The sequence below is a fragment of the Aedes aegypti genome, chromosome 2 (genome assembly GCF_002204515.2).
Source record: "Aedes aegypti strain LVP_AGWG chromosome 2, AaegL5.0 Primary Assembly, whole genome shotgun sequence".
In the NCBI taxonomy this organism is placed as follows: domain Eukaryota; kingdom Metazoa; phylum Arthropoda; class Insecta; order Diptera; family Culicidae; genus Aedes; species Aedes aegypti.
Window position 1 is genome coordinate 425301108 of NC_035108.1, and position 253913 is coordinate 425555020.

The 253913-nt window shown below is 37.3% G+C and overlaps 4 protein-coding genes across 4 annotated transcripts in view; 1 reads left to right on the forward strand and 3 right to left on the reverse strand.

The window, feature by feature from the left end:
- The window catches only part of LOC5573200, an 11284-nt gene extending 7151 nt beyond the window's left edge, over window positions 1-4133 (reverse strand). Inside the window, exons 1-4 of the mRNA XM_001660691.2 lie at window positions 3876-4133; window positions 3100-3652; window positions 2581-3039; window positions 2108-2521 (exon numbers count right to left, since the gene is read on the reverse strand). Of these exons, the coding sequence (XP_001660741.1) occupies window positions 2108-2521; window positions 2581-3039; window positions 3100-3652; window positions 3876-3921 (1472 nt within the window). The 5' untranslated portion in view covers window positions 3922-4133. The remainder of the gene's footprint in view (window positions 1-2107; window positions 2522-2580; window positions 3040-3099; window positions 3653-3875) is intronic.
- An 18067-nt stretch (window positions 4134-22200) lies between these two features.
- LOC5573202 (uroporphyrinogen-III synthase) lies at window positions 22201-23930 on the reverse strand. Its single transcript, XM_001660693.3, has one exon. The coding sequence runs from the start codon at window positions 23515-23517 to the stop codon at window positions 22756-22758; it is 762 nt and encodes a 253-aa protein (XP_001660743.2). The 5' UTR covers window positions 23518-23930; the 3' UTR covers window positions 22201-22755.
- A 19359-nt stretch (window positions 23931-43289) lies between these two features.
- On the forward strand, window positions 43290-198867 carry LOC5573203 (putative odorant-binding protein A10). The gene is made up of 2 exons (XM_021847552.1): window positions 43290-44028; window positions 198318-198867. Exons 1-2 carry the CDS (start codon window positions 43833-43835, stop codon window positions 198458-198460), a joined length of 339 nt encoding a protein of 112 aa, XP_021703244.1. The 5' UTR covers window positions 43290-43832; the 3' UTR covers window positions 198461-198867.
- A 32645-nt stretch (window positions 198868-231512) lies between these two features.
- LOC5573204 (chitinase-like protein Idgf4) lies at window positions 231513-240205 on the reverse strand. Its single transcript, XM_001660695.2, has 3 exons — window positions 239961-240205; window positions 238985-239717; window positions 231513-232074 (listed from the first exon to the last, which is right to left on the reverse strand). The coding sequence occupies exons 1-3, from the start codon at window positions 240076-240078 to the stop codon at window positions 231600-231602; spliced, it is 1326 nt and encodes a 441-aa protein (XP_001660745.2). The 5' UTR covers window positions 240079-240205; the 3' UTR covers window positions 231513-231599.
- Window positions 240206-253913: the final 13708 nt, after the last annotated feature.

The following is a 253913-nucleotide window of genomic DNA, read 5'->3' on the forward strand; positions in this document are numbered from 1 at the left end:
CTTGTTGGGTGACTCGAGAGGGTGCTTTAGCGGGTGGCTCGAGTGGGTGGCAACATTATGTTTACGTGCTCAATGAACTTTCACCTTAAAGCAATTGCTTATAACAAATTTTTACTATATACCTGATTGCATAAATATCTTCCAGTGCATTTATCGGGTGAAATTTTCCGAAAAACGGTTTTAACATTGCAACGATGAGCCCTAACGTTGGAGAATCCGTCATTGCGATCATCGTCATTATCGAAAATTAAGAAGAAGTGTTTTCGTTCAAAAATGAGAAAGTTTGCACGAAAATCTGTTTACTGTATTTAGATTTGGCAGTACAATACAATGAATACATTTTCATGATTTTGATAAAAAAGTGTTTCTAAAAATTCTTAAATCAATGACGGATGCTGACTCCTTAAGGTGAAACTGACCGCTTTTCCGTTCAGATTATCATAACTCGCTACCAAATTCAGCAACTCTAAGAATCGGTATGGGGAGTATTATAATTGAGCATTGTTCAAATAATAAAAAAAGTTATGAACGGGTGGACTTTTACAACACATTTAATCAACTGAAATGACATGATTTAGTCTCAACGATCGAAAAAACATTCGACTGAAAGCAACAAAACAACGAGCAAAAACATGAAAGCATTCAATCCTGTACAATTACTGAAAAACAACCTGGAGAACTGTGGAATATTTTCAGATTGTTTTTTTTCCGAATTTACTTCTATATCGTTTCATTCCATTAGGTTTTGCATCTTTCAACAGATAAGCGTAATTCGACCTCAAATGTACGGCGGCCTTCAGAGTCGTGTACTGGACTTGACTGTTTTTTTTATTTTGCTGTATTCTTCTAGAAACTCTTCGAAAGATTACTATATGATTTCTTAATTGTTCCGGACTAGGTACTAAGTTTTGTGGAAAGATGTTCGTCCGTTTCAATTTTATAAAAACTTGGCATAGAGTGTTCCATAGAAAACTGCTCTTCCAGCTCCGTTGTTTTCATTTTCGATATTCTTATCAAAATAATCTTTCTTTTTAGATGTCCCACTCAGAGATATAAACAATCGTGAATTATAGATGTATTTACTTAAGAAAAATGTAACGCTTTAGCCAAAACATATGGTCCACCCTATGTCAACATAGAAAATACGCCCTAAATCAATCGATTATAAAGCTACAAAAATCTGTTTTTGCAAAATTTCCTTGAAATTAAATGGTTTTTAATTTTGGAGAGGCATAATTTCATAAATATTTAACAATTAATATATTAACTATGTTATGTATATAAGAATGTGAACCAACCTTATTTTTAATAACACTCAATGAAGGGCGTAATAAATACAAACAATCTGGTAGAAAATATTTCTTTTTTATCCCTTAAAATGTAACTTTTTAAGTAAATCTGCGTTCTAAACTATTTTGCATTGCAACGAAAACTGTTTGGTATGCTTGTTTCGTAAAATATTGAAAATTGATTTGTTTCAGAAAAGTTTCCTTTAGAGATTCGGCCATATTCGAAAAGTTTCCAGTATCAAATGGCCAAAAAACATAATGAATTTTATAAATTGATTAGTTTTTTGGTAGCTTGTAAACTAGAACAACAGCCACTTTTCTCTTGGATGAAAATAACTACCGTTTTGATTCATATAACGGACACTTAAGGCCTCAGTGAGGTATAACTCACAAAAAAAGCATGTAAAATAAATCACTCCGTATGATTCCTCCGCGTTATCGAACCTTGAAACCCCTTTACTTTCGAATGGTGAGTGAAGATTTCGATTCCGAAACATAAATAATTTTAAATAAATAGAAATGTGTGGAATTTACATGAGAGACCCCTAAGGAAGTTGGGCATTATACATTTTTATAGCTTTCTATGGAAAATGCTTGTTCAAACGAGCCTTGAAAGTGAGAACTTTTGAACAGCAAAAATGGAAACATTTCGTGTGAAATGTTTCCCTAGAGTGTCCGGAATTAAAAGCTGTCCGTAATATGAATCGAAACGGTAATCAACGTAGCCGGTTCTTAGTCATGTGTAGACAACTCAGAGGAAAATGGGTGATTCAAAATGCCACTCATCATTCAATCCATTCCACAAACTTCCATCTTACCTTCGGTAATCCTTGAAGAAGTCGATCTTCCAAATACTGTACAGCACAAAAATGAACGCCGCCAGAATACACACGCTGATGGCAATCCAGATCAACAAAACCGCAGCGTTCTCCGGCATCTTGTACACTTCAATTCCAACCTCGGCCAGGCCGATTGCACCGAACTCGTCCCACATGCGCTCCAGATTACCTTTGGCCAACTGATATTCCGCTTCCGGTTCTTCCGTAGTCGTCAACGGTATGAAACCTTTTCCCAGCGCTAGTTTTCTTTTCGGGTCAAGACCGAATCCTTCGGACTCCTCCTCGATCACCACGATCGGACGCAAGGGAACGGCAAACTCCAAGCTGACGCACTCCTCGTAACCAGGCCAAGTATCCGGACACTTCTGCGCCAAAATCCGAATGTCATCCGGTCTGTGGGAGATATTCTTAGGATTACATCGACTAACTGTAAATCTATGGTTTCAACTCACCGACAAAGTTTGTACTTGAGCTGATACTTTTCGACAAACGCATTGGATGCGTTCGCCAAAGCTGCCTTCACCGTGGGCCACGTTTCAACCGAAACCATCATGCTGCGACTGATGGAGACCTCTCGACGAATCCACTGAAGCTCCTCCCGAGGGACGATCATCTCCGTCGTTGACGGGGTAGTTGGGGATACGACGGTACCGAACGGAGCGTACGTCAAGCGGAATCCTTTGTGGGTGTGGTTCGCAGAGGCATCATGTTGGGACACAAAATGGACGGAGAAGGTCGTGGTGTGTGGAATGAGAAACCGTAAAGGTGACGTGATGTTTCCTGTGAGGATCGGTCCGTTTTCTACCTTATCGGAGACAGCACCTCCTCGGAAGTACAGAAAGTCGGATGTGTGGTCCAGATCGATGTCATGGATGGTGATCTGAACTCCAATTCCTCCAGTCACAGTGTATCTGGAACAAAACATTCAGAGGTTATTGATGATTCTTTGACGATCTTGAAATAGACCATACTCTTCGAAACTGTTGACTGAGTTGGGATATGGTTCTGGATAGTTTGGAGACAGCAGTACAATTTCCTCCGGATGTTCATCGGTATACGCGGCAAACTTATTATCAAGCGTTTCCGAAGCCGGAAGGTTGTAAATCTCTGGAGCTCTAATTAACTGTAGAGATCCGTCCAAGACTTCAATATCTCCACTTGCTTCCTCGTCTTCAGATACATCCAAGGCTGTTTCATCTTCCACTGCAGTCAATTCTTCGTCAGGCTCCGTCGATGGATCCTCGAGAAGATCGTCATTTACCAGTTCTATAAATGTACCGTTCTCCTTAGTGATCACCTGATCATCGGCAGCGATTTTCGGCGGTTCATAATAGTCATAAGAATAATAATCGGTCGATTCTAATGTGCGATCTGAATCATCATTATTACTATTGATTCCATCATCTGGAGGGCAGATCACGTAATCGTCCACTAGAGACGGTTTCCCGATGTCATCACCGAGTCCACTTCCCTCCTGCAACAGATCTTGCAGCTCTTGGCCAACCGACAACTGCAGCAGCAAAACTGTGAAAATACAGATAGGCAAAGGATTACCTGAAACAGTTGGTTGACATGCAATAGGTGCCATCAAACCGTGAGCACCTCATTGCTCATTGTCGACCACTTCGGTGTTGTTAGCTACACAATTATCTTATCTCACATTGCTTTTTATTGAAAAAAAGACACCTCGCGAAACACTTTCCCAACACGTCCCATTAAGTGGTCAATTGCGCCTTGACAAGCTCACCTAGTCCTAGTATCGCAAATCCACTTAGCACCCTGAAAGCTGCCATACTCGCGTGATTCAGTTAATTCGCGCTTGGTAAGGAAAACTCCAATACTCTAATCCACAACGATGAATCAGTCTTCGCTAAGGCAGCTTAACCATATTACTCGATATCCGATTCAAATCCTTTCCAACAAAAATCACATTATATCACAGGAAATGGGTAATGTACGACTCAAAGTTTCCCGATAGACTACTCCTCCAACGAAGACTAAACATTCAACCGTCCGAACCTAGCGCAGCGATTCGTTATCAACTTTGAAGAACTGTTCTTATCTGATAAGATGCGACAGTTCAAAATAACTGCATGCTAGGGTACGGACACACGAGCCGTTCGAAATCGCACGGGGGATTGTTTCGCCGTATAAAAAACGTCAGTTGTTTTTCTTTGCTAATATTAAAATTTCATTGGCTGTTGGTTCGGCCGCTGGTTGTACAATACTTAAAAAATAGTTTATCGTTAACTCTTAAAAGACCTAAAATTATGTATATCGGATGTCAGTCCAATGAAACTGTTAAAGTGAACATGAATTGATCCATACCTCAAATATTCAAGTACACAAACCGGCAGATCGAGAGAGTCGTTGAAGCAGAGGTATTAAACAATGCGTCACATGCTGGTGACCACTCGATCTAATTTTCAGCTCGAACCACTGTCTGGTTCTCTATACTAATGCTACTAAAATTAAAGGGATGGCTTCGATTTAATTTCACCTTAAAATGGCGAATTTCTAGCTCTTGAAATGTTTAGTGCAGTCCAGTATACAAATAAATTAAAGTTGAACATTTATTCTGTAATTTTGAAAGAATAGGATACCTTTAGGTAAGGAAGAGTTTTTATAAGAATATCTATTGGTATCGCTGGAGGAATTGTGAAACAAGTCTTCATAATCCAAAGGTGAAAAAAAAATCCAGATCACCATGTTTTTTAGTTCTGGAGTCATCCCTATTCAAGGATATGCTGTAGTTCCTAGTAGAAATCTCCAATCGACTCGCTAATAATCATCTGAGAAAAACACTGAGAAAAAAGAGTTCGTGAGTAAATACATAGATGAATTAGTCACAAATGATTTTTTGTGGGCAGTTTCTTCAATAAATAAGTCAGAAAGTTTTATCAAGAATTCATTTAATAAACTCTTCAAGAATTTGTTCAGGTGTGTACTTCAGAGATTCTTTTTTTTGTTCAGAAATAATGACATGAATTTTCTTTACAATTTGTTTCTAGGATTTTTTTTTTAAATTTGTTAACATTTTTCAAACAATGAGCCTGTTAGTTTATAAGCTTTTTTTCCTATTTTCATGCCTCCGTAAAGGGGCCTGTGCCCCAACAGACCGATATTATGAAAAAAAAATGTCCATCAAATCTCAGCACAGTGCCCGATTTCTGAAGTCATTCTACACCTCTGAGCCCATTTTATGAAAAAAAAAACCCTAGGAGGAATTTCTAGAAATCTTTATTTGAAGGTTTTGACTTAAACATTAAATATAATCCATATTGCGATTTTGCAATAGCACTGAAAAACCCTACAAAAACGCTCAAAAAGTTGGCTGAACTGTTCTCAACTAGTATGCAACTGTTACCTTTGTAATAATTAGAAATATTTACAACTGACTTCACTTACCAAAGTGGCTCAATTATGTTTTTACATGGCTTAAACCCAGTGGCGTAGCTAGGGTTTTTGGGGCCCGGTGCGGTGTTCCATTTAGGGGCCCTCAAGAAAGTAATGTGAATGCCGTTCAAATGCGAACGCTAATGTGAAATCAACTGTTGAAATAAACGATGATCAAATAGCTTTTATAGAATTATGACTAAAATGATGGAACTTATGTTGATATGTTGATAATGTTGCTGTAGTCGTTAAATGTCAGTTAATGAGCATACAGTTCTTCTTTTTTAATTCTTGTTCAAAAATACATTAGTTTACTTAAAATTGTCGAGAGGACTGTCATTGAACCAGTGAATTGCCATGTAAGTTAATATATTAGCTGGCGGAGTAGCTCTGGAAAGCAATGATCCATAAACAGCTTAAATTGGGAATTCTAACGTAATGTTGAAATTACCCGAATATTGTGTTTTGTTTGATTTTGAAATTCTTGATGGCAGAAAAACCTTAAATTATGCTAACTAATTACAAAATGAACACCAAAGATTTTCTCAAGAGTTCATTTTGTGATTTTCACGAACTTCCTAAAAATTAATAAACCCTAAAATATGCAATGTAGAATTCTCCTTAGGATAACCATAAAAGTTACCTTAGAGATTCCAGCATAAATTTCTTCAAAAAACCTTCCTGAAATTGTTCAAGAAAATAAGTACTCCAGGAATGTTTACAATGGTTTTACGTTTTCTCATAACTTCCACCAAGATTCCCTTAAACAATATCTTTATGATTTCAAATAGTATTTTCTCAAAGGGTTTTCTAGAATTGTTTCTTTCAAATTATCGTTCAGATTTTAACCAGTGAATTCCTTCAGGAATTACTCCAGAGATTGTCCCTAAGATTACTTCGGGAATTAAAGAATATAGAGTTCTTAGAGATTTTATTAAATTGCGACAGTGATCTTGTAGGAATTCCACTAGTTAATCCTCATGCATAAAAACTTCTGAGATATTCCTTAAAAATAATTCCAGGGATTCCACCAGATTTTTTTTTCAAAGCGATTTCAGAGATTGCTCCAAGAGTTTCTAGAAACATTTGATCAGTATTGATTTAACGGATTCCCGTCCCAAGAATTTCTTGAGAAATTTCATTAGAAAATTGTAATTAAATTCCTCCAGTATTTTATCCAGAATATGTCCAACAACTGTTTCCAAAGAATTCCGGATTCTAGGGATTTTAAATTCAAGGATTTTGAATTTCTCCAATAGTTTCTTTTTCAAATATTTCTATGAATTCTTCTATGCCTTTGATCAAGAATTTCACCAAGTGATTTATCGAGGATATAAAGAAGATTCAACTATAAATTCTTCAAACCATTCTGCCTACGATACTTTAATTTTTCCGGAGTATAGAAATTCATAAATTATTCCAGCAGTTTATCATGAATTCTTCCAGAAACTCTTTTGAAGAACTATTTAGTAATGATTCTTGAAATGCCCTAGCAATTATTCTAAAAACTCTATATGGCCGCCTATCGTCCAAAAACCTCAAAATATCGTCAGTAAAATAATTACGAAATCCTTCTATTTGATTCCATCAGAAATTTCTTAAGAAAGTTCTTTAGGATTTTTTCAGTAGGTTCTCCAAGTAGTCTTTAAAGTTTTCGTCTATAGAATATCCTACTGATATTTTGTATTACAAAATATATTCGGGAATTCGTCCAAAGACTTATCAAGATCTCCAGATCCCCCAGAGAATTCTCTTGGAATAATGCCGATACTCTCACAACGTATTTGTTCTGAAACTTTTCCATGGAAAATCTCTCAACGTTAGTTCTTCTTTGAATGGAGTTTTCTAGTGATTCCTTCATCAATTTACTTATACGTTTTTAAAGAATTCTTGGGGAATTTATTTAAAAATTCTGTCAAGAAATAACAAAAGGATTTATTTCAAGAAATCCTCATAACAAAATTCTTCAAGTCCCATAATTGCCTAGGGTTGGTGTTCTCTTAGTGGACAGTCCCCTATAGTCGCACTAGTGGCTTTTTACGGCCATTTTGATATAAATCTTTTCAAAACATTTTTGACATGAAGGTCAGGAGCTATTTATCTAAGTACCATTGATACACAGATTGAATTTGTTCAAAAAATGATCGAAATAATTAGTTTTGCTTAAAATTTGAGCTCCCTTGCGCCTATAGTAAACCTATTGCTCCTAAAGTAGCACTACTGAGAGAAACTATTTTTTTTATTTTACGAAATAATTGAAATTTTTTACATCAAACAATAGTATTTGATCCACACTTTGTAGGAAAAATATAGAAGTTTTGTAAAAATACTGTTTTGATGAGTGCTACTATAGGAACAGAAATTAGAAATAGTGCTACTATAGGCACATGTATTCCTATAGTGGCACACGCGATAATAAATACAAACATTTGAGTTTTCGTAGTTTTCATATTTTTCCCATAAAACCAAGATAAAAAGCTTTCAGATGATGTAAAAATAATGACGCTAGCGTTATTTTTCGATTTTATACGAATTTTTGTTCTTAGCTACGCGGTTATTGGTACATCGACCCTACTAGAACTGTTAATGGACGGCTCAACAAAAACTTTTTAGGGGTTTCTGAAAGATCTCGTTTATGAATTTCTTTCAGAGTTCAAGGATTCCTCCAAAGATATTTCTGGAATACATTCCTTCAAAGATTGCAGCAATAGAGACGTAACAATAAAAAAAAATAAAAGAAAAATAAAAAAACACGCAAAAATATGTAAGAAATACTGAAAATGATTGCTAGGTTAATAACATCAATTCATGATCCATTTTCCAATAAAAATATACATGTTGAACGAAATTTAGATACAAAAAAACTTGCTTCGATATAACGTAACCTCTATGTAACGTAACGAATATAAAAATCGAGTTCTGTTATATCGAAGTATTGCTGTAAAAAGTCTCGTATGGCAAACTGGAGAAACTGGCATAGGAATTCTCTTAGGAATTCTTTGAAAAATCCTCAAATGCAAATGAACAGTATAATATTTTTTTAAAGAGCTCCTTAATGAAGCTAGGGAAGATCTCCTATACCGTTCTGATTCATATTACGGACACTTAAGGCCTCAGTGAAGTATAACTCATCAGAAAGCATATAAAATAAATCATTATGTATAATTCTTCTGCGTTATCGAGCCTTCAAAACACTTCATTTTCGAATGTTGGGTGAAGATTTTGATTCCGCAACAGGAATAATTTTAAATAAATGGAAATGTGTGGCCTTTTCAAGATTCTTATTCCGGACGGCTCTTTGCTTTTGCCTCGTATTCCGGACACTTTGATTCGAATTCCGGTCAGCTCATGGAAATCGTAGTTAGCAAGGTCAAATCATCAATTTAAATCAACAAACCATTGAATAGACGTCTGAGGCAATTGGGTATTGTAAATTTGTATAGAATCTATGGAAAAAAAAATCACTATCAGAATTTATGAAGTTTTTTCTCGAGCACATTTAGGTAGATCCGAGTTATCGAGAATTAATTTTAAGGTATTTAAGCTTTTCTAATCACTAATACCATTGATTATGGGGCCCTTCACATTGCCGATCAAGGTCACCGTCAAACTGAGTTTTCATCTGCTTGTAACCTGTTTGTTTTCTAGAAATCAAATTCTTTATAGTAAATTAAACACTTACCACGATTTGGGGGCCCCTATGAACTCGGGGCCCGGTGCGGACCGCACCCCCCTAGCTACGCTACTGCTTAAACCAGTAAGCTTAGTTTAAATAAATAAATAAATTTAAATATACAATTGATGTAACGTTCGATAAATGTGAATCTTTCAATGCCTAATATAATAATTACTAGCTTATTTTTCGACTTCCACTCTAAGTGACCAACCCACGAAAGTCCGCTGTATTTTTTCGGGATTTATCGTCAATTTGTTTATTGATTTCTATATCGCGTTCAACTCAGTAACGAAAATCTAGCTGTTGCAGGTAATATCAAAGGCTTAAAAATAAAACTGACTAAGACAATCAAGTGGAAGAATTGTAGACGAGGAGTCTATTTTTTTGTAAAATTACATGCAATAAAAAAAGATGAGTTTCCGAATTTACTGTTGCGTTTTGTCGCATATTCTCCTTGATTTGGCAGACAATGACTTTATTGAAATCGATCGCAGTGCTTAAAAGTAGGGTTCCACTATTTTAAAGATGGACAATTAGGATAAGATTGTCATGCCATTTACTCTACTCAAACGTATATGGTTGCATGTCGAGAAAGAAGCTGGTTCAGTTGTGTTGGTGCTGAAGCAGTGCTAGATGGAGATGTAGAATAATTTGTTGAAAAGCCATATAACACTTGTGACGTATGATAATAAAATTATGTTTCCCGTGTAGTAAAAACACGTGTTCTGGCTGCGAATATCTCCTTTTACTGATTACATTATCAACTTAGGGACCCGCAACTTGCAAAGGGAAACGACATTTCTACACTGTTGCCTAATAAAGGCTTTACTGACTTCATAGATCCATTATTTCGTTAACAACTTCGCCAAAACATCTCGCGATCCTTTATCGTACAACACTGAAAAGTGTTTCGAAAACTAAATCAGTTCTCAATAACAATGCAAAGAGAGCAACAATGAATGCAAGCATGCCTAAATAAAACATCATTGTCAATTTGCTCTGTATAAAATGCTTATTTTTGGCTCTCTAAGCACATTTATTTAAGAACAGGAGCGTAAACTGTTGAGCGAATAAATTAGGCAAACTTCAGTGAGCTGGTCATTTTGTGCGAATGCCGGAAAAATAAGTTGCATCAATCAGGTGGAGGTCAGCGGCCTCGTGGAAGACATCCGCGTATGTTCATTTTGATATTGACGTGAGCGTTCCAGCGCAACTGAATCATTCCATATTTGAAACAAACGGTTGACACCTGGGAGGGAGAAACCAATACAAAATTTCTCTACGTCACAGTGAGCCGAGATTTTGCTGTCATGAACTGTCACTGTGAGCCCGGATCTTAAACAATGGACAAACATGGTAAAAGCGCGTAATTAGCCAAAGCATATTTCTGCATTTCATCAAAAGTAGCAAAAATTGATTTAGAATCAATTCATGTACATTCTAAAGTAACGTCACGAGAGCACCGTTTATTCTTATTGAATGTAACGTATTGGAATGAGGCTTTTTTTACTGTTTTCATTAAAACTGAAAATTAAACGCATAGAAAACTGTGGCCCTTTTTCAATGTTTGTCCAGAAAGATCGAAAGCACACAACAAATGAAAAATAGCGATTTTCACTAAGCCTGCCTTGATTGTCGTTTGCAAACTGGAGTTATCTTGTAATTTGAAAAACAATTGTATCCAATTTCGTGTGTAGTATCGGTGCCTCCCTCCCAGGTTGACACTATTATGGACTATAAAAGTATTCACATGGCTTATCTTTTAACTATTAATGTGCTACATTAATTTTCAGATCCTTTTTTTTTTTTGAAATAACAACATTGTTAATTATGAATATGGAATTAATATGGAAATTTTAAATCAAATTAAATTCATGTCAAGATTTCTCGAGATTCCTCCTAGAGATTTTTTTTTTGAATTGGTCCAGAAGTGCAGAATATCTAAGGAATCGAGCCCTGCGCTCAGATTCGATGGACAATTTTTTTCATAATAACGGTCTGTTGGGGCACCAGGATCTTTTCGTAATGGAAATTTCCTTGACTTCCCTGCAGGGCCCTGTGCATAAAGTATCATCGTACTTGCCACACGATATACGAATACTTAAATGACAAATACGGAAAAGAAAGCGCTCAGTAATTAACTGTAGAAGTGCTCTTAGAACACTACGCTAAGTAGCCTGCTTTGTCCCACTGGGGACGTAAATGCCAAGAAGAAGAATGTTTCCGTAAAGTTTTAGATTTAGTTTTAATATATTGCCTTACATAAATACCTCGAATCAGTAGACCACAAAACAACAATACACTACACGAAAATCTGCTGGAGAAATAGGGCAGTTAGAGGTATTATTCATAGACAGGGATATGGATAGAGGGATCAGTCAACTACTACTCTGTACTACTTTTCAAGGAGACCTCATCCAAAGCAGTTTTAAAATAGTCATGCGGGATAAAAATTATTAAATATGAAGAAATACAAATCATGTAGATTTCGTGATCCCTCAAAGAGCAGGTAAGGTCTACAGAAGAATGTTTCCTGTTTTTAGGACCCGTGAAGAAAAGACTTTTGTTCCACCACATATTTATGGTTGTACGAACACCTTTTTGGCGTTGAAGCCAGTGCACAGAGGTCCAGGCATCAGTTTTACGCGGAAAGATGCATTTTGAGCTTTAGAATGAAGCATTAGACGAAAACGGTCTTCTACAAAGTTGTTTGTATTAGTAAGGCCCTTTGTTTGGTTTTATTAAAAATTAGGGTGTTCCACGTTTTCATTTAAATTATGTTACTAACTTTCTTATTTGTAGAAATTATATTATACATGCTTCAGGTTGTAGACCATTCAATTTCAAGCAACTTCGCCAAAAACGTGTTTTTTGTATCTCTTAAATTGATCGATTTTGAGCTTTTTTCCTACAGTGACATAGGGTGGTCCGAGCAAAATTGGTTTTCTGGCTCAAGCGTTTTCAATTCTAATATCTCATCAAGGTAGTCAATGGAACAATTTTAGAGTTTTGAGAAATGCGTAATTTGATGACTGAAGAAATTCCCTATCTCCTTCCGTTTGCGAGTTATTGTCGTTTTTCTCACAAAAACATGTCTGCTTTGATTGTGAATATCTCTGATTGGGGCGAACATAAAAAATATCTTTTGATGGCATTCAAAAGACAAAATAAAATTGTATATTATATCAAAAAATTACAGATATCTTATTTTTGTAACTCTAATAAAATGCCCTGAAAACGAAGGATTTTAGCAGAAAAACTTTTATTACTTTTGAATTAAAATAGATATCATCAATATTTAAATAATAAAAGTCGTACATAGACCACATTGACGAGAAATCTGAAATTAGAATGAAAGGCCAAGTTACTATAGGCACTAATAATAAGCCCTTAATCAGCATCATAGATGCATACATGCATTATAATAGCACTACAAATACTACACAGAAGTACTATCTGAATCATATTATTATATTTTTGCATACTATTCGAGGTATCCATTTTCATTCATTTATTTATTTTCCTCCAGCTGCTTGGCCGTATATGCGAAAGCTCTCTGGCTGCGTACGAGAAAACGCACAATATTCGCCCTAAAAACCTGGCGAAAATAACTGACTTTTCTCACGTGGTCTTATATTAGCATTAGTGGTGCAGAGAAGCACGGTTGTATCCGAGCATTATAGTGGCACGCTATGTCGCCTTTTCTGTCATTAAAACAGCATTATATGCGTATATAAATCTGATATGCATCAAATGGTTACCCTTTATGCGCATATAATACTGTTACCGTGCCGCATTGTCGTGCTTACTGGTTACTTGGGAGGGCTAAAACTATTTTGAAGATTTTCATAGTATGTATTTCTTTATTGTTTTGCATTTTGAGGATGAAAATGAAAATTTAGACGAAGTGATATTATACAAAACTGTGTCTAAAAATGTAAGCTTTCATACTGTGTCGTTTATAACTGGGGTGGTCCACAATATCACATAAATGATATAATCAACTTTTTATTTGCAAAAATACAGGTATATACTTTTAGACAAAGGAGTAAAACTTCAAATTTTGATCAACTTTGCCGAAAAAAGTTTTTCTGTAGCTCAAAACTTGACCAATCTAGAGATTTTTTTCCTAATCATCACAGGGTGGTCCAACAAAAATAAGTTCTTCAACTCTAGTTTTATAATATTAATTTCTCGTCAAAGTCGTCTATGAACGACTTTTAGAACTTCACAAAACGCAAATTTTCATGCAAAAATTGTTGATATGTGAAGTTTTTGTGACAAAAATATTTGTTTTTCAAGGCATTTGATTAGAGTTACAGCGCTAACACATCTGTAATTTTTTGATATAATATACAATTTTTTTTTAGAATACTGTCAAAAGATGTTGTTTATGTCTGCCCCAACCAGAGATATTCACAATCAAAGTAGGCAGACTCTAGAGCTGCTCCGTACCTTCCAAGTTGCCGGCAGAGACCGGCCGGTCGGATATACAAAAAAGTGCAGTACAATACAGTACACTCACCACACAGTATTGTAAAGTTCGGGAAATAAACGTTGAAATTGTACAGCATTAGCCTAATGACTTACACTCCCATATATACCTGCGAGATCTGATTTGAAAAGTATATCCACTCCTTGGATGTGCTCCAGGTCGAGCTAGTCTTGAAACAGGTCAGTTGAAGAACCCACCCTCACACGTTACGCCGTTGCTTAGCCAAGCTTTTCCGAGGTTTTTGTCCTGGCAGCCCACGTGTTTCCAATCTAGCAGTAGCAAATTGATCTAGGATGCTTGGCTGGAAGGATTGTTTGTTTTGCCGGACGTTTCAGCACTTTGTAATAGGCCTTTATCAAGGGTAAAACTGTCTACCGCCTTTAGTTCTTAAACTTATTATCATTGCGCTAAGTTTAAGATCGAAGACGGTAGACAGTTTTACCCTTCATTAAGCAACAATATTACGCAATAAACCATCGTTCATTATCCAGTTAGAAGAAGCTTTTTGTCAAACAAAGCACTCTCCATTGGTCTGTTGGGTGTTTTGTGTGTTCTTAATTTCCTTCCGATGTCACTATAAAACTTTTGTTTTACAATGCATAGTTTAGGAGATATGAATTTTTAACCCCTATAGTGAAAGCAAAAATACTGAAACACTCACCGCTCAGTGAAATCTTAAGGGATTCAAATGATTTTTTGTTAGTTCACAAGTCCAGAAAAACTCGGACATATTTCTGTGGCCGGAGTTATTCCGGTGGGTCACTGGGTCAAGTCGGGTAAAAAAGAGCTATTTTTTGGAACATGCTAAGTTAACTTTATTTATTTGCAATGACAACCATTTTTTAATTGCAAAATCATAAAGATCTGATATTCAACATTATAAATGAAGAGCTTTGCACCATATACCGGAAATGGCCATTCGGACGTAATGCCCGGAAGAACCAGCTTAGATTTATTGGATACTAAACCATTTGAGGCGTCCCGGGACCCGAAAATGGTCATTTGTAGGATTAATCAAATGCAAAACTCATAGTTATCCAACTCAATCGTTTCTCAAAAGGTTTACCCTGATGCAATGTTCTTTAAATTTCGCCATGTAGTGGCCACATTATAGCCAATTCCGGAAATTATCTGTGACTTGAAATTTGCCTACCTTGAGGGGCACAAACGCACAGTACCCTTCACACCCGACCTGACCCAGTAATCCACCGGAATAACTCCGGCCTCAAGACTATTTCCGAGTTCCTCTGTCCACTTCTAGAAACTAGATATGTGTGCCAGTATACTGTCAAAAAATCATTTGAATCCATTAAGAATTCGCTGAGCGGTGAGGGTTTTAGAATTTTTGCTTTCTCTCAGGCCTATACGGGTTAAAGTAAAAGGTATATAAGAAAATCGTGAAATTACATCTAGAGTTTTCCGAGAAAATAGGCCACTTTAAGTTTTTTGAATTTTACATTTGGTCATATATCAACGTGCTGGTAAAAAAATCATACAAATCGGAGAATTAAAAAAAAAATGCCCATTACCTACTAGTTTCTTTAGGAATTCAATAAAATTGTACAAATCTACTCTTCCTCAGTAGATGTTCTGTATGTAACTCGATGCTATATGTTTCAATTTTTGAGGTATGTTCACAACTCCAACTCGGCATTTTTATGTAATGTTTCAAATATTCTCCAAATATTAATAAATTTCATGTATTTGTATTTTATGATTATGCTAAAATGAAGGATGACAAGCCATTTTATAACATAAAATTCAAAAAATTAAGACTGTACAAAAAGTAGGTATATGTGTTAAAATGTTGCTATAAATCACGTCAAAATTACTGTTTTGATAAACAGTTCAATAATTGAATAACATGTGTTCTGTATTTCGATACCTCCCTGTAGAGACGCCAAAACAAGTCTTACTTTTATGCTGTTCAGAACAATAGTGACATTTATTATCCTCGCAACCTAAAGACTCCTATATCCCAGCCTACTACATCTCACCTTGTCTTTAATAAAAATGAAATGATAAGTTGACATAATTTCTAAATTCTAACCTAAATTTTGATAACTTTGATTTTATATGTCAATTTGAGTTGTATCTCCAACTGCAGTCTGTCATGGACATTCTTTTCCTTAGGATCATCGTGTTTGACACTGCGTATCTGTCGTTGGTCGTAATCGTTCGTCAATCGCCATGCTGTGTTTTTCTAAAAGTATATCATGGCCCAGTGAAGATAACTCCCAAACCAATCGTTTCTCGTTCATGTTACTCAACGTTGACACTTATGCTTTTCTAAATTTGAGGGGAAAGAAATATGAGTAGATACACTAAGATGTAACATTTAATTAATTATTTGTCTGATACTTCGCTGCCTGTTGGTTTCTCAATGTAAATTGAGCAATCCTTACAACTGCTTCGGATTCACACTTTCTATTTGCTTCACCAGTGCTTCATGTTTCCATATATCCTCTCTTCATTACATTTTTTCATTTTTTTTTTAATTTAAATTCATTCATGCTGAAATTAAACTAAGGATTATATTTTATGTGTTGGATGTGTTCCTCGTTGTTGTCCTGTTCGAGTTTCACTTCCTATTCTTTTTTCATTTCTCAATTTATAAAATATGTTTAGAACACAACTTCAGATTTGTTATTCTTTGACATAAATTGACCGGAATCTTGTCAGACATTCCCTTTACTCTCTATTGTTTGATCATTAGCAAATTGGGAGATTTATTGTGCTCCTTTATTTCTTCCTAGATATTCGAAATTTCCAAAGCGTTCTACTCAACGGACCAGGATTGTCGTCCTCTTCGTTTCAAACAAAACACTGAACAGTTGCAATTTTAACATGTTTTTTTCACAAAAAACGGACTGGATGATGCGTGTTATTCCTACTGATCTCTTATGAAGATGACCGAATATTCACGAGCTCCCTACGTTCTTTTTCCAGAAATGGACCAGGATTATTTCATCCTCTACATTTCTTATGGAGAAGTAGACCAGAATCATTAAAAATGTTCTCTTTACTCTCTACTTATTGACTAAGAGCGGGCCGGACGATTTGTGTTATTCCTTCACTTCTTCTTAGAAATGGCCCGAATTTTCACAATCTCCCTACGTTCTTGTTACAGAAAAGGACCAGGATTTCTATCCTCTTCGTTTCTTATGGAGAAGTAGACCGGAATCAGGTGTTCCCTTTACTCTCTACTGTTTGACCAAGAGCGGACCGGACGATTTGTGTTATTCCTTCATATCTTTCAAGAAATGGGCCGAATTTCCACAATCTCCCTACGTTCTTTTTCCCAGAAACAGACCAGGATGACTATCCTCTTTGTTTCTTTCGGAGAAGCAGACCGGAATAACTTTTAGTATTCCCTTTACTCTCTACTGATTATTAAAAGCTGGAACTGGAAAGTTCACAATATTCCTTCATTTTATTATACAAATGGACCGAACTTTTGTATCCCTATCTGCCATTTGCAAAATAAGACCATAGTGATTTTTTACACCAAAATTGATTGACGAATTCTCCTCACATCACGCATGGTACTAATAATTATTTTCAATATACTCCTGCATCCGTATTAGGGTACTAATTTCATATTATTTCTGTTACCGTCAAGTCACCAGTCGCCGTGCGGCCTCCATTCACCGTGCACATATATAGATTCCTACAGAACATTAAAAAAATCACAAATTATTGTTTTGTTGGCAAAATAAGATAAAACTGATGAAATGAAGTAGGTAGTTCTTATCACAATGCATTTTGAAAAACTTAGTTTATGTAGCCAAAATCATATGAATTCTGTTCAATAATGAGATATTTCAACACTCTTAGTAGAAACGACAAAAATTCACATTTTTTATTTTGACGTTAGAGTATCAATTTTTCCATAATTTCAACAAGTTTTCGCTGTATATACTACAAATTGGATGTGTTTCATCATATAATCCTTGATATTTTATGCAAATTAGAATTTTTACTGTTTTTAGTCGAAACACAAATGCACGGTGAATGGACCCTTTTTTATATGTATGGTTCCTATTACCGTGCATTAGTGTAAAAGCCATGAAATTATTGAGTAATATTGGATAAATTCTAACGTCATGATTTATCTACTTCATTAGTTTTTGAGCGAATATGAAATGATTTGGACGATACAGTTAAACCTCATATGACTATTTTAATTAAAAAATAGGTAGTACTTCGTGAGGCCCAAGCAGGACGGTTCGGTTTTGCGTCGTCCGATCGATTTTGCTCACGATTTCGCGCGTTTTCGTCGCCGGGGAGATTTTTTTTCCCTGTTTGGAGCGTCTTGCTGGGTAGTGCTTCGTGAAGCTCAAGCAGGACAGTTCGGTTTTGCGTCGTCCGATAGATTTTGCTCACGGTTTCGCGCGTTTTCGTCGCCGGGGAATTTTTTTTTTCCCTCTTGTGGAGCGTCTTGCTGGGTAGGTGTTTGGGAAGGCCCAAGCAAGACGGTTTGTTTTCGGAACGCCAAGAAGTTTTGCTGTCAGTGTCAGTTTTGTGTTCAGTCGAGAATGGATTACCAACTGGTGAGTTCGTTTCATGCTTATGATAACACATTTTTCTTGAAAGCGTAACTTTTATGTAATATTAAAACAAACTTTGTATGGTTCGTCACTATAAGTGTCGGCATTATGCATATATTTTTCTCTTTTTTGACATTAAAAATTATCTTTTGAATTGTTCGACATTGTGAATGTTGACGTATTTTTTAAAACCATATCGAGACAAAATGCACAGTAATACTCATATGTCATTTTCAAACAAACTATGTATGGTTCGTCACTACAAGTGTCGGCATTATTCCTGTTTCATATAATTCAAAATATGTACATGCAATTTTCAGTTTTCGTCATTAATAAAAACGTCTTTTGAATTTTTCGACATTATAGATGTTGACGTATTTTTTAAAGCTTCTACCAAAAACTTCTCGAGACAAAAATACAAAACTAGCTTTAAATATAAGTCGTATATTTCCCCCTTGTCCATGGATCGCATCACCGACCAGAGGTGACTCCCAGATCTTTTCCTCCCTCACTAATAAACACTTTTCCCGTGGTGATTGTGGAGATGCAGAGGTATTCTCGGTCTCTAGAAGCAACAATCATTACACCCTAACATTCCTTCCCCATCCCAACTGACTGTAAGGACTTGGCCGGCGCCGTTATTGATCAATAATATTAGATCTGTTAAAATTGCACTTCGAGAGTAAGCGGAAACTCCTATCCCTTATTCATTTGGATCGTAGTGCAATTCTTACCAGTTCCGATCAATCACGGAGTAGCAACCATTGACATGTACAGTCAGTCTATGCTATGCTATGCTATGCTATGACTATTTTAATTAAAAAATAATGATTTGTAAATAAAGATTCGAATGCCCTTGATAATGAGTGCACACACTACTAGCAACATAATTGCTCTACCAACAACATTTCTTCAACATACGAAATAAGATCATGACGAAAACTAGAAGCACGGTAAATGGTTACCTAACGGTATAACGATTACGGCGAACATCTATGTTATATATTAATTCTTCTTCAGCTCAGTATTAACATTTTTTTCTAAACGTGATTTTACATATTCAATGTCATTCTTCCGAATCCACAGCCGCTGAGTATGTTTTTAAATAAATAAACTGTTAATAACTGCATGTATATAAATTGTAAACAGTGTAACTCTTTCCTAGAAAATACCAAATTATATATGAATTAAAGTATAGAACGAGTATAATCGCATAAAAGACACTTGGAATAACGACAATTTTCACCGGCTTCAGCTACAAACTGCACAGACTATTTATTGGTAGTACAGGAAATAAAAACATGCGACAACTAGTGGCCCAACGAAGAATATATCGTTTGGCGAAAAGTTACAAGAGAGCAGATAGAAAGAATTGTTTATTTGACCATTAATACAAACAAAAGCGCTTAAAAGTGATACCAATCAGGAAAACCGATGTTAAATTCTTATAAATTCACTGAAGTGTACTCGTTTTCCATGCAGATTATATTAAAACTCAGAGATTACCTGGCCTTGAGCCAAAAGTCTCTAACATAGAGATAATATAATAATAAAATTAAATGACTGAGTGTATTCTTTATGCTGGTGTTCTTATTTTATCAATTGATACGAATATGCATTTATGAACAATGAAATGTATTTTTGCTATTCATTCAGACTCAGGAATACTTGGACTGTACTCTGTCATTAATCTCCTTATTGTCATTATTATTCAGCGTAATTTGCTCCACTACCTGTCCTTATTTTTTTTTCAATTTATGAGCACTAGTGTCTTTTAGATTATTTCCGTTTATTGATTTATTTTTTTTATTTTGTTAATTCAGTATACACGTTTCTCAACTCATCTTTAATATTTAAGGAACAGTATTTAAAAAGGCGTGATATGGATTTCTCTTTTCTCCAATTTAAGTTGACTCATAATATCATTAAAAGTAATTCTACAAAAAGCAAGACAAAAAGGCTGTCATTTAAATGCCACATAAAATATACCAACTGGCAATTGTTTTAATTTACTTCAATTTAAAAACAATTAAAATGTAAATCAACTAAAATCTTGTCTCTTCCAAATAACCTATGTTTGTTTGTTCTGATGCAAATCGGGGATTATTTGTTGCAAGCCGCTATTCAAAGTGTTCATCAGTGGCAGCTGCTTTTATTTTGCTTTTTTTTTTTTGTAATAATTGCATATATTCATATTTACCATTCCAAATCATATCCTTCCAACTAGGGTTTTCTCTAATGCACCTTACCGAAATTGAATTTGCTTTATCAAGCTTGAAAAAGATTCCATTTTTCCAAACTCCATTTTCGGCTATCCTGTATCCATAACTTCGATTCAAATTTATCCTTGCAACTGGCAAATTACACTAGAGTTGATACGCGCAATATCAATCTGCTTTTATACTTTCACGATCCTATTTATCACTCGTCGCCATTGTAGAGACGCCAAAACAAGTCTTACTTTTATGCTGTTCAGAACAATAGTGACATTTATTATCCTCGCAACCTAAAGACTCCTATATCCCAGCCTACTACACTCCCTAACTCGATAGTCTCTTTCAATATCTAGTAAGTGAGAGTTGACTGTAGTTTCAGTCGGAAGATTTCTGAAACAAGACGTGGGTGGCAGCTGTTCAAGCCCAACAGTAGTGAAATCTAATCTTTGCCAACTGCTTGATATGTCAGTTCCAGGTCATTTGGCCGAATGCCGTTTGGTTGAAATTGTAAACAATAGTGAACTGCAGTTAGCAGGCATTTGTAATGAATTCCATAATTCATTCCGTCACAAAAATCAACAAATTATTTAGCTTGTCAGTTATTGGGCCACATTTATTAATCCTACATATCAGCGATGAAGCATTTTGATTTGACAGCTTGTATGGCAATTAATTCGCTTAATTTGCCACAGAATTCAAACTTCATATGTATAACAGTTATGATCAACAAAGTTTATTATACTTTTGATGCTCAAAAGTAATTTTTTATGGTTTCGAAAAGTATTATACTTTCCCGTATAAAAAAAAGAAGAATTTGTATGGAGACTGCAAGCATGTAGGAAAAATCTATTTAATCTAAATTTAATCGTACAATTTCATCCAAATCATATCTGAAATGAAAGCTGGAGTTATGTTTTACATGCTTGGTGGATTAGATCACAAAAAAGTTTGATAAATCGTACGTAAAATATCATGCAAAAATCAATTAATTAAATGTTTTATACAGCTCTGGCGACCTGTAGCTGAAAATTGTTACGTATTGGAACATTTCTGAGAACGACATCAATTACAGCAACCACAAATCTACTAAAGACACATAATTTGATCTTGGAGACACGCATATTATTATTTATTATCTAAAAACAAACTGATCAAATTAAAGAGTTTTCTATCAAAAAACACTTTGAAACCATAAAACCGATACTATTATAGTATAATTTTTCCTTGGCAACAAGTTACCACTTGATACTTCTGTAAATATTCTTACATATATTTTTTTAACATAAAATATATAAAGTGTTTCGAAAAACTATGGAGAAAACTCTTGAAACTGTTCAATTCTCAGGTCCAGAATAGTGTTTTAACCGAAAAACTGACTTCATTTCATCATGAATTTTTGACACTTCTGGTGAGACGAATGACCGGATCCTAGATGATCCTGAATTTTTCGGAGGATGACAATAAGGAATAAGAACACTTCACAATTTCCCATGAAGACATTTGGCATACTGCATAGCATTTTAAAGAAGGCATAAGTATGAAACTCTTTATGCCAAACGTCCATTATGCGAAATATCCACTTCAATAGTTATGCAAAGCGATCATATGCGAAACATCTTGTTTCGTTTTATCACAAACATGCTCTCACCCCAAATTTTTAAACGCGAAAACTATGACTACAAACTACGAGGGGCACTAGTTCTTGAAAACGTTTCGAAATACAGAGAAAAAGTTCAAAATCTAATCAACACTTTGTTTATATTATTTATTTCATGGCATAACAACTTACGTACTATTTATCGGGTCAATATTCAGGAAATATAAACTAGAACAACTATATGAAACTACGTCTAAAAGTATAAAAAATCTTTCTGCATTTGAATATAATGCGATTGACTTAGCACAAAATCAAGCTTATAGTTGAACACTCGCTATCAGAATCACAATTTAAAATTTGAAAAACCCAACGCTGAGTAGATGTAGGTAGTTGTTAAAACAAATCACATTTCATTAGTTCACTATTTTCAACAATGATTATTCTTTCAATATCTTTTATGCGTAACAACTTGTAGTTCTAGGCTGGTTAACCATAGACGGCTAGTAACTGAGTGACATCAATGGATTTGTTCCGCTTCTGCAAGTATTCTAGAACTACCATATCGACAATCATTTTTCGATTTTTTTCTGTTCACCAGTCCGAGTAATTTGACTTGACAACACTGAGGTTTAGAACTGTATCGAATAATTTATTTTCCCCCCCAAACCCACTTTTCTACAAACTAATCAACATTCGGTTAGGTATCTAGTAAAGCACTAACGACATACTCGGGCGAAGGTTTCTCCGCCGTTCGATGCACCGCATAGCCCTTGTTCTCGATGGCTTTCTTGGTGCTCGGTCCGATGGCCACAATCCGACAGCCACCGATATCCAGCTTGTGTCTCTCAAAAACACTGGCGCAGTAATTTATTCCGGAAGGGCTGAAGAATAGCAAATACCCCGGCTGCTCCGCACCTTCACGGAACAGTTCCACCAGATTCCGTTCCAGATCCCGATGGGGCACCGTTTCGTACACTTCGACGCAATCCAACGAGTATCCATACTCGGACAGTTTGTTCTGGAGCACGTCCTGTTTGAGATTCCCGCAAGGAAACAGAAACGGAAGTGTCACTGTTTTGTTGTAAAGATCCGTTTTGATGAAATCCGCCAAATTGCTAGCATTTCCGGAGTGTTGCCCTTTGGTGTCCAGTTCAAGTGTGCGCTGGATAAGGTCGGAACTGGTTTCACCAACGGAGTAATTCTCCAGCGGTTTCCAGTCGTCCTTCAGGCGGTTCCCATCCAGGGCGTCCCGAACGGCCGTTATGGCCCTCGGACTGGTGAATATTAGGCCGGAATACTTGTACGGTGATAGGAGACGGTCCCGAAGGATGTCTAGGTTCTTGAAAGAAAAATCCAACGTTGGCACAAAGATGGGCTCGAAGCCGTGTTTCCGCAGAAGCGCCGGGTAGGCTTCACTGTTGTCACTCTCCGACTTGAGGATGACTACTTTTTTCATCATTAATTGAGTTAAAAACGTAGGTTTTAATGTGATTAATCGAAGCACTTTTTCTGCTATCGATGTTTTGTGTTTTTGTTTTCTACATGCTTATCAGATGTTTCGAATGAAAAGGAGGTGAGGTGCTCGTTTTATGGTGTGGATAACAGTTTGAATGGATTAGTGCCCCATTTATGTTGTCACACATCAGCTTTCGGAATGATTACGATGCTCTGACTATAGCTTGTATCAGAGCTCAATAGTAGGAATCGATGATAGTTCAAAAGGTAACCATCGTATATATCGTTATGCAAACATCAACATGGTTTAAAACGCTCCAAAATTGCAAGATTTTCCTTCGATGCCGTCTATAAATAACTAACAACTCATAAGAATACAATAAACTGAACAGATCGTCCACACGGCAATGTGTAAAATTGAATTGAATCTGTTTGACCGTACTTTACACTAATACAAGCAATCATCCAATCACCCCTCACCTTTTTTGTGTGGCACATTTTATTTTGTAGTTTCTCTTCTTTCGAGTTCTCTTGTGCTCTTTCACCGCTGACAACCAGCGTGTTTCACGTGCTTTTTGTTATTGGTCGTTGTAGTTTGCTTCGTTTCACGGCTAGATGGCAACACAGTACAATTCGAGCACTGAAAGTGTGATTGCAAGCGGTTTCCACGCATGTATTTTATTCATTGCCTGTGCCGGTTAATTAAAACAATGAAAATTGAATATATCGATAAGTAAATAATCAATCGAAGTTAGTACTAGGGTAAAGGCCGTATTTTGGAACCTTCAAGAAACTGATTTTGGGTTTTTGCCTTGATCTATTATTTGCACAGCGAACATGATAACCGTAAAGAAAAAAAAACCTCTAATGCTCACATGTATTGTCTAAAATACTCCAATTGTGTTGAACAAACTGTTCTTTGTTACTCTGAACACCCTAATACATTTTGGATCATCAAATTTTATACATTCACGGCGTGTCTGGTAGAACAATATTATCACAAAAAATAGGCATCGCTAAATCTTTCACCATTCGAAAATATAGGTTTTTAACTTTCATTTGACGTGTTCCCCAAAAAAATTAACGAGGGATACCGAACTGTAACTACTTTAGCAATTTTTTCCGCTCAAATAATGGCTATATCATGTCTAAACTTTAATTTAAAAATTTGGTCCATAAATGAACCTTGACACTTTTCATCATGTTTGACCTTCGCTTAGTCGACAAAAACACCACAGGGGTTTTAGTTCGACCACTGGGATTGTTCCTATCTGACATTTCGTAAGGGACACGGAAAACAAAATACACCCAAAATTTGAGTTTAAGCCAAAGGATGTGACAAAATATAAAAAAAAAATGTTTTTTGGGCTTAAACCAACGGAAAACATTACAAAATTGAGTAAACATGTGTTTTTGGCCTAAGCTTAAGCGTTTGGCACTGAAATTGGGACAGGGCTTTAGGACCCTATTGGAGTAGAAAATGGTAAAACTTTCATTGATTTAACAGGAAATATTTTCCACTATATTATTGTTAAATTTTGAAATTCTATATTAAAAACATCAAAATAATTTCAATACTACTAAAAAGTCTTTGGATTGTCACTTACTCCGGGTGCCTCAATAATATGCTTAATGGGGAATTTTTAAGCTTTTTGCTAGGGCGTTTAAGCATGTTATAATTACGGTTGATTGACAAAGAAAACTCTCAATTGATAACTAAGAACTCAACGAACAAGCAGGCTATGTCCCAGCAGAGGTGTAATGCCAGACAGAAGAAGAAGAAATTTGATAGATTCTAACCATGAAAGGATACTTCCACAGTACGAATTAGTGAACAGTCAAAATTCCAACATATCTAACCGAATAAGTGTCCTATAACTCATTAAATCCTCAAAATCACATAGGATAGTTTTGTTATATACTTAATCAAATCCTATATATATGTATGTTCATATATTTTATGAACTTTTATATGGAAATGAAACTTTCATTGAGCTTAAGAGCAATGAAACTGTCTTTCACAATGATTACAATTAAAAATAATGTACTCTAAAGAACACAAATTTAAAATAAAAAAAAAATGTTCGGGATCCCTCGGTGTTGTTTTGTTTTGGGGGAACACGTCAAATGTAAGCTAAAAACTTATATTTTCGAATGGTAGCGATGCCTATTTTTTGTGATAAACCTTTCCCATATGCACGCCGTGCATTCACAACATTTCTGATGGCCTTAATTTATGTGTGTAAGGTGATGTAATGGTTGTATGGATCGATCAATTGAATTTAATTATAGTCGAATCACTACATGTCAATGTTCTATATCTGGATATCTCTCCCAAAGTCGATATTTTTTTTTCGGTCCCTTCATTCTGCATACATTTTCACTCTCCTTATCTCGATATCCTTCTTATCTCGATGTCTCCCTATCTCGATGTTAATTTCATTCCCGGATATCTCTCCATATGCCAATATGCCCTTTATCAAAGGTTACTTGATTAGATTTTGGGGAATTCAGTCAAGGAATTTCATTACTTTCCTTGAGCGAAACAGCATACCGTAATCCGGGGGCAAATTGATCCGTTTTCACAACTTTTTGCCATAATTTCCTTTGGAATTCAAAATTGTCATTTTTTTTTGGTAAAATCAGTACTTCATTGATCACTATCAGTTTATGTAATCGATTTTTTATGAAATAAAATTTAACATTTCATAAAATTAGTTTTAATATCAAAAATTGAAAATGAATCATTGGGGCGAGATTGTTCACTATATAATAAAGCATATTTTAGTATGTAAAATTTCCCTTTCTACTAAATTTGGGTCTCCTGAATCTGAAAATGATGTTAAAATTCTTAAAACTAGTGTATATCATAATTTTATTGCAAAATCAAACTTTGTAAATCTGCCTAATACGCCTAAATGTATGCAATTTCCCTTGAAATAAGCACGTTATTCAACAATAAACGGTTTTACGAGCAAAAAACTATTCTTGTAATGTACGAATTCAAAAATGAGTTCAGCAGTTCACACTGAAGCTAACACCTTATTTTTAATACTCAAAATGTTAATGGATTGTTGATCGTAAAACCTCCCAAAAAAGGCATGGACACCACCAATATACATAGAAGCACTCATAAGACAGCATGTTAGACAAATCCTCCGTTTTATGCTTGGATGATGTCGTTCTCCACAAACCAACATCCTTCCGTTTTTATGAGTGTTTTCCTTTCATAAATATTCATCAACCACGGCATAGAGGTACGGAAGTATGCTCAGAGGATCCCAAAATGCACGTAAGAATACTCGCACTGTCCGTCGACGACACGGTCTATGCCAAGATTTACCTACTATACCTACACACCAGATAGACGGTGAGTCGCTTAAATTTCTTTCACCAAAGGCAAAAAACGGTTTCTGCGCGCTTCTTGGTGGGACGTGTCCACCGGAAAAATGCTAATAAATTTGTAATGATTTCACGGTTGAGAGATAAGTGGTTTTATGAGATGTTTTTTCCAAGTGATGCAAGTGAAGAAATGGATAAAAGGATGAAAAGCAATGCGGATTTTATTTTCATTGATTTTCATTGAATGACTCAAAAGGATTTGAGTGTTTTTCATAGAATGTTGATAGTTCCATATCATTATCGACAATGCTATGTGCTGTAAAGTTGTTGGAACATTAATGAACCATCAATGAGAAAAAAAACTATTAATGGATCGATTTAATGCGAATACAGAATCCTTAAAAAATGACAAAGATTTACAAGGTAATTGATTCATTTAGAATGATGTACAACAAAGGTTACTTCAACTAAAATGTTAAATGGGTTGTAATCCGTTCAGCTCATAAAGTCCTTACAGTATTTCATCAAGTTAAAGCATAGCAACTAAACACAGGAGTTGTTCCAGACAGTTTAGTAGAAACTCTTTTGAAAATTGGCCAATGTATTCGACTACTACTGAAGCCTCTAGACTATTAAGGACAAATATTTTCAGAAAACTATTACAGGTATAAATGAATGAAATCCAAATTCAGTGTTATACCATTCAATTCCACTATAGTTTGTATCCTATGCGTATTTCGATCTCAACTGTATGGACGTCTTCAGTGTCCGGCTGTCGATCGATTGGTTATTGTTAGAACTAGCGTCTTGTTGCATGCGATAAGCGTAATTTTCTACATCTCCGTTACAAAAAATACCGCGGTACAAAATAGTTTTTTAAAACCAATTTATGTTGTTTCAGCATAAAGAAGCATATTCACTGCCTTATGATTTCTCATGTTTTTTTGTGGATACTCTGCTCGAGGAGTCCGGTGATGATGGGTTTCCTTACGGAAAATCACTAAAGAAATCATTAACTTCATCTTATATAGTAGGCATAAGCATAAGCATTGATGACCGTACAATTCGTAGTTGCTATTCCGTGATCGACCAGAATAATCGAAGTTGCACAAAGAACCAAGAGATGTAGCTTAGGAGTAGCTTTACATCTTCAATGTACACTTTTGAGAACTCCAAACATTTAGAAGTCAATAACGGCCAGGTTCTTACGGTCATCGGGGAAGGGAAGGATTGTTAGTGTGGCATCCATTGTTACAAGAGACCGAGATAAACTCTGCATCTCCATGGTTGTCACAGGAAGGAGTTGGTGGGGAGGGATCATAGCTGCATGATCAGGATTCACCTTGGTAAGTGATGCGATTCATGCAACCTCAGTTCAAAAACTTGAAAACTTGATCGATTGGTCACCATCAGCGAGTAATCAATCGATCAAGCTTTCAGACCGAACTGATGCCCGGCTCTCCGGACCCGCGCACAGTGGCCCAAAGCTGGCCAAAAGTCAAAAAAATAAAGTTTGCAAATTCCTTCTTGAATATATTTTCTCGATTTCTTCAGTATTGAATAACAATTCCCCAAAGTTTCAGATCGATCGGTGTACATTTCGATTTTTCACAGCATGTGACCTGGAGAGACGTCAGCTGAAATTGACCCTTTTGAATTCTTCAAATTTCGTGAAGGTTGTTCTATAGAAATTGCAGTTTCTGTACTAAATCATGACCAAACCTTTCTCAACCGGTCTCATTCGAAAGAATATACCTTAAGCTTTGTTTTGAAGATATTTTAAACCATATTTGACATGTTTGCCATTTGAGAATGTCAAGAAGTGTGTAACATAGAGCTCCTTAAAAAATAAGTCATTTTTTCAAAGGTAGTGCAAGATATCTGGGAAACGCTCTAAAATGATCAATTACCCCTCAATGTGTAGCAAATATTCCATAGTTTTCGATGTACTATGGCTTCACTTGCGCTTTTTTGCGCCAAGATAAAAAAAAAAATATTTTTAGTTACACTACGAATCAGCCCATTAGACCATCATACTTGATATAAATATCGCATTTTTTACATTTATAAGCTCCCGAATAGATTCAAAAACCATCTTGAGCTTGCCCACGATATTTAACTTCAAATTGGCATCAAAAGAATGACGTTTCATTTGATTTTGATCTGGATACGGATTTCATTGATTGAATTACAAAAATGTGCTATTTTAAACAAATTCTGTCAAATGTACCGGAAATATCGATTTTCTGTTTCAGCGACTATTTCTATCAAATTACCTCTAAAAATCATGTTTTGTCAAATATTTAGCATTTTTAACGTTTTGAGTGAGAATTGTACTTTTGACCAGCATTTGTATGGGATGCGGCCACTGTGCCGCGCTTCTGAAAATTTGAGGTCCGGCTTCGATGCATCTTCGCCTTCTGCTTGGGCTTCAACGAAGCACTGCCCAGCAGAACGCGTGCAGAATAATCCGAATAATTTCTGCTGTAGACACTTTTTTCAAAATTGCACCAGCCATATATTATAATTTGCGGAGACGATAAAAACGTGATAGATCAATTTTCAACACATCCGTTCACGCGCGCTGCCTACTGCGATCCCTTATTAACTTAAACTTCTATAACGTAAAAAATAAAACAATTGGAAATTCTCCTTTGATCTCGATTCAAGTTTGTATGTTTTAAATATGTTTTTTTTTTCAAAAAACATGTTATATTAAAAATTATTTGATTTTTTTATCAACAGATTTGTTGCAACATTTTACTAAAAGCTTTTCGATATTCTTTATAGAATTTAAGTATAATAAAATTCCTGAAGGAGCTGCAGAACTTTTGCAAATCTCTTGAAAAAATAAGTCATATATTATTGTGGGATTTTTTTTATACTTTCAAAGCGAATTCCTCGTGGTGGCCATTCATTTCTTCAATGTCTAATTTTTACTAGCAAATTGATTCCGGGAAATGTTCCCGGACTTGCCTAAAAAACTTACCTAATCTTTCAAAAGTTTGATTTCTCTCGCAGTTCCTTTAAAAAAATCATTGATTCTGGTAAATCGAATACTGAGATATTTCACTTAAAATTCTAGTCCAAGAAGATTTTTTTTAATTATTCTGTGAATTTCTTTAAACAGCTATCCAAATTTTTTTATAACAAACACTTCCACGAAGTTCTTAAAAAAATCTTAAGAAATATTTCAAATAAAATCACATATTGCGTTAACTTCTTTGGCTTTTTTCTAGAAATTTTGCTTAAAATAAATTGTTATTAAAGAATTGGAAAGAAACTTGTGATTGAAATGTCTCGAATCTCGAATCAAAGGAAATTTGTTGAAAACCCCCAGGAAAACTTTTGCTTCCAAAATAAGCATAGCGGCAAAGGAATCTGTAGGAAAACATGTTGAGCCGAAGCTGTGGAACCGAAAATGACTACTTTTTTCCCGAATTTCATTTTAATATTTTTTGATTTGGATGAAATTTTGCACATGCTTTCTTTATGCCCAAAAATGCCTTTTTGCATCATCGGTTCGCCATTTTGACTCTAGCCTTACTTTTGAGAAGGGCCTAAGAAGAAATTCCTTAATAATTTACAAAAAAATATAACTTAGAAACGGTTTGTCCGATCAGTTTGGTGTCTTCCGCAAAGTTTTTGGTTATTGTTGGGATACACTGTTAAAAAAAATTTGTAATTTTTTATATTTCGAAAATAAAGCTTAGAAATCAATTTTCCAAAATATCGTATTTTTGATTTTTTTTTAATATGTTAAAGTAGACAAAAAATGAAGGCTTTTGCACAGTGGGTCAAGATGGAGAAATCATGGACAATTTTTTGGATTTTTGAATGGATTTTTTTTAAAAAAGGTGAATTCTTGAAAATGGTCCTAATAATTTTTTTTAATGTTTTTCAACTCGATTTTATGAAAGTACGCATCATTTACAACAAAAAAGGTATACGGGAAAATCAGGCTTACTTTTACCGTTTTAAAGATACAGTGATTTTAATACAAAATTATGATATAATTTTCAATTTTCGGTCATTTTCGAATGTTTTTCGAGGCTCATAAGCCTAGAAATTTGTTCATTGTCTGAAAGAGCAGATAATTTTTGACTAAAATATTTGAAAAAATAATGATTTGGTAATTTTTCATGGTATGAGGCGAAATAAAAAATGTGCCCTGTAAAAATGATTTATTTATTTTTTCAACGAAACACAACTTCAAAATTCAACATTGTGATAATTTGATATGTAAATATCAAGAAAGTATGAAACAAAATTTTAAAAGTTAAAAAATAACAAAGCTCAAAGCAACTAACACAAATTTTCTTTTCTTATGCAACTACAACAGAGTATGAGCATATCAAAGAGCAGCTTAATGAACAATATTCAAAAACAATAACTATTTAGGGAACACAAAAATACCATTCATTTATTCCAGTTTCCGTAGATAAAATAGAAGTACTGTAATGATAGTAAAAAAAATTGTAAACATTATGAAAAAGTAAGAAATCTATATCAAAATAGGACGCTCTATCATTGTATAAGAAAATGAAATAAAATGCTTTCAGAAAAAAATATTCTTTATTTTATCAACTCGAAAAACATCCGAAAACAACCAAAAGTTGTGAATTTTCATTAAATTTAATTTTAATATCGCTGTATCTCGGAAACGGTAGCAATTAGCAAAATTTTCTCATATACCTTTTTTTGTTGCAAATTTTGCGTACTTTCATAAAATCGGGTCGAAAAGCACTCAAAAAGTTTATTTAGACCATTTCAATAATCAACCTTTTTTATTAAAATCATAAATTTTTTGTCCATGATTTCTCCATCTTGACCCACTGTGCAAAAGACTCCATTTTTTGTCTACTTTAAAATAAAAAAAAAATCAATGAAACGATTTTTGAGAAAATGGAAGTTAACACCCATTCATTCGACTCATCAAAATAACACCGGATACCGATCGCCTGCGATGCGCTGACGCTGCACCACGCGCTGCAATCAACCCGTGTGGAATCTAGGCCGTTGTCAACGCCGATCTGCTGCTTAGGTTGCATTTTATGTTTTCATTATAATTGAAATAAAATTATTTCTCACTTCTGTTTCGACCGTCAACGAGTCCGCGTTCTTTTTTAAGAACCCGAACAGGCCCCTCAGGTCTTAACTGGCGCCCGAAAACGGGACCCTTTTTAACCAGTAATCGTATAAGTGTTTAATCACGAAGCTGTCTTCAGCCTCCGTATAGGATCTTCATCGACCGGACCCAGCTCCACTCGCTATCAAATTGGCGACTTGCGTCTTCGAGGAACGGCGAAAAGACACACTGGGAAAAGGAACACCCGCTACCCCGCATCAGTGGCCACAAGAAGTCGAATCGCTGCCACCGACAGGGATATGAACACCCTGCTTCTCTATTTGTAAGTAAATACTAAACATAGAAAGAAATTAGATTAAGATTAACACGACACTGCTTGCCGTTAGTGTCTTAAACCATAATCCCTACTAATTCAGAGTGACTACGCCGGACCAACCGTAACCGAATCACTGAATATCACAGATCAATCCGAAAAACTAACCCTAAAAACCACTTCAAAAGATAACCGAGAACGAACCGCGAGTGACAGTGAAGTGAAGTGCTAGTGAAATCTTAGTTAGAAAAAATGGCAAACCCACCAAATCCAACCCCTCTTTTGCAACCTGCACGTTTAACGGTGCGAAATAATTCTTCAAATCCAAATGCCACCCAGGCAACACAAAGATATGCAATCGATGCTTCTGTTAGCTTTTTAGATAGAGGTAAAATCCCGAGTATTGTGAAGGATTTACCTGATTTCAATGGTAATGCACGAGATTTATCCACTTGGATTCTCGATGTTGAAGATTGCCTGGAATTGTTTGATGATTTCCGGGACAGTTTCGAATATCATCTCGTGATGAAAACAGTCAGGAGAAAAATAAAAAACGAAGCAAATGACATTTTAATTTCAAACAATACATCCAACAATTGGGATGAAATCAAAGAGGTTCTGCGGTTATATTATGCCGATAAACGGGACCTCATGACACTCCACAATCAATTGAAAACCATGGTTCGAAGGCAAAATGAAACCATCGAAACTTATTACAGTAGAGTGCGAGAAATGATCACCTTGATCAGCTCAGCCATCTCTACAGAAGAAACTTGGAAAGGACATGAGGCCGCCTTGATAAAACTGTACAATATGATGGCGCTAGACACATTCATTAGAGGTCTAGGTGAACCGCTATCACTTTTTTGCAAAAATTACAAACCAAAATCCCTTGCTTCAACCTATCATTATTGTGTTGAGTTCCTAAATTTGAACGCTCGCAATGCACCCTTCAAATCACATCCTCTACCACCTATCCCAGCTCCTCGAGGTAACATTCCGGTACCACCGCCAAAACCTATTCAAAGGCATCCTCAACAAGCACCACCGCCTCCACCTAGAAACAATTATCAGCCCCCACCAATAAATTTCAGACAACCACCCCCTTTCCAAACACAAACTCAAAACAAACCCTACATTCAAAACCAAACTCCATTTAGAGCGTATGCACAAAACTCGCCTAACGTCTTTGCTCCTAATAGAACCTTTTATCAACAGCAACCCAAGCCTGAACCAATGGACGTTGATAGATCGATCCATTCTCGTATGTTAAATTACGGAAATAGACCAAATTTCAAAATGTCTAGACCAACAACCGAATCAATGCAAGCTCATAACCCTCCGACCAAACGAGTTGCTCATCAACTGGAAGATTGTTCAAGAGAAGAATATGACGAAATAAGAGAATACAATTTCAACCCTCCCGCAGAATTATCAGATACTTTAGAACCACAAGAACCAGTTGAGCCTCAAGAAGGTGAATCTGAAAACGAGCCAAATGTGAATTTTTTAGAGAACGATCTGGAATGGGTGAGCAAATGGTTCGATTAAAACCTACAATCTCTCCCCTTCCAAACATTAAAATCCCTACTACTAGAGGTGAAATGAAGTTTCTGATTGACTGTGGAGCCAACGTAAATTTAATTTCAAAAAAATGGGCATACCACTCCGGTAAACCCGTATTCAAAATTCCAGATGCACCCGTAAAAGGAGTAACCGGTAAAGGTTTTATTTCCGAAATGACGCATCTTACATTATTTGAGCCAGTAAGAAAAGAACCTTCAGAATTTTTGGTTTTTGACTTCCATACCTTCTTTGACGGTTTAATAGGAACCGAATTTATATTTGGGGAAAACTACAATCTCATATCTAGTTTATCGACTTTCCAAGTGTTCGGTAACGACACAACCCTTAACATTCCTTTGCATTTTTACTTCCCTTCACCGAGCCCACGCAAAATTAACCACGTTAACCAAACTTCCGATATTAGAACTTCACATCTCACCGAAGAAGAAAAAAATGCTTTACTACCAATTTTGAATTCTATCAAACAAGTTTTTCACAATCCGGACAACAAATTATCGTGTACAACTAATGTTGAATGCGATATACGCACGGAAGATGATATCCCCATCTACCAAAAATCTTATCCTTACCCCGTCGCTTATAAAGAAGAAGTTAATGCACAAATTACAAAACTATTACATGATGGAGTCATTCGACCATCCAGATCTCCATGGAACTCACCAGTTTGGATTGTTCCAAAGAAGATGGATGCGTCTGGCAAAAACAAATTCAGACTTGTAATAGACTATAGAAAACTAAATCAGAAGACAATATCTGACAAATACCCGATGCCGGAAATTTCTAATATACTAGATCAGCTTGGAGGTAACCAATACTTTACTACTTTAGATTTAGCTTCTGGGTTTCATCAAATAAAGATGAATCCTAGAGATGTTGAAAAAACAGCATTTTCCGTTAACCAAGGCAAATACGAATTTTTTCGTATGCCATTTGGTTTAAAAAATGCTCCAGCGATTTTTCAAAGGGCAATGGATGACGTTTTACGTGAACACATTGGCAAAATTTGTTATGTGTACATGGACGATGTCGTTGTATTTGGAAAAACATTGGAAGAAGCTACAAAGAATTTGAAAATAATTTTAAAAACATTACAGGATGCAAATTTGAAAGTGCAACCTGATAAATCTGAATTTTTGAAAAAATCTGTTGAATTTCTCGGATACGTAATTACAAAAGACGGAATAAAACCGAACCCAAATAAAATAGAATCAATAGAAAAATGGCCTGAACCTAAAACAGTTAAAGAATTAAGAAGTTTTTTAGGATTAATCGGATACTACCGAAGATTTGTAAAAGATTTCGCTAAAATAGCAAAACCTCTTACAAATCTCTTCAGAGGGGAGAGAGACCCTTCATCTAACAAAAAAATTACCTTTGGAGATACAGAGAAGGAAGCTTTTGAACAACTCAAAACCATACTTACTTCCAGCGATATATTAACGTACCCAAGCTTTGATAAAAAATTTCTTATTACGACAGATGCTTCTAATTACGCTATAGGAGCAGTTCTTAGCCAAGGTGAAATAGGGAAAGACAAACCAATTCACTTCGCTTCTCGGACGCTGAACAGAACCGAGGAAAACTTCTCAGCTACGGAAAAAGAAATGCTTGCCATCTACTGGGCTTTGAAAGTTTTGAGGAACTACATTTACGGTCAAAAATTTGTAGTAATAACAGATCACCAACCCCTAACTTTCTCTTTATCTTCAAAGAACACTAATGCTAAATTAAAACGTTGGAAATCGTATTTGGAGGAACACGATTACCAAATCATATATAAACCTGGACGGACAAATGTTGTAGCGGATGCATTGAGTCGAATTCAAATTAATTCTCTCACTCCAACACAACATTCGGCCGAAGACGATGACAGTAACTATATTATATCGACTGAAGCCCCACTTAACGCATTTAGACTTCAAATTATAATTGAGCATACCAAAATTAATCCCGAAACGATAGTTACGACTCCCTTCCCAGGTTATAAAAGAATTTTGATAAAACGGACTCAATTTACGGAACAAGTACTTACTACCATTTTAAAAAACTTTTTTGTACCTAGTAAACTCATTGGCCTACATACATCTGAAACCAGCCTCGGACAACTTCAAGAAGTATACAGAAAATATTTTAGCAGAGCAAATTTATTAAAAATCCGATTCACACAAAATCTCCTTATTGATGTAACCGACCCCAATGAACAAGATAAATTAATTGAAAATACTCACGAAAGAGCACATCGAGGCATCAACGAGAACAAGCAACACATTTTACGCACACATTACTTTCCAAAACTCTCTGCAAAAGTGAAAGATTTCATACGAACCTGTGACCCTTGCAATACAACGAAATACGACAGACACCCTTTAAAAATCCATATCCAAGAAACTCCTATCCCTAACCATCCTTACGATATCATTCACATAGATATTTACCAGATTGACAACAATTACTTTTTGTCGAGCCTAGACAAGTTTTCAAAATTTAGAAGAATGATACCTATTAAATCACGCCATGTTGTTCATATTCGTCGAGCATTTGAAGAAACCATAACGTCTAATATCATTCCTTCAGCCGTGACAACGGATAACGAGAAAGCATTTCTGTCGCCGGAAATAAAAGGCATTATGTTAGATCTGAATATTCAAGCATACGTTACCCCCAGCAATAAATCTGATGTTAATGGACAGGTTGAACGATTTCACTCAACCATCACTGAGTTATACAGAATTCAAAAATCCCTAAACCCATCTTATCCTTGTCGAAGATTGATGGCAATATCCGTGAACAAATATAACGACACAATTCATTCAACCACCGGGAAAACTCCAAAGGAAATTCTTTTCGGTAAATCCAGTAATCCTGTCCCTATTGAAAAAATTGACCATGTAAGAAATAGACGCTACGACGAAGTTATTGTACAATTAAAAGCGAAACAAGAAAAACTTTTGGAAACATATAACAGGAAAATACAAGAGCCCCCAGATTTAGAAACAGGGCAAGAGATTCTTGTAAAAGACAAAATTTTAAAAAGCAAACATAAACCTCTCTTCAAAAAACATTTTGTCCAAACCAATCAAAGAGTAACGGTGAGAAACGAGAAAAATCAAAATTTACATAAGTCAAACATAAAGAATATCAACATACGAAATCAAAACTTGTAAGATTCCAGCGAACCAATAATCCTTCCTCTAACACCGCACCATTCTTTTCATTCCAGCATACCCCCTATCCTTGCATCCCTACAAATCCACAACCTGGATAAAAATCCCATTGCTATAGTAAAATTAAGAAACGGAAGAATATTAGAAGGCTACACAAAATTCATACACACTGTCAATGTGACGTCTATTCAAACTACTGTAACCAACCTTGAAGATATTGTAAATGAAAAAATTGTTCTAATCCAATACTTACTCATAGAATCGAAACATTAAAAAATAACCTAGCACAAGTAAAACCCTTAAATAGCAAAAGAGTCAGAAGATGGGACGCTTTAGGTAAAGCATGGAAATGGATGGCTGGATCTCCTGATTCAGACGACCTCAAAAATATAAATAGTTCGATAAATCACCTTGTTGACAATAATAACGATCAAGTAGAAATCAACGAAAAATTAGAGAAAACACTTACAAATTTGACTATCTATTTGAATGACATAAGCCTCTTAGATTCTCAAAATTTTAACGAAATATCAAAGGAGTTAGATTCACTGAAAATTATGTTTCATCTAGATCTAATAAATGACGAAATCGAAGCTATTAGAAATGCAATAATATTTTCAAAATTGAATATTTTAAATAACAAATTGTTAAGTCCAACAGAAACCGAAGAGATTACATCCAGATTAGAGACACAAGGAATTCACCAGAACCTGATAGATGAAGCCTTGCAGTTCGCTACCACATCAGTCGTCACCAACGGAGAAGTCATCTTGTACATTGTAGGCATCCCCAACTTCAGCAACACTACATTTCAACAACTTTGAGTCGAAGCTGTGATCAATCTAGCAGAGCGTATTATGATACCCGGCAAAATCTTCTTTAAAAGCGTGTCAAACCTTTATCTGTTGATAACACCATGTACGGAATTGGCAAATTGGACCATTTGCAAAACATCTGAACTTAAAGACGTGTCCACCGATGGTTGCATTAGCAACGTCATAACAGGTTCTCCAAGCAACTGTTCATACGAAGTCATCTACAATCATATTCCAGTCATCGAAATGGGAACCACAACAGTACTTCTAAATGATGTACACGACACTCTACAAAATACCTGTGGAGCGACGAACAGACAGTTACGAGGCTCATATCTCATCGTATACGAAAACTGTTCTATCACCTTTCAGAACTTTACATTTACAAACGCTGTAACCAGAATCGTAGAACAACCGTTCTTTGCACCATCAACCGACCTAAACATATCCAGGACCCAAACTTATCAAACTGTTGGCATTAACAGAATACACCAACTTCATCTGAAAAACATCATAAAATTGGAATATCTGCACACAAAGACAGATGTAACATCGTGGTCATTGTGGGGAGGATTTTCATTCACCACAACATTGATCATTCTACTAGGATTCTACATCTTCGTTAAGGCACGTCAACAAACAGCTTCAGTTAACATCATCACACCTCAAGAAAAACCACAAGCCACTCCGCTACATTACATTTATCAACCACCGACACTTGCTGACACATACAGTTCTACCAGTCGTTGATCCAGGAGGCTCAACACTTCAAAGGGGGAGTAGTTAACACCCATTCATTCGACTCATCAAAATAACACCGGATACCGATCGCCTGCGATGCGCTGACGCTGCACCACGCGCTGCAATCAACCCGTGTGGAATCTAGGCCGTTGTCAACGCCGATCTGCTGCTTAGGTTGCATTTTATGTTTTCATTATAATTGAAATAAAATTATTTCTCACTTCTGTTTCGACCGTCAACGAGTCCGCGTTCTTTTTTAAAAACCCGAACAGGCCCCTCAGGTCTTAACTTGGATTTTAGGTTTTTTTGGAAATAAAAAAATACATTCTTTTTACAGTGTATATTTTTTCCAGATAGTTCCAACAATAACCTAAAACTTTGCGGAAGACACCAAACCGATCAGACAAATAGTTTCTGAGTTTTAATTTTTAGGCCCTTCTCAAAAGTAACGCTAGGGTAAAAATGGCGAACCGATGATGCAAATAGGCAGGAGGGGAGAAAGTTTTATTAGGATATTCATAAAGAAATTTGAATTGATCTTCCTTAAAACACTTCTTTAGAAATAATTTTACTCATTCTTGGCGGAATCCATGTTCTTGGTTTGAATTTTTGTGTGATATGAAGGCGGAATTTCTAGAGGCTTTCCAGTAGGATTCTTGAAAACCAGAAGTCAAGGAAGAATAGATTTTAAATATAACTTCTAAAGAACATTCTGATTGTCCTTCTTGAGATCTTTTTTTTTGTAAATTCATTAGGGAGGTTTAAACTATCCTGTAATATACATTTAGAGAAAAGAATATGAATTATCTTTCATTGTACAATTTCCCATCTATTGTTCTACCTGCTTATTGTTGCTCCTTCCTACGCATGCCGCTTTGAGGAACTTCGTACAAAAATCTTTCCATACTCAAAAAAGCAACATTTTTAAGAATCTAAAACATTAAAACATTCTACATCAATATGTTCACCATAGCATCATGAAACTTCGGAGTTTATACAAAATATTATCTTTGATTTTAGTCACAAATACTTTCAGTTAAAATTCCATCCGTTTAAACACCAATCGTTTTCTATTATTAAAAAAGAACGAAAAAAAAAGAACAAGATTTTTGGCAGTAAATACTACAAGGACTACTTAAGTTTTCTGTGAGGAATATTGTCAACAAGTTTCATAAATTCTACGGTATAATTCTTGAATTTTACGATAGGAATTCAGCAATTTTTTCCGAATTCTATTGAAGCTACAATTATTCAAAAAAATACCAACAAAGTTCTTTCAATCGTTTTTTCGTATGTGTTTCTCTAGAAATTTGATATGGAGTGATTTGTAGAGGAGTTTGTAAAGAAAAATATTGAGATAATCCTAGAGTTGTTTTTGAACCAAGGGCGAATACATTTGTAAGTTATTTATGAAATAATCCTGAGACTACCATTCGAAAAAAAATTCGAAACCTGAAAGAATACTTGATGGAATTTCTGGAAAAATATTTCTAGAAGTTCAAGAATAAATTGCAAACTCTGAGTTAATCTGATGGAAAATTCCTTCAAACAATGTAAAAAAAATCGTTAGTGCGATTTTAAGAGAAAAAAAAAACTCTGGTATATACTTAGACGAATTTCTGGTAAATTTTTCGGAACAATCTTAGGGAAACAATAATCTAATTCTCTTAGATATCTCTGAACAAATTACTCGGGAAATCTTTAAGTATTTTCTCGGAAGAAACATTTCTTAGTTAGGAATCTTCGAAAAAAATAAAATAAAATAGAGTAGAGAGGTTAATGAACAACTGGAGAATACTTGACACAAACAATTGAAATAAATATGTAATAAGCACATATATGACCTTCCAGGAGACATGATATAATGAATTTCCAAAGCATTCTTTGGCAGAATTCTTCAAAAGATTTTTTGAGCAATTCGATAGAGATTCTTCGAGAAATTTTCTGGTGAAATCCGAATTTCTGGGAATGATTTTCTGTGGGAATCGCAGGACGAACTCAGTGACAATTGGTAAAGGAGTTCTTGAAGAAAGCATTTACATGCACGAAAAAAAAAATCATTGATAAATTCCCGTATGAACTCCCAGAGGAATCTCTTCAAAACACATGGTAGAATACCTGAAAAGTTCGTGGAAGAATCACTCATGACATTCCTTGACTTCTGACTGGATTACAAAACGAATGAATCTTTTTCGTAGCGAAAATTTAAATTTACAAATAGTTTTATTTGCAGCGTAATGAGACAAAATAACAAATTCATAAAATTTGAACAATTCTATTAAAACCACGAAATTTGTGAAAATCGTAATTATTGAGACCAACATTACTTCTGTAAAACAAGTATTTGCCAGGCCCCCTCCAGAAAAAAAATCCAAGCTACGCCAATGCTCGTTTTATGAAATTTCTACTAAAAGCTCAGAGTTAACTTTGAATGAAATGCATAGAATTCCATTTTGATTTATATTACGGATATTTCACGGTCTGGGTGAATAAAATATAAATATCAAAAACAATTAATAATATGTAGTCAGACAAATGTCTCGGCGAAATCAAGCTTTTTAACATTTAACTTTCGTTTAGTGGGTAAAGATTTTGAATCCACAAATTGAAAAACATTTTATTAATAAAAATGTAATTCTTATTACAGTCGTCCTTTCACTTTTTATTCGGTTTTATTTTGATATATACATTTGGATTGAAAAAATATTCAACATTTAGGTTCAATTAAACTTCCCAGAAGAATATTTCAGAAAGGAGGACATATTGCTTTACTGGCTTTGAAAAAGGAGGACATTTCAAAAATTTGAACCCCAGAACAAACATTATTTATAGTTGCTCCTTAAAGAAAAATTCCATCGGAATCATCTAAAAAGGATTTTTATCTCTTTTAGTTTATTGTTGAATAAATAAGTGAATGAATGGACCTGAGTGTGTCATTTTTTCATATCATTTACAAGAATGGGCGTTAGCTTGGTTGGTTACTTTACCCCAACATAATATAATTAAAATGCATTAATTGCAAGTAAAAAACAAATTTATTGAAATTCCAAAAGCATCTCAACCTTAGATAGCATAAAACGGAACGTTGTTGACTGAACATGTACAGCAAGATAACATAAGAGTTTAAGAAGGATTTTAAAGACTAATGGAATCTAATCTTCAAAGAAAACCAAAAATAATTTTCATACTCGACTCTGGGTTGAGTGACAAAAAGTCAAAAGACAAAACGTCGAATGCCAAAACGCCAGAAGGACAAAACGTCGAAGGGACAAAACGTCGAAAGGAGAAAGTTAGAAGAAAACGAGAAGAATGATTTTCTTCCGGAATAATAAATAATTCACTATGTGCCAAACATTGTCCCATCGACCACAATGTGAAAAAGTTATCTGAAAAATATTTCCAAATCGGTGTTGAAAAATGAATGCTTTCGACGTTTTGGCTTTCGACATTTTGGGTTCCGTCTTTCTGTAAAACAAAAAAACGTAGAAAATTTGTTAAAATGTTATTATACTTTGTAAAAAAACATTATTCAAAGAATTAAAAGTTAAATTTCCAACTGTTTTCCTTTCTCTCAATCAAATGCATTGCTCTCACGACAGTAGCACCCACCAGTTTTCTTCTCGGTTGACGGCGGAAAAGCATTCAAACAAGTGCTCTCTCTTGCCACCCACCGAACAATTTCGCAGGTTTGTTATGATGCAAATCCACCGAGTCCACGTGGACTCTCTATCTCTCCAGCCAGCAGTGTGCTCAACCATGTGGTCCGTATTTTGGTCTTCCCGATTTGCTTCTTTTCTCTCTCGTGTTAACTGAGCAGAGCAGTCCTCTCGGTGGGAATGGGAACTACAGTCGGTCTCCACGCTGCTACCCACTTTCCGCAAACCGTATTTTCTCAGCTTACGGATATAAATCAGAATACCAAAATCATGATTATGACATCAGAGCAGTGCTGTTAAATGTCAAAATTTAGCAAAATTTGAATTGCTCATTGCACTTTCTAATGTGAAATATAGCATCAGCAAATATGGCCAATCGATGGCTATTCAAAAATGGTCACTAAGAAAAACATTTTCCGAAGATAGAATATATTCGTAATATTCTAATGTCAAAGTCACGTGACATTCCTGACATATAACAACACATTATGATTCCAGTATATTTCCTACATGTAACGTAACACACGCGTAGTTTTTGTTGCCAATTGTTCAGAATCATGAATAAGAGTAGTGTGTTATCATTTGACTAATTAAAACTTTTCTTTCAGTAATGGGTCCGATATATCAGGTAAATTCAAAATTGATATTGACTCATTACCGTATGTTATTCATAATGCTCTGATTGTGGAATAGAGTTTATCCTCCTATACACCCTACCCTACTAACACAAACTCCCTATTCCGTGACGTCTTTGAAGATAGTTTGGGTTCCCTGTATTTCCTGGAGTAGACGTTGAACTAACATTCCTTCCTTTCCCCCAGCGATTGTAAGGACGTGGCCAGGTATACAACGTGATGCTTGTTTTGTTTATTTCTATTATGTAGAAAAAGACGTTCATCCTAGAAGTTTTTTTTTGCGACACTGCATATAGATTTCTCAAGTGAAGTGAGTGGCAGCATCTAACAGGAGACCCCACTGTACATTCGGGTTGGGTGGGTGACATTCCTGCCGATCCTTACGGCCCGGTAGCATAAAACATATCGCACCACCGGTGGACCAGTTCAGTCTACTGCCGACCGTCGTGACGATCAGTTCAGTCCAGGAACTTCCGATAGCATCGAATTTCCCCCAGTGCAACCCGCAACAACCATATCAGTGCGCTTCCGACGCGACGAACCATTCAAAACCGACAGACATATCATTGTGAAGTTATTGCAACAGAGTTGTAAAGGTCTCTCGCGTAATGATATTAGTTCGGTGTAATCGACCGTGTAATTGAGCAGCTTCCGGTGGTCGCAGTTTAGCACCGTACCCACAACACGTGTGTTTCATCCTTCCTGCTTAATCAACGTGTAATCCGTCGTCGTAACTGAGGCCCTTATCAGGCCCAATTTAACGTGCGGTTAAAGGTTTTAGTGCCCGAGGAGGAACGGCCTTTTGTGAGTTATCGTGTGTGGAGTTGATTCCATCAGGCCAAAGTAGAAGGCTTCCCTAATTCAATTGTGCGAATAAGTGCTTCGTTCTCTGCTGTTTGGTTTATTGCCTTGCCTTGAGTGGCGGCTTAGTGCGTTCCGGATACTACTTAGTCCAGAGAATATAATACGACTGCAGCATGAATACAACGAAGCTAGTTATGCTATCGGCGACTCTGATCGTTGCCTTGATGGTGTTCAATTGGCCACAGCCGGCTGCCGCCAACGACAGTCAGAATCTGAACCGGCTGCTCAACAATCAGGTCATCGTCAGCCGGCAGATTATGTGCGTCCTGGAGAAGAGTCCGTGCGATCAGCTGGGACGGCAGTTGAAAGGTAGGTCGGGTGTTGACTTTTGAAGAGGACGGTAATTGGTTTCTTTGTTTTATTAGGATGGAAAGAGGGAAAGTAAAAGTCGGTTGGAATGACGAAATTGGTTGAACAAATCGTAATTGCAGAAAATTTTCTGAAGAGTAAGTTAGATGTCAGATTTTTGGTACTGTTTCATAATGTAATACGGATATAAGCTATGATTCCATGGGCGTACACAGGCTGCAGAAGGTCCTCTTCCCTCTGAACTATATATCATGTTCGTTATCAAAGGCTTGGTTATAAGTGAATGAAATATTTTTTTATGTTAAACTTATACTTCTTGCTTTTTTTCAAAGGTTGTCTCTGGCTAGAATTATTACATTTTTAGAAACTTATAAGATAATTTCAACCAAATATTACATAATTTTGTCATATATCTCACTGTTCATCATTCGTAGTTTTAGATAGAAATTCACGAAGAATCTGACAAGGTATCCGTGTAAATACTCTTCCTGCTGAAAGATTCGGCTGGAAAAACCTTCGTACAAATGTTTCCAGTTTTAGTGAAGTCAGTCGTCTTTTCATGTAGTTACGTGTCTCAGGCTTCGACTTGCAGTATCGTAACTACTGAATCGATTCAATGGGCACTCAATAGTTTTGCTCCTTTCAAATCTCCAGGAGTAGATGGGATTTATCCTGTTCTGCTCCAAAAGGGATTTGAGTTCATCAAACATGTTATGAAAAAGCTACTTGTAAGCAGTTTTGCTACCGGGTATGTTCACAAATCCTGGCGTGATATTACTGTAAAGTTTATCCCGAAAGGAAGACGTGCGTCGTATGAAGAAGCGAAAAGTTTTAGACCAATCAGTCTGACTTCTATTCTTCTGAAATGTCTGGAACGCATTATCGATCATCACATCTGTGATGATCGATCTTCATCGATTCTTCATCTGAATCAACATGCTTACCAATCTGGAAAGTCCACAGTAACTTTTTTACACAACGATTTTTTTTTTGTATACGATATCGAGAAAACATTCGCTCAGAAGCAATCCTGCTTGGGTGTTTTCTTGGATATTAAGGGTGCCTTTGATAACGTGTCTTTCGATGCCATATTGAAACCATGGGCTACCTACAATGATTACCAATTGGATTCATGAAATGCTCAAAAACCGACATCGCTTCTCGACATTGCGTCAAGCAGCGATTCGAAAATTGAGTGTTTGCGGATGCCCCCAAGGGGGAGTCTTGTCACCACTTTTGTGGAATCTCGTATCAGATACGCTATTTAGGCAACTCAATAATAGCGGTTTTCCAACTTATGGGTTTGTCGACAACTATCTAGCTTTGATAGTTGGTATGTGCATAAGCACCCTGTTCGACCTGATGCAGAGTACTCTTCAGGTAGTCGAGAGACGAAACTACTATGGAATTCGACATTTACGTCTTTTTGGCTCTGAGATTAATGTGCCTGAACAGGTAAAGTACGTTGGAGTCATTCTGAATTCCAAACTTTCCTGGACACCTCACATTGATTTCAGAGTCAAGAAAGCTTCTATGGCCTTCGGTCAGTGCCGGAAACTATGGAACATTGTATCACCTGCTATGTAACTGTCTAGTTTTTGCGCAATTTTGATTCCGATTACTTGGTAAAACTGATTTCAGAAACTCGAATCTTCAGGAAATTCTTAACCCGCTGTGCTAATGAGTTACAAGTTCTCTTTACGCTCGTGCGTTATGTAGTGCCCTTTTAGGGCGCTGTTTGGACCCATTGTTGTATGTGGGGGTGTCCCACTAAGCATAAAGACGTTTTGCATACGGACGATTGGCATAATGGACGTTTTGCATAAAGCAGTTTCATATATTTTGTATTATGCCAAACGTCCGTATGCGAAATGTCCCAATGTCCCACCCGCATTGTATGTAGCAACATGCTCTCATTTTGCTTATGCGATTTTCCCTCTTCAAGGGACCACACTCATATTTCTTCCCATCTTTCCCTTCCCTTTGCTTTTCCGTCGATCAGGTAGATGATGAAATAGGCTCAAATAAATATGGCGACGGCACAAATCTCCCAACTGGTGGGGAACGTGACTTTGGAGTCGCCCTTACGATACTGATATCCTTAAATATCTCACTGAAAGTGGAGCTTTAAAACTTTTAATAATATTTCACTTACCACCAACTGAATGTCCTCTAATGATTCATCCATGACAGCATTTTTGTTTTTGAACTACCATTCTCTAACGTCCAGCAGTAAAGTGAAGTAAAAAGCATGTTCAAAATTGGTTCAGTATACTAAGAAAACTATATTTATGTAATAGAGGGCCAGATTGTGAGTGTTACGTGCATTTGTAATTGAAAAATTTACTCTTTATGGTCATTCTATTAAAAATCTCATACTTCATCATACGCATATTTTACGATCTAAAACGTCTTTCTACATTAATTCCAAAACGTTTTTTTCTTATGATCTCAATCTGTTTTCACAGAATAACATCTATTGGAAATAATTCATAGCAAAAAGTGCTACTTCAATGCAGCAGTGTTGCCAGTTTTGAGAATTTTGCCGTTTGCTTCCAGACGACTTTCGTAAATAACGGATTCTTTCTCTATAGCGCTTTAAATAAATCGTGTGGATCTAGTGGGCATTTCTATCATGGTTTCTAAATTGGTTATTTTTCATATGAAGACTATATAAGTTCTTCTGTCAGAATCTGCTTTACAATGGAAGTATTTAAAAAATGGGTGCAAATTGTTTTCATATACAGCCATTCCATGAAAAACCGATCTAGTGGGTCACCGAATTCCGTGAAAATTTGCTATTTTGTTCCTTATCCGAAATAAGGATACACGTATTTTTGGATTTTTGGATTAGGGTGACCATTTCCGAAATAGGGTGACCAGAAAAATCGCGATTTCGCAAAATTTTTATTAAAAAAAAAAATAATAACTTTTGAACCGTTTGACCGATTTTTAATCTTAGGAGAGATTTTGACTTTTCAGGAAAAATATAAAATTTCACAAAAACTATGATTTTTACATAAAAAAAAAATCAAAAGTTTCCGTTTTTTTGTGTTTTGAAGGCCTCGGGACCAAAGGGGCTATTGCTGTTCTCATTTTTTCTTGAAAGTTCAGAAAACTTTACGTCTACTGTCAAATTTTCAGCGATGTATGTTTTTTAGTTTTTGAGATATATTTTTTTGAAAATAAAAAATCAGTCATTTTTCATCGGCACACACTGTAGGTCTCAGCGCATTAGATTTTTTATTTAAAAAAAAATCATAACTTTTGAACAGCTTAACCGATTTCCAATATTTTTTAATGGAATGAAAGCTTTAAATTTCAACTTTTCAGACATAATTGAAAAATCTAATAAAAATATGTTTAAACGTAAAAAAATAAAAACAATTTTTTTTAGAAAATTTCATATATTTTAATGTAAAAAAAACTTTTCAAAATTTTCTATTTTCCTGAAAAGTTGAAATCTTAAGCTTTCATTCCATAAAAAAAAGATTGGAAATCCGTTGAGCTGTTCAAAAGTTATGATTTTTTTTAAACATTAAAAATTTAATGCGCTGAGATCTACAGTGTGTGCCGATGAAAAATGACTGATTTTTTATTTTCAAAAAAATATATCTCAAAAACTAAAAAACATACATCGCTGAAACGTAAAAATTTCTGAACTTTCAAGAAAAAATGAGAACAGCAATAGCCTCTTTGGTCCCGAGGCCTTCAAAACAGGAAAAAACAAAAACTATTGAGTTTTTCCATATAAAACACACAATTTTTGTGAAATTCTATATTTTTCCTGAAAAGTCAAAATCTCTAGCCTTCATTTCGTCCAAAAAGATTGAAAATCGGTCGAACGGTTCAAAAGTTATAATTATTTTAAAAATAAAAATTTTGCAAAATCGCGATTTTTCTGGTCACCCTTTTTTGGAAATGGTCAATCAAAAAATCCAAAAATACGAGTATCCTTATTTCGGATAAGGATCAAAACAGCAAATTTTCACGGAATTCGGTGACCCACTAAATCGGTTTTTTATGGAATGGCTGTATACCTATCTTAAATTATCGATGGATGAAATACTGGTAGTGTCCCTAGATTTTTTTTAGGAAGAATCATTGAAGAATGTCTAGAGATTGGAACCTTTGAATTAATACCTCTAGAAATCCCTGGAGAAACATTTCGAAAGAATTTTTGGATAAAATCTTGAGAAACTCTTGGAGATTTTTCTGCAGAAATCTTAGTTGTTTATTTTTTTTCTTAGAAGAATAGCTGGGATAATTACGTGAGAGACCCAAGAAGGAATCACCGCACAGTGATTTATTTCATCGATTTCACGATCAAAATAGAATAACTTCAAAACTTTTGGTTCTAGATGTTTAGTGTCTTCGATGAAGTTTCTTGATATTAAAAGGCGCTTCTTTTGGTATTAAGGGTAAGATGATCAATCCACCCACAAGTGAGATAAAAAAATATGTTTTCTAAAAATTAAGTTAGAGATTTCAAGTCTTCGGCAAAGTTGTAGAGTATGTAATTACAAACAACTTTGTCGAAGACGCAACATTTCTATATATTCGCGGTAATGAGATATGGAGCATTTTGTCTTCGACACCCCTTAAAAATTGTTTTTTGTACATAACTTTTCAATAGAATTTTTCAAATTTTTTGAATCTTCTACAAAGTTGTTTGGATCGATAAAATACACATTTTTGTTGAACACGAAAACCTTGTATCTCTTAGCTTTAAAAAGTTATAAACAAATTTATGTTAAATTTTAGTCCACTTTCACCTTAAAAATCTCCATTCTACGCAAAATGACGCAGCTAGTTTCATGGCAACTTCAAGTTCTAACTTTCTACTTTTGCATGCAGGTAATAACTTTTGGAAACAAAAGGGTTTTTGCAGTGCTTTTCACAGACGATATATCGTTTATTTAAAATTTTAAGTTTCAAACTTCAATTTTTTTGTTAAGGTACATCGGAGCAAGTAAGAATGCTGGACAATGAAGATCTTGAGACACAACTTCAGTGAAATCAAATTGTCAGGTATATTTTACAAGCTTTATAAAGCTATGATCATATATTTGATACAAACATTTTTTGGTTTCAATACAATGTATAACATGTACCAGCTCTCACTGTTGTACCATTTTCATAACGCAAGGAAAATTGAAGCATTATGCGTTTGTTTGCAATACCACTTTAATTATTTTTTTTAGTGAGACTTTTAGCCTTAGTAAACTAGTTGTGTAAGTTTCCGGGTCAGAAATTTGGCTGTGTGTAGTTATTAATTCAGTTTTTTTCTCGAAAGTGAATTCTACTACCAAGATTCAAGAAATGGTTTAAGGAAATTTTGAATGAAATGTTAGTCTATGTTAAGTCCACAGCTGCAAAGCGAAGTCATACTTAGGTGTCTGGGTTCGATTTCCCGTAGATCCATGATTTTTTTGTTTAAGAAATAGAGTATCACCGTTCCTGTCACATGTAGGGATGAATCGATTCAAGTAAATGCGAATAAATACTTGATACTTTTAATTCAAATAGGTATTGAATCGAATGAGTACTTCCTCATGTACGTTTTTGCAAAGGGTGGTGCAGCCTTTGAAAAATCTTGTTTTATTCACGTAAGTTCATCAAGAATTTTGACTCAAAAGTATGTTTATTTTATAAATAAGTCATCAATGCGATTCTTTAAAATTATCTATCGCAGTCGTTTTAGTTCTATGTTTCCTTCATAATAAAAACTACTCAAATGATTCGAGTAGGTATCGATACATTCCTTAGGTAAACTTATGACATTGTTGACGGTGTTGATTACTTCAGGTAAATAGCAGAATTTGCAGTGGAAGCTAACGATTCAATACTATGAAAGCACAAAAAATAGTTTGACTTATCGAAAGGCCGGATTCAAAGGCACGTTTCCCGCTAATTGGTATATTTGTGCCGTTGAGGAAATTGTGCTTATTTTGTAAATCGGGTGAGATCAGACGAATTGAATTTGAGATCAGTTCCTCTACCTATTAGATATTTTGTAGGTATCGATACTTTTCTATGACACTTTTTTTCATATAAAAGTATCGATGCCTTGAAGATATTATATTATCCCTAATACAAAAGCAAAAAAATAATAACTTTAGCACAGAAAGCTCTTAGTTAAGAAATGTGGCAAGTGCTCTAAGAACAAGCTGAGAAATAGGCTTTGTAACAGTTTGTAAGGAAGTGATTCCAAAAAGAAGAACAATAAACATTCTCCAAATTTCAAGAAAGTGAAAGGCTCTCGGGCTAGGCATTGGATATATATAGAAAGCGTTGTGTTTGGTTGGACATCTAATTCTTCCGAAAGAGGTGCACTTTGCGAAAAAGGACCACGTGATTATTGAGCTGAAATCGAATTCAGGTTAACTTCTGCTTCCATGAGTCCTCTAGTGGCGTAGGGGTAACGCGCCCTAACTAGAGATCAGGGAGTCGTGAGTTCGATTCAATGAGAAGACGTGTAACTTTTTCGCAAAATTTCACATTAATTTGTCCATTTAATCAAATTGCAAAGTATATGTAATGTTTAGCTTTTCGGTAGTTGTTAAACTTCCACTCGGCTGGTTAGCCGTAAACCACGATTCATAATTAAAAACATTTTCTTAATTTTGTATACTAAATTCATACTTAAAGTTGTGACCTTTTTTTGAAAAACTTACTGAAAAAACATGGCTGATTTCCTCAGAATTAGATTGATCAAAATTTCAAATCAATGTATCAATAGATTCGTAATCTTATATTCTTTGAAAGGCGCTTACGAAAATTTGGTGGAAAATTCTGAAAACTATTCAAATTCAATGAAAGCATCATTCAAGTCATCGTGCAAAAGTTTGGGTTCACCTGAACTTACTAAAAACACGATAATTCTGTGAAATCTCCAGCCAATCATGAACGCGCCATTATTTTCGTTTGGAAAAGTTATGAACTATTGAAATTGGTTGAAAAATGGTAGAGATATTGACAAAAATGGTTTGCGTGCGGCTCAGGTGATCCCAAACATTTGCACGATAAGCATCCTACTGAGGGGTAAACCCAAACTTTCGCACGATAACTTGAATGACTGTTTCATTGATATTGAGTAGCTTTCACATTTTCCCTCCTAAATTTTGTAAGCGCTCTTCAAAGAATATAAGATTACGATTCTTAAGATACATTGATTTATTTATTTTTATCGATCCAATTCTGAGGAAAATGGCCATGTTTTTCCAGTGTGTTTTTTTAAATGTCACAAGTTTAAGTAAAAATTTAGTATAAAAAATTCAGAAACTGTTTCCGGGAAAATACTTACGAAGTGAAAATAACTCATTGGCTTTCAAATGCGCTATAGAGAGTTTAAATTGGACGTGTAATCACAGAGATGTGGACAAAACAATTGTTCATGTTTTTAGAGGGTGATCCCAAAAATTTGCACGGGAGTGTATCATCTGTGAAAAACACTGCAAAAACCCTTTTGTTTCCAAAAGTTATTACCTGTATGCAAAAGTAGAAAGTTAGAACTTGAAGTTGCCATGAAACTAGCTGCGTCATTTTGCGTAGTATGGAGATTTTTAAGGTGAAAGTGGACTAAAATTCAACATAAATTTGTTTATAACTTTTTAACGATAAGAGATACAAGGTTTTCGTGTTCAGCAAAAATGTGTATTTTATCGATCCAAACAGCTTTGTAGAAGATTCAAAAAATGTGAAAAATTCTATTGAAAAGTTATGTACAAAAAACAATTTTTAAGGGGTGTCGAAGACAAAATGCTCCATATCCATTACCACGAATATATAGAAATTTTGCGTCTTCGGCAAAGTTGTTTGTAATTACATACTCTACAACTTTGCCGAAGACTTGAAATCTCTAACTTAATTTTTAGAAAAAATATATTTTTTATCTCACTTGTGGGTGAATTGATCATCTTACCCCTAATACCAAAAGAAGCGCCTTTTAATATCAAGAAACTTCATCGAAGACACCAAACATCTCGAACCAATAGTTTTGAAGTTATTCTATTTTGATCGTGAAATCGATGAAATAAATCACTGTGCACCGTTAGAATTACAAAACAAATACTGAATACACCATGAAGACTTTCAGGAACTGCTTAAAGAATTCTTTTGGAAGTTGCGTGACGAATTACTTGAAAAATCGCGAAAATAAAACTGATAAATCTATTTCTGAATGAATTTCCGATAGAAAGTGTGGACAAAACTCTATAGGACTCCCTTGAAGACTTTCGTTATAGCAATCCTTGCAAACATTTCTCGCATAATTTGTAATCTCGCCGTACAAGCCATTGGTAACCTAGTGTGTAGCTTGTTGTTACCAAGCGAACGAATGGATTTGCACGTTATTCAACAATGCTACGATGAAGAGAAGATACTCCTCTATTTCCCAGTGGTGATAGTTTTCATCCTGGTCCATTCATTTGCTTAGAAACAAAGGGCTACACACTCGGTTACCAATGGCTTTTAGGGCGAGATCACATGTTACCCATGGAGGATCCTATTAAGCGAATCATGGAAGAAATCGTTTAAAAACCTTGGAGAAATTATTTTTGGGAATTTTGGAAGTGCTACTGACACGACACGACACGGAAGTGCTACCCTGACACGACAACTGTGGAAAGTGTCCTGGAATTCTTTAAGAAATAAGAGGGAAGAATTAAGAAAGGAGATCTGTCCTTTGAGAATGTTTAGGAGAACTTGTGGTAGCATCCCTGTATATATTTTCAAAGAATTCAAGTTGGTGTCCATGAAAGATCCCTTCAAGAACTCCTTGGATGTAACTCTAAAAATATTCTGTTGCACATATCTTGCTTGAGGGAACCTTAGAAAATTCCTTTAAGAAATCTCTTTATGACTTCCAATAGAGAATAACTTGATGCGAAACCCAAATTGTATTTTTTCGCAAAATTCCTGGAAGCTCCCAGAAGCAATTATTGCACAACTTGTGGATAAAAACTTGGAAAAATTTGTAACAAATTGTTTAACAGAATGTTTGAAGAAATTTTTTGTTGAAATTACTTGAAAATTTCGTTGAAAAATATCCTGGATCAAAAATTCTTTCGTTGTGTTTCCACGAAAAAGCATGTGAATTTCCGAGTCAACAAGGAATAAATTTGCGAGCTCTGATGTCCGACAATAACTGGGCATTTTCTCGATCGTTTAGATATTATGACATGATTCCGTCCAACTATCTTTCGAAAATACAATTCAGTGCAAGTTCAATAGAATGTTCAAGGATTCATTCTGACCGAAAAGGCATCCTAAAGTAGTTCCTAGGAATCCATTATTTTCCACAACAATTTCGAGACGTGTTTTCAAAAATTCCGTAAAAACACATTCCAATACTGCTTTTATTTGGTGTAAAAAGATCTCATAAATGTCTACGTTCGCCTCTGCAGTGACTAAATGAATTCAATAAACGTGAAAGAAATAGCCAGCCATAGTGTAGAGTGAGATCACGAAAGTCTTTAGGAGCATTTATTTTTTTCCTCGCAATTGGTATGCAAACTCACCTTTACGTTTGTGTCTACCATAAAAAATGAGTAGGTATACACTATTGTGCAAAAGTTTGCGTTCACCCTCTATAAAACATACAACATTGTTTTGTCCGTATTCCAAAAATTGAATTTTGTTTATTCAATTTTCCCTTAAAATTGTGACTTATTTAAAAAATACACTAAAAGCTTTTGGCTAATTTTGTCAGCATTGGATCGACCAAAATTTCAGATCAATGCGTCACTAAAACCGTTTTCTTATGTTCTTCAATGAGCACTTTTTAAAAGTTTGGCGGCAAAATCTGAAAACTACACTGCGGAACACATTTTTTGCCTCAAGCACCAACATTCCGCTATTTACTAAACTTAGGGTTGTTGAAACGATTGCCGTTTTCAAAAATATCCTAGCACGTCTAGTTTTTTTTTTGAGATATTGGCTGTTGAAAGAGCAAAAATTGACTGTTAATTTGTCTCAGAGTTCAAACTTCATGTCTATACAACATGTCAATACTTCTTATCAAAGTTCAAAATACTTTCAAAGGCCTAACAATAATATTTGATGGTTTAGAAAAGTATTGTATTTTGCCATATAATAGAAACGAAAAATTTTGTATGGAGAATAATCAAAATTTAAGCAATTTCAACCAATAGAAGATTTTTGCTGATGATAGAAATGAATAGGTGGATAGGCGTAACAAGGGAGCGACAAGATTTCAATTTTATTAGGTGACACATAATTTGATCCTTGAGACACGCAAAAATGTGACTGTCGTAATGCTGTGTTATTTAATACATATTTAAAATAGCCATTTAAATCATCTTGCAAAAGTTTGGGTTCACCTACGATGTACAAAAATATTTTTGTTAATATTTCAGTCATTTCTCGACAAATTGGAATAGTTAATTTAAACGTGAATAATGAGCGCACCTAATTTTCGTGCTTGAAGTAAGTTCTAGTAAACTCAAAATTTTTCACGATGATTAGAATGAATTTTTTATAAAAACAATAAATAGTTTTAAATTTTTTCGCTCAAATTTTGCTGAAAATAAAATTACGATTCTAATGGTGCATTGATTTTTCTAATGACGCATTGATTTTTCCAATGCTGAGAAAATCTGCCATGTTATTTCAGTGTTTTTTTTTTGTTTGAAAAATGTCACTATGCAGTAAAAACTTAGAAAAAAAAAAATCAAAAAATATTATGTCATTACACTTACAAAGTAAGAATAACGCATTGTCTTTCGAATGAGCCATAGAGAGTTTCAATTAGTCGTGCAATCATAGAGATATGAACAAAACACTGTTGTATGTTTTTGAGGGGTGAACCCAAACTTTTGCACGGGAGTGTAGACACTGCAGTTCGCGCCCCACTAGGTGAGGTGGTGTTCTAGAGAATGAAACTGAATTATTGTTATGGAAATTGCTCCGGAACGGAGTGCATTGTTGCTAGCAGTCAGCAATTCTTTTTCCCTTCTGCAGTGTAGCTTATTATTCCACTGCTGATGGGAAGTTTTCTCCTGTCGGACAAAACGCTGTCATTTTTCTCTATAGCCAAACAAAGTGTTAGTCATAGTTTGAAAGCTATAAAAGATATGTTTTCATTTCTATGAACCATCTCCCAGGAAGGACGGCTTCATTTTCCGGAAAACGAGCCATCTCAGCGCGATGGACGTCTCTTGACGGTGTTGGCTTTATGCTTTGGCTATTTTTCGAGCACGAAACAAACTTTTTATTTAATATATCTGAGTGAAGATAGTGCGCAATGTATACCTTGCAAAAAAAAATTGCTGAATACAATGTTAGACACTGCTTCGAGGTTTGTGTTTCGTTCTTCTTCTTTTTTTGCATTACGCCCCAACTGGGACAAAACCTGCTTCTCAGTTTAGTGTTCTTATGAGCATTTTCACAGTTAGTAACTGAGAGCTTTCTTGCCAATTGGCTATTTTTTCATGTATGCCAATCACGGCGTATGCCCTGGGGAGTCGAAAACATTTCCAACCCGAAAAGATCCTCGACCAACCAAACGAAATTCCTTCTATTGATTTACTTGATATTTTTGAGTATTACCTGGAATTTATTTAAGAGATCATTCTCGATCAGTTTGAGTCACGTCTTTTTCAATTGAAAGTCATGACTTCAAAATCACTTAACTATTGCAACAGTGACATTATCATGCTTGAAGAAATTCGCGATTCTTGCTTTTCTCAGTTCGGTGCCGCGATTAAACGTGCTCTTCCAGCGTTGATGTCTGCTTTTAACTCCATGGCCAATTGCTTGTCGTACCATTTTGATGAGGGATTGTGCGGAACCCAACACCGCAGGACTACTTTTTCCGGTTGCAGAAAAGGACGTTTGTTTTTATGTGGGTCAGTCCGTTGCCCATCTCGCCCGGACGTGATGACTGGAAGCGAATCGAAACGTGTCGGAACTTAATTGAAGGACCTTTTTACCGGACTTGGAGGACTGTTGCTGTTTGGGTGATAGACGATATACCGGGGGATTGGGTCCTAATTAAAAAGGTAGCTTTTTGGGGTTAAGTTTTATCACTACGGGCTCTATAAACTTCTGCCCAGGCATACTGATGCTGCTAATTGAATTAAAATGATAATAAATCATTGAGCTGTTTAGTGAAATACCTATAAGTAAATGAAAGAACCGAATTTAGTACTATACCATTTAATTCCACTAGAGTTTGTATCCTTTTGACAGATACGCGTATTTCGACCTCTACTGTAAGGCCCTCTTCAGTGTCGTGTACTAGACCCGACTTGAAAAAAATCGTCGTATGCACACACTATATATTTAAACTAGGTATAGTTTTAATTCCCTACCCCTTTTGACGTTAACTACGTCTTACGGCAATATACTGGGTGTCAATTGAAAATCTTAAATTTTGCGACAGTCACAAAATTATATAAGATTTTGAACGCTAATAACTCAGTCATTTATCGATAGATTTTCAATATTTTCCCAACAATCAGTCGGAAATGTATACAACTATTTCTTTGAATGGAGAAAACTATTCATTATCGACAATAAACTATTGAAAATGGATCATTAAAATAATCAAAACGGCCGCTATGGAAAGCATTGATAGCGCCACCGTAGCCTTGTGTGTTTGACAGAACAGCAATGCTGTCACAATGTTGAATCCCATATACAGTGGCACCTTTGTTTTGATGCGGTGAGCACTTGCAAAAACTACCTTCAATGATCCATTGGGAGAACGTAATAGAGGTGGGGATTTTTTTTTATTACCGTACGGGTTTGGGCCGAAGGGTCTCAGATTTTCATGAAACTTTTTCCACAGGCAGGGCTCATGGATATATGAATAAAAAAATATTGAGAAAAATTCAGGGTCGCCTATTTTTCCGGAAAACTCAGGTGGAAACTTTGTGTTTTCCCTTGACACTACTTACTTTGAAAAATCATAACTCAAGAACGAAGCATCGTAGAAACAAAGTTTTTATATGAAAATTTAAGCAAATTTTCTCAAAAATTAAAAAAAAAATGAACTGAAAAAAGTTTTCCACAAATTTTTCCACCGTTGGGAAAATTCGTAAAGAAAAGCCGGAAAAACTATGCCCAAACTCGTGGAAAATTTTCAAAAAAATATTTTCGAGAAGGTAAATTTATATTTTATAAGCTTTAATCACTGAAATTTTTGGAATGCACTTTTTTTTCGTTTTAGAGTTTTAGCCAGTTTTGTGAAAAATGTCCAGATGTGCCATATAAGACTTTTCTTTGAAAAATCATAACTCAAGAACGAAACATTATAGAAACAAAGTTTTTATATGAAAATTTAAGCAAATTTTCTCAGAAATCAAAAAAAAATATGAACTGGAAAAAGTTTTCCACAAAATTTTCCACCGTTGGGGAAGTTCATGAAGAAAAGCTGGAAAATGTATGCCCGAACTCGCGGAAATTTTTTAATAAAATATTTTTAAGAAAGAAACTTTATAAACTTTAATTCTGGTAACTTTTAGGATTTACTTTTCTTTAGTTCTTGATCTATGGTCAATTTTGTAAAAAATGCAAAGATTTGCCATACATGCCTTTTCGTTTAAAAATCATGACTCAAGACTCATCATGACTTGTCGAACCGGATTCAAATTATCTCAAAAATATGAAATTTTTGAAATGGAATCAGTTTCCCAGGACATTTTTTACTGTTTATGGAAACAAATAATGAAAACCCAATAAGCTATTCCAGCTTTCAAACAAAGTATATTTCAAAAGAGCGATCAATAAGATCCAATCCTACAATATTTTTCAATACGCTCATTTTTCGTTCCTAAAACATGATCAAATATTGCTAGGATGAGCTGTTTGAACCATATATTTACAAATTTATAAGTTCATAAACAAAATTTCTTAAGAACGAAACTACATAGAAACAAAGTTTTCTTCAATCAGAATGTAGGCAATTTTTTCCTGTTAGGTAACTACAAAATTGAGAGTTAAATAAATGGGTAGACAATATGACAAATAGGTATTTACCAATTCAAGTTTAAAGCGTTGAAATGGCTTGAGAATCATAAGTTTACCAAAAACTAACAAAGAGCAGTGAGAAAGTGCAAGTGTTGTCTATCAGCTGTATATTCCTCGTTATTATTAGAAAGTCAGCGGAAATTAATAACGCCAAACAATTTTTTGACTGGACTGTGTCGCAAAAGGTGAAAGACCAATTTAAAAAAGATTGGGAATTCATCTATGCAACTGAAAATGACTATTCAGAGGCTGAAAAATTTCTTCAGGAGAGATTTTCTAACCTTGTTCCAATTCCTGGAACAAAAAAATATCATTCATTTATTCCAAAAGACGAACGAAGCATTTTTGCGAGTGAATTCTCAGATGCACATGAAAACCAAGAAAATACAGCATGCTTTGTTCTTAATACTACAAAGAAACGAAAATCTTCTGGTGGTAGCAACCAAAGGCAATCTTCCCGGTTGAAAAAATAGATAGTTTTAAAATAAAATGTAAGATAGTACTGAATAATTGAATAAATAAAATTTAAAGAAAAATATAAAAAAAGAATCTTATTTGTTCCATAGAAAAGAAAGAATCCCTTGGAATGGAAAAGAAACAGTTTTTTCAGCTTTGCTTAACGGTGTAATGTTTCATGAAAAATATAATCCAATCCGACTTATACTTCATCAAAACCAATCCCATATCGTTTCTTTCAGATCTTTTAGAAAATTTGCAATTGCTTTGATAAAAAAACCTTGTTTTTCTGATGCTTCGATTGAAATATGGGTTTTCAAAGAAAAGGCTAATATGGTCATTTTTCACAAAATTGACCATAACTCAGGAATAAAAAATAAGTACATCCTAAAAGTTACTAGAATTGAAGTTTATAAAGTTTCCTTCTCAAAAATATTCTAATAAAAATTTTCCGCGAGTTCGGGCATAGATTTTCCAGCTTTTCTTTATGAATTTCCCCAACGGTGGAAAATTTTGTGGAAAACTTTATCCAGTTCATATTTTTTTTTGGATTTCTGAGAAAATTTGCTTAAATTTTCATATAAAAACATTGTTTCTACAATATTTCGTACTTGAGTTATGATTTTTCAAAGAAAAGTCTTATATGGACATTTTTCACAAAATTGGCCATAACTCGAAAACGAAAAAAAAGTGCATTCCAAAAATTTCAGTGATTAAAGCTTATAAAATTACCTTCTCGAAAATATTTTTTTGAAAATTTTCCACGAGTTCCACGAGCTGGCGGAGATAGGCGGGGCTATAAATGTCAACGCGAAAAGTATGCAGTTTGACACTTATGTACCCAACATGTTTCTGAGCGAGAACAAAGGGAACACCAGCGACATTCGTCCTCTATAGTTTTCTATCTCTATTGAAAATGTCGACCCCTTTCTTACGCAACCAATCACGTGCAAGTAGTTTGTCACGCTTCTTTTGCGTTCCGCTTCGCACTATAAAACCAGACCGATTCCTGCTTCTTCGCTCACTCTTCTTTTTGCCGTCAGATTGTGAACATGGTCGGCGCGTAAGTCTCGAATGCCTTTCGCATTCTCAGCTCAGTTTTCAATGGGACGCGAATGGAACAACAACACGCCGCCGCTTGTTGAAGCGCACATCGTCATCGCCACCGCAAACCTCATCGGGCGAGGAGGATTGCAACCAGTGCGCCGTCAAAATGTGTCCGAGTTACGCAAATTCAACAATTCAATCGGCCCTTTTCAGAGCCAACAAATGTGTTTTAAAGAGTTAATTGTGTAAAGGGTGTCCACAATGAAATTGCCACACACAAAACTGATTCGCAAAATTCGAGTTTTCATCCGATTGCCATCAAATTTTCAGGGATTGAAAAATAAATATTAAACTTCATTTTACCATTTTACTCGTATTTTTTTACAGTCCATACGCAAATGTCCGCACCTTGGCCTTAACCCCGGCCATAAGATTCTGCACAACCTGTGAATCAACCGTTTTTTGCATGTAAACCCATACTTCCTCGACTGTCTTTACTACCTTAGGTCGTTTAAGAAAGTGCTGCTTCATAATCGCCCAGTACTTCTCGATGGGGTGGAGCTCCGGAGTGTTGAGAGGGTTGAACATTTTCGTCCTTGTAGTAGTGGCATGAGGCCAAATGCGGCCAGAAGATTGTTGGGACGTTGTGGGCTCAAAGCTTTGAGCCAACCCTTTTCCAGTAGAGAAGCTAGGCAAAATACAGGACGCTTCGATGCTTACTGACTTTAAAATGGCTTGCTCAATTTTCACCACCTAATTAAAAATTTTCAATCTTGTCGCTCCCTTGCGACGCCTATGCACCTATTCGTTTCCATCATTTGCTTCTATAGACTCCCTTTAGCTTTGAGTCGCATGACCGCTGTAGCCGTAAAACAAAAATAAAAAAAAACAATCACGGTCTAAAGAGTTAATTGTGTAACATTTCCTTATATTATATACTTGCTATAATCTTATTTTTTGTACAAAAATACTGGATTGAGCTATACATCATTGTGAGATTTCACTTAGGAATCCAATGTTTGAATCTCATTTGTGAATCAATGCTGACGATAAAGTAAACATAATTATGCTTCCACTCCTAAAAATTTCTGCAACATGTGAATGAAAAAGCAACTTGTAACAAAATCTTTCATCTGACTAGACTTCCATTAAATTAAATTGATTAAATCTTTTCACGTAACAAAAAAATCAACTTCTCATTCTTCTTGTTCTACCCCATACTTTCTACCTTTTCTTTTCATAACTCATGTTTTTATTTAGAGCAAATGAATTGCCAGCATTTGTACGCCCCCAAACTGTTCCGCTAACGAAAAAATTACCAACTGAGCTGATAACACAAAAACGTGGGGCAAAAACTGTCCTAGTTCACTTTGATGAAAGGTTTCGGTTTCGGAACCCCTTTTTCAAGTCAACCTGCTTTCCTCGAAGATTTATCGCATCTCGCACGGATCGCAGTGTCCAGCAGCTGCCTTTGAACCCAGCTGGACAAAGGTCTTGTTTTAACGCGTTGGTCTCCCTTGGATGTTTTGTTTGATTCTGTCAATGGCATACTTATTAGAAGAAAAATGGTCAAACAATGCTTCTGTTTCCTGGATTCAAGATCCTTCTCCAACGTTGGGATTGAAACAAATTGTTCTTCCTAGTTTCTAAACATTGAGCCAATCGATATTCCTATAGGGTATAAAGACTCATTTTAGAATAATTATTCTAGTAATAATTTATAATTTAACCTATAGTGTAACTGCCTCTAAGGACTCCGATCTAAATAGGTCCTATGCCATAAATTTTTGTCAGCCCTATGGAACCAATGAAAGCATTGTTGGTCTAGTTGGAATGCATAGTAATGTTTTAATTCTCCTGCCCTTGGAAAAAGTTTGCTGTTTCCAATTTTTAGTTTTTGTTGCTTGTTTGAATTTTTTGATTGCAAAATATTGTTGAATTGATGTTTACTCTCTAACATTAGGTTTCACAAAATCGGGCTTTTCTGGACCAACACATTAGTATGTAACTTTTAACCAAACATCCTGAAAAAAATATGTTTTGTTGATTTATGCTTCATTTTCTCAAATTTTTTGACAATCTGAGATGTTATCATTGCTAAAACCACGAAGTAGGGTGCAGAGGTCATTGGTCATTTCCATGATTCACTTTGGCTCCCTATTTGCCTTTTTTAAATGCTTTTTCATTTGACTGCCACATGTATTTCTGTGTCACAGATTGTGAACTGCTCCGTGGCGGGTTAAATCTTGACTGTAAAAAGGGATTTTCCTTTTTTTTATTGAATTGTGACTCGTTTACGCTTCATATGGAAACGACCAAAGCCTTCCACCCCATACCCAAGCCGAAGGGATCCTGGAGGAAAGGATGGCTTTTTTTTCATATGGAGCACATTCCGTTGTTGGTTAACAACGTCCAGACACAGATCGATGACGACCAACGCGGATCCAATGACCGTACGGAATGTAAGGATATTGTGCCATGCCAATTTGCGTGAAGAGAGAGAATGGAAAATGGAAAAAGGGATTACGGTTTATGGAATGGAGATTTCTGCTTGATTGTTGCATCTGGCAAGCGGGAAGGATTAAAAAGGTTTAAGTTATATACACAACTCGAAACAATATTAACATTCTTCGCTGGAATGGGTCTGGTTGTTTTTTTTTCCAACACGGTGGTTGGATTACGCAACTTTATTCCATACCCATCGCAGAATGTTTTACGTTATAGTTACTTCTTTTTAAATAATAAAGGTTTTTTTTCTTCAACAACGTCATGAACAAATATTAGAAGGCCTCTTCTTTGATCATAGTTGCTACCACAAATAAAAGGAAGAGTGAATCTCTTAATTCTCAACTTCCTCCAAAACAAAAAAAAGTGGATTTTTAAACTGTCACTAAAAGTGGAAAAGAATGGAAGAAAGGACGTTTCTCCGGAATGCGAACCTTCTTCAAAGGGTGAAATGAATAATGTTGATAATTGTATCGAAATGAGCAATAGACTGATGCAAATTTTGCAGTTTTTGCTCCCCTATGCTTAAACGATGTCCATTATGATGAAAATGATCCTCCCAAAATTTGAAGTGATTCGAAAGAAATTTGGTTGTGCACACGCTATTTGAAGTTTGTATGGAAATTACTATGGAAAAGGCAAACTTTTTGTGTTCAGTCCTCTAACTGCTCGGCATAATTATCTGTGGAAAAATGAACACACTTATCTAATGTGAAAATTTCCCAGCTACAACTTTGCCGAAGACTACATTTTGATGGGACTTAAGGATAATTTGTTATTATTGATAACAAAGTCTATATCATGCTGAGATGATCATTCAATTACTTTCAGAGCAACACTGCTTTTTTGCATTAGAACATAGTAGCCTGGATTACTTTGATCTATTCTTCCCGCCAGGAGCTCCACTGTTGCCTGCCGAACAGTTGGTGAAGCATGCTACATGCAAACCAACTTTATGATGATGAATAACAATTTATCCTGACGTCCAATCAAAAAGTGGTCTTCGGCAAAGTTGTAGCTGGGAAATTTTCACATTAGAAGTATTTGTTCACTTTTCCATAAAATTTTATGACGAAGAGATAGAGGACTGAACACAAAAGACTGGCGTTTTCCATAGTAATCTTCATATAAACTTCAAAGGGCGTGTGCACAGTCAAATTTCATTCGAATCACTTCAAACTTTGGGAGGATGCTATTTACCATAATTATGATCGTTTAAGCATAGGGGAGCTGAAATTTCAAAATTTGCATCACTCTAATGAGCAATCAGTTCGATGCTCTAGACAAATTTTCCCCAAACACCAAATCGAAGCAGGCTCTAGCCCATGCTCTTTGATTCAAGTGAGAAAGCAAAGAGTGCTGCCTATCGTGTTCAGTTGTTCCGAATTTGGGGGATTTAGGCAGGAGATCTTGAACTCCATTAGGGGAATCAAGGTTTTCTTCCAAATCACAAAGAAAAGAGACTGTCGCGTTTTGCCGGAAACTCTTATAAGTCACCTGAAGAGATCAAAAATGGAATAAATGATTTACTTGGATTTTCTCCAGTTCAAGTAATCATTATGAAAAAAAGAACCCAATAAAACATAACATCAAACTGTGTTCGTCATTTGAAACTAAAGTTTTTGAAACTTTAGGTGTTTCAGTTGAAACACAGCTTGGTAAATATACTTTCATAGCTGCCTATTTGCCTTTTCAATGCTCTGGGCAGCAAGTTAATTTGCTCCAGACTGACATGCGAAAATTTACTCGCAATAAGTCAATTTTTTTGTCATTGGTGACTTTAATGCCAAACATCGGTCATGGAATAATTCTCAAAGTAATTCCAACGGCAGAATTTTATTTGATGGGTGCTCTTCAGGATATTTCGCAATTCAATACCCTGATAGCCCTACATGTTTTCCTCTTCTGGAAATCCATCTACAATTGATTTGGTCTTAACCGACTCTAGTCATCTTTGTAGCCAATTATTTACTCATGCTGATTTTGATTCCAATCATGTCCCTGTTACATTGCAAATATCCCATGAACCGATTCTCAATCCTATCAGCTCCACTTTCAATTATTTTCGAGCCGACTGGAATATATATGAAACATACATTGACTCAAATCTTGATGTTAACATTTCTTTAGAAACAAAACTTGATATTGATAATGCTATTGAAACTTTAACAAATTCCATTGTTAAAGCCAGGAGCATTGCAATTCCAAAATGTGAAGTAAAATTTGAATCCGTGATTATAGACGATGATCTTAAACTCTTGATCCGTCTTAAAAACGTGAGGAGAAGGCAATTTCAATGCACTCGCGATCCTGTTATAAAAATTATATGGCCGGATTTGCAGAAAGAAATCAAGAAACGTTTTTCAAAATTAAGAAACAAAAATTTTGAAAATAAAATTTGTCATTTGGGCCCTGGCTCTAAGCCCTTTTGGAAATTATCTAAAATATTAAAAAAAAACCTGAGGAGCCAATACCGGCATTGAAAGAGGAAAACAAATTATTACTAACTAATTGCGAAAAAGCTCAAAAACTTGCTATGCAGTTTGAATGCGCGACAATTTTAATTTAGGACTTACTAGTTCAATATATAATCAAGTTACTCAGGAGTTCGAAAATATTCTCAATCAAGAGAACGTTTTCGAAAATGCCTGGGAGACTGATTTGGAAGAAGTGAGAACTATTATTAAAAAATTCAAAAACATGAAAGCTCCTGGCGATGATGGAATTTTCTACATCCTCATCAAGAAACTTCCAGAAAGTAGCTTATCATTTTTAGTTGATATATTCAACAAATGTTTTCAATTATCATATTTTCCTGACAAATGGAAAAATGCTAAGGTTGTTCCAATTTTAAAACCAGACAAAAATCCTGCAGAAGCTTCTTGCTATCGTCCAATTAGTTTGCTTTCCTCCATCAATAAACTTTTTGGAAAGGTTATTTTGAACAGAATGATGGCCCACATCAACGAAAATTCAATTTTTGCCAATGAACAGTTTGGATTCCGCCATACACATTCGACCACTCATCAACTTTTACGTGTAACAAATTATATCCGTTCCAACAAACCTGAAGGCTATACTACTGGCCTTGCTCTTCTAGACATAGAAAAATTATTCGACAGTGTTTGGCATGAAGGTTTGATTGTAAAATTAAAGAACTTTAATTTTCCAACATACATTTTTAGAATAGTTCAAAGTTATCTGTTCAATCGTACATTTCAGTTTAATTATCAGAACTCCAGATCTGAAAAATATCTTGTAAGAGCTGGTGTTCCTCAATGCAGCATTTTGGGACCAATTTTATACAAAATTTTCACATCTGACTTACCTGAGTTACCTCAGGGATGTCAAAAATCTTTGTTTGCGGATGACACAGGCTTCTCCGCCAAAGGACGAAGTCTGCGTGTCATCTGTAGTCGATTGCAAAAAAGTTTGGATATTTTTTCTTCATACTTGCAGAAATGGAAGATTTCTCCTAATGCTTCCAAAAATCAACTAAGGTACCCCGGGGCAAGTGAGAATCCGGGGTAAGTGGGGCGTTTCATCATAGCTCAACTAGGAAAGTTTTTCATTGGGGTATTCTTCTAGAAAGTTGAAGATACAATGACAAGGAATGTATTTAGTACTAAAAATATTGTTATTTTTATTACCATGTGGTTCATGTAAAAGTTGTCAGTTCAGCGTTATTTTCAACTTGCATGACAAATTGTGACACGTTTCACGTCTTGCATTGACTCGCAAAAAATAAATGTGTTATAATTCGAACTTCCATCAGTAAGCTATAATTTTTAGTATTATTTCAAGCTGCTAACGATAAATCAGTATTTTGTTTTCATTTCATATGAAATTTTCGATGGTCTATCTTACCCCAAAATATATTTGTACCTGGGGTAAGTGGGACCTATCAAAACAAAAACCAGAATCAAAACTTTTCGTACACGTTTCATACATTTTGCTAGAGAGTAGCACTAAAACATTCAAACAAATGATTTTTTTTCAAAAAAAGATCAACCTCAAATTACGTAATTGCACAAGAGGGAGAAGAAAAGTGTTATTATTCTCTATTTTTTAATTATTTTTTTTTATTTTTGAAATACGACTTCAAAATTGAACAAACACACAGCTGAAATTTGAAATGCATCATGAGAACGATTACTTTTCTATGTTATTTGAACTTTATTTGTTATTTCTACCAAATTAAGTGATGGAAAGCAATTCCATCGCATAAGGTGGTTTTCTGACATGCATATAAATAATAACAAAACATATTTATAATTTCGTCAATTATTGATTGTTTATGTGCTACATTTTAATCAACAACTTATAAATGATATATTTTGAACATGTGCAATTCCTATTTATGCTTATATTAAGGAATTTTCAGTTAATATTAAATGTGAGGTGACATACTATTAAATAAAGGGTTTCTTCCTAAAACGTAACGTATTTTTTGGTTGATCCCTTATGTACATCAAATATGTACTTAACATTAAAAATCTATGACTTATCATAGTTTAGTTTAGTTTCATGCACACACCAGCAAATATGTTACCAAAACGTGATTGTGTTGTTGGATTTGAAAAATATTGACATTTGAAAATTTTATTGAACAATTTGTTTGAACTATCGTTTTTTTCGTTCCCACTTGCCCCGCGGTACCTTAATAATATTCCCACATAAACCAAAAGCTCTTTATTTGAAACCTTCAAGTAGACATGTTGTCACGATGAGAGGGGTTCCAATAAATTGGTCAGATGAAGTTAAGTATCTAGGGCTCATGCTAGATAAGAATTTAACTTTCAAAAATCACATTGAGGGCATTCAAGCCAAATGTAATAAATATGTAAAATGTCTCTATCCCCTTATTAATAGAAAATCAATACTTTGTCTTAAGAACAAGCTTTTGATGTTCAAACAAATTTCCAGGCCAGCCATGTTGTATGCTGTACCAATATGGACTAGCTGTTGTAATACCAGGAAGAAAGCTCTGCAGAGAATTCAAAATAAAATTTTGAAAATGATTCTGAAGCTTCCTCCCTGGTATAGTACCAATGAGTTACATAGAATATCCAATGTTGAAACATTGGAACAAATGTCAAATAAAACAATAAATAATTTCAGGCAAAAATCGTTACAATCTTCTATTGCCACGATCAATGAGTTATATATTTAGGTTAAGTTAGGTTAAGTAAATTTTAAACGTGTTTTTTTTTTTTCTTTTATAAGCAGGTGAAATCAACTCACCTGTAAAAATTCCTAACTGCTACGGCAAATGAAATGTAATATGTTGTTAACAAAATGTTAATGAAAGCTTAATTTTCTTATACCTAATTAGGATGATAGTTTTGTCTAACACAGAACACCTCGATATAAGAAATGAATGTTTGGAATAATACTACTGAAGAATTAAAAAAAGGTCATTATATGCATTCATCTAACGTATAATAATCCTTTGAATATCTACTGACATTTCTTACCTAAAAATATGAATAAATTATAATTTGCTTAGTCCACAAAATTAAATAGTTGTCTTCTAACTACGCCAACACCACAATGTCGAAAGACCGTTAAAAATGCTGATCCGTTATCTAAACATTTCATTTCGATGAAGGGCCAGTCCGCCCATCGAAGCTCGTCCTTCAAGGCAAGCTTATTAAATTCGATTCGAGACCGAGAGTACACAACAGCAGAAGGTTCGCTCTGCTCTCTCAGTCCTGAGGGTACGATTTGTGCCACCCACCAAGGGTTGTACCATTCCGTTCGTTGGCAAGGAAGAAAGGTAAATAGATAATTTAAATTTCTGTTTGCATAATTTCTTGTGCCTCTGTTCCGTTCCGGGTTGTGGAGAAGCTACTTACTAGCAACCAACAGCTGCAAACACGCTCCAGTGATCCTGTCAAACTGAGAACGCATCGGAAGAGCTCAGCAGCATCTCCAAATACGACGGGATGCGAATCACGAGGTAGGGCACTTAAGAACGTACCGGATACAGTGGGATTTCAGTTTTGGCAACATTATCAAAACTAGTTGTTGCCACAATTCAAACCCCGTGTTTTGATTTCAAAAATATCTCTAAGTAGGATAATAAATCTTCGAGCTTTTTAGCGGAATACCTCTAAGTAAATGAAAACCGAATTTGGTACTATATTACTCAATTCCCCTAGAGCTTGAGTTCTTTGGCAAATATGATTATTTCGACAACAACTGTAAGGCCGTCCTCAGTGTCGGGTACTAATCTAGTGTAGTCGTGTCTAGAATATGACACTGAAGACGGCCTTAACGTTGAGGTCGAAATACGCGATGTCAAAAATGAATTAACAGAAATATATAGAAACAAAGAAATGAATGTAATGTTTGAAATGTTACTAATAATGGAATTATAAATAAAACATTTTTTATGCTCCAATATGTTGCCTAAAATTGATGGATTTTGTTGCAAAAATCGGAGGGTTTCCGTAATAGAACCTGCCAAAAACGGAATCCCACTGTACTGTCTCGATAACTCAACGTTAGCGAATCTCATCCTGAATGGGAAAGGAAATATGCAAATACATACACTGGAAGTTGGAAGCACGCGTAAATGAGTTTGCTTGAGGTAATCCAAGCGGAAGTGGATATTGCAACATCCGTACTCTCGCTACAATAGTCGCAATTTTGATTCGCCAAGGCACACTCACTTCAATTTCCCCGAACATGTCAAACTCACTTGGCAACAAATGTAATCTCATTACGCCAGCTTGGCAAATATCAGCTTTAGCTTCATTGCGTTTCCAGGCATAATCCAGTTTCGCGGAATCATCTCGAAATCCAATCAAATTTGGAGGCGCACTTGTCGCTCGAATTGACAGGCTGGCTGCGTGCCGAGAAAACTTCAAAGGGATTCCAACCGGCAAATTTCCGGCTCTGGTGGTGCGGCACGCAGCCCTATATGGCTCTCGGAATGTTCGGAAAATTCTTGATCCGCGCTCGAAAGAACCACAATCATCTCACGCTGGTGGAGGAAAAAGTCGCTGCGTTGCGGTGGTGTGACATTGGAAGTAAACCGAATCAAACTCAATTACGATGGTAAATTAAATTTTTACGCTTAGAAGCGATTCCAAGTTGATATTTTTTCTTGTTTGATTTGCAAATTCGTATAGGGGGAGGTTCCCCAGTTACGAATACCTAATACACTAAACCGATAAATTTATACATTTCATTTTTTTTTGGATTCTTGTTACACATTTAAAATCCTCTGCAAAGCTTCCTTCCTGGTATTACAACGGCTGGTCCATATTGGAACAGCATACAACATTACAAAAATTGTTTGAAGATCAATTCATTGCAAATTTTTGATTTTCTGTTAATAAGTCTATACATGCATACATATTTGTCATGTGAGCTTGTCAATGCGCTCAATGAGATTTTTGAAAATTGAATTTTTATCTTGCTCTAGACACTTGGCTTCAACTGACCTATTCATTGAATCGTGACTATATATTTACTAGAAGGTTTCTAATAAACAGCTCTTGGTTTATGTGGAAATATTACTGGTTGAGTTTCGGAAGCATTAGAAGAAATTTTCCATTTTTGCAAATATGAAGAAAAACTATCAAAACTTTTTTGCAATCTACTACAGATGACACACTGACTTCGTCCTTTGGCGGAGAGGCCTGTGTCATCCACAAAGAAAGATTTTTAGCATCCTGAGGTAACTCAGGTAAATCAGATGTGAACATATTGTATGCTGTTTTGATTTTGATCGGAACATGATTTCTTCATATTACGACGATGTCCAGTATTGGGTGCTGTCCAGTACTGGGGGATTTTCCCTATACACCGGGAGTAAGAGGGCTGAAGAATCGAAGTTTTTTACCATTTTTTTTTTCTCAACGCACCGAAACGATGATGCTGACGGGGCAACAAAAGTTAGGACTTTGATCGTTTTAAGTTTATTTTTGTAATGGAAGAACAAACTTTTGCACCATCCGGAGTTTCTTTTGCAATTTATTCTTTGGTTATCCATGACGGTGGAACTTTGCATCGCGGTGTCGCCAAGCTCCAATATCAAAGGACACATTGAAGGGTCGGCTATGATTAAGGACAGGGATATAAAAGAATGATTTAAATTTGAGTTTTAAAAGCAACACTTGCAATGAGAATCGAATTTGCAAAAAAAAACATACTCGTTACTATCCAGGGAAATCTTACAATGCAAAAAATGCTATGACCTTATCAGTTTGAAATACTTTTTTGAAGATTTTCCCAGAAATCTTTCAAGTTTTCTTACAAAAATCCCTCAGAATTTCTTCCAGAAATCCATCCGAAATAATTATATTGAACCCTCTGAAATTTTATCAGAAATCCATCAGTAACTCTTTCGCAAATGTCCCTGGGAGTTTTAAGATATCCCTCTTAGATTCTCTCAGGATTATTCCGATTCTTCCTAGATTCTCCTGAAAATCCGTCTGAAAGTAAAGTAAAATATCTATTCTTTCACTATCAGATCATTCCGTTCAAATTCTTGGGATTCTTCCGGAAATCCCTATGGAATACTTTCCGGAAATGTTGAAATTCTTCCTGATATATTTTGGGGATTTATTTGACAATCCTTTTTAAAAGAAAAAAAAAACCAAATTACTATGGAAATTTTTTAAAGAATTTTCTCAAAGTTATTTCCAAAAACTCCTCAGAAATTGTTTGGAAATCCTCCTAACCCTATACTTAGGTTTTTTTTTCCAGAAATCTTCAGAATTCTGATATTCTGATATAATCCTTTGCGATTTTTTGGGAAATGTTCTTAGATTTTTTAAATTTCTTAGTTGATTTACATTTTTTAGTTAATCTTCAGAAACGCATTTTTGATTTTAAAGTGAAATCCCTTATGAAAACTTTTGGACAGCCCTCTATGACTGTATAAAAAACACCACTGAAATTTTTACGAAAATCTTTGTAATACTTTTATGAAAGTTTCTGAAAAATTCTGTTTTAAATTCTTCCGTAAATCTTTCTGGTGGTCTTCCGAACATTACTTTACAATTATTCTGGACAATTTTCAGGAATTCTTCCGGATGTCTTAGTTAATTCTTCTAAACCATGGGAATTTCCTGAAAATTTTACAGGGGCTCTTCCGGAATAACTTCTGGGATTCTTTTGGATGATACTATGAAATACATTTGTAATTCTTCCATAAATCCTCATGAGACTCTTTTAATATTTTTACGGAAATCCCGAAGTAGTTTTTCCTGAAATCCTCCCCAAAATTCATTCAGAAATCACTCTGTGATTCTTTCGCAAATTATCCTAGGATTCTTCCGGAAATTCTTTTACTATCCCAATAAAAATTCCCAGAATGTTTTTCAGAAGAATTCCAGAAAGATATTCGGAATGTCCTAGAATCATTTTCTTAAGAATCCCAATTGTATTTCCGGAAAAATACCAGAAAAAAACATAAACGTAAACGAAAAACGCACGTTAGCATCCTTGAGTGATATCTGGATGATATGATGTTCCCAGAAGAGCAAGAGTATTTCTTGAAAAAAACGGAAAATCTTTGCAAGATATTATAAAGCCTTCCAGGAAGATTTTAGGAAGAAGTCCAGGAGCATTCCAATTAGAGTTTCCGAAAAAAAATCTAAAGATATGTTCTATAAAATAATCACACGGAGCTCTTGAAAAATGCCCAGAAGCATCCTAGAAGTAATTTTCGAAGAACTTATGCAGGAATCTTCGAAGAAAACTTGTAGGAAGTGTTGAGAAGATCCTCAGAAAGATTTGTGAAAGAATCCCATAAAGATCCAAAGATATCCGGAAGAATTCCAACAGGATTTTGGTACTCGAAGTATTATAAGGATATTGACGGAAAAAAATACAGAGGTATTTAAGAAGAACTCCACAATCCGAAATTTCCTCGAAAGTTATTCAAAAGGATTCCCAAAAACGTCTCAGATGATTTTCGCTAGAACCCAGAGGCATTCTTGTAAGAATCACAGGAGTATTACCGGAATTATCTTAGAAAATTTTCGGAAGAATCTCAGAGGAATTCCAGAAGATTTCTATTAGAGACCTAGGAGATCTTTGGATAAATCTTTCAAATATATACGGTAGAATTGCATCAGGATTTTCGGTAGAAGCTTTCGTAATATTTCCTGAAAAAAAATTCCTAGATTTTAATTTCCAGGATTTGCAAAGAAATCCCGAGGGAACACACTCAAAAATAACAGAGGAATTTCTGCAAGAAACCCAAAAATATGTGCTGAAGAATCACAGAGGGATATCTAGAAGAATCCTAGAAGTAATACCGGAAAGGTTCTTTAAAATTGTTTAAATAAATCTCAGACCGATATTTTCAAGAATACTTAGGTTTTCAGAAGAACTTAGAGAGATATCAGAAATAATCCCAAGATTTCCAGAAAAAATCCCAAAAGGGTTCAGGTGAAATTCGAGAGGAATTTGAAGAAGAATCCCAGGGGAATTTCACAAAGAATTCTAGAACAAATCCCTCAAGAAAAGTTGAGGATTTGATGATGACATTGGAGCATTCTTACCAATCAATGCTTCTTCAGAACAAGAGATTTCTTTGGTTGAAGACATTGTGGCTACAGGATTAATGTAGATGAATCACTTGCTCAACTCGAATGAAAGGTTACTCGATCTGGCATTTGTGAGTAACGCCAGTGTATGCGAATTACTGGAACCACCTTTACCTCTGATGAAAGTCGACCGTCACCATACGCCTTTTGTTTTGACCCTCGATGTTATACAAACTCCATTAGAAAATAGGAAAAACGAGACCTTCTTCGATTTCCGCCAATGTAATTATGACGAATTGAATGCTGAAATCACACAAATAAATTGGCGGGATATTTTAGCCTTTGGATCATTGGACGATGCTGTTACCAGATTCTACAGTGAACTGAATGTAATTTTCGAACGACATGTTCCTCGCAGAAGTCGTGCATGTCGACCTGATAATAAACAACCATGGTGGAATGCTCAACTTCGCAATCTTCGTAATCGACTGCGAAAAGCACGTACACGTTATTTTCGAGTAAGAAATCGTTTGAACAGGGATGCAGTACGTGATCTTGAATCTCAATTCAATGAACTGAACGTGTCATGCTTCCAGTCATACATAGACCGACTAGAGAGCAACATGAAAGATGATCCGAAACAATTCTGGTCCTATCTTCGAAGTCGAACAACATCTCGTGGATTTCCTCAACTCATAAACTACGACGGCAATGTACGCAGATGATCTGAAGATTTTTCGAGTAATCAATTCGCCTGTGGACTGTTGCGCCTTACAGATGGACATTGATAAGATCCTAGATTGGTGTTCAAGAAATGGGATGGATGTCAACATCGCGAAATGTAATGTTATCACCTTCACGCGGAAACGTTCACCGACGGTTTTTGAATATTCAATGCATGGTGCCACGATTGAACGAGTTAGACTGGTCAAGGATCTGGGTATCTCGCTTGACTGTAAGCTACGTTTTGTCGAGCAGATTTCGTCAGTGATAGCAAAGGCTTACGCGGTTCTTGGAATTATCAGACGCAACACTAAAGATTTCAGAGACGTGTACTGCCTTAAGGCTTTATATATATCACTTGTTCGCAGCATTTTGAAATATGGAGTTATAGTTTGGGCCCCGTATCACTCTGTACACATCAATCGACTTGAACGAGTTCAAAAAAGTTTTATTAGGTATGCACTCCAGAGACTACCTTGGCGAAATAGGATGCTGCTGCCGCCATACGAGCATCGCTGTGCACTCGTCGACTTACCTACACTACGCAACAGGAGAACTCTTCTAAAGCAGCTTTTCATTTTTGATCTGCTCGAAAATAACATCGACTGCTCTGGTCTGTTAGGCAAATTAAGTTTCAACACCCCTGTGAGGCTCCTACGGAGGACTGCACTATTCCGACACGCTGCTCATCGAACGTTATATGGGCAAAATAATCCGCTTGATGTATGTTGTGAAATGTTTAATAATGTGTATCACTTGTACGATTTTAACATAGCTAAGGAAACATTTAGATTAAGGATTCTACGGAATTGAAGTCTGTGCGATGTATTTTTATTTAAATCGAAGACCAAATAAATCAAATCAAATCAATTTTCTAATAACATGTATAACAATATTATGATTCATATCAATTCTTTGTGTAGCATTGGATTTCACTGTAGAGGCTCGTAACTCGTTACATCAATATTGCATTAAATCTATAAATCTATATATCTTTATTATTATATTTATTAGTAATAACCTATTCTTCTTGAGGATATACATATATTTGCTATTTGATGATAAATATTTGAATAATATTGTATCAAAAATTAACAATAAAAAAAATAAATAAAAATATGGACAGCCAAACATCTTTTTTACGCCCCAAACCGGGGGAGCGCATAAAGAATCGGAGCGCTAAAGGAGGGAGCGTAAGTTGGAATTCGGATCGTTAAAAGAGGGAGCGTAAGTTCGAATTTTGAACGTAAAAAGAAGCGTACAGCTTTTCATTTTTTCTCGAGAAGTTTTGCGAAGAGGTTTGGTTTATCCGTGGTACTTCTCAAGGGTATAAATAGGGATGACGTATACCATAGTCTGGAATCCAAGATGGCGACTTCCTGTTTGTGAAAATAGCTTGAAAGCCTATGAGTAGATGACGGAAATCGTCATAAACATTAAAACATTAATTATTTTAATTTCTCTCCATAATTGAATGACAATTTAAATAAGAAATAGCCTCCTTTAGGTTCAGATGATTGATATCAGGAGAATTTTTATTTTTTGGCAGTAAATTAGAATTGAAAATATTAAGTCTTCTGTTATCAAATACTTGTTGAACTGCATGTCTAGTTATTCGATATTTTAAAATAAAATTTATTAAGCCGAACTTGAATTAAAAGCGAGAATTGCTTTAAGTTTTGATATATTTTTGTACTGCACAATCAGCATAAACATTCTCCCCGTTTTGTTTATTATGTACTAATTAGAATTACAAATAATTTCAATTAAATTAGTTTTGTCTACTCTTGTACACGGTAACGTTGGAAAATAAGTGGTGCTGCTTTTAAAATAAAAGCAGAATAACTATAATAGTAACCGGTAATTTCAAATCGAGTGTCAGTCCCGTTCAGTGCGCGCGCGCTTTCTGCGGAGCCGTCAAAAAGACTTTTGTGCGCCTTCTGTTTTTGCTTTCCTTCAAAACTCAACAACTCAGCACGATCCACCTCGGGATGGATTGGTGAGTTCTCTGGTTGTTGCAGATGAACAACTTATGGTCTAATCCACCGGTGTACTAAATTCACTCGGTCTGAGAATTGTGACACTTGAGCGGGGCACGCTCCCGTAAGTTCCCCACGTGATCTGGACCCGCTCTAGTGTCAAACATCTTCGACAGAGTTAGTTTAGTACACCAGTGGATAGGACCATCGTGAAGCGCGACATCGTATCTCAACTCACCAAAGAAACAGCCAGTTGAGATTAACAACAGCCCTAATATGGCAAGCAAGAGAGCGATCAAGTTCGGCTTAGCAAATCTGGCATCAGGGTTGCCATTATGCCAGATTAATCTGGCACTGCAAGACTTTTAATCGAGGAAAAGGCAAAAAGACAAACTACTTATTTTGCAAGACTTTTTCAAATTCTGCCAGACTTTACAAACCGACGGGTAGCAGGATTTAGAATTTCTCTTCTGATTGGTATACTCGCTTTTCAAAACAATAGTTTGATGGAAACCTGTTGTGTAAAATTAAGCAAATTGGTACAATAGTTTTTGAGTAATGAGTATTCATGTGTTTGGTTTCACTCTGACTGTAAAGAGATCTTGAAAACTTCGAAAATCACCATTTTGTAATTTTTAGTTTCCTTGAAGATAACTCAACAAATCTTCATGATTTTTTTGAGAGAATCTCCTTAAAGCCTGACATTGTTTTGCCCATGTATTTTTTTTGTTTTGATAAATTGAGTAAAAACAAAATGGTGGCCAAAGGAGTTTCGGAATATTTTTTAAACCAAGTAACGAATGATTCAATATCGATACCGATTTCAAAAACAAAAGAGTTGTTTAGAACTGCTAAACTATTGAAATACAAAAAAGTCATCGTGAATAAAATATTGTTTTGTGGTAGAAAAATGATAAGGGCAGTAGAGAGGTTATTCTAGTGACTTTGATTATTATGCGATGGTATTTTAGCATTTAGACTCTTCTATTCATTGAAAAAATGACGAAGCTTAAACTGTGTCCAGATCAACTCTACTAGAGTGCAGTTCTCATTTATAAATTTGATATAGAGTTTTGAAAACAGACATGGTGAAACTTTCTCAGGGATTATTCGTTTTGAGTTTTATTTTGTACAATCATAAGAATCTATGTGCCTGAATGTAAATAAACATAAAGGACTTATTTGATAAATACCATGGCTGAAATACTATAATGTTTTCCAATACAGACTTAAACATTTAAAAAAGGCCATGCTTTAGTGCTGATGTGAATTTAGATTTTTTTTCTATGTTGTATATTTTTTTTGTTACCGTCGAAATTCGAGTCTAATAGTATACCTGCACAATGGTGTTTGCCAGACTTTGCAAGACTTTTTATTTTGAACTCGCCAGACATTTTCAAAAATCTAGTGGCAACCCTGTCTGGCATTACAATCGCATCGGCAGTCCACATAAAGCGATCGATCGGGTCAGTTGGTATCCAGTTCGGTGTTATGTACCCAGTAAATGTTGTGCAAATAAGTGAACCAAGAATAATCTTTTTGGCGAAACAGATCGACTCCGAAGAAACACTAGTGAAAAGGTGACATACAATGGTGAGCAAAACCATTCTTTTAATCAAGAAGCGTGCTAAATTGTATTCGAAACTCGCAGTGGTCGCGAGGATAATTTTGGATCAACGGTGGCGGAAAACGGTTGATGTTCCTTTAAAAAGCGATTAACAGAAAGGCATGAAAAGGCGCCTGGTGAGTAGCTTTGATAATGAGTAAGGAACTAGGATGGAAATCTAGTGATCATGACAAAATAAATGATGCATCGCGGTTGTTCTTTATCGTGCGATCATAGCAATAACGATTAACCTTTTGTCGTTAAGATATCACAACAAACTACGCTCCGCGATTAATGCATCGTTCTGCGTGTGGACTAGCGATTAAATGTTCGCGAGCCATAGTTTTATCATTATCAGGATTGCTCCATCGTTATCTGTTGATTTCCCTTCGGATATATTGTTTGTGATTCTGAAATTATTCGGGCATGGTTTTAACAAAAAATAATAGCGTGAATGCGATTTGATTCAAGTTGATCGCTACTTGTAACAACATCAGATAAACTCTTTGTCCCACGACAAACATTGCATCGGATGCTCCTTATGTCGGTACAATGCGTGCGTGGTGAGGTTTTCAAATCATGCTGCTGCAAGAGTTATGGCCCTCTTAGACCGTTCGAATACCGTGTTGTTTGTCGCTAGAGACGATTTTTTTCCATCCTTACTAAGGAACGCTCGATCAACTTTGTGCTTCGATTCAACAGACTCGCCGTCACCATGTTCAATCGATCCCGTGGTCGCCATCAGGACAGAAACACAGACGAACACAAGAGCACTAAGCAAAACTATAAGCCATTTTATGAAACGTTTCGATTCATATGGTTTTCGTTTGTTTACCAGCTTTGAAAGTGTCTGGCGGGCTGATTTATTTACGTGACTTCAACGGCTACATTTGGAAGGAGCTTATTCAACAATGGCGCTGCAACAAAGTTTTTTCGCATGTAAAATTGAAATCGGCAGGCAGAGAAGATAGTTTTCATCTACAGGTAACATAATGTGCTTTAATACCACATTGGCGCCATATATCATGCTAGTTTTTGAACAACAACAATGAGCGGCCCGCCAGATAACGTCACTCGAACGTCTCGTAAAATGGCTCATTGTCAATATCGGTGTTCGGATTGCATCAGTTGCACAAAGGCCGGTAAGTTCGTTTCATTGTTGAAATTGAGATAAGCTTACTTACGCACTCTCAATTCAGGAACGATTTGGCATTAATTGTACGCACACAAACACCGTGCTTGCATTGAGCCGGATTGATCGAAAACAAGTACATACGATGGAATAAACCCCTTCTAGGGTAAGTTGGCGATGAATTGAGCGATGAGCGAAGGCTGAACTGTCGGAAAAAAATACGATGTGTAGTACGGTGTGTGCGCAGAGGTTGCCAACTCAATTGCGGGGGGCCATAAGGAATCCCCATTGAGCAGTAAATTTGGTACACCATCGTCAAAGCAGTATGAGGTGGCGAAGGCTTGACGGAGTTGCAGGTACGAAGATACTGTATGCCCAGGGAATTCGAGAATATTTCCAACCCGAAAAGATCCTCGACCAGATCTCAGCTTGGCCTTGCTGAATAGCTGCGCGTTTACCGCTACGGCTATCTGGCCTTCATCGGGAAGTTGCAACACATTATTTGAACGTTTTATCAACAGTCCGCAATTGATCTTGTTGAGTATCTTGAAAAAGCTCATCCAAAAATTCCTCGAAGAATTTTCCAATGAATCCGATAAGAAATAATTTCACTTATTCGCCAGGGTGCTATCCCGTTAGGCCGAATGCCGTTAGGCCGAATGTCGTTAGGCCGAAGGCCATTAGGCCGAGTACCGTTAGGCCGAAAGGGTCGTTAGGCCGAAAGGGTCATTAGGCCTTAAATGGCCGATAGCTCTAATGAACCGTAAGGTCGAATGGGTAATTAACAGGATAATTCCGGATAATTTGCATTTCCTAGAAACCGCCGAAATAATTTTCAAGTCGATTGTTGTTAGATCAGGATAATTTGCATTACCTAGAAGCCCACAATATCCGCTGTGAAATATACCTAGAAAGAAAAGCCTTTAATTAAAAGAAGGAAAAAACACTGATGAATGCGTTAGCCATTTGACATAGTAGTAATTGATCAAATGTTATTTCGGCCTAACGACCTTTCGGCCTAACGACCTTTCGGCCTAACGGCATTCGGCCTAACGACATTCGGCCTAACGACCTGCACCCATTCGCCAGGAATCCATTCTGGGATTCCTTTTTTATTTTACACTTTATCGTTTTCTTTGGATTGTTAATAGAATTTCTTCAATAACCATTTCAAAAAAAATATTCCAGAAATCGTTCTTGGGAGTCAATAGAAATTATCTGCCGAGTCCTCTACAATATCTCAAGATATTTTCCTGCCTCTCAAATTTTCCTAGAAGTTTTTTGATTTGTACCGTGAATTTCTACAACTTTTCTACATATATTTTACATAGGATTTCTATCGTGACATTTCAATAATTGATCCATGAAATCCTGACAAAACTTTTTTTTATGCACTTATGAACAATTGTTTTAGCCTGTATGTTTTTCTTATGTCAGTAATTACAGCAAAGAACATAGTGGAAAGTTATTAAGCACCTGGAATTATTAAACATATTTAAGAAGTATTTTCATGCATTAATTTCTCGAACTTAATTGGAAATCACACCTATAATTAAGTTTGAGAAATATGTTTTTTGTGTTGTGATTTTTTGGATTTTTTTTTCTTTAGATATTTTCTCAAGACCCTGATGGCTCATCGGGATTTTGCCTTGAATTACATCATAAAGTTTTTCAATAATCCATTTTTTCTGGAAATTCTCGATGAAATTCAACTCACAACTTATCAAAATGCTTCTACTGAGTAACCTGTACGAACTGAACCTGGACTTCATTCCAGATATTCCATTTTCTTAATGGAAGTAATTCAGAAATAAGATTATTCCAGGAGTTCCTCAACATCTCCAAGCATTGTCTTATACAGGGATTCTTCAAAAAATACTCCAAAGATTTGTCCAGTTATTTGCTATGAGTATTATTAAGATATTATCCAAGCAAATGTCTACAGGAATCCACATTAGGCTTCCTCAACGAGATTTACAAAATTCTTCTGATTACTGGAAATTGTTTAGAATTTTTCCTGTGTTTATTTCTGAGCATTTTTTTTAAACTATTCTGGAAATTACTCCAGGTATCACATAGAAATAATGGTAATGGTTTCTGCAAGAATTTATTCAAGATTTTTTACAGATTTTTAAATAGAAATTCTTCTCGGGATCTTTTGAAATCTTGATCTTGATTTCCTCCAGATAATACAATAAAGTATTGATTTCTCCAGCAATCAATCCTTGGATTTCCCTGGAATATATTTTTCTCAGAATTTCTCATAATATTAACGTAGAAATTCTGCCAAGTATACATTACATCAAAAAAAGATGTTTCAGTCAATTCTTTCTTCGAGTTTTATTTTTGTAATTATAATTTATAGATACTTGTAATTATAATTTATAGATACTTAATCTTGAAAATCTCGAAAATATATTCCTAAAAAAAGGTCTGAGTCAAATCCTAGAACGATTTCCTAAAAATTATTGTGAAGCATTTTTGGAGTAAAAATTCTGAAGAAACTTCCGGATGGGTTATTCAGGAATTCTTGGGGTAATTTTTTTTTCAGGACTACGTTCAATGTTTTTTTTTTGGGTTTTATTTTGACAATCATAATTTATTGAAGACGAAGGGTAAAGAAATGGTACTAAACAGAAAAAAATATCTACGAATACCTCTAAGATCACAACCAAAACTTAATCTGCTGAATCAAAAGGAAAAATCTTAAAGTACTTTTTATTGGTTTCCATAAATTTCGACAAGGGATATGTTTCTATTCCTATAAAAAAAAATCCTGAATAAATCCATGTAACACTTCTTAAAAGAATTTCTGAAGTACTTTTAGATGAAATTCCTAAAAAAATTTGGATAGATTCTTCATGGACTCTTGTAAAAAAATCTAAGGATTCCTACAAATTATTCTCAAAGAAATTTTAAGAATAACTCATGACAAAATAACTGTGAAGAGTTTCTAAACAAATGCACATAGTTGCTACTAAATGAATCTCCGTGGGATCTTTGGTGATCTAGGAGTATTTTTTGATTCTTGGAGTAGTTATTGGTGTTAATTCTGAGAGAATCCTAGAAAAAATCTGAAAAAAATCCTAATATGTATGTTGGTACTCTGACAAGTAGAAGTAAAGCACTTTCAGTAATGTCGAAATAAATATCTTGACAATATAAAAAAAACAAAAATTAATTAAATTTAAAATGAATTTTTGCATTTGCAATTGTGTGCATTCCTAAAATAAACATTGACAGTATCCCTGAAAGAATTACTTGAGGAATTTTAAATGTTACTCCTGATGGAATTATAAAGGAAATAGTAGAAAAAATCTTTTAAGGAATTGGATGCATCATTTGTTGAAATCTTAGAAATGTTCTAGAAGAAAATACTTTAGAAATCGTTGAAGTATTTTACGGAGAAATCTTTGCAATAAATATTATAATATATTATAATGTACGGGAGACCACATATTAGTTAAAAAAAAACACTTCTCGCGTTGAGTATCATACAGGCGTATCTGCAGTGATCGATTTCTCTTCGTCGATTTTCTCTTTGCCTTATTACACGAAATTCAATCGATTTTCGAAACATTTTACGGTGCAGTACGATGGAAGATGATGAGTATTTTCTACTGAGCCAAAAATAGCTGTCGAAAACAGTCGCCCGGCTAAGAAATTAGCTAAAGAGAAAATCGATGAAGAGAAATCGATGAAGAGAAATCGATCACTGCAGTTACGCCCTTATGATACTGAACGCGAGATTTATATCTCCCGATTCGAATTTATTCACCAAAGTTACATTTCAGATTAACTAGACTAGCCATCTTGACTGCTCTTGATTTGTCAAAAGTTCACTGGAGACTGAAAGTTCCAGCCTGACTTGACTAAGGGCACACCTGCGTCCTCCAATTGAGTTCTACGTTACAATACAAAAGCCAGTGCTACCAGCTTCCTTTTTAAGCAAATCACACAATTGTGAACAAAATCAAATACCAAGTTTCATAATTTAATTGTTTATTGCACGCTTCATTCATTCAATGCAATAGAAGATGCTTTTTTTTAATCTGATCAACATTCAGAACAAATGATATGTTTAGAAAAAATAAACACTATTTCCATTATATTGCTTTCAATTGTTTTTTTTTGTTTTTTTTTTTAAAGAATTGTATACATGGAAAACTTATTATCAAATAAAGATGTTTTTTTACAAAAAGATTCCAAACTTTTGATAAAAATTATGTTTTATGAACTTGCAACACGGGTGGGCTAGAAACAAAGTACCCTGTTGCAATCCAACCAAGATGCATCGAAGCCAAACCTCGAAAAGCACAATTCTAGAGAATCAGATAACCGTTTGTGCTGTAAATTCAACGCACTGCTCATACGCTGCTGGTGAGCAGTGAGTTAAATTTACAGGAAAAATGAAAATCTGGTTCTCTAGATTTGTGCTTTTTAAAATTCGAGGTTTGGCTTCGATGCATCTTCACCTTAACATGGTTATCGGGCTTTTAGCGGATTACGTAACCATATGTAAAGACTTTTTTTAAGTAGATGAAAAAACCGAATTTAGTACTATACCATTTAATTCCACTAGAGTCTGTATGCTTTGACAGATACGCGTATTTCGACCTCAACTGTAAGGCCGTCTTCAGTGTCGGGTACTAGACTCGACTTTTTTTCCGGTCGTTATTTTGTTATCACAAGACTAAGGCTCAAACTCTTTTATCATAATAAACCTGCTTATTGGGAGAGTAAGAGATATAATTCCATTTATAATCCCTCCATTCACCACGCAGACTACACTGATATGTCCAGCTTGATCCAATGATAATGGATTTATAGTCTATTGAAATCATTTCCATGAGTAGAGAAATCAGTAAAACAATTTCAGCTTACATTTCCCATCAAGCTGTTAAACTTTAACTTCCATCACCATGAGTACATGTGGCCATTCCTAGCATAGCCCGTCTGTCTTCCACCACCATAGTAGAGCAATTTTCTCCGAAAGATTAGGTCCGATCCCGAACGTCGTGTCACCAGCACAAGTTTGTGACAACTTTGATAAAGTTTCGAACGATGGGAAAAACCCCTAACACACCTTCTCAAGCCAAGCGTGCCTCCGATCCCAATGTTGTCGAATGGCGATAACTCATATCCATCTCTGGAAAGAAACATAACGAAATTCATAGCCAATCATTGAAAATTTAGTTCCATCATCGTGTAATTCAATTTGATCGGGTTGTTCAAGCAGTTTTCTTCCAGGAGTTGGGTAGCAGAGTGCATTTATTGACCTTTGACCGGGACTGCACCCTTGTCTTGGTCCTTAGGAAAATAACAAGGTTGACCCAAAAGAGAAAGCAAAGTTTTTCACTTTTGCTTTTGTTGTAAATCACTTTTCCGGGCATTTCCCGGGGGCTAAATTTTAAAACCCATCAGTAATGGCTAACAAAGCACTATGAATAGATTGGGCGATAGCGATGGACCCTAAGACAAAGTTGAGCAGGCAGTAATTAAGATGTCGCCCCGGCGAAGGGATGATTTGCATTAATTAGGATTAAAATTAGGGAGCAAAACTAGGATTTCAAAATCACTAGATGCGAGGTTCCTTCTTCTTCTTGACATTACGTCCTCACTACGACAAAGCCTGCTTCTCAGCTTAGTGTTCTTATGAGCACTTCCACAATAATTAACTGAGAGCTTTTTTGCCAAAGAGGCCATTTTCGCATTCGTATATCGTGTGGCTGGTCCGATGATACTCTATATGCCCAGGGAAGGTAAGGAAATTTCCATTACGAAAAGATTTTGGACCGACCGGGAATCGAACCCAGACATCTTCATCATGGCTTTGCTTTGTAGCTGCGGATTCTAACCACTCGGCTAAGGAAGGCCCCTATTCTAATAAGGGTACACTGACCCTAACAATGTTTACGAAAGTTTGAAAAATATTTTCTAAAATAGTTTTAGCGGTTTTTGCATTACTTCAATGTATTTTATGACAAATAGAAAGTATTCAATGATTTGAATTCCCAGATTTGAAATACAATCACATACCTATATTAGAACCACCTTAATGTGCCTTAAATGAATTATTCTGCTCCCATTCATTCTATTGTACATTAGTGACATTTCCGCAAACAATTCCCTTAACGCCTGTTGCTCTCAAACAATCTTCCATAAATTATGAACCACAATTTCGCCCTCCGACCACTTCCCCAAGAATTCTCCGCCATCGGACTTGGCTGGGCGGTAAATCCATCACTTTGAGCGCAATTAAAATACCCGGCGAATAATTCACACCAGGAGGACGATGAAATACAGAGCTCGAAGAGCGAGAGAAAATTGCCAAACGACAAGTGGTAAATCACGGCATCTCGAGAGCCCTGAACTTGAGGCAGCCCATCGTCTTCGCCACAGCAGGAAGCACTCCACTTTATGAATCGTTTCGAAATTGAAATTCGTGGTACAGGAGCTTCCGACATGAACTTGTAGGGGAGTAATCATTCAAGGCTAGGCGTCAGGTTGGAAACTGTGATGATGAATGATGAACGATGCTTCCGCTAAAGCGCTCTGGGCAATGCTCTGTCTTAAGGTAGAGAATAAGCGAGAAAAATGACAGGTATTCCGTATGAAAAGTTAAATTGAGACCACGCAAATTAGATGAATTATCTTAACTTGACATTTGTAGAATCAGTGATGTAACGGCATAGGAATCTTGTGCTTCTTTCTAACAATATGTCCCAACTAGAACAGAGCATGCTTCTCAGCTTAGTGACTGAGAGTTTTCTTCGCCAATTGACCATTTTTGCATTTGTTCTCAAAAGGCCTTATATGTACAAAAGTGCCCAGTGAACCACGTATCGTATAAGAGTGCATCCAAAAACACACGGGTACGTCGAAAATCAGAACCGCACAAGATGCAAAATTAAGCGTTATCAAAGTCAACGCAACTTGTATATAAATCTCAACTACGATTCATAAACGCCAATCAGTGTTGACAACAAAACATGTCATAAATAGTGTAACATAGAATCGCGTCAAGTTGTAAAAACAGCCAGATCATATACCAACACAGGAAGCATCATATGAAATTGCAATAACTTAGCAAAAATTGACACTAACACTTGATATCTGCTGACGATGGGCCTCAAAGAACAACAAAGCAGGTGTGCCAGTCGTGCCAAGTGCGCATATAGTCTCCACTTTGGTAGGTATATAGCCTTTTCATGCATTCTATACGATTGAATTGGTGCATATAGTATGATGTATAACAAAAATTATATTATAATGACTTATTGTTTCGCACTTGGGTTTTTTTTTAGCAATACAGTCTTAGGATCTTAGGCAATCGGTCTTAGGAGCAATGAAAACAATAAATATATTCGACGTTTCAATTGTCTATGTCATCTTTCTCAAGGGTCGAATAACGTCCTAATTCTAACCCTTGAGCAAGATGGCATAGACCGTTGAAACGTCGGGCCATAGGACTGTATTGCCGAAAAAATCTCCAAGTGCGTAAATGGCTTCTTAAGGCTCAAGAATTCATCAGTTATCATCAAACATTGTTTTTTTCGTCAAATTAAAAAAAACGCTATGCAAATTAGGGGAAGGGGTGGAAAAATTAACACCTTAAGGATATCATCTTGTTTCCAATATAAAAACGAGGATTTTTTATAGTTCTATCGCACAACATAAAAAGTATGTTATCTAAAGCAGCGACACGAGTTCAGACTAAAGTTGCTAAATTTTTACATATTTTTATCGCTAGCAAAAAGCGATGCATATGTTAATTTTACCTGCACTATGTTGGTTAATTTTACCAGCTGTTGGTGGTAAAATGAACATCATGCGAAAAAAGTGAGCAAAACAAATATTTTTAAAATATTCATTGCATTCCCGAAAATATATCCATTAAGGGTTGTAACCCATTCAAAAAGAATTTTAAAGATATCAGATTTGACATCATATCATAACGATATTCACCTCACTGAGAAACTTCAAGACCTCCGAGCGAAAAGTTACGTCAGTTCTAATTTTCAAACGTGATTCAATTCAATTTCAATTTTCAGTATAATCTTTCTTTTAAGTGGGTTTATCATACTTGTGAAACATCTTAGATATCTTTTTGTCTTGTTTGCATCGTTTTTTGTCAATATTTTTCAGTTGTGAATGGTTTTGAAACCATATTCTCAAAAAAAAATTATTTCAATTACAGTGACCCAATGTCACCCCCTCTATGGGGTGAGATTGGGTCATTTTTCATTCACTTGTGGTGCCGCTGTGAATAAATATTTGTCTTTAATTTTTTGAACAGTCGTTAATGTACCATCAAAGTACATACACACCAAATTTGAAGTTTATTGGAGTTAAATTGCGATAGTTATTCAAAAAATAAATCGCACATATCCCTTTTTGACCCATTCTCACCCCCAACGACGGTACATAAAATATTGTTATTTTTATTACCATGTGCTCCTTGTAACAGTTGTCAGCTCAGCGCCATTTGCATGACAAATTGTGACACGTTTCACGTTCTGCATTGGCTCGCAAAAAATAATTGTGTCATAAATCGAATTACCATCGGTAAGTTACAACTTTAAGTATTATTGCAAGCTGCTAACGATTAATAGGTATTTTGTTTTCATTTCATATGAAAATTTCTATGGTCTAATTTACCCCAAAATATCTTTATACCCGGGGTAAGTGGGACCTATCAAAACAAGCACCAGAATTAGAACTTTTCCTACACGTTTCAAACATTTTCTTAGAGAGTAGCATTAAAACATTCAAACGAATGATTTTTATCAAAAAAAAATCAATCTTATAATACTTAATTGCTGAAAAGGGAGAAAAATGCCATTTTTTTTCTGTATATATTTTTAAATTTTTATTTTTGAAATATGAATTCAAAATTGAGCGAAGATAGAAATAAAATTTAGAATATATCATGACAACGATAACTTTTCTGTTTTTATTGATCTTTATTTGCTATTTCTACCAAATTTAGTAGTTGCGAAAAACAATTCCATCCCATGAAATGGTTTTCCGCCATGCATAACAATAATAACAGAACACATTCAAAAATTCGTTAATAATTGAAAGTTTATTTGCTGCATTTCGATTGATAACTTATAAATGATATATTTTGAACATGTTTTATTCCTCGTCATGCTTTTTGTGAAAAATTTTCGGTTAAAATTAAATGCGATATGGCATATTATTAAATGTAGGGTTTCTTCCAAGAACGTTACGTATTTCATGATTGATCCCTTCTGTACATGGAATATGTACTCAAAATAAAATATCTATGATTTATCAATCCCATTATTGCAACGGTTGACTTACTGCCCCGTTTAGCGAGGCAACTGCGCACAGTATTTCGATAGGCCGATCATTTATCCAACGCGCTGTCAAAACTTGCCTAAATAGACTCTGATACAAATCCCGTTAACTGGAAGGGATACTCGTGGATAATCATGGCACTGTCGACATTGAAAACTACTTATGATATATTTTCAATACCAATGGGTTTCATCTGCCACCACTTGCCACCCGAAAAAATAAACGACCCCGAAAAGTTACTGATATTTGCACTTAAATTACTATAATTTCTTTCCCTTACATTTTAGAACCTTAGTGTCTTCGAGAAAATGATTAATTCTGACTGTTTACAAAATTTTGTAGAACAAAGTTTCTACCGAAAACTTTACATTTTCAAAATATTCAAGAAAAACTGTTTTTTGTGGGTCGTTCATAAAATACCTCCATATTTTGGAAATGTGACTAGATACAGACTAGGTGTCTTCGGCAAAGTTGTTTGTATTTAAATTATCTACAACTTTGCCGAAGACACCATATTTAAAGATCGTCATTTCAGAAATTATAAATTTACAGCGCCGCCTACGGCAAAGTTGCGAACTAACAGTTACCGCCAATATATGCGCCATATTTTTAGAAAATTTTCGTCCGAAGACACCATTCCAGAAAAATCACGTTTAAGAGTGCTACTGAATTAAGTTCACGATTTCAGCCTATCGAAATACTGTGCTGCGTCTAATGGCTCATTGTACCTCTTTCTTCAAAGGTTTTCACAATTTAGAAATTATTCGATCAAATTTATGCACACGTCAGCAAATATGTTGCCAAAGTGTAACCGTGTTGTTGGATTTGCAAAATAATGACACTTTAAAATTATTCTGAACAATTTGTTTGAACTATGTCCGACTTGCCCCGGGGTAAATTATTGAATTGGTTCGGGCATTCTCTGTTGTCAAATAATGGTATGCGTTTTTTTTTTTTCAAACGGTTTTTCGACGATATTTTTAGATTGTGCTACTTTTCCTGAATCTCGTTTCCGCGAATGTAATTTCCCAGAACGCCAGCTCTCCGAATGATCCTTTTCCCCGAATGACCCGTTTCCCCGAAAAGTAATGCGGTACAAAAAGGTTCAAGAATAAATTTTAGTGACAGGTTGAAAAACAGTTATTGTTCTAACTAGCAATCAAAAGAAAGGAATATTCGGTTATTATTGATTTCACATATATTTACAAAAAAAAGTCGGGCACGGTGAACCTCGTAAAAATCGTCAATAATGAATGAATGAATAACAAATAATGAAAGGGTGCGTATCATATGAACCGGTCAGGGTTCACCGCTTTGAAATGTTAAAAGTCGTGACAATTATGAAAGCCAAATACTTTTCAGGGAAATGGGTCGTTCGGGGAATTAGCATTCGGAGAATAATAACATATTTTTTAAGGTATTAAAACAAAATCCTTTGGGGTTTTACATAATGCTACCGATTTTTGTCCTGAGTTTGTAAATTGAATAGCTCTGTGAATTTTTGCTGAAATATTTTCAAAACATTAATTTCATGAAATTTTTTTCTGAAGCCAGGAAGTCTATCACAACAATTTCATAACAACTCTTCCATGATTTAAAAAAAAATTAACCTACCAAAAAAGCTTATTTATTATAAAAAATGACATTTCAAAAAAAATTAGAATCATACTGAGCAATTTTCAAATTTTTTTTTTTTTTAATTCATAAATTTTAGTTATGAATTTACCAAGCAATATCAAGGTTTTTCCTGGAATAGCATCTTGATATTTTCTTAGAATTACTCCAGAATTGCCTAGAGTGTTTTCCATCTATTTCACATGACTTTGTGTCTTACGTTTTTGCCATAATTTTTTTTTTATGTCGAGCAACCCCAACTGTGGTTTTTACTATTTTATTTTTTCAACATTTCACCAGGGACATATAAAGCGATTTCAAAAGAAACTTATTTTATTTTCTCAGCTTCCCGCAAACAAATTAATCAAGAACTCTCTATAAAAACACATTACAACACAATTCTTCAAAATATTTCTTCTAAAACTCCATAAGTGTTACTTCAAAGAACACGAACTCTGGATTGATTCTGGTAGAGGCTTCTGAGAAAATTTCCGAAGGTTTCTCAGGAAGATTAATGTAGAAGTCTCTGGATTAATCCCTGATGAAGTCCTTATTCAGTTCTAGGATCTGAGAAGAAATAATGAGAAAATTACCGTTAGCATTTCTGAATTATGCATAGGAGGCATTGTCGAAGGAATCTTTGAAGTTATTTCAATGATCATGAAAAATTGAAGTTGATAATTCTAAAAAACACTAGAAAAGGTATAAATTCAGGGTAGATCAGGTTTGGAAGAGGGATGTGTAGGGGCTCCTACAGTATCCAGTACAATGATAAAGGTAACATTCATTTCAACATTATAGGACATTGGATTTTGGGTCAGAGAATACATTATTCTGTCAATCATCGAATCTCTGGGGGCCGTCTATAGCTTGAGTCTGACAAAGCCAGGAACTTGTTTGGAAATATTTTATTATCAGCCATATTCTGATTCAAACCGGCCCCCACGCCTTTTAAAATGGATTTTATACATTCTTGAAAAGTACCTAGTAAAGCATATTTTGAAAACGTTAACAAAAGTCTCTAAAGTCTTTCTTTTACACAAAACAAAATAAAATCCCTTTTAACCATATCTATTTCTGAAAAAGCATAGCCCTGGAGAAATTCCTTAAAAACCCTTGATAAATTCTTTGTTTTTTTTTTTTTTAGAAAAAACCCGTTGGAGAATTCATAAAGGAAAACTGAAAGAAATCACTCAAGGTATCTTTAGATAATTTTTTAATTGGAACTGGAATTCAAAGAAATTTTGAACAATCCTAAAGGAATCACTGGAGATAATTCTGAAATCAATGGAAGAATCGCTGGATGATTTCCGAGAAAGGTCACTTCCTTGAGAAATTCTAGAACGAATCTCTAGAGTATTTTCTGAGGAAATCCTTGTTAAAAAATTGAGGACGAATTCTCAAAAGTTTTCCAAACGGAAACCTTGGAATAATTCTATGAAGTAAAAGCTGAAAGAAAGTTTGAGCAGATTTTAATTAAATTCTGATAAAATCTATGACCAAAATCATTAAATACATGTACCTGGAGTAAAGTCACGCGGAATCTCCACAAAATTATTGAGGAAGGAACCGAACTAAACCGAGCGAACGGTTCATTCCGTGTCGCGCGCCATGTGTTGCTTTTGCTTCCTTCTAAATTTGCCTGTCTATGTTGAGAGCGTTGAGTGCACGGAGCAGCAGCAAACTGTGCTTGCATGTGTGGGGTGGCGCGCAAAGCAAGGCACGCGTCAAGCGTTATAACAAAGCCTAGATATGAACGTAAGAGAATAGTAGAGAAGAATCAGTTCGTTCTTTTAATGAGTCAATTTTTATCTGATCCTTTGTGCGACTGCTGATCGAATGAATCGACTCTCGCCAAAACAAGGGCCAAGGATATCCCATCTTTACATCACATTACTGTTTGTTACTTCACGTTTTGGATTCCTGACTGAAAAGTTCAACTATAGATTAACATAATTTCCTTTATTTTCACGAATCTTTACGAATCTTTATGTTATACAGTGGGATTCCGTTTTTGGCATGCTCCGTTTTTGGCATGCTCCATTTTTGGCACCCCCCGATTTTGGCAACAAAAGGGATCCGTTTTTGGCAACAATGGTATTCAACATTGAAATTTGTAAATATAGGTGAATATTATTGCATTTCCTGATTTAGTCATTTGAATAGTAAGTCAACTACACACCGACTACATTCCAGAGCTCTATTTTTGCCGATATTCCCTCAAATCCCACCAACTACTAAGGGATGTCATACGCGCCTATTTACTTCGGGATGGTCATTGGTTAAGTATTCACAATGTTCCATGAGGCCATTAATCTCCATCAGTATCTTAACTAGAGTAAAACCTCTTTACTTAGGCATTCATACTAAATGACCAGCCCACAATAGTCTGCCAGTAGGTGATACACTTACCAAAACCCATTTTCTTCAGATTTGGAACACTTGAACATAGTACAAGCACTGACACAAGAGCAACATGAAGTCTATGACTCACACAGAGTTTTCATCATAAATTTTGTCTCACTATTTAGTATTTAATTTTTATATTAATTCGAAGTGCCGTTTAATACCACCACCATGACAGATGTGCACACAGCCCAAACAACATTTTATTGTCAATAACATCAGTGAAACGTGCGATGAATACGATTGAGAGTGTTTAAATAGTTTGTCTGTAGTATAAGTGTGTAAATTGATCTATCTGCGGCAACTATTTAGAGTTACGTTCCATATTTGCTACAGATTAAGTAAGACGTTAGATTTGTTAAGAGACGGTCCTACATTCTATACAATACTTTAATCGAGAATATGGGGATCATAAAATAATCATTAGGATCCTTACGAACTGGGTCTATGAGTTTCCTAACTCACCCTGGAGAAACCTTAGGGGATTCTTGGTTTTAGGGAACTTCTCAGAAATTTCAACGTATTCTTGAAGATGTCTGCAAGTTCTTAACGGACACTGAGGGTTTTTGCGGAATCCTGAGAATGTATAATTGGTTATTGAAGATTATGTCCAATATCTGATGCCCAATGAACTCTTAAGATTTCTAGGACGTACTGTGAAATCCTAGCGAGATAATGGATTTCTAGTGGTATTTTGTGTAGTTCTGGCGAGATGTTATAGATATTGAAAAGGTTTCCTGAGGAATTCGGTAAGTGATAATTATAGCCTAAAAATAATGTTTTTTTTTTTTTTTGAAAATTCTCATCGGAGACAAAACGAGATCCTGAGAATTCTAAGCGGGATCCTGAGGATTCTTACCTAGATGCTTCAGAGTCCTAGCGTAGATTTCTTACAAGCACCCGAAGATTCCTATCAGGCTCTTGAGATTTTAAAGCACTATTATGTAATGTGTTTGTTTATGTTTTCACTTTTGACTGCTGCAAATCATTCCTTATGAGATGATTTGCTTTATCAGAAAAATATATTTATTCTTAACTCACCAAAGTTTATCAAAGTTTTCGCTAGAGCCTAAAAGTTGAACTGATTTTTAATTTTCATTTAATTATAAAAAAAAACTCGTGCAGTTTGGTAATACCCATCGCCTTTGTTTTGTTAGTACGTCTTTGAGAATTCTTTCACATTCTAACACATTTCTTTTTTGTTTTGTATTCTCACAAAGTTTTAAGAAAAAGTCCAATTCTTGAACAAAGGTCACTTATGCGATTATTGATTTTACATGACCACATATACAAATAGCGTAGATAAAGCTTTTAAAAAATCATTGAAGCAATAAAAACTATGTAGAAAGTTTGCCACAATCAACATAACGGGGTTATAAGTTCATAGCATAGTCCACCCCTCCGGAAATCTGCTTCGAACAGAACCGTTCCGAAGTCCCGATGCCTTATGATTCCATAAGGATGATGTTCTAACATTCTAGTAATGTTTTCAAAAATAATAGTTGAAAAATAATATTTAAAAAATGGGTTCCGATTTTGGCATGGTTCCGTTTTTGGCAACTGAAAATTTCGACTTTGTTGCCAAAAACGGAATCCCACTGTATATTGATTTAATTATTATAAACTTTTGAAATTTTTAAAATGAGAAAAGCCGCTTAGAGTGATTTTTAACTGTAAAATTGGTCTAAAAGGCATTAAACCTCTTTATCATTTCAAAAAAAAAAAAACATTTTAAAATAAACAATATCAACAACAAAAGGCTCAAACGGCATTGATCCATAGCAGAGCCAAGTTCTTGAAAGATCGAGAGGTCCTTCAAGATGTCCATATTTATTAGGAATTAGACTGACTGCACATGTCAATGGTTGCTACTCTGTGATTGATCGGAACTGGTAAGAATTGCACTACGATCCAAATGAATAAGGGGGAGTTTCCGCTTACTCTCGAAGTGCAATTTTAGCAGATCTAATATTATTGATCAATAACGGCACCGGCCAAGTCCTTGCAGTCATTTGGGATGGGGAAGGAATGTTAAAGTGTAATGATTGTTGCTTCTAGAGACCGATAATACCTCTGCATCTTCACAATCAATGTTTATTAGTGGGGGAGGAAAAGATCTGGGAGTCACCTTTGGTCAGTGATGCGATCCATGGATAAGGAGGAAAAATACGACTTATACTCAAAGCTAGTTGGGGACGGACCTGGTGTAGTGGTTAGAACACTCGCCTCTCACGCCGAGGACCTGGGATCGAATCCCATCCCCGACATAGTCGCTTATGACATAAAAAGTTATAGTGACGACTTCCTTCGGAAGGGAAGTAAAGCCGTTGGTCCCGAGATGAACTAGCCCAGGGCTAAAAATCTCGTTAATAAAGTCAAACCAACCAACCATCAAAGCTAGTTTTATAAATTTATATCGAGAAGTTTTTGGTAGAAAATTTAAAAAATACGTAAACATATATAATGGCGAACCATCCAAACGAAGTTCGCCATCAAATACTACTAACGCGATACGCGATACTATTCCACCGTGGTACGCTAACGACGCGCGACATGTTTGATCCTGCCCTCGTCTCTCGCCCCCGCAAGAGCAAGCAACCAGGTCGAAGGATCAAACAATACTCGTAAGGTGATTATAGAACGAAGCCACACCTCAAATTTTCAAGAGCACAAGGCTTGAGAACCAAACAGCGCTTCGCGTTGAAAACCTATCCCATTGGTCACCACCAGCAAGCAAGCGATTTGATTGGTTTTCAACACGAACTGTTGTCAGATTCTCTCGTCTTGTGCACTTGAAAATTCGAAGTTTGGCTTCGTTTTATAAAAAAAATAATTTATTTATTCCATTATATATAAAGCACATGAAATGGCGGAGCCGTTGATAAATTCATGTGCATTATTTTTGACAGAATATTCAGCGTATAATCATATAAACCGATCAATCTCGATTACAATTTTACTTTCAAGATACAAGAAAGCAAGCAATATTGGCGTTTGTTGGATTCAAGATAGAAAAATGCTTCAGTTTCACTCGAAATAGTAAGCATTTCTGAATGCAATGAGGCAGTTACCATTGTTTATCGTCGAATATTTAATTGCAACTTTTTGTACATAACAATCATAAAAGTTTACGTGCTATGTAAATTTAAGATTTAACATTGATGAACATCTTGGCAACGTGTGAAACAGTTCCTTCCCCTCAACAGCATTTCTTAAATGTAATGCCAAAGCAATCCCATAGCCCTAAATCAACGCCAATATGACCCACAGGCCCGTCTGTATTGTGCGCTGATGTTTTCCGTAACATTTTTACGGCCATTTGCATTTCATCCAGAAAGGATGAAGCCAACGATGACAGCCGGCGTTCCCATAAAAGTTCCGGGAAATGGATGATGCAGGGAAATTCATTCCCCTATTACGAATGGAGCTTTGCCTGAGGGATGAAGAGTGTGTAAATGGTTTTCTGCCGAAATACTGCTCGCTCCATGTGGATTAAATGGACCATCGTCGAACAAACGCACAGTGGGATCAGGTTGACCCAAAACGGCCCATTAAAGAGTGAAGGAACCGAAATGTGATGCTATACCCCACACGCTATGTCTGAACCAGTAGATTACAAATATCGAATGTACATCGTTTCTTTTTTTTTAATTCAGATCAGGCTTGATTGACTTCGGTTAACCGAACTTAGTTTTCTGATGAAGAAAAATCGAAATAATAAGATAGATCACATTTTATTTAGTGTCAGTGACTAAAAAAGGCACAGATAGCCATAGCAGTAAACGTGCAGCTATTCAGCAAGACTAAGCTTATGGGGGCTTGCTTAGCCGAGTGGTAAGAGTTCGCGGCTTAAAAGCGAAGTCATGCTGAAGGTGACTGGGTTCAATCCCCGGTGGTCCAGGATCTTTTCGTTATGGAATTTGCCTGGACTTCACTGGGCATAGAGCATCATTGTACATGCCACACGATATACGAATGCGAAAAAGGCAAATTTGGCAAAAAAAGATCTCTGTTAATAACTGTGGAAGTGCTCATTGAACATCAAGCTGAGAAGCAGGCACTGTCCTAGTGTGGACGTAATGCGCAAATGAAATTTTCTCGACTTTCCAGATCATAGAGTATCTCTGTGCCTGCCACAAGAAACATGAATGCAAAAATGGTCACTATTCCTTATATTGGGGGCCTTAGAAGACTATTAGGAGCAGAATATAATGTTGGCCATGTTTAACCAAAATTTCTCTTGTGTGGAACGGTGGAAAGTTATCCCGTCACGTAGAATTTAATTTATCGAACGGTTGCTGTGGAACCCTTAGGAAAGCGCGAGCAGGCAGATGATTTTTCCCCCTTTCGCACGATTTCCTCGAATTCGCTACATGGTCGCAAAGTTATCGCAGTTCCATTGAATCCGATTGTCTGTGAAAGTAAAGCGAAAAAAAGAGCTTTCCTAGCATGTCGTATGAGTTTCGCTCCGAATTGGCTGACTGGATTACATGTTTGACTTCTTCACCAGTGGACTGAATGAGCTTTTGAGTAATCGGCTTGACAAGTCCAACCAAACAGCGACGACAGTTGCGCGAAATAGCAGCAAAATTAGCAAGCATTTAAAGAAGATAAGTAGGGTACGTGTACCAGTTATGGCCATAGTGGTTCCCTATTTTGCCCTATATGAAATTTTGATAAGTTTCACATTTTGAATCTTTTTGAATTTTTTAACATCAAGATATATCTCAAAACTAACTACTATAGCACACAAACATTTTAAAAATTTTAAGACATTAAAGTAATCACGTATGGCAAATGGGAAACCACTATGTCCATAACTGGTACACCTACCCTACTCTGTGTTTCATCAAAAAGTAACCGGAAAGATATATAGTCATAAGCAATAGTTTTAAAAATTTCATCAATAGATCCAAATAAATTCTGCCGATAAATCTATAAAAATAAGCAATGGGAAATGAATAAAAATCGATGAGAAATGAGCAATATAAAGTCAATCATAGTTCCTTCAAAAGAAAAGGAACGGGCAAAAATATAAAATGCGTTTTTTTTTTCTTTCTAGTGATGGTTATTCTTTTCCAAGGGCATGAGAATTCGTTTCCCACGCGAAATGGCGCGAAGTAGAAGCGCGTGTTGGCTTGAATGAGTTTCTCTTTCGATGCTTCGGGGCAAAAAGAAGAAAGCAAAGCAAAGCTCATTCTTGGCCTGTGCGCGACGTCGGAAAAGTAATAACATGTCAATGGTGGAGACAGATGTGAATACGTGTTTCGTCTCTGTTCGCTGTTATGCTGGGTGACATAATTCTTTTCGCGGGAAGTCAAATAAAATGACCGACATGAAGATAAGCCTATCAGAATGTCATATGAATGATTCACGTTGAAGAAGTTATTATGGGATTACCTTTTTCGAGCGAACTTCGGAATCTGCCTTTGATCATTCAGTCTTCTTGATTTAGATACAATGGTAATTAGGGATCAAAATTTATAAATTTTGGATAGATAAAAGATTAGTTTTTCAAGCGCTTAATACTCAATTAAAATAAGTTTATAGTAATCTGAAATGTTTCTTTCAAAAGTACTGTTTTCGTATTTAAGGTGCAGCACTGCACCAGATTTTTAAACAGCGCGGCAAGCCCAGTGTCAACACTCAGGCATTGCAGAATTTGTTTTCATTTGAGTTCGAACCACGATTGAAGTTGATTCTCTATGGGATTTTTTACAACAGAGAACAAATCATATTGGTGAAGTGAAAATTTTCGTCCGCATTCTTGAGTGAAATTTGTCTTTTTTTTGTTTGATATCATTTCAATTATTACCATTTTCAAATCTTAGAGCCAATTAGAAGAACTTGATCCAATCATGTGTATGTTTAACCAATCGAAACATTCAGGCTTTTCCAAACATTCTCAAACCAAACCAAAGTCGCCAGCTGTCACCCGGAGTTTAAACATGGCGAATACAGTATTCTGATTAGTGCTGTTAAATGTCAAAACATTTGAAAAATTCCATTGCTTGTACCGTTTTGACTCATATTCCGAACACTTAAGGTCAACAGTGACTTCAAGTGCATCAAATATTACCAATCGATAGTGATTCGGAAAATGTCAATAGGAAATTACTTTTTGCACGGGGAAGGATGATTCAATTGTCAAAGTCACGTGATATACATGACATTTAACAGCTCTGATTCTGATAGATTGACAGACCTCCTTTTAAGATTCATTGGCTGAGACGAGACCCTCGCGAAGTCGATCGTCATTTTCTACCCAGTAAACACATGATCGTATATAATAGGATTGAGGAGTACAAACGTGGAGGCGATATACGTAAATTTTGCATGTATCCTAATGGCGCATGTACGTATATTGCCTCCACTTTGTACTCTTATACACTGTCGTATACGAGTTTGTGTTTACTGGGTACGGTTGCTGAGTTTTTCTTGTTCGATTCTTTTTTCAGTGTTTACACAAATTTGTGCGATAGATGTTCAAGCTCTTATATAAACTCAATGGCAAACATGGGCAGCATTTGCGTTGTACCTAGTTCATTTGGAGTGAAAATTCATGGCTTCAGACGCAGAAAACATTGCAACAACTAATTTTCAGTTAATTTCTATTTAGTTTCACTGGTGCAAATGAAGGAATTGCAAGGAGGACTGCATTACCCAAGTAACCATAAGCACTAATAATAAGCCCTTAATCAGCATCATAGATGCGTACATGCATTATAATAGCACTACAAATGCTTACACACCTTAACATAACAGCACTTCCGCTGCATAGAAACCCTATTACAGCATCATTAATGCTTCTAAGCCTGATGCATACAGGAATTAAATAAGCACTATATTGGCTTTATATTCGCATACAGGACATGTTTAAATGCCATTCAGTGTTTTGACACATATACCACGTGCTTTGTGTTTGCATATAGTGGTAAGAGGGAGTCAAACATAAATCTTCTCACTACTACAATTGCAGGTTTTATGGCGGGGAAAAGTGATGGTTTAAATTGGTCACTTTTCTTTCCAATACTATTCATCTTATGTGGCCGTAGGAGCAAAGGAACAGGACTTCAACAACTCAACAATACGGGTGTCGCAGGTTCGAGACGCCCCAAGTAACCAGTAAGCACGATAATGCGGCACGGTAACAGCATTATATGCGCATATAGGGTAATCATTTGATGCATGTCAGTTTTATATAAGCATATAATGCTATTATAATGCCAGAAAAGGCGAAATAGCGTGCCATTATAGTGCTGCACTAATGCTGATATAAGACCACGTAAGAAACGTCAGATGTTTTCGCCAGGTTTTTAGGACGAATATTTTGTGCTTTCACGTACGCAGCCAGAGAGCTTTCGTGTATGCGGCCAGGCAACTGGTACACGAGGTTAATAAATGAATGAATGAAAACGGAAACCTCTAATAGTATACAAAAAATGTAATAAAATGATACAGATAGTACTTCTCCGTATCAGACTTATTTCATTTTGGTGGTTTTCATCCTTTTGAGGACTTGCAATTGCCAAATTTTTTTCCTCGTTTTATGATGAAATTCCTCATTTTGCGTCTCGAACCTGCGACACCCGTATTGTTGAGTTGTTGAAGTCCTGCTCCTTTGCTCCTACGGCCACATAAGATGAATAGTATTGGAAAGAAATATGACCAATTTAAACCATCACTTTTGCAATTGTAGTAGTGAGAAGATTTATGTTTGACTCCCTCTTACCACTATATGCAAACACAAAGCACGTGGTATATGTGTCAAAACACTGGATGGCATTTAAACATGCCCTGTATGCGAATATAAAGCCAATATAGTGCTTATTTAATGCCTGTATGCATCAGGCTTAGAAGCATTAATGATGCTGTAATAGGGTTTTTATGCAGCGGAAGTGCTGTTATAAGGTGTGTAAGCATTTGTAGTGCTATTATAATGCATGTACGCATCTATGATGCTGATTAAGGGCTTATTATTAGTGCTTATGGTTATTTGGGGCTATTTCAGCTAAGGCCCATACAACCAACCAATTACATCAAACCCGCAAAACACGGTGGATAAAATCGTCAGATTGATGAGCTTTCTCGCATAAAACGCTTTTCTTCTCAGTTCATTTATACATTTTGTTTCGTCCCGTATATTCGTACAAAGTAAGACGAATCAATCCGTAGCAGCTGTCAAATCAACATTTGTTATCGTAAGTTAAGTCGCATAAGATCACAGTTTAGTTCGGTAGAAAATTTATACACTAGCATTGTATGCTATTATTCATCACATATTATATGCACGTATATTGCCTCCACTTTTTTACGTAGAAGGCCTTTTCGCGACATCTTATAAGTTAACTTTTGCACATACAAAGCCAGGTGATTTCGTTATACGTGCATTTCGGTTGTCTGGGGGCACACTCATGCTCGTTGCCCTGGACCGCAACGTGGAGAATTTCCACGGGGAAGAATGCTGTGAAGCTCAGTTGTGCCGTTACTGCAAGGGTGACCATCGACCATCAATGAGTCAATGTCCGGTCTACAAAAAGGAAGTGGAAGTGATCAAAGTGAATGTCAGTGAAAACTTAAGTTTCCTGGAGGCCAGAAAACGTGAGTGGCTGGCCCGATAACGCGCTCAACGAACAACTCCCCGGCTGAAGAAGACCGCATCCACCACCCACGACCGGACACAGATGGAGTATTCCAGCGAAGAGCCTGAGGTATCGGAGAAACCTCCTAACCAGCGTCTTCGATAACCCCACCCTCAAACAACGTTCCGTACAACGACGACATTCGCACAAACACTGACAACGAGATTTTTCATTTCAGAAGTACGGAAAGTGTAGGGTAAATTGCCAATTATTGCACGGTTAAGGAAGCAGCTCCAGTAATATGGCTGCCAAATATGTCAGAATCCCTTAAACTTAAGCTGAATTTCGCTCAAAACCAGAAAATATAATCGGCTACCAGATTGCCAATCGACTTTTGTGTTTTTTAATTGATTTGATTGACTCTTTTCCAAATTCATAAATCCTTGCCAAAACCCAATTGTTGCACACTTCGAAAAATTCGCATCCTATTGTTGCACACTTTGAGCTCAATTATTGCACACATCTTTAGTTTTGCTTTTTGCGTGGAGTTGACTCGCTTGTGCAATTGAAGACGGCGAAATAAAACATTCCAAACAATAAATGTAACTTATAACAATGATTTTGCATGATAATTCGGTGACATAATGATTTTATCAAAGAAAAATCCAGTAGGAGTGCAAAACTGCGTTTTGTTCTGTCAGTTTTGTTTATATTCTGTAGCAATGGGGATTGCATATCTCGCGCAGGGTTGCCACATAAACAGATTTATCTGTATTTTACAGATTTTCTCGATTATTTTGTGACCAAGAATCTGTATATACAGATTACAATTTTTTTGTTAAAATACAAATATATAGATTCTGTATAAGTAATTTGGGCAAAATTATACAGATTTATACAGATTTTTGAGTAAAATGAAAATTTTTATTTTTGAAAGCTTTACTATTTAAACTTTGATGTGACAATTTCGCAATGTCGTTACAAATGATTGGTATTTTCATGAATTTCTTGCATAATATTAACTCCTAGCTAAATTTTGAAGCATACAGATTTAAAATACAGATATTTTGGTCTAGTATACAGAAATACAGATAATCGAAGGAAAAAATACAGATTTAAATGTGGCAACCCTGATCTCGCGGCGTTTACTCCATAGCCAATAAAGGCTACTTGTGCTGGCGTTGCGCCAATTATTGAACGCTTTAATTTTTACTAAAAAAACATGAAATTCTCCACCCATTATGAAACCATAACATAAACCTCCATTCCCGTCGAAAAAAAAAATTAAATCCATTCAGATTTGACTTCGGTAGAATATTGCGGGAAATATTTGATTCATTACGTAACAATTTGGTTGTCAATTGAATAGCGCTGCACACGATAGTTTAATTTCGCTTTATGTGGAATATTTTGAACTTTTTATTTAAAAACAAACTACTGCTATCTGGATTGCAGTATTCATTAGTGTTCAACAGTGTTTAACAGTGTAATATTCCCCGAATATTGGCAAGTGTGCAATAATTGGGTGGTGTGCAATAATTGGCAATCTACCCTAGTACCTCTTCTGACAAGTACGGCAGACTGAAGGAGTCATCAGGGACGTCTTACTCCAACCCACCGTGATATCTTCCACTCTGTACCAGCATCGAATCCAACAACCAAATCATGTTACTACACAAAGTCTTTCCCCAGTGCAGTTCTGGCTATTGCCGGTGTTTTTGTTTCACAAACAGATGACGAATTCCATCCAGAATGAGTCGAAAATAATTAAAATCGTGCTCAATAATCTTTGATTTGGATTAAATTTTGCACATGTTTTTGGTAGGGTAGAATAAGTGTTTTCCATAGAAAAATTGATCATTTTGACTTAAGTGTAACTTTTGAAAATGGCCTATAAATGTTTGCATGCAACTTATTTGAAAAACTCTAACTCCGAAACTGTTGATTTTAGAAAAAAAAAATGTTCTATGAAGACGTTTTAGTGAACCGTTTGGACTATAAGAAAAAAATATACATTGAAAAAATATTTTATTAGATTTTATTATTTTATTTTCATAGAAAAATCAAAAATAAAACTTGAATTTTAAATTACACAAAAACCCCATTTTTAATAATGTTTAAATTTTCACCATAGAATCTTGATAGTAAAAAGATGTTTAGGACAAAGTTTCATGATGGAGAAATTTTTAATAAAATAGTTTTTCTAAGAACAACTTTTGGTCAATTTTCAAAATGTTGATATTTTTGTCAAAATAAATACGTTCTGATGTTACAGTAAGCATCTTGAAATGATTCTAAGCTATAATGACTCTATGAATAATTTCTCTAGAAGTAGCCATTTTCGAATTATATCGAGTTTAATGCAAAAAATATTGTTTAAATATTAAAATATGACATTTTCATTAGTTATTCGTGATTCTTATGGCCAACATCAGCGAACTAAAGCTGCTCATCTCCGACCTCGAACCATGCGTCGCAGCTTTGCAGGAGACCAAGGTGAACCAGACTGTAGTTTCGCCAGACTTCGTTGGTAGAAACTTCACGTTGCTGCTAAAGTCGAGGAACGTCAATTACTGGCAACACGGGGTTGGCCTTGTTATCCGGGAAGGCATACCTTTCGAGCGCGTTCAAATCAACACTACCTTGCACCTCGTCGCTGCACGCATCGACCCGGCAACACCTCAGAAATCGACATGTTCCTCTGTTCTAAGAGCCTGGCGCGACTGTTCAGCTGGCGGACCTTGTCCGACACACGACAGCGATCATTTTGCCATAACGATGTGCATCCGCAGATGGTCTAATCATCGAACAACACGACAGAAGCGGCTGTACGACCAAGCTCCTGGGAACAGTGCTCCCTACTGTTAATCATCTGGTAAGACAGAGCAACCACGAGTAGAAAAAAAAAAAACAAAAACAAGCGATAGTTTGGGATGTAAAGAGGAGCATTAGAGACAGTGATCCACCGGAAAAAGTCCGTCCGATTGTGCAAAACCTACTTTTAACTCGTTTCCATAAATCGACCATCGTATACACCTATGCATCGATGGACCGAAGTCCGAGAACACAGTAGGTGCCGCCTGGCACACTACAGGCCTGGCTGGTACGTACAGTTTACCAGATCAGTGCAGTGTGTTTTCTGCGGAGGCATACGCCATATAAATGACAGTCTCAATCCCGAACGTGGATAGAGAGATAGTAATTCTTACTTACTCAGCGAGTTGCCTACAAGCACCGGAGTAAATCAAAACACCCGTGGATTCAGGAAGTTGAGCAAGTTGAGCAAGAGCGAGGACCAAGCCGGTCCGTTTCTGTTGGATCCCTGGACAAACACGCATCAGCGGAAACAGTGAACCCGAACGACTAGCAAACAAATCTAGAAGGCAACCGGCCATCGATACCCCTCCGCGTTAAGAGCTGTCAAGTAGCTAATGACGACGCCATTGGAATGACCAAAGGTTCAACATTCGAGAATAAAAGCTTCGGGAAGTAAAGCATGATACGCTTCGGTGGACTGACTACGGCAGTGCAGTCGACCAGCGTGTACCCGATTGAGAATCGGCCATACACTGATAACGCACACCTTTTTGTTGAAGAAGGAGACCCCACCAGTCTGTGAATGCTGTGGAACAACGGTGGACGTCCGACATTTAAATGTGTAATGCAGAAAATATGCAGAAAGAGAGAGAAATGAGAACAATGTTAGCCCCACAAGTTTGAGAAACGACCTGGCAGATGAAGAGAACACCACGAAAAATCTACTAAAATTTTTACACGAAACTAGACTGTATGACAAGGTATAGTGAAATTAGAATTGTTCAATGAAATGTTTATTTGAAACCATTTTATATCCGACATGAATGCACCCTTCCGGTGTTAAGTGTTGTCAATACACAAAAAAAGCATAACAATGACAGATAATTATACCTATGTTCGATACATTGCATTCGATTTTTTTCGATTAAAATTTCGCAGGGCTTATCCAAAAAAAAAAAATGCGAAAGAGCTTCAGAGATTTCACCAAGTATTCTCCAGATATTGAATCGAATACTTGTACAACGATATCGTAAATGTTCAATGTGCCCAAGGCTAGCTATATAGGATGAGCTTCATGAGATTAATGAGAAGATACATGCAAACAATTTGTATTTTAAGCTATTAGACATGTCTAAATAGTTTTCAAACCTTTCTTCAAAATTTAAAATTTATTCGAAAACTTTTGAGTGAAAAAGCTTAATTTTACTTAGCTTACAAAATATCAAGAATCCCACTGCTGCCCTTGAACTTGTCACCCCTACGCATTCATTCGCCATCAACTCAACTTCCGAAGAGTTTATTTTCGAAAGGCACCTGTCAGTACAAATGCAAACATTTTGCTCGTTTCGCTAGAAGCCCACGTTTGCATTATTGCAACGACAAAGAGTGCATCCACCAACTTCATACACAAAGTACAACTTCTTCGTTCATACAAGTTCCGTATGCCCAAAACTTCCCACTACACATATTAAGCCGACTAGCGTCGAATGTATTCCCCGTAATCATGAATTTTCTTATAATGTACTGCTTGGCTTGGGTGCGGGCTAATGTATCCTCTTCGCGTCCTTACATACCTCGCGGAAATTGCTCCGCTGTAAAAATTGTACAGGAACTGGAAGACGGCTGTCGGGTGCACTTTCAACGTTAGTCAGAGCATCCATCAGTGTGAGGGGCAAGAGGGAAATTTTTACAAAAATAGTTTCCCCAATGCAGTAAGTCGGAAAGTTTGTGTTGTTGTCGTTTTTTTTTCTTTTCGTTCTTAAGGATAACACTCGAAGGGCAAAAATGCCAACAGCAACCATAAGCCACCCTTAGCCAGAGTACCCGATCAGTAGGGATCACAAAGTTAAAACATTCTGAGATAATCATTTCAATTCCGTGTATTATATATTAAAACGGAACAGATGGCACGTGTGGTGTTTGAAGTACTGATCGTAGAAAATGTAATATTTTTTTATTTCAGTCAAGTTGCATGAAAATTTATTAGCTTGTATTCCGATTTTTGTGTTTAATTTACCTACTACAGAAACCAGTTCTTAGGTTCTAGAGAATACTTAACCTTAGTAAGGACCTTGGGTCTTTTTCGACCCATTTCAAAATTCAAATCAATGTAACTTTTGATTGAAATAACCTAGCAATTTGAAACTTTCTGACAATTATTTTTTTGTAGGAAATTTTGTTTATGCGGAAACAAAAGTTTTGAATGACCCCTAGGAGAGCTTCCATAAAAAAAGTTGCAAATTGTGACTTAGGGTCGTTTTCGACCCAAAACTTCAAACAGCTTTCAAAAATCAGTGTGTTGACCGAATTTTATTCTGTTGGGCTTAAAAGAAGGGCACACATGTCTAGTTTCAGAAACCCTCCCGGAGATCCGGATTTGGTCACTGTGGCCACCGGGAACCTGCTACACATGAAAAAAGTCCCTTTAGAGACCCTTACTTTGACGACCTGTAGTTTCGTAACTAAACAAGCAATCTGAACCGTTCTCATATTGTTGAACAGGTATTCACGTCGACTGTGAATAGAGATTCTCAAATCACTTAGTTATTCATACCCGGTTCCGGAAACCCGGAACATCCGAAAAATGAGTTTCCATCGCAGTTCTGTATATGTAATTCACATCGGCACTATTCGGTTGATGGATATTTTGGCATAATTTTTTTCTGTAATAAGGAACCAATAACCGGCGCACATTCCCTGAAAAATTCGGTCCAGTATGGTCCATGCGGAACCGGTTCCTGGAGTCCCGGGAGGTGGCCAATCTGGACAATTCGATTAAATTACTCAGATTTGAACCCCAAAACCAAATGAATTGTGTCCAATTCTTTACGATTTTTTATGTTTGGATGTATTTTGCCAAAAGAATGAAAGGATGGTTATTGGCCACCGGGAAACCCGTAATATGGGACCACAAAGTTTAAGCACCAAGAGTAGGCATGCGACGGCTCAATCTTCATGATTTGGCATCCCTGTGACTCTGATAGTTCAGTTATTGATAAATGACCACTTTGGTTCTTCTGGCCCTCCGAAATAACCCAGGAATGGCCACCGGAGATACCCGTAATATGGGACATTTCGGTTTTTGTACAAAAACTAGGCATGCGACGGCTCAGGAGTTCTGTTTGATCTTCCGACCTTGACGCTTGCTTCTGCGGGAGCGAGTGACGAGGGCAGGATCAAACATGTCGCGCGTCGGTCGAGTGAAGTGAAAAAGTGCCGCGATCGGTTAGTTCTGTTTGATCTTCGACCTTGACTATTGCTCCTTGGCAGTGCGTCAAGAAAGCCCGAGCAGTCGTCAGTTGGTTTCCCTCTCGGGTCGTGCGCCTATTTTCTCTGAGTGCTTTTATATAGACGAACAAACGAGTTAAGCTGAATGTGGATTGTTGCTGCTCAATCAAGGATGACGGATCAATTGGTGAGCTCGTTTCATGCTACTATTTCTAATCTATAAAATATGTATAACTGCACATTTAATCGATACAACGGTAGGACGTAAATATGATTTTTCAACAAACTATGAATGGTTCGTCACTGTGAGTGTCGACATAAACTCTAATTCATGAATTATTTATGTTTAACATTTTTTTGTTTTCAAAACACTCCTTTCTTTTTATCTTTATTTTTGTAATTATAAAAAAAACTTTGAATGGTTCGACACTACAAGTATAGACTTGCGAAAGGTTCACTTTATTCAACAAACTTTGGATGGTTCGCCACTGTAAGTGTCGGCATAAGAATAAGAGTGTTCTATGATGTTCCAGCCAATCGAGTTTTTGTTTCTTTTCAAATAAGTAAAATATAATAACACATGCTTTCGTCCTGACAGCTGTAGGAATGTTACATTTAGATATTTGTTCAACAAACTTTGAATGGTTCGTCACCTCAAGTGTCGGCATAATTTTCCTTTACATAGAAATTGTTCATATCAAATGAAAATATTATATTTTCATAAAAGCATATTTATATTTGACAAAAAACTATTTATCATGGTCTAATCACTTATCAAAGTGAATCCTTTGACCCAACGATCCTCCCCATTAACAAACATCCTTCCCAGTAACCTTTGTGGAGATGCAGAGGCAAACACGGTCTCCAAATAGCAAAGGTTACACACTAACATTCCTTCCCCCAATCCCACCTGACTGCAAGGACGTGGCCGGCGCCGTTATTGACCCTGTATAAATAGAGGCACTGAATTATGCACACTGAAGAAGATTATGGCCAATCCCAGCCGAACTTCTAGTTGATTCTTTGTGCATTTTCACTGACTTCGGTCAAACACGGAATAGCAACCATTGATATGTGTAGTCAGTCTAAGCTAAGCTAAGCTAAGCTAAAAACTAGGCATGCGACGGCTCAATCTTCATTCTTTTGAATACCTGTTACATTGCTAGTACAATTATTGATTAATGCCCCACTTTGGTTCTTCTGGCCCACCGAAATAACCCAGGAATGACCACCGGAGATACCCGTATTGTGAGACATTTCAGTTTTTGTGCCAAAACTAGGCATGCGATGGCTCATTCTTCATGATTCTGGGTACCTGTGACTCTGCAAGTTCAATTTTAGATAAATGACCACTCTGGCTCATTGTTACCACGAAATAACCCAGGAGTGACCACCGGAGATACCCTTATTGTGAGAAATTTCAGTTTTTGTAACAAAACTAGGCATGCGATGACTCATTCTTCATGATTTTGAATACCTGTGACTCTTCTTGTTCAATTATCGATAAATGACCACTCTGACTCATTGTTACTACGAAATAACCCAGAAAAGTCCACCGGAGATACCCGAATTGTGGGACATTTCGGTTTTTGTACCAAAACTAGGCATGCTGCGGCTCAATTTTCATGGTTTTGAACCTGTGACTCTGCTAGTTCAATTATTGTTGAAAAACCACTTTGGTTCTTCTGGCGCACCGAAATAACCCAGGAATGACCACCGGAAATGCCCGTATTGGGGGACATTTCAGTTTTTGTACCAAAATTAGGCATGCGACGGCTCAATCTTCATGATTTTGAATACCTGTGACTTTTCAAGTTCAATTGCAGATGTATGATCATTCTGGCTAATTGTGACCGAAAATAAAACCTTAAGTTCGCAGACACAAAAGTCAATTTGGACATATTGAGATGTAAATTTGAGAAAAATAATGAAAACGTTCTGGTGAGCTTCGATCCCACGACCCCCAATACGCTAGACTGGGCGCGTTCAACAACAACGCCACAAAACGGGTAACGATTCTACAGTGTAGTCGCCCAACCTGAAACCTGAGGACCTGAGTGGACTTCTACTTTTTTTTGTGTGAGAAAAGTCACATGCCCGAAAAACCAGGAATATTGAGCCGTCGCATGCTTTGGTACAAAAACTAATGTACCCCACGATACGGGTTTCTTCAGTGGACATTCCTGGGTTATTCCAGTGACAGTAATGGATCAGAGTGGCCATCCTTTCATTATTATGTGAGATGGATCACGTGCTCGGAAAATTAGGAAAATTGAGCCGCCACATGTCTAGTTTTGGAACTAAATCTGAAATGTCCCACAATAGAGATAACACCGGTGGTCATTTCGGGGGTTTTTCGGTGGTAACAATTATCCAGGATGGTCATTCTCTTATAATTTTCAAGTTCAAGAGTCACAAGTATTATAAATCATGAAGAATGAGCCATCGCATGCCTAGTTTTGGTACAAAAATTGATATGACTCACATTACGGCCATTTCCGGTGGTTATTCCTGGGTTATTTCGGCGGGTCAGAAGAACCAAAGGGGACATTCATCAATAATTGAACAAGCAAAGTCACAGTTATTCAAAATCATGAAGATTGAGCCGTCGCATGCCTTGTTTTGGTTCAAAAGCCGAAATGTCCCACAATACAAGTATTTCTGGTGGCCATTCCTGGGGTATTTCAGAAGGCCAGATGAACCAAAGTGGTTATTCATCATTGTACTAGCAAAGTCACAGTTATTCAGTAGACAATGGCACATGTAGTACGCACAAATACACCTGGGTAGGACAGTCATAGGATTCAGAAGAAATCCTGAATATTAAATTAAACTATTTATCATCTGTTTGATAAACATACAAACAAATCCAGCTACAAGAAATTTTTTGAACCGTTAAAAAACAAATGAAGCAATCCTCTATGGCATTCCTGAATAAATCAATAGTTGGTTTCTTAAAAATATTTACGGTGAACCCTGTATATTCTCAAATTGCCGTGAGAATTCCTGGAAGTAATTCTTAAGATGTTTCTGGAACACCCATTAGTAAATATCAGAAGATTATTGAAGAATCTTTGGATGAGGTAACGGATTAATCACACTGCACAAGTGTGATGGAGCTAGCGATTTTTCAACCTGCGATTACTCTTGATATGTTTTATCGAAGCATTACTGAATCTCTTGACGATTTTCAGAGCAATTCCTATAGAACTCCCACAGCACACTCTCTAGAAGTTCTTGGCTGATTCAGAGTTGGCGTAGAAATTTCTGGAACTACTTAGTCAATTCCTGAAAAATGATTTGATCAAATTCCTACTAATATTTTGTGGCATATTCATAAACATATTTAGACCAGATTATGACGATTTTTTGAAAGATTTGTTTTGCAAAATTGTTGAGGCAATTCCATGAAGATTGAGCCGTCGCATGCCTAGTTTTGGTTCAAAAGCCGAAATGTCCCAAAATACGGGTATTTCCGGTGGCCATTCCTGGGTTATTTCGGTGAGCCAGAAGAACCAAAGTGGTCATTCAACAATAATTGAATCAGCAGAGTCACATGGATACAAAATCATGAAGATTGAGCCGTCGCATGCCTAGTTTTTGTACAATAACCGAATTGTCCCATATTACGGGTATCTCCGGTGGCCATTCCTGGGTTATTTTGGTGGATCAGAAGAACCAAAGTGGTCATTCATCAATAATTGAACTACCAGAATCACAGGGATGCCAAATCATGAAGATTGAACCGTCGCATGCCTGCTCTTAGTGCTGAAACTTTGTGGTCCCATATTACGGGTTTCCCGGTGGCCATTCCGGTGCTCCAAAAGGACCAGAATAACCATCCTTTCATTCTTTTGGCAAAATACATCCAAACATAAAAAATCGTAAAGAATTGGACACAATTCATTTGGTTTTGGGGTTCAAATCTGAGTAATTTCATCGAATTGTCCAGATTGGCCACCTCCCGGGACTCCAGGAACCGGTTCCGCATGGACCATTCTGGACCGATTTTTTCAGGGAATGTGCGCCGGTAATTGGTTTTTTATTACAGAAAAAAATTATGCCAAAATATCCATCAACCGAATAGTGCCGATGTGAATTACATATACAGAACTGCGATGGAAACTCATTTTTCGGATGTTCCGGGTTTCCGGAACCGGGTATGAATAACTAAGTGATTTGAGAATCTCTATTCACAGTCCACGTGAGTACCTGTTCAACAATATGAGGACGGTTCAGATAACTTGTTTAGTTACGAAACTACAGGTCGTCAAAGTAAGGGTCTCTAAAGGGACTTTTTTCATGTGTAGCAGGTTCCCGGTGGCCACAGTGACCAAATCCAGATCTCTGGAAGGGTTTCTGAAACTAGACATGTGTGCCCTTCTTTTAAGCCCAACAGAACTAAATTCGGTCAACACACTGATTTTTGCGAGCCGTTTGAATTTTCGGGTCGAAAACGACCCTAAGTCACAATTTGTAACTTTTTGTTAGGGACTAAGGAAGGTTAATAATGAAATTGGCTATATTTCTTCTTCTTCTTGGCATTACGTGTTCACCGGGACCAGGATTTGTCCTTATACTTCTCAGCTAAGTTATCAATGAGCACTTCCACAGTTATTAACTGAAAGCTTTCTTAGTCAAAGTTGCCATTTTCGCATTCGTATATCGTGTGATGATACTTTTATTTCCCTGGATATAAAAGGAAATTTCCATTAAGAAAAGATCCTTGACCGACCGGGCATTGAACCCAGACACCTTCAGCATGGCTTTGCTTTGCAGCCGCGGACTTCAAGCACTTGTCTAAGAAATTATTACAAATTTCATTTTAAATTAGATATATTCTATCTGATAATAATTCCTTATATTTTCTATAATTATTTCTGTTACAATTCTGATATAATGTTCCCAGACCTTTTAAAGCCAAATATCAAAATGTAACAAGCGTTGATGTGAATTACAATTAGTAATATAATTATGTTATCCATTTATGATCAGGTAAACCCGAGTGACTCTCATTGTTTAGCTGCACATTGGCAGCAGCCTCAGCCTGAGCCCACCCAAGTTGCTGGAGGACCACTTTCAGTGCATAAATATTCGAGTTTATACAAAGCGCGCGGCACTCGGCTGAAGTGCAGATTGCCCTATCTTGATGGAAACTTGCTTCGCCTGGCTGAATGGGTGGAATTTAAACGGAGCAAAAGAAAATGTGCAAAAAAACCAACGGAAACCATTTCCGTTCAGTAAGTAAAACGGGCAGAACAAGAGCCATTGCATTGGGAGAGCTCGTGTGTTGACACGGAAACGGATGTCGAGCTTTACGAGCTTGTCGTACAAAGAAATTACGAAGCTATTAGGGGTTATATTGGCATACCATGCTGGAACAAAATCTCTGAAAGTAGCTGTTCGGAACATTCGGAGTCAACTTACAAAGCACTGCACAAGCATTCATGAGTGTAGTCAGAAAGGGGGGTCATTTCTTTGAGTCCAACTAAAGAGCAGGCTTCCCCCAAATATCATTAAGTTGATTTCGGATCTGAATTCTTCCAATTCGTCCAAAACCGTTAACGACACAATTTTACCCATTGTAATAGAATAAGGAATGTTTACATCCTTCATAGCTTTATGTTCCATGCAAAAGTTCAGAATAACCATACAAAAAGTATGCGACACTCCTGAAAATTGTCAACCAGTTCTCAAATGATGAAAAATGCTTTTGAGGTCGGTCATGATGAAAATCCTGACTCCACCCATGCAAGCATTCATGACTATCCACTTCCATCACATACCAACCCGTTTCTGAGAACAAGTTTGAGCGAACAGTTGGTGATCCAAACTGTGGGAACGAGTATCCTACGCGACAGATGAATTCAACGTGTCAAATTTTATAACAGATAGGTGGTTGAATTCGTGTCATATAACCAAGTCTGGGAAAACAACGCGTATAGTCTCAGTATTCACTTCATGGAAATCGCACACCCGAGTGGTAAAAACAACTCGGCAAACAAACTCAATTTCAACACACCCAATGGCAGCTCGAGTGTGAAGCATATCCTCATCTACACCCACGTTCACAGATGTAATCAAACCATGTTCCTGGTTCACAATTCTGTACTGAAAACGTGGTTTGACGTAGTCTACGTAACGTATATACACTCTTAGAAAAAATGAAAATCACTCCGGACGTAATTCACATTATGTCTGAATGACACATGATGTAAGTGTTGAAATGAAGTAAAAATGGATTCTGAAAGATGTATTAAAAGAAAAGTGTAATTTTTCTCGATGAAAGACATGAAAACGATGCCGCTATGATTGACATTTCCCGAATCAGACACCATCGTATTTAAAATGTGACACAAATTCTCGTCATTTGGCTCGCTTCTTTTATGTGCATCCAAAAGACGTAAAATCGCATGATTTTTTCGGAGTGCGTACATATAGAGCTGTTGCAGGCCAATGGTGGTCGGTAGTTGACAGCAAGCATCCTCAATATCCTTTTAAAAAAATATGTATATAACTCTTTTGCTATACAATCGTTGCACAAGCCGCACGACTGACTATACGCAGTGTTGACAACATAATTAAAAATACAAGTGCAAAATTAATCTCCATGCTACGAATAATTGCCACGTTACCGCTGCTGGTGATGCTGTTATTGTGGGTTGCTTTTGGGTGGTTTTGTTGTCGGTTGGCTCTTTCATAAAAATGAATTCGGAGCTCAACAACGCTGTCCTCTTCAGTTCCATCCGCTGTATGCACTCTGCTCTGTTTATTTTTTATAGTGCATTTGGAGTGGATGTCGGGAAATTAATCTGTTCCAACCATCTGACTCTTCCACATGGGTTTCATAATTCTGAGAATAGTTTGTAACACGGTGCAAGCAGAGGTTGTCAGCTGTGAATTAAATTTTGCTTTTAAAATTGATTCTCTAATGTTTCGTAATTGTTAGTTATCATCTTCAAGGAAAAATGTTGAATTCATTTTTGAAATAACATGGAAGGCTCAAGGAAATAATTTGAAGGTCATTCTGGTGAATAAGGAATGTTTTTGTAATTCTCGATGAATTGGTACAGAATGCACAGAAGTTACCCTTGGGCTCCAACCCTTTTGTCCCCGGACCACCTTAGGTACTTCTTCAGGGAGGGCCTAGGCAAACTTCTTCTCCTAGCCGAATGAACAATTTTACAAAGGACCAGCATCAGCAGGGCTTATCCTCTGCTGTCATAGACGCTGCAATTCTAACATATTGTAAGTGATCGTAACGCAGGTAGATCACCTTTTCGTGGTGCGTTACGGGGTAAGATCTACCAAATTGAACCCTAGTCTCATCTTGTTTGTCGGGCTAGGGTATTATGTTCTGGTAATTCAAGGATTCGCGGTAAAGTCCTTGTTACTGGCAACAGTTTCTGAAAATTAATCTATTTTACATAGCAGATGGTTAAAGACTCGGAGTTGGTCAGTCCCGAGACTACACTTAAAGCCAGGATAACAATCATGAGTATTAACTCAACAAGGACTGTAAGTACTGGTAATTCAAGGACTCACGTGAATTCTGATTACTAAACAAATTTTCTAGCTTGATTCGGTTTTGCTGCTAGCATAAAGCCCCTTTTTTCTAGTATTTTTCTGGGACTAAACTAAAAGCGAAAAAAGAATGGGACTAGAGTTCCGTTGCATGGTCAAATATCAGTAGTACCGATTTGGTTTCTCAGAAATTTAATCGATTATGTTTGCTGAGGGGCGCGCCTTCGCTGAGATGTAAATTTCTCTGAAGGGTGTAAATAGCGGGACCTTTTCATCATAGTCGATTTGTATCAATGTCTGAGGAATCAAAACAAGAACTGTACAGAAATCGATGCTTCATTACCTATCAATGGAAATGGAGTAATGCGACATGCACTAAACACTAAGGATACGGGTAATGCCACAATAGATCTAAATACTGGTCGCAGTGGCGCATCCGAACAGAGAAAAAAAAGTGACCGCCGTAGTTAATGTATTCCAGCACTTGGCATCCCCATACATTCTTTGGATTATATTGGGGGGGTGCGTGTCTCCTCTGCATGTAGTGAGCATGTGATCTCTCACAACAACGAAACGCGGGCAATCGAACACGACATGTTCCGCATTTTCCTCCACACCAGCACAATTGGGGCACGCATGAGATTCTGGGTGTCCGAACCTGTAGCAACGAAGTCTTGACAACACCTGCGTCATGGACACACGGCCTCGTTAGATACCGTCCGGTATGCACTTGCTACCGTCGTTGGGGGTGAGAACGGGTCAAAAAAGGATATGTACGATTTATTTATTGAATATATCGCAATTTAAATCCAATAAACTTCAAATTTGGTGTATATGTACTTTGATGGTACATTAATAACTGTCCAAAAAATGAAAGAAAAATATTTAATCACTACGGCACTACAAGTGAATGAAAATTGACCCAATCTCACCCCATAGAGGGGGTGACATTGGGTCATTGTAATTGAAATAAATCGTTTTTAAGAGAATGGTTGCAAAACCATTCACAGCTGAAACATATTGATGAAATACGATGCAAACATGACGAAATGACATCTAAGATGTTTCACAAGTATGATAAACCCACTTAAAAGTACGATAATACAAAAAAATTGAAGAGCTATAAGGAAAAAAATATGTAAATTCAACATTTATCGTCAAGTTTATTTAAATTTTCATGTTTTCTTACTTCAAATTGTCTTCAAAATTTCATCCTCATTGTCATAAAGACTATTCAGTTTCCCCAAAGGTATACTGAAACAGTGATTATTTTAAACCTTCACAAATAGTTAAATTTCGGTGTGACATTCCACGATCAAAAGATTTTAGGCAGTTGTTGATGTCATAATTTCAGTATTCAGCGATCTAACTGATTTGTACTTCCGTGAGATGTTTCTTTGATGTAAAAATACTAATAAATTATTAAATATGAAAAAATAAATCCATTTGATGAAATTTTACGATATTGCTGCACACGAAAAACAACTGCTGGTTCGAGAAGTGTCAAAATGCGTTACACTGTTATTCAATGCACGGAATCCTCAAGTAGACTTGTTTGATGTTTCAGCGATGCTGTATTTAGAAAGAATAAACACATCTTAACGATAAAAGAGTACACACGGCACAGTAAAACGACAAAAATGTAGACTTGTGATTTCATTCACAATCGTTCTTGCATGACCCAATCTCACCCCCATTTTTAATGACAACGTACCGAGAAAAATGAAATTTTTGAGGAAAAATCAAATAGATTCCGTATAACATGAGTGAAGCATATTGAAAAGACTTTCAACCTTCTACTAATATATTAATAGAGATTAATGTACATGCGAGATACTTTGCACAGGCGAAATTTAGTGTTGTAAATTTTCTCTAGTTTCAACATACACCCGATTCAGTTTTTGCACGGGGGATGCCGTGCAAAAAAAGTTTTCAGTTCAAAATTTCAAAAACCGTGCAAAAAAGTAACACCATTTCTCGACGTTTCAAACTTTTTTTGCACGGCCGTGTAAAAAAAATCCGTGCAAAAACAGAATCGGGTGTATATCATTTGTTGATATATTAAACAAAAGCTACTATTTCTTAACATGTTTATCATGATTAACTATGTGTAATAATAGGTTCTCTTATACATACATTATAATTTTAGCAATATCAGCGTTATTAGTTGAAATATTTCAACAATCATATTTTTCCGTTTTGACCCAATCTCACCCCCTAGACTAGGCACTAAAGACGTGTGCAAACTTGATGAGCATGATCATCGAACAATCAAAGCGACCTTATGCTGTGAGCGAACTGCGCTACTCAGTTAGGTTGTAGTTAGCGATGATGAAAGCTCACTGTGGGGATAAACAATGAGCATGGCATATCACTTGGCAACCCCAAAGTGTATGACTATCACAACCACTGTCTAGGAGGTTGAAATCGAAGCAAACAATGTGTTATAATAATGATTTCTAAACGTCAGTGGTTTCAGAAAGATTAGTTTCAAACAGGGATGCCAAGTCAATTTTTCAAAAAATCTGGAAGATTTTGAAAATTTGTCTGGAAAAGTCTGGATTGCTTAACTCGTTTATGGATAACCTTACAAATTATTTACAAAACCTTACAAATTCGTTTCAAATTTTATCTAGATCTTCCAGATTTTTGTAAAATGGGACCTCAAAAATCTGGAATATTCCAGACAAATCTGGAAGGTTGGCAACGCTGGTTTCAAAAGAGTTCAATTTAAAAAAAACTGCGTTGATTTTAATTTGTTATCTTGCAGGCTACAGGACTATGCCAAACTTTAAAACAAACAATTCAATTGAACCCAATACGTATTGAACGCTCGTGTGTTATAACATTCCTAGAACATAATGAACTGCAATGTTTGATAATTAAACACATGTTCATAAGGCAGCGTCCATTTTTTAATTACCGCCCCTCAACGTCCTCCGTAACGCGTTTTGTATGGAAATCTTTAAATTTGTATATGAGCAGTAACGCTGAAGCCTGTATAATCCTTTAGACTAAAACATTTCGGCAGCGGCGCCTGCAATTGAAATTAGGTTAATGACGGATTTCACGCCAACTCGACAAAGGGATTGGCAGCACCCCTTCAGAATTCAATGAAACTTTCTGGGTGTGAAGACTATGTGAAACTAAGATACCGTTTTGATTCATATTACGGACAGCTTCTTATTACGGACACTCTACTTTGTATGGGAAACATTTCACATGAAATGTTTCAATTTTTGCCGTTCAAAAGTTCTCAATTTTGAGGCTCATTTTAGTCAATATTATCCATAGAAATCTATGAAAATTTTTAATACTCAGTTGCCTCAAACGCCTCTTTAGTGGTTTGCCAAATTCGAATATTGATTCCACTTATCTTTTTATGATTTTCATGAGCTGTACGGAATTCGAATCAAAGTGTCCGGAATATGGGGCAAAAGTAAGGAAGCGTCCGGAATAAGAATCATGGAAAGTCGACACATTTCTATTCATTTAAAATTATTAATGTATCAGAAACAAAATCTTCACCCACCATTCGAAAGTTTAGTGTTTTGAAGGCTCGATAGCGCCGACGAATCATACAGATTGATTTATATTATATGCTTCCTGATGGGTTATACTACATTGAGGCCTTAAGTGTCCGTAATATGAATCAAAACGGTACTTTGCATACTTTGTTTTTTCAAAATAGATCTAGACTAACATTTGGAAAGGGTCAAAGTTTTTTTTAACTTTTTTTATAAACCCGTATAACTCGAAAACGTTAAGACCTACAAAAAAGTGTTGTATGAGGGACTGTCGTGAAATTTCCTGACGTTTTAGTAAAAAATATTAAAAAAATAAAAACACATTTTCTACACTGAAAAAAAAAAAAATATTCAAAACTTCAAAGTCGATTTAAAAAAAACGGCCACTTCAGATTTTGATCATCCTTAAGCAAAAAGTTACGTAATTAAATTTACTAAAAGTCGTCCATACATTGCAAATTGGGCATATTTTAGGGAAAAAAGTTTTTCTAACATCGAATTTTTTAAGTCTCAAAGTTTTTTTTTTTCCTTTTTTATAAACCCGTATAACTCGAAAGCGGTAAGACCTACAAAAAAGTGTTGTATGGGGGACTGTCGTGAAATTTCCTGAAGTTTGAGAAAAAATATTGAAAAAATAAAAACACATTTTCTACACTGAAAAAAAATCAAAACTTTAAAGTCGATTTAAAAAAAAAAACGGCCACTTCTGATTGTGATCATCCTTAAGCAAAAAGTTTCGTAATTAAATTTACTAAAATTCGTCCATACATTGCAAATTGGGCATGTTTTAGAGAAAAAAGTTTTTCTAACATCGAATTTTTTAAGTCTAAAATGAACTTTTTATTTCATTTTTATTTCTCTTCAAATCGTCTAGTATGATCATATTTTCAAGTGATAAATGAGTTTTAATCACAAAATAGATTATATTTGTTTTATTGGGAGTAGTTAAAAGAAATAAAACGGAATTATACAGTTTTTTTTTTAAATTAAATTCAATTGATCTCGCACCATACCGCTTATGAGAAAATCAACTCCTTCTAACAATCCGATGGGTTTTTTTTTTATGGTTGGAAAGATATCACAATAATATTTAATTTCTTATATGGTCAAAGCCAATCTTAACATCCGTCGGAAGGGGCAACCTCAGTACATTGTCGTATATCGCATGCCATGGCATCGGGCCCAGGATTGCACTTTGAGATTCTCTCGCGGTATTTCTAACGCTTTTCTTCCCCTCCTCTGTGTCATACAGTAGAATCCTACCATCAAAATAGCTTTTTTGAAGCTTACACAGCTGCTCCGGTACCTTGAGGCGGTAGAGTGCGTGGGCTATTGCTTTTAAGGTTGCGCTGTTGAACGCATTCTTCACATCAAGAGTGACATCCGTGCTGTAACGGATGTCACTATATCAGCCCTGTCGTCCTACTTAGTCGCATTTAGTCGACGACTAAGATGCTTTTTCATATTTGTTTTTAGAAATATTCACCCAAAAACATGAAAAAATGTTGGTAATGTGATAGAGCTTTGCGAAATCAACAATCTAAAGCCCCGTATCACATCAATCGAAATTTACAACCTGTACCAACATTCGGGAGTAATTTTACCTTATTTCATATAGATCTTAGCGAGATTAGGAGCATATAATCGCCCTGTAGGACAGCAATCAACATTTACGTTCAACGACATGGAGTAATTTGATCTTGTCGTATTTAAATCAGGTGAGCAGAGGTGGGAAAAGTTCTGAAATTCACACCAGAGTAGGCAAGCGTAGCAAATCACAGTCAGCGGAGCCAGTGAAACTCACGCGTATCGCTGCTGTAGGCAAAATGCCTTGAAAATAGCAAAACACCAAAACTACTGTAGAAAAATGTTCTATTTCCCGCTGAATTTCCCGCATTTACAGTCTTCAATGACACTACTGATTTATAAAATTCATGTACCCAACATAGGCTACTTGATGGGATTCACCATTTTGAACTACTGTATTAGAAGAGTCACGTGATTGTCGCAAAAACTCAAGCCTACTACTATTACCATTCCCAGCTTTGCAGGTGAGTTTTGACGCCCTGTAGAACATCAATTAAAAATACCCGGTTTATCGGCGCCCTGGAGTAATTTGACCTTATTCCACGTAGATCAGGTGCATATCAACGCCCTGCTTGATATCAATCGGAATGATCAAGTAATTTGTCCTTAACTTACGTAGATCAGGAGCATCTAGACGTTCTGTTGGACCTCAATTGAATCATTAGCAATTGCCAAGATGTATAAACTGTCTAGACTAGTTTGACCTTGTCTTACGTAGATCAGGTGCACCTTAATGCCCTGTACCGTTGTGTAAACGCCCAGGAGTAATTTGAGGAAATCATTAAAAAAAATCAAACTATATAAACGCCCTGAATTGTTTTGACCTTATACTATCTAAATCATATGAATATTACGCCCTTCTTCTTCTTCTTCATTCTGGCGTTACGTCCCCACTGGGACAGAGCCTGCTTCTCAGCTTAGTGTTCTTATGAGTACTTCCAGTTGAGAGGTTACTATGCCAATGACCATTTTTGCATGCGTATATTGTGTGGCAGGTACGAAGATACTCTATGCCCTGGGAAGTCGAGAAAATTTCCAACCCGAAAAGATCCTCGACCGGTGGGATTTGAACCCACGACCCTCAGCTTGGTCGTGCTGAATAGCTGAGCATTTACCGCTACGGCTATCTGGGCCCTGTGTAGCATCAATACAAATTCTAATCTCTATTAACGCCCTGGAGTAATTATACATAACCCTATGTTGGTGATGTGCATCTTAACGTCCTGTATGACATCAACAATAAATTTCACACTATATCAACACACTGAAGTAATTTAACCTCATGACATATAGATTAGGCATATCTTAATGCTGTATCAACGCACTGGAGTACTTTTTCCCATGTAGATCCGTTGCATCTCAACGCCTTGTAGGACACAAATTAAAAATACCAGCTTTATCAACGCTATGGATTAATTTGAGCTTATCTTATATAGACCAAGTGCATTTTTACGCCCTGTAGGACATCATTTGAAAATTTAAAGCTAAATCAACTGCTTGGAGAGATTTGACCTTGTCTTATGTAAATCAGGCGTACCTCAATGCTCTATGGAACATCAAAGGAAACGCAGTAGACTATTTTGACCTTGTCTTACGTAGATCAGGTGCACCTTGATGCCTAGTATCGATTTAAAATTCTAAGCTGTATCAACACCCTAGAATAATTTTCAGCTGCATTTTAACGTCCTGTGACATCACTTAAAAATTTCAAACTGTATAAACGCCCTAGATTAATTTGACCTCATCTTATGTAAATCAGGTATATCTAACGCTCTTCTCTGACATCAATAATCATTCCAAGCTATGAACGCTCTGGAAAATTTTGACGTCTTGTAGAACTTCAATGGTTAATTCCAAGCTGTATCAACACACTGAAGAATTTTAACTTTTCCCATGTCGATCTGTAGCATATTAAGGTGAAGATGAATCGAAGCCAAAGTTCAAATTTTCAAGAGCATGGATCTGGAGAACCAAACATCCGTTTGAGCTGAAAACCTAATCGATTGGTCACCACCAGCTAGTGACCAATCGATTAAGTTTTTAGCTTAAACGGAAGTTTGGTTCTCCAGATCCGTGCTCTTGAATATTTGAACTTTGGCTTCGATTCATCTTCACCTTAACGTCCTTTAGTACCTCAATTGAAAATTCAAGCATTATCAATGCCCTGGAGTAATTTGACCTCATCTCAGACCAAGTGCTTCTTTACGTCCTGTATGAAATTTGAAATTTTCAATCTGTACCAACGCCCTGGAGGAATTTGGTCTCATCCTATGTACAGTATCGGACATATAAAATGCACCAAAGCCGTTTTCCCATACAAAATTGTCAACTTCAGAGAGCTATATCTCCACCGTTTCTCAACCGATTTTTCTCATTTTTTTCCGAACTACAAATTACCTCAATTTTTGATAACTATTGAAAAAGTTGTGTGCAAACTATTGATTTAAAAGTTACAGATAGGTTGAATTTTGACATAAAAAATGCACCAAGACAATAAGTAATGTACCAGACAAACTATGCGTCGTATACTTTCGGTGTCTTCAGCGCATTTGGTCCTTATCACGCAATGAACAAAAGTGCTGAAGACATAAAGATGCTACGACGCGTTGTTTTTCTGCAACAACACTTTGTGTCTTGGTGCATTTTTTATGTCAAAATTCAACCTATCTGTAACTTTTGAATCAACAGTTTTCACACAAGTTTCATAATAGTTTTCGAAAATTGAGGAAATTTGTAGTTCGTCACAGAAAAAATGAAAAGAATCGGTTGAGAAACGGCGGAGATATAGCTCTCTGAAGTTGACCATTTTGTATGGGAAAACGGCTTTGGTGCATTTTATATGTCCGATACTGTACATCAGATGCATCTTAACGCCCTGTTTAACATCAATCGAATACTATAAACTGTACCAACGCCCAGGAGTAATTTGAACTTGCCATAAGTAGACCAGATGCATCTTAACGCCCTGCAGTATATCAATTGTAAATTTCAAGCCGTATCAACACAATGAAGTAATTTGACCTCATTCCAACGCCCTGTAGGACATCAATTTAAAATTCCAAGCTTTATTATTATTCATTTTTTATTTATTAGTAAATAAACTATTGGCCTCATTTCACGTAGTTCAGACACGTCATAACGCTTTGTGTGTTACATCAATCGATAAAGCTATATCAATGCCCTGGATTAATTTGACTTTTTACACAATGATCTTTGTAAGATCTGGAGCAAATCAACGCTCTGTTGAAAACGCATCTGCATCTTCACGCCCTGTATGACATCGATCGAAACTGTCAAAATATATCAACGCCCTGATGTAATTGAATCTTAGTCCACATAGATGAAGTGGATCTTAAAGCTTTGGGGTAATTCAACATTGTTTCATGTAAATCAGATGCATATTAACGACATGTAGAAAATTTTCTTTTTTTTTTTGCTTTTTTTTAAATAATGTTTATCAATTGAAGAGTAGTGTTTGGTTAATCAATTATGTCATCTGTTCTTGCGGGAACGAGCGATGCATTCAGGATCAATGGTGATTAGCGTATTGTGTAAGTCGATAAACTAATTAATTACAATGGTGAGTTCGTTCCGGTTGAAAGGTGTTTTACATATTGTTTTAGAATATATGTATTTTTAGTTTCGTATTATTTTACCCTATTATACACTAAATAATTGTGGAAAAGTTCCACGAATGTCGATTTGGTGAACGACAGTTCTCCGAATGATATTTTTCCTCGAAAGCCATTTTTCCGTATAACTCGTTTCTCCGAAAAGTGATGCAGTTCATGAAGGTACAGGAATAGTTCTCAGTGGAAGGGTGGTTAATTAGAAAGAAGGATTAGCAATCAAAATAAGGAGATTTTTTAATCATTCTTGACCATTTGCCAAACGTGCCGAGGACAGTGAAAATCGAAAAAAAAACACCCCAATAAATAAGACTGCATACCAGATGACTGAGCCGTTGAACTCTCCAAAATGTAATGAAGTTGTGCTAATTATTAATACCAAAAACTTTTAGGGGAAAAATACTATTCGGGGAAACGGGGTTTTCGGAGAACTGACATTCGGGGAACTGGCATTCGAGGAAAATCCTTGCAAAATTGTCAATTTTAGGTCAATTGTTGAATTTAGTGAATTTTAGATCCGATATGAACGTTGCCCAAATTTGCACAAGAACGCAGCAGACCAGTGTTTCCCAATTTTTTGGGACTATCGCCCCTTCGTCACCAATAAATTCTGAAATCGCCCCCTGATATGTAAATCACGCTTTTCGTATGAAAAGCAAAATTATGTTCAAAGTATGACGAACACTTAGCATGAGTGACATATTTTTGATCGAATTATCTCAAACAAATCTAGAAGTTTGATGTTCTTACGACAGTCAGTTCAAACCCTTGTTCATTTTGAACCAATAAGTTTCATGTGATAGTGACAAACATCCATTATCATGTATGCACAAAAAGAAGCACTTTCTTGTTTTCTAAAATTGATGAAATTTGTCTAAAAACCTTTTGTAATAAATAGTTGGCAATTCATAAATTCACTTCAATATTTAACGCCAAACTACAATAGATAAAACCATAGCAAAATATATCGAAATCTAGACCAATTGTTGACTTTTTTTTTGTTCATTTTTTGGTGCGCCTCAGTTTTCTTGAGATGTTTCTCAATGCGGTCTCATGCCCTGTGTCACATGTGCTGTTTATAACTCAGCGCAATCGTTAAAGCGACGACAAGTTTTTTCAACGAGGATTGAAATTGAAACACTCGAATCGTGACTCTTCGACCTTATCTTGTAGACCATCTAGACACCTGCATAATGAGGCAAAAAAAGGTGTAGGTGGCTCTTCGTTACTAAGCAGTTGTTGCACAACTTGGATACCGATGGCGAGCCGTAGAACCAAGCAGCGCATGAGATGAGTCTCCCTGGGAGCACATTTAGGAATTTTGGAATAAATCATTGGAGGTATTCCTGAAACATTTTCTGAAGAAATGCATGGAGGAATGCTTAAACACATTACTGGAAAAATCAATGGATTGGAGGAATCAATTCCGGAAAAAAAAAACCTAAAGGAGTTACCAATATCTCTCTTGAAACCCTGCGCATATTTTTACAATGTTCAAATTCTTAGAGGAAGCTTAGCTTAGCTTAGCTTAGACTGACTACACATATCAATGGTTGCTATTTCGTGATTGACCGGAGTCAGTGAAAATGCACAAAGAATCAACTAGGATCTTCTAGTTCTAGGCTGGGATTGGCCATAATCTTCTTCAGTGTGCATAATTCAGTGCCTCTATTTATACATGATCATTAACGGCACCGGTCACGTCCTTGCAGTCAGGTGGGATTGGGGGAAGGAATGTTAGTGTATAACTGTTTGCTATTTGGAGACCGTGTTTACCTCTGCATCTCCACAAAGGTCACTGGGAGGGATGTTTGTTAATGGGGAGGATCGTTGGGTCACAGGATTCACTTTGTTAAGCGATTAGACCATGATAAATAATTATTGGTGAGAAATAAACATGCTAGGATGTAAATATAATATTTTCATTTGATATGAACAATATCTATGTAAAGAAAAATTTTGCCGACACTTGACGTGACGAACCTTTCAAAGTTTGTTTAATAAAGTGAACCTTTCGCAAGTCTACACTCGTAGTGTCGAACCATTCAAAGTTTTTTTTTAATTACAAAATTAAAGGTAAAAGGAAAAAGGTGTTTAAAAAAAATAGACATAAATAATTTATGAATCAGAGTTTATGTTGACACTCACAGTGACGAAACTTTCAAAGTTTGTTGAAAAATCATATTTACGTCTCACCGTTCTAACAATTAAAGGTGCAGTAATACATAATTAATAGATTAGAAATAGTAGCATGAAACGAGCTCACCAATTGATCCGTCATCTTTGAGCAGCAACAATCCACTTTCAGCTTCACTCGTTTGCTCGGCTATATAAAAGCACTCAGAGAAAATTGGCGCGCGACCCGAGAGGGAAAACAACTGATGACTGCTCGGGCTTTCTTGACGCACTGCCCAGGAGCAAGCGTCAACGTCGAAAGATCAAAAAGAACTAATCAAACGCGGCACTTTTTCACTTTACTCGACCGATGCACGACATGTTTGATCCTACCCTCATCGCCGGCCCCCGCAGGAGCAAGCGTCAAGGTCGAAGGATCGAACACAACTCAGGAACCTTGAAAGGGAATCCAGAAAAAAAACTAGGAAGAAATCAGGGAAAATTTAACTGGAATACTTCCTGGAGTAATCCTTAGTGGAATTTCTAAACGTTCCCTGCAGAAACTACCGTCATCTTCTTGGGTAACTGTACGCCATTCTCAGAAGACTTTTTAATAAAAAATCTTCAAGGAATCTCTAGGAGATTTTGTGCAGGAACCTCAGAGAAAAATTTCGCAGAAACAAGACAGTTCGAAGAAATTCATTGCGCAACCTTTGGAGATCTCCTGTTAAATTAAATTATCTTCGATAATTCTTGAAGGAATTCAAAGAGGATTCCAGCAGGATTCTATACAGACATTCTCGAAAGATTTCCTTAAACAATCCCTGGAATATGTTCTGGGAAAATCTCCAGAGAAATCCCTGAAGGATTTGTAGAAGGTATACTTTAAAAAACTCCAGGACAATATTTGGAATCTTTATGGGAATTATAGGAAAACTTCTTGAAGTAACCCCAGAAAGATTAACTTGCAGAATTCTGCATTAATGCTTTTGGGGAATTCTAGTACAAATTTCTTGAGGTATCGCATGACTAATTCGAAATTTAGGGGCCCACATAGCCGTAGCGGTAAACGCGCAGCTATTCAGTATGACCATGCTGAGGGTCGTGGGTTCGAATCCCGCTGGTCGAGGATCTTTTCTTAAAGGAAATTTTCTCGATTCCCAGGGCATAGAGTGTCTTTGTACCTGCCACACGATATACATATGCAAAAATGGTCAATCGGCAAAGAAAGCTCTCAGTTAATAACTGTGGAAGTGCTCATAAGAACACTAATCTGAGAAGCGGGCTTTGTCCCAGTTGGGACGTAACGCCAAAAGAAGAAGATGACTAATTCGTGAAGGGATCAAAAGAGAAGTTTTTGAAGGAATTCCGGAAGGATTTTCTAGAAAGAAAGCCTCAAGACGAATTTTTGAGGGGGCCTCTGGAAAAATGAACTAAGCAGTTCCAGAAGAGATTAATGAATCATTTGAAATTTTTTTGGAGAAAAATCGTTCAAAAAATTCCAGAAATAATAACTAGAAGAAATCGGTAAGGACTTCCTGCAGATTGATCTGTAGGAATTCTTGAAAGAAGCTGAGAAGGAACTATTGGTGGAGTTTCTTTAATATATGAATGGCAGAATAGACGAATGAAAATTTTCAGGAATCCCTGAAGGAATCTCTATTGGAATCACTAGGCATCACAGGCATCCTTTAAGAAATTTAAGGAGCAATCCTTCAAATATTAATGTAAAATAAATCTTTAGGAATACCTGGAGAATCTTGTGTGGAATGTTTGAAGGAATTGGAGATATCCATCAAGTAAATTCTAGAAGATACTAGAAAAAAAAACTAGAAAAATCACAGCTAAACTCTCTAAATAAAACTCATAGGAACTCAAACTAACTTTTGGAGAAATCCTTGTACAAAACCTTGAAGAAATACCAGTACAAAATATTGGAGGAATTCCTGAAACAAACAATTGAAGAAGTCACTAGATCAATACCTGCAAGAAGTTATGAAGGAATTGCTGACTGAAACTCTGGCGTGATTCCTGTAAGACTACTGAAGAAATCATAGGAAGAAAAAAAAACTGGAGCAATCTCTTGAAGCATTTGTTAAGTATAATGCCTCCAATCAGGAAGGAATTTTAGAAAGAAATTTTGGAAGTATTGCTGGAAACATTTCTGGAGGAACCCTGGCGTAATGCCTGTTCCAAATTTGGTTTTTCGATAGGCCGAAATTGTGAACATAATTCAGTAGCACTCTTGAAAGTGATTTTTCCGTAATGGTGTTTTCGGACGAAAATTTTCTAAAAATATAGCGCATATATTGGTGGTAAATGTTGGTTCGCAACTTTGTCGCTGGTGTCGCTGTAAAATTAAAATTTCTGAAACGACGATCTTTAAATATGGTGTCTTTGGAAAAGTTGTAGATAATTTTATTACAAACAACTTTCGTAAGAACATTATTGGAGTATAGTGGTCACACTGTCATGAGTCACCCACTATTATGGGTCATTTAGATTTGAATTACATGGGGAACAGAGTGACTAATAATCGTGGCTAAGTGACCCATAATAGTGTGATCAGTGTACTTTCAACCCAGTGAACACAAACTCGTATACGATAGTGCATAAGAGTACAGAAGTGGAGGCGATATACGCACGCCATAAGGCTGCATGCAAGATGTACGTATATCGCCTCCAACTTTGTACTCTTGTATAGCATCATTTACGAGGGTGTGTTTACTGGGAAGGATTTCGGATAATTTTTTATCCTACCTAAATTTTATGAAACTTTGCAAATACTTTGTACTTGTACTAATCCGTGAAAGATTCCTTTGAGGATTCCGAAGAAATCTACGAGGGGTGGCCTATGATTTTTTTTTGATAAATTCTTGTTTCCTGTAAATTCTTGTAATTATCTAACCTGACCTTGATTGATATCAAATGTGATCCTTGTCGACCTCATGGTACGATCTTTGATGAATTCCTGGCAATACCTTGAAAATTAGAAGTGGAGAAATAATAGATCATAAATAAGATACAATTCAAACACTCCTGGAGAGATGTATTAATATTCCTATGATCCTCTGCAGATATTTTGACAATATTTTGGCAAAATTTTGGTACGTACCAAGTTTATTTATTGTGATTTCTATTTTAAGTTCATTTAACTTGAAAATTGTATATCAGGCAAATTATTTTTATCATTATTGAACGGGCCGCGGGATGTTTGAATAAAGTCAAAGGGGCTCGCGACTCAGAAAAGGTTGAGAACTACTGTTATAAACATCATTTATTCCTATGTAAAGCGTGGTAGCCTAGGAAGTGAAGGTTTAAAAGTTACCAGTGATTAAGGAAGAAGGCGATCATCAGGTTATTTTTCCGGGGAATTCTTTAGAAATTCGTCCACGGATTCCACCACGAATTTCTACGGGCAAACATCTGAAGATTCCTCAATTCTACCGAAGTTCTTCCAATGTGATTACAGGATTTTCACCAGGAACTCATTTTTGGATTACCTTCAGGGTATTTCATTAAAAAACCCTACGGGTATTTCTATCAGAAAAAAATTTCCGTGGATTTCGTCCAGAAATTCCTCCGGTGAAACATTTCATCCTTATTAAAATCAGTTCTTCCAAATTGTACTGTCGTAAATATCTCAAGCAACATCGGTGGCTGAATGAAAACTAATTCAGCTGCTTATGATCTATTCAGCTGAAAACTGGTTTGTTCAGCTCTTGTTCAGAATAAATGTTTGCTGGGTTGGGAAAATTCTAAAGGAATCCCAAAAGATGTCGAGAAACAATTTCATTTAATCTTTAACTAAGCAGAATGTAACAGAACTCTTGAGGGAATCCCAGAGAAATTCGTGTAATAATCTTCAATAAAGGTTCTGGGAGTATTCAAAAAGGGATTCCTGAAGCAGTCCCAAATGGGATTCAAAAAGCAATTTAGCGAACTCTTTTAGGAAATTCATAAAGAATGCTGGGAAAACTTCATAAAAAACTATTGGAAGATTTCTAGAAGACACACCTGGAGGAATAATAATTCCCGAAGGATCTCTAGATGACACTCCTGGATGAATGGATTTGAATGGTATCATTATTGTAACAACATCTACGAACATTTACAAACCACAAATTTTGCCCATTGTGCGATTGAAGGTCGATTGTCTTCAACAGTGATAGCATAAGACACCAGGTGGACGGCCGTTATTGGTGCGTAGAAGTAGCATTTGGCGCTAAGCCCCAAGAAGTTGAACGCAGATAAATCTTGTATATCAATTGTTTTGCCTTTCATCACAGCACAATTTTCTTTACCCAGCACATTGCCATCCCACAAAGTTTTCATCCCAAAATCCTGTGTATTAAATATTCCCCAAGAAAAAAAGGATCCGATCTGAAGTTACTATATTAATGTAATTAGAACGTTTATGTTTGCCGGCCCTCGAGATAAGCGAAGAAGCCGTGGCCTTTTTTGTGAATTCAATTCTTGGTAGCAGTGCCTATGATTGAGTGCAAATTGGAGCCCAAAAAAGAAATCGACGAAATTTTACCACCGTCTTGGTAAGGGTTCCCATTTCTGACTTAAGAGTGTTCGATTCTTGATTGCGCCATGGTTGGTCTTCGGGCAAAAAAGTTTTCTCATTACTAACCATTTCTCTTTCCGCTTTATTTCGTTTTAAGTAAAAATCCTCATTAGAATGCCGAACTGATGAACTTTTTTTAAGGTATGAATATGATAAGAAAGCTGAGACGGCATGAATGAAGTCTATTCGATTGTTGAAAGTAGAAGAATATGCATGAGGAGACAAAAAAATCAGAATATGTATGATCAAAAAGTCCTCATCAAACTGTACTTAATTTAAAATATTTGAATTTTTATGTAATTCGAAAGAACGTATTGGCCAACACATTCGCAACGGTTTTGTTCTTTCATACAAAATGATCAACATCGGTAAATTAGTTTAACGTTTTTTATGGATCGAATTGGATGATATTCTTACAGTACATCAGACTTAAATTGAATTTCAACCTACATTTTCTAATTATTTACCCAATAACAATTTCAAAAGAAATAAGCATTTTACTTATATGAAATTTTCGACGAGAAGTTATAAACTACTTATTTGCAAATATGCAATTCCTACACAACTGTCTTAAGGAAAACATATTCATTTCGTCTATATGGTAATGGTGCAATGAAGCTATTCCTTGTTTTTTCAAGCTATTATGCCAATTTTTAAAATTTACGTAAAACATTTACAGTCAAACCATTAATGATCTTCAATTCATGAGTAGCAAAACTACTTAAGAATATTAGTCATGTCTGACTCAGATACAACAGATCGTTTGTTGCTCTAAAAAGTATCAAATATGTTATGCAACACTGTACACTACACCTGAACTACCTCAACTAGAATGGTTTCCAATTACACTAAGTAGAACTGCTGTTATTCATACTTGATTTAACTTTATTGAACTTCCCATTCGCTGCAATTTTGAGCATTAATTGATGCTACACCATCATCCACGTAGGAATCCCAAAAGCGCATCGAAAATCTTCAGACACATAAAAAACTTGTGAAAGTGCTTGAAACAGGCAGAGTTGGTCCGCGTGCCGGCAGCTCATTAGGAAGTGGAAAGCAATTTTCCACTCGCTTTGGTTCGCTTTTCCACATCGCGCCCACACCCTGTCGCTATGCATCAGCTGAGTCAGCCGATATGCTGACCACTAGGGTGCGGCTTATTTTTTGGAAGTTCTCAAACCCAAAAGTTGGTGTGTTCATCTGAATTCAATTCACATAAAAAGAGTTGAGGTTTCTCAAAGGTTCATAAAGGAGTTTGAGCACGAACACTGTAAGTAATATGTATAATATAGCTTGAAAATTCGCCTTTAAGTCGCTTGCCCCACCTTCAAATCTCAATAATTTTGGTTTTGATAACAATCTTAAAATGAGTCGCACCCTACTGATCAGCCACGGCGCTACATCCGGAAAGGTACACTAATTAATCATACAATTTTTGCCAATTATTCCACCGTTCGGGTCTTCTTCTATCGAGCGTGGGTGCCTCCTGCTTCCCTGTCGAGCTGCGATAGATTAAGTTTATCCTTGAACTGCTCTCCATCCTTCTTGCTCCCGATTGAAATCAGGCATCATGCTACGATTTTCCACCCGATCCATTTAGCCAAGGGGTGATTCATGGAAGAGGCGCACGCTGATTTTAGCTCTTCACGTGCACCTGACTCATTCCATTTCCGCTGAAATATATTAACTCGGCCCGGTGGAATAGTGGGGCAATTCATCAGGGCACTTTTTTGCGTTCATTTGTACACCATTGTCTATTCTAGGATTTCTCGGTATTCTAGATATGGATGACGGATTGCCTTGACCTACCTTGCTGGATAAGGGGAATCCCTTGTCCTTCGAAACCAATCTCGGACGTCAGATTGACTAAGTCAAATTGGTTTAGGGAGAGAGGGTTGAAAAATGAATCAGCGACCATAGCGGTTCCCTATTTCACCATACGTGATAATATGAAAGTTTTCACATTTTAATAGTTTTGTGAGTTTTAGCAGTACGATAAAGGTTAAATCCCGTTAAGTAAACATTCAAAAAGATTTAAAGCAGGAAAGCAGAGAACCATTAAAATAAAAAAAAGTGAATTTATTGAGTTTTTGTTAAAATTAAATGACCGATATTTTCACAGGCAGCATTCAAAATTTTCCATAGAAAAAGACATTTTTTTTTTGTTTGAAAAAAATATTATGATGCTCGTCGTGCCCATACTATCTGAGATACTCTGTATTCCACTTTTTCATTGCAAAAACTCGAAAAATACCTAAATCAATTTAATTTTTAATGCATTATGAAAAAGTTACACATTATGCATTAAGGGTCAAAAGGACAAACGACTTTAAGGTGATTATAAAAGGAAGCCAAACTTCGAATTTTCAAGTGCACAAGGCTGGAAAATCTGACAACAGTTCGCGATGAAGATCAATCAAATTACTTGCTTGCTGGTGGTGACCAATGGGATAAATTTTCAACGCGGAACGCTGTTTGGTTCTCAAGTCTTGTGCTCTTGAAAATTTGAGGTGTGGCTTTGTTCTATAATCACCTTAAAACGCTTTCAAAAATTCATTTTGAACGGATTATCGTTATTCCAGCTTTGAATGATTTATTTGTATATTTGAATTTTATCCATCTGACTTTTGTCTGCATAAATTAAAACCAAATTCTATATTAAGACGGAATAACTCACACGCGACACAAACTGGACGAACCCTCGAAGTCATAGAGATCCTCGAACATAGAGAATAAACAGATCAGCAATGTAAAAAGCTCGTTATTTTCAAAAGCAGTACGCTGAAATCTTCTTTGCAAAAGGGACACGTAGAACCCTTGGAGCGACACGGAAATTTAGCATAGAGAGCAATCGAGAGCAGCCAACTTCGCCGTTCATAAGTTTAGCTATAAAATCAACTGGTTGAGTTCTGCGTCGACGATCCAGCGTATCAAAATCTAGCAGCCTACAGGTACATTTCATTTTGTTTAGCAGCTTGCGAGACCATAGTGGGCATAATTTGGAAAATATCCAGACCTCGGGAGATCTGAAACAGCAAAAGCCATCTCAGATAGAATTGCGGGTTTCGCATCAAACACAGATGAGAAATGGCCGGCAAAATGTTCGCATCTTTCCAAAAGTGACGAAGAAACGGTGTCGTCCAGGAAAACACTCATCGCTTTTCCTTTTGGAATTCACGTAATTCCAAAACTGCGGATCCTTATAGGAAGTAACTGGCGTATATCATATTCAGATGTTCATATGCATGTATGGTACTACGGTACAAATTTCACGATTTTTTATTCCGTTTTTCAAGGGCACCAAGAGGAACAACAATTAGATTTGTCCAGATCTGGTCGGAAAATTCCTGAACCGATTCCGGTACATTTTCAAACTATAGATCCATCATGCGACAGTTCAGAAGTCATGATTTTTCATCCAGGTCTAAGCTAACAATAGAAATATTAGATATAGAACGCTAGAAGCGCTGTTCCTTCCATACGATGGTTGTGATGGGAAAATAGAAATATTAGTAGTAGAACGCTAGAAGCGCTGTTCTCACAAAACTGATTTTAATTATTATTACCTTAAATTATGGTTTTTTATTGTTTGTTCAATACCATGTCGTTGTTTTGATTTTTATAATTAATTTGACACTTTGATGGCCGGTACTCACGCTGTCAGTTCGTGGCAAACTAGATGTTGGTAACACGAACAGCAGCGACATTAGCATTCTTAGGTTAATGCTTCTACTGATGGGAATGAATGAACCACAGTAGCCTTGATTTTCTATTGGCGCAATCTACCGGTACTCAAAGTGTCAAAACGATTGTTTTGTTTTGTACTTCTTTTCGTATCCTGAAAGTGAAATGCGGGATGTAAGTGAAGCCGAATCCTAATCGTTGAAACAAAAGAGATGGATAAAAACTCCCAAACCGAGTCGGTGCTAGTTTGTTTAACGTTTCTAACGGCAGAACGAATCGGAAATGGACACTCAGAATTCGTTGCGTAATATGAAAAAGAATTTGTATTAAATTTTTCATTTAAATAAAACAACGTTTATTTGCTTTATCTTCAGCTTTTGGTCCGTCATATTATATTACTAAATTTTGACTGATGTTAGAAGACAGATGCTATGGGAATGAGAAGCTACTGAATAATGAACAGTTTAAGGTGAAGATGAATCGAAGTCAAATCTATAATTTTCAAAAGCTCAAATCTGAAGAACCAAACATTAGTTCAAGCTGAAAACTTAATCGATTAGTCATTAACTAGTGGTAACCAATCGATTAAGGTTTCTACTCAAACAGGTGTTCGGTTCTCCAGATTTGAAGTTTGGCTTCATCTTAAACAACTGCAATTGTCCTAATTGATTCTTGCGTTTTCCTCGTACATGTCTTCAAAGTTTCACCATACAGAGTCGAGTTGCAGCAGGTTCAAAAGTACCGGGAGCACAGAGATAGTCGCCATCTGTCTTGCTATTGGTTAAAGCATTCAATCTATGTAAATCTAAGGAACCATTCAATTACGCATTTGTGTAATCCATATACAGAAAAAATAATCAGCTGTGGAACGACAGCAATCTTTTGCCTGGAGATCTTCAGGGCATACGAAAAACAAATTGTTTCAATGAAACACAACACGCATGTGCGTTGCCAAGAACTGTTATTTTGATTTCGAAAACATGTTACTATGATTAAATTAAAATAATTTTGACACTTTGAGTACCACCTTTAAATTATGCCCACTAGATGTTGGTCACAAGGTTTGCAGCGACATTAGCGTTCTAATTTCTTATATTTCTATTAAGCTAACACAATGCGAAATATCAAACATAAAATTCTTCATTTGTTTCTAACGTTACGTTCCGACCGGGGCAGAGCCTTCTTCTCAGCTGTGTTCTTAGGAGCACATATACAGCTACAGTAATGACCCGATTTAGTCTACCCCCGATTTTAGCACATTTTTAGTCCCGATTTTGTCTACCCCCGATTTTAGCACCCTTTTGACCCGATTTTGTCAGCCTTCAATAAATACATTATTTTAATGTGGAAATATTAGATACATCCATAATCTAAAACGTCAGGTATGACATTGGCCACGTCTATACGATCATCTAAAGTATGCATTCACTTTGTAACGCAGTTGTCACAGAACGCAGTTACGTTAGGGATCTTGTATATTATAATGGTTTATACAAAAATATAAAAAAACGCTGTAAACAATAACAAAAACATTAAACAAAGTCTATAGGCGAGAATAAAAATTAAAATAAGTCGAATTTTTTTCCCGATTTTAGCTTTTTTCCAATATTGTCAACCCTAAATGCAACTGACAAAATCGGAACATTACTGTATTTATTGAAAGTTTTCTTTGTCGATTACTGTATAAGAAGTATGAAGATACTCTATGCTCTGGAAAGGGAAAAAATAAGCATGATCTGGGCCGCCCAAGTATAAAATTATTATATGCGAATACTCGGAACCACAACTCAGCCGCAATGTTGCGGCCGGTTCAAATAGGACTCCAAGAAATCCTCCCGGAATTCCTTCAAGAAACTTCTCGAAATTCCTATGAACGCTTCCAGAAATTTCTCAAGGAAATTCTCCAGGGGTTTTATCAGAAACTCCTTTGAAGTAATCCATAAGAGTATTTCTCAGAAGATTTCATCAAAGGTTTTACCATAGGAAAATACTAGATTGCTTCGACCATGTCGGAAACATACATATATTCAGTCATCTCTTCAGGAACTCCAGCAGGAGTTCCTGCAGGGATTTCTCAAGGATTATTACAGAGATTTCGGCAGATTTTCACAGGGTTTCTTCTTCAGTTTCCACAAGAAGTTCCTGCGGAAATGCCTCCAGTGATTCGTTCATAGATTGCTCCAGTAAAATGTTTTCTGGGATTCCAAAGTTTGCTCCAGGAATCCTTAAGGCGATTTCTCTTGATATTTTATTTGAGATCCTTCTAGAAATTTTCCGGAGAACCCCCCAAGGATTTCTCCAGGCAAACCTCTTCAAGGATACTTGCAGGGATATCTCCAATGCTTTCCCCAGAAACTCCTCCAGGGGTTACACCAGGGTTTCCTCCAAGTATACGTGCATGGATATTGTAGATATTATTTCACAGTATTTAAAGACAGTGTTGGGAAACTCGTGCTCGCGAGTAAAAAAATACTCACTCTTGTACTCGATAGCGAGTAATACTCACGCTGTGAGTCACTCATTCCTTACTCTAACTCACGCGAGAGTATGACGTCATAACTCACTGCGAGTATTACTCACGTAAAGAGTAATACTCGCAGTGAGTATGACGTCATTACTCTCGGGTGAGTGAGCAAGTTACTCTTTGTGAGTATGGTGAGTAACCAATTTCCAAAGCAAAATAAAATTGTACATTAGTATGTTCTATATGTACTAGGTGGAAGACTGTAAATGTAAATAATTCAAAGTGTTTACAGCTGCTGTCGACTTCAGTGTGTATTGTGATATGCAGTTATTTAGTATGGTTGTTTAAACTTTACCGATTTCAGAGTCAGTTTTTCAAAATGGATAAACAAGTTATATATGCCAAAGTCCGATTGTGTTCAAATACTTCCCAGACCAATTTATTTCGTTTAGTGACATAAAATGTTTGTCCATTATTCAAGATCTCGGCTCACAGAGACAGTTCGTGACAGCAGAATCTCGGCTCACCTTGACGTACATAAATTTCGTATCGGTTTCTCCCTCCCAGTGTTTACCGATGTTAAAAGGGCCCTCTTTGAATGTTAGTCAGGGGTTTTTGTGCCGACTCTATTTTAATCGAATGACTGAATTGTATCTGAGCACCCCTAGCGAGGCACAACTCGCACGGCGGATCGCAACGATCACAACCGCGAGTAAACAAACAACCGTTTTTTAAACCGCTGCAATTCGGTAAGTGTTCGTCCGTATTTTCTTGATTTTTAAAAAGCCGGATTTTCGTCCGCGGGGGACATCTGTGCTATGTCCAAGTCCGACTCGCCGTGAAGTATCCTGGCCCGGTTGGAACAGCTTAAGCAATGGAAACAGGAAAAGCAGCGCGTTTTATTGCAGAACCAAATGGCCCAGCGGGAATTGCTGAGCCAGTAACAGCAGAAAATGTACGTCATTCTGGGGCTGAATCACGGGGGAGGGGAAAATGACCCTATACCGGATGTTAGTGACGAGGACGATTCGGAATTTGAACAGACCAACATGCAGCGAAAAGTGGCAGGGGAATGGAGGCGAAGCGCTAGGGAACAACCTCCGGTTGAAAGTGACGAGGAGATTGAGAGGGAACCAGTAAAACGGAGGGGTAAGTTACCCGATTCACCCCCCAAGAAAGTTCCGACGAAGCCCTTCCTCAAGCGAGGCGAGGGGCTGAAAGCTAGGTTTAAAGTCGATCCCAATAGATTTCAGCTGGACAATTTGCCCAAATATAAGTATGCCAATCTCGCCAAATCTAGAGCGCAAAATGCCAAGAAACGACGGATAAGTCTCAAAACCATTCGGGTAGGAATGCCGGAACGAGAGAAGAGTCGCCGCCGAGGGTGGCTTTGGACATTAACAAGTTGCAAGACCAGAAGCTAATTGTCCGTCAGCCGGAAGGGAACCGAATTCCGGTTGATGAAAACGGTCATGACGAGGAGAGTGTGGATGACACGGATGACGGCGAGGAGATTAGTGTACTTCCCAGTTTTGAAGCGCTGAAGCTGAGACACGTTGGCGGGGAACCACAGGACGATGGTAAGTATGGATTTTTTATTGTTTTTTTTTTGTGGTCCACAGTTACTGAATTCAAATCAAGTCTAGGTCATTTGGCATAACGGACATTTGTAGAGCTGATAGCAAAAATAAAACGTGGAATTCTCAGGAGATTTCGATAACAATGAGGAAAATTATGCGAAGCAGTATTTTACTGGTTCAATATGTTCATGAAAAAGGATTTTCGCGTCAAAGCCAACATATTTCGGCTGCGCTGCTATCAAAACGCTTCTTGAGCTGTTAAGTGAGGATCTTTTTGGGTAAGAAAGTTTATCGACTTCTCAAGAGTCATGGGCCATGACATGGTTGAATTTTAGGAATAAGAATTGATCAGTAATTCATTAACATATTATTCGAAATTAACAAAACTCTAAAATTGAATTTGGGAAAATAATCTGCAATTCAAACAACTTTATATGTAAAATGTCGAAGCTATCAATTTTAGGAATGATAGCAGGTCTCTGTTAAGAGACTTGGCCTCTTTTTGAAAGAAGTATTTTGTCTTACTTGCGAACTGACACTTGTATGAGTAAGTTGTGTGAGCATCGCGTGAAGGGTGATTCCTTTCTGGTTGACAATCTAAACTCCACAAAAACTAGGGCTATTTCGAAGGGTTCCTACAACACGCATGACATCTATCGTTCGTGGAAGATAACGAGCCATGGACGAAAACAAGACAGACAAACACCACCCACTTTTTGGTGCTGATTACTGTGTGCCACCACTTGTAACTTTCGCTGGCCTCTACTCAAATAGGTGTCATATCATCATTATCCTTTCCTTTCCTCTTAACGGAGAAGATGGGTGTGGCCGGCAATGTCATGCCTTATCATTTCTGATTTCCGATTGGATAGTTATTTCATCGCAAATAGTTTTTTATAAGTAATTCTCTCCCCTTGGTGATGCGACCTTGTCACGATGGGAGGGCATAATCCATTAGCCCATTATGCACCCCAGAGACGCTCAGACGTTTTGACCAACATCGACTCCGCAATGCTTCTTCTAGGAATATCATAAAGAGTTCCTTTATAGATTCTATCAGGAGTTCCTTCAGGAAACTTATAGGAATTTCTCCAGAAATTTCATGAGGAGTTCATCTAGCGATTTCATCAGGAGTCTCTTCAATGATTCTATCAAGAGTTCCTCCAACAATATCTTTATATTCCTCCAAGGATTCCATCCGGAGTTCCTCCAGGGATTCTATCAGAAATTCCAATAGGGATTCTATCAGGAGTACCTTTAGAATTACCATTAGAGTTCTTCTGAGGATTTCATCAAGAGTTCCTTCAGAGATTCCAGCAATTATTTCTACTGAGATCCTATTAGAAGTTTCTTTAGAATTTATATTAGGAGTTCCCCTACGAATTCCATCAGGATTTCTTCATAAGCAATTCTAGGCATTTTATCAGGAGTTCCATCAGGGATTTCATCAGTAGTTCCTGTAGCGATTCCATAGGGAGTTCTTCAAAGGATTTCAACAGGAGTACCTCAAATGATTTCATCTGGAGTTCCTGCAAGAATATCTCAAGAAATTCCTAAAAGGGTTCCATCAAGAGTTCCTCCGGATTTCACCAGGAATTCCTTCAGGAATCATAATTAAATTCTTCAGATATTTTAACAGGAGTTCCCTTAGAGATTCCATCAGGGGTTCATGTAGAGGTTATATCAGAAGTTTCTTCAGAGATTTCACCTGGATCCTCCAGGGATTACATCAGAAGTTTCTTCTAGAGATAACATCAAGAACTCTTCTGGGAATTACATCAGGGATTTCAAAAAGTGTTCCTTCAGGGGTTTCATTAGCTTTTTCTTTAGACATGTCACCTGGAATTCCTTCTGGGATTCTATCAAAAGTTTCTGTAGGGATTACATCCGGAGTTCCCCTGAGTCTTTCAATAGAGTTTCCAATGGATTCATTAGCATTTTCTTTAGGGTATCATTAGCATTTTTTAGGCATTCCACTTGGAATTTCTTCTGGGATTCTATCAAAAGTTTATCTAATGATTCCATCAGGAATTACTCAAGTTTTTCCAAGGATTCCATCCGAAGGAGTTTTTCAGTAGATTTCATTGGGAGTTTCTGCGGAGACTCCATCGGAAGTTCTTTCATGGATTCCATTAGAAAAACTTCTTAGACTTTATTATAAAATCCTCTTGGGATTTCATCAGAAATTCTGTCAGGGATTCTATCAGAAAGTGTTCTAAAGGTTCCTTCAAGAATCCCACTAGGGTTCTTCTGGGTTCCATCAGGCAATCTATTATAAACTCTTTTCGGAATTTATTAGGGGATTCTACCCGACCGTTTAGAAAATTCTTCAAGAACTCTTCAAGGTAGTCCTCCTGGAATTCCTTAACGGATTCCTCCCGGAATTCCTGAAGGGATTTCTCTCGGAATTAATCAAGGGATACCTCCCGAAATTCCTCCCGCAATGTATCCAAAGATTCTCGAGGATTATCAGGAATTTCTTGTAAGGATTTCATTACTCGATTTACTCAAGAGATTCCTTCCGGAAAAAAAGACAGGCAGACGAGACATTGAAAAATGTATCATTTTCAACGTTTAATCTAGTCCCAAAATTATAAAAAAAAAATTTCTGATATATTTTTTTAACTTCTTTTGCTCGTTTCTATCTAAGACATGTAGCACCTCACTTATTGTTAGATTTCTGCTCCTCTTTTATGATCTATATGTTGTCAGAAAACCGGGACAAAATAATGAATATTGAAAAGAAGAGCGAGAAAAGCTGGTGCTGAAGTTGTCGCACAAAATATTGCTGGCAACGCTGTTTGGCAGACCAATCAGCGGTTTATTAGTTTTGGCACGAAACTCAGATACGTTTTGTCGAGTCTCTGTCTCAGGTTTTTATTATTGCAGTAGTGCTGCATATCGTAAAGTAGAGAATAAAAAAATAGTCAATTGGCAAATGAAGCTCATAGTTGATAAATGTGGAAATGCTCATATCATAAGTACATTAAGCTAAAAAGCAGAATCAGACCCAGTAGAGGGGTAACATCAGAAGAAAGAAGAAAAGGGCATTTACGAGGCAACATGCGCAGCGAAATACCAAACATAAATTACAGCTTGTGTTATGAATTCATATCATAATAACGTTTTGCGTGCATCAAATGGTTTTCAGAATAAAATTTTCATGCTATCATTTGAATAAGGTAACCCCAAGAATAGCCTTACTTATTACTTATTATTTATTTGGGCCATTCGCAAGCTTTTAGAATATTTACAATATTTCAAGTGAGTAAAATTACTCACGAGTGAGTAAGTGTTAGTCGAAAACTCACTCGCGAGTATGAGCTGTACAACTGAAACTCACGCCTGAGTATACTCACGCGAGAGTTCAAGCTGTACAACTCATACTCGCGAGTGAGTTTGCAGTTTTCAGTGAGTACTCACGAGTTTCCCAACACTGTTTAAAGACCAATTCGTGCGTTTTTCACCAGACAATCTTTATTCCACTTTTCACTCGCGCACCAACCATTTGCTTTCTTTTCTCCTTTTTCTTTCCTCTCTCCCGCTCGTTTTCTACCCGCGTCAAGAATGTTTTACAGAGGTGGTCTCGTTCCCTACACCGTAAACACATTCTACCCATCAATCGTATATTCATACCCTACATCCCCCTCTTACTTTAATGGAACTATTCAGTAGGTAAAATAATCTCTCAAATGTTTGGGTTCTACTCTAGTTCTTCTTGAAGGACCTGCTACTGGTATTTCTTCTGTATTTGATGAAGCTACTGTCCTCTCTGTTTCCTGACAGTTGTTCTCGAAGTTCGATGTAGATGGACCCTCGACTGGATCAGTTGGATCTCTTTCATCAGCTTTCGAAAGTGTCTTCAGATGAGCTGAGCTCCTTCTATATTCCTTACCCTCTGTACTTGATTTTATCGTGACATCAGCTCCACTCTTATGAACAACGACAAATGGCTCTGGTGAGAAGTCAGCTGAGAGTTTGTTCTCCTTACGCGTTCGTTTCGCCAATACTTGATCCCCTATCTTGATATCGCTTTCTTTGGCCTTCCGTTTTTTATCCGCATACAATTTCCCCTTTGCCTTCTCCAAAGCGTCTCGTTCTCTCACAACTTCGAGTTCTTCTGGCGTTGGTATTACACTTGGCAGCTTAGTTCGTATGCGTCTACCGAACATCAGCTCCGATGGTGGTTTTCCTGTCGTCGAGTGGTTAGCTGCGTGATACATAAGCAAATATTTTCTTAACTCCGTCCTCCATTCATTTCCCAACTCTTGTGCAATCCTCAACCGCTTTAAGATTGATCGGTTCTGACGTTCTACCTCCCCGTTCATTTGAGGCCTCGCAAAATGAACGGAAATCATCAGAAACAAACTGCGGGCCATTATCGGCCTTGAGGCACTCTGGTATTCCAAAACGGGAAAAAATGATCATCAGTTCATCAATTGTCGCTGAAGCCGAAGTATTGGCCATCTCTACAACCTCGACAAATCGACTATAATAATCGACGCAAACCAACAGATTTTCCCCATTGGGTAAAGGTCCAAGAAAATCCACAGCGATCTGCTCCCACGCACGAGACGGCAATTCTTTCCTTACCATTGGTTCTGGAGCGCTTGGAGATGATACTAATGAACAACCACGACATGCCTTAACGTGTTTCTCCACGTGTTGGTCCATTTTTGGCCACCAGACATTCGCGCGAAGATGCCCCTTCATGATGCGAGCTCCAGGATGGCCCTCATGTGCAAGATTCAAAACATGTCCTTGAAGTTTATGAGGTATTACGATACGGTCGATTCTCAACAACACATCATTGAGTCGACAGAGCTCTGAAAATACCATCCTGTATTCCAAAGGTAATTCTTCACTTAATCCCGAATCAAGGGCTTGAAAAATTTGTTGAATTTGCGGATCACTCCTACTAGCTTTTTCCAAATCGTCCCATTTCAAGGCAATAGCAGTTACAGCTGAATTGACTACCTCTCGCACCATTAGCTCTTCACCTTCATCGAACGGTTTGGGGGATACGGTCGAAAGTCGAGATAGTACATCGGCTACATTTGAACTTCCGGAGATATGTGAAATTATATACTGGAACCCCTGCAATCGCAGTACCCAACGTTCGATACGAGCGCATGGACGAGATGTTGGGGTAAAAAGAAAAGTGAGCGCCTTACAGTCCGTCAGTAGGTTGAATTCCCTGCCAATCAAACAAATTTGAAACTTCTCGACACTCCAGACCAATGCCAACGCCTCTTTTTCGGTCTGGCAATATCGTCTTTCGGTTTCCGTTAGAGATTTGGACGCGAAGCAGACCACTCGTGTTTCGTTGTTGTCATCAGTTTGCAGCAAAACTGCCCCTAAGGCATAAGGACTCGCATCCGCCATAACTGATGTTTCGTCTTCAGGCTTGAAAAATCCAAGACAAGGCGCGTTCGAAATGCTGGCTTTTATTTCATTAAATGCCTTTTCCTCCTTATCACCCCAGTGAAACTTAGTTCCTTTTCGAATCAGATTACGTAGAGGCTCATCCAGAGTTGCCAAATTTGGGACAAATTTGCCCATATAATTCGCCAGGCCCAGAAAGCTTCGTACCTCACCCTCATTACTTGGCCGTCGGAATGATGCAACAGCATTTTGCTTTTCCGTAGAGGGAAGGATACCTTTAGAACTAATACGGTATCCTAAAAATTGAAAATCATCGGTTCGAAACTTACATTTATCTTGGTTTAAAACTACACCACTTTCATTTAACCTTTGGAGTACCTAGTTAAACAAAAATCGCAAATGAAACAACACAATTAGTTAAAACGTACTGTATTAATTCATCAAATATGGCTTTATATACCACACAAAGATTTATACCTTCGACAAGCGCGTGTCATGTTCTTCAATAGTGCTTCCTTCCACGCCAACATCGTCGAGGTACCAATAGGTACCATCACAGTCCGCCAAAATACCGTCCATGGTACGTTGAAATATCTCTGGTGCTGATACCAATCCAAAAGGGAGACGTTTGAACTGGTACAGTCCTCGATGCGATATGAATGTAGTGACGTTCCTAGATTCCTCGTCCAGTTCTAACAGGAAGAAGGCATCCTTGATGTCCAGTGTGCTCCACACGTTTCCTCTTCCAATTTTCGCCAAGACGTCCTCGATGATAGGCATTGGGTGACGTTCCCTGATTACTGCCTGGTTAACTCGCCTCAAGTCCACGCACAGTCGTATTTCACCACTGGCTTTCTTCGCAACAACCAGTGGGGACACCCATGTCGTTGGGCCCTTCTTCTGTTCAATAATGTCTTTAGCAAGAAGTTCGTCTAACTTTTTGTTAACTGCGTCTTCCAGCGGGATCGGAATTCTTCTCAGCGGTTGAAAAACAGGTACAACGTTTGGATCCATCTTGATTCGAACCTGTACTCCCTTTATCTTCGGGAATGGAATAGGCAATTCCCCATCTCGAACTTGATTAATACCAACACCTACTTTCAGCACTCCAAGTTGCTTGGAAGTCGCATCACCAAGAATGTTGCGTTGGCCGGTTTTAATGACGAAAAACTCTGCAGAGACCGAACGTTGGCCTAACTTCACCAATGCTTCGAATGAACCGAGTATGTCTAACGGTGCATCGCTACCATAAGCCTTCAGAACCTTGCTACTACCTTTCGTACATTGCTGGACCACAACACTTTTGGATTTCATGATTTCCCAGGTACCAACGGAAATAAGATTTGCGTCCGACCCCGAATCGATAATCATTTCGATTGAAACTCCACCAACCTCGCACTGCATTAGATTGCTCTCATTTCCTGTATGAAACGTATAGTAGACCTTCTGGACAGGGTCGTCAGAAGAAAGAACTTCTCCAGTCGACAAGGAAGGCATCTCTTCGCTGACCGCTCGGACTTTCTTTGCATTCACGTTGGCTTGAGATGTCAACGGTCGCTTGCGACAAGCATTCTCAAAATGGCCGATAGTTTGGCATCTACGGCACTTCTGCCCCTTGGCTGGACATGAAGCATCCCTTGAGATATGTCCATGCTTCCCGCATGCGTAACAAACAACTTTCGAATTCGTTCCATGACCATACAAAGAAGATCTACCCACGAATCGTTTAACAATCCGTTCCTGCTTACGCTCAACTCGTCCGGCCGGATACTTGTCGACCTTATGCACTGCGAGATCCCCGACAACATCACGAGGATTCTTGCTCATCTCCAGTTCCTGTGCTTTTACGCTTTCCATAGAATTTCCCAAAGCTTCGATCTCAGAAAGGGATTGGTCTTTCTCCAGAATTTTGCGGCGTAATTCTGGAGAAATGCACCCTTCTACAATCACGTCGATCAGCATCATCTCCTCTACACTGGTCCTAGTATCTTTGGGGTATTTTTCCAGTCCACAATCTAAGAGTTGCTGTCGGAGGCGAAGGACGAAATGTGAGAAACGCTCATTTGAGCCTTGTTTCATATTGCGCAGCTTGCAGGGTGTCGACTCAATTTGTAAAATCAAATTCCCTAATTTTCCCTGACCTTCCAGTCGTTTTCCAGAAAAATTCCAGGCCACTGAAATTGATCAATTTGAACAAAAATGAGAATTGCACAAGAAGATACATATCCAACTATTCGCATAATGTATACACCAGAGGCGCATTTGCTCAGAACATGTTCATGTTCTTAGCCATTGAACGCGTGAGCATGAGCAAAGCTCACATTTGCTGTAACTTATTACATGCTTTGCAGAAATCACGAAAGTATGGAAACACGTGATTTTTCAATTTATGTTCATGTTCTGACCACGCCGCAAACTATGTTCTGTTCAAGAGCCAAGCTCATGTTCTGTTCAAAATGCATCTCTAGACTGTTTTTTTTTTTTTTTTAAGAGTCTAGGCATTTTTCAAAGCTTTTCACCAAAATTGACAACGCCGAGCGCTCAGCAACCATAACATTCGACGCAATCTTAGTAAGAAGGGTATTTTTTTTTTTGCTGAGATTCTGGAAATATTTTGCGAAAATCAACTAGGTAACAAACGTATATTTTTTTGCTGGGGATTTAAAAAATACTGAGCACACGGAATTGTTGAACTCAAATTAGTGTGTATAGTTTATGAATTGCTTCAAGGAATTCAACAGAGATGTCTCAGAAATTCCTCTTGGAATTATTAAACGTGTTTACACGGTTTTCCTCCAATGCTTGTTCGAGAGCTCTTCTAAGATTTCCCCTAGAAGCTCCGCAAACCAAACTCAATGCTTTCTCTAAGAAATTTACTAATCACGCCTCCAGGATTTTATAAAAATTGCTAGAAAATTCATTTTTGTATTGAATTTGTCAAAAAAAGCGTGCCTCCAGTAATGCTCGAAGAAATTCCTCTAAGAATTCGTCTATGAGTACATCTCATGAAATTTCAATGGATTGTCAAGCAGCTGCATTGAAATAAAATTTCTGCTCTATGAATTTTATGAGGCGTCTTCAGAATTTCTGAAGCATTACCTGAGTATATTCAATCTTAGAAAAAAAATTAACTCGGTATACTTACGAGAAAGCTCTTGATAAAAAAAAATCCTTAAGTAACGCTAGGACCCTAATACAGCACATTTTCAAAAATTTATGGATACTTGAAAATTATAGTTAATGGTATTTTCAACAGTCATGTGCAGTATGACGTCCACAAAAGTATGATGTAGTATGAAGGATCATGATATGCGTTGAGTATTTTTTTTTCTATAACATCGATATTACTGAATCGATTTCTATTTGAGCTTCCAAATCGATTCACTGATTTAATCGAATCATTTGAATCGATGTTTTTAAATCGATTTGAATCGAATTTGGATTAAAACTCATGAGATTTGATATGAGAACAAATGCATCTGTTTTCGATTTTCACATGTTTTACTGAAATCAGCTTTGAAATTCAAAAAAATAGATTTATTACTTCAGGAAAATTTCAAAATTTGATTTCTTTTTCATCAACACATTAAGGGTAAGTAGCCCATCATTCGTTTTGGCAACAATGATGACTTTTCAGCTTGCATTTCAAAGTGATAAAACTCAGTCTTTATAAGTTATATTGACTTGAAAAAGTATCACTGTACGCGCTAACATAAATAAAGTATGCTGATATTTTTCAAGCTGTGTCAGTGCAAAACCAACACTGATTTTCGTTGATTCGAAATCGTGAGATGCATTAGCAACAATCATCAACGACGCGTACAAATTTCAATGACGGCCTATTTCGCCTTAAGAAAAATTTACCGATTTCAACAAACTTAATCGAATAAAAAATCGAATGAAGAAAATCGATTCACCCGATTTTAGATGCTGCAAACATCGATTCGCGGGAATGAACCAGCCTTGGGCTGAATTCCCCTATAATAAAGAGTACATTAATTAACATCGATTCAAATAATCGATTAATCGAAACGCAAACATCGATTTTCAATCGCCCAACGCTACATGATAAGCAATTTCACAACAAATATAACATAACTGAAATTGTCCAAAATATTCATTCAAAAAATTACCACTGTGAAAATCACACCACAAATTTTCAGGAACACAAATTTAGAAAACCAAACAGTGTTCAGAGCTGAAAGATTTATCGATCGATCACTACCAGCGAGTAACCAACGATTTTATTTTTCAAAGTGAATACCCAGCTGTTTGATCACCAGATTTGTGCCCATCAAAAATTGATATCTGCACCTAAATACGAAATTAGTATCTCTCTATACAGTCACTTTTCCGTAACTCGATATTGAAGGTATCATCGAGTTAGGGAGGTGTCGAGTGAACACAACCACACAAAACCAGTGCAACCGGACCATCGAGGTAGCCATGAAAACCAACTTTTACTATGGTTCTCTAATTCGATATCGAGATACGAGTAAGGGAGAGTTGACTGTATAACGTTTTACTAGTTTTACTTCGATATTTTGAGTGAATTTGTAAGGATTGACATGATTTGATGGAATGAATTCCAATTTCATTTCAAGATTTTGAGCGAAATACACGAAAACAGTCAATGAGTAAATCTAGCAAACTTTAGAGCTAAAAAAAGATCACTGCTGATACTTAACTTTGGATGGTTCGCCACTGTAAGTGTCGGCATAAGAATAAGAGTGTTCTATGATGTTCCAGCCAATCGAGTTTTTTGTTTATTTTCCAATTAGTAAAATATAATAACACAAGCTTCCGTCCTGACAGCTGTAGCAATGTTACATTTAGGTAATTGTTCAACAAACTTTGAATGGTTCGTAACTTCAAGTGACGGCATAATTTTCCTCTACATTGAAATTGTTCATATCAAATGAAAATATTACATTTACATATAAGCATGTTTATATCTCACAAATAATTATTTATCATGGTCTAATCGCTTATCAAAGTGAATCCTGTGACCCCACGATCCTCCTCACTAACAAAAATCTATCCCAGAAACCTTTGTGGAGATGCAGAGGCAAACACGGTCTCCAAATAGCAAAGGTTACACACTAACATTCCTTCCCCAATCCCACCTGACTGCAAGGACGTGGCCGGCGCCGTTATTGACCCTGTATAAATAGAGCCACTGAATTATGCACACTGAAGAAGATTATGGTCAATCCCAGCCGAACTTCTAGTTCATTCTTTGTGCATTTTTACTGACTTCGGTCAATCACGGAATGCAACCATTGATATGTGTAGTCAGTCTAAGCTAAATAGAGAGCACTGCTGATACTTTTTAAGTCAGAAAATTATGAATTCTAGGTATAGGTAGAAGATTACATTTTCCTTAATTATGCATAAAATCGTTTTCCAAACGGTGAAATATTGATTTTCGATGTTTAAAAGATTGTATTAATAGCTCGCAAGAAATTATTGTAATTCTTGTATGAAGCTTGATATTTTTTCCCTGACGTCTAGTGAAATTCCCTGACTTTCCCTGACTTTCCAGGTCAAAAACTGAATTCCCTGACATTCCCTGACTTTCCAGGTTTTTCCAGGTAGTCGACACCCTGAGCTTGTAACGTTCCAATACATCTTGCCTACGTGGTTTGAAGTAAGCATCAAGTCGTTCTACTGCAACGTCGTACCACGGTTTTTCCAGCAACACGACAGGAAAACTTTCTGTCCCTTCAAGACTCCTAAAAACCTTTTGGAGCTGTGGGCCTCCCAAATGCAACATCTTCGAACGCTTCAACCTCTGATCAGTGATTTGGTATGACTCGAAATAAACTTCAAGAGCACCCTTCCATTCGAGCCACTCCTTGGCTAATTTTCCACTCTCAATCTGTTCACATCTGAACATGGGTAAAGGTCGAGATTCATCCATCTGAAATGAACAATAACAAGATTGTTCCATCTTAATTCGGAGAATCATTTAGTGATCGTAAAATAAATGAAACTCGCAAAAACTGTTAATAAACAAATGCAAATAATCAAACCACTGATCAAATAATGAATGGATTGCTAACTAACAGTTTAATCATGACACAATTTTAAATTTTCAGCCCTCCAGATGCAGATGAAATATACAGAAAACCTTGTTGTTTTCAGCCCCCTAGCTGCAAAACTTATTACTTATTTCATGTTCCATAGTGTTTCCAGCCCCCTAGCTGCAGAAACTTCTCTTGACACTCCGCGAACCGTTTCCAATAGAATAACACACATTCCACAACTAATCTTCTTAGTTTCCAGCCCCCTAGCTGCAATTTTTCAATCATTTCCAGCCCCCTAGCTGCAGAAATTTCTCTTGGTACTCCACTAACCGTTTCCAGTAGAATGAAACACATTCAAAAATTACTCTCCCAGTTTCCAGCCCCCTAGCTGCAAAAACTCATCGTGATATATTTTGTTCAATCATTTCCAGCCCCCTAGCTGCAGAAACTTCTCTCAACATTTTGCGAACTGTTTCCTGAATAAGAAACATCACATTCAAACGTTCCGAAACTATTTTTCTAAGTTTCCAGCCCCCTAGCTGCGAAAACTTTTCATGGCGTAAGTTAGTCAAACATTTCCAGCCCCCTAGCTGCAGAAACGAAACATTCAAAACGCTTGAAATCCAATCAAACTTCAGATTTTTTTCATGTGTTTGTGGAAACCTCTTGGATATTTGGTCAATCAACTGTTTTCAGCCCCTAGCCGCCAAAATCATCCCCGTGTGTTATTGCTTCCAGCTTCAAGTTATATTTTCACGAACATTATCAACTCGTCATTCAATCACTATTGATTTGATCTCCATATTCGTAAAATACCTTTTCCCTATGTACGTCACTGTTTTCATTTCAAAACCCAACAGTACAAGCGGTTTTCTTCCCCATTGCCTCTCCCATCTCCTCCTCCCTAATAAAATCAAATCACTCAAGCGGCCATTAAGCCTCCGTTTTAGATGTTTTTTATTTGATCTCCAATGGAGAGATAAAATCGCACTGAAACAGGTAAATCTGATTTGCCCTTACCTTTTGAATATCCTCTATCACTCGTCGCCAGATGTAGATATTATTTCACAGTATTTAAAGACCAATTCGTGCGTTTTTCACCAGACAATCTTTATTCCACTTTTCACTCGCGCACCAACCATTTGCTTTCTTTTCTCCTTTTTCTTTCCTCTCTCCCGCTCGTTTTCTACCCGCGTCAAGAATGTTTTACAGAGGTGGTCTCGTTCCCTACACCGTAAACACATTCTACCCATCAATCGTATATTCATACCCTACAGATATCTCCAGGTCTTCTTGAGATTTCTCTAGGAATTCCCAAGTAACCACTAGCCCACTAATTTACCTTTTTCGCCTTAAAGAGCTATTATACGGTTAATATAGAGCATGTCCTCTGTATCAGGGCAAATAAAAGTACTATTTGGTTGCTTAGGTTATTCCGGAACTATCTTCCTCCAGCGATAGGTCCAGGGATTTCACTAGAAATTCCTACAGTGATTATATATTAATTACTTCAGATCACCTCTAAGGAAAATCACTACATCAATTATTCCAACGATTCATTCAGGTGATCCTCCAGAGATTTCCCCAATAATTTCTTCAAAAATTCGTTTTAGGCCTCCGAGATATTCTCCATCAGTTTCCTTAGAAAGTCCTCCAGAGATTCCCTCGTTACCCAAATTACCCTAAGCATTGCTCCAAGGACTAAATTTGGAAAATCTCTACATGAATTCCTCCAGGGTAATCCCTACAAATACCTCAAGCAATTTCTGTCGGCATTTCTCCATGGATTCCTTCAAGGAATATTCAAGGGATTTGATCAGAAACATTTCTCTAAGTATTCCTTCAGAAAAATCTCTTCAGTGGTTTTGCCTCCAAAAAATACAAAAAAACACATAATCGTATGTCAAAAAATAAAATGAATGAATCTTAACAAAGAAACTAACAGATCATATATCAATCCAGAATAGCATAGAATGAAATTGCAGTAACTAAAAAAAATGCCATCCAAGCTTGGTATTTTCTGACGCTGGGCTTTGAAGAATAACAAAGCGAATTTCGCTTTCGAAAATATGCATTCATATTGGAAAATAATCACCTCACTGCCAAGTATCACTTGCTCGTGTAGTGGTATGACATCGGATCCCGTATCCAAAGGTCCTGTGTTCGAGGCATGGTCGGAACTTTTTTTATTATTTTTATCGAAGTTTTTTTGCATCATATTCGACCGACCACGGATAGTAGATGACGAGGGCGATCCTTTTGGTTGAAGGATCCCTGCTGCGGTGGCCAATTCCTCTTCGGAATGCCAGGGATGATCGGACAATTCCTTCGCCTGAAGGAATGCCTGGGGTGTCGATAGCTCAGACTGTGAATACGGTTTCCAAATGACAGCCCTGAAAAGGACTACTACCTGGGCTGCTTCGATGAGAAAAAACGCTCTCGGTATCGGTTTTCGAACCACGACGGTTTACTGCGCGTGCCATACAACGGCTAAATACTGAATGATTGGAATTCATTTTTTTAATTAAATTCATGTTAATTTTCGTTGATATTTTTACAAAGTAACTGGTTTGCATGTCAAGAGGTTGACCGATAGGTCCTTCAGATTTGGTCTTAAATTTGTAGTTTCAAAATATTATTATTCTTGTGGTTTTACCCTAGTAATGTAATTGGCCTTATAGGCTCTGGTAGTTTAAAGAAAAATTTGATAACCTAAGTACTATTTACAAGACTAATTAAAAATTTGATAACCTAGGGGGAACGAGGTCCCGGATGACCTGCTGGCCAGATTGGTGGCAACGAGCCCTGAATCTATCGATCGAGTCACCAAAGCGTTCCTCTAGTGTTTTTATCTCGGCCAGACGGTGGACCTCTGTTGTTCTCATTCTCGGAGGACTGTTGAGGATCATCCGGAGGAACTTATTCTGGGTCCTCTGGAGCCTCAGATGGTGGATTTTGACGCAACTCTCTCAGATTGGTATGCTATATTCAATGACTGGAAGAATGACCTGTTCGTAAACAGCAAGCTTGTGCTTCAAAGACAGAGTTGACTTCCGGTTGATGAGTGGATATAGTGCTTTTAGCAATATGTTGCTTTTGGTGACGGTTGTGTCAACCTGCTGTCTGAAGAAAAGCTTGCTGTCTAACGTTAAACCAAGGCAGTCGGCTACATCAGACCATTCCACAGTTGATCCACCGAGGGTGACTTTACAATCCTCAGCCGGAACAAGTCTGAGGATTTGGAATAGGGGAATAGGGTCGCCGCGTTAATACAGATCTTCCAGCTGTTCTAACAAGACAGTCAGGCCTCACTGGAGTCGATATGTTAGCGCTCTCGTGTATCTACCGCTGTAGACCGCTGTAGACGACTAAGGTGTCGTCAGCGAATAGCGATAGAGAGCCGTCTTCAGGGAGCTGATGCATGTCCGAGGTGTACAGGTTGTATAGTAGAGGAGCTAAAATACTAACGTGTGGAACTTGGATTGAAAATCAGTGCCAGATGTTGATAGAACTGGAGACTCAATTGCTTGAGCTCCAAGTTCAGGATGAAATCTTTTAGATGATTTGATGTAGGCCAGTAATTCGTCAGCTGTGATCTCCAACTCCTCCGAGAGGTCGTTGGGAGATCGGCGTAGGTTAGCTGCATGTTCGGAAATAGCAGCTTCGTGTGGGCTAGAAATGTCTAGCCGTAGGTTGTGTGAGCTGACGAAATGCCGACCTATCTCAGCAGCCTTCTCCGCAGGGGTTATCAAGCGATCCTTAAAGTCGGTGTTGTCTAATGGGATCAACGATGGAATTGGTCGGCCACGGAGATGGCCTCTTCGACGTTTTGCAGCTGCCGGTCGATGTCTTCTGTGGACGCCAGAGGAGCCTCGTACCATATGTTGGCGTCGACACACCGCTGGAATTGGCCCCAGTCGACACGGCGGTAGTTGTGCCGGGTGACCCGATGCCGGTTGACCAGGGAACCAACTTCTGCCACCACCGGGTAGTGGTCCGAGCTGAGGTCATGATGAACGACCGGTTGGGAGATGTTCCCGTCCATTTTGGTCAGGAAGACATCGATGGTTGAGGGGGCCCCGGACCGGCTCAGGCGGGTGGGTGAATCCGGGCTCAAGTGATGTAGTGGCCTTCCTCCAGGTCCTGTTGTAGGATGAGGCCATCCCTGTTTCGCCCGGGGTTTCCCAAGGTCTCGTGCCTTGCATTCAGGTCGCCAGCCATCATGAACTGCCCCTGCCGTCGTGTCAGCTTGGCAAGGTCTTGTTTTAGGGCCGCCGATGTTCCGTCGTTGTGCAGGGTGCATTTTACGTTCCTCCGCAGAGCAATCGCAACGCCTCCTCCTTCGGATCCGCACCGGTCAAGCCGCACGAGCCGGAAGTCGGGGATGAAGACGTTAACTTCCGGCTTGAGGTGCGTCTCCGTGATCACGCCTATGTCGATGCCTTCCTGGTCCAGGAAAGCGAACAACTCTCGGGTTTTGCTCTGTCGGGAGCAAGCGTTCCAATTGGCGATCTTGGTGATGGCCTCACGGGCCATATTTTGCGAGGAAGGCAAATACCACCGAGTTGGCGGCGTTGATTTGATCCTGCCGTTGATTTGATGGAACAGCAGGCTCGCAGCCGTTGGAACAAGTCCCTGGTGTACTCCAACATGTACAGGGAGACTGGAATTCAAGAATGGGTGCACTATATACCGTTTTGATTCATATTACGTACACTTAAGGACTCAGGGAAATATCACCCAGCATAGAGCATACAAAATAAATCATTCTGTATGATGCCTTAGCGCTATCGAGCGTCGGAAGCCCTTTACTTTCGAACGGTGGGTGAAGAATACGCTTCCGCAACTTCAATAATTTTAAATAAATCAAAATGTGTGGCCTTTTCATGATTCTTATTCCGGACGCTTTCTCACTTTTGCCTCATATTCCGGACACTTTGAATCAAATTCCGGACAGCTCATGATAATCATTAATGGAACAGTCAAATCATCAATCGAAATCGTTAAACCACCAAAGAGACATCTAAGGTAGTTGAGCATTATAAATTTTCAAAGATATTTATGGAAAAAGTTTACTAAAACGAGCCTTGAAATTGAGAACTTTTAAACAGCAAAAATTGAAACATTTCGCGTGAAATGTTTCCCATACAAAGTAGAGTGTCCGTAATTTGAATCAAAACGGTATAATGGATGTTTTTTTCTTATTTCTGCTTGCTGAATGATGATTGGAAAAGGGCGCCAACCAATCAGCGGAAGACAGTTGGCGATGCATCGGGTGATGTGAAGATGGAGAGCTCAAGCTAGTCGGTCGGGTTGCGTGAAGTAGTGTGTGTGAGGTTCAGGTAGGAAAGGTTGTTTGTTAGTGCTGGTAGCCGAAATACTCGTGACGACTCGAGGTTAGTTTGGAGGTATGTTTTACATGAATGGGAATCGATGGGAAACGGATTACCTAAAGAGGAAAGGCCGCACGGGACGTCATCATAATCACCCTATCCATTTCAAGAAGCAAATCTCAAGAACCACTCCATATATCGATGCGAAAATGTATCACTCTGATTCTATATATGTAGTGCACAACCCGATGAATTTTCAGCTTCATCGGTTCACTAAAACTCGAGATTTGCTTCCACAAAGTTTTGATGATTATTGTTAGAGTGAGACGAAAGATAGGGAAAATAACACGGTCTCCCGTGTCCCCTTAACAACAGGATGAAAACGACGGCTGCACAAGCCAGGGTTGAAACGTTGCACACAGTTCGCGTTGTGCGTGAACAATATTACTGACCACAGAAAGTCAGAAAAATCGTGCGAAGTGAGTATATGGCATTTTTGGAGGCCCATACCAAATCTCTGCAGAGATTCTGGGGCAATCCCTGGAGGATTACCTGCAATTTTTTTGTAGTTGCTCATGTAGCGATTTTCCTAGAGGTATCCCTGGGAGGAAACTTTTGAGGAATCCCATAATAAATTCCTAGAGTAATTTATTGTTGAATCCCTGGAAGAAATCCTAGTGGAATCCCTAGCGGAATTTCCGATAGTATACCGGAATCGTACCTGCAGGAATCCCTACAAGTATTTTTGGAGGAATATCTGAGAAAAATCCAAGGATAATCCTTGAAGAGATCGCTGAAAGTTTCTTTAAGCACGAATGTGTGCAATTTATGCAAAGTTAGGATAAGTCAGAAATTTTAAGATTTTAACCTCTCTTTCCTAGTAAATTACAGCTTAATTACAGTTTTGATTGGCCGAAAATGGTATAATAAATCGCAGTATCCTGTAAAATAAATCATTGAATTTGAACGGTAAACAACAAAAATATACTAATTTTGCTATGAAAACTGCTATTTCACCGACAAAATCCGTGAAACAAACAATTTTACTGTAACCCTGTGGAATACTAAAGAACAGTTCGGTAACAGCATTATTTTCACCGAACTTCTGTGAAATCGTATGACAGCCACTCTGGCAGGCATGAGCTTCCTTTTGTTTCAGTTTTTGCACATCACTATCAAGCAGTGAAAGCTGGCTTAGTGGTAGCAGGACTGGTTGCTGATCGGTAGGTCGGGTTTTTCTTTATGATTTTGTTCAATGGTTTTACAGATAGCTCGGTGATTTTTCACCGAACCTTCAGCTGTTGTGATTACGGTGAAATTTCACAGTAATTTGTAATTTTTTTAAGTGTGTGTAGCAATGAGATGCCTGTAAAATAATTTTAATCGTGAGTACATGGGTTCACCAAACTAGTCGGAATATTGTGCTACAAAAACAAATTTTATTACATGTTGAAAATAGCTTCGTAATGCTATACAATCTTTGAAAGCATTTGAACATGCTTAACGGTATTAGAACGCCTAATTTTTTTTTTTTTTTTTGATTAGAATTTTCTATAGTTACAGGTGTTTTTGGTATGGTAGAATAAGTGTTTTCCATAGAAAAATTGATCGTTTTGACTCAAGTGTAACTTTAGAAAATGACCTATAAATTTTTGCATGCAACTTTTTTGAAAAATTCCAACTCTGAATCTGTTGATTTTAGAGAAAAATGTTCTATGAAGAAGTTGTAGTGAACCCTTTGGCCTGAAAAAAAAATATATACACTGAAAAAATATTGTATTTATTTTCATAAAAAAATCAAAAATAAAACTTCAATTGTAAATTACACAAAAACTCCATTTTTAATATTTTTTAAATTTTCACCATAGAATCTTGATAGTTAAAAGATGTTGAGGACGAAGTTTCATGATGGAGAAATTTTTAATAAAAAAGTTTTTCTAAGAACAATTTTGGTCGATTTGCAAAATTTTGATTTTTTGTCAAAATAAATACGTTCTGATGATACAGTAAGCATCTTGAGATGATTCTAAGCCATAACGATTATATGAATAACTTCTCTAGGAGTAGTCATTTTTAATTATATCGAGTTTAATGCAAAAAATACTGTTTAAATATTAAAATAGGCCATTTTTATTAATTATTCGTTTTTATCCATCAAGGAAAATGAGTAAGTGGAAATATATACGGTCTTTACTCTTGAAAACGTATTATTATTAATGGAGAAACGCGAATAACTTATAAAAATGGCCTATTTTAATATTTAAACAATATTTTTTGCATTAAACTCGATATAATTCGAAAATGGCTACTTCTAGAGAAATTATTCATATAATTATTATGGCTTAGAATCATTTCAAGATGCTTACTGTATCATAAAAACGTATAAATTTTGACAAAAAATCAAAATTTTGAAAATCGACCAAAATTGTTCTTAGAAAAACTTTTTTATTTAAAATTTCTCCATCATGAAACTTTGTCCTAAACATCTTTTTATCATCAAGATTCTATTGTAAAAATTTAAAAAATATTAAAAATGTTTTTTTTTGTGTAATTTGAAATTTAAGTTTTATTTTTGGTTTTTCTATGAAAATAAATAAAATATTTTTTCAAAGTATATTTTTTTCTTATAGTCCAAACGGTTTACTACAACTTCTTCATAGAACATTTTTCTCTAAAATCAACAGTTTTGGAGTTAGAATTTTTAAAATAAGTTGCATGTAATAATTTATAGGCCATTTTGAGAAGTTACTCTTGAGTCAAAATGATCAATTTTTCTATGGAAAACACTAATTCTACCATACCAAAAATATGTGCAAAATTTAGTCTAAATCGAAGATGGTCGAGTTCTGTGACTGACCGATTTGACATGGAATCCGTCTGGAGTGAGAAACAAATTATCCACAGAGTGGAGTGATTTTCGGTTATCCTCCATCGTAGCTCCAGGGAAAATTAGTGTGAGCGATAAAAGATGTTCACGCGAGGAAGCGAAAAAAGCATTCTCCTTACATGCGAAAAATCGTAGATTTCGCATCATTGATACGAAAATTCAGAACCCTGATCAAGACGATAATGCATCAAGATAGTAATTACATCGATACTCCAGATACAGAGGTGACTGAGCCACGTGCTCCGAATTAACACAACACATACTCTAAACATTCTTCCATAACAGTGTTGATAGACTCGCACTCAAAATCTCAATCAATACGCTCTCCCGTGAGAGCAAACTCATTAGAGATCTGCTTCGCAAATCTCACGCTTGAGATTTTGACGCAACATCAACTCAAACCGTAAAAAAATGATTCAGTCGCAAAACCCGGCAAAAACTCGTGAAACCCGAATGTTGTTGTTGTTTACGTTAGAAAGGATTAACATAATTTTACCAGACTAACAAGAAATTATTGCCGTGTGTGAGAAAAATGTGGAAATACGAGACAATGAGTTAAAAAGGTGAGCCAACTCATCCATGATTTTTTGACTGCTGAGTTGCATGATTGACAAGTCACGTATGAAAAATCTCAAGCGTGAGTTGTGAGAAATTGAGTTTTTCACAACACTGTTCCATAATGCACGGTAAAAAATAGACACCATGCTATCAATAGTTCTGCACTTGGATTTGCACTACTGTTGAATCTGGACAAAATCAAGGTAACAGCACTTGAATTCAACGTTGCATGTTTTGATTTGAAATAAAAAATAAATTAAAATAAACATTTCCGCCTGACCCAGATTTGAACCACCAACCTTCGGAGTGCAAGTCTAGTGTCTTACCTCGACACTAACTCGCATCTGTTGAAATGGATTGAATTGATCTCAATCACTTTCTACAACGAGCTGTCAATGATTGCTCTCATACAAAAGACATGATGTTCAAAATCAACGACTTTTCACTTCAGAGTCTAGTTCTAGACACAGTAGAGCAAATCCAAAGTTGAAACTCTTCAAATCATGGTGATTGGTGTTTTGAATTGAGTCAAGTGATCAATCTATTCAATCGAACGTGCTGATTTTTTACCGTGTGAAGGTTGAATTTCAATTTGAGTTAATTCATGATGTCGTTCCTAAGGAGAGCATTCAATTAGGTCCCAAATGGGAAAACCAACTCTCGAAACGCATCGATCCGGTCAGTTTTTTCTCTCGTTTCCTGCCTCGTTATGATTATGACATCCCAATTGGGCCCCTATCTTCCTACAAAAACATATCCTTGAAACCAGAGCATCCTCCTCAACTGCTACATCTTCCGGCTTTATTTACCATCCTTCGTATGGGGATACATGATATCCTCAGTTTTGTCTCATCAGGAGCACTGGTTGCTAGAAGGCGTATTCTGTTACGTTCGTTGCATTAGTTCGTTAGAAACGATTATATTGGCCCAGCAAGATTGGGAAGGGATAGTTCCGGTCTTCCTGAGAGGGAAACTTTTGGCAGTATTAGCAGTGTTTTTGTAAGTCATGAGCTACGGAGATTACTATCTGTATGGTCAGTGGATTTACACAGAATCGAAAGCTAATTTGAATTCAATCTGAAGTACATAAATGTCCTATTTTTTTGTAAATATATGAACAATGTATTGTCGTATACGACAATGTTGTACAAAAGTACTTCAATCGATAACCAACTATCTATGATGCTTCTTTTACGTATGTACATTGAAAAGAAGCTTAGATAATTCCGAAGAGACAAGTTCAAGCAAGATTTTTGTCTGTTAACTTACTTCTTCGTCGGTATTTGCATGTAGATGTAGTAAAGATTGTTTTCCAAAAATAAAACATGATTGGCATCGAACATTAGTGGACGAAAAGCATAAGAAATCTAAAGAAAAGTCTGTGTTCAAAAATCGAATGCAAAAACAATCGCGAGGGAAACACTGCTTTATTGCATACACTTCATCGCCAATAGCGATGGCAAAGTTGTTTTCCTAAAACAAAAGCCTGATAATAACCAAAATAGGAAAAATATGCTTCCTCTCAGATGCCGCAAGCCAGACACGTGTGTTTTCGAGCTTTTCGGTGCTTAATTTTTGCCTTTGCTAACGAGAGGTAATAGGGTCCTGCAACAATTCATACCCATTTACCTATTTTCCACAAACATAAATCCAGAATTACTAATATATTGTTTCTAAGATTTGTTTTTGGCTATCATTTTGAATACAAATTGCAAGCCGTTCCCTGTACAGAAATATCACAACTATACTATTATTTCAAAGCAAACAGTTTGAGAATTGAGAATTTTTAAAACATGGAAAATACATTTTCTCTCTAATATTTTTAATCTAAAAATGTTGAAAACGTTTTCTTATTCTTGTTACATAGATCATCAAATTCATCAAACATACACAAAGGTTCTACACCATAGGTGTCTTCGATATATTAATCAGATTTCTTTTACCAGCACAAGTTGTAGATCGTTTGGAATCACATTAAAATAAAGCTATAATTAACCCAAGCCAATTTGCTGCAAGAGATCAAACCTCTAGCACTCATCTCCAGAACGTTGTAGTTTTGGTTGTAGGACATTTCCCAGAAAGTCAAACCCCAGAACGACATTCCCCAGAATGACGTTCCCCAGAAACCCATTCCCCAGAATGGGACATTTCCCAGAAATCCATTCCCCAGAATGGGACATTCCCCAGAAAACCATTCCCCAGAATAGGACATTCCCCAGAATGGGTTTTATACGTTTGTAAAGAGTGGAAAAAAATGGTAGTTTAGTTTTTTTGTCGTTAAGAAATGTACCTACTGAATTGATTCGAATTACCAGAAGCTTCGAATTCCGGACACAGATGTCAATTCACCCAAAATATTATTTTGTCAAATTCATTATTATGGATCTCAAGCGAATAAAAACGGAATTGAGTTGAAAAATCTTTTGAACGGCGATTGTTTGCTTCCTTTTTCTCAGGCAAACCATCTAAGCTGCCGTCCATAAATCACTTGGTCTTCTATGGAAGGGGGGGGGGGGGGGGGGTGCCATACAAATTTCAAAAAGTTTGTACGGTCAAAAAATCACGAAGGGGGAAAGAGGTGGTTTTGTGGCTAAGTGGTTCATCGGCAGACCCAACCAAAATCTTAGGAGGAAAATGCTGTTAAAAAATTTCCTTAATTGTGTCTTAATTAATTTCATAATTGTGCTTCTGTCGTTTCCCTGAATATCATTTCCCTGAATGCCACCTCTCCGAATGACCCATTTCCCCGAATAGTGATGCAGTTCAAACAGGTGCAAGAATAGTCGATTGTACGACATTTCCCAGAATGACGTTCCCTAGAACGACATTCCCCAGAACGCCATTCCCCAGAATTGGACATTCCCCAGAAATCCATTCCCCAGAATGAGACATTCCCCAGAAAACCATACCCCAGAATAAGACATTCCCCAGAAAAAAAAAAATAAAAAGAGATCTTTGAGGTGTTCAAATTCAGGAAAATGGTAAATAGTAAATAGTGGAAAATTCGAGGAAAACCATAATTTTCATAGATAAAACATTTTCATATTGTTTTTTTTTTTTTTTTATTTTTAACGGTAGGACTTTCGGTTTGTTGCAGTCTTTCATTTATTGAATGGAGAATCTTTAAGTCAAAAATTCTTTAAAATTAACCACCTATGGTCGGAAATGTAATTCGAACCATTTGGACGATTTTTATATTTTTTTGACGATTTTCTCGTCGAAAAAAATTAAATTCAGCGTGACATAATATGTGTACCATCCCTAATTATTTAGACAATAAACCTAGGAAGAACAGCATATGTTCAAAAGAAGGAAGAATATGCCATGAAAGCCGAAAAACAAATTCCATTAATTTACTTTGTGACATATTACACTACACCAATCTCCCTTTGAGAGTACAATTATAAAGAACAGTCAATTTTAAAAGAAGGAAGAATAACTATGAAAGCAAAAAAAAACAATAGCTTGGATCAAGTTTGATCATAAAACACAGTATAACATATGTAGGAACAGCTAATGTTAAACGGTTGAGCTACTTTTCCTCGAATGTCGGTTTCCCAAATGTCGTTTCCCTGAACGCCAGTTCCCAGAATGCCAGTGCCCCGAATAACCCGTTTCCCCGAATAGCCTAGTTTCCGAAAAGTTTTTAGCTCTTATAATTATCATAACTTTTGTGTTTCGAGGTAGTAACGAACCGGTCATCTAATATGCACCCTTCTTCACTTGATTGGCGGTTCTTTCGAGTTTCACCATCATTGGCATTTTTGGCAAGATATATTTAGTCGTGGATGACGTTCAAATCTATATTGTCTTCTTCTTTTAATTGCTAATCATTCATTCAAGTTCAACACCCAGTCCTTAAAGACCATTCTTGCACCTGTTTGAACCGCATCACTATTCGGGGAAACGGGTCATTCGGAGAGGTGGCATTCAGGGAAATGATATTCAGGGAAACGACAGTAGCACAATTATGAAATTAATTAAGACACAATTATGAAAATTTTTAAACAGCATTTTCCCCCTAAGATTATGGTTGGGTCTGCCGATGAACCACTTAGCCACAAAACCACCTCTTTCCCCCTTCGTGATGTTTTGACCGTACAAACTTTTTGAAATTTGTATGCCACCCCTCCCCCCCCCCCCCCTTCCATAGAAGACCAAGTGATTTATGGACGGCAGCTTAGATGGTTTGCCTGAGAAAAAGGAAGCAAACACTCGCCGTTCAAAAGATTTTTTAACTCAATTCCGATTTTATTCGCTTGAGATCCATAATAATGAATTTGACAAAATAATATTTTGAGTGAATTGACTTCTGTGTCCGGAATTCGAAGCTTCTGGGAATTCGAATCAATTCAGTAGGTACATTTCTAAATGACAAAAAAACTAAACTACCAATTTTTCTCCACTTTTTACAAACGTATAAAACCCATTCTGGGGAATGTCCTATTCTTGGGAATGGCTTTCTGGGGAATGCCCCATTCTGGGGAATGGATTTCTGGGAAATGTCCCATTCTGGGGAATGGGTTTCTGGGGAACGTCATTCTGGGGAATGTCGTTCTGGGGTTTGACTTTCTGGGAACTGTCCTACAACCGAATAGTCTTTAAGGACTGGGTGCTGAACTAGAATGAATGATTAGCAATTAAAAGAAGAAGATAATAAAGATTTGAACGTCATCCTCGACTAAATATGCCAAAAATGCCAATGATGGTGAAACTCGAAAGAATCGCCAATCAAGTGAAGAAGGGTGCATGATGACCGGTTCGTTATCACCTCGAAACACAAAAAGTTATGATAATAATAAGAGTTAAAAACTTTTCGGAAACTGGGCTATTCGGGGAAACGGGTTGTTCGGGGCACTGGCATTCTGGGAACTGGCGTTCGGGGAAACGACATTTGGGAAACCGACATTCGAGGAAAAGTAGCTCAACCGTTTAACATAAGCTGTTCCTACATATGCCATACTGTGTTTTATGATCAAACTTGATCCAAGCTATTGTTTTTTTCATAGTTATTCTTCCTTCTTTTAAAATTGGCTGTTCTTTCTAATTGTACTTTCAAAGGGAGATTGGTGTAGTGTAATATGTCACAAAGTAAATTAATGGAATTTGTTTTTCGGCTTTCATGGCATATTCTTCCTTCTTTTGAACATATGCTGTTCTTCCTAGGTTTATTGTTTAAATAATTAAGGATGGCACACATATTATGTCACGCTAAATTTTAACTTTTTCGACGAGAAAATCGTTAAAAAATATAAAAATCGTCCAAATGGTTCGAATTACATTTCCGACCATAGGTAGTTAATTTTAAAGAATTTTTGATTTAAAGATTCTCCATTCAATAAATGAAAGACTGCAACGAACCGAAACTCCTACCGTTAAAAATAAAAAAAAAAAAAACAATACGAAAATGTTTTACCTATGAAAATTATGGTTTTCCTCGAATTTTCCAATTAGATGCATTCATTATTTACTATTTACCATTTTCCTGGATTTGAACACCTCAAAGATCTCTTGTTATTTTTTTTCTGGGGAATGTCCCATTCTGGGGAATGGTTTTCTGGGGAATGTCCAATTCTGGGGAATGGCGTTCTGGGGAATGTCGTTCTGGGGAACGTCATTCTGGGAAATGTCGTACAATCGTAGTTTTCTACCCCATAGTGCCACAGTGGATTTTGTACAACGTCAAAATAATTCCTAAGGAAAATAGTTTTAATACCATTCTGAAATGTTACGGAAATAGATCCTCTGTCGGAAATTGACTCAATAATCCTTCTTACAATAAATGCCCTCCGCACCGAGATTCCACCCAACAAAAAAAAGCTGCTTGATGTTGTTATTATGAAGCAGGAGTTTCTGTTCGGAGTAAACCACCCACGTACCATTATGGGGGCAAAGCTTAGTTAGCTTCGTAAAAGTATCTAGTCGATTGGACATCGGAGGAGGAGGAAGCGGCGAGCATTGAACATGGTACGCAACGAGCAAGTTAACGAAGAGGATGTTGTTACGCTTGTGGTACGTAAACAGTTGCCGCGCGTCGCAATGAGGGAGGAAGGTTGCCTAACTTAAATAAGCAAATAAACAGAATAGATTATGCTCTCGAGGGGCTGGAAGTATATTGAACGATGATGAGATGTAGTGATAATGGAACAATTGCTGTCTTAGAGGAGTCTGGTTTTGAGTGTTGTTCTGTGTATGGGTAGCTTCTAGCAGAATCCTAAATAGTGATGCGACACAATCTCTGCAGATCTACATCAACACTTTGAATGTGTACTCATTATTTCTTTAATTCCTTTATTTGTATCATTATAAACATTACATCTTTTTTTTCTAGATGTTCTGTGTAAGCATACACTATCATCCTTATTTGCTAAAACTACTAAAACTAAATTAAGCATTTATCGACATTTTGTCATCATTTCATTGGGCGTAGCAGTTCAGAATATTTACAGGTTAGTTGATTGCACCTGTTTATAAGAGAAAACAAAAAGCTTTCAATTAACTTAACTTAAATTGACCTAGATATAAAACGCATTAATCGTGGCAATAGTAGATTGCAATGATTGTTGCTTAAATTATTATTTTTTTTTGACATTTGTTCCAATGTTTCCAAATTGGATATTATATGTAACTCATTAGTGCTATACCAGGAAGGGAGCTTCAGAATCATTTTTAAAAATTTTATTGTGTATCCTCTGCAGAGCTTTCTTCCTGGTATTACAACAGCTAGTCCATATTGGTACAGCATACAACTTGGCTGGCCTGAAAATTTGTTTGAAGATCAAAAGCTGATTCTTAAGACAAAGTTTTGATTTTCTTGTCAATAAGGGAATACAGCCATTTTATATATTTGTAACATTTGGCTTGAATGTATCATCCGCAAACAAGGATTTTTGACATCCCTGAGGTAACTCAGGTAAGCCAGATGTAAAAATATTGTATAATATTGGTCCCAAAATGCTGCCTTGGGGAACACCAGCTCTTACAGGAAGTCTTTCAGATCTGGAGTTCTAATAATTAACCTGAAGTGTACGATTTGACAGATAACTTTGAATTATTCTAACAATTTTTTTTTTTTTTTTTTTTTTTTTTTTTTTTTTTTTTTTTTTTTTTTTTTTTTTTTTTTTTTTTTATAGGCACTCCGTGCTTGTGGCCACTACTGTGCCGGACTGAGTTGATCTGCTGCTTTATCGATACAGATCTATTTTCAACTTATCTATATTTACATCTAGTTTCACTCTCTCCTACTCTTTTACTCTCACACCGAGCAGGTAGGAGAGAGCTCTGCTATTAGTGAGGCTAGCTGCCTGCGAAGAGGGTCAGTTTGTCTCAGTCACCATCTGATACTGACGGAGGATGGATGTGCTCCGTGAGGCGTCTTCCGGTGGCTGGACGGGTTTTTTGTGGAGGGGCTGGGAATCGAACCCATGACCTTCCGCTTATGAAGCGGAAGCGTAACCTCAAGGCTACACACCCCCCTTTATTCTAACAATGTATGTTGGAAAATTAAAGTTTTTTAATTTAACGATCAAACCTTCATGCCAAACACTGTCGAATGCTTTTTCTATGTCTAGAAGAGCAAGACCAGTAGAATCGCTTTCAGATTAGTTGGAACGAATCAAATTTGTTACACGTAAAAGTTGATGAGTGGTCGAATGTCCATGGCTGAATCCGAACATGAATTTTCGTTGATGTGGGTCATCATTCTGTTGAAAATAACCTTTTCAAACAGGTTTACTGATGGAAGAAAGCAAACTGATTGGACGATAGCTAGAAGCTTCTGCAGGATTTTTGTCTGGTTTTAAAATTGAAACAACCTTAGCATTTTTCCATTTGTCAGAAAAAATATGCTAATTGAAAACATTTGTTGAATTTCTGGAAGTTTCTTGATGAGGATGTAGAAAATTCCATCATCGCCAGGAGCTTTCATATTTTTTAATTTTTTAATAATAGTTCTCACTTCTTCCAAATCAGTCTCCCAGGCATTTTCGAAAACGTTCTCTTGATTGAGAATATTTTCGAAGTCCTGAGTAACTTGATTTTCAATTGGACTAGTAAGTCCTAAATTAAAATTGTGAGCGCTTTCAAACTGCATAGCAAGTTTTTGAGCTTTTTTGCAATTAGTTAGTAATAATTTATTTTCCTCTTTCAATGCCGGTATTGACTTCTGAAGATTTTAGATAATTTACAAAAGGGCTTAGAGTCAGGGTCCAATTGAGAAATTTTACTTTAGAAATTTTTGTTTCTTAATTGTATAAATCGTTTTTTAATTTATTGCTGCAAATCCTGCCATGTTCATAGCAGGATCACGAATGCAATGAAATTGCCTTCTCCTCACGTTTTGAGGACGGAGCAAGAGTTTAAGATCATCGTCTCCAGTCGGCTCTAAAATAATTGAAAGTGGAGCTGATAGGATTGAGAATCGCTTCATGAGATATTTGAAATGTAACAGGGACATTTTTTTTGTTGGGATTTGAACCACTGCGACCATTAATTGATCTATTGTGGTATACCCCTGTTTACTATCGCAACGTGCTCAGTACGGAGAGTTACCATTCAGGATAACTGCCGTTATCTGATGATGCGAGGTATCCCAATCCGGAATGACCTTTAAAATTAATTCAACTACTAGATTAGGGTTCTGTAACCAAATTTCAGAAGGATTTAGAATGCCCTTGTTGAAATATTTTTTCCTACTTGCAAATAATGCTGGACAGTTACAAAGCAGATGTTGAGAGGTCTCTTTTTCACAGCCACAAAACCGACAGACATCAATTTGACTTCGACTTATCTTTTTCAAATGATATCTTGCCGGACAGTGTCCCGTAAGCAGCTCAATAAATATTCTTAGTGATTTTTTATTTAAATTCAAGATTTTTTCCGTTATTTGTTTGTTTGGAGTTATGAAGAGTTTTGATTGCCTTAAATTTTTTATAGCTTTCCAATTGAACTGAATCATATTGTCCTTCCATTGCTTTAATTCCAATTGTGTTACACACTTAGATATTCCACAGAAAGTTTCTGGTCCTACATACTGAGAAATTGCGCCTTGTCTGGCAAGTAAATCGGCTTTCTCGTTTCCTTCAATCCCACAATGGCCTAACACCCAGTACAGATGGACCTGGTTTTACATAGCCAATTGCTTAAGAATTGTTATACATTCCCAAACCAATTTTGATTAGCATGTGAAACATTTTAATGCATTCAGAGCCGCCTGACTATCTGAATATATGCAAATCCTTGCATGTCTGTAGCTTCTTTTCAAACATATATATGCACATTCTAAGATGGCGTATACTTCTGCAAAGAAGACGGTTGTCCATCGTCCCATAGGTATTGAAACATGAATCCCCGGGCCTATAATACCAGCTCCGGCGCTATCATTCATTGTGGAACCAACAGGGACATGATCAGGATCAAAATCAGCATGAGTATTAAGTTGGCTACAAAGATGACTAGAGTCGGTTAAGACCATATCAATCGTAGAAGGATTTATAGAAGAGGAAAAACATGTAGGGCTATCAGGGTATTGAATTGAGAAAAATCCTGACGAGAACTCATGAAATAAAATTCTGCCGTTGGAATTACTTTGAGAATTATTCCATGACCGATGTTTGGCATTAAAGTCACCAATGACAAAAAATTTTGACTTATTGCGAGTCAATTTTCGCAAGTCAGTTTGGAGCAAATTAACTTGCTGTCCATAGCATTGAAAAGGCAAATAGGCAAAGAATATTTACCAAGTTGTGTTTCAACTGAAACACCTAAAGTTTCAAAAACTTTAGTTTCAAATGACGAAAACAGTTGATGTTTTATACGCCTATGAATGATGATTGCAACTCCCCCACATGCCCCATCAAGTCGATCGTTACGATAAACAGAACAGTTAGGATCTCTTATGTGAATGAGCATGATTATGATCACAGAACAGATAGCTATCCTAGAACAATAAGTAATTTTCAGCTAGAATATGAGAAAATGTGTCGAAGAGTAGGCGAATAAAACGTTGTTTGCCTCATTGGAATTTACAGTACAGGATATTGACGTTAGTCTCGTCTAAAAAGATCTCCTTCACTCGTATAAGTTGTTTGACGTTATGTAAACGCCGTTGATTCGCCAGCACAGTAAGCTTGCAGTCAGGTATGTAGGGTAGGTGTACTAGTATTCACCACCCTAAGGAAAAATATGTTTTTAAATAAATCAAAAGACCTTTGATTTTTGTTCTACTGCGTTGAGAACTTTGTTTTTGTATTGAAAATTGAGGTGGCGAATACTGAACCAATTACACCAGTATTATGCCATGTTTTTAATTTCGGTTTCTGAATCCACCACCTATACGTTGATTTCTTATTGAAGGTGGTGAATTCGGGAACACCATGGCGAAATAAGGTACAAAAGAGCAAACATTTAGAGGATTTTTTTCTATCATTTTCTGATAAAATTTTGAGATTTCTAAGAATATTTCTGTATAATTTTAAAACGATTTGATTAAAATTTAACAATTTTTGCTCATATGTTTCGTAAAACGGTATATAATTCGGGGTTGCGAATACTGGTACTATGGCGAATACCGGTTCATCATCCCTAATTAAATCAAAACATATGCCAATAAAAGCCCGTTAAGCTCTGAATTGCAAACATGAACGATTTTCCGCTGTTTTTTGGCTTTTGACATCCTTTTGGGTTTAATTTTTTTTGGGGATATGAATTGAAATGGTGTGGTAATTGGTAACATCCTTTATGTGTGACTAAAGTTTTCGACTTGAACCAACAACTACCAAGCTCCCTTGCCCTCTTGCTGCACGGTGAATACAGTTGTTTTCAAAATTGCATGAAAAATGTAGAGGAATAGAGGTCGAAAAAAAGTTTTCTTACATGTACGTTGTGTCGCAAACACTGTTTTTGCTTAAAGAGTTTGATTTTTTCAAACACAAACTCGTGTACGCAAACGCTGTTCCAACACGATCGTACTAACATTCTCGTGAAGAATGCGATTGAAATTATTCAATGTTCGATTCCAATGTTATGTTTTGTTTATTATCTTCCACCAAAGGTTTGCTATGATGTGAGTAAAGCAGAAAAAACAGCTGTCAGTCTGATGTGCAAACTTTTAGACGAGTGCAAGGTTAATCAATTTGTCGTGGTGTTATGTAAGTTTATTTCGATGAAATGAATTACAGTCAAACCTCCATGAGTCGATATTGAAGGGACCATCGACTCATGGAAATATCGAGTCATGGAACAGCTATTCTTTGGAAAGCTGTTTGAAGGGACCATCATAGTAACCATGATTTTATGTTTTTAGTATGGTTCCATGAGTCGATATCGAGTAATGGAACATCGACTCATGGAGGGATGACTATTATTGTTGGTATGGTATCATAATTTTTCAACCTTATACCACAGACAAACAGGCGTTACACTCTAATTATTTGCATCGCACAGCAAAATAGCGCCCAATTCTAATGTTAGTTAGTTGGCCGACAGGCCACTCGTTGCGCTCGCATCGCTTTTGTTCGAGTTTGACATTTGCTCACTACAGCTATCTAGTTCGCGATTGGCCAAATATAGTATTTTTAGCATTGGGCGTCAATGTTCACGTAAATTGATTATTCTTCTAGTTGTTACGGCTGTTTGTCTGTGCTTATACTATAATTGTTCACCTAAAGTAATTGAAATCATCATGGGTTAAGCCTGATTTGCTGCTGAACAGGAATCGCTAAAGAAATTTCTCGCCGATTCCTTGCAGAAATTTTCTACAGCAACTCCCGTTTGAACTGACATTTCTTTTCAGCTGCGTACTGCGATCAGAAAAAAGAGCTTTTTTGATCGATTCCTTGCAGGAATTTCCCATGCATCAAGATAGGCCGAGAAATTACTTGTCAGCAGCGAATCAGGCTTTAGCATGAACCGAGTTCAAAATATCAGTAGGCCGATGTAACGTCAAAATATGTCCGAAGCAAAATAACTTTCGAAGAGAGTAATCACAAGTAATCAAACAGCACTTTTATACGCCCTGCATGTGAATAATATGCTAATATAAATCTACCATGCACTATATTATTCGTATAAAAGCTGTTTTTGTTAAAAAAAAAACGAATAATAAATTAAAAGATTAGTACAGAAGCTTTTTGTTGAAAATTTCTCTTTAAATCTCAGAAAAAGCATCTAAAAACTTCTGAATTTCAAACACCCCGAGAGTTTAGGCCACCAACCATTTATTTTTACAGCCTACTCTCCACATGCGATATCGAAGGGACCATCGAGATAGGGAGAGATCGAGATGTGGAACATTTTTTTTAATGAATACTAGATTAAAAATCACTCCGTTACCAAGAAAATTAAAAAAAAACAGACGTCATTTCGTCTTTGCAAATTGTTTTGAATCTCTAAAGTTTAGTCTATTACCCTATGATTATGGGTATATCCACATACGGAAAGAAAATCGGGATTTAAAATCTTATAAACATAGGGAAATATCGAGATATGGAGAGTGAAAATGTATGCAGAATGAAGGGACCGAAAAAATCATCGATATAGGGAGATATATCGAGATGTGGATAGTCTACTGTAATACCGTCGTTGGGGGTGACAATGGGTCAAAAAGGGATGTGTACGATTTATTTATTGAATAACTATCGCAATTCAACTCCAATAAACTTCAAATTTGGTGTGTATGTACTTTGATGATACATTAACAACTGTTCAAAACATTGAAGAAAAATATTTATTCACAGCGGTACCACAAGTGAATGAAAAATGACCCAATCTCACCCCATAGAGGGGGTGACATTGGGTCACTGTAATTGAAATAACTTGTTTTTGATAATATGGTTGCAAAACCATTCACAGCTGAAGAATATTGATGAAATGCGATGCAAACAAAATGAAAAGATATCTAAGATGTTTCACAAGTATGATAAACCCACTTAAAAGAACGATTATACCAAAAAATTGAATAGCTATGAGAAAAAATATGTAAACACAACATTCATTGTCAAGTTTACATAAATTTTCTATTTTTTTCCCTCGAACTGTCTTCAAAGTCTCATCCCCATTGCCATGAAGCCTATTCAGTTTCCCCAAAGGCGTACTGAAACAGTAATTATTTTAATTCTTCGCAAATAGTTAAATTTCGGAGCGATATTCCACGATCAATACATTTCAGGCAGATGTTGACGTCATAATCACGATATTTCAGTGTTCCAACTCATTTGTACTTTCAGGAGATGTTTCTATTATATGAAAACACTGATAAATAATTAAATTCAAAAAAAAAAACAATCCATTTGATAAAATTTTACGATGTTGCTGCGCACGAAACACAGTTGCTGGATTGAGAAGTTGTCAAAACGCGTTGCATTGTTATTCAATGCACGGAATCCTCAAGTAGACTAGTTTGATGTTTCAGAGATGCTGTATTTTGAAGGAATAAACACATCTTAATGAAAAAGAGAACTACCGGCACCGTAAAATGTCAAAAAAGTGGACTTGCAATTTCATTTACTGTCGTTCTTGCTTGACCCAATCTCACCCCCATTTTTGATGTTTTAGACACCGTACCGAAAAAAATGAAATTTTTGTTGAAAAATCAAATAGATTCCGGAAAATACGTGTGAAGTATAATGAAAAGACTTTAAACCTTCTACTAATATAACGATAGAGGTGAAAGTACATGCGTAATACTTTGCACAGAAGAAATTTAATGTTGTAAATTTTATCTAATTTCAACATACAAGTTTATAGATATTGTAAACAAAAACTACTATTTCTAAAAACGTACATTGTGATGAATTATGTGTAAAAATATGTTCCCTAACATATGAATTATTAATTTCAGTAATATCAGCGTTATTAGCTGAAATATTTCATAAATCATATTTTTCCGTTTTGACCCAATCTCACCCCCCAGACCCATTGTCACCCCCATCGACGGTACTAAAAATGTAAGTTTAAAGAAATCTTTCTTTACTTGTAACGTATTACGTTTTTTCTTGAAAATATATAGTGAAAAGTTTGTGAACTTTTGACGTTTTTATCTTTTTAAGCAAAATCACTTGAATTTGAATTTGAGTTGTGTGTGATCCTTTGACTGCGAGTGCAGTGAAAAAGTGTATAGTGTTTCGTGGTAACCCCAGCGCGGCGACGGAAAAAAAACAGCTTTACATCCTGGTAAAATCGTACTCTATTATTACATGCTCACCTATTACAAATTGAAACTAAATACGTGCCAGGGTCGAAAATTTAATTTTCGATTCGGGAAGTGTAAAAGCATTTCATATATCCATTTGATATCTGAGTGTTTTTATGCGGGGCTTACTGTAAATGAAAATGACCTCAGAATGTGTGTGTATTTACTGCCATTCTTGAAATGGGTCGTTGGAATTTCAGTAGAGCTATCACCTTTCATCTCCTGGTCTAAAATTGTCTGCAGATATAAAGATATCGTAGGGTATCAATAAATACATGCATACAATTTTCTTCCATAAAAGCACTGCCGGTCAGTGGGAGGTGGATTGTATCACACACACACACACACACAAAATCACTTGAATTTGAATTTGATTGAGCTCAGTGTTACGTAAAGTATCGATAAGGTTTGTGTCTTGGCTAAATGTACTAAATTGACGTCACCCAGTATGGGATATGTGTAGTGATGTGGAAACCTTTGTAATGTTTTTATTCGTTTAGCTTGTTCGTTTACCGAAGGCGCGAACTCTCGCCATTTCAAATTTAATTTGGGCGCAAAAAGATTAAAGAATAGGCTCTTTATGTAAGTAGGTTTCTTGTCTGTTAAAAAACTGAGACTCGGTCATTTCGCTTCCAAATCGGCTGATTTCCAGAAGTTTTCGCGAGTTTAGGTCAAGTTGTAATTTTTAATTTCTTTTAGTGACCATTTGTACAAACGTTTTCAAGTAAAGGTAGTTAAAGTGATTGGAGTGATGTCTCTTTTTGTTGTACTTAACGTTTTTGTATTATTTGTTTGTTCTTTAGTGATTCGTTTATAGTCGGTGCGTCCGACATTCGCGACTTGTGGAATTTTATTTCAGTTTACACCCGAAAAAGGTAATTTCTATTAAAATACTCGATTTTTGTTAAAATTTAGTGTACTAAAGTCAATTTCGTTTTGGACTTTCCAGCGCTTAGCGCTTTTTGGGTAGGGCTGGAGTTCGTGAGTCGACCGGAGTCGACGAAGAGTATTTTGTGGAGTTTCCTGAGTCCGTGCAACCGTCAAGGCCCGCCCTTAGGGGTAGCTAAACGGAGTGTGGTGTTTCGCCAGAAAGTGGAGCGAAGAACGACCGTCGATCGCCAATCAATCGACGGAGGTCCCCTTTACGTTAACTCTAGGACCATCATATTGGAGAGCGCGGATCGTGCGTTGCGTCGCCAATTGCGCACCACGATTCCGGACCTGATCCAACGGTAAGGGTGCATTTCATCACGGGCGGTCAGAGCGCAATACGCGAGGCCGCACGAAGGTACGTTAGCCCTTGTCCGGAGGAAGACGGTCAATTCCCGGGCCGCACGACATCAGTCGTAGCGAATCGCTCTCCGGAAGAAATCGGAGGCCATCCGTCCAGCCGCCACCCACTTCGCAACTCTAATTTCGGCCATACCAGCACGGACTCCGCTGCGAGCTAATCAGGCAGCGACGGCGAATTGTTCCCCTTCGCCGCCATTTTAACGGAGGTTCTCGTCGCCATCGTTACGAAGGTTCCCGCCGCCATCACCGAGGTTCCTGGCAACGAGCAACAAGTCGACGAAGAAAAATCTTGCGCAGGTATGTGTTAGAGTTAGACATGGCCATGATCTAGTAAATTGCTATCCCGTCCAAACCCAAGCTAAAGTCCAACCCGAAGTCAATAAACTAATGAATTAATTGTGATGTTTTACGAAAATCGAGTAGTTTACGTTTTTATTTATTCCGTTTCCGTTTAGGTGCAAGAAAGTCATTCCAATTGCTCTAAGTTTACGTTCCGTTATTACTTCGATTTTCATTCTCATTTTTAGGTTTTCTGTTGAGACCAGAGGGTTGAACGAGTTTCAGTGGGTTTGTTGTCCGGAGGGGGAAAAGCTAGTCTTTCTTAGGTTTGCGCTTTGAATTTGAGTTTGAGCCAGCGACCGTTCGAGGATCCCTGAGGTTAAAGGTCATCAGTAGTCGGGCAAATAAAAATCGGCCGGTGGTCTCTGGGATTCGAGAGTGGCGCTTAAGCCACCGGTTGTCACAACACCTCGAGCATTTCCGCCGAACGGTTACAGTGGCGCCCAACGTGGGCTTTTTGTTTGCCCGACTACTGATGACCTTTAACCTCAGGGATCCTCGAACGGTCGCTGGCTCAAACTCAAATTCAAAGCGCAAACCTAAGAAAGACTAGCTTTTCCCCCTCCGGACAACAAACCCACTGAAACTCGTTCAACCCTCTGGTCTCAACAGAAAACCTAAAAATGAGAATGAAAATCGAAGTAATAACGGAACGTAAACTTAGAGCAATTGGAATGACTTTCTTGCACCTAAACGGAAACGGAATAAATAAAAACGTAAACTACTCGATTTTCGTAAAACATCACAATTAATTCATTAGTTTATTGACTTCGGGTTGGACTTTAGCTTGGGTTTGGACGGGATAGCAATTTACTAGATCATGGCCATGTCTAACTCTAACACATACCTGCGCAAGATTTTTCTTCGTCGACTTGTTGCTCGTTGCCAGGAACCTCGGTGATGGCGGCGGGAACCTTCGTAACGATGGCGACGAGAACCTCCGTTAAAATGGCGGTGAAGGGGAACAATTCGCCGTCGCTGCCTGATTAGCTCGCAGCGGAGTCCGTGCTGGTATGGCCGAAATTAGAGTTGCGAAGTGGGTGGCGGCTGGACGGATGGCCTCCGATTTCTTCCGGAGAGCGATTCGCTACGACTGATGTCGTGCGGCCCGGGAATTGACCGTCTTCCTCCGGACAAGGGCTAACGTACCTTCGTGCGGCCTCGCGTATTGCGCTCTGACCGCCCGTGATGAAATGCACCCTTACCGTTGGATCAGGTCCGGAATCGTGGTGCGCAATTGGCGACGCAACGCACGATCCGCGCTCTCCAATATGATGGTCCTAGAGTTAACGTAAAGGGGACCTCCGTCGATTGATTGGCGATCGACGGTCGTTCTTCGCTCCACTTTCTGGCGAAACACCACACTCCGTTTAGCTACCCCTAAGGGCGGGCCTTGACGGTTGCACGGACTCAGGAAACTCCACAAAATACTCTTCGTCGACTCCGGTCGACTCACGAACTCCAGCCCTACCCAAAAAGCGCTAAGCGCTGGAAAGTCCAAAACGAAATTGACTTTAGTACACTAAATTTTAACAAAAATCGAGTATTTTAATAGAAATTACCTTTTTCGGGTGTAAACTGAAATAAAATTCCACAAGTCGCGAATGTCGGACGCACCGACTATAAACGAATCACTAAAGAACAAACAAATAATACAAAAACGTTAAGTACAACAAAAAGAGACATCACTCCAATCACTTTAACTACCTTTACTTGAAAACGTTTGTACAAATGGTCACTAAAAGAAATTAAAAATTACAACTTGACCTAAACTCGCGAAAACTTCTGGAAATCAGCCGATTTGGAAGCGAAATGACCGAGTCTCAGTTTTTTAACAGACAAGAAACCTACTTACATAAAGAGCCTATTCTTTAATCTTTTTGCGCCCAAATTAAATTTGAAATGGCGAGAGTTCGCGCCTTCGGTAAACGAACAAGCTAAACGAATAAAAACATTACAAAGGTTTCCACATCACTACACATATCCCATACTGGGTGACGTCAATTTAGTACATTTAGCCAAGACACAAACCTTATCGATACTTTACGTAACACTGAGCTCAATCAAATTCAAATTCAAGTGATTTTGCTTAAAAAGATAAAAACGTCAAAAGTTCACAAACTTTTCACTATATATTTTCAAGAAAAAACGTAAAACGTTACATACTCTGGTTTACCCTGTTCTTCGTCTCTTGATTACAAAAAAGAAAATCCGTAATAATTGAGGGAATAAATCACTCTATACACTTATTTGTGTATAGGAAAAATAAATTCAATGTCTGGAAAATTGTACGAAATTTGCATGTTATTATTATCTTACATACAGTACTGCACAGAATAAAGTACGGGGTTTCACTGCAGCCAGTGAAAAACGGCAAATGAATTCTTATTTCTGCCCAGTACTGTACATTCTGGTCATTAGTTATCATTAGTTACACTCCGGTCGTTGAAGTCACTAGAAATGAAGGATAGATGATTTCGAAAAACTTTGAACACAAAACGCGTGGGTTCATCATAGAGGAAATAAAAAATAATAAGATTACTAAAACAGGGAGAAAGTGCAAAACCATTTTTCGTTACCTCTAAGTTAAATGAAAATATTCAACTCCCTCTGAGGATTACCTTTGTTTCGCAACAACCTTGAAGTAGAAATCTCAAAAAAGATTTAGACGAGTTTTTTTTGTCTAATTCTGTACAATTTAAGGAAAATTGACAGTGTAAAAAGCTTGCCCGCCGTCACCAGGTGCGCTAGTGTTCGCGTTAATTTTGATAGCTGTTTTTGCTGTCATCTTTTCTATCTGTTCTGTGTTATGATCTTCCTGATGGGTATGATTCCTAATCAAGCGATCGTTAACTGAAAAATGAGTATTGTTCGATACTCTACCAGGGAAATTCCGGAAACGACCGTTATCGTAACGGATATTATCTTTCATCTGGCTGGCACGACCCTCGACGACTCTCTTGCGTGAAGGGCATGCTCAAAAATTTGACTTATGATTGCCCTTGCAATTGGCGCATAAAAACTTGATGGTATCTTTCTTCACTAGACAGACGTCCTTAGCGTGAGAAGAACCTCCGCAAATTATGCATTTAGCATCCATGCGGCCCATTTTTGTTCCATGACCCCACTTTTGGCACCGACGACACTGAGTGCTGTTTTGGTAATTTCCTCCAGGTTTCTGGAAATGTTTCCATGTCACAACGACATCGAACATAAGTTTAGCTTTCCTAAAGCTTTTATATTATTTAGATCTGTTTTGGCTTGAGAAAGCCCTTTCCGAACAATGCCAGATTGGGTTCTCTTTTTCATGGTGATTACTTGGACTGGGGAATATCCAAGTAAATCATTTATTCCTTTTTCGATCTCTTCAGGTGACTTATAATCACTTGAGAGACCTTTCAAGACGACTTTGAACAAACGTTCAGTTTTGTCGTCATAAGTAAAAAAAAAATTGAGCTTCTTCTCTTCAAGATGTTTGAGAAGAAGTTCGCGATTTTTAAGAGTTTCCGGCAAAACGCGACAGTCTCCCTTCTTTGCGATTTGAAAGGGAATCATGATTCCCCTAATGGAGTTCAAGATCTTCTGCCTAAATCCTCCAAATTCAGAACAACTGACCACGATAGGCGGCACTCGTTGCTTCCTCACTTGAATCAAAGAGCCTGGGCTAGAGACTGCTTCGATTTGGTGGAAAATTTGTCAAGAGCATCGAACTGATTGCTCATATCGATGCAATCATGAACATTATCTATTTGAAACACGGAAGAAAGCGCGCATTAGGAGAAACGTTCTTCTTCTTTCTGGCGTTACGTCCCAACTGGGACAAAGCCTGCTTCTCAGCTTAGTGTTCTTATGAGCACTTCCACAGTTATTGACTGAGAACTTTCTATGCCAATTGACCATTTTTGCATGTGTATATCGTGTGGCAGGTACGAAGATACTCTATGCCCTGGGAAGTCGAGAAAATTTCCAACCCGAAAGGATCCTCGACCGGTGGGATTCGAACCCACGACTCTCAGCTTTGTCATGCTGAATAGCTGCGCGTTTACCGCTACGGCTATCTGGGCCCCAACGTTCTTTCTACCATTTCCGCCACGTTTAGTGACATTGACAGTTCAAATCCTACTCTTCTGGAAGGAAGTTGTGAATTCAAAGATTGAACCTTATTTTTTTGCGTGGTGGAGCCATGCTGAGGGAATAAACGAAATAAGAAGTGGCCTAATAAGGGTTTTTTTTTTCTCGAAACAGTATCCAAGATGGATTACCTCCACTGGTTTTCGCTAACGAGTCTAATGAAAAATCGAAGGCACGACTAAGGACCGTAAAAGGATCAATTGGTAGAAAAAATATCACTGAGCAGGACTGTTTTTTTAGGACTGAGAAGTACTGTTTTTAGGATTTCCGGGAGTAGAAATAATGTGTGTACGCACATCACGAGTTCACGGTGCGCACTAAAACAGTAAACTAATTCACGAGATTGCTTCATCTTCATCTTTAATTATCGATAATCAATTTCAGTTAACTGATCGTAACATTGGACAAAGTAATATTGCACTCATGTCACGCTTCCGAACCAACTGAAACCAATCTTCTGACAGATCTTCTTGATGGATTCAACTCCCGCTTGACAGAGGTCAGCAGTTTCGCTTCACCATAATTAATATTCTAAATGAGAGTACGCCCATTCCTTGTACCCTTCGTCCTGTCGTAGGTCCATCCTTCTGCAGCAACGCAAAGTGTTTATTAATGGCCTTGTTAATAGGTATATCACGAAACTAGCCAGGACACCAGATGCTAATGGAGCTGAAGCGCTTTTGTCATACTGGAAAATCGCACGTGTATACGCTGCGTTTGTGCCACAACTTACACTCGTGCTCTCGATTTGCCTGCCTTACTCATAGGGACAAAACGGACCGGGGATGAGATGCTGCAAAGCACTCAAGCCAGCGAAACAGCTGTTTGCTTTCCCATCTTTGCATAACGGGCCATTCAAGTGCAAGTTTATGCTGCCATGGTTCTTGATGGGACTCCTACTGTGCAATACGACGACGCACAGTCACACATTTCCGTCCGTTGACATTCTCACGTATCCACCTAGCGTTGTTGTTGCTATTCGGTGTCTGAATGTGGAGCTGGTGTTGAAAGGACTTTTCAGCAATCATATCCAGGCGGTCATGCGACAGGAATGGCTTTGTTCATCGTCTTACGAAGCACTCGTCCCAGATGGGTTCATTAAGCGTGAAAGGCACGAATAATGAATCTGAATGAGGATGCACTGTTCTATTACATATGGTGGTCATGGTCTTTTCCCTTCCTTTCTAAAAGACCACGTGGCTTAAGGACGATCCTTAATCCTAAATTTCCTTATGATTGATACACGATTAAAAATGTTTGAGGCGAATTCAACTTCCATAAGAATTTGGTTTTGAAAGGTTGAAACAGTACTTCGAGCAGTATTTTTTAGTGTAGTTAGCAGTTGAAAAGAAATATCATTTGAAATGCAGTTCACTATATATAAAATTGTTTGGATTTCTTTGAAAAATCAGTTACCTTCTTTCGCCCTTGAATCGTTTGAAAAATCCACAAAAAAAAGTAACTCAAATGAACCGGTGACCACTGCAATCAGCAGTCACATTGATGGCTTTCAATATAATTACCCCAAAGACCTCCGCACTTTGGCATCCTTCTACTAGATCCAGCAAGAACAACATAAATCAACCGCACACGTGCTACCGAGCATCGTTTTGGAAAATTCTAGTCACGTTCACTGCCCAACCATCCAGGGACTGATAATTCAATTTCACCAGCAAATGGCGACAATCTCTATGGGAAATGGGTTTAACATTCGGTCTCCCATCCATAAAGTTCGTTTCAGTGGGAAAGAAGAGTCGAAGACAATACGATGTCACAGAGACACCTGTGTCGACTGAATCCCCACTGGAATGATGAAGGAGGCTCGTGCTCATGGCAAAAACGGAAAAGTCCTGTTGAAAGAAATGATCCGTCTGAATCCGCTTTGCTATCCTTTCCTTGGACAAATGGGATAGAAAATACTAAACGAACGTCAGACCTGAGTTTGGTTTTCCAGCACATACGACGGTTACCACATCAGCACGAATTTCCTTGGTTTAGTATTTCGCAATTGATGTCCCAACCAGCAGCATTTAGCAAAACATGAACCTGTCCCACATGGAAACCTACCCACGGGACCCACTCTCAAATCAAACGAAAATTAGTTATTTCCAGAACGAACTTTCATCTTTGATCTTGGTCACAGCAAATTTCACCCAAAGTAGTGAGCGGAAAAATAAACCGACTGTCAAAAGCCATTCCGGTCGGAGTCTTCCCCCTTGGGAGCAGTTGGAAAAGTTACAACTGCTTCGTCTCCTTCCTTCGTTGCTTTCTGCGCAGTCGGAAGAACCCAAAAGTCGGTTCGAAAGTCAAGTTTTAATTGAGATAAACGACCGAAAACTAAATTTGTACCTAGCGGCAATTTGAGTCTGACTCTGGAGCAGAATTACATGGTTGGTGCCGACATTTCCATTGGTTCCTCTATATGGAGAATCGTTTATCATATGGTGCATTTGGATCTTTTTGTTTGATTTGAGCAATCCATTTTTAGTTCGGCTTATGTGACCAAAGTAGAAATTATTATATAAAATCAATTACCAGTAAGCGATAACTGAAACATCCACACTTAAGGCCTGTAATCGAAAAAAGAAATGCACCAAAAAAAATCACGTGCTCGGCTGGGATTTGAACCCAGGACTCTTGTATGCTAGACGAGCGCTTTACCAACTAAGCTACCGAGCCACTTGGTGACCCAATAACTGAGTTGGTTACAAGTTTAGAATTCAAATCCCTACAGACCATGCGGACCCCTTTTATAACCCATATCCATTCATCTCATGTTAACTACACACGCGGGAAAAGCTTGCTTTTTGAATGCTTTTTATCTTGGTTTTGTGGGAAAAATATAAAAACTACGAAAACTCAAATGTTTGTATTTATTATCGCGTGTGCCATTATAGAAATACACGTGCCTATAGTAGCACTATTTCTAATTTCTGTTCCTATAGTAGCTCTAGCATCACGGCGGTGGCAAAATACTTATCAAAACCGAATTTTCACAAAACTTCTATATTTTTCCGACAAAGTGTGGATCAAAAGATGTTGCTCGATGTAAAAAATGTTCTTAATTCATCAATTATTTCGTATAACAAAAAAAAAAAAGATTCTCTCAGAGCTACTATAGGAACAATAGGCGCAAGGGAGCTCAAATTTTAAGCAAAACTAATTACTTCCATCATTCTTTGAACAAAATAAATCTGTGTATCAATGGTACTTAGATAAATAGCTCCTGACCTTCATGTCAAAAAATGTTTTGAAAAGATTTATAGCAAACCGGCCGTAAAAAGCCACTAGTGTGACTATAGGGGACTGCCCACTAAGGGAACATCAACATGTTTCGGCATAATTACTTTATTCAATGTTTTTTTTTTCGTTCGCTGAAAGCCCGCACCTACTATGGCTTATCAGGTGGCCAATAATCAAAAAAGTGATGTGCCTCAAATTTCAATTCTTGTTCGCCATTTCATTGTAAACATGTCTGCTAAGAAATCCCCAAAATATTAGGGCATGATTTGCATTGCACACTCAGATATGAGGTGCCAAAGTTGAGCCTATGGAGAAAAACTTGTTGTTATTTACAAAAACCATGGTTTACTCAAATGAATATAACTTTTTTTCTATAATACTTACGTAAAATGTTTTTACACCATTTGAAAGCTTACAAAAAAGGCTTTCAGTTCCAAGGGTATTTTGAGATGTAAACTAAAGGATCGTGAAGAATTCAGCTGCACAAATTTGCACTTTTTTAATTTAAGGCTTTTTGAATCTTTCCAATATTTTTAACCATTTTCTATTGAAAACAGCTAAAAACTAATTCAGAAAATAACTGAATTTCGTTAAATCATTCATATCATCATTTCTATGTAAGTTTTGATATTTATAATGGTTTGCACAACGTTAATCGCATAAATAGCTTATATGCATTATAAGTAACAAAGTTTAATATTTCGCTATAGGCCCTTTTCAAAAGTTAGTCTCGAAAACTTGTTTTTGAAAATAAAACATCAAATTTGTATCATAAAACTCATAAATACGACATGAGATGGAAAAAATATTTTTGGTCGCCAGTCTGTATGGAAACCGCCCATAGTGGCACCTTTCCCTTAAGACCCCTCATTACATTTTGTGCAATGGTGGAGCCAAACTTTTTGGTCACTTTCATCCATGCCTCCAGCACGTTTTTAAACACCTTGGACGATTTTCGAACTTTGGCCTTCATTATAGCCCAAAATCTTTTTACCGAATAAATTTCTTGTGATTTTGGGGGGTTGGCGGTTTCTGGTACAAAAACAACGTTATTGCCTCTGTACCAATCCAACCTTTATCGCGCGTGATGGCATGATACCAGATCCGGCCAAAATAATGTCTCGCCTCCGTAAGACCACAGTAAGGGCAACAGACGCTTCAGGAGGCACTCGGTGCAGTAAATTTCGCTGTTGATGGTGCTGTTCCCCTGCCAGAACAAGTATGTTTTGGCGAATTTGTTAATTTTCTTTCTTCCTTACGTATTCCAGAATATCGAACGGTGATTTGACAATGTTGAACTCTAACCCCGGTATCTGCTTTGTGTCTGCCTTGATGTAGGTTTCGTCATCGATAACCACACATTTCGGTTAAAAATTGTGGTGCCATCACAATTCCGCAAGGCCTGTTTTGTTCGATCAGGTCACTCGAGAGTTCTTTGAAGGTTTGAGTAAAGATGAACGTAGCACTATCACTCGAATCGTTTGAGTATTTGTGATCAGAATTTTACAACTTAGAGAAGTGTCTGTCAAGCATGATCACCTCTGCATCTTCATGCAAAAGCTACATGTTCTAAATTATCCTTGGTAAGTGATGCGATTCATACAACCCGGTTTAAAAAGTAATCTATAAGCCTGCGTAAAAAAATGTATGGTATAGTGCATCGACTTTTAGTGTCGAACAATTCAAAGTTTTTTCTTTAGAAATTACGAAAACGAAATAAAAATAAAGGTTTGTGTATCCTTAAATTGGGTGAAGCGTTTATGTGGACTTTTGCAGTGACCAACCAATTAGTTCATTAAAACCAGTGGCGCGAGAAGTGGGTAGGACAGGTAGGACATGTACAACGCACAAAAACATCTGGGTAGGACTGTCAAAAGATTGTCCTACCCACGATTGAACAAAAAAAAAATCAGTGCAAAGAAAAAATAACTACACAAATTCACAGAATGTTTGCTGTTCAACCTTCTTCTTCTTCTTCTTTCTGGCGTTACGTCCCAACTGGGACAAAGCCTGCTTCTCAGCTTAGTGTTCTTATGAGCACTTCCACAGTTATTAACTGAGAGCTTTCTATGCCAATTGACCATTTTTGCATGTGTATATCGTGTGGCAGGTACGAAGATACTCTATGCCCTGGGAATCGAGAAAATTTCCTTTACGAAAAGATCCTCGACCAGTGGGATTCGAACCCACGACCCTCAGCATGGTCATGCTGAATAGCTGCGCGTTTTCCGCTACGGCTATCTGGGCCCCAACCTTATGTTATCTAAAAATATATGAGGAAATTAGAACAACCTCACTGGTTGTAAAGGCAAGCTTTTTGGCCTATTTTTGTCAAATTTGTTTAATAAAATTGGCATAAAAAGGATATACATATAGAAGATATACATATTTTTCGATATGAATGATAACACAGCGTAACAAAAATGACATGTTTGCGTGTCTCAAGGATCAAATTATGTGTCTCTAGTAGATTTGGGGTTGCTGAATCTGATGCCATTCTCAGAAATGGTCCAGCACGTCACAATTTTTAGCTACAGGTCGCCAAAGTTGCATGAAACACTGATTTTATTGATGTTTACATAAAATTTAAGGTATGATTTCTCAAACTTTTTTGTGATCTAATCCACCAAGCATGCATATAAGGATTCAAACTTTCATTTTAGATGTAATTTGATTGAAATTGCCCGATTAAATTTTGATTAAATTGTTTTTTTCAACATGCTTACTGTCTCCATACAAAATACTTCGTTTCTCTTATATGGGAGAATACAATACTTTTTCAAACCACCAAAAAATATTTTTTCCGCTACGAAAGTATTGAAAACTTTGTTGATAAGTATTGTTATTTACCCATAACGCGGGTAGATCACCTTTTCTTGGTGCGTTATGAGGTAAAGATCTACCAGTGAACCCTAGTCCTAACTGCTTCAAACGAAGAGAACAGGATGTTATAGTAATCAAAGGAACACTTTTAGTCCTTGTTACATTTTAAACCTTGTTGAAAGTGACAAGTGTCGGTTTTCCCAGTTGCCGAGAATGATCTTGAGACAAGGAAAAAAAATGAGTCGAATTCAACAATTTGTTTTCTAATCTTTTATTTATTTTGTTCTCTAGTTTGAAGAAGTAAGGGCTAGGATTCTGATGCATGGACAATGTCGGTGTAATTTCTTGGCTTTATCGGGGGATCCGATTTTGCCTGATAAAGGGGCGCGCCTGTGGAGAGTGCATGCACCACACTCTTCGAAGGGTAGGAACCTTTCAGTTAGAATCCTTTCCTGTGATCAAGTTAGGAATTACAACTGTAAGAAAACCGAATGCTTTATCACTTCTCGATAGTGACAAAGTAAAACGACATGCACTACACAAAGGACACGGGATATACTACAATAGATCAAATATTGGTCGCAGTGGTTTATGTTTCGAACAGAAAAAAAAATTGTTATTCACATAAAGTTTGTATTCTGTGACAAATTAAGCAAATAAATTGCCTTACAAGCTGGCAAACTTGCATGCAAGTTGGCTACAATAGGCAATTTTCGCATTTTCAACAGCTAATATCTCAAAAACTAGACGTGCTATGATATTTTTGAAAACGGCAATGGATTCAGCAACCCTTAGTTGAGTGTATAGCGGTATTTTGGTGTTTGAGACAAAAACGTGTTCCGCAGTGTAACAAAACTTGGTTTAATGAAAGATACAAACGACAGGATTTGTGGTAGGTTTATTTACAGAGACTTGGTCTCTATTTCAATGCAAGTTTCTAAAAAGTTTATATTTTTATTTTTTTTTTAGTCAAAAAAGCATTTTTTTCCTTATTCTGCTTGTATTGGGTCCTGATGCATAATTGTACAAGCTCAAAATGAACCTTAAGAGAATATAATGGGTTCAAGAGCCTCTTCAAGAAATTTGCCTCAGATTCCCCGAGGAAAAACTTCAGGAATTATCATAGTGATTTTATTTGAAATACTTTCTCCTACAGGGTTCTTTTAAGAAATTCTTGCAAAGATTTCTCTACCAATTCTCTTATTAACTCTTCCAGCGATATTTTAAAGGATGCTTAGAAGTATTTCTACAAAATTCGCTCCAAAAATCTTTGAAAAATCCACAGCTACTACTTTCAGTAATTTCCTCATTTAAAATTTGTTTTCCAAACTATCTTAGAATTTTCTCCAGATATTTTTCACAACTCCTTAAACCAAATTCTCCAGTTGTATTCATGGCGATTTTTAAAAAAACTTCCACAAAATTTCTTCCGAGGAAATCCACAAAGGTTTATTCCAGAGTGTTCAGATAAAATAGCTTAAGAGTTTTTTTTTACAAGCCCTGCAAGAATTTCTTCAAATGTTTATGTGGATTCCATAAAAAATCCATCCTCCCAGAAATCCAAAATTCCTTGAGGGATTCTTCGGACAAATCTATTATTTCAAGGGATTTTTTCAGCATTTCATCCAAGTATGACCCCTGCAGTTTTACATAACATTACTTAAAAAGTATCTCAAAAAATTCGCATGTAATCTTCAAAAATTTATCACCACCAGTTTATTCTACAGATTTTTTATTCCAGTAAATCCTCCGATCATTCCGACACAAATTTTTATAGAGTTTTTTTCCAATGTTTTTCGAGAAATTTCTTCAAAAATTATGCGGATTACAATCCAGATATTCAATTGATTATTTTAGTTATCTTTGCAAATTATCAAGGATTTTTTTTTAAACTTCCTCAAAAGAGTGACTTTAAAATTTACCCTAGTTTTATCAACGGGTTCTCTAGAATTTCCTTTGGAAATACCTTACGGTTTTATTTTTAAGAAAAAAATCTTGGCATTTCCCTGGAGACATTCCCGGAAGAATTTCGGATTTTCTTTTTACTTGAGACATATTTGAGAAAATCTCAACGAACAACTTGAGGAATCTCTGTAAAAATCTTAGAAGGAATCTTTGGATCAATTGCTGAAGGTATCTTTAGAGAAACCCCTCGTTAAAATCTTTTTAGTTTGTCTTTGTTTTTTTTTATAAATCCTGATAGACAATTTTGAAGAAAATGCCTAGAATTTTCTTGAGAAACTTTTGATTGAATTTTAGAGGATGTTTGGCCGGGAGTCTTAGAAAATGTCCCAGGGAAAATTTCTCAAGGAATTTTCGACGGAATTCAGATGGTTTCAGAAACAATCTTTGAAGAAATTCCATTTCTGTGGTTTTCCTTGGAAAAATTCAGGTTGAATTTGAGGTATCCTTAAAAAGTCTTGAAGAAATTCCATTGCAAATAACCACTAAATAACTCCTTTAGAAATCTCCGATGCAATATCTGAACATTTGGTCAAACACTTGAATAAATTTCTGATGAAATTCCTGGAGAGCCCCTAAATATAGTAACTTTTAATTTCTAGTCCAGGGTTTAAATTGTTCTTTGATTCACTGTGCACAAAATATTTGCGAACCTTTGTCCTACCCATGGTTTCGAACGTGGCCGCGCCTCTGATTAAAACATTGAAGTTACGTCGTTACGATAGAAAAGGATCTTGTCATAAGCATTAAACGAACTCACCAGGTGATATCCATCATCGACACAAGGATGGTTTATTAAACCACTCCAATGATGCGTTAACGAAACTCGATTGGTTTGATGTTCTCAAAGCACTGCAGCGTCCATTACGCCTCATCATTCGTTAAAAGTGGACCAAGTTAAATTCAAAACACTTTTTTATTCAACGTTTCGGTCACTACTTGAACTACTTGAACTACTTGACTTGTTTTGCAGGTCAGTAAGAGGCCTGAAATAAATTCAAGGAAATCTCTTGGAGAATCTTTTCCAACATGTTGAGGGTCCTAAGCTAGAATCCCAGTGGTCTATGATTCGTTTTGAGTTGGAAATTTTCTTGACTTCTCTAGGTCACATCACCACCAAAGTCCAACCACAGGCGGAGCCACGGCAGGTGCACCAAAGGACGACGTAGCATATCGACCTGGTAATAGATGGACCACGGACGACGGAAGTATGCAGAGTATGCTAACTGGACTATAAACGTAGGTCAGCAGAGTAGGGCAAGTGTAGGTTTCATGATAGCATTAATTAGCCAATAAATTCATTCTGTATTCAATCGTGGAAGTTTAAAGTTTAATTCTTTTAAAAACTGATCTCCGATAGCCCAATACTTAACTTATAGTTTCTTCGTACTTGACATACGATATACAAATATAAACATAGTTAAGTGTCAAACGAAGCTCTTAGGTAGACGATGGAAGTTCTCATAAGAACACCAAGATGAGAAACTGAAGGAAGGGTGTTTTGTATACAAAATATATGTCTAGGAATTTTACCATTGACTCCTGACGAATTCCATGCAGAATGAGTCGAAAAAAAAATTAAAATCGTGCTCGATAGTCTTCGATTTGGATTAAATTTTGCACATGTTTTTGGTATGGTGGAATAAGTGTTTTCCATAGAAAAATTGATCATTTTGACTCAAGTGTAACTTTTGAAAATGGCCTATGAATTTTTGCATGCAACTTATTTGAAAAATTCTTACTCCGAAACTGTTGATTTTAGAGAAAAATGTTCTATGAAGAAGTTGTAGTGAACCGTTTGGACTATAAGAAAAAAATATACACTGAGAAAATATTTTGTTTATTTTCATAAAAAAATCAAAAATAAAACTTAAATTTAAGGTTACACAAAAACCCCATTGTAGGATACCTGAACCGATGGGTACTTCGCTCCTGCTCCAAGGCGCTTCGGTACACCAACCGACGGTGTTCCAACCGACGGTTCTACAACTGGCGACAATTCATGCGGGTCTTCCTTTGGCAACACAAAAGTCCATTTTTTGAGGGAAACACTAACTTCGAACACTACATTTATTGCTTATGAATCTAACACGGTAATCTTAAAAACTAACAGATTAAAAAAGCCCGATTGCTCTCGACCGTCTTCGACCTTGCTAATGGTACTAAACTGACCTTCTCCGTACAATCTACCTTATAACTAGAGTCCAGCATCCCGAACAGTTGTGGAGAGATTGAACCCTCGTTCGGTTCGGGCGAATTCGCTCAATTTGTTTCCATCTCCCATCGACGATGTGAAATGAGAGATCCCACGTAGTCTACGCTGCGAATTGTGTCGGTCTGCCGTCTGCTCAGCCTTGTCGCAATACAATAGCCATGACCACAACATCCTAGCTGACCAACAGATCAACAGTTCAATGATTGCGTTGCACCTCATCTGTTTATCTTCGTCCAACGGTATAAATGCAGCTTGGGGCTAGGGTGGCCCTCACACATTCTCACCCACCCAGAAATATCCGTTTCTGAAATTAAAAGAAATTCCTCTTCGACTAGGATGGGACAAGGGAAGGGTTTAAGTTAATCTTCTTTTTCATCTGGAACAGGCAACAAGGATATCTTCTCAACAGGTCGTTTCAGTTCACCAGACGCTGTTTTAATGGTGACGACTCGGACTACGCCATCGCTGCCCGGATGCACCTGGATTATCCGCCCCATACGCCAACGCATTGGTGGTAGATTATTATCATGAATGATGACTAGTTTACCAGTTTGAACTTCGACTGGTGGGCTCCAGCGTTTTGCTCTGCCTTGCAGTTGACAAAGGTATTCCTTCCTCCATCTGTTCCAAAAATGCTGTAACTGCTGTTGGACAACTTGCCAGTGTTTCAGACGATTTGTGGGTATGGAAAGTAGATCTTCTTCAGGAAATGACTGCAAGGAAGATCCTACTAAAAAATGCGCTGGCGTTAGAGGCTGTAGATCCTCAGGATCGTCAGACATTTGAGTCAAAGGTCTTGAGTTCAGACATCCTTCTATTTGGACCAATAACGTTTGCATGTCTTCTAAAGAAACTGGATTGATGCCAATGACCCGTAGGATATGATGTTTGGCGGATCGCACTGCAGCCTCCCACAAACCTCCGAAATGAGGGGCACTTGGTGGATTGAAGTGCCAATTTATCCCTTCTGCTGAACAAAAGTCTGCTACCTGTTGTCGATGATCTCCATCCTTCAATAAGCTAAAAAGCTCTTGTAGTTGATTTCTTGCACCAACAAAATTCGTACCATTGTCTGAATACAAATCAGTGCACCTTCCTCGACGTGCGATAAATCGCCGAAGAGCCTGCATGAATCTGTCTGTGGACAAATCGGAGACGACTTCAATGTGCACAGCCTTAGTACACATACATACAAAAATGGCTCCATATGCCTTTACGGTAGTGCGACGTGGACCTGGACGAATGAACACTGGGCCAAAGAAATCAACTCCAGTTTTGGAAAATGGACGTGAGATTGTGACCCTTGAAGCTGGCAGTTCTCCCATGAACTGTTGTATCAATTTGGGCCTTGATCTGAAGCACTTCAAACACTGTTGAACGACCTGTCTGGCAACGTTTCTCCCACCTAGTGGCCAGTATCGTTGGCGAATTGTTCCAAGTAATAACTGTGGACCAGCATGTAACAGACGAAGATGGTATTGCTCGAATATCATTCTAGTACAACGGTGACGTGCAGGCAAAATCATTGGATGTTTCATATCGGAAGATTCCATCGAGTGGTTCAAACGTCCACCTACTCTCAATATTCCGTCCTTGCAAAGGAATGGACTGTACCAACGCAATGGAGATTTTTTAGCAACCGATTCATTGTTCTTGACGGCCTCTAATTCGTCCGGAAAGGCCTCCCTTTGCACTCCTTTGATAATGGTGAATTCTGCTTGACGTAACTCTCCTAAAGTGAGAAATCCAGTCCAACGTTTTTCCCTTGGTGTTCGAAGTAGTTGCATAATACGTAGCCATATCGCTGTGCGGCGTATCAGCACGGTATAGGTGCTGGATTTAGAAACAAACCATTCGTTGAATTCCTCAATTGCAGATGTTGTACAAGTCGCTACTGTACACCTTCTTTCTTCTTCGCCATAATCTTCAGACGTACAATTCGACGAATCTGGCCAATGACTCCTATCCTGAGCTAGCCAGCTTGGGCCATGCCACCAGAAGTTGTTGTGCAGTATTTCCTTCGGTCCAATTCCTCTTGAAATCATGTCTGCAGGATTATCTGCTCCCGACACGTGCCTCCATTCGCAACCATCCGTGATTGCTTGGATTTTCGCAACTCTATTTGCAACGAAAACCGTCCAATTAGACGGAGATGCCTGAATCCATTGAAGCGCACATGTAGAGTCCACCCAAAACGTTGTGCGCACCGGGAGATTGGTAGCGCTCCTAACCTTTTCATATATTTGTGCAGCTATCAACGCTCCACATAGCTCCAACCGAGGAATTGATTGAGTTTTCAATGGGGCAACCTTCGATTTTGAGTATAGAAGCTGCACCTTAACGTTTCCATACTTGTCCTGGCTTCGAATGTAAAGGCATCCACCGTATGCCTTCTGTGATGCATCCGAAAAGCAATGGATCTCTACTTGTATAGCTTGTGGAAGAATTACACAACGATCGACCCTGATATCATTGAGTGCTGGTAACTGCATGTGGAAATTCCGCCAAGACTCACCCACCGTTGAAGGCAATGACTGATCCCAATCTAACCGTTTACCATTTTCATCCTCACACGTCCATAAAAGCTGCATGAAGAGCTTCGCAGCTGTAATAGTGGCACCGATAAATCCCAGGGGATCAAACAGTGTAGCGATGACGGAGAGAACCTGCCGTTTGGTGAAAACCTCTTGAGTACCATATGAAAATTCGAACTGGAAGCGAAAAACATCAGTGTTCGGCAACCAAATCAATCCTAACGTTTTCACAGAAGAATCCGGGTCCATCCTTATGCCTTCTGAAGGACGAAGAGCAAGATTACATTCGGGTATACCATGCAGAGCCTCTGCACAGTTAGATGCCCATTTTCTGAGCTGGAAACCACCGCTACTCATTATTCCGTTTAACTGAATCTGCAGTTCCTTAGCCTCCTCGACGCTATCACAACCCGTGATTACGTCATCCATATACGTTTCTTCTGTGATTGCCTGGACTGCCAACGGGTATCGCTCTCCTTCATCCATCGCCAATTGGTTGAGTGTGCGAGTAGCAAGGAACGGAGCTGGTTTTGTGCCATACGTAATGGTATTGAGTTCATATACACCTATTTCCTCTGTCGGTGATGTGCGCCACAAAATTGATTGAAGCGGTCGATCTGCAGAACGTACAAAGATCTGGCGGAACATTTTTTCCACGTCACTAACTAGCAATATCTGTTTTGTACAGCAACGAAGTATGATAGAGCGTAGGTCCCTTTGGATTACCGGTCCCGCCAGCAACCCGTCGTTCAACGAAACACCACTGGACGTTTTGCATGATGCGTCGAACACTACGCGTACCTTGGTGGTGGTGCTAGCCTCCTTTACCACCGGATGATGTGGGAGATAACAGCGTTTGTCCTTCTCCTGATCGCGTTCGACCTTTCGCATGTGACCTAACTGCTCGTACTCCTCCATAAATGCAACGTACTGTTCCCGTAGGTGTGCGTCATTAGACAAACGACGCTCGGTACTCAAAAAACGTCGGAATGCGATCTCCATTGATTCGCCCAACCGAAATATGACGTTCTCGTCCCTTGGTAGAGAAACAGTATAACGACCATCCGTTCCACGCTGCACTGTACTCGCAAACGCTGCTTCACAGCGGTTCTCTACTGGTGAATAATTGTTAGCCGATTCTATGTCCTCGATTGCCCAAAACCGTGAAAGTGCGTCCTCCAATTGATCCATGGTTACCACATTACATTTGATTTGCAGGCTATGGTCATTATCAACGAAACCTCCAGTGACTACCCATCCAAAAACTGAATCTTGAAGTGAGGGAAGGTCCACACCTAAGGCTATCTTTCGACCTGAAGCGAAGAAATCGAAGAACGCTTCAATTCCGAGGACAAGGTCTACTCCCGAAGAAACCCAGAACGATGGATCAGCAAGCTCGATTCCTTCTGGCAGTGTCCAACTGATGGAGTTCAAACTAGTGGTTGGAATATTTACAGTGACTCTCGGTAACACTAGAAAGCTCATTCTTCGTGAGAAATCCGAAACGCGAGAACGAATTTCAGTTGATATCCTTTGTTTCACCTTGGTGGCTGCCTGACCAATACCTAGGACCGAAATATCCACCCTGCGACGTGTGACCTTCAATCGTTGACTGAGTCGCTCCGATATGAAATTGCTTTCTGAACCAGAATCCAAGAGTGCACGAGCTGGAATGCGGTTGCCATCGTCATCCTGAACGACGATAACTGCTGTAGCTAGCAAAACCTTAGAAGACCCTTGCTGGGTCGCGCCCGCCCACAAACTACCGTTGTTCGTAGCTGCCATGTTTGCTACTTGTGGAGGTACAGAAATAGTAGCTGGTTGTGCAGAGGAAGAGGATGAAGCTTCCGAAGATTCCTTGGGAACTGTGCTGACCTTGGTAGACAAATTAATATTCTGATTTCCTTCCGATTTAAAACAGACGAGCGTGTGGTGTCGACCCTTGCAATGCCGACATGAATACCTTGACCGACAATCCCTTGCTAGATGTCCTTGTCGAAAACAGTTCCTACACAAAGAATTCGACTTCAGTAACGAATCCCTGTTCGCTACCGCCATTTGCATAAATGTGCTACATTGGAATAGTTGATGGTTTCCCGCGCAAGCTACACATCGTACACCTGATACCTGAGCCATGTTGTAACTTGTTCTTGTTGGTTGCTTCTTCCTTGGAGGGAGTTGAGGTTGAGATTGTTTGGGTACCTCTGCTGCTCTATTCGGTAAGGATTCCAGGATGCGAACTCGTCTTTGGAGAAATTCTAGGAGTTCCTTGACAGTATCTTGTTCCTTGGTGGAAGAGAACTCTTCCCAACCTCGTCGTGTAGATGGATCAAGGCGAGACGTCAGAAAATTGACCAAAAGGAGATCCTTATAATCAACCGGCTGGACTATTTGATCCAAGGTATGCACAATTTTTTCGAAACCCTCAACCAAAGAGTGCAGCTCGTTAGCTGACTCCTTTGATAGAGTCGGAAGTTTGATTAGTGATTGTACTTGGCGTTTTTTCAACTGCTTGCTATTATTATATCTTTTCAATAGCAAATCCCATGCCACTTGATAATTAGCAGTGGTAATCGGCAATGAATCAATGAGAGTTCTTGGTTCACCTTGTAAGCAACCCTTGAGGTAATGCAGTTTTTCCACATCTGGAAGATCAGTCTTCCAGTGAATGAGAGAAGTGAACAAATCTCTGAAACTCAACCATTCATCGATCTCGCCACTGAATGTTTGAAGTTTTATCTGTGGAAGACGGACATGATCGACTGAGGTTGTCGAAGGTTGATCGTTCCCTCGAATGGTTTGGTTCAACGAAGTATGCTCCTGCCTCTCCCTAGCCTTATCAGTCAATATAGATTTAGCTAAATAATATCTATCACTAAAATCCTGCCTTTTCTGCTCAACTTGATCATCTTCATCGTAGAAATCGTCTTGTGATTTGAGCTCAACGAGTGTTGCTCCATGTTTCTCCCACAGCTCATCGATTTTTTCCAAACGTAGAAGGATTTGGGTAACGGTAGTTGTTTCCTGAATCTTCTCAGTAAAACGCCAGATATCGTTGAAAGCCAACTCAATCTCGTTCAACTTGGTGGTAAGGAGCTTCATGGTTGATTCCACAGTACACAGCTTCTTGGTGGGCATGATGGCAACTCGTAACGGATGACGTGCAATTGAATAAGAAATATCGCTGTAGTATTCTGAAGGGTGCCTCGCTTCGGCGGACACACACTGTGCTTCATAAACTGACCTTCGTACCGAACAGTTCGGCTAGGATGATTTAAAGGTGAACAGCAACAATTTAAATCCAACCGTCAGTCACTTCACGTGGGTAGATGAATTCTCAGTGGCGTTACAGAAATTGTTGAGGAGGAAACGAAACTAGTATGTAGTATGGATTGGATGTCTAGCTTCGGCTAGACATATACCGTGGCAGCTCACCTGGCAAACCAACGATGCTGCAATAATCCAATCAACTAATGCGCAGTTTATCAACACAAGTATCAACTCCAATTGTGGCGCCAGCGACATCGAAACTCCAGCAGTAAACCAACGAGAAGTGAGGGAAGAGGAGGGGAACCAAATGTAATATCAAACGATTTCGGCTTCGGCCGGGCATATACTGCTCAACTCACCATGAGAAACAAGCAGCGGTTCAAACCCGGCGAATTCGAAATTTCCAACGTTCAATGACAATCGCCTCAGCAGCGATATAGGGAATGCGTCCGCAAATAATCGAAGAGGATATATTTCATTTAGGATGTATATTATCTGTGCCCATGCTTCGGCAGACATATACAGAGTTCTATGTTCACTAACCTGGACGGAAAGATTGTGGTGCTCCCTCTTCGTCGCGGATCTTCCTTGAAACGAACTCGTCAATCAAATGGTCACAGTCGGTAAGGCATCCATCGGTAATGGTAGTTATGATGTCCAGCAGCAAACGATTCAATCACGCTCACAACCAGGGTTCTGGCTAGCAAAGTATCAATCGAAGTCCAAATTGTGCGTAAGCGGAATGTAAGCAATCCTTCCTTGGTATAGCGTCTCATAACATCTTCCACGGTCGGCCAAAGGTTCTCATTAGTTCCAAACGGTTAAGATGTTCAAAGGTCGAAGAGAGGTGTTAGAATCTCGTAATTTATGCTTCGGTAGGACATACACTAAATGTTTATTTACCTGGAGGTACAGGATTCCATTCTGCATTCAGTGTCCAGTCCCAAACGGTGTCCAACGCAGTCGAAACATAAACCAGAATTCCAAATGGCGACATCCAAATTCGCGCGAAATGTCCACAATAAATCCTTTAAGACGATATTCACAATGGCTGATTACAATAGTAGCTCGCTGATTGTCTCGTCTAACTATGGCGGTGGCCTTTGCATCGGTGGCGGCCAAATTTGTTCGTTTGTTGTAAGTAGCGTGGTAGGCTGATTACGGACACAAAAAGCGCCAGTCGGTCCTTAGGTCAGTCAATCGAGCTTGGCACGGTCCTCAGGCATCCGGTTCGAAGGACCAAAATGTAGGATACCTGAACCGATGGGTACTTCGCTCCTGCTCCAAGGCGCTTCGGTACACCAACCGACGGTGTTCCAACCGACGGTTCTACAACTGGCGACAATTCATGCGGGTCTTCCTTTGGCAACACAAAAGTCCATTTTTTGAGGGAAACACTAACTTCGAACACTACATTTATTGCTTATGAATCTAACACGGTAATCTTAAAAACTAACAGATTAAAAAAGCCCGATTGCTCTCGACCGTCTTCGACCTTGCTAATGGTACTAAACTGACCTTCTCCGTACAATCTACCTTATAACTAGAGTCCAGCATCCCGAACAGTTGTGGAGAGATTGAACCCTCGTTCGGTTCGGGCGAATTCGCTCAATTTGTTTCCATCTCCCATCGACGATGTGAAATGAGAGATCCCACGTAGTCTACGCTGCGAATTGTGTCGGTCTGCCGTCTGCTCAGCCTTGTCGCAATACAATAGCCATGACCACAACATCCTAGCTGACCAACAGATCAACAGTTCAATGATTGCGTTGCACCTCATCTGTTTATCTTCGTCCAACGGTATAAATGCAGCTTGGGGCTAGGGTGGCCCTCACACACCCATTTTTAATATTTTTTAAATTTTCACCATATAATCTTGATAGTAAAAAAATATTTGGGACAAAGTTTCATGATGGAGAAATTTTTAATAAAAAAGTTTTTCTAAGAACAACTTTTGGTCGATTTTCAAAATTTTGATTTTTTGTCAAAATAAATACGTTTAGATGATACAGTAAGCAACTTGAAATGATTCTAAGCCATAATAATTATATGAATAATTTCTCTAGAAGTAGCCATTTTCGAATTATATCGAGTATAATGCAAAAAATATTATTTTATTATTTAAATAGGCCATTTTCATTAGTTACTCGCTATTCTCCATCAAGGAAAATAAGTAAATGGAAAGAAATATGGTCTTTACTCTCGAAAACGTATTATTATTAATGGAGAAACGCGAATAACTTATGAAAATGGCCTATTCTAATATTTTTTTTGCATTAAACTCGATATAATTCGAAAATGGCTAATTCTAGAGAAATTATCCATATAACCATTACGGCTTAGAATCATTTCAAGTTGCTTACTCTATCACGTATTTATTTTGACAAAAAATCGAAATTTCGAAAATCGGAAAAAAGTTGGTCTTAGAAAAACTTTTTTATTAAAAATTTTTCCGTCATGAAACTTTGACCTAATCCTCTTCTTACTATCAAGATAATATGGTGAAAATTTGAAAAATATTAAAAATGGGGTTTTTGTGTAATTTAAAATTCAATTATTTTTGAGTTTTTTTATGAAAATAAATAAAATATTTTTTCAGTGTATATTTTTTTCTTATAGCCCAAACGGTTCACTACAACTTCTTCATAGAACATTTTTCTCTAAAAATTAACAGTTTCGGAGTTAGAATTTTTCAAATAAGTTGCATGCAAAAATTTATAGGCCATTTTCAAAAGTTACGCTTGAGTCAAAATGATCAATTTTTCTATGAAAAACACTTATTCTACCATACCAAAAGCATGTGCAAAATTTAATCCGAATCGAAGATGGTCGAGTTCTGTGACTGACCGATTTGACATGGAATCCGAATTTTTTAAACGATTAGTCATGTGTTTTGATCAGTCAAATACTTTAGGAATTACACGGGCTCTTTTGATTATTTCAAGAATACAGACATATTTCCCGGAATAAATCTCAGATTGTTATAAATTTTATTCAAAATTTCATCCAACTCTTGTCTTGAGATGTCCTCAGAATATCTCTCAAGACATTACTTTTTGAAACTTCGTTTAGTCTACCATAATTCACTACATGAAACTGCACATACCTTAGATTTTTTATGGATATTCCTATATCAATGAATATAAAGAGTAAGCCTAAAGGTCGTTCAGTGTTATTTGTGAAAATAGCTTCAAAGTTTAGTTAGGTTTCTTTTTTAGGAGGAGCCGAATTAAGGCAAAATCATTGTTCGATACACACTTTTCAAAACGCAGTGTAGAAGAAATTGTGAAAAGATGATAATGTGTTTCATATTGAACAGCAACTAATATACAAACAACTTTTTAATCTTAGCGTCTTCACGGTTTTTGTTTTGAATTGGAAACGCTCCTTTCAATCATAAATTATGTAATATAATCCATACCCTTGTTGCTGAAAAGATCATCTTTTCTAGTGGCCTTTATCGCACATTCAGCAAAATCAGCATCTTGGAAGCCAAGATGCCATGTCGCAGCTGATGGTTTGGATATTAACATTTTAATTAACATTCCATTCTTCCAGCACAGGGCGAAATGCAACTGAACAGCAGTCAGGTCGCATTGAAAATCTTGTGGAACGACGCAAAGTGGATTAAGGCGTCGTTCACGAATTACGTTACAGAACAGAACATGCGTAACAAATAAAGTAAGCCGAAGAGATATAACAAATGACAATTTTTTTAAATACAACTTTATCAAATCATCATTTTTTGTAACGCAATCAATGTAAACCGCCCCATTTGCAACTTTCCGTCGAGACGAATAAACTAAAACACAAAAGTTTCTCCATCGAATCTGGTAATATCTTAACGACAATGAACGGCAAAAGCTGCTCCGACGTTGATTTCGTGTTTCGCTTATAAATAGCTCTACGTTCGCTGTTTGTGTGGACCGTGCGGTTTCAAAACTTTCCGAAACTGGAGATCACGTTCATTGGAAAACTTTTTCGCAACGAAATGAAAAAGTTCTGCGAGGGATCAAGTTTCCCGATGATTTGAAACATCGAAGCCGGGCGATTTTGGTATTTAGTTTAGAGATGATTACAGAGGCGCTTTGGTGCTGACGAATCTTTCCACGAACAATCATGCTCTGCATGGCAGCCGAGCTAAGGAGCATTTAAAGAAGGGGAATAATCTGTATTTTGACAAAAAGTTGCTAGTACAAGACGAAATGTCAGCAATTGTTTGATCATTTAAGTAAAAACATAAAATAAATAAAAAAGCACAAACTATCAAAACAGTTGCTTATAAAAATTATCAAAACTTGTAGCAATTAGAAAATTTTTAAGTTTTATTTTTTTTTTAATTTTCTAGTATTGTAGTACAACCACTCAGTTTCTTTAGAATATATTTTATTCTTAAGTGCTGATTTTGATTTATTATTACTATTTCTTTTTGCCGTATTTTCAGCGAAACATACATTTTTTTATATTATTTTGTAATGTGCATTGCAAAATTATACGCAATTCTTCCTAATTTAGAGATATTTTATTGGTCGTTTTTGATTTTGCCTAGGGCTGGTTATCCTTTTCCTGGGATACGATGATATTTTTCCTGCTCACCACCCAGAGACGATTCCTGTGTAAACAATTTATCTTCCGTTGATCCTCCGATGGCCCCCGTTGGGAATCGGTAATGGATGGAAAAGCATGTCTAGCTCAAACGAGGAAAATCGTTGCCTTTTTCCTGGCAGCAGAGATTCAATTCTCCCTCTGGGCTCAATTAAGCTTTATGGTCTCCGCAGCATTATTGTTGCAGTCCATTGATCTCTCTCGGTCTTTGTCGTCGCTAGGCACCGCATTTAAAGGACGTTTTTTCAGAATGATACAAGCCCATCTGTGAAATTGAAAAAGGGAAATGTAATGGTATCAAAATTGTACACAATAATTTTTTTATGTGAAGAAAGTTCAAGTGCCTTTTTTGCAAATTAAAACGTTTAAAAAAACTACGCTTACGACATGACTTTTTAGGGGCCAAGATAGTTGTAGCAGTAGGGGTAAACGCACAGCCATTTAGCAAGAACAAGCTGACGATCGTGGCTTCAAATCCAACTGTACCTCTCTTTAAAAATAGAAATGTTTTCTCGACTTATAATTTTCGTACCTGTAGAAATAATTTGCGAAAGGTATAAACCTTCTTGAAATGATAAAAATGTACAATAGTCATAACCTAAAACTCCTTCGGATTTGCAATCTGTTTCAATTGTTGTTTTCTTCTCCCATCTCTTTCTTCCAGCGGCCCTCCCCGAAGTGATACAACGAAACTGTCGCAACTGTTCGCCGCAGCAGGCCCAGAATGCCCAGAAGTTGACCAATTTCCTGCAGACACGCTACCCGGAAGTGTGGGCCATGTTGATACGTAAATACGGTGCAGTTTAAAAGCGGAGAACGGCAGCACCATCCAAAACTATCACCCAGCCACTCACCAACACCATCATCACCAGAGAATCTGCATTCATAGCCGTGAAAGTTTAGATTGGATTTTTATTGGGATGCAAATGGGTAAATTTTGTTTCCTGTGAGAATTTAATTCTCTCCGTTACGAGACAGTTTGATGAGTTTTTAACGAGCTGCAGTAGTTTGGGGGAATGGTCCCTTTTTACAACGACGATTCAGAAACCCTTTTCTCATTTAGGTAATAAAGAAAACTTAGACACAAATGAAATGTGATAAATCCATATCCCGAAGAAATGAAAGATACATATGTTTTCTAGTCCCATTTGAACAAGATCCATATCATTATAAGTTCCAACAGTTTGTTCCATTATACATCGTAGTTTTCGAAATCGAAAATGATACAAAAGTATCGCAGACTAGATCAAAAGATAACAAAAATCAGTAATAGAACTGTTAGGGTACTGAAATATTTATTAGGGGGAGATCCCCCAGTGCCGGACAGCACCCAATACCGGACAAAGTCGAAACAATGAGAAATCATGGTCCAATCAAGATGGTGTATTAGTAGAAAAGAAAGCTCTTATGTAGACTAATGTTTGCGTAGAATTACACATCCTTGAAATATGCATGCTTTTTTAAAAAAGTAGAAAAGTTTGAAAATCTTTAAAAAATTGACGTATTTTCTTAATTTTGAGCCTATTTAGTAATTATTTTGAATATGAAAAAATACTTTGGATCCCGCAAGCATGATCGAACATAATCCTTAATTGACAGTATGAATGTATTTTGTACCATAATTGAACTAAGTATGGACAAATTACAATTTTGGTTAAGTACCTCCTGTCCCTCAGTTTCGGACAGCTTGATTTGTTATATGAAATCTTTGTAATTATTGCATCAGTGTCTCAAAATACATTAATTTTTCATGGGTTCCGTCGATCATGGTATCAAACATGCAATAAAATTAAGAAGAATGAACATTCAGAACAACATCGTAAAATGTGCTATTTTTCATCATATATGAAAGACGTTTTTGATAGGCATCTTGCAAACTAAGAAAAACTCAAATTATTCTTGTAAATGTTGCAAATGCATTGAATTGGTAATTATAAACTATTCCTATAGTGTACACATTCAATGATGTTCAAATTTATAGAATTCGAGGCATTTCCAGATCGTGTCCGGTATTGGGTGCCACCTTTCAAGATCGATCAATTGGGTACTAAAATACATCATCAAAACGCAATGTCAAAATTCATATTTCTATTTTCAAATTTATTTTTGTACACTACAAAAATGATAATATTTATCATAAATGGGTAACACGAGCCCAAAAAATCAATATTTTTCGAATTATGAATTTAGTGGCTTAAGTGTCCGGTACTGGGGGATCTCCCCCTATAGCTCAGAGCATTGCATGTGAATTGGATGACTTTAAAAACGGGGATCAGAAGCAAACGAACAGTTGTGCTCGGATGGGAGTGAGAGATAGAACATCAATTGAAGGAACGAAATACAATAAAATGATACGGTGAATAGAAAGAAATCTAATATTGCTTTTTTTTGTTGAATGACGTCCCACGACCCATTTTTATCATAGATGACGAGGCGCAGCCAGGTTTTCCATCTTCTTACACCGCAGACATTATTCATCTAAAGGTGTTTTGGTTGATTGTTATTATGGACTAAATTCAAATCCAAAGTGTTCAGTATCTTAGCCAGGTTTTAGGTCGATTAGAATTAGTTTCGATTGAAAATAGTAGTCTTTGCACTGTCTAGTTTAAGATGCCAGATAAACCAAAGATTTTCTAAGTACGCGACTGTTGAAAAATCATCCGAAAAGTTCTCAACAGATTCTTCCAAATATTTGTTCTAGACATCTGCCTATTCTATGTCAATTTCATGAAGTAACACCTGAATGGTTGTTTGTGCAATTCTTAGATCAACAATCTCTGAATATAATTTGTAAATTATTGTATTTTATCTTCCTTGACTGAAATTACATCCAGGGCTACTTTCAGAAGGGCTTCCAGAAATTTCTCATGGAGCTTTCATACAAAAATTTTTTTCGATGTCACAAAAAACTGGGATTCTTCTAGTAACTTATCTTAGAAATCATCCAAGAATTATTTGATAAGTTCTATCATAATGCTACAGCAACTCTTTAGGTGATTTCTTCAGAAAGCCGTGCAAATATTCCAACAGTGCTTCTAGAAAGGATTTCTTCGTAAATTGTTGCATGAAGTTGGAAAAATCCGTTTAAGCAATCCTAAAGAAATCCATTCAAGGGCCGTTTATGGCTAAAGACCACGGTCCACACATATTTAATTCTTAAGAGACTGGAAGCATCCCTGGATAAGTGCCATATTTGAGTCCTCAATGATTTCAAAAAGGATATCCTTAGAGGATTATTTTTAGAAATTCATTGGAGTATTCCTGGACCAAGCATTGAAAATTTCTTGAAGTGTTCCGTGGAACAATCTTTGGAAAAAACCAAATACTGTTAATCTCAATATACCCCACTTCTCCGTTTTGTGAAGACATCATACTAGCGCCACGCTGGCAGAAAAGTATACTAACACACTACAAACTCTGTGTCATGCTTGTTTTTCTTCTTATTTTTTTCTTGCTAACCGACATCCTTCGGCATCACTCGCAGTTTTACTTTCGCCTTTTTCTGTCACTATGCCTAAACATGGACACCCAGAGAGACCTCCTTACGAATCCATCAGCTTTACTTCCCTTCCGAAGGAAGACATGATCAGAGATTTTATGTCTCAGGGCTGGCTGGGGTGAGAGGTAGTCACCTTAAGGTGATTATAAAACGAAGCCAAACTTTGAATTCTCAAGTGCACAAGATTGGAGAATCTGACAACAGTTCGCGTTGTAAATCAATCATATTACTTGCTTGCTGGTGGTGACCAAGGGGATAAATTTTTAACGCGGAGCGCTGTTTGGTTCTCAAGTCTTGTGCTCTTGAAAATTTGAGGTGTGGCTTCGTTCTATAATGGACTTATCCACGGTCTTCTTTTATCCTTGACTTTCTTTTTCTTTTCTGCTCTAAATGCGGGCAATGTTTACATTAAATGACATCCGGACCAACATCCGGACAACGAATGTTCACCGGATGAACACGAAGCGGATGAATGTACAACGAAATCGTTCATTTTTTGTAAACACGGCCCGCAGTAATGGTTTTCTTCCCGCTGGAAGTTGCAGCGTGACGTCATCGTAGATTAGTTCATCACCTTAACCACTACACCACCGACGGCGCTATAGGCCTTTTCATGTGACGGGTCCATCTATGCATTTGTTTACATCGGTGGAGGACCGGTGCTAACACGGGCCTGTCACTTTCATAGAAGAACTGTCAAAGAGCTTCCCGATCAGCTGATTTGAAACGTCACGTGAAAAGGCCTATAAAAGATCTGTTTGTTTTGATTTTGGATGTTTGACGTTTCGTTCTTCAATGCACGCTAAATTGAAAATAGCTAAGAGAAATTACTCACCCACTTTTCTGTCAAAAGATGGCGGTACATTTGTGTCCTCTTTGTGTTGTATGGAAACTGCAGAAGTGGGGTATATTGGAATTAATGATATTTGAAAAAACCGTACTCAACATTGCGTTGCTTAGAACAGAGTAGTTATAGATTGTATAATCGGAGGGGCAGCGTAAACATTACACCACGCTGTTAGGGGTTGGAAGTTCCAGGGAAACTTGATGATCCGTACATTTTTGAAACAATATATTTCGTTTGAGGTGCAAATTATGTCCAACTGGGCTTCAAAACCGGTAACATAAAATAATCAAAGGATACTTAGCAACCATGATCGATATCACCACCAACCTAGCGAAGAAAATCAATCTTTGTCTTCGCCTTCCTTGTGAAAAATCTTACCGCGTTTGGTGTTCTCGCATTTGCTATTTGCATTTCAAACGCACACAGCAATACAAAGTTTTTATACTTTACTAGTTGACTCGAAAAACATTGTGTTGTCCAGAAGTAGGCTGTTATGTAAAACAAAATTGCTCTAAAAATAAAAAGCCACCAATAACCAATAAGTGGCTCGGTAGCTTAGTTGGTGAAACGCTCGTATAGCATACAAGCATACAGCATACAGCATACGTGGATTTTTTCATAATTTCACACATAATTTATCCATCTTTACCACGCGTAATGAGTTAATTAATCAAATAACCATGCGGATTGGATTACCGAACAGCCCAATATAAGCGTAAATTTTCAAGAAAGTTTGCCAAATTGATTGCAAGGTCACTCTCTATTCTGTAATAAAAGATACAGGATTTTATCAACAGTGCTTTAGTGCTACATGTTTGCATAATTTTCTAAGTAAGACATGACAAGCCAAACGGAATATAAATAGAAAATACATGAAAACTTCCATTGCCGGCCTTATCTATTTTCTGCGCTACGGGAATAGTTGAGGATGATTTTCTTACCAATATAATAGCGAATTATCGACAAAGCCAGTTAAGAAGATGAAATTGTGATAGCAGGTCCGTCACACTGGGGCTCAGATTGTGTACCACTTCTAGTACTGCATTTGGTCCCTCGGTAATACAAAAAATAACCCAAGTTTGACAGATCGCAGTACACTTGTCACGGCATTCTAGATTACCTTATTAGCCATAATATTTTGGGCAACTGCAAGGGACATCGAGGTCTTTAATTTGTCTTTGGTGATAGTCTAAGCGTCAATGATAAACATTTCTGAAATACATTTTGTTTTCCTTAGAAGAATTTATTTCAAACCTCCTAGTGCATTTGCTTTAAACAGGAAAATTTTTCTGAATAGTTGCAGATGTAAGTGCTACATGAATACTAAAATAATTAATTTCAATCCCTAAGACAATGTAGGAGGTGTTCTTAAAACCTAACTATTGAATACGTTTCATTAGGAAATAAGTTTTAGAAGAATTTTTAGTGTACTTCATGGAGTTTCTCCAGAAATTCTTGCAAGAGTACTCCCAAGGATTTTTGCAGGGAAAACTCAAATACATCTTCATAGATTACTTCTCATAGTCTCCAGTGTTTTTCGAGAAATTGATCCAGAAAGTCTTGCAAGAAACTGTTGAGTTTCCCTGCCAGGAAACTTCTATAATTTTATGAGATATTCTTTGTAGTTTGACGAGGGACTCTTCAGAGTTTTGTATATTGCTACAACGTGCGTCAACAGAAATCAGAACGATTTTATTTTTAGTTTAAACCTTGCACTATAAGACGCACATGGCAAATATTTTCTAGGACTTTTGAATCTTTTTTGTATTTTTGGTAAATGTTTGAAGTATTTTATTTCATGCAACTTACAAATCACAATCACACGACGCGACACAACACTTATGGTTCTTACAAACGTTAAAAGGACATATAAGTTACCTTTTTTTAACGACCGGTTTCGGGCTTGATGCTGCCCATTATCAGGACGATGTCCAACTGATTGTATAGAAGGAAAACGCACATATACAGCTTCATACTTGGCTAAGTACACGTCGAATGTAGGGGGTAAAATAGGGGTGATGTTATTGGGGCTTCATCTTCGTTCATTAGTGGTTGCTCAGCAGTAGCGATGTCGATACCTCGCTAACTTAAGGCTAAGTAGCCCGTCATTCGTTCTGGCAACAATGATGACTTTTCTGCTTACATTAAAAGTGATAAAACTTAGTCTTGATAGTTTATATTGACTTAAAAAAGTATCACTGTACGTGCTTACATGCATAAACTATGCTAATACTTTTTCAGCTGTGTCAGCGCAAAACCAATTGATTTGTTTTGATTTGAAATCGTGAGATGAATTATTTAGCAACAATGGACCGATGCACGAGTTCACTAATCTGACGTTTAAGCGGTGCCAAATTCACGCGTTGCCATGGGCACATAAATAACACGGCACCGCTTAAACGTCAAATAGTGAACTCGTGCATCGGTCCATTATCAACGACGCGTACAAATTTAAATGACGGCCTACTTCGCCTTAATGTTCCCTAACTAGATGCGACCTGTTTCAGTCTCCTATGCAATGTAAACTCTAACCTCTCTAATATTTACTTAAAAAAATTTCAAATATCCTCCAAATGTTGTTTAATTTTATAAATTTGATAATACTGATTATGCTGATAGCGAAATGAAGCCATCTCGAAGTGATGAATTATAAACATTTTAGATGACTTGTCAAAAAATGTCACATTGATAAATGTAAATAGCCCAGCCAACAATTTGACTGCTATATCGAAATTCGAATTGAATTATACATGCATATATAACACCAAAGAAATCGTATTTACTGTGCAAAAAGGCATATGTATACCAAAGTGGAGGCTATAAGAGGCATCAATCCGATTGCAGCAATTTCTGGCGACTGCATTTAAAAACACATGATTTAACTGATTTTGCCAATCAGAATATACGACAAGATCAAATCATATTTTTACGATTCTTAGTCATATACAACTAGGTCTTGCAAGGAAAAAAAAACATACCGGATTTGAGCCTGGGTCATTTGATCGTTACCAGTGCCCTAACTGTCTGTGTCACTTTAACAATTTGAAATGAGACCCCCCCCGCAAATCCACACCAGCATGTATGTGGAACTTTGACAGAATACTGTAATAACTTAATAGATTATTTAATTATAAACTTTCACTGTGAAGACACTTTTAAATAGTAATTAAGGAAACATTTTGAATTGTTTGACTCCGACTTACAGGACGGCTCAAGATCGAATGATCTCATAATTTTATTAACAGATGAGAGAAGCTTAATTGTGGTGAGTATAAAATACACTGAATTATATTTCATTTCTGAAATCGAATGATTCGAACATAGAATTAAGTTTTACCAATCATAACAATTCTCCTTTCATAAAGACAATTCATTCTTGAATTGGAGAATTTCTATAAAATTTTCAGATAGCAACATTATTGCAGTAATTCATTAATTTGAAATGATTTCGATATTAACTTACAAACTACACATTATCTTCTTCCGATAGCATAACAATGCTTAATTCTACAAATTTTCTTTTCTTTAACTATTTCAACTTTCAGAATTAGAACTATTGTATGTAGGCAACTTACGTCTAGAGCTACCAATCGTGATTCATCAATGCTCATCCACCAGATGATTACTTCTGGACTATTAACGAAGCTCCTCGGTTTGCAGTAGATTCAAAATTATCGTTATTTTCAGCAGTGTTCCAAGTCCCAACGATTGAACCAACCGTCTGACTCTCGAAGCTCAGGAACAACAACAGCAGCAGGATTTCTCAGCAACAACAACAGCATGCAACAGGTTCATCGACTGCACCAGCCGACACATGCAAATGCACATGCAATTTTCGTAGATATATCACTTCTCACTTTCAGTTAGCTCTCTTCCTCACTCTTCTCACAGGTTCTCGCTCTCTCACCGAACTTTCGTCACAAGCAACTTGACTCTCGCCGCAGAACTTGTACTCTCGTATCTCACTCCTTCAGTGAGAATCCAGCCTTTTTGTTCTCAGCTAAATGAGTGCACCAGCAAGAACGCCAAATGTTAATAGAGCACAGCCTACTGGAAGACACTAAACAAAATGGATTTAGTACCACGCTAATAAGCTCAATAAAATTATCAGTGTTTCACAATTTTTCAATATGCAAATCAAAATCTGTTTTATGTTTCGTTTTAACGCAAATCTCCCTCCGCTCAACAGTTATTTTGGCCAGAAACAAACTGTCTGCGGCACAAGCTTCTTTGAATCTAACCTCACTTCAAAGAAACTCTATGAACAACTTACCCACTGCTCTAAAGCACGTAGAGCGAAATTTGCTTTTATTAAGGCGAAACAGCAGCGCTTACAGTTTCCCTCGTCGCCAAATTGTAATAACTTAATAGATTATTTAATTATAAACTTTCACTGTGAAGACACTTTCAAATAGTAATTAAGGAAACACTTTGAATTGTTTGACTCCGACTTACAGGACGGCTCAAGATCGAATGATCTCATAATTTTATTAACAGATGAGAGACGCTTAAATGTGGTGAGTATAAAATACACTGAATTATATTTCATTTCTGAAATCGAATGATTCGAACATAGAATTAAGTTTTATCAATCATAACAAATACCATGCGAGTTTTTAACAAAATTTTAAGTTGGATCCCTAGTCAGCTTTGGAGGGCGTTCTCACGTGATTCTGAATCGAATAGCATCTTATTCAAGAATCAGATCGAATATTCAGAACAATTCTCACAACATTCCGAATCAAGTTATTAAAAAATTATTTGACATTGAAATGAGAACAGTAGTGAAAAGCCATAATACTTAGTTTTACTCTATTGGACAAGAATTTAAGAAACTAAAGCAAAAGTATATGGGTCAGCAATTGTCAACAAGCATTTCTTAGGGAATATACACTATACTGATATTTCAGGGGCTCAGATAGCCGTAGCGGTAAACGCGCAGCTATTCAGCATGACCAAGCTGAAGATCGTGGGTTCGAATCCCGCTGGTCGAGGATCTTTTCGTAAAGGAAATTTTCTCGATTCCCAGGGCATAAAGTATCTTCGTACCTGCCACACAATAATATACACATACAAAAATGGTCAATCGGCAAAGAAAGCTCTCCGTTAATAACTGTGGAAGTGCTCATAAGAACACTAATCTGAGAAGCAGGCTTTGTCCAAGTTGGGACGTAATGCCAGGAAGAAGAAGAAGATGATGATATTTCAATAGATCCCAGTGGTTTTAACAGGAAATTATTAGAAAATTCAATAACTTCCGGGCTATCAGAATAGTCCTCCTGAGAATAAAATTTGGTATACTGTGTATGACTTCTTACAGAACATTATCCCATCATTGAATGTCTGTATACAAAGTTTTACTAAACAGCAATATCTTAATCCTTGAGAATTTTGATGAACCATTTTTAAAGAAGTCGCGCTAGAATTTCGCGTATTACAGGTAATATAATGCTTTCTTAATATATTTAAAAATAACTTGAGCTTCGAACAAGGGGCGCTCAAATGTCGTTTCGCCAAGGGCGCCATGAGACCACGCTACGGTTCTGGCAGTAGCAAGGACTTTTTAACGCGAATCCTTGAATTACCAGAACATATTACACTAGCCCGACAAACAAGATGAGACTAGGGTTCAAATTGGTAGATCTTACCCCGTAACTAGCGTTGGGCGATTGTGAATCGATGTTCCGAAAATCGATTTTTGCATTCCGTTTAATCGATTTTTTGAATCTATGTTTGGAGCATCTTAAATCTGGTGAATCGATTCTCTTCATTCGATTTTTTGATTCGATTCATTTTGTTGAAATTGCTAAGTATTTCTTAATGAGTTTGTGAAAAAAAATCATATTTTTAACTAGCCTTGAAGTAGGAAATCTGTTCGATTGCTTTTCGAAACTGATTTGATTGAAAGTTGTTGAAATCGAATGCAAATGCATTTAGTCTCATTTCAAACCACATAAATTTTAATTTTCATCCGATTCGAATCGATTCAAAAACATCGATGCAAGGGATTCGATTAAATCGGTGAATCGATTCGGCAGTTCAAATGTGAATCGATTCAGTAACATCGATGTTCTTGACAAATTTGCCCAACGCTACCCGTAACGCACCACGAAAAGGTGATCTACAAGCGTTACGGATCACAAACTTGAAGTTATTGGCGCTTGGTGCGGTTTGGCAGAACCCCGACCATATGTTAGTCAAAATTGTATAGTTTTTGATGACCACTTTTATCTTTCAATATCCGAAGGACATTTCGTTAATGCTTGCAATTTTTCCTTTTATTGACGTCAAGTACACAAGGCACGGAAAACTATGGTATTTCAATTTGTTTGTTAGAGAAAAAAAGTCAACCAGTGCAGTGGCATGTTATTCTTGAACATTTTTTTTGGAGTTGAATTTTCATTATGTCGCTTTGGCTATTTGTGTGTAAACAAATCACATAAATAATATAGTTGACGCATGTCTACATTCCATATACAATTTTTGTTCGCTTCATTGGGTGAAAGGTTGCAACATTTTTATCGATAACTATGCCACATTCCTTTCACGGATACATTCAACGAACCGTAGCGTAAAAACCTCTCGGAAATACCCAGCTAAGCACAACCGCTAAATAGAACGAATGAAATTCGATTTCTCATTTCTGGAAGGTCATGGTTTCCGGTGCTGCTCCCGGTTTTCGGCGGAAGAAGTTGTCGACTCACCGAGAAATAAAATAGCATGAAAAAGCAAAAGCAAGAAAACCAACAAAGCTGGGTCTCAAAGTCAAGTCGTTCCACCTCAGAGTCCCGTCACAGGTCAATGTCATGCCAAGTCGCCAGAAGAGTGAATGTGGGGCTTACGTGTCTTATTCTTCTTCTTCTTGACATTACGTCCTCACTGGGACAGAGCCTGCTTCTCGGATTAGTGTTCAGCATTCAGCATTTCCACAAATATTTACTGAGAGCTTTCTTTACCATAGTTGCCATTTTTGCATTCGTATATCGTATGGCAGGTACGATGATACTCTGCGGCCAGGGAAGTCAAGGAAATTTCCATTACGAAAAGATCCTGGACCGACCGGGAATTGAACCGAGACACCTTCAGCATGGCTGTGCTTTGTAGCCGCGGACTCTAACCACTTGGCTAAGGAAGGCCCCAGGGTTTTACTAGTCGTAAGTAATAAATTGAGTAGGATGATGATGGGTCCTGGAATGCCTCGTTATGGGGTTGGGTATTTGGATGAAATATTGAAAGGTTGGTGCTAATATGAAACGAATAACTAGTTATCAGAGGAATGGGAATATGAGCACATCTCACTTTCCCTTCGGAATTCTTAGGCTATTAATATTTTCTAAGAAGGTGATATGTGTAAGCTTATGGGTGACATGATAAAATAGGCATTGTTTTCTAAGAATTCGCAATTGATTATAAGAATTCCAGTGTTATCCTGAACCACGCATAAAGCTTAGGTGAATTTAAAGTTTTAACTTTGAAGATGTGAAAATATTGATTAACAACAGTCGCATATCACTATCGAGTATTATCGTCGAATCAAATGAAACCCAACTGGACCCTATTGAATTTAGTTTTACTATACGAAGTAAATTGTGATTTCATTAAACTTCAACAAAGGCTTTGTTATTGAAACAAAAGGAAAATTGATTGGAATTTCAATTTAGTTTTCCATCAGTCCACTAAAATGGTCTTCGAACGCGACATGCAGCTATATCAGACATGGCAGAAGAATATCAACCGCCAAGAGTGGAAAACAAACGCCCACGTAAACACCATAATACCATTTGAGCTGGCCGTTCCGTTTCCGTCGTAAGTCCATCGCTGCAATACTTGGAACCTATCCCATCGCAGCACAGCCAAGCGAAAAATGAGCTTGTTTGTCAACTCTACAAAGCGATGTCCCTTTGGAAAAACAGAAAATCAGCACAAAAAAAGCCGATCAGGATTCCGGGAAATGGCAATTTTTCAGCAAACCACAGGACACAACCCAAATTGGCAAAACTAAATTATCTTTCATTCCTATGATGGAGTTGTCCCCATCCATCGGTCGCCAAGCTGCTGTCTGCCTTCCTTTTGCGTTGGTGGTCAATTTGGCTTGGGTCGTATCCGGTGAGGGATGCCGGAGCGCAAATAAAAACTGTTTTTGTTGCGTAAGCGCATTTTCTTTCTTCTCTTTTGGGAAAACTGACGTGTCTGCTGTTTGGAGCCACAAGCCTAGACATTCCCGGAAGAAAATCCGGAAGCCGAAATAAAATAAAATCTGCTTGATTGCACCTTTTGACCGAAGGTGAGGGCGAGGAACGTATTCTTGATGATTTGTAGACACAGTTATACTATGGGGAGCTTGGTTTGCAACGGAAAAGCTACACAAATTTGCTAAGGGAGAATTTTTATGGGGGCGTTCTGGTTTTTTATTGCTGCCTTATTTATCCTGGCAAACGACGGCCATTCGGTTTGCAGCGTTTCGCTTGGTTTCTAGGATGTCGTTCAGTTCAATGTGCAGAATGGTATGCGAGAGTCGATGAAAAGCGGAATGCTGTGAATGCCTTTCTGGACTGGAGGTTCATGTCAGCAACGTTTGTGATGTGTTTCAGTTCAGCCTCCTTCGTAAGCCAGTATGTGACTGATGAACAATAGTTGCGCGCCATTGTCTTGGATTACTGTAGTTTGCAGTACATTAAATCCTATTCTTCTTATTTCTGATATTACGTCCCAACTGGAGCAGACCCGGCTTTTCAGATTTGTGCTCTTTGAGGACTTCCACAGTTATCAACTGAGATCTCTCTTTACCAATAGACAATTTTTGCATTTGTATATCATGTGGCAAGCACGAATATACTAAATTTAGTACTATACCATTTAATTACATAACACACCAAATTTTTATTGCTGGAAGCCAGCAAAATTTTGCTGATTTTTTGCACTTTAAATCCAGGAATTGAATCAGCAAGTCAAAACATTGCTGAACTTACAACAATGATATTTGACAACTCGATTGCTGGCTTTCAGCAATTGTTTTTACTTCACGCAGCTTGGGTATTTCTGATCAACCAGCCTAAGCTCAGTTTTTCTGTGCCGTCATAACTATTAATCTTGAATTAAAACCATAATCGATCTATTTCACGCTCCACACGGGACTTCATATTCACTATATATTAAGAATCTGCTTAAAGACAATGAATCTTTTTCCATTAAATGTTCGGACCTAGAAGTGAGCCAAGACGTAGAAGTTCTAATGGATTCAGCTATCTGAAATAAAATGTACCACAATCATGTCAATATTTTTAACTAACTGTATTAAAAAGCTCACCCGTTGTTGAAATCTTCCAAATTTGGGAATACTGTCAATATTTTGGGAGGAAAAAGAAAACTACTTTGTTATTAGATGGATCTGCAGGAAAGGCGATTCGAATATAATATAATGATTTGCTGATTGCTTAAGCAATTATATCACTTACTGATCAATCCAGCAAACACTAACGACGTTACTGAATTTATAGTAAAATGTTGATTGCCGAAGCCATTTCAGCAATTAATTTTGCTGGAAGGTGAAATGAAAATTTGGTGTGTAGGGTTTGTATTCTTTGACAGATACGCGTATTTCGACCTCAACTGTAAGGCCGTCTTCACCCAGTAAACACACGATCGCATATAAAAGGATATAAGAGTACAAATGTAAAGGCAATATACATACATTGTTCATGCAGCCTTATGGCGCAAGTGCGTATATCGCTTCCACTTGTGTACTCGTATGCGCTATCGTATACGAGTTTGTGTTTACTGGGCAGTGCCGTGTATTAGAGTCGAGTCTACAAAGCCTGTAAAACATCGAGTTACAAAGTCTGTAAAAAGCCCTACCCGTAACTACAATAGAGTTACTGTGCACGTGCTGTAGCCTTAGGTGCAGGAGGCCCATTGCTTGCTAGCTCACGGGAGCGCTGTACATGGTGAGTCCTTTTTTGGTGCGCCTCATTTTTCTTCAGATGTGTCTCAATGCGGTCTCATGCGCTCCGTCACATGTGCTGTTTAAAATTCAGCGCAATAATTGAATTGATGACAAAATTCTTCAACGAAGATCGAAATTGTAACTCTCGGATCGTGAGTCTTCAACCATATCATGTAAACCATCTAGACACCTGCAAAACGAGGCGCAAATAGTTCTAGAGGCTCTTCGTTACTAAGCAGTTGTTTCACAACTTGAATACCGATGGTGAGCCGTAGCGCATGAGACGAGTCTCCCCGGGAGCATATCGCCTTGCGCACGCTTTTAAAATTTTCGTGAGCCTCCGGCTAGCGCAGCACACTAGGATTCCGATGAGCTGGGAGACGGTTTGGTTAGAGGCTCGTCAGTACATTTATGTGCTCCTGAGAAACATGTAACTCTAAGCTACAATAAGCCTGTTTACCACGCGGGTAACATCATTATCGCAAGTTTCTAGAGTTCCAAAGTACACACATTCTTCAACCAATTCACTGCCCATAACTGCATAACAGTCACATTCAACATTTTTGACAAATTGGAGCTAATACCATAGATAGTCATCTAATAATAAATACTTTCGATCAACTTACTGAAATGTGTGAGATTGTTCTAGAAAATTCGAAAAAAATACCAAGTTGTTTTGTCACATTGTTAATTATAACCGCATAACAGTCACATTGAGATTATAAATGAGCCTCGTAATGTAATAGCAATGAAATTTCTATCAGAATTATTTTCTGACTAATCATCTAGCATACGATATGAGTTGTACAAAATTTCAGCCCCATAAAAACCTTTTTGAATTCCTGGTAATTTTTAGAAATTATAGTTTTCTCCCATACTGCCATAAAATGCAAACTTGGTATTCCATTTACTCAATGCCTACTTTTGTCGAATGTTACAAATATGCAGTTATGGGCAGTTCAATAATATCACAACTTAACACCACATTACTACCAACATCACCTACTGGCCCACGGTGTCTACCAAGGGAGAAGACAGTTTTGCTCTGAGCAAGCTATGCGCATCGAGCAAACTCTGAGTTACTCACATTTGCTCAGAAATCAGCAAATCCCTTATCTCAGATGCCAGATTTGTTTCGATCTTGCATCTGCTTACAACAAATGTCGAGTGGATGTTTGGGGTTTAACGAATGTCGTTACGATAAACAGTATTGTTTGTTAAAATGTTCAAGAATGGCAGATGCATTTCAAATGATAGGTGTAATTCGAGTTCTGCCATCGGCGTTGTTAGCTTATGACTTTCCCATTGATTTTGGTATTTTACAAAGAGGTGTCATATATTAGTGATTGCCTAATTTCATATCTACCCAAGTCTTTGAACATGTTGCGTTCGTATAAAGAGATAACTACAATGCATCTAAGTACTATACTGCCCATATTCGTATAACACTCCCATGTTTATAGGAAATCTCATAGAACATGGGACTGTTATGCGAATATGGGCAGTATATTATATGTAACACTTTTTTATATCAATGGATCACAGGTTTCCCTAAGCCGATGAATTCACTAATCTACTCAATAACCTGACACCGTGTTTTATTTTCAGGACAGCGGAATTCATGTGCCATATTATGTTTGAAATTTGAAATTCAATATGATGAGTTATACTAAAATTTGCATGGCCTCATCCCTCCCCTTTTTTTTGGGTTTTAGATTAGAAGAGATATAAGGTACAGTGGGGGAAGTGTATCAGTGGGGTAAGTGGATCATTTGTCAATATAAAGCATAAATACTTGAATATATTGAATGTTTTCGCACCATTGCTTCGTTTTAGGTTATATTATTACGCCCACACTGATACTACTGCAAAACTGGTACTACACATACACTAACACAAGCAAACTTGTTAGCTGCAAAAAGTAATTAATTTGAAAATTGTTTTTCATCAATCAAAAATCCATTTCATCTCTGTCTAAAAATTCTATTATTTTTTTCGACACATGGTGAGCATTTCAGTTCTAATTGAATGAATCACAATGAAAAATATGTCATTTTTATAAATAAATACAAATATATTGGACATGGTACACTTACCCCTACTTTTAAATGGGGTGGGGTAAGTGGATCAAGAATAATTATCATTTGTTGGCAGACTGCTTACGAGAATTTTAATAATCTTTGATATCCGCAAATATTGTTTACCTTTATTTTGTTACATTCCCAGCTTGAATTTGTCAAATTGACCATAGAAAATTTGAATTATTCCACCTAAAAGTTTTTTTTAACCTTTTTGGTATAAAAAAATATAAAAAGAATAATTATTTCAAAATTCACACGAAACTTTACGTGGTTTATCTAAGTTGAGTTGTAAAAGAGCAAAATATACTGATTTTCCAATCGAAAGCATAGTATCGTACCTTATTTGACCATATAATTTGCTCTTTAATGAATGTTCGAATCCTCTGAGCAGAATCTCAAATAGAGAAACTTTAAAGTAGATGGAGTACCGTGTACCTTTTAATTCCGCTGCTAAATGCTTATCTTTGACAGATACGCGTATTTCGACTACCACTTGCAGTCTTCTTCAGTGTCAGTTACTCGTATCCACTGTGGATACGAGTAACTGACACTGAAGAAGACTGCAAGTGGTAGTCGAAATACGCGTATCTGTCAAAGATAAGCATTTAGGAGCGGAATTAAAAGGTACACGGTACTCCATCTACTTTAAAGTTTCTCCATATAATTTGTTCTAGACAGATGATATACATATATTCATAAATAAAATAGAACGATTTCAGTTTGTTATTCAAAAGTAAATGTAACTAATATTTTTAAACCAAGAGCGTTTTTCGAAAATATCGTTAGGAATTATCTTACAATACTTCTGTATAACTTATGCGTATAAATGGATGAATTTTCTCCAAATATTTCTACTTACAATGTATTATTTTTTGTTCAAATTGGTATGAGCTAATATATACATATTTTTTATTATATTTTGATTAAATAAAGATACTGTTTAATTTTAAGGTATTAATATGTAACATTATTAGCACTAATAACAAAAACGAGGGTTAAATGATTCTTATTAAACATAATCACACTACTTTTGTTTCGAGAACAGATTTTTTTTTAATGGTGATCCACTTACCCCACCATGGTGGGACAAGTGGATCATTTGGCGCAAATTTTTAAGTCTCTCATACTCAATACATAACAATCAGAAAAATCGGAATAAATGACGATTTGAAGTATAATAGTCCCTTATTTGTTATCCACAGAAAAAAGTTTGAGTTACATTATTCACGTTAGCTGTACATAACAATGAAGCTAACTAATGATTTTTCTGTATCCACTTACCCCACGATACCTTATAAACAAAAAATGCAAAATGTTCAAGTATATTTTTAAGAGTCAAACATTCTGAAAACGCCATTATTTTTGTTTATTTTGATACTTTCTAGCCTGGGGTGTCCCGTCTCTGTGCATTCAGATCGACTTTTTTGTCGAACTGTGATACAGTTAAACCTCCATGAGTCGATGTTCCATTACTCGATATCGACTCATGGAACAATGTTAAAAATCAAATTTCATGGTTACTACGATGGTCTCCTCAAACGGCTTTCCAAAGCATTGCTGTCCCATGACTCAATATTTCCATGAGTCGATGGTCCCTTCAATATCGACTCATGGAGGGTTGACTGTATTTTAAATCAGCAAAATACCTCTGAAGATAATTACCAGTAGCATACGACACGATACGAAAACTTTCCACTGCAAAACAAACAACGCTTACGGTTGCTATGTGCACAAAACGACGAACTAGTCGAGTTGCTCTGAGTTGCTCAAAGGTAACTCATGCTCTAGCTCAAGATCAGTAGGCTGTCCCGCCCCTTGGTGTCGACCAGCGACTATGTACTTTGTCTTTGTGGTACTATTAAGGTGAAGATGAATCGAAGCCAAACCTCAAATTTTCAAGAGCACAAATCTGGAGAACCGAACGCCCGTTTGAGCTGAAAACTTAATCGATTGGTCACCACCAGCTAGTGACCAATCGATTAAGTTTTCAGCTTAAACGGATGTTTGGTTCTCCAGATCCGTGCTCTTGAAAATTTGAGGTTTGGTTTCGATTCATCTTCACCTTAATGAGCCTAATTTGCGTGGTCTCCAAGGAGCATATACAAACGTGTGATGACTATGTATGCAAGCTCTCCTAATTGCGCCCGATGTGGGGTATTTAGAGGTGCGGGCGAACATCAAATCAGTATTTGTGATAACATCAGTTTTGAAGTCGTAGTTGTGCAATGCCAACTTCGGCGAGCCGAAAGTTCACGAAGCAGCCGAAGATGACGTCACGTTGAGAAAACCGCGAACAAAATTTTTCGCAGCCTTGTCGTCACCATCAGCTGATCGTTTGTTTACATCTTTTTCGTGACTAATACAAGCAAACACATACTAAGAGCCGGACCTGTTATATATGACATTGAATTGCGCCTCTATGTTGAAGAATAAATTTGATAGTGCATCGTCTTGCTTCAATACGGCTAAGCTTACAAAGGATGTTGAAATCTCATCCGCACTAAGTATTCACAGGGATTTTTAACGGTGTTTTGCCTCAACGGCAATTTGGCACTTGAGGCGGTGAGCCTAGCATACCCGGATATTTTCCGGAAGGTGATGCAGAAATGCCTGGATGAAGGTCACTTCCTGGTATTGCTACCGAAGCCAGGAAAACTACCAGGTGATCCATCATCATACAGGCCTATATGCTTGCTGGATACACTGGGCAAACACTTGGAACGGGTCATCCTAAACAGGGTGGCTAAATGTACGGAGAGCGAGCACGGACTATCAGAAAGGCAGTGCGAATTTCGGAAGGGAAAGTCGAAGGCAGACTTAATTCGGACGGTCCTGAAGAGGGCCGAGAAGGCATCAAAGCAAAAACGAAGAAGAAATCATTACTGCGCCGTAGGTACGATAGACGTTAAAAATGCGTTCAAAACAATGAGATTGTCGTCACATGTCATAGAATCACAGCGGTTGCTCAGACAATCGGCTAAACTTCAATAGCCACGTCGACCATACATGTGAGAAGGCGGCAAAGGCCGCCAATGCACTTATACAAGGATCATACCGAACGCTCATGGCCCGAGAAGCAGTAGAAGGCGTCTTTCGGATAGCGTATCATCGTCGATACTGAGATACGGAGTTCCGGCCTGGGGTGCATTACTGCAAACCAAGCGCAATCGGGACAAGCTTAACAGCACGTTCTGGCTCATGGCCATGAGAGTAGCAAGCGCATACAGAACACTATCGTCGGAGGCAGTATATGTGATCATCGGGATGATCGGGATTCCCATTTGCATCACCCTGGGAGAAGACATCGAGTGATATCAGTGCAATGGCGCTAGGCAGCTCTGAGCAAATTGGCGAGGATCGGCTCGCTGTTCAAGTGGCAGCAAGAATGGGATGCTTTTGAGTAAGGTACACTACCGTGATGCATCAAAATCCGGACACTCATATAATAATCATGTTTTCCACTGTTGTTTAATTTGAAAATTATATAAATTTTATATCTGTCTGCTAATATGAACTCTAAGGTCTCATATTCCCTTTATAATCAATCTAGTGAACCTTGTAATAAAACAGAAAATAATAAAAATGACAAGCTTGCCCCCTTCAGCAGTCGTTGTTCATCAGTGCGAAAGGGCATAGCAAAATCAGTACCCAACGTGTGAACGTACTTTAAACATTGAAATAAAAGAAAAATGTGTATTTTTACGTTGATAATGTGCTCTACCATACACACAACAGTAAAAAGTTTCAAGGATGTCATAATTATAGCAAACTTGTGTTATTTTATGTGTTTAAGTGGCTGTCCGGGAGTTAGAACCGCTGTTTTAAATTCCGGACGAATAGTGATTGAATCTAATATAATTAATAAGATACTGTGTTCAAACATAAAATTTAGAAGAAAAACTAATACACATCACATTAAGTATAAATAGTGCACATAAAGTGGAATGAACTAAAATATCTGTGGTTCTTCTCCAATTACGGTAATGCAGTCAAAGTCACATGGCAAAACAGACTCAGGTAATTAAAATCAAGTTTAGCAAAGTAGGTTGCGCTCTTTTTTTTTATTTTAAAGAGACAGAAATTGCAAGATATAGGATAAATAAGTGTGGTTTTGCAGGTTTTCGGTTAATATATACTGCAAACTCCTTGAAAATGTGCTAATATTGCAAATGTCCGGATTTCGATTCCAGCGTGTCCGGTTATTGAGCCAATGATTGAACATCTGGCCGGATTTAAAAACACGACGAGCAATGTAAATTCAACGGTTTTGTTGAATAAATCGTAATAAAAACTATAAAAAAAGTTACATTCATCAAACATAGGTCTCAATTGGCTAGTTTCAATGCAAAACTTTTGAGAAACTCATCTAGAACTTGTTGTCAATTGTGTTTGAATATAGCGTTCGTCTTAAGCGTCCGGGTATTGATGCATCACGGTATCCATCATGAGTATGGAATCGCCTATTGCAACACTCATACTGAATATTGCAGCATCTTGAAAAGTTTAGCATCACCTAAAATTAATATTATCTCGTAATTTTGAGATGCTTGGTCAATATATTTCTGAGGTCATCTTTAGCAATGCATCTTTGCGCCCCGCGATTTTTTTTATTTTAGTTGAAGAAACTTTTATCGCTGGATTTTGGGTGATGCTAAACTTAAAAGTGCTGCAATACTGTGTGTTGCAACGATTCCATACTTATGACGGGTAGTGTAGATGGACTCACAGACTCATCCCTAATGTATCGACCTGGGTAAACAGGGAGCATGGGAAAGTGAATTTCCACCTGATACAGTTCCTGTCAGGCCACAGTTGTTTCAAACAGTATTTGCACCGGTTCGGCCACGTGCTGTCACCGTTTTGTCCCGTGTTTGGTGAGAGAGAGGAAATGTCGGAACAAGTTGTCTTCGTTGCCCGAGGTTGAACATGAAACGAAGCGCCGCGGCGGCTGCTTTTGGACAGGACTTCAATGCAGACAGAATGGTAAGCAAAATGGTAAGCGATCCTAACCTTTAGAATCTGGAGAAAGGCAGTCTTGCAAGAGCAACCAACTGTCCAACTGAAGGTCTAGGCTTGTTATCGCATGTCGAACTCAAATTTCAGAACTGGATTCAGTCAACTCTATAAACTTTGTATGGGTATGGGGGTTTAAAGTCCGTTGATCTGTCAGGGAACATTCATAAACCACGTGGATTTATTGTCGGACATCAAGATCCCTCTCCCCCGTCATGGCCTTTTGTCCATATACAAATTTAAAAAGGCCACGTAGCTTATCTAAAATTCGATATTGTAAACATGAAACTAAATAGCCTGCAAGGGCCCTTCATGAACAACGTGGTTATATATTTTGGTATTTTTCATCCCCCTTCCCCTTGTGGTCAACTTTTCAAATTTTTATTTTAATAATATGAATCGTAACCTTTGAACAGACCTCCCCCCCTACAAAATGAACACGCAATTTATTAAAGGTTCCACAGTATGGTCAAGGGGTTGTTCATAAGCCACGATACCTCTGGAGAGATAGTTGGTGGATTGTAGTATCACTAAACTCGCTTATTTCAATCAAGTATTCCATCATTTGCGATACTTTAAAAATGGGGAGGGCAAAAACAAGGAGGGGGGGGGGAGTCCATGCAAATCTTAGTACAACTCTTTATATTGAATTTCAAGTTTAAAACATACTATGGCACATGAATTCTGCTGTCCTGAAAGTAAAACACTGTGTCGGATTATTGATTAGATTAGGTATTAAAAAAAAAGCAAAATGTTTTAAGTATATTTTTAAAACGACCTAGGGCAGACACGAACATTTTTGGAGCACGTCGATGAAGATTCGGCCGGTGTTTGATAGTTCAGCCATAACAACGTCAAATTATTCTCTGAACGACGTTGCTGTGTCAGGACAGTTCTTGAAATGCATTTGCAAATATTTTGTTCCCTGTTTACGTGATTTTTTAATTACCGCAATTCCATTTTTTATCGCTGAATCTGTAAACAGTGGAATGTTGAAGATCTTGTTTCGATACTAATAATAAATACAAGAAATTTTTCTTGTCGTTTCTCCGACACTTTGTGGCGCCATGTAATTTATATAAGGATGGTTGTTGTACCATAACTAATTCATTAGGATTTAATTGGCTCAGTGCCGTCACTGAAAATACTTATTTAATCAATATACAGTGTTGCAAGTGTACGCACATCGAATTGCAGTTGTTATAGATAAAATTTCATTATTTTGTACATTCATTCCATATCAGTTACAAGCATATTGGTATGTAATCAATTCTATAAATATTATTATCCAGTGCTGGGAATGGTAATAGTAGTAGGCTTGAATTTCGCGAAAATCACGTGGCTTTTCCAGTAGGGGAACATGGTCCAAGACGCACTGATGGGGTAAAATGGCTCACCTCATTAAATCATTCCTACAGCGTTTCCATTTGTATTTTTTGCCAAACGATGTTAACATATGTTTACCCAAGAGTTGCCGCTACAACCCTTGAACATAAACTCATAGATTTTTCCTTAAATTCCCGGAGAAATACAACATTTTTCACTTTTTTGCCTAAATATTAAGGTTTTTCGATTATTTTATTAACGAATAAGCGTTTCCATACCACAGAGCAAACTCATGGAATAACATGGTTGCTTACTCCTAGTTCTCCATACTAAATGGCATTTAACCCCACTAATTCGGTTGTTTTGAACCACCCCCATTTTTCAACCAACTTTTCTACACGATTTTAGACTATTAAAAACCTCAAATTTGAAAAATGTTTCCAATGTGCAAGCTAGCAAATATTGTAAAGTTACTGTTATGACTTAGAATGGTGTTAAAATATAGATCTAATTAAGAGAAAACGACACAAATCCTTAAAGTGGCATTTTGGACCATTTTGCCCTACAGTAGTTCAAAAACGTGAATCTCATCAAGTAGCCTATGTTGGGTGCATGAATTTTCTTAAACGTTAGTGTCATTGAAGGCCATAAATGCGGGAAATGCAGCGGGAAATAGAACATTTTTCTACAGTAATTTTGGGTTGCCCTTATCAACTGGCAACTTAGGAACTGACTTCGCTGACTGCAATTGGCTTTGTTTGGCTACGGTAGAATGAATTTCAGATTTTTTCCCAACCCTGTTATTATCATTGCCTCTCTTGGTAGAAACCAACAACTTTGAGAGCACGCTTCTAACTTGTTTGCAAATATTTGCAGTCAGAACCTTCACAGGTTCAATTTTCTATTCAAACATGAACATTTGCTGGCAGAAGTTTGATTAATTGTGGTTAAGAACAAATTCAAAAACGCTGTTTGAGAAAAATCTTGTACGCACCGCAGGATAGCAGGGTTTAATGTGAGAGCTTCACGTGTGTAGGCTGTTCGCTCGCCTAGACTGAAAGCTTGCTAGCGTGTGTGAAGAGGTGAAAGGTACAGTCGATAAAAGAAAGAATGCAACTGAATGGAATGCATGAATGAACAGGCAACAGTCCACTAATAGGCTTCGTGGAGTAATGTTCTCGCGAAGAAATCGAAACTAATGAAGTTAAAGTTATATTGAAAATCAATCCACGCGTTTACAGTGAAATTTAGACCAATCCGCAGAAAACCCCAATCCCCTGAGCTGTCATCGGAACAAACGTACTTCAAATAAAATGATGTATTTATTTAATGAGAATATTTCCATCCTCATTATTCATATCTATACTGATTCCTAGATGTCACATAACACTCCAAAATATTCCGGAAGTGATAGATATACATGTGTACTAAGGTTCTGTTGCCCAAATTGATTGACAAATCATTTAACTCTGGTTTACGAAAACAAGAACCAATATGCAGAAATCGCTAAATTTTTCACGAATTTTTAAAACACGGAAAATATACTCCATCATTAATGGTCGTACTATGAATATTATACAATAACGTAATGAAATGTATGTGTTTACATTCCTGAAATCTACATGATCCATGAAAATGTAAAGAAGTGAAAAACAAGACATTTTATTTTTTGGTTTTTGACCTATGAGCGATATCACTGTGCCTACCGATAAGGTAGGTGCGGGCCCACTTCAAACTTCCACCAAGAACAAGTGACTCTCAAATGGTGTACAAAAGAGGGGTTAAACGTAGACCCCTCAAAATATTATCGTGCCTTTTACCAGAAGCAAAAAGGTAAAGATTACACAGCAAGTTCAATTTTCGGACGAAGTTAAACACCTCGGGGTTAATTTGAATAAGAAATTGAACTGAAACTCTCATCTGAGCAAGTTCATAAGTAAGGGTACTAATGCCATATGGGTCTGCAATAAAGCCCTAGGAAAAACTTGGGGGCTGCAACCTAATATGGTAAACTGGATTTATTCAGAAATAGTCCGACCAAACTTAACTTGTGCTTCACTGGTATGGTAGCCCAAGATAAATGAGGTAACCGCTCAGAAGAGAACCACGTATCGTATAAGAATGTGCACCCAAAATCACATAATCGTGCGTCCAAAATCAGAATCGTTTAAGATATCAAATTAAGTGTTATCAATGCCAACATAGGTGGTATATAAATCCCCAATACGATTCATAAACGACAATCTGTGTTGACAGCAAAACATATCGTAAATAGTGCAACGTAGAATCGCGTTAAGTTGTATAAACTGACAGATCATATATCAATCCAGAAAGCATCATATGAAATCGCAAAAACTTAGCAAAAATTGCTGACGATGGGCCAAAGGACGAGTTATCGTATTTCTGGTCGCAGAAAGTCTGAAAAAGTCGTGCCGATACGCATATAGCCTCCATTTTGGTATGTATATAGCCTTATAATGCATTCTATACGATTGAATTGATTCATATAGATTGATGTATAACAAAAGTTATAGCAACCAAAATGTTGACTGGGCAGTTTATTCGTTATAATAAAATACTAGATGGTGATTTGATTGGTCACATGAAGATCATCAAAGAATCCAATTTGTATTCAGATATGAAAACAATAGAAGATTGGATGACACCGAAGACTAAGTATGATGTTCCATTCAAAGTGGTTAAACGAAGCCGCTATATTTGGGATTCTGGTGGGCCAAGTTCACGTCCAGGTTTTATTGTATTTTATACCGACGGGTCAAAGATGGGTGACAATACCAGAGCTGTAAGTAAAGTAAGTAAAAAAAATCCATAAGATTTTATTTGAATCTTTCAGTTTCAATTAAAATCCTTCTATTCACTTACAAAAACCATCCGGAGGTTATTCAGTTGACTTTCGATATCGAAAGGACCATTTTGTGTTAATATTTATATAGGTTTGTTTACTAATGCAATTTTTTGCTTTTGCACCGAAATTTTGACCCGAATTCACAGAGTTTTGTAAGCGTGCTTTTTCTTCCAAATAATTTGCAGTACCTTTACCAAAAAAATAATGCAAGGGACTTAAATATGACTCTGACTTGTATGTTGTTGTCATCGTTAGTGTACGCATCGTTGTTGCTCGCCCGTTTTAAATTCGGAATATTGTCGTGATTAGGATTGTATTAATATTATAAATTTAATTGTACGCTTTCAAGACTGGTTGAATTGTATATCAGCAAGGCGTTGCATCTGATATCAGCGCGCAAACACGAAAATTCATCGTTTTTAATTGCCTCATCTTACAACGTTTTGATAAGCACATCACCACCATTGTTTAACGCTGCTGTGTTTCAACGAAAAACAATGGAATGCCCAAAGTGCTCCCTGCCGTTCAACTGCCAAACAGAAGGGTTTGTTGTCTGCGGTGGAAGCTGCCTAAAATCTTTTCACGCTGCTTGTGTTGGAGTTTGCGAAACTATTGCACGCTGTGTATTGAAACGTCAAGAAAACGATCAAGTCTTTCGTCAACTGCAACAAAACGCTCCGGCAAATATTGAAACGGAAATACACGCTATTAAGGAAAAGCTTACTAGTATTACGGATGTTCTAGCTACGTTGACTCCTAATCATGTTACTGACGTCTCGCAAGGACCTCGAGAAGAAATCTTCGGCTCGATTCAACGTCCCCCGGTTCATCCAACGCAACATTCTACTCCGATATTAGAACTCAACCGCGGTACTAGGATTGATGCTTCTTCAGCTATATCATACTCATCCACGGACATAAATAGCGTTTTGTTTGATAAAAGAAACACATTTTCGCTTTTTCTTTCGAATATCGATACCAGCGTTGCTCAGCAAGAAATTTCGAACATGATTGAAGAATCGCTTGGAATCAACGAGGAAACTGAGAAAATTAGTATCGTTAGACTGGTCCCGAAATGGAATACTAGCGGCTATGCTCAGTATGCTTCGTATAAGGTAATCATGGATAAAAAGCACAAACGGAAAGCGCTTCAAACTGGTACCTGGCCGATGGACATAACGTTTCGGGAATTCTTCGACTATGCACGATGAACATGGAAGCCTACAAAGATGCAATCCGAAAACTGAAGCAATCGATCGAAATTATGTCTTAGTTATTGTTGAGTGTCATCTATAATTGTTGTATGCTTGAATGTAGAACTCTCGTTGATAATTTTGTTTATGCTGAAATATGTAATCTGTAATTCCTAGTAGTTTTAAGTATACCATCATTGGGGCTTGCTATTGCCTGTTGATGGATTAAAGTAAATAAATAAATAAATAAATTGGGGTAGGCCCATGTAGCTTTTTCTGGAACAAGTCAGTTGACCGAGAATGCAGCTCACGTGTTTCTCTGACACCAAATTGTACAAAAAATTATGCAATATTTTAGAGAGTCCAATATTTTGCAGTTTTTCAGACAATATTTCTATGAAAGCTGAATAGAGCAAAAAATCCTGAGAAGGACAAAAAAAAAATAATAGGGCAAAAAATCCCGGTGTTTGACAAATTTCGGGATTTCCCGTTTCCTGGGATATTAGTTCTGACATCCCGGAAATCCAGGAATATGATGAAAACCACTAAATTTGAATGAAAAACAATGACAATTTTCCACACTATCAAACCTTATCCGATAAAATAGAAAATAATATTGAAAAAGAAGAATAAACAATTATTTTCATGACAATACCAATTTATCAAGTAAGAAACACATACCGTCGGACGGGGCTACATTTGATTCCGGGGGCTACTTTGGACACTCACTTGTTGGATTTATTTGCAGCTTAAATATTAATCTGAATAATTTTGTGTCTTCAGCTTTTTTATTAACCAAAGTATGCTCTACAACTTGGCATGAAATTGTTTTGGAACAACATCAACAATAACAGGATAAACGAGAAAACATTTCAAAAAAGTCCATGTAAACATTCACAAGGTTGTAAAACATTGACTATGCAAACATGGTTTGAGTTTTTCGCAAGTCGATGAAAGTTATTGGGAGCATGCAAAAACTATCGAATCGTTATGTTTCAGAAATAGTTGTGATAGTGTATTGCTAAAAATTGCTGTTTTATTAAAATAATTGATCAAAGGTCTTGTTTTTACGACTTTTTTTTTTAATTATCACGTTTTGGTTTGTATATATTACAACATAAAAAAATTAAAAGAAATGTTCGGAAAAATGAATAGACATACAACACACATATTTCAATACATACTAACGGCAGGCCTACAACATAATCTTTTAAAAAAAATATTTTCTGTCATATTTTATATGAATTTGCAGTATAACACAATTGCATCCTTCTATTCCTAAAATAAACTACTCTTAAGCGAGCTCTAAACTGCTAAGAAGCTAAAAGCATATTACAAAAACAAACTTTTACTCCTTTACGATCTTGCAAAACTTTACTTCATAGATTGCGTTTCAAATGAAAACTACTTTTTAATTACAGGTATTATTGTGATACTTCTACATATCGTTCATGTTATATAAAGAAGAATGGAAAATACAGTTTATGTATATTACTCATTAATCATCGCATTACAACATTGCAGTAGTTACATTGTTCGTTCGCCAACTTAAAAGTCAAGCACTCGTAACTTATAGTTCCATTTAAGAGGAAGTTGAAAGTTTAAGATCCATACTGCAAACTGAAAATTGTGAATAGCTATTAATTTCGCTGAAATTAATTGTTATACATATATGTGTAATTGTTTCGAGCTTTGCAATTTTCTAAATCATGCTTATCAATGAAAAAACGTTCAAAAACATCACAATGGACAATAACTTATAAAATAAGTTTGAAATTTATGAGGAACAATCATTTTATTGTCAATTTGTGAAAATTTCTGAAAATGTCCAAAGTAGCCCCTTTTTTATCTTGAAAGACATACTTTTTCCGCTATTCAAGCATTTTTGTAATATCTTAATGGATTTGCCTCATATTTTGCACATTTTTTTACGTACATACACAACTTAAATATATGTAAGAATTATCAATATCTATCCATGATTCCAAGAGTTACAAATCCTCAAAGTTGAAGAATGTGGAAATAATGTCAAAAGAAGCGTTTGACGGTATTAATAGTGTCTTGTTGCCTAGTTTTAATGGTTTTCTCTTCAACATTAGCCGTTTTTATAAACCTAGGCTTAGAGATCAAATTTGAAAGTACAACTAAACTTAGTAAATAATTTTCAGAATCTGTGTTTTCTCGGACTGTCAAGCAGCTTTGAATGCTCTAAAGGCATTCACATGTAGATTAACGTTAGTGTGGGAATGCATTCTTCCTCTGAAGCAATTGGCCAGTAGGTACAGAGTTACATTGTACTGGGTGCCCGGCCATTGTGGAATTGAGGGGTATGAAATCGCCGACAATCTAGCAAGACAGGGTGCAGCTTCGAGCTTTGTCGGCCCTGAACCATTCTGTGGTGTTCCTGAATGGATGAAACTGAAAAATTGGGAAATGTCCATGGTAGAATCCTGGTAGAATCCAATTGGAACGCCACGGATACATCCAAGCAAGCGAAAAGATTCATAAAACCCAGTCTAGCTAAAGCCCGAGCTATACTTAATCTTAATAAAGGAAGTCTTAGGGTAATAACTGGCCTGATGACCGGTCACTGCCCAAGTAGATATCATCTCAAAGAGATAGGAAAAATCAATTCCTCTTAGAGTCGTTCTTGTCAAGCTGAAAAGCATTTACACTTTGTAACAGCGGAGCATTGCTTAATCAAAGAATGTCAACATTTGGAAAAGGGTTATTAGAGCCCTTGAAAATTTGGCAAGGTAGTCCTAGTAGGGGACTTCATAAAACGAGTTGTGCCCATTTTGGGTCTGTGGCAAATTAGGCACATAAATTGCCATACAAGCTGGCAAACTTGCATGCAAGTTGGCTGAAATATGTAGTCAAATTTTGCATTTTCTATAGTCAATATCTCAAAAACTAGACGTGCTACGATATTTTTGAAAACGGGAATAGATTTACCAACCTTAATTGAGTAAATAGTGGTATTTTGGTGCTTGAGACAAAAACGTGTTCCGCAGTGTAACGGAAGCAGTGCTTAAAAGGCTCTACAGATGAGGAAAAAAAAAGAACAAGTGAAAACTCCATGAATTCACTGGCAGTCAGGACAAGACTGTTTGTGAATCGACGTATCCTTCATTGCCTTTGACGCCTTCTTGGGCCAAGATACGGATACAGCTCTTGTAGATAGCGGTGCAAGGAATTAGCCAGTAGATGGATCGAGTTTTACCAGCCCAGACAACCAGAAATCGCATGGAAGTTCACGTTATAACTCGTTTATGCATACTATTGCATCAAACCCGCAAAACATCGTGGAAAATTTCGTCAGATTGATGAGTTTCCTCTCATAAACCACTTTTTTCTGAGTTCATTTGTACATTTTGTTTCATCCCGTACACTCGTACAAAGTAAGTCGAATCAATCCGTAGCAACTGTCAAATCAACATTTGTTATCATAATTTAAGTCGCATAAGATCACAGGTTAGTTCGATTTATATGTTATTATTCGTCACATAATAAATGCACGCATATCGCCTCCACTTTTGTACGTCGAAGGTTTTTTCGCGACATCTTATAAGTGAAATTTTGCACATACAAAGCCTCCATGTGATTTCGTTATATGTACATTTTGATTGTCTGGGAGCAGTTGCCAGCCCTATCAGAGATCAAGGTAGAACGTCATGCTTTTACCAATCATCCTATACATATCCAGTTTCACGTTTTCTCGGATGTTACCGTTGTATATCAGGCCAATTTTCGTCGCCAATTGAGTTTCACACATTCAAGAGATTATAAAGAGAAATCGCTGGAACCATTTTAAGGGGATTGATAACCCATCCGATTTAGTGTCTCGAGGCGTTATGCCAAAGGAACTCATCCATCAGCAAAATTGGTTTCACGGGCCGCATTGGTTGTCGCTGCTCGATCAACATGGGAACACCGAACTTCATCTAGAGTACGAGATGTCACAGGAAGGACTGCTGGAGAAAAGGAAAAACGTAAGGTAAAAAGGTGTAATACGCCCCCCCTTAAGGAAATACTGCTCTATCGCAGTAGCAAATGCATCACTTCTAAAGTTTTTTATGTCAAGGTGTTCCTTATTTAGTTGGTCATGCTCTGCACGCAACTTGCTCATTCCAGCTTGCTTCAAAAAAAGCGTATAAAATGTTTTTTTTTAACGGTCCAAATGTTTACGTTTCAAAACAACCCGGGCAATATGCCCCTCCCATAGAAAAAAGGTCCACAGCGTTGTAGAAATGTTTCCAAAGAGAATTCCACCACTTGCTAAGCTAAAAGGGCTCCTTTAGCTGTCGTTTTCCGGTAAAAGTTTTTGTAACAATCACGATAGTGAAGAATGGGCTTCATTTACGACGAGGCAGAATTTTACGCCGAAAACCTGATTTTCGATATTTTTAAAATTTATATTTATTATTTATACTTCTCGAAGAACATATATGCGCAACATAATTTTTTCGCGAATATTTATGATATGTGAGTATACATCAGTACGTTGCGTTCAATTAGAAACATTTGCTGCAGAAATAAAGGCATTGACCAACCATCGATCGATTCCGGTCCACTCTTCATTAAAACTTCTCCGCCCGTTCTAAGATCAGCAGGGTATACTTCGTATTAGTGGACGGGTAAGACTAGCCGGAGAATCTTGCGGCCCCCCATGATTCTCCCAATCAATCATACATTTTGACGTCAAATGACAGTCGCATTCCAAGAATTGTCAATTCACTCCTGCCCCAGAATACCGTTTTGATTCATATTACGGACAGCTTCAAATTCCGGACACTCTACTTTGTATGAGAAACATTTCACACGAAATGTTTCAATTTTCACCGTTCAAAAGTTCTCTCTTTCAAGGTCCGTTTTAACAAGCATTTTCCATAGATATCTATGAAAATTTATAATGCTCAACTCCCTTAGACGTCTCTCTTGTGGTTAAACGATTTCATTTGATGATTTGTCTTTTCTATTTATGATTTGTTTCAGCTGTCCGCAATTCGAATCGAAGTGTCCGGAATATGAAGCAAAAGTAAGGAAGCGTCCGGAATAAGAATCATGTTAAGTCCACACATTTTTATTTATTTAAAATTATCCATGTTTCGGAATCGAAACCTTCACTCACCATTCGAAATTTAAGGGGTTTGAAGGTTCGATAACGCAGAGGAATCATACGAAGTGATTTATTTTACATGTTCTTTTGTGAGTTCATTGAGGCCTCATGTGTCCGTAATTTGAATCAAAACGGTATCTCTCTCTTAAATTCGGCAAGTATTCTGGCCCTTACGTGGAAAGGCACTGGCAACCTATAATGCATTTGTTGTTTCCGAAGCAACCCTGTCCCTGCATTCGAACCTCCTGGTCAACTAAAATACCTCGTACAACTTTTGCTCGTGCGTTCGTCATCACTGGGGTAGACTACTATGCTTCGGTCTTCCTAAAGCCCGTACATTGTCCAGCAGCAGCTCAGAAGGCCTACTACTTCGCTGTATTCTAACTACGTCAGCATTTCTCAGAGCGTGAAGACATTTTGTGTCCCGACTTGCTCTACTTTCTAAAATACATTCGGACAACAATCTGAATTTCAAGGGTGGCAACCATCTCTGCTGCTCACAAATCTTCAACGAAGCTATCGTTCGAGGACATGATGACCATCCTCATCGAAATCGAGGCGACGATGAATTCTCGGCCACTCATCCCCTGTCTGAAGACCCAGACGAGTTAGATGTGCTTACGCCAGGGTACTTTCTAACTGGCTCTTCGCTACTGACAATTCCGGATCCGGACTAGTTACACGGATGTCCCTTCAAATCGGCTTCAACACTTTCAAGGGCTACATCAAGTAGTACAACAGTATTAAAAAAGGTGGAGGCTGCAATACATTTCGCAACTTTACAACCAAAATCAAAGATTTTCTCGAGCAACGTTGCTAAAAGTGTTCCAAATGGTGGTCCTTGAAGAGGATGGTGATGCAACCATTCTGTGGCCTCTCACCCGAATAACCAAAGACTTCCCTGGTATTGACGGTGAGTTTAGGTTAGTGCATATCCAAATGGTGTGGTCTATAACCAACGAGAATTTCTAGTTTGCTTACATGGTCAATTTTGTATCGATTTCCAAAAAATATTATTTATTTTTCTTTATTCGGCGAAAATTGCTTCAAACTGTTTTCACCAAAAAAGATCATTTTCAACTGAACCTTTTAAAGGGTGCAAAATCCTCCCCCAATTCCATCTCGTCCCAATCAGTGAAATGCTTCAATCACACTACTTACCATCAATTGAGCATTGACAAGCTCTGAATGGGTGATTACTTGCGCTACATTCAACTTCACCCTCTCCAGAAAACTCTTCCTCGTACGAGTGTCAGTCGTAGCACATCATCGAAAAAAAAAGAAGCAGAATATTCAATCTTCAAGAAACACGCTTCCAACTGGGAATCCATGTACATACATACTTTCTGCGACAGATTTTCTCCATTCTGAACTTTTTGCCCTTTCACTACATTTTAAGCACTCTCTCTGGTGCCGGTTGCTCACTTGTAGCAGACGCTTTGCAGAACAATTCGAGGATAGACGAGAAAAAATTCACTTCCCTCTGCAGCCTTTGTCCCTGTATGGCGAAAGTCAAATAACATGTGTCAAGAGATCGTACAATTTCGACTTGCTTTTGCTATGTTTTATTGCACTCGAAATCGGAGAGCTTCTTCTTCTAGGGGTATGCGGTGTTTCGAATGATTCCGTCGAATCAAAAACGAGATAAGAACCTTCAATTCCTTGCATATGAAACGATACTATCAAGGTATCGTTTATTTAAAAAAAACGTAAAAGTATTCAAAATACTTTTAAGCCAAAATTCTCAGTGATCTTTTGTGAATAAAACTATCCATTCTGCTATCGACATGAAAAAAAATATCGCATAGCTCGATCCCTATTCTGGTGATACGCTTTCGGATGAACAGGGCTCCCACTGCTATCGAGATCCGTATTGGGACGCACATTGAGATTGATGCATATTTAATCAAAGACGAACCGACGAGTGAGTTGTCGCACAACAGGGAAATTGAAAATGGAATGCCGGAGCACGTTTTCGAATCATAAAGAGCTATTCTTTTCTTTATTGTCTGTCATGAAATCTTAAAAGCGTACTGGAACATTAAACTGAATGTTACGTTTACAGCCTATACTTAGCAGCCCTCAGAATGGGGAACTTATCTCCAGCACAGGCCCCGCGAACGTCATCATTACCCAGATCGAAGATGGAAATTCCGCCCAATCCCTTCGCCTTGACGTATGCAGCTTTGTTTCCGGCCGTGTCCGGATCTTCGTACGAAAGCCAGATTCCATGTTCCTCGTTTTCATCCGGAATGCGGAAAGCATAGGCCCCAAAGCGACGTGTTGGGTCACCAATCTTGCGCAAAGGTTGGTCGGCTCCCTGCAAGTTGGCATTTCCCGGGTTGGGCAGTTTGGCGCACACTTCAGCCCAGCTGTAGAAACCGTTGATACCCGAGTGCGGGCCAGGGATGGAAGGTCCGTCCGCAGGGATTGGAGGGACACCAGTGATGCCGGATTTCTCCACCAGCTTCCAGCCGCGGCCATAGGTTGGGATGCCGATGACGATCTTGCCGGCAGGGGTTCCTTGTTTCAACCTGATATGAGAGAAGGACGTTTGATATTAGGAATTTGAATGAACTGAACAGGTTATCACTTTGCTTATTTAGGCGGCACACCTCAAATATTCTATAGCACAAATATGGAGAATCAGATATCCGTTCAAACTGAAAATAGGATCCATTGGTCACTCGCTGGTGGTGATCAAATTTTCAACATCATTAACTGAATGGTTCTTCAGATGTGTGCTCTGGAAAGTTAGAGTTTTTGTTTTAATTTATCTTCACCATAATCAATTGAAAAACTTTTCAAGTATGAATTAAGAACATTAAGAATAGTTCCTTTAGGAATTTCACATAAAACTCAACTAGCAGTACTCAAAGAAGTTTGTCTAGAAATTTATGTACAAACGTTCTTTGAATACTGCAAAAGGATTCTACTTTATACATGAGCCTCGAATTGTAGTAGCAATCAAAATTATTTTCTGAATATTCACTATACGATTTTAGCTGTACAAGATTTACGCCTCAAATAAGCTCTTTTGAGTTCCTGGTAATTTTTAGAAATTTCAGTTTCTTCCTAGACTGCCATAAAACTCACATTTGGTAGTCCATTTGCTCAATGCCTACTTTTGTCGAATGTTACATATATGCAGTTACGGACAGTGTATAACGATTCTACCCCATTACCCCAAATGTCATTTCCCCGAATGCCATCATCCCGAATGTCATCAACCCGAATTACATCACCCCGAATGCTGTTTCCCAGAATTAACAATTATCTTGACATGATGCCATTGATGATATTTCCGCATGATATTCCGATTCGGGGTAATGTCATTCGGGGTTATGGGTCGTTCGGGGATCTGGAACTCGGGGTAATGGCATTCGGGTTGACGGCATTAAAGGTACTGACTAGTTTTTAAACATTTATAAAATTAATACAGGTATACCTCGATTTAGTGGACCCTCGATTTTATGTACTTCGATTTTATGTACATTTTACCTCGATTTTATGGACATTAAAATTTGATGTCTTATTTTATATGGTTCAACCAATTCTAAACTTAAAAAATGTTAACTTAAAAAATATAATAGGGTTTCCATTAAGTGCGCTTTGCTTACAGAGTGGTGGAGTCCGGTTTTGTCCCAAAAATTTAATCAATATACAGCAAAGCCCTTGCAAGATAAGAGAAATTTCAAAATATGATAGCTTCAGTTCTTCAGCCCTTCTTTGACATTCAAAGGCTTTCTATTTAAATTTTGTTCCTTTTGTTCCAGATTGATCCATGCGCTCTTTTAGAGTTTTCTTGAAGAATTCCATTAGGAGTTGCTCAAAAAGATTAGTTAAAAATTGCTTAACAGATTACTTTAACGATTATTCATCATTTATCAGGATTTTCCGTCAAACCTACTGAATTATTATTGTAGTTTTTTAACACTGTTCCTCTTGGAGCTCAGACATGAATTTTTCTACGGATTCTTTCAGGGTTGGGTGACAAAATGTCGAATCCCAAAACGTCGAATGCCAAAATGTCGAAAGGACGAAACGTTGAACCGACAAAACGTCGAAAGAACAAAACGTCGAAAGAACAAAACGTCGAAATGTAAATGTAGAATGATTCTCTTCCGAAAGAAAAAATAATTGATTATGTGTTAAACCTTATCATAGCATATTTAAAGGACCCCGATGTGAAAAAAGAAGTCTGGCAAACAATGTTGAAAATTCGCCGCTTTCGACGTTTTGTCTCTTGTGACGTTTTGGGATTCGACGTTATGGCGACATTTTGTTCCTAAGCCTTCTTCCAGAGGTTTTTCCTATGATTCTTGAACAAATTTCTCCAGATGGGTGTTTCAATAAAGTTCTTCAGGTGTCTCAAAGAGTTTTGTGTGACACATCTACAAAATTCCTGAATTAATTACTTCAAACATTTTTGAACTTTTTTCAGAGTAATTTGTCTATATTCTTCGAAAGTTGAATCATTTTTTTTCAAAATATATGCTTATTCTTAGGGTTTGTGCTCCATAAAAAGATATCCGATCACCCAATCCTCCATGTGATGATTTTTTTCTAGAAATTCACACAGAGCTATCAGGTATTTTTTCCTAGAAAATCTAGCAGATATCTTTCATTGCGTGTGAACTTGGTAGCTTGAGTGAAAAAGAAACGTCATCGTCTACAAGTAAGCTAAACCAGTTTTTTTTTCACACCAAATCGAAGTAATGCTCATGAAAATCTATCATTGCACTGCGTTTGATATCTGACATACAGTGAAATGATATTGGTAGAGTTTATTTGAAATTGAACAAAATACTGGGTTTAAGAAGTTGATGATTGCTGGATTCTTGAGACTTAAGTAGATTTCATTTTGTGGGTTTCGTGGCCGTGCAGCTGGTGTCACCAAGCATTTAGCCGTGTCGATCCAAGGAATGTGGGTTTGATTATCATTTCAGCCCAGAAAACTTTTCGTCAGGAATGTATTTCGACTGTGCAACTGGACGTTGCATGCTAATCCGTTGTCTAGTTTAGTGCCTCCTTCAATAAACAAATCGTCCACTGCAAGCATCCACCTATTGTTGTTTTAATTTGAGCACTATAATGTATCTCACGTTCCCATTTTTGTGATAAGCCGTTGAATCCGTTGAAAAAAATCATGGGATTATTTCGATTAAAAGGTTTTTTGAGCAGTGCCTACTAAGCTCAAAACCTTAAATTTTTTTTGAAAGTCTAACATTTTTATAACGAGAGGAAAACCTCCAGACCCTCCTCCTTAGATACGCTGATGCCCAAAACATTTGTTATTCCTAACCTCAGTCTAACCGCATTTTTTTTACAATTCCCTTAAATAAACATGAAAATATAAGGAATTATACGAAATTGTAATAATATTTCAAATGAGTTTGGCTCCGTTATGCCTTATGGCGCTTGAGCCTTGGCGTTACGTCCCTACTGGGACAGAGCCTGCTTCTCAGCTTAGTGTTCTTTTTGAGAAGATACTCTATGCCCTGGGAAGTCGAGAAAATTTCCAACCCGAAAAGATCCTCGACCGGTGGGATTCGAACCCACGACCCTCAGCTTGGTCATGCTGAATAGCTGCGCGTTTACCGCTACGGCTATCTGGGCCCCAACTTTTTGATCCACATCTTAAAAATATCTTGAAAATTTTCTCAATGTATTACTGGAGACATATCTGGGGAACTTCTTGTGGTAACCCTGAAAGAATTTTGAAATGCTTTAGAAGCTCTGGATAAATTCTTGGAAAAAAAATCTTTAGAGATTAAATGTGACCAATCCATGGAGAATCCATGAAAAAAACGCTGGCTTTTTAAGAATTTATCTAAGAATAAAACAAATCTTGAAGAAATCCACAAACAATCTTAGTGGCTGATAAGTAAATTTTAGGGGAATACTTTTACAGGAATATCATAAGAATTTCTGTAAAACCTTTTACAAGCTTTAACAAGAAGATAAATTTTATTATGTTCTATATATAATTCGGAATTGTTGGAAGAATGCATGGAGAAACTCCTAGAGAAATCACTAAAGAGACTTCTAGAAGTTTTCTTGGAAGATGTTATTGTGAATTTTCAGAGAGATTGTCTGATAGGTGTTTGTGAGAATTCTCAGATGAAGGTGCTGGAGTAACTTCTAGAGGATTTAGACGATTTGAGCTTTCTAAATTGATGGCTGAGAGAATTGTAGGGGCAACATTTGAAGGTTTTTTTTTGCAGAATCCCTCATTGAAGTTCAAAGAATTTGAGGACCAATTCATCACATTAAAAAGAACTTGTGGAGAAATTTCCACTATTGTCTTCTGTCAATAATCCCAGAATAAACTTTTGGAAGAATCCTAGAAAATCAAAAGGAATTTCTTGAGTAGTTCCTCAGGGAATCTATGGATACATTTCCTAAGGAATTTCATGCTTAACCAGGGGAATTGCTAGAAAATCCTGTATGAACTCAAGGAAAAATTTTTTGGAAAAAACTTCTTTATTAATTCCTGGATTTTTTGTTGGAAGAATTCTAGAAGAGCAGTATCTGGAGAGATCCTTGCAAATAACAAAAATTCTAACAAAATTTGCACCAAAATAAACTAAAATATAACAAACCCTGTTAAAATTATATCAAAATTATTACAGAATGTGTTGCAAGGATGTTACAAAATAACAAAATTATTGCAAACTATGTTACTGTTTATAACATCGGATGCTATTTGCATCAAACTTATAAATGTGATGTCAAAATTATAACAGATGTTGTTATAAATGTGTTACTAAAAATGTAACAAGTTGAGAACAAAGCCATTTTGATAACAAAATTTTATCTACTTCTGTTACTTTTAACTGCTGCTGATAGGAATATGTTTTAATTCTGTTATGTGATTCTGGTCGGGTATATATCCTTCCTGGAGGAACTTCTTGATCAAATTCCCTAACTTTACGCTGACGATAATTGCTTAGTTGTTGTTCAATCGATGTTGATGAAATCCGTTAGGTAGAGTGTTCATATCTTGTTTTACCCATTTTTGACTACATAGTGAAGCAGTGGCAGCATGAGATTCTATTGTATGATTGAAAAGATCTAGTAGTTGAGCACAAAACTTGAAGAGAATGTCTTACCGAACCGTTTCGTCATGGAAGTCACCCGTAAAATATCATTACTTCTTTGATAGTACTGGAAAAAAAATGTTAACAAATCGTCTCCAGAGTATCGCCATAGTTGGGTTTTCATACTTTCTTTGTACCAGCTATCGCCAAAGGCGATTTTCAGCATAAAACGGTGCTCAACTGCTGTATATGTTCATTTGTTCTCACTAGACAACGTACCTACATTTATCGATTGAAGCAATTTCACCGGATTAAAAACGTAAATATCGTAACGGGTGACCTTAAGAAAACTGCTAAGAAGGTGACACTAAGTGTGAGGCAAGATTGTCAAATGTTCATTTTGTATTGTTTTATCAAGGTCTAGTTGCCATCACAAATAGTTTGATAATTCCTGTAAATATGAGCACGTATATTGAAACATCTCTTTTTGTTCCCTCTATTTCTTTTATTGGTAAGAAGTGCTTCTATCCTATTTCTCAAAAGATTTTCGATATTTTGTATAAAATCCTTGTGACATCTTGGAGTCATGGAGCTCTTTGGAGAGCTTGCTTTAAGAAACATTGAATTTATAACATTTTTGAATGGATAGAAAATATTGCTATAGAAATTCTTGATTGTCAGAAGAAAGAGATATTTATCTCAAATGCTATCTATCGACACCCTTGAGACATTGTCGGAGACAATTTTGATTGATTTTGAACGAAATTATCATTAAATTGTCTTTAAGATCCAGGATAAAACTTAAAAAAAATTACCGATTTTGTATCCCAAAATTAAGAAAATGGTTAATAATACATTGAATCCATCAATTAAGCTTTTTTATGAAGTTCACTAAAGTTTTTTCATCTATTTACCAAAGATATAAGCAGAGATCTTCTGAGATGCATCCAAGATGATTCTAAAATGCTTTTATCAATATCCTGTAAGGATTCTAGAATGGACTGTGCAAGTATCTTAAAAAGATTCTAAAAGTATCCAGGGAGTGTTCTGAAATCATCCTGGGAGGTTGCTGAAATTATCCTGAAAGGATGCTGAAATCATCCTGGAACGATTTTTGAATCATCCAAGAAATATTCTAGAATAATCCAGGAAGGAATTAAGAATCGTCTTTGAAAGATTCTGGAATCATTCTGGAATGGTTCTGCAATCATCCTGGATATCCAAAATATTAGAATCATCCTGGAAAGATTCCGGAATCATCCTGGAAAATTTTTGGAGTCATCCTGGAAGGGTTCTGGAATCATCCTATGATTCCAAAAGCTTCTGGAATAATCATGGAAGGATTCGGGAGGCAGAAAGATTGCGGAATCGTCCTGGAAGGACCCTGGAATCAAAATATCAAAACTTCTGGAATCATCCTGGAAAGGTTCTGAAATTATTCTGGAAGCATTCTGAAATCGTTCTGGAAAATTTCTGAAATCATCCTGGAAGAATTTCGGTATCATCCTTGAAAGATTTCAGGATCGTCCTCGAAGGACTCTGGAATTATCCTGAAAGGATTACGGAACCATCCTGGAAGGATTACAAAATCATCCTAGTAGAATTTCGGAATCATCCTTGGAAGTTCTGAAAACAACCTGGAAGGATTCCGGTATGATCCTGGAAGGATTCTAAAATGATCCTTGAAGAATTCCGGAATAATTTTGAAATAATCCTGGAATCATCCGGAAAGGATTCTGGACTAATCCTTGAAGGTTTCCGGAATAAAAAAAAATCAAAACTTCTGGAATCATCCTGAAAAGGTTCTGAAATTATCCTGGAAGTATTCTGGAATCATCCTGGTCAATTGCAGTCAAATTACAGATGGATTTGCTGGAAAATCCCAGAGAGATTTCCGGGAAAACACAAATGTGATTTTTTGAGAAATCTTGAAAGAATCTTCGAAAGAATCTCAGAGGGATTGTCACATATTTCTTAAAAGTGATTCCATAATAAAAGACTAAGAGGGATTTTCGTGGAAATCCTAGAGTGATTTCTAGAAAATAAATAGATTTCCGGAAGAATCTCGAAAGGAAATTCAGGAGCTTTCGCGAGAAACCTACAGGTTGCGTGAAAATGTCAATGGGATTATAGAATATTTTCATTTATATGCAGATTAATCATGAGAAATTCCGTTGGAATATTTTAAGGATAACGCTTTCTTATATATCCTGGAATTTCTCTAACTAAATGATTAATCTTATGATTGCTTAACATCTGCAGAAAATTTTTGATACGAGTCAAGAATGTATAGAGATAACGAATGGTAATCGATAGTGGCATCTGCTGAGAACCTAAAGGGCCTGTAATAAGTTTTCAAAAAAAGAGGCATAAACCATGCTGATTTATTTCTCGTACTTACCAATAACTCGCCTCGGCATCAACATTATTTCCTTCAACGCGCTCACTTGGCTCATAAATCGGAGCGGTATAATCCCCTTCCTTGGGATTCCGTTCCGGGGTCTGCTGATCGAACGAAGCCAAGTTAACATAATCTAAGTTATCCTTCAACAGCGGCACATCCATAAAAATGCTCTCATTCACATGCGGCAGCACCGTCAATCCAAGAATGAAATTATCCGCCACCAGTGCATTCTTCAAATCGCGCACCAAAGCCGTGAACTCCTCCCGATGCTCGTCAGCTTTCGGATCCAAAACGCTATCTCCGGTGAAGAGTTTCTTGAATCCATGCCACACCTTTCCGGTCCATCCACGGATACGCTTCGGTTTGGTCTGAGGGAACTGCCACGCCAAATCCAATCCATCGAAATCATACGTCTTCAGGGTTGAATACACCGAGTTGACGAAGGCCGTCCTCGATCCGGCGGATTCCAGCAGAGTAAGGTACTTTTCGAACGGTTTTTCCTCTGCCAGATCTTTGTAACCTCCGACACTGAGCAAAACCTTAAGGTTCGGATAGCGGCGCTTCAAAGTGGTGGCCAATCGGTATTGACCTTTGCCCGAGTCCAATTCAAGGCTCTCGTCAAGCGCTTTGAGTCTGTAGGTTTCCGGGTTTACCCCAGCAAATCCATACAGCAGATGCGTACAGAACGGCAGGGCAAGCTCAATGTCCGTAACGGTTATTTTGCCCAGACCTACGAGAGGAAGATTACGAAAATTGAATGAATTGCACACTTCATTTGAATGAGGTCAACCTCGCTTGATAATCTTGTTTATTCTAGCCGGACCGAATGTTTACCGGCTCCCGCTGATAGACCTTGATTCAATTAGTTGAAGCGATTCGACGAGATCAATTAATCAACTTCATCCCGCAGCGAACGCGACTAGAAGAACCAAGGTCGACCGGTGGATCTGGAAGTTTCCTTTTCAACGCTTACCTTCGCGAAGAGACATCTGTCCATCGTAGTAGCAGAGGACCTTGGGACCGGTAGTGGCATTGTTGGCCGAAACCAACGCTGCCAAAAATAGCAAGGCTCCCACCTTGAAGAACCACATCGTTGCACTTATCAACCGCCAATAACACTTAAGAGAGTACAACTGCGCAGCACAAATACTGATTACACTATGCAAGCTTAATCGGAGCGTCCTGCTCGAAGAACTGAGATCAACTAAGGCGTCGTTCGCGCGGGATGATCGTTTTATATTCAAAGCGAAACCCGAGCTGCGTTCCGGACACTGCTGGAGCATACATGAAGGAACTCATTCTCTACTTTGATTCGGAATCCTCTCAAGTGATGCTGCTGGGATTTGAACGCTAATCATGCATTATGATTGATGAATTTCTTGAAACCAGGATTGTTATCATTCAGTTGTAAAACGAGTTGCACTTTGAATGATGTGTGATTCACTGTTGATCGAAGGGAATGGTTTGATTCATAACTGATTCCTATTTGGAATATCATAACGTTAAGCTGTTTGAACTGCTTATCTTCTTTTGATAGCAGTTTTACAACTACGTTTGCTGGTAGTAATATTTTAAATAAAAAGCAGTCTCATCCTCAACATAACCACGCTCGCTCGTGCTGAGTTCAATATGTGTGCATTTCATATGAGGCATATCCGAGCAGGCAACTAGATCGTATTTATGACCAATCCAAGTTTTTTTTTATGTTCGCAAATTATGTATGGTAGTAAATAGAATTATCCGTAGGGGAACTGTGGGTAAAATGAACAGGGGGGGTAAAATGAACAGGTTTGTGTTTTACGGTAATTATAAATCAATGCAAAACATAGCACCATCCTGAATCTGCAGACTAAGGTGCTATTTCGACAACTCTAGCGCGATATTGAACTGTCAAAAGCTGTAACAGTAAACAAAAACAAAGTACGCCTCTGCATTTTCTCATATGATGTAAATTTTCACTAGTGGAATTTAAGGTTTTTATGACTAAAATCATGAAAAATCTATTGAACTGCGTGGTACATCAAATCTTTAAGGTATTTATGTGAAGTAGACGGAAATTGAAAGTATTTTTATCTTTTAAATTCTTGGAACATATGATTTGAATATGTTGTTTCTTTGGGGGTAAAATGAACCACTCGAAATGGGGGTAATATGAACATCATGGCAGGATGAATACTACCGGATTTTAATTCAGATTTCGAAAGTTTTCCGGAGGAAATATAAAGACAGATATGGACAGCCATCCAAAAGGTCGTGGCTAAACGTTCCATCGATTCCGGAATGTCTGGGAGATATTCATTGATCATGTATCAGATGCCGAGAATCATGCCACAACCCGTTCAATTTGAATGGTGTTCATTTTACCCCCACTACATGTTCATTTTACCCTCAGTATATGTTCATATTACCCCCACTGTATGTTCATTTTACCCCCAAGTCTATGTTCATATTACCCCCGTTACATATTCATTTTACCCACATGTTCGGACCATTAACTCTGTGAAAGAAAATTTCAAAATTATAATAATGTTGATTAAATTCCATTTCCATCACAATATTTCAACTTGTTACATTGCATAAACATCCTTCTTCAGTTTTGAGCAAATGAAAAAGAATCTGACAGCTTCATAAGCAAGAAAACATGAAAATTGCCTAGGGTGTTCATTTTACCCCCAGTTCCCCTACATGGGATTTGTGTTACGTAAACGAACCAAAGGGGAGCTGGCTTAACCTGGTGTCACCAAAGTAACGTCCGCAACTCCAAACAAAGCCATGCTTAAGGTGTCTGAGTTCGATTTTCAGTCGGTTCAGAATCATTTCTAAATGAAAATTTCCATGACTTTTCTGGGCATAGAATAGCATCGTGCCTGCCACACGACAAACTAATGTGAAATGATAGCTTTGGCAAATAAATCTCTCAGTTAATAACTGTGAAAGTGCTCATTTAACATTAAGCTGAGAAGCAAGCTCTGTTTTAGTTGGGACGTGGTGCCAAAACGAAAAAGAAAATCATAGGCCTCATGTGTCCGGAAGTTCTTGGATGACTAAGAACTTCTGTTCAGTTCACTGTTCTTATAAATTTAATTCAAACTGTTAAGACTATATTTTAAGTTTTTGATCTGATTATTATCTGTCATTTTCCCCTTACAAGAGACGATTTGAAAACATACCTTCTAATTTCATCATACAACTATCCCAGTAACGAAAACGTTTTAAACGTCAACGATAGGTTTAAAATTATTCACAGACCTTGCCTTGCAAATTCGCCCATGTCAAATGATAGCAGGGATTCATATGTGGAGTTATTTTAGTTACCGTTTTGATTCATATTACGGACACTTAAGGCCTCAGTGAAGTATAACCCAGCTTGGACCATACAAAATAAATCATTCTGTATGATTTCTTAGCGTTATCGAGCGTCGGAAGCCCTTATCTTTCGAATGGTGGGTAAAGAATACGCGTCCGCAACTTGAATAATTTTAAATAAATCAAAACGTGTGGCCTTTTCATGATTCTTATTCCGGACGCTCCCTCACTTTTGCCTCGTATTCCGGACGCTTTGATTCGAATTACGGACAGCTCATGATAATCATTAATGGAACAGTCAAATCATCAATTGAAATCATTCAACCACTTAAGAGACGTCTAAGGTAGTTGGGCATTAAAAATTTGCAATGATATTTATAGAAAAAAAACTAATAAAATGAGCCTCGAAAATGAGAACTTTTGGACGGCGAAAATTGAAACATTTCGTGTGAAATGTTTCCCATACAAACGAGAGTGTCCGGAATTTGAAGCTGTCCGTAATATGAATCAAAACGGTACATTGCTTATTCTGAAGAATAATGATTGAGATTCCATGGAAGTGTGATACGCGGTTCTGCCTTGCTAAAAAAAAACTATGTGCTTGCGTTCATCGTAATAGTCTCTAACCAAAGTAACACCTTTCTTCTTCAAACGGTTTGTGTGGGTTCTAGTACTTACTCTTCATTTAACTTTGAATAATTACGAAGCCACATAAAATCCATCAGACAAACCTAAAACCATGGCTCTGACAAAATATTTTACTGCAATCATGAAAAACTTGTTCTCTTGGAGCTCCTTCACCCTATGAGAACGAACAAACTTATATTTCCAACATATAAATGCGATTTTTGAACGCGGACAGTTCATCTTCAGAGTATGCAACAAACAAACGTTTTTTTTCTGGGCTCTTAGAGAACAAAACATTCAAACTTTAGTATATTAACTGGGTTAGTAAATATATATGAAACAAATATTCTATGTGGCTGGCATTGCAGAATTCGAGGCACGATCAAAGCAAGCGAAAAAAACATAGCATATGTATCGATCAATGATCGGCACTGTTTCACAGATTGATACACTCTCAATTGGCTTAGAATTCAACCCCTGCTATGTGGTGTAATCATTACAGCAGGGGTTTTCCGCCTTTTTGGCTTTGGCTGACCTTTTGAGGCAGGCAGTGCGTTGAGAAAGCCCGAGTAAATGACATTTTTTCCCACTCTGGATGCGCTTTTTTTTTTGCCGGGCAGTGCGTCGAGAAATCCCGAGCAAGCGTCAGATTTTTCCTTCTCGGGTTGCGCGTTCTCATGTTGTTTTTGAGTGCTTTGCAAACGAGTAAACGAGTCGGTTGTGTGCCTCGTTGGTGTAGTTTTTTTTTGTTCATTCGGTTTGCGCGCATTTTTCTGGGCAGTGCTTCGTGGAAGCTCAAGTATTGTGTTTTTGTTGTATCATCAGACCGATCTTTTGCATGAAAAGCAAAAGTTTTATTTTTATTGCGTCTCAAGATTGATTTCTTTCTTAGTTAGTCTGTACGCGTTAAGCAAAATTGAAAGTGGATTGTGGCTGCTCAGTCGAGGATGAAGGATCAATTGGTGAGCTCGTTTCATGCTCTTGTTTCAAATCTGTTAAATATGTATAAACGCACATTTAATCGTTACAACGGTGGGACGTTAATACGACTGATCAATAAACATTGAATGGTTCGCCACTGTAAGAGTGTTCTGTGATGGTCCAGCCAATCAGGTTTTTTTTTCTTCCGAGTATAATATGATAACACATGCTTTTGTCTTGACAGCTGTAGGCATGTTGCGTTTAGCTATTTGTTCAACAAACTTTGAACGGTTTGTTACTTCAATTGTCTCCATTATTTTCTTCTACATGGAAATTTTTCATATCAATTGAATACATTCTATTTATAAGCATATTTGTATCTTGCAAATAATTGTTTTTCATGGTCTAATCGCTTATCAAAGTGAATCCTGTGACCCAACGATTCTCCACACTAACAAACATCCCTCCCAGTAACCTTTGTGGAGATGCAGAGGAAAACACGGTCTCTAAATAGCAAAGCAGGGTTCTGAATTTTCGTATCAATGATGCGAAATCTACGATTTTTCGCACGTAAGGAGAATGTTTTTTTCGCTTCCTCGCGTGAACATCTTTTATCGCTCATACTAATTTTCCCTGGAGCTACGATGGAGGATAACCGAAAATCACTCCACTCTGTGGATAATTTGTTTTTCACTCCATCATATTTTCGCTCACCAACTGCTCCCGAGAATTATCACTATGTGGATAAACAAAAACTAGTGCCGGCGACGGGATTCGAACCTAGAACATTGCTAAAAACAACCGTGATGCGTGCACGCTAACCATGCTACCACACCAACTTAACGAAAGGAGTGGTTAATTTGGTGCATAAAAGCAACTGCTGCTCGTGGCGATGGATACAGGAAAAATTCTCCATGGATCGGAGAAAGAGAAAACAAACTTCTCACAGCTGCGGAAATGTGCAATTATCTATTTTCGCTTTGTTTTGTGGACGGATAAAATCGCAAGGCAGCTGATCGCTGAAAATTGCTGTGAGGGATAAATCCATTATCGTGAGAGTGAGTGAGAATTCGGAAGCCTGAGCAAAGGTTACGCACTAATATTCCTTACCCCAATCCCACCTGACTGCAAGGATGTGGCCGGCGCCGTTATTAACCCTGTATAGATAGAGGTACTGAATTATGCACACTGAAGAAGATTATGACCAATCCCAGCCGAACTTCTAGTTGATTCTTTGTGCATCTTCACTGACTTTGGTCAATCACGGAATAGCAACCATTGATATGTGTAGTCAGTCTAAGCTAAGCTAAGCTAAGCTGTTCCATCACAATAATTACTAAAAAAATGTTTTGTCAAATTTCCAATAAGCTTAATGATATAATATACGTACAAAATTGCCCCTTTAAGAGCCCCTCCTGGCTACACCACTGGTCCATCACCCGAAAGGCTTTTGGGTTTTTCATATTTCGACCAGTAGAATCTAACAAAAATAGTCCGGTTTAAAACCCCGTGTGACCTTTCCTTGTAAGCTTTTAGCTTTGGCTGACTTTTTGACCTAAAATTAAAGAATGGAGAACCTGTTCAACGGCAGAATTACTTTGGTTCGAAATTTTCCAACTTTTGTTTTTAGTTTGATCTGCTGACCGTGCTTCTGCAGCAATTTTGTCCTTGTTTTAAAGTATTTTATAAAGTGTTTGAAAGGGTTAACCTCAAGTTCAACACTCATGGAAATATTTATAATATTGTTAAATTCGAGCAATATTCCTAATTTTATATCACGGTGTTAACATTGCGACAATTATCATAGTTACATGCCAAGTAGCACACATGTTATATTGGAAGCAAAATAACTATTATATGACAAGATCTAGTCATATATCAGTTGACATGTCTGAATTATAACATGTGTGTTACTCGGGATGTACCTCAAATTATTTCTACAAAACTTTCACACCTTGAAAGTTTCAAACTATTCGCCGGAAAATTGAATTTCCTTAACTCAAAAGTTCCATACTGAATTCAGAAAAAAAAATCTATTTTGCTGCCGGTCACAAGTACAATGTTTGAGAAAATTTCAGTTATACAATCTGAAGCTCAAATAATGACCATTTTCGTAAAAATAACAGAGGTACATGATCATTTCTATAATGATCGAGATTTTGACACCGTGTGTAAAAGACTGAATTAAAACCACCTCTAAATTTTCAACATTTCAAAATTCTTCTCAATTATTTTACCTTCAAAACCGTGTGAAAGTTAGTTGCGCCGATTTGAAAAGGTAATCGAGAATTATTATTTTATGTTGAAACGAAAATTGCCGAAAATTAACCGTACCAACCCTTTAATAATTTCTGAATCGTTGGTGAAAGCTTATGACATTAAAAAGAGATATATAAGCCTGCTAAAAAGTCTTAAATTGTTTTATAACCGTGGGTGAAAAGGTGAAAATATTCAACAATGTTATGGAATGATATACTAGCCAATATAGATATATAATTATTAGACCACACAGGATAATGTGTTCCAGTAGTCATTGTAAATGCTTATATTTTTCTATTTTATTTGTAAATATCAATCACTTTTGAGATAGCTTAAGACTTTTGGGATTCAGAGATAGATATGTATCTTTATTTAAGAGATTTGCAGCCCGAGCTTTGGAATTAAGTAAAATTTTGAGATTATTTCTAAACAAATCATTAACGATTCAATATATGGGATTTTCAGTAATGCATTTACAAACATGCATCATGATGTTTGTGGAGATTTTTCCGGGCTCATTTACTTTTTTCAGAAATTTCTCTGAGAACTACGCTGAATTGCGATATTTACAGAGGTTTCAATAAAAGCAAAATATGGCTTTACACACTCTTTCAACAATTATTTATCTTTTTTCTGATGACCTATGAAATATTATGATAATTATAATCATTGTTATTATAATTACACAGCCATTCCATGAAAAACCGATCTAGTGGGTCTCCGAATTCCGTACAAATTTGCTATTTTGTTCCTTATCCGAAATAAGGATACACGTATTTTTGGATTTTTTGATTAGGGTGACCATTTCCGAAATAGGGTGACCAGAAAAATCGCGATTTTGCAAAATTTTTATTTAAAAAAAAAATTATAACTTTTGAACCGTTTGACCGATTTTCAATCTTTTTGGACGAAATGAAGGCTAGAGATTTTGACTTTTCGGGAAAAATATAAAATTTCACAAAAATTGTGTTTTTACATGAAAAACTCAATAGTTTCCGTTTTTTCGTGTTTTGAAGGCCTCGGGACCATCGCTGTTCTCATTTTTTCTTGAAAGTTCAGGAAATTTTACGTATACTGTCAAATTTTCAGCGATGTATGTTTTTTTATTTTTGAGATATATTTTTTTTGAAAATAAAAAATGAGTCATTTTTTATCGGCACACACTGTAGGTCTCAGCGCATTAGATTTGTAATGTTTAAAAAAAATTATAAATTTTGAACAGCTTAACCGATTTCCAATCTTTTTGTTTGGAATGAAAGCTTAAAATTTCAACTATTCAGATAAAATTGAAAAATCTGATAAAAATAAGTTTAAACGTGAAAAAATATAAAAATTTCTAGTTTTTTTTAGAAATTTTCATAAATTTTAATGTGAATAATTTTTTTTTTCAAAGTTTTCTATTTTTTTATATTTTTTCTGAAAAGTTGACCTTAAGCTTTCATTCCATAAAAAAAGATTGGAAATCGGTTGAGCTGTTCAAAAGTTATGATTTTTTTAAACATTACAAATCTAATGCGCTGAGATCTACAGTGTGTGCCGATGAAAAATGACTGATTTTTTATTTAAAAAAATATATATATCTCAAAAACTAAAAAACATACATCGCTGAAAATTTGACAGTTTACGTAAAATTTTCTAAACTTTTAAGCAAAAATGAGAGTAGCAATAGCCTCTGGGAAAGTGGCCAATTCAATCATTAGAACCATATCATGTGACCTATCAAACTTTTCAGAAATTCAGAAATCCGGGTCAATACGACCCGAACACCTTAAACTAACTTTTTTTGAACACCGTAGGAAGGATAAGTGACGTAAACACACCGGAAGTGACAAAGTCTTTTTTGTGCCATTATATATATTTACACTGTAGCAACTTAAATTCTAGAGAACACTAAAAGTTTTTTGAACGATAAAAAGAACTAGTCTCTGTTAAAATATTCCAGTGAAGCCTTTTTGTACAGTTTAATTAAGTTGTTAAGGAAGTTTTGAAATTATTAAAGATTTTTGTGAATGGTAAAGACTTCTGACAAAATTAATATTGTAACATGAGAAAGCTCAATAATTATGTATGTTTGAGATTTCTTGAAGAATATTTGGATAAAATGGACAGGTGCAGCTCATCAATACTCAATCCAAAACTCTATTGTATGCCAAACTAACGCTTTCTTCAATCGTATTTCTATATAATGTGGTTTATGGACAGGCCATTGAATTATCCTAAAACTCCTATTTTACGAAAACATTGTGGAATTTACATAAAACAATCAACTCAAATGAAAAATTTCGTTCTATAAACCTCTCCGTATTAGCGAATTGTACAATTTTTCAGAAAATTGTTTTATTCAATAAATTATCCTACAATAATAATTTTGAACTCATAGTTTCTGCAGTTTAATAATAAAATATAGTTTGCGTTAGTTTGATAGTTGTTCATTAAAAATTGTCAATTTCAAGTTGAATAAATTAAGGCTATTCCAAGGCTGCGGTGTAAATTTAAGGTCAATGGGAGCACAAGAAGCGAAGAACCAGGCCTCAAATCATTACCATTTTGTAAGAGAAAAAAACAGTATGTTTTTCTTTCTGTTTCTGTTTTTCTGTCATTTTATATACACGCGTGATAAATGATGTATTATAGAATTTTTGAAACACGACATGCCCATATGATTAAAGTAAGTACAATTCATCAAGTTCATGAGGAATTCGATCAAAAAAAGTACGTAATGATCCAAGAGCTTCCTGAAGCTTTTGAAATTTATTTGCAAAATTTATTGTCTATTGAATAAAGTTCAATTCAGTACACAAGAAGGAGAATTTAAAAAAAATAACTTTACATTTTAAAAAATACTGGCAAATTTCTGAGCTATCCAAAAGCTTTAAGAAACACCAGCACAATATTGAACAACAGGCACGAAAGTCCAGCCCTTTGTCGTAGTCCCCGGCAGGATCCAAACGAACTGGAATGTTCGCCTGTAACCTTCACACAATTTTGTCGCTCTTATCAGTCTCGTGAGCTCTACGTGGTCGATACTAGCGCCTTGAAATCGATGATTTTTTGGAGAAATTGCAGTACAGTGAAGAACTGGTCCGTTGCCGATCGGCCGTCAACGAAGCCCAGGCTTGATAGCTTTCCACGAACTCATTTACGACAGGTGACAGACAACGGAAGATGTGCTGGGATAATACTTTGTAGGTCGCAATTAGAATGGTGATCGCTCGAAAGTTTTCACAATCTAATTTGTCGCCTTTAATTTAGATGGGAAATATTACTCTTTCCTTCCACTCCTCCGGTAGCTGTTCTGTTTCCCAGATTGTGACTATCACCTGTTGCAGACGAATGGCTCGCTTCTCCGGCCCCATCTTTATGAGTTCAGCTCCGATAGCATCCTTACCAGCAGCTTTACTGTTCTTGAGCTAGTGAATGGCATCCTTAACCTCCCTCAAAGTGGGGGCTGGTTGGTTTCCATCGCCCGCAGTACTGCGAGTACTGACGGCATTTCTTCCGTTGTCCTGTCCTGTGCTCTCAGCGCCATTCAGGTGTTCCGCTTTTCGATAACCTCACGCTCGTCCATCAAAATGCTCCCATCCTGATCTATGTACATCTCGGCTCGCGGCACGAAGTCGTTGTGGGATGCATTGAGCTTCTGATAGTACTTACGTGTTTCTTGAGACCGGCTCAGCTGCTCCATCTCCTCGTACTCCGTCTCATTCAGGCGGCGTTTTTTTTTTCCCGGAAGAACCGGGTCTGTTGTTGCCGTTTCCGTCGTTCTGTCGGGTCCCTTGCTGCAGCATGACCGCCCGCGCTATATTCTTCTTCTCCAGAATCTGCCTACATTCCTCGTCGAACCAATCGTTCCGTCGACTCCGCTCCACGTACCCGACGTTGCTCTCAGCTGCATTGTTGATGGCTGCTTTCTCTGTTCTCCACCATTCCTCAAGAGGGGCTTCATCCAGCTCACCCTCTTCCGGTAATGCAGTCTCGAGGTGCTGCGCGTACGCATTGGCGACATCCGGTTGCTTAAGCCGCTCTAGGTCATACCGGGGCGGCCGTCGGTACCGTACGTTGTTAACAACGGAGAGTTTTGGGCGCAGTTTAACCATCACCAGCTAGTGGTTAGAGTCGATGTTAGCGCTACGATAGGTCTTGACGTCGATAATGTCGGAGAAGTGCTGTCCATCAATCAGATCGTGGTCGATTTGTGATTATGTCTGCTGTGGTGATCTCCAGGTGTATCGGTATGGAAGGCTGTGCTTGAAGTAGGTGCTACGAATGGCTATATTCTTGAAGGCAGCGAAATCAATTAGTCGTAGGCCGTTTTCGTTCGTCAGCCGATGGGCGCTGAACTTTCCAATAGTCGGCCTGAACTCCTTCTCCTGGCCAATCTGAGCGTTCAAATCACCTATGATGACCTTGAAATCGTGGCTTGGGCAGCGGTCGAGCTGCGCGTAAAATGCGTCCTTGTCGTCATCAGTGCTTCCGGAGTGAGGAACCGGCCTTTGAGCCCCAACTTGCACATTCTGTCATTGATCGGCCACCACCCGATCACGCGCCACTGCATATCACCCATCACTATAAAAGCTGTTCCCTGCTCACGTGTTTTTTGCCGCATGATTACCTCTAAACGTTCGCACCATCGAACCTGTCCAGCACACTTCCTGCAGCACTTGGATGCCGAAACCGCGGATCTTCAGTACATCGGAGAACATGGGTGTGTTCCCGATGAAGTTGAGAGATTTACAGTTCCACGCACCGAGCTTCCAATCGATGATTATTCGTTGGTTGATTTTTTACGGCTTGCTTGCAGGGCCTGACACCAACCCCCTAGGTTTCCGGAGGACCATTCCCCCTAAATGTTCGGAGGACCATATTGCACAGTTTAGCTTAGAGTCCTTCTCTGGCACTCAGACGATGATCAGCCGTCCCTGACATGGGGAACAGACGCTGTTGTGAGCCGCTCTTAACATGAAGTACAGACGCTCCATGTTTGCAGGAGAAACACCCCCCCCCCCATTCCTTCAGGTACGCGATGTTCCATTGGTACGCCGTGCCCAGCCATTTACCGTGCCCCTATGGCAAGCTGCTGATCCTAAATTCGAGGCAAAGTAGATGCGAGTGGGACCAGCCGATCAACGTTGAATGCACATAAATCAAGAACATCTGAAACTGGAGATTCTCCGCTTTTACTTCCAGGGAAGCCTTTCTCTAGACTATGGCAACCTTTTGCTGCATGTTTTTATCGATGCAAGCCACACGCGAGTATCAAACTTTCGCATCGAGACAACCAACGGGGTTGTATTCCATCGTGATATCGAGGACGAAGGTGGCCTCGCTAGAAAATAAGTCGATCCCCATTTTACAACTGCAGACAACTTTTTTTTGTAAACAAGACTGGTGAATTCCGTTGCCTAGATTATTTTTATGTAGGTGATTTAACGTTTAATGTGGACAGGCACAATTGCATGCATCTTATCCGACCATCGTCCGTATATGCAGGACGTGTAGTTCAGGATCAGTCAAGTTCAAGAATGAGGCCGCACAGTGCGTTGCTCCATAGACAAAAATCAAATTTCGAGTTATTTTATTCTGCGAAAATAAGTATCCACAAGTGTTTATAGATAGCATCCGCTATTGAAACAAGTATTTATAAGACATACAAAGCACTAAAACTACTACAACAAGCTTCGAAAGCATCCATTGTCGGAGTAGCAGAAAAACTAAATTTTGTCGCATGTTTTCAGCATTCCTTTCAACTAGTACGGAGAGTTTTGAAACCAATGTATTTAATCAAAAACCAAAAGAGAACATGGCTGGAGGTAGGTAAAGTATATTTGATGGGATAATAACACCAATTTTAACTTTGAATATGAGAAATCGACACGTCGAGTTGGCTATGAAATCAAACTTATGAAATACTAACATGCAACTTTGATAATCGATTCAAAAAAAAGTTCCACCGAGTTCCACCCTAAATCACTCACAGACATGTTTTTTAGAGTGTCATGTAAAAGGTCTGAAAGAAACAGCTGCAACTTCCTGCAACTCTTCGAGATTTTTGACTTTTTTCAGGGGTATTCCTTAACCAGCACAAGTATGAAAATGAGTTGTTTGTGATGGAAAATCCGAAAATCTTACAACACTATGTGGTCTCGGCTCAACCAGACATTACACCAGAGCAAGTTTATGCTTAAAATAATATATTTCAAACGTAGTTTCCAAGATTTTAATCAAATTTCATATAAAAAAACTGAAAAATTTAAAAAAAAAATGCGATTTTTGCATAAAGGCGTATAAACCACTTTTGCAGCTACGAGTTATAAGAGACATATTTGCAAATAACTTCTTACATCATTATGAGCAATAAAAGTACAAATGGCAATGGTTTTTCTTGGAAAAATTATGAATTGGCACTTGGGACAGTTTTGCGATTATGCTTATATTATATGTCATTTATGCAAATTGTAGCTCTATTGACCAGAAACAACTTTCCCTTCCATACCAAGGTGCTCAAATGGCTTAATCTTCTAGTTTCGATTTTTGTCCCGCAGCTCCTTACATTCAACGCACTGTGGGCCGTTACGAATTCGGCTAAGACTGGCTGAAGTTCTCTCTACTACAACACAACTGAGACGTAATAAGTACCTGAAGCGTAGAGGTTCCTCTGGAGTCTGGCAGAACTTCCAACGCATCAGCATCATCAGCTGAAGAAAACCAGTATCGTATGCAACATGAGTCCGTTCCTGGAAGATGGGGATATGCTGCGGAAGGAGTCACCGATGCCTTACAGCACACGGGTCGCTGATGCCTTTTGAGTTGTGGTTTCTACCAAAGCAGCATCGTATCACAGCTGAAGTATTGCTTTTAATGAGTAGACCACGAGAACGTGGAAATATACGAGGTTGTCAGCCCTGTCGTCGTAAAATTTGATCTTCTTAGTCATCCCTTTTTGAGGAGGGCGTTGCTATAGCCCAAAGGGCGGTTGTACTCCCAGACATTAATGAGGGAATCTCACAAGAAAATGGTATCAAATTAATATATATATTTCAAACACATGAGAACTAATATGCATTTGCACGTGTTAAGTTTGTGTTCAATGCTCATTCCATTTCAAATGTGAAACGGAGAAACACCTACAAACTAAAAAATATTTATATGGATAATTTCGAGCCCTCTAGATACATCGGAATATCTTCAAAACCAGGGACAAATGATCGAAATCCACACAGATTCACAAAATGGAGAGTATTTGCTTCAACTCAATTTTTATTTTATTTCAACATGATAAGTATCATCATACTAAATAACTCATACTTTTGCTTAAAATCAAGATGACGTCATAATACAGTATGACCACCTGATTGTTTACCCAAAATTTTATCCCATTTTACAGTTTACGCAAGGAAAGAACCCGCGATTGAATACTTATGACTTTGTTGTACGAAATATGTTGTTTTCATAAATTTAGAAATTCGTTCATTTCAAACAGCTTATACCATTGCTCACCTAGTTTTTGCTGCTGTTCTAACTCAGTTTTTTCTTATTGAAGTTTCAAATATGACGTCCATTATTTTTCGGGATTTCTATACCCCCCAACCCCCTCCGTCACGCTTTTTCCAATACCTAAAATATGCACTGTCACATTTTCGTAGACCACCCCCCCTTCAAATGATGGATGTAAGTTTTTGGTGACCCCTTAGTTAGCTTTCTGATGGTGACCACAAAATTAAAAAAGAATGGTGCACGAATGGTGACATTTTTTTTCTGATAAAATTCAAGATGATCAAATTAATGAACAAAATTATTGCATATGGAAGCTATA

Coding starts and splice junctions, on each gene's coding strand:
- LOC5573204 (XM_001660695.2), bottom strand. CDS start 240,078: ATGTGGTTCTTCAAGGTGGGAGCCTTGCTATTTTTGGCAGCGTTGGTT. Junction 239,718..239,960: donor ACAGATGTCTCTTCGCGAAG/GTAAGCGTTGAA, acceptor TTCCTCTCGTAG/GTCTGGGCAAAATAACCGTT. Junction 232,075..238,984: donor GATGCCGAGGCGAGTTATTG/GTAAGTACGAGA, acceptor CTCTCATATCAG/GTTGAAACAAGGAACCCCTG.
- LOC5573203 (XM_021847552.1), top strand. CDS start 43,833: ATGAATACAACGAAGCTAGTTATGCTATCGGCGACTCTGATCGTTGCC. Junction 44,029..198,317: donor GCTGGGACGGCAGTTGAAAG/GTAGGTCGGGTG, acceptor TCTTTCTTCCAG/CGGCCCTCCCCGAAGTGATA.
- LOC5573202 (XM_001660693.3), bottom strand. CDS start 23,517: ATGATGAAAAAAGTAGTCATCCTCAAGTCGGAGAGTGACAACAGTGAA.